The sequence below is a fragment of the Chrysemys picta genome, chromosome 24 (genome assembly GCF_011386835.1).
Source record: "Chrysemys picta bellii isolate R12L10 chromosome 24, ASM1138683v2, whole genome shotgun sequence".
NCBI classification, from domain to species: Eukaryota; Metazoa; Chordata; order Testudines; family Emydidae; genus Chrysemys; species Chrysemys picta.
This window is the reverse complement of record NC_088814.1, coordinates 4,312,946-4,556,738: the sequence shown is the minus strand read 5'-3', so window position 1 is coordinate 4,556,738 and position 243,793 is coordinate 4,312,946. Positions and strand designations below refer to the sequence as shown.

Genomic DNA, 243,793 nt, shown 5'->3' with positions numbered 1-243,793 from the left:
GCCCATTTTGATTTCCATGGCATGTGAAATGTTTTGAGCTGGTGTATGAATGGTCCTTATATAAAACAAGAGGGTTGTTTTTCTGTTTCTAAGGAGGGTTAGTAACCCTCTGCTGTGTAGGATAGATAGATCAGTATTCTAGGATGGAGATAGACAAAATTAGGCTTTGGGGTATGGCAAAGGTGTAGTGAGGAGAGAGAGAGATTTGACTACAGGTTTCTTGGGACTCTGTGAAGCAAAGCATATGGGTTCTCAGGCAGTCCTTGGTACACAGGATATTTGAGACAAGGTTGTAGGTTGGGTTTGGAGGTATCTGTCATTTAGGAAGGCTGGTGGATTGGGGTGTTTGTCACTAGGAGGCACCAGTTCTTCTCACCAGGTAGGGCCATCCCAGGGGTAGGTTTGTGCTGGGATGGATGCCCAAATACGGGGCTCTGTCTCCTTATATAAGGCATGTCTCCGGCCCCCCCAAACATCTGCCTCTCTCCCTCACCACTCCCTCTCTTTCTGTCTTTTCCCCAACCACTCAGCAAAGCAGTCACCGCCCTGCATCCTCCCCCAAACCCCAGCCATACACACTGCCAGGATGTTGTTGCTTGAATCTCAAAGTTAGACGCTGGGAACCCACGTACCCAAAAAGCCACCGATCATTTCCTGTCAATATATTCACTGAGGTTTCACAGGCTGGGCGGATTCTCAGAAACAAGAACCCTAGGTGACGCCTTTTTCGCATCTCCTCCCTTTTCTGCCTGATACTGTCTGGGGTGGCTTTTTTGCAAGAGGCTGGGACCTGATCTCAAGGCACACCGAGCAGCAGCTGCAGTCTGTGCAGAAGCGATCGCAGCCACAGCAAGGGGGTGGGAAGGCGTCAGAGAGTGTCGAGTTTCCGCTCAGCCCCACAATCCCCTTGTAGCTGGGGAAGGGAGGAGGTCAGCGAGAGAAAACAATTTTCTGTTTGCCAGATCTGCCCCAGCTCTTCAGAGCGAGCGAGCGAGAGACTCACCTCCCAGTGGCAAGGCCAGGGACAGAGGAAACCACCGAGAAAGAGACACACACACACATCAAAGCTTCGCAGGGCCAAAACAACAGCTCACTAATAAGGGGGAAGACCCAGGATCAGAGGCAGATCTGCTACTAGGAATAATCCCTGTTTAAAAGGGAGCTGTTCCAGAAGACACACTGATCTAGACGGGTGCAATTAGGGAAGCAGATGTGGGGAAATCTTCCACCCAGCACTCATCCTCCCCTCCAAAGAAAGAAACACATAGGCATGCATGGATACAGACTGCCAAGTTTTGCGCGGCTCCCTGCGTGACATGTTATGTAATATTCTGTACTGAGCTGTTTTGCATATTCACAACTAATTTGCATCTGAGCATAAAACTTCAGATGCGGGGAGGGGGGGGACAGCAGTGTGGATTTAGTACCCGAGAGTTGTCAGTTTGACAGCTGTAGTGGATTAAAAAAAATGCAGTTTATCTACTGTTTCCCAAGTAGATTGCCCTGCCAGCATGCCTCAGACCTAATGTGTGTGTGATTTTCTGTAAAGATAATCAGGGGAGTTCAGTTTTCATGGCCCATGCAGTGCTTGGCCTCTCTGCTGTGTCTGCCAATTTATTATTAAGTAAATAATTAATTTATCATTAATTATTATTATTAAGGCCCTACTTAATTTGCGATATTGCAGAAATTGTGGATCCTGCAATATTAGGCTTCCACCGTAATTTTAATTTTAATTAGCTTACATTGCACAGTCCACAATTTTGCATATATTTTGGGGGTTGCCATTCACACTTCCCCCCCCCCCCCCATTAGTCAGTAGAACCCCATTTATCCAAGCTGATAGGGTCTGAGGCTTGGGCTGTCAGCCCCGCCCATGGCGGGACTTTCACTGTCAGCCCCATTCATTAATGACTGTAATATAGTTGCAGTGAAATGTCTGGTTATCAAAAACAAACAAACAAAAAAAACCAATCAGGCATAACATTATACTTGAGTGTTTATATATTGTTCCAGCCAATTTTTCTTAAACAAATAGATCTTCTCTGGCTTTTTCAAATTGCCACAATTAATAAAGGTCCATGATTACTTTTCTGTGATTTTCCATGTCTTGTCCTCAACTCATCCACAATTACTTGACCATCATCCCCACAATTCAAGTAGGGCCTTAATTATTTTGTATTACCATCCTGCCTAGGAGCCGCAGTCATGGAGCAGGACCCTATTGTGCTGTACAAACACAAAACAAAAAAGATGTTGCCCAAAGAGCTTACAATGTAAGTACAAAAAGAACAGGAGCACTTGTGGCACCTTAGAGACTAACAAATTTATTAGAGCATAAGCTTTCGTGGACTACAGCCCACTTCTTCAGATGCATACCTGTAAGTACAAGTTTACAATCTGATACAAAGCATGGGGTGGGTGGGTGAGCGGGTGTAAGAGACAGCGATAGCGGAAACATGGTTTCCAGTATTACCATCCTAAAAAATCTAATACATAGACAGCAAACGCCTTCACATAGCTTCTTGATATCTATTATTTGCTATCCAGTAGCACCAACAATGTGCTAAGTGCGGTCCATGCGCATACACACATTCATGCACATTCCCTGCTTGGAAAAGATTAGAATATAAGGCCAAGCACCATCCAAATCTATAAATTTTATTTCCCAGGATAAGTGATGGCCAAGATTTTCAAAAACAGCAAGTGGCTCTGGGGTGCTTCCATTTTTGTTTTTGTTTGGGGCTCGCTGGTGGTGGTGTCCATAAAATAGCCTAATTTTCAGAGAATTAGGAATTAGGTCAGTGGAAGTTTTGCTTCCATAGTAGCAGGACTGGAGGCTAGGGAACTCTTGAGTGCTCAGAACTTCTGAAAATTAGTCCACTTATTTAGGTGCTTAAGTATGGACTTTTCAACATCTTGATCTATAAGATCTCTGGATATAGATCATGTCATACATTTTTCTGTTAATGGTCAGGTATCGATATATTTTTCTGTGATTAATTTATTGTTATTATTACTATTGATATAGGATCATCCCACTAAGTCTGTTAAACTGGATTTCATATGGGCATGTTCCTTGTTATATAGACTGATTATCCCACATTCTTCCATTGGGGAACAAATGAGGAAACAGCAAAACTGTTTTCCAGTATGTGACCTTCAGAAGCCACATGTTCCCTGGTGGAGGAGGCAGGTGGGGAAGAGAAAGAGAGGTAAGTTGGTAATGGTCCATAAATGTATGAGAGAGACAAGGTGGGTGAGGTAATATCTTTTATTGAACCATCATCTGTTGGTGAAAGAGACAAACTTTCAAGTTCCACAGGACTCTTCTTCAAGTCTGGTGAAGCTCTGTGGAGCTCAAAGCTTGTCTCTTTCAACAGAAGATGATCCAATCAAAGATTTCAGAGTAGATGTTCAGAGTAAAAGATGTTACTTCACCCACCTTGTCTCTCGCATATCCTGGGGCCAACATGGATAAAACACTGCAAACAGAAATGTATAGGCAGTGTGTAACAAAAATGTGGGAGTCGAGGGTCATAGGGGAAAGGAAAATCAGTCTGACTGTAAAAGTCCATTGAAAGTACTCTCATCTGTAAAAGAGTAGTTTTATAGATTCATAGATTCTAGGCCTGGAAGAGACCTCGAGAGGTCATCGAGTCCAGTCCCCTGCCCTCATGGCAGGACCAAATACTGTGTAGACCATCCCTGATAGACATTTATCTAACCACAAGCAAACTTATTACATTCCTGTGTGAGGATGACACATGATATTCCTTGATTTTATTGTTTTAAATTAGAACCAAGAAGACAAAACTGACCTACTACTTATTTGATTTAAGTGGTTAAAGAAAAGTGAAGGCATTTCGGATATTTCAGTTGCTACCTTTTAAGTCGTTAATGACATTAGAAGACAAGGTAGGTGAGGTAATATTTTTTATTGGACCAACTTCTGTTGGTAAGAGAGACAAGGTTTCAAACTTATGCAGAGCTCTTCTTCAGGTCAGATATTACCTCATCCACCTTGCTTCTCTAATCTCCTGAGACCAACATGGTGACAACAACCCTGCAACTATTAATGACATTGTTTAATTAATAATAATGTGTACTTACCTAGTGCTTTTTATACAACTCTTTCAAAGGGTTTTGCAAAAAAAAGGAATCAGTGTTTTACAGACTGGGAAAATGAGGCAGTGGGAGATGAAAAGACTTGTCCAAGTCATTAGAACCCATCTATGGTCATTCATAGCTCCAAACACTAACCACTTGACCATGCTACAAGCTTTGTGGATGGTAGGAATGCAGGATCCAACCTAGGCTCTGTCAAGCATGAAAGTAAACCTGCTAATAAGATATAAACACTGGTGCAGAGGTCTGTTTTAGTGCACAGTTGCTTCTTATTTTGCAGGTGCAATGTTATTAATAAAAAAAAATGTAGGTGTTCCTAGAAAATCCGTTGCTTGTTTGGTACAGGAGAAGGACAGAGACGTAAGAAAGAATTGTTTCTCGGTGGAGGCGGTTGATGAAAAGCAGAGGCAAAGTTCTTGTTTTTCTCCTTTTAAAGCACCACACTACAAAGATAGCAGAAGCTCCTATTCACACAGAGACTTTGACTTTGCTGATTGCCGTCTGGGGCCCAACTTTCCCCCTGCAGGACTGGAAGCTCTACTATACTTCTACCTCTGGATTTCAGTGGGGAAAATCGTGTCCTGTGACCCTACAGGGAGTGGAACAGGTTAAAACCAGCTGCTCATTACAGTGGAGAACTCGCCATAGTGGAGGATGGGTATCTCCATTTTCCCATTTTGTGGGGCAGAGTGGGATATGACACTCCAGCCCTGCCCCTCTGCTAACATTCCTAGCTTGCTTTGGGGGCTGCACGCCATTTATTACCAGGGAACAAAACTGTTTTTGGGGTGAGGGGAAATTACACCTTTTAGAAATACCTACATGTTGCCTAGCAGGTTTCTAAGCATCATTGACTTTAGGGCAGGAAACCGAAAGTTCAGCACTGCCAAGTTGGGACAATTTAAAGGGAGAGAGATTTAAAAAAAAAAGAGGAGTGTGGTTTTAAAAGTCTCACTGAAACAAAGAGCCAAGCAATGCTTAAGTATTTTTCAGTACCATAGAGAGGGTCCTTCTGACATCAAGGCCCCACTGTGCTAAGCACCGTACAACTGCACACTAAGAGACAGCTCCTGCCCATAACACCTACATGGAAACAGACAAGAAAGAAAAGGGGAAAGAGAGGTGAAGTGATTTGCCTAAGCTCATACAACAGGTCAGTGTCAGAGCTGGGGATAGAGCTTGGTTCTCCTGATTCCCGAGGAAGTGTCATGGCCAGGAGACAACACTGCCTCTTTGCCTAAAAAGGATGTTCACGTTAATTCGAGGGAGGTAAACTTGAAAGGTCTGGGAGCTGGCAGTTTGGATCATCTTTCCTGAACGTGGGACATAATGAGACCCCAAACAAGGGATCTGAAGGAAATAATCATATGCAACACTTTAAAGGAAGTCAGATTAATGTCTTCATCTTAAATAACACCTATACTCTCTCCTTCATTCTACACCTCTACCCCGATAGAACGCGACCCGATAGAACACGAATTCTGATATAACGCGGTAAAGCAGTGCTCCGGGGGGGAGGGGGGGCTACACACTCCGGCGGATCACAGCAAGTTCGATATAACGCGGTTTCACCTATAACGCGGTAAGATTTTTTGGCTCCCGAGGACAGCGTTATATCGAGGTAGAGATATAGTAACCCATTTGCAGTAACAAAAGAGAGGTAGATACCCACAGATCCTGTTGGGAAGGAAGTGACTTTGGATCTAAAATGCCCTTTTTAAGGGAGGGATTGAGAGTAGTGAAGAGACTTCTGGACCTGCAGAACATCCTCATGGCCCACACTGTGCCCCTCTCGTAGTGGCTGGTCCAGGCTGAGGATAAGAGCCTCATACTGCTACCAGCTAATGGAGTTGCCCCTTTATTTTTATCAGCAGCACCTAGGAGCCCTAGTTATGCACTAAGACTCCCATTGTGCTAGGTACTGTACAAACACAGAACAGATAGATTGCCCCCACCCCAAAAAGCCTTTAGCTCATGCTTTGAAGTGGTAGTTCCTGGATTCTGTCATGGCTGGGGTTATTACACTTCAATTTAAAATCCAAGGACTCCCTTCCTCCCCACCATCTGGGGAAGTAGGTAAAATCTCTGACAGAAGGAGCTACTTTGAAGATGCATTTTCACTAAAGAGGGGCACAGATTTTCTTTCCCAAGTCCTGCCCTGTTTGGAATCAGATACGTTATGATACATCCTTACCATGGGCTCTGAACTCGGAATGGCACTTTCATGGGCTAGATTGACCAACCTCCATTCTCCATAGTGGAATGGTGCAGGCGGCAGGTACTAGTGGCAAAACTGGACATAAGGAAGAGTTTTAGAAGACAAGGTGGAAGAAAAGACTAAGATGCCATGCAGCTATGTGAGTCTAATCATTACAACTCACTAAATACATGAAGCCCAATACATCCTTGCTCTAACGCTTTGCAATGTCACGTAGGCCATTAGCTAAGCCTGACCTAAATTCAAGCATTTTTTAATCTAGACAAAGTTTTATGTTCTCTTGGAGCATTCGGTATAATTTACAATCATGTATAAGAAGCTTTGATTCTTGTGTAAGTTTTTTTCCCATTTGTATTTTATTTATTTATATTTTAAAATAAAGTAGCTGCAGTATGAGCAATCGGAAAAACGTTACTAATGTGCAGTTATATTCTGAATAGTGACTCTGAAACTATGGCCTTGTAAGGTGCCATGCTTATGGTATCTTTATGGCTTCCATGATGAAGTCATTCAGTCTACAAGCAAAATTATTTTCTTTGTAACTACTTTCAAACTCAAAGTACATTCTGCCAGTCAAGCTGGGATCATGACCACCAGTACAAATGATTCCGCAATTGGAACTTAGTTAACAAAATTTTATTCATGATGCCTGAGCCAGAGTAGAATCTGGCTCCCTCTTCTTCAGAACTAACAGTAGTAACAATTCATTTTTGTAAGTCACGTCAGCAGTTATGACTTAGCTATACTGCTCTCTTGGGCCTGTATGTGCCATTCCTACCTAGCCCCTTTTCTAAGCACAGCCACATTTTAAAAATCATAGGAAATAGCAAATGCACAATATAAATAAAACATTTTCGGGCCTCAGTTTTTATGGCTGCCGTTTCCCCCTGATTTTGCTCAAGACACAGATATGCTCTTTCTTCCCTGGTTTCCCCACCACAGGGATTAGTTATGTAAATTAGAACTTAATCCCCTAAAGGCAAATTTGCAGTTCAAGTCCAAGTGCCTGTTTGCATGGCCAAGTGGAACCAAAACCATCAAGAAACTGGGGATCTTTCGCATTTTAGCCTATTTCCTTAAACTATAAAGGTCTCCGTCAAGTTATAAAGGCAACCGACCAGATTTTTTTCCCTTTTAAACAAATTCATAATACAATAGATAAAAGGAAAGAGGGGGGAAAAACCTTCCTAGAGAAGTGAGCTAAGGCTCAATGAATTTCCAGCAATGTGGCAAACATATTGTCTGCTCCTGTGACTCTCAAAAGAATGTAATAAAAGGAAGACAGCAGCCCAGCAGGCAACTTCTAGGGGAGCCGTCTGCCTTCCAGCCCCTTGATGTAACGCTTGAACAGGTGCAATATAAAGGATGCTAAACTGGTGATTATTAGGGCTGTTGGAAAAGGGTTCCTCTCTGCTGTCTGATGTGAATATTTTTTAAAGGCACAGAATTAAGGGATATTCAGGCCTGTTACAGATCACCTATTCTAAGGGGAATACTATGTTTGCACAGAAAAAGAAAGTTGCCCGTTTAAAAGATATTTGTCCTGATTTGTGGCATTGTATATCAGGAATACTTCTTGTGAAATCAATGGAATGATACAGGTGTAAGTGAGAGGGGAATCATGATCACCGAGTTGCATTTCAGAATGGCTATTTTTCTCAGCAATGTCAGCCGTTCCCTGGACTGACTTCAGAACAATAGCTGATCTCCTCGCCACTCAAGTTTGCATAACAGGCTGCAAAAGTTTTTAGGTGTGTCTATCTTTGTGGGAGTTGAGATAACGTTGTTGTTTTTTTCCTTCTCTGAAGTTGCTTGAACTTTCAAGATTATCTGTCCTTATGGCTCAGCAACCAAGCAAAGACTAAATAACAAGCAAAGATCCCATATGGTTCAGTGATTTCTTGGTTAAGCTTCTATCCAAGAGACAGCATTCTCTTATTCTTTACATGATTTCTTTTAAAAACAAAACAACAACAAGAACAACAACAGAGATTTACAGGAAGGGAAGTATGTTTAATGTCAACCACCCAACTTTAAATCCTCTTTTTATTGAGGTTACCCTCTTCCGTTCCTCAGCCAACTCTGATCTCTTATGCAACATTCACTACTAGTACAGGAATAGAATTGAGCAATTTAAAAGGACACCTACCTATTAGGTCCCTCCTAAGCCAGTGCAAGATTGTCCCTACACTCTACTTTTTTCTATTGCTTTGTCCAGTCTACTTTTTAGTGCTTTACTCTCTGGGACAGACAGTGCGGCCTAGTGCATGGGGCACTGGGTTGGGTGTCTTGAGACCTGGTTTTGACCTGCTGTTTGACTAGGCAAGTTATTCCTGCTCTCTGTTTCTTCCCCACCCTTTGACTATGTAGACTGTAATATTTTGTGGGCAGTTGGAGGTTGTTTGTAACTCTGAAAAGTTCGTAACGCTGAACAAAAAGTTATGGATGTGAAACTCGAAGGGCCATTTTCCTCTCTGTTCCCCTGGCAAGATGCTTTTTCTAACAGGTGCCAATGGGTTAACAAATAATTATTTTAGTTTTTTAGGAGCCAACGCATGCCAGACGGTGGCGCTGGCGGTGCCCCTATCTGTCAAGAAGGAATTGTATAGATAATAGGATTTGGGGAATGGTCCTAGCTGATCACTCCGGAGATATCCAAACTGACTGGAGTGGGCAAGCATCCCGCATTTTGGAAACACGTAGGGGTGCACATTTAGATTCCTGGTCAGTTTCCAAGGGGAAAGATGCTAAAGGGAGGAAGGAGGGGAGAAGAAGAAGAAGAAAAAAAAAGCTCCCTACCCAGTCAGGCGGCAGTCCCTGAACCTAAGATTTTACAGGTTTCAGAGTAGCAGAGCTTCTACGTAGCCATGATTGCTGTATAGACTGGAGAGCTTGTATGTGTGTGCGTGTGTGTGAGTGTGTGTGTGTGCCGATGTGTGTGGATGGGAATGTGCCACCCTCCAGCGCCTGCCTGAGCTCTTAGCCAGCGCCTGCTCTCCTTGATTGTCTCCTGGCAGGAACAATGTGGGTTTGCACTGGGGGTCCCAGACCCCTGTCCCCGCCTGTGGAAACCGTGTGAAAGGCAGAAGGGGGCAACGCACGGAGGAGGAGGAGGAGGAGTGTGTCCGTAGCAGGAGGAGGGGTGGAAAAAAGGAAGCCCTCATGGAAGTATGAAGGAGATGGTGGGAGGCTGCTGCGTTTGTTCTGACGAGAGAGGATGGGCAGAGAACCCGCTGGTCTATTGCGATGGACACGGTTGCAACGTGGCTGTACATCAAGGTAAGGCAGGGAGGGGAAGACCCCCCTCTCCCCAGCGCCGGGCTTGGCTTGTGGGGAGTGGAAGGGGTGTGGGGAGAAGGGGGGGGGGATCAGATCCCCGCCCCCCTCCCACGCCGACCTTTCCAGGCACACAACAGGGATGGGAAGCTCTGAGCCATCCCGAGCTGGGGGGGGGGGGGCTTTGTTTTATCCCTATTGTTCGAAATAACGGTATTATTGATGGGCCCGGCTGCGGGGTAGGGGACTATGCCCAGGTGGCGGAGCAGGGAGCAGGAGGAGAAGCGGTTTGGGGACCCTGGTGTGTGTCTACATTGGGGTGGGAGTGAAGCGGGGGTGGGGTTTTTTGAGGGAGGGGCGCTAAGTGGGGAGTGGGTTCTTAGCCCCGGGTGCTGGGTTTTTTTTGGGGGGGCGGGTTCGCACAAGCAGCAGCACGCAAACGGGAGTCTCCCCGGTTGTTTACTATCCGCTGTTGTTATGATTAGGAGCAGGGTAAACTCTGGGAGTCGTTAGCACGGAGCAGTGACCTCTGGCTGTGTTTCCCCGGCTTCCTTCCGGAGGACTGTGTGTTTATTCGGAGGGACCGAGGGGGACGTCGGTGGGGACAGGATAGGGTGACCAGATGTCCCGATTTTATAGGGACAGTCCCCATTTTGGGGTCTTTTTCTTATATGGGCTCCTATTACCCCTCCCTCCCCCCCCACTCCCTGTCCCGATTTTTCACACTTGCTGTCTGGTCACCATAGGACAGGAGCCTTAGGGAAAGTGTGGGGGGGTTTGTGGGGGTGGATCTGATGGGAGGTGCAGACCCCCGCTGTGGAGGCGGGGCAGGGGCTTGCAGAGGTGACAGAAAGGCAGGGAAGGGGACCGGCGCTGGCTGTTTTAGCAGATTATTAACGTGGGGGCGGGCGGGCCGCAGGATTGCGAAGGGGGTCAAAAGACGTCGCTTGGCAAGTGTTTCTTCAGCTCCCTGCTGCACATGGCTGGGTTATTAATGCCTCCCCGGAATGAGTTAACCCTTTCGAGGGGCAGCACCGTCGGGACCCTCTCCCAGGCTGGGTTCTGCAGAGGGAGGCAGCCCCACTTATCCCGCCCCCCATCCCCAATAAGGATCACTTGCATTTGGACATGACTTTACATACAGGGCAGCACACACCCGAGCTGGAAATGTTGCCCTCCTCAGATCTGTGGGAAATAGTTGTTTTAGTGGAAGCCCAGCAGAAGGAGAGATGGTGAAAAGCTGAAGGAGCATAAGATTATCATGTGATTTTTGTTTAATAATAGAAAGTATCCTGGTCTCACCTGGTGTCTGTCTATCATCATACATAAGCCAATATCTAATCTATCTCTCTATCTATCTATCTATCCCCATACACAGCCATCTATCTATCTATCTATCTATCTATCTATCTATCTATCTATCTATCTATCTATCCCCATACACACCCCACTATCTATCTATCTATCTATCTATCTATCTATCTATCTATCTATCTATCCCCATACACACCCCAATATCTATCTATCTATCTATCTATCTATCTATCTATCTATCCCCATACACACCCCAATATCTATCTATCTATCTATCTATCTATCTATCTATCTATCTATCCAGTGCACTGCCCTAAGTGCCCCAATGACAAGGAGGCAAGTGAAACCAGACAGTCACTACACTCTCCAATGAACTCACACAGCAAAATGGAAAAAAAAATAATAATAAAAAGACAAAAACAGTATTTCACCCGTGGGCAAACACTTCTCCCAAGTGATCACTTTGTATCTGAGCTCTGAATCCTCCTCAAAGGAAATCTGCCCAACACTTTCAAACGCCAAGCCTCGGAACTTAAATTTGTAACTCTGCTGGACACCAAAAACCATGGACTTAATAAAGACACCAGATTTATGGCTCATAACAACAATCTGTAACTCACTAATCCTCGTTTGTCCTAGGACATCAGAGGTGATGACTGCTCACTTCTCCTTGAATGATCTCTTGCAACATGTGCTAACTCCTGATCTGTTCCACCTTGTATTTAGCTGTGACACTCCCAGACCTGAAGAAGAGCTCTGTGTAAGCCCTAAAGCTTGTCTCTCTCACCAACAAAAGACATTACCTCACCCACCTGGTTTCTCTTTCTCCTTATTATATATAAACCAATAACCATCATTATTATACATAAGCCAATATCTATCTATTGTTACCCCAATATTTCTTTTGCTCTTGTTCTCTTTCTTTCTAGACTTTCTTATACAAGTTGCTGTGATTGGGAAGTTGGGCATTCTTCTGTGGCTTATATGCCATGCTCACACCTGTAAAAAGAGGTCATTTGCAACCAGGCGAGCAAGGGGGAGTTAAACAGAAGAAGCAGAGCTTGCAGGGGAATTCTCCTGACAATCAGACGCAGTGCCTCCTATCATAAAAGAGTTTATTCCAGGATGCCTCTAATGATCTGTTAGCATGTAGCTAGTCACTCTGAAATGACACTGGCTTGTTGTTTTAATGTCACTGGTGTAACTCTTCTACTTCCTATTTTTGTAATACCAGAAATTCGAGGATATTTGTCTTCACTACTGATTATTGGGACTGGGGGGAAGAAGGCATTGGCTTCTGTGCCCCACCCCTGGCCCTGAACATTAACACATATGCTTTTAATTGGTAACTAGGACCGTTCCCACTTTTACGGTGCTTTATGATTCTGAAGTGTCTTTGTATACAAGCCAATGCAATTATATTGGGACTGTATATGTTTACTACTTGCTGCAGAGACAGCAGAGCAGGCACAGAACGTTGTTTTGGTAGGACCTACAAAATCAACTTTTAGTTTATAAAAGCCTGAGTCATAAAGTAGTGTATAAAGTATCCTACAAACTAGATATTTAGACCTGGAAGACTTGCCTCCTTCCGGTTATAATAATTTTAAGGGACATCCTATTTGATATCCAGAAACCTTGCCACCCTCCCTTACTACCTATGAACTACCTATGAACATGGCATTTGGATATGATTTTGGCATACTTTAAATTTTCTCTTCCAAATAGAGTTGCTTTGTTAATTTATCTCTTTGTGCTTTTTCAACACCTGCAAAGGTAAACCATGTTTAGCTTTTGACTGCATGAATAAAATAGAGCCAAAAACAAGCCTACTTTAAAACTTCACATTAGAGCTGGTCAAAAAATGGAATGCAATTTTTTGTGAAAAATTTCATTAAAATGTTCTCCCTTTTTGTTACTCAAAATTACATTTTTCAACAAAAGTCTCATCAAAATGCAAATGAAGAACATTTCCAACTCTGGTCCATGTCCAGTTTATATTTTCTTTCTTTCTCGCTTCTTGTTCAAGCAACAGGCAGGGAAACTAATAATGTCTTCGGCTGAGTGTTTGCCTCTGGCCGTAAGCCCATTGCTAAAGATGGACCCAAGGCACTCCTCTGTCATAGTTTCTATTTTCTTATGTGTATACCATGGCTCAACCTGGAGTGAGCCAGCCCTTTCAGTTTAACTCCACCACCCCCATTTTTTCCCCCTGGCTCACATAAAATCTCAGACATTAGAGAAATGGAGAAAACTTATTGTGGCCCTGCCCCGTCTATCCCCAGGGAACATCACATGAGTGCTTCCAGCATTATATTTTCAGATGCTTTGTCCAACCTAGTTTCAATGGTGGGGACTCCATTCCAACTGTCAGCTCAGCTTTGCAGGTTGAGTAGGGAGGATGTAATTTGTTCTTTGCTGACGGGTCCCTACATCCTAGCTGGAGCATGAATGACCCTACCCCTGTCTTCTCTTTGCTTCTGTTGCTTTAAACCCACATGCATCCTTCCAGAGTCAGCAACACTTTCTTAAAATCCAGCAAGTACATCCCTTGATGGGTTAGATAGAGGCACTGCTGCTGAAGGAGGTAGGGCATCCTCAAGTGACATCGCCAGTCCTTGGAAAGGATTATAATGGCTGGGATGTTGGCTTGCCCCATGGCAGAAGGGAAGCAGGCCGATTATAAAGGAGAGAGCTTCTGTTGACACAGAGGAAGCTGGAGACCATCAGTCATGCTGGGAGAGCAAAGAGAGGGGAACATTTTGATAAGAGTAGGGTAAAAATATGAAGATTTCCTGGATGCTAGCTGGAGGCTGTTACATTAAAATGGAGTTTGTTCCCCACATTGGTCCAAAATAGCCCAGATTTGGTGACCTTCCTGGCATGCTGAAAAAGGCATCTCTTTGACGGGGTTTTTGGAGAGGGCTAAGGGTATGCTTCTTACAGTGATGAAGAGATGGTAGAGATTTTATAGTTGTCTGGTTGGCAAAGTTCCTGGTGAAACGATTGCTTTAATGCTGCTGTGATTTTACTGTATTATTAATGATGGTTAGGGCACCTAGAGCCTTGGATAGGAGTCTTTTTAATTATTTTAAATCTAAATAAAGCAGAACCTGGTGGATTTGAAATTGGCTGGGGATTGTGGGAGACGTCTCTCCACTCCATTTAGGCCAGATTTTCCAATGAGCTCAGCTCTCATTCGGGCCAGATTTTTCAGAAGCTTTCTGCATGTTGGGTGCTGACCTCTTCTGAAAGTCTGGCCCGATGTGTCACAGTGGAACTGCTGAGTACTTTGGAAAACTTGGTCACTTATTTAAGTGCTGAGCTCAGCTGAAGATCTGGCCTCAGTTGTGGATCTAAGGAGAATGTTCCTTATCTTTAAAGCCCTGCTCTGCAGCCTAGAGCTAACTGCATGCCAGGAAGCTGCTATGGTCCTGTGGCAAGGCCTTAGGTTTGAGAGCCAGACAATCCTGGGTTTTATTCCCCACTCTGCCAGTAAGGCAAGTCAGTTTGCTGCCTTGTGCCTGCGTTTACAGGGTGAAACTCCACAACCTGTGTTATGCTGCAGGTCGGACTAGAATTAGATGACCTAATGGTCCCTTTGGGCCTTCAGACTGGCTCTCTTTTTACAATGCACTAGGGTCTGCAGGTCTGACCAGAGCCAGAGGATGTTCTACAACAGATTTGTGGGGATGGGAGAGAGAGGTGGATGTACAGTATTGTGTTGCCTGGTGATGGGAGTCGGGAGGATAAGCTGCTGTTTAATTTTAATTTTTGCTCTTGTAATTTAAGTCTGGCTGCCTATAGCTTTGGAGAGACAGCCCCCCTCCCCTCTTTTTTTTGTTTGTTTGTGTATGAATCTGAATAATTTAAACAAACAATGAAAAAGCTGAATTAATTTTCTCCTGCTTCCCCCTCACAGCTTGCTATGGAATTGTCCAGGTTCCCACCGGACCCTGGTTCTGTCGAAAATGTGAATCTCAAGAGAGAGCCGCCAGGGTGGTGAGTACGAATCACACCTGTCTTTACAGTGACTAGATTATTCTTGCATCTGAAGAAGTGAGGTTCTTACCCACGAAAGCTTATGCTCCCAATACTTCTGTTAGTCTTAAAGGTGCCACAGGACCCTCTGTTGCTTTTTATAGATTATTCTGTTCCCCCTTTACTCCCCAGGAGTGGTCCAGTGGGGTGGGAAGTGGAACTCAGGAGATGTGGGTTCTCATCCCAGCTCTGCTGATAACCTTAGCCAAGTTACTCAAATGTTCTTCCTCCTATTGAAGTTTAATAGGATTTGAGTGCCTAACTCCTTTTGAAATTCCCGGCTTGATTTAAATCAAGCCCATCTTGTACAGACAAGGCCAGAATCAATATAAGCCTGGTTTAAGAGTGCCCATGCAGCCTTTGTCACTGGTTTAACTACATTATTTTAAATCACAGCTTTAGTTAAACTAATGTAGACAAACCCTTGCTATGTATTTGTGCAGCACCTATCACAGTAGGGCCCCCAGTCTTAGCTGGGGATTGTAGGGGTCCTGGCAATACAATTATAGCTGTTTCACAGACAGGCACACAGAAGTGAAGTGAGTTGGCAAAGAGCTCACGCTTAGGGCTTGTCTACACTGCAGAGTAGTAAATGGAAGAGTTAGGAAGAGAACCCATGTCTCCTGGCTTGCAGACCCCAACTCTAACCATTAGATCCCACCCCCTGTCGGAACCGGGACTGCAAACAAGACCTGACTCCCAGACCCCGCCCCTTCTCTAACCACTGGGAAATGCTGCTTTTATATGCACTGCGGTAAAGAGTCTGGAATGTGCCTGAAGGTGGTTTTATCTCACGCAAATAGTTTCCTAACAGAGGGTCAGGACAGGAACGGTAATCTGGATTTCACGCCCCTCCTCCCCCTCGCCTGTGCGGAGGGAAGGACACCCTGCTGCGTTAGTTACAATGCAAACAGTGTCTAAGCTGAAATAATATACGTGCACATGCAAGTCCTCCTCGGGGGGGCCCCTCACCTGTGAACCTTGCGAGGACTGTAATGTTTCAGCAGGAGACTATGACCCACAATCTACCTTTAAGATAGCAGGAGAATAAAGGCCCTGCAGGTGGTTTCTCTTTCAACGCACCCTTGGTGAAATCTGTTGGACAATGCATAGTGGGCTTCAGTCATGGCATTCATTCATGTGACATTCAATCCCAGCTCCATAATAACCGGACAGTGATAATCTTATTTCCTAAGACGAGCAGGGGATGACTGCCTATCTAAATCTCTTACCTTATGTGTGTTAGATGCCAGCCGTCCTAACAGCAGATGCACAGATGGGTAAATACCTAGAAAGAGTCTAGTCCTTTGATGTAGGAAGCCGTGCATCTGGTGATCAGAGTGAGGGACTGACTCAGCTCTTGTGAGTTCTATGCTGAGTTCTGCTAGCTCGTTACTATGTGGCCTTGTATACCACAACACAGTGCACTGGGAAGTACACTAAGATCTAGAAGACGTGGGTTGTGTTCCTGGCACTGCCAGAGTCTGGCGGCTTTGCTATACCCTAGTTTCCTCCTCTTTAAGAGGAAAATGATCTGCCTTGGTTGCAAAACGCTGCTGTAGAAGTGCAAGATGTTCTTAGGATCCATTGGCATCCATATCTCACGTGCAGTGATTGGCTCTGAGCTGAACTACACTGAGAAATAACAGCCAGCCTCTAATGAGGTTTTGCACTTACCTAGCTCTTGCCCCATGAGAATCTCAAAGCACTTTATAAAGATTAAACCTTACCTCCCCCCAAAACATGAATTGGGTGAATATTTATGGCCTTGTTACAAATGGGGGAACTAAAGCACAGGGAAATATATGACTTGCCCAGGGTTTAAAACCTAGATCTTGAGATTCCATACCCCTGCTCTGACCACACTCCCTCGAGCTGGGAAGAGAATCCAGGAGTCCTCACTCCCAGTTCCCCGCTCTAACCATTAGGCTGTACTCCCTGCTCTAGGAGTCCTAACCTCTAGGCCCCCCGCTCTAACTTTTAGGTTCTGTTCCTTTCACGGAGCTGGAAAGAGAACCCAGGAGGCTAGACTAGAGACCATGTTGGTTGAATGTAAGGAAGAAGGACTGCTAATCCCTACTCAGAACCCCTCCTCAAATTCACAGGTCCCTAAAGGATGCTGTGGAAGTTAGTGTGCTTACAGTAAGCAACTGAAAACCTATTCCACTTTGTAATCAAATTGTCTGGGAAGCCCAGTGAGCTGTAATGGCCCGGAGGGCGGCTTTAGCTGTCTTTTAGAAGCAGGGCTATTAAAAGTCTTGTGTGGGACTTTTAACCCCTCTTGTTATGATCAGAGCTTTGCTAATCGCATGGTGGGAGAGGCACTTTGATCTAAGGGTTGGAGGGGAGAGTGTAGGGGCCTTTTCAAGTGCAAATTTCTTATTACAGGGCTTCGGTTTACTCTGTTCTCTCTGGTCTTTGCTGGAGTTTCCATGCCGATCATGGGAGCAGCTCTCCAGTGCCCTCTCTGGCAATCCCAGCCCAGTCAGCAGCGGAGTGCAATGCAGCCATGACTATTCAAATACCAAAACAATACCCAGTGTCTTTCATTCTTGTGGCGGGGGGTGGGGGGAGGGCTGACTGCTGAGTTCCTGATGGACTCTGCCATTTCCCCCCACGTTTCTTATTATTTTTAATATTATTTAGCGCTGGTGAAAGTTGGCTGTTTGACAACCCATGAGACTTGAGTCTCTTATTTATCCAGAGAGTAGGTACAGCATAGGCCAGGAGAGCAGAAGCTTCCCAAACTCTGCCCATGGCCAACACACATACACAAACACACACACACATTAATGTGTATTGCACTAGAGATCAGAGACCAGGGTCCCTGTGATGCTAGCGGCTGCTCAAATACAACTACAAGATGATTACAGAGTAAGGGTCTGATTCTCCATTGTCATGTATCTTCTGCAGTCATTGACACCAGACCAAAGTGGGTGTGAAACATTATCAAATCGGAGTGGTCGGATCAGACGCCCAGTTTGCACTGGTGCAAAGTGCATGGTGATACAGAATCAGGCCCTGGTGCAGCTATCCTGTTGCAAACCCCTCCCGTAGACACAGCTTGCCGCTGGTGCAGCATGATTTCCTCTGTTTTGAAACGGGTCTAATCTGCCCTGGGGCAAATTGTGTGTGTTCCACCAGCGTAAAGCACATCTGCACACTGGCTAACACCCCAGTGTAGCAAAGAGCTCAAGCCTATAGAAGAGGTTACCTCCAGGGGGCAGAGAGGAGTTGGGTCTCCAGGGCCCCTTCAGCTATAGATGTTTTTGCTGAGAATGCCAAAAGGGAGCAATTGTTTGTTGCTAACTGTGATGGTGATTTTTCTAACTCGGGACACTATTCCACTGAGGAGCGGATCTCTAGAGCTTGTTACATACAGCAAACCCAAACAAGGGCCCCACATCCACTGCCCCCCCCCCCCAGCTCATGTTGATGGACCCCATAACTACAGCTGGTCATAAATTTTCAGTGGAAACATTTTTTTTTTGACAGAAAATGGCTTTTTCAACAAAATGGACATTTTCGCAAAAAAAAAAAAAAAAATCCGTTTTTCATTGAAAATTTTCGGGGTTTGGATTTTTCATCCCAAACTTGAAAAACTTAAAAGGAAAAATGTCAATAAAAATAGAAAATACATTTTGTTTGGCCTTAATTTTTTCAGGGGAGGAAAAAAAATAATTTCTCTCCTGCAGCCTCTTTTCACAAACATTAGTGCGAGGTTGGAGGCACAAGTTTGCCAGCATCAGACACGCTCCTGGGAATACACATTCGGTGTAGAATCCACGCCAGTATTGGCCCAGCCATCTTGAAAGCTCATTGTGGGTTGGGGTCGTCCAACCAGGGAGCATGTGAGCCCTCACCTGTCACAAATAGTCAGATACAAATAGCCAGTGATATAAAACAGTGTGGAAAGAATTAATACTGGGACTCACCATCCGCTGTGGGGTGCTGGGTGGATCCTATGTCCGGGGCAGGGTGTGTTAATGAGTCTCCACTTCCATTGTCCCCTACGGCCATTTTAATTAGTGCAGCCAGGTGTGTGTTCTTGACTGTTCCCCCCTGGCGGCTTCCTTTGCTGGAACTGCAGGGGGCTGGCTGGGTTTGGGCAGGTCTTGCCTCCCCTCACAGCCGGAGGGCATTTCCTCAGCCCCTTTTGGCTCCAGCAGCCTCCCTGGTTGTGGGGCTCCCTCTCCTGCTTCCGGAGAGGCTGGTGGAGATGGGAAGCAGGCCCAGGTAGGACCCGCAGCCTGGTGTGAGGCAGGGAGTTGGTCCTGGGGGGCTGGTGGTGCTGTGGAGGGGGTCCGGGGCTGAGTTGGGTCTCGTCTCCTCCCCGTCCGCCATGGCCATTTCTCTCAATGGGGCCAGCCCCCCTCACCGCCACACTGCACTATCTCTGGGGCCACTTCCTCACTCTCTGGGCTGCCTGCCCCTTTCCCTTCTCCACACCGGGCGGCCGACCCTCGCCCACTGAGGCCCGCTCAGTGACCGGCTGAGGGAAGATGGTGAAAGGTGGGTGGGGGGCTCCAGCCATTGGTCAGAAGGAGAGCTGGGGCGGGGCTCCCTTTGGAATTCCGGCCTCTGCATCCTGGTGAGTCCTGCAGCCCTGGGCAGAGCGCCTGCGCTAGGGTGACCAGATGTCCTGATTTTATTGGGACAGTCCCGATATTTGGGGCTTTTTCCTATATAGGCTCCTATTACCCTCCCGTCCCGATTTTTCACACTTTCTATCTGGTCAGCCTTTATGACCCACCCATATTATGTGAAATATCTTCCCATTACAGGTATAAAAATTGGTGCCTGGGCCCTGATAAACCATGGACTGAAAAAGGTGCAGGATTTTTTGAATTCATTGTTTCCTGCGGATGCTTTGCCCATCTTTGAGCTGAAACCCTCCAAGCTCATTTCACACAGTCATTCATAACTCTTGGGCCCAGGATTGTAAAGGCTTTCAGGCATTGCCACACTCAGCGTGGCAATGCCTGACTGATTTAAGAGTCTAAATCTCTTTTTCAAAAGGGATGGAGGCACTTAGGAGCTCAAATTGCATTGACAGTTGATAGGATTTAGGTGTGGCAACACTGACCACAGCAGCGCCTAAATAACTTTAAAAATCTGCTCCTTGGTCACTACTGACCGAGACTGGACCAGTGACCTAGCAATGAAAGATGCTGTATCCCCTGAACTAGCTTCCTTCCACCAAGGGTATTATCACAATGAGGCAAATAGAAAAGTGACCCTGGCTTAGATCCTCAGCTTGTGTGAATCACCATTGTATTACTCAAAAAGAACAGGAGGACTTGTGGCACCTTAGAGACTAACAAATTTGTTAGAGCATAAGCTTTCGTGGACTACAGCCCACTTCACGGCTGCTACTCTGAAACCTGTCATTGTATTACTGAAATCTATGGAGCGATACCAGTGGTTCTCAACCCCTGGAGGTACGCAGAGGTCTTCCAGCAGGTCCATCAACTCACCTAGCTATTTGCCTAGTTTTACAACAAGCGACATGAAAAACACTAGCAAAGTCAGTACAAACTAAAATTTCATACAGACAATGACTTATTTATACTGCTCTCTATTACTATACACTGCAACGTAAGTGCAATATTTATATTCCAGCTGGTTTATTTTATAATTATATGGTAAAAATGAGAAAGTCAGCAATTTTTCAGTACTAGCGTGGCTGTGACACTTTTGTATTTTTGTGTCTGATTTTGTAAGCAAGTCCTTTTTAAGTGGGGTGACACTTGGAAGTACGCAAGACAAATCAGACTCCTGAAAGGGGTCCAGTCGTCTGGAAAGGTTGAGAGCCACTGAGCTACACCAATTTACATCAGTTAAGGGCTCTTAATCACTCATTGGATCCCTCTGGTGTAAATGCAGCACTCTGGTATGAGAGAGATAAGGTCAGTGTGGTAACATTTTATTGGACCAACTTCTGGTGGAGGAAGGTACAAACTTCCGATCTACACAGAGCGCTTCTTCAGGTTGGGGGCCGGAAGCCGAACAGCTCAGATGGAAGGAAGCAGAGTGACTCAGACACTTTTACTTCCTTCCCCAGACCTGAAGAAGAGCTCTGTGTAGCTCAGAAAGTTTATACCTTCCACCAACAGAAGTTGGTCCAAGATGTTACCTCCCCCACCTTGCCTCTCTCATGTCCTAGGACCAACATGGCTACAACACTTCAAACACTTTGGTATTGCAGACAGGACAATATCTGGCTCTGCTATGGAGTATCCTCTCCCCCCACACACACACATACACACACACACTTCCTCTCAGTGAAGAAAACATCATCCCACATAATCCAGCCGTGTGCTAAATGAGAGCATCTCTGTCCCCCATCCCCTACGAGGAATCATACTAACCTCATTGTTTCTGTTTGCTTTCAAGAGATGCGAGCTGTGTCCCCACAAAGACGGAGCCCTGAAACGGACCGACAATGGAGGTAAATGCCCCTGCACAGAGTAGCCAGCGTGCTTTCTCATTGCATTGTCTGCTGGGGTGATGGCAGCACCAGTTCTGGATGCAGAGTAGTGGTTAACAACCCAGAAATTACTGCACTCATTGTCCATCTAGGTTGCCAGTGCTGGATGCGGTCTAGGTTGCCAACCAGTGGACAATGCTGAATGCTCCAGAGGAAGGAGTAACATCTCCCCTATCATACACATATGTACCTCCTAATGTACCTACAAAGGCAACACTATTCGCTGGAAACAATCCTTCCTGACCCCCAGCTGATATTCTGGTTTATGCCCTGAAGCATGGGGATGGCCTTTGTAATTTTCACCTAAGCTAGTGTCACTGCAGATGCTGCTATTGTTCATATAAATATATAACCTACTAAACTATTTACTTCAATCATATGCTGTAGCAGTGAGTTACAAAGGTTAATTATGCTGGAGAGAACACCTCCCAGTAGGGATAAGAGGGGAATTGATTCTCCGAGAGAGCTATTCAATCCTTGCCCTCTCTGCTGAGACTTCCAGCAAAGGAGTTGGTTAGTGGGGAGGCAGCATGGCCTAGTGGATAAAGAAGAGGTTCTGTTCCTAGTTCTGTCACTGGGTTGCTGGGTGACCTTGGGCAAATCACTTCTCCTTCCTGTAACTTAGTTTTCCCCCCATCTATAAAATAGGGAAAATGATACTTCCTTGGTAAAATGCCTAAAGATCTATGGAGGAATAAGAGCTAGGTATTCTTATCATCATTACTAGTGGCTGTTGGGATGATGGTTCAACTTGGGCACTTGTCCCCAAGGAACTGGACTGAGACCCTGCAACTCATTGCTCAGAAACATCTGAAGAACCCTCAGGTGGCAGCAGTGACTAATGAATAGATGTGGAAGGTTGAGATTTTTATCGGTAAATGTCAGTAAATGTTGAGTTCACCGTACACACATAAACTGGTGAAAAAATATTTCCATCAATAATTAAAATGCACAGATAGGTAAAGTAAGAAAAATGCTGCTTGAGAACTTCTTAGAATTTGATTTAAGGATATTTACTTTGTATAGTTTGATGTGATGTTGACAATTTTTGTGTCAACGGTTAGTAAGCTTTAAGTCTATGAATCTCAATGCCTAGTGTCATTAAATAATTATTGTCTGACCTCTGCTATTGTCTGACCCCCGCCCCCCGAATGTCCCGCCATTATGAATTTTTTAATAGATAACAATTGAAAATAACTGCTTAAAAATAAACATAGATAGTAGATATTGATGTTATCAAAATATACAAATTGAATTTTGCCAAGCCTACTAATCACCTAGGCTACGTCTGAGCCAGTCAGCTAAACCTGAAAGAGTTCAGTTCTTTTTAAGGTGGAATGTTTTCATTTTGGATGGGCTGCCCCTGTTGGCTGGAAGGCAAATCATGGTCCTGACCTGCAAGAAATGTGTGGCTCAGGTACAGGAGTTCTCTGGTCTGGAAGGAGTGGGCCTAGAGGATTTGTGTACCTCTGGAACATGGCAGCCCCTGCTGGCTGGCCTTCAGACTGGCAATAACATAGGCTCCCGTGGAACTTCATTGCTCTGTTCTCTGGGCTGCAGTAGCCATGAGAAATGCAGGGCTGAGATAGGCAAATGACTAGGCAGGGGTGAGGGTGGGAAGAGGGGGAAAAACAGCTGCCCGGTCTTCCCACACAGACACTTGGCAGGGTGGTCAGTGCCTGTCCCAGAGCTGACCTGTCCAAAACATGGGGAGGGTAATGCTGGTCCCAGAGGTAGCTGGGCCCGAGCAGGCTAGATGAGCAATGTCTGCCCCTTTGGATGCAGAGCAGGCAGGATGGGATGGTGCATGGCCCAGATCAGTCAGGGTGGACAGCGCCCACCCTGGTCTTCACAAGCCTCAGAATGAGAGAGGAAAGGAAGCAAAGGGAGCTGTCCCACACTGCAGAGTTTCCTTCCCCATTATCAGACGTCCCCAGTCTCTTGCTGCCTTGAAGCATGATGGAGTTTGGTCTCAATGCCCACGGCTTGCAGCCAGCAATGTAATCAGCTCTTCAGAGCGGCTGTTACTTCTTCAAAGTTGCTTATTTCCCTGCAGTGCTGGTGCGCCTGCCCCTGGGTCGCACTGAGGCCATCAGGGAGTTGGCTCAAACTGAGAGAGCTTTTCTTTGATGTCTTCCCAGTTTCGGGAAGGAGCTCATGAGGGCCCCTGAGTGGCAGAGAAGGGACCTTAAAGGCGGTGGGACCACCAGGTAGAGCCAGCTACACAATAGCGGCCTTGCCACAAGGCTAAGGGCACAACTGCAAACGCCAAAGTACCACGTTGGGGGATTGTATTGTAATAACAGGATAGTCTTCTTCCAACAACGTTATGATGTGGTTTGGGCTGTGCCGACAGGAACTAGAAGTGTTATAACCATGTCACTGGATAGCGTGACAGCCCCACTGCTTACAGGGCAGTAAGATGATCCCGTAACAGCGGAGTTTGGTCCCGTCTAAATGGGCCAGACCATACTGTGTGCTATCAAGATTCCTCCCAACGTGGTAGATTAGCTAGTGGAGAGGGACCCTAACTGTCTCGCTGAGCTAATGCTGTCCCAGGCAGGGTGGAGATTCTGCTTCTGCACCTTGTGGAGAGTTGTCCTTCTCCCAGGTGGCTGGTGGTTCTGGCTGGTCTGCAACAATCTGGGCTTCAGATCTCGAGTGTGTCATTTGGGGGGAGGAGTGGACATTCTACACCTGCTCTGCCCAAGAAATCTCTGTCCCTTTAGTTAAAATTTGAAGGTGGTATCTAGCCATCTGTCTGTCTACAGAGGATGGCGATCAGTTGTTCTTCATGTTCACCGAGGGTGGGACAGGAAGGAGTCAGCTTAATTTGAAGCATGACAGTGTAGGTCAGATATTAGGAATACATTTCTAACTCTAAGAATAATGAACAGGCTACCGAGGGAGGCTGTGGAATTCCTATCATTGGAGGTTTTTAAGAACAGATTGGACAACCTCCTGTTAGAGATGGTCTAGGTATAATTCCTCTTGCCTCAACATGTGGGGATGGACAAGATGAACTTGAGGTCCCTTCCAGTCCTATCTGTCTCTCTTTCTCTCTCCCCATCCACTGATCATCACCATAGGATCTGAGTCCCTAACAAAATTTTCACAAAGGCCAGGATGTGTGTTAGTTTAGTTCCCGCCCTTCCAGCATCCCCCGAACCATAATTCCATCCCGCTGCCTGTTTGCTGTCCTCCCCAGGTCTCTGGCATCTCATGGGGGCCTGCTGTGATCTTCTCTCTCCCGTTTGCCTCCCCAGGCTGGGCCCATGTCGTCTGTGCTCTGTACATCCCCGAGGTGCAGTTCGCCAACGTGCTGACCATGGAGCCGATTGTCCTGCAGTACGTACCTCACGACCGTTTCAGCAAGGTGAGGCTGCCTGAGGAGGAAGAAGAGTTATTAGAGCTAAAAGACACGGTTGGCACAAGAACAAATGGGGTTAAACTGGCCATGAATAAACTTAGACTGGAAGTTAGAAGAAGGATTCTGACCATCAGAGGAGTCCCTCTAGGAGCAGTGGGGAGAGCAAACAACCTAACTAGTTTTAAAATGGAGCTCGATAGCGTTATGAACAGGATGATATGACAGCCTGCCAACCCCTGAGCACACCCCCTTGTGGCATGGCATGGCCCCAGTGCTTCATTCGTGCCAGGGCTCAGCCCTGGCGCCTCTAGGCTTGCTGTGTTAGTTATGAAAGTAAAAAAATTGCTTGAGCCCTGGCACCTCTTTCATTACAAATTAAGCCCTGCGTGGCCCTGCAGGCCCTCTCCTCTCTCTTCCTCTTGTCATGCAATGATTTACTAGTAGACCAGAGTACTTAGACCAAGATTCCGCCCCCTCCGGCCCCAGGAGGCTTATTTATTAACTCTTGCACAGAGTACAAACTCCTTAGCTCCTCAAATCCACCCTTTTCCTGGGAGCTAATTCAGACAGGCCTCCTCGCCTTAAATTAGACGTCCCACAGTCTCCACCTGGGCCTGTGTGCTCTCAGCCAGGTAGACTTCTACCTCCTGCTAGCATCTCTAGATGCTGCTTTCCATGAGAGCCTTTTTTCTCTAGGTGCACCCTCCCTCAGCTGAGCTCTTACTTTTTTATCAGGTGCAAGGGGGTTAATTATTGGCGGGGGGCTGGGCTCATTCTCCTTAAAGAAGCCCTTCGTAGGTAAACTGGGCCCTGACTCCTTTTAAAGGGGCCACCCACCCTGGGACATAAAGGCAGACTCTATGATCCAGGATGTCTGTCAGTCCTTTCTCCCTTTACTCCAGATGCCCTCCCCTCCATATGGTCTTTGTTGGGCCTTTTCTAATTCCCTGCATTTCTTATCCACTTTGGGTTCATTTCCAGGTATTTTATTCCCTTTCAAAAACATATAATAAAGTGAAGTCTCATTAGAATTCTAGAATCACAGGGTTAGAAGGGACCACACGGGTCATCTAATCCAATCCCCTGCCAAGATGCAAGATTTGTTGTGTCTAAACCATCCCAGGCAGATGGCGATGATCCAGCCTCCTTTTGAAAACCTCCAGAGAAGGAGCTTCCACGACTTCTCTAGGCAGCCTGTCCCATTATCCTGTGGTTCTTACCATTAGAAAGTGTTTCCTGAGGTTTAATCTAAATCTGCTCTGCCGTAGTTTGAATCCATTGCCTCTTGTCCCGCCCTGTGGCAGTTCTTGCAAGTTACCTTCATTTCCCTCCGTTGTCATGGCTCAGCCTCTGACTTGTGCCTTTGCATTCCCATTGCCCTCACCCGGCCCTTGCCCAGAGAACACTTCTCGTTGTGTATGCAATGCCCCATATTGTGGTGTGAGCGGGACGGGGGAGTGGGATTAGACTGCATCTGTCCCCCCTGTATTATTAGGGGATGGCAGGAGTGGCGCTTCATCTACCTCAAGCATTGCAGGGAGAATGGGGCTGGGTCTCCCTTTGACCCACATGTTATGGGGAATTTGTGGGCTGAAGCTCTCTTTGACTCACGGGTGATGGAGAAACATGCGTGGGGAGGAAGGGGAAGGAGGCTGTTATTGGGATCAATGGGGCTGAGGCTGAGTGGAACACTGAAAAATACACCAGTATCAGTGTCACAGGAAGGAACTGACACGGCCCAATGGAGAGGAGTTTGGGAAGGTCTTTGCTGCATATGGAGCAGTGTGCATGGGACGGGGAAGGCCTGTCCTTTGGCTGCCCATTGCATGGCCTCCACGGGGTTAGGGGGACGGCTCACAGCCCTCTGTTTCCTTTCCCCAGACTTGCTATATCTGCGAAGAGCAGGGCAGGGAGAGCAAAGCAGCCTCGGGGGCTTGTATGACCTGCAATCGACATGGCTGCCGGCAAGCCTTCCATGTCACCTGGTGAGTCGCCGTGGTAACGGCCCCCATCCACTGGTTTCTCTGCCACAGCCTTGAGGCCACGTTAAAGAACAGACAGAGCCCCACTCCAAGGGGAACTGGGCAAATAACACTGGCTTTATATTTGTGTATGGGGGGGATCCCCCCCACAACTACCAGAAGTGGAGGAGATTCCCCCAGGTTGTGTGAAATTTCACAAGAAGGAGGCATTCCTGGGCCGGGTGGTGAGTGATGGGGAATTCCCTAGGACTGGGTGAAATCCAATGATAGAGAGTCTGACTCACACCCCAGGGATGCTGTTTCACAAGCACAGGGCCTGGAAGAGCTTAATCAGAAATATGTGATTTTTAAGGTCCCGTCTAGGGTGACCAGACAGCAAGTGTGAAAAATTGGGACAGGGGTGGGGGGTAATAGGAGCCCATATAAAAAAAAAAGCCCCCAATATCGGGACTGTCCCTATAAAATCGGGACATCTGGTCACCCTCGTCCCATCTCCCATGCACCCTCAGAGCCTGTCAATCACGGGAAGGTTGGAATTTGCGCTGGGAACAGCCTGGCTTCCTTGCTCATGAGATACTGTCCTTGGAATAATCACATGTCCCTCAGACCAGGCCCCAGCTAAATGCAAAAAGTACAAATAGAGGTGGTAGAAAATGTTCGACATTTCCACTAAAACATTTTGCGAAAATTTTCCCCACCAGCTGAGAGGTTCCAAAGCATCAAATTTTGGTTAAAATTTTCTCCTAACGTTTTTAAAGTCGCCCCACCTCCCCCCATCACAAACCATTTATTGAACAGGCCAGGATGGGAAGCATCCAGCCCCTCCCTCATGGGACAGAGCACTCAGCACATGACCTGTTGAGGTTTATGCTCTGCCACCCTCCCCATCTTGTGTATTTCAGTGCCCAGATGGCCGGCCTCTTGTGTGAAGAGGAGGTCCTGGAAGTCGACAATGTCAAATATTGTGGCTACTGCAAGTATCACTTCAACAAAATGGTGAGTCCCTTTGTTTCGCTGGTAGGGCTTGAAAGGGGAGGCAGCGTCTTGGGGGTTGACCCTGGATCGTCCCAATGCCTGGCAGCGGGAGAGGACCTGAGGACATGTAGACGAGACCGTCAGCCCGTGCCATGGACCACTCCCTGGTTCTCTTGCTCTGACAGGGCTAGCAGAGCCTGCGAGTGGCTACCCTCCCTGACCTTTGACCCAAAGCACTTTAAAACAATGGGGCTGGTTCTGGCCCCCTGCTCCTGCCCCTGTAGGGCACTCTAGGGCCATAAATAAACCTTAAGGGGCCAGGGGGAAATTCTCCAGGTGCAGGAGCAGGGTAGGGATGATGTAAGCTGCCCATCACTGCTCTGGCCTAGGCAGTGGTGTTGGGACCAGTAGGGGACGTGTCAGGGCAGGAGGGAATGTGGTGCTACAGGGCTCTTGGTACTAAGGGGGTTCTGAGCCCATATGTCTTCCTGAAGAGGTTGCTATAAGACAGAGCTGCCCTAATTTATGCCTGGAATCTGGGGTGGCCCAAAGATGGGATGAAGTCACCCAGGAGACGCAGCACAGAATCTGGCCCTATCGATATATACAGCCCCATCAAAATGCAGCCACTTCTGGGGAGGAGGGTGGCACGCTACCTGGCATTCTGGGTAGATTTGGGGCAAGAGGAACATGGGCTCCTCCCCATTACATCACAAGAGGAATAGGAGGGAGAGGGACCCTTCCCAATTTAGAGCCCCCTTCTCTCCCCAACCCTACTGGAAAGGACACCTAATCCCCTGCACTCTCGGCCCCTCCTTTGTTTGCTGGCCTTTCCCAATCTCCTTCCCGCTTCTCAGGGCTGTCACATTCAGTGTCTAATATCTCCGGCCTCCTCCCCAAAGTCAAACCAGAGGCCACATTCCTGCTATGTGAGTCCCTTCATCACCCAAAAAGCAACAGAGGGTCCTGTGGCACCTTTAAGACTAACAGATGTATTGGAGCATAAGCTTTTGTGGGTGAATACCCACTTCGACAGACTCGTGTTGCTTTTTACAGATCCAGACTAACACGGTTACCCCTCTGATACTTCATCACCCAAGACAATCATGGTCCTGTATCTACTTTCCCTATGCACTGATAGACAGCAGGGCTCCCCAGACGCCACCTCACCATGGGGCTGAGAACAGAGCCTCCCTCACCCAACATCTTATTCAAGAGCATTGGCCTTATCTAGGAAGGGGGCCTGGACATAGAAGCCAAGCAGGGGCGGGGGCGGTGTCTGGTTTGGGCCTATCTACATATATCTACCCGTGTGAGCTAAGCAAGGGTTTAGGGTGGTGCAAATCAGGTCAGAGCGCCGTTGCTGGCACAATTCACCTCCTCATCATAGGTAAGCTCCTCTCCTCCTTGCTTACAAAGCTCTCACACCCAGGCTGGGCCTAGCTACTTCCTCCGCCTCATGCGTGTCTTTGTGCATTGGCCATGTGTAGGGCGACCAGATGTCCCGTTTTTATAGGGAAAGTCCCGTTTTTGGGGACTTTTTCTTATATGGGTGGCTATTACCCCCCACCCCCGTCCCGTTTTTTCACAGTTGCTGTCTGGTCACCCTAGCCACGTGGCATACAGGAATTGGATAGTATCCCTTGAAGCAGTCTGTGAACCCTCTAGTGCAGGGGTAGGCAACCTATGGCACGCGTGCCGAAGGCGGCACGTGAGCTGATTTTCAGTGGCACTCACACTGCCTGGGTCCTGGCCACCAGTCCGGGGGGCTTTGCATTTTAATTTAATTTTAAATGAAGCTTCTTAAACATTTTAAAAACCTTATTTACTTTACATACAACAATAGTTTAGTTATATATTATAGACTTAGAGAAAGAGACCTTCTATACATGTTAAAATGTATGACTGGCACACAAAACCTTAAATTAGAGTGAATAAATGAAGACTCGGCGCACCACTTCTGAAAGGTTGCCGACCCCTGCTCTGGTGGCACTCAGAGCAGAAGTATGCATGTGCAACTAGGCTTGGCATGTCAGTTGTGTGTACTAAATGCACTTGTTGGGCTCCCTGTATGGTTTCTTCACACCATTATTGTTGTGTAAAGGGCAAAAGGCACAAGAGGAGGGATGTGAAGTGGAGCGACATATAAGAAGCCGGGGGCGGGGGGAGGGCAGTCCATCTGACCAGATGGAGAGGGGAAATCAGGGAAAGCATGTCTCATTAATCCCCTGTCCTCATTCAGCTTGCCCAAGAGGTTGGCAAGCTGTAGATTATCCTGCTTGTAATCTTCTTTCTAGTGAAAGGGTGAAACTCCTCCATCCTCCCTTCCCAAGACTGGTCCAACATGTGCAGATCCAGCAAAGGGCCATGTGGCCCCCGTCTTAGGCCACGTCGACACCACGGGTGTTACAGCGGCACAGCTGCAGTTATGCCATTGTAGAGCTGTAGTGTAAGATGCTTTTACGTCGACAAAAGGGGGCTTTCTGTCCCTGTCGGTAATCCACGGGAAGAATTCCTCTGTTGATCTAGCCACGCCTACGCCGGGGGTTGCCTCGGCTTAGCTACAGCATTCAAGGGTGTGAATTTTTCATACCCCTGAGTAGGGTGACCAGATGGGATGAAGAAAATATCGGGACACATAGGGGGCGGAGGAGTCCTGCCGGTGGAGCAAAAAACCAAACAAACAGGAGTGCGAAATATCAGGTCAAATTGCGTCCCAACCAAACATCGGTTAGGACGTGGGACAAACGCCTAAATATCGGGACGGTCCCGATTTTATCGGGCTTTCTGGTCACCCTACCCCTGAGCAACGTAGCTAGGTCGATCTAAATTTTAAGCGTAGCTGAGGCCTTAGTCATGATTTTGCTGAAGTGCTGAAGCTTTGGCCCTGAACTCACCGTTGGCTCTTTGTTTTTTATCTATTCTCCATCTCCTCCCCTCACCCCCACCCTGCTTATCTCAGAAGACATTGCGTCACTCTGGAGGCAGCTCCTTCATCGCCGGGAGAAGAAGCCGGTCTGTGTCACCCGCTCAGGAGAAGCCTGTCTCCCACCATGAGAGGCCAAAGAAGGTAATGTTCCCCTTGGTACGTGTCTGTGCATTGAGAGAGCCAGGACTTGATCATATGGGGTGAAAGGGGGAGAAGAGGGTGTGGAGGACACCGGTATCCTGTCCGATGTATCATTGCCATCCAAAGGTGGTCACATCTGGAGATTTGCCCGTTGGGCTGTGTTTTCAACTCGCACTCTAGAAATACCTGCTAAATTTGGAAGTATAGCCATGGTGCATGTGAAACGCTGCACGTACAAAAGGAACATGTGCCAGCAGAGGTGCCCATGTAATATGCTTCCCCTCCCTTCCCAGCGTCTGCTCCATATGGAGGACAACAGTCTACTGCTGCCGCCTGCTAGCAGAGTTACTCCTTTAGCTCAAGTGGGAAGAGTCTGTGCTGTGGTGCTGAAAGCAGTGGGTTCAAATGCAGCTGGTGACTTATGCTCGAGGTTGTTATGCTCACAGACTTAGGAGGCTTTGCTTTCAAGGACCAAGAGGTTATGGCTCAACTTTGGCCAAGTTGTTAATTGGAAACAATAAAATAATTCATAATAACAAGGAAGTGCTTAATTAGTCAAATTAAGCACAGTCACATGGAGCCTGCCCTGCGGTGCAAAACTAGCCAAGGAAATATCTCATTTTGGTTAAATGATTATTCTGAAGAATGTCACACTCTGTGTCGGTCTGGAAGGATAGTTATTCAAATGAGTAAGATGTGCTCACCGAAATCACAACAGTGTTAATGAGAGAGACAGAGCTGTGCTCTCCTATTGTCCACGTTGATGTCTTCTGAGACTTTATGGATCAAATTCTGCTCTCAGTTATCCTGGTGTAAGTCTGGAGTGACTCTATTGAAGTCCTTCAGGTTTACACCAGTGGAACCGAGAGCAGAATTCGGCTCATTGTACAAATGCAGCTGATGGTGCCATGCAAACGGGAGCAGGAACTCCTAAGGTCTTTTGCCATGGGTGGTGTCTGGGGATGTCTGGCTTTCTAGCTTTTATTTTGTCTTGTTTTAATACTGCAGCCCTCCATAAATAAATAAACCAATTCAAATCCAGCACAAGCTGGTCATAACCAAACTCCAGAACTCCCTGATGGCGTGTTGGGTGATTTCTATGGAATGAGTTGCGTGGGTCTCAGCCCAATTCCCAGTGGGCAGGCAAGTCCACCTTAGAAAAGCAACATGGCTGCAATGAACACGCCACCTGACTTCCTTCTTGCCCACCCCTGCCGAGAGGGGCTGAGTGGGTCATGAAGATTCATCTCCCCTCTCGTCCCTAATGAGGGGTCCCTCCAGATCTGGGTTGAGACACACCAGCAAGTACGTGCGAGCCCCGTGCCGTACTTGATCTGTAGTCGAACAAGGGAAACGTCAATTTCCAGGGATGCTTGTGTAAATTCACATGCACCCAATTGCTGACTCTGAATGGGCAAATTTCCTGGTGTAGACGAAGCTAAGATGCACCGGGATATATTTACTCCTCTTATAAGTTGCAGCTGCTGGGAAGGAGGGAGAGAGAAAGAGCCTCTGTTTCATGGCTAGAGAGAGCTGGAGCTTGGCACAGGGTAAACAGCTGTAATGGAAAGCGCTATTTTTAGCCAGCACCAGCCAGAGGGGTTGGGGGAGGGGGACGGGATCAGTGTGATTGACAGGAGCTTTGGAGATCCCAGCTGGAATTATAACTGACTGAGGCTGCGAAGGTCAGGGACTGTAAGACAGTTCCTATATTTACACAGACTTTGGCAGCGGGGGTAGAAGGGGCGGGATCATTGTCATGTGCGTGGCAGGTAGGAGCATCGGTGGTGCCGGTCTCCAGGCTGAGGTTGGAAAACAGGTTGGCACCGGAGGGGACGCCAGCGCAGGAGGAATGTATGTTTGTTTACAGGCATTTCTGCGACGCTTGCTGCTGTTGTCACGTCTGGGTGCCTCACCGACATGGATGGACTCAGCCCCACAATTCCCCCCAGCCCTGGGGGGATCATCGCTGTGTTTGTACAGCCTTTAGCATAGTAGGGCACTGGCCCATGATTCCTAGGGCACTACCGCCATGCAAATAAATAATCGTAATCGTAATCATTCCCCCATTTCAGATGGGGAAACTGAGGCACAAAGAGGGCTAAGTGTAAACCTCCTCTCTCGGGGGGATGAGAGTTGAAGTCTGTGGGAGTCATGGGTGCTCAGCAACATATAGGTCCGGCCCCAGTTAGTTGTTAAGGTGCGGGAATTGAAAGAATTGCTACTGAATATAGATGGTGCCTGTACCACAACCATTTAAAGAGTGTCTAAAGCGCTAGTTCCAATCTGTTACTCCCCGAACCTTTCCGCAGTAAGTGTCTAGTGGCTAGATCAGGGGACTGACCCTCCTGGGTTCTATGCCTGCTTCTACAGATGACCTTGGGCAAGGTCACTTTCCCCCCATTGGCATTGCAAGACTGAGCTGTCTCCCAGGGAGCATTGTGAAATGATTCGTGTTTGCAGAGCTCTCTGAGAGTCTGGATGAAAGGGATCTGGGTGTTGTTAGGGTTATACCTTACCATACTGGTAAAGGCCTTCAGCTGTCCTGCCCTCCCCTCTGGCCTTCAGTCAGGAGAGGATTTGAAACCCTGGTAGACCTTGGGTTCATCCTTTGTTGCTAATTATTTGGCTAGCACAGGGTTTTATACTGCTGCCCCTCACTCTAGTATCTGAGCCTCTTCCATATAAAATTGATAGCAATAGCAAAATTCCTAGTAGACTTTATATTGCTATGGAGTTTGTACCCATGGCAGCCAATGATATGGAGCCTTAATTCCAGTACCCACTTTTTAGCTTAGTAGGGAAGCCCTGGACAGGAAGGACTCAAATGAAAAGCCCCAGTCAGATTTAGGAGAAGGGTTTCCACTTGTTTGCCTCAGCCCTGATCAGGTTGCCAACCCACGGTTGCGCCAACCCCTGAGGAAGTCATGTCGCAACACGTTACATCACAGCATGACGACACATCCTCATTCTGTGGTCATGCTGCTTTGGGGTGCCCCAGAAAAATGTGAGACTCTTGCTGTCCTGTGAATGTGTGATGGACTCGTGGAAATCAGCACTGACCCACATGCTGGACGTAGCTTGGGGTTGGAACTAGCTAGACTACCTTAGCCGCAGGGGTAGCACCGCTGTGCCCGCTGTAATTTCCCTGGAGTCAATAGTCTTCAACAAAATTACACAAGAGGTGGATCTTGACCACTGAGTACTACGGGCAGCTCTCACAGATGAGATCCTAAAAGGAGGGGATCCTGTCAGCTGTTGCATAGTCATTATAGGCCACACGGCACATTTCAGAGTAAATGGGATTTGCTGCATTATCCCTGGGCAAAATCTTCCTTTTTCTCCACTTTCCCCTGCTGTGCAGCATACGGGGTGCCTTCCATCCCAGAGATGGCTGCATTTCAGCAGAGCTGTATGTGCGTAGGACCATGTGCCAAGGTCCTTACATAGGTCTGAAAGCTGCAGGTGCTTCCTGTTATGTGCTTAATCCCATTGATTTGTAGGGGACTCTTCACCAGGGCCGGCTTTATGAACTGCAGGGCCCGATTCGAATACCCGGCAGCGGTCTGGGGCTTCGGCGGCACTTCGGCAGCAGGGGGTCCGCTCCGGGTCTTCCGCGGCACTGAAGGACCCCCCGCCACCGAAATGCCGCCGAAGACCTGGAGCGGACCGCCACCAGGTGAGTAAAAAAAATTTAAAAGGCGCCTAAGGCGCAGGGCCCGATTCCGGGGAGTCGGGGGAATCGGCCTAAAGCCGGCCCTACTCTTCACTGCCCAGCAGCAATTGTTTGTAACGTTAGGATCATGACTTTTTACTTGGTCTTTACTGAAGCAAAGCTCTGACTGAAGTGAAGAGGGAGTCAAAACAGAGTAAAGAAAGAATAAGGAGCCCAGGATTTAGCCCGCTGAATTTGTTAGGAGTTGTGTCTGGGCTTTGCTAAATAAGGGCTCATCGTTTGTACGGAGCGTTCACCACACTGGAAAAAAAAAACCCCAGCACCTGCGTTTCAGAGACGGAGTCAATTTACTTGAGCTCACAGGGCTTGGGCTATGGGGCTAAAACTAGTAGTGTAGACGTTCCCACTTGGGAGCTGGGGCTCTGGCCCTGACCTCCATAAGCCCGAGTCCATTGGCACAGGCTTTGAGACTCGGTGCCGCGGGTTTTTCTTTACCATGTAGATGTACCCTTTTGGACAATAGACACTGATGGTGTGGCCCTGCTAGCCTGTGTGCCTGTCCCTCTCAGGAACCACCAAGCCCTCGTGGGTTCAGCAACCCAAACATTTCCTTTCTCTTGTGCTGTTCCAAAAATGGGTCGCTCTTGTTTTAAGGCAGTTTGGGTTTTTTCTCCAACCACTCCCAGGGCCTTAGCAAAAGCACCACCATTTATTTCTTTGCCTTGGCCTTTCCAAAGCGCATGCTCATTGCTCAACCCTTCGGGAGCCTGTGTGCATTTTTTTAAAACAATGCTAAGTAACGAGAAAAGGCTGGATGACATCCGGCGGTTGAATGAGGTACAGATGCCCGCGCCCCATCTCCCATATGTCGGCTGTGAAACTTTAAAAAACAGCCATGCTCTGTATGCTGAAGTTTATTATGCACCTGAAGTTCCCAGGAATGGATGGAAACAGAGACTGCTTCCTCTATGAAGTGGTGGACATTCTAAAAAATATATATGACAGGCCAGATCCTCAACCACTGTTGTTATTATTATTCATATTGCAGCTTTACCTAGTTGTCATAACCCAGGTCAAGGCCCCATGGTGCTGGGTATTCTATATCCATATAGTAAGAATCAGTCCCTGCCCCCAAAGAGTTTATCATCTAAATATAGGAAGGAAATGACTTGCCCAAAGTCACATGGCAGCTAAGTGTTAAAAGCTGGGAATAAAGCTCCCTTCCGAGTTGTAAAACAGTGGTCTAACCACTGGACCACACTGCTTATCTATGGGGGTTTAGACCAGCTAAGGATCTAGTCCAGTATATCTAGGTCCCAGCATGTGTTAGAAACGGGGGAGGCAGTGACATCTCACATCCAAACCCCTTTATGTTTGCTGGACGTGTTAGTGTTCCGATCTGTACCAGCACCAAATCTGCCACGGATCGTTTTGTTTCCATGTTGGATCCAAAGTGGAGAGCAGCCTTCTTTTTTCCTCTTAATGCAGCCAAATACTTGTGAGATCAGCATCCGGGATATTTTTGGTACGGTCAGATCCAAGCCCGATTCAGCCTCAAACCCAGCACCCCGAGCCAGATCCCAGTCTGAATGACACCCCTTTTGGCCTTTCATTAGGGGGCACTGTCTGGCCCATCCCTCCCAGCAAATTCTTTGGAGCAAATAAATAAAGCAGCAACGATTTCAGAGCAGATGCTGCTATCATGCTATCTCTGAGTGAAATCCAACGGGGTAACCCGCTAACCTGACCCATCTGGGTGCTAGCACCCATGGATAAACAGCTAACCTGACCCATCTGGGTGCTAGCACCCATGGATAAACAGCTAACCTGACCCATCTGGGTGCTAGCACCCAGGGATAAACAGCTAACCTGACCCATCTGGGTGTCAGCACCCATGGATAAACAGCTAACCTGACCCATCTGGGTGCCAGCACCCATGGATAAACAGCTAACCTGACCCATCTGGGTGCTAGCACCCATGGATAAACAGCTAACCTGACCCATCTGGGTGCTAGCACCCATGGATAAACAGCTAACCTGACCCATCTGGGTGCTAGCACCCATGGATAAACAGCTAACCTGACCCATCTGGGTGCTAGCACCCATGGATAAACAGCTAACCTGACCCATCTGGGTTGACTTATACCCTATGCACTCACTGGGCCAGCTTCCCCTCTCTCTTACACCGGTATAACGCAGAAGGAAACCCACTGCAATGAACAGGGCGACACTGGTGGGGAGAGAGAGCAGGATGAGGGTGTAACTTTCACTGGGGCAACATTTTTAACTCCTCCTTCCTTTCTCTGCCTTCTTCCTGCTGCTGCACCCATATCCTGGCCTCCTTGATTTCTGGATGAGAGAGTAAAAACCGGAGACCGCTCGCCTCTTGCAAACGAAGATCCCAACCCCCCTAGGATCCTCTTCTTCCTTCCCCCCTTCCAAGCTCCTTTTCATGGTCCGCTTGCTCGTGCCCAGCAGATTAGGAGAGGGGCTCGGAGCAGGGAGTGGAGTGTGTGGCTGGGAAGGGGGAGGGAGTAAACGCCCCAGAGAAACCCTTTTTGGCAGCCAAGGGATCTTGTTTCACTCCGCCTGCCGTTCGAGAGCTCCAAGTTGGATTGTGTGTCTCAGTCCCGCCCCGCTATGCGAGCCCAGCTCCCCCCCTCCCTCCTTCCCCAGTCAAGTCTCTGAGCTGCTCCATGCCGAGATGCCAGCTGTTAAATCCTGCCTGGGGAGAATGGGTTGTTCATGAAGTTGGTGGCTTTGGGGGAGGTCCATGTTCGCCCCCGAGCCCTGCAGGGAGCGTGCAGTGCCTGGAAGGTAGGGGGGTACTTTGTTTTGTCGAGGCAAGGTGGGGGCCTGTGTATGGTGTGTGTGTGTGTGTGGGGTAACATATTTGTCCCCCCCTCTCCTGGAGTGAAGTTGCTTCCTGCCAGCCTCCACTTCTGCCCCCTCCACTGCAGGTCCCCCAGGCAGGCAGGACCCACTGGCTGCACACCGAGATTCCTGGAAAGGAGCTTTGCAAAAGGGGGCTCTGTGTGGAGGGGACGGGGGTGCTGGGCACCGAAGGAGGTGGGTTGGCAAGCAGAGCAGACTCGCTCCCCTCCAGGCGGTGCAGTCAGTGGTGGCTCTAGCAGGAAGCATTCAGAGCAGCAGTGATCCTCGTCCCCTCCCTTCCCCCAGAGCGAACGGACACGTTTAAATGCCTGGGCCGAGCCCTCGGGGGATGGCACGGATGGGGCTGCTGCCTGCCAAGCCGGGCGTGGGCGGCACAATGGAGCAAGGTAGAGACAGGGCAGGGCTGCAGGACCTGGGTGCTGCCAGCTGGCTCCGCGTGCACATGCTCGCGGGTAATAGGGTAACTTGTCTGGGGGACTGTCAGCACCACTAAAATACCCATGAGTAACTAGGGACCTGGGCCCCTGGGTGGCTGGGTAACCCGACCTCTCTGGGTGCCAGGGCTCCTGGGTGGCCGGGTAACCCTAGCCCTCTGGGTGCCAGGGCCCCTGGGTGGCCAGGTAACCAGACCCCTCTGGGTGCCAGGGCCCTGGGTGGCTGGGTAACCCGACCCCTCTGGGTGCCAGTGCCCCTGGCTAGCCGGGTAATCTGACCCCTCTGGGTGCCAAGACCCCTGGGTGGTCGGGTAATCTGACCCCTCTGGGTGCCAAGGCCCCTGGGTGGCTGGGTAACCCGACCCCTCTGGGTGTCAGAGCCCCAGGTAATAGCCGGGTAACCCAACCTACTAAAGTATCAGGAAATGACCTGACTTGTCAATTTCCTGGGGTGTCACTAAGGGACTCAGAGCAATCAGGCATCCTGAAACTTGCAAAGTGGAAGCGCAGGGGTTCGAGACCCGGAAAACAGGAGGCTGAGGTTCCATCAGGTCGTTTGGGTCCACCAAGAGGGGAGTGAGTGAGTGACCCGCAGAAGCCTGAAAAGAAGAAGTGTTTCCTAACTGAGCAGGGGAGGAGAAGGAGGTGGCTGTGGGCATGGCCTGGAGCTCTTTGTGTTGGCTTGGAGCAGAACTGCAATTCCACTTCTAGTCTCCTTGCAACACTCTGGTTTTAATGCCGGAAGTGGCTGCTGGGTAAGTTTAAGCAGGGTTCAAAGTCTGGCCTCTATAGAGCAGATTTTCCAGCGTTCAGAGCCAGATTCCCAACTGCTCAGCACCTGCACTTGGGGCCACCTTTTCAAAAGCACCAAGCACCCCGTGTGCTGAGCTCTTTGGAAAACCAGGCCCCTTATTTTAGGTGCCTACATTGGAGATGAGTTCTTTGGCAAATCTGGTCCCAGTTGTGGGTGCTGAGTGCTTGCGATGTGCGTCTGCATATATATATATACAATCCTAGATGCAACCTGATGCACTACTCAGTTATTTGTCAAAACCTCTATAGTGCTGACAACTAAAGGAGATTCTCCAGGACTTCAAATAGGAGAGACCTGTGGTTTTGGAGCAGGAAGTTCTGAGATCTGTCACAACTGCTACTGTGTTAGCTCTGGCTTGCACCACACTTGCCACAACCTATTGGATAAAATCATGACAACGTTGTCTCGTGCAGCATTTGCTTCATCACCTTGTAACGCTGCACTGCAATACATTTGGAATTTGCTGCCAGGATCTATGGCACTCATGGAGTTCAGGATCTGCGCTGGTGCAGCTATCTGGTGAAATGCTTCTTACTTCTGCATCTTGACTCCCTGCCCTATGGACCCTCCTCCTGACCGATACTAGCTTCATTTTCTGCATGTGTCATGAGTGGTGCAGGAAGGTGAGTGCTGGGGACTGGGAGTCAGGATGCCTGGGTTCTTTACCTAACTTCCTGTGAGACCTATGGCAAAGTCACTTCACTGCTCTTTGCCTCAGTTTCCCCATGTGTAAGATGGGGATATAGATACTGAACCATCCTTATCAAGCACATTGAAAACTTCTTCTGTAAGCCACTAAACAAGTACTTATTTTTCTTATTAGAGAAATGGACTAGGAGTCACAACCGTTTAATTCCAGTCCTAGCTCTGCCACTGACGCACAACATGACCTTGGGCAAGTGACTTACACTCACTTTATAGATGGGAAAACTGAGGCACAGGGGAGGGTAACATCTGTGTATCCTACATGGATGGTTGTGAGGCTTAATTGATTAATTAGTGTTTGCAATAGTACTAGCACAGAGAATTCAAAACGCATGAATCAGGCTCTGAAAAATCATGAGATTGGCTAAAAACCATGAGATTTTAATATAATAGATTTTTTTTTTATTTGCCTTCTGGTTTTTGAGTCTTTAAGGGTCACATTGGCAAGTGTTTTTTGGTAATCACAAGAGGTGGAAACATTTGTTTGTTTTTAAGTGAAAGCTGAGATTCTCACATAATCCCTTGCTTCCAGGAGCTGGGGCTTTAAGAACAACACAACTATCAGGAGAGTTGGCAGCACTGCACCCAGGCTTCAAAACATTGGCCGAGGTGTTTGTAAAGTGCAAGGCAGTCCCTGGATCGCCACAAATACCCAGTGGCGTTGCCGGCACAGTATTCCAACTCCATGTGACTTAATGGCAGGGCCGGCTCTAAGTTTTTTGCTGCCCCAGGCAAAAAAGAAGAGCGCCGCATTGCCGTAACACCCTCCCCACCCCCAGCACTGGGCCAGGCCAGGCCAGGCCGGCCAAATCCCCGGAGCGCCAGGCTGCTCAAACCCCCACCCCAGTGCTGCCGAAACCCCCGCACCCCCGGAGCGCCGGCCCGGGCCACCCAAACCCCCTCCCCCAGCACCGTGCCACCAAAACACCCCTGTGTTGCCCGGCCAAAACAAAAACAAAAAAACCCCTCGAGCATCCCCCACCACCCCAACATTGGCCGCCCCTTCTGAGGTGCCGTCCCAAGCACGTGCTTGGTCGGCTGGTGCCTGGAGCCGGCCCTGCTTAATGGATAACTGTTTGGGTTTTTTTTTTAACATGACACATTTGTTTGGGGCGAGGTGCACTCTTCTCATGTGGGCAGCCCAGCTGAACCCACCTGTTTCATGAGAAGGATATGGGGGAAGCTAAGGACATTTCCAGCATCAGAGCTGCCTCTCTCTGTGATACCTATGGGCAGGACCTTGGTGTCATCAAGTCTTTTTTAGCTCTAAATGCCCCTTTGCTAAGGCACTTTTGTTCTTCATCTGTGAAATCCTATCTCCCCTTCCTTCCATCTTGACTCCTGTTGTGGGCATGCATGGCATGGGGGCGGGGGAGAGGAGGCAGCCGTGCCATTTTTCCCTTCTGCTACTGCCTCTCTGCTGATGTTACAACTCTGCCTTCTTCTCTGCTCATGATGGGCCTCCTTCCCTGACCTCAGGGCTGCCGTGCTGGAAGGAGGAGCCTTTACCGTTTCTTCTTCCCGGTAGTTTATTTCCTACAAAGTTTTCATCTTCCAAAGACTTTCCTAGAAGTTGTGTCCAAAGCATGCCTGTCCAGCTGCTGCTCAGGGTTGGAGCGGTTCGGTTTGGGCTCCATAGCGAATTCGCTGGGGAGTTTTCACATCAGACCCGCCAGTTGGTTGAGATAAGGGGAAAAGAAAGAGTGTTTGGGTAATAAGGTGACACGTATGGGATGGATGGATGGGGAGAAAGAGAGGAACAGATGTTCTGGTTGGTTATAGCCAAGTCTGTGTGAAGAGAGACTGTGGTCAAGTGGATTGAACTCATGGCTTGGAGCCAGAAGCTGTGGGTTTGCCGGAAGGAAGGATGGACGGTCTTGTGGTTGAGCCACTGTCCTGCTACTCAGGAGAATTGGGTTCACTTTCTGGATCTGCTGCTGATTCCCTGTGTGATCTATGTAAATCACTCAGGGCCAGATTTACAAAGGGGTTTTGGTGCCTAGTGGACTGGCAAATGTGCCTAAGCAGGTTAGGCACCTAACTCCCATTGAAAGTCAATGGGATGAGGTAGCTAATTCACTTTGGTGCTTTAGAAACTCCCACTAGATGCCTACCTGCATCTTTAGGCTCCTAAAGACCTTTGCAGAACTGGCACTTGATCTCCCAGGGGCTCAGTTCTCCACCCTTAAAAGAGGCGTGTGGATCCTTCCTTTGTTTAGACTGTAAGAGTCCTGGGGTAGTGACTGTCTCTCACGTTTTTGGATGACCAGCTTGCAAGTGCCCCATGTGACTCACACATCCAAAAGGCTACCAGGGGTTCAGGTTGGAGAACCAGGGGGAAATTGACCTACGGAGCTATTCTGGAATGGCTCCCCCTGTGGATACACGGTGAATAAAAGTCTCTTTGTTCTGGAATAAGTATTCTGTTTATGAGTTTCTATGGCAGATGCAATTTCATGCCTTCTTTTTTTCAACTGCGTCCTCAACAGAGTTGCACCAGGGATGAATCTGGTCCCAGGGCATTCATCACACACAACACTCAACACAAAGGAAATAGTTATCACCCTCTACAACAGAAAGAGCAGAGAGCTGTGAGCTTGACTGCTGGAGACAGTTCTTTTGCAGGCCTGATCCTGCAAGCTACCGAATGTCCCCATGGCTCAGTGACTTCCTTGGAGGTTAAGGGTGCACAGCACCTCCTAGGAAGTTCTCGGCAACCCACAGGATCAGAATCTTGATCTTCAGAGTAGCTTTACTTCTGGCATGGGAGATTTTAAGAATGGGAAGCCTAGAAAGTCAGAAGTTATGGGAACAGGGGACCCTCTACCCTTCCAGCAATCTCATCCTTTAAAAAGAATATTATTCCCAATGCTTGGTACTTCCACAGACAGCCCTCTTCATCTTCATGGCACTTTATAAGCATTCATTTCTCTTGCTAAGCTATTTGCCTCCATATCCTGCAGCAGTAAGTTCTCCAGGGTTAATTATATGTCACATTTATTTTCATTAAAAAGTATGTTGCTTTAAATATTTAAATCTTGCTGCCTTTTAAATAATAATAATACCAAGTAATAATAAGTAATTCTCCGTTGTTATTATTATTGGTATTACGGTAGCACATAGGAAATCCCAGTCAAATATTTTGAATGTTCAAAAATTAGCTTTTTGCGAAATTGGAGCGAAACATGAAAATTTTGAAATTCTTCACAAAGGAAAATTCTGATTTTTTGTTTGTTTGTTTGTTTCAGGTCAATGAAAATGTTTCGTTTCAATTTCAACTTTTTTTTATTTTTTATTGTTTTAGGGCGTCTGTTGTGGGGGGGGTTATTAATTTCATTTTGGGGGGATATTTTGAGCAATTTTTGCATTTTATGTAGATAGCACCAAAACCCCTTGATTTTTGGACATCTCTGTGTATATACTGCAGTAGTATATACAGTAATGAGTAATCTCTTTGTAACATTCGCTAGTGCACTTTACCATAGTACTCTTTCAAACAACGCTATGTTAAAGTGCACTAGGGAATCTTTAGTGCACACCGGCAAGGTCTACACACAAATCAATTAATCTGCCACAAATTAGTGCGCTTTAGAAATAACACCCCACAGTCTTCGTTAATGCTCTATGTAGACAAGCCCTTAGAGACAAGTAACCACTTCCAGTGTTTTTGCAATGTTTGTTGGATAACCATCAAATTCTTTTTTATTTTTTGAATCAGGGGTGTTTTATCAGTGTTTATCGCTTAAAGCCAAAAGTCAAAAACCCTAATTATATTAGAATCATACATTTAAAAAAATTCAAAACAAAAAGTTGTTTCATAACACATAAATGAAGCATTTTGTTTGGAAGATGTCAAAACAAGACGTTTTGACATTATCAGAACTTTTTCCCCCCCAGTGTATTTGCAAAATGAAATTCTTGCAAAGCTGACCTGATTTGCAAAGCATTTCAATTTGGACTGAACTGCATAATCCCAAACTATAGTTCCCTCTAAATTTTTCCAACCCGGTCAATTCATTATGAACCATTATCGTCAGATAAGAGGATATTGTTTCCAAATCTGTTATAAATCTGGGCTCCTGGAATCACAGGGCCTAGGTGTCCCCTGCCTTGTGTCTGTCTGTCTATCTGTTTTAGGGTTTTATACAGCCACCCATCACTGTGGGATATGAGCACGTGCAGTGTAAAATCATTAGCAACAGTGAAGTCCCTAATGGACTTTATGAAGTATCTGTCATGTCTCCCTTTTTGAGGTAAAAACTGCTTGGGGTAGGGTTTGTTGAGGAGTCTCATTTATTTGTTTCATGGTGGGTTTTGGGGGGAAGGTGTTGGATAGAAGAGATTCCTGAGGTTGTGTCATTCATGCTAGAGTGGAAAGGCTTTTTCAAAGAGGAAGGTATTGTAGAGTTTCCTAAAGAGAGTCAGGGCTTGTCTACATGGTATGGTAATGCACTCTATGGGGGCGGGTGATTTCTAAACCACACTAGCGTGTTACACGTTATTTGGTACGTGTAGACCCTGCTGGTGCACTTTCATGTACCACTGTTTGCAACTGTACTACAGTAAAGCGCACTAGGGAACCTTTAGTGCACACCAGCAGGGTCTACACGGACCAATTAGTGCACAACACCTTAGCGTGATTTAGAAATCACACCCCCATACAGCGCATTACCCTACCATAGAGACATACCCCTAGACACTGGATTTGCCTAATCTCCCCTGGATGTGCTTTCTACAGCAGGGACTTTGCGTCATCCTTTGTACCTGTGCAATGCAGGTGTAAAACGGTGCCTGCCCCTGGTGTGAGCAAGTGGAGAACTCTGATATGCTGGTGTTTTATAGCCACCTTGCGCAGGTGTGCGTGGCTGTCTGAGTGGAGAATCAGGCCCGTTCTGTTTGCAATCTTTTATAATCAGGATTTGAGGGTGGCTGTTTTGTTAAACCCCCTGCTGGTGCAAACAAATCAGGTTGATGAAAAATGAATGAGAAATAACCATCTTCACTGTGTGTCGAAATGCAGAGTAAAAAAAATCAAATGCTCTCACGCCTACCTACAGAAGGCCAGTTAATGGCAAAACCGCTGTGAAGTCAATGGTACTGTCTCAAGCTGATAGAGAGAGGCAGCATGTTTAGTGTATGAGGCACTGACGTGGGGTTAGGAGACCTGGGTCCTAGTCCTGGTTTTGCCACTGACCTGCTGTGGAACCTTGAGCTAGTCACTACCCCACCTCAGTTTCCCTCCCACCCTTTGTCTGCCTTGGCTGTAAGCTCTCTGGGGCAGAGACTGTTTCATACTATGTGTATGTACAGCACCTTGCACAGTAGGGCCTTGATCTCAGTTGGGGTCACTAAGCATTACCTGAATAAATAGTAATGCGAATAAAGAGGTGGTGTCCCCTTGTACAGGCTCAACAGGGACGCTCAGTTGGTCTTCTCTGTATAGCCCTCGTTATTTTCTCTTGCCAGGATCAGTGCCTAAGAAGAGCTTCTTCCTATGGAAGTCTGTGGTAGCCGCAAGGTCTCAGCACCTCTCGGGCCATAATCCTTGCTTGGTTTGCAGCCTGTACAATCCCACTGACTTCACTGGGGCTTTAGGGGATGGAAACCAGGATGGATTTTGCCCTAAATATTCCAGCTGTCATTGATAGAGGGGCCCAAACCAACCCTGCACTGCCTCCCAAGTAGACTGGGGGGAATATTAGAACATAGGAACGGCCATACTGGGTGAGACCAAAGGTCCATCTAGCCCAGTGTCCTGTCTTCCAACAGTGGCCAATGCCAGGTGCTTCAAAGGGAATGATCAAAACAGGACAGTTATCAAGCGCTCCATCCCCTGTTGTCCACTCCCAGCATCTGGCTGTCAGGCTTAGGGATGCCCGGAGCATGGGGTTGTGTCCCTGCCCACCTCGGCTAATAGCCACTGGTGGACCTATCCTCCATGAACTGACCTAATTCTTTTCTGAACCCAGTTATACTTTTGGCCTTCACACCATCCCCTGGCAAGGAGTTCCACGGGTAGTCTGTGCGTTGCATGAAGAAGCACTTTCTGTTGTTTGTTTTAAACCTGCTGCCTCTTAATTTCACTGGGTGGCCCCGATTCATGTGTTAGGTGAAGGGGTAAATAACACTTCCTGATTTGCTTTCTCCCCCCCAGTCATGATTTTATAGACCTCTATCATATCCCCCCTTTGTCATCCCTTTGGATCCTGAGCTGTGCCGCCTGGGTCACCCCCTTGGCCTGCTGATCTCGTTAACCATGTGTCCCCGTACAGAGAACAGTTTGATGGACTGTCCCACCAATTGCAGTGCTGTGGGAGTCTGAGACCTCTGAGGAGGGGAGAGGGCTGAAGCAATGGGGCACAGAGCCCCTGTGGGAGAAGAGGAGGAGGGCTTAAGTTTCTTGAAATCAGCCAGGGCATGTTAAACCGTTCCCTGTATCAGCTTACCAGAAACTGATTCGGGGGATCCTGTGGATATTCTGTATGCCAGATGTGGGCTGCAGCTGGGGGAGAGATAGTGGGAGTGGGACGCTCCCAGCAGCGGGTGTGAGGAGGCAGGGCTGGTGTGGGGGAGAGAGGAAGATAAATGGATAGCTGTAAATCCACCCCAGCACAAACCTCCTCCTCTTTTTTTTCTTTTGCAATCTCTGTTCCCACCCCAGCGGAGAACTTGTCCTTTCAACACTTTCTCGTTTCCTTTGCAGAGTCGGAAGGACAAGGAAAGACCTAAACAGAAGCACAAAAAACATCCGGAGTCTCCCACCAGCCTCGCCCCGTCCTCTGTGCCCGTCCCTGCTGAGAAGGTACCAGATTCGTGAGGTGCTGTTGGGGGGGGGGGGGGGGGCTGTCTCTGCCACTGTCTTTGGGCAGTGATGGTCAAGAGAGGCTTTATCCCTTTATCTTGATTCCTGTTGTCTCACATTCCTCCTTCTTCGCTCCTCCCCCTACCACCGCTTTGGGAATTTCACACTGCGGCTGTCTCTCGCTTTCTGTCAGCATTGAGGACCCGATCAGTGGCGGCAGGTCTTAGCCTGCTCGGCAGCAGATGTTCGGGTTTAAAGCTCTGGTACAATAGATGAAACATCCATGGGTTGCCCTGTCTGCAGTCTCCATTTCGGGGTAGGAAGGGACAACTGGAGACCAAGGTCCTGGCACTTTGCCTTTCTCTAAGCCCTTCCAGCCAAGCCTCAAAGCACCCCAGTAGGGCAGACAGGTAGTTACTGTATTTCCTTAATTTCTGGGGAAACTAAGGCACAGAGGGGCTGAGTCCCTACTGCCCTAAGGCCCCTTCACGAAAGACATCACAGCTCCCTACTCTGGAGCACCCCTACTATAGGGGCTTCCTTGGATGGTGCAGAACTGTCTACTCTGGCTCTACACCAGCCCCAGTGTTGGGGGCATGCAGCGCCCCATAGGGGGCTGTTGCAGCTGAGTGTCAATTAGAGCAGCCCTGAGGCTGCTCTAATTCGTGCCAGGGGCCAAGCCCCAGAATAATTGGCATAGAAGCGGTAGAGCGTGGTCAGAGCAGAGTCAGAGCCAGAGAGGTGACGTGTTTTGCCCCAGCGTCACAGCAAGAACTAGAACCCAGACATCCTGCCTCCCAGAGCCTGATTCTCCCCTCACTAATGCCAAAGTAACTGGAGGTAAGGCCAGCCTGCTCAATGCAGTTACACTGGTGGGAACAGAGCCAGGCTAGAACCCATAGAAAACATGGCCCGCCAGCCCCTCTCAGAAAGACTATTTAAAGGTGGTTGCATGGCCGTGGTTGCATGTATACCCTGCGCTAATGGCATCTACACACAAGGAGCACTCTGTGGGGAGGCCCAGGGCTGGGATAGCAGCCGGGCAGCACAGAGGCGGGCTATCAGAACTGTGTGAGAGGCCCAGAACTGGAATAGCAGGGGGTGTGTTTCAGGTCAGGATTGAAGGGAATTATCCAAGTTGCGCATGAGGCCCAGGGCTGGAACAGCAGGGGAGATGCAGGTCAGAACTGAGTTGCAGCAGCAGAGTACAGGGGCCAGGACTGGAATAGCTGGTGGGCGCTGCCGGGCACGATCGAGGTGCCCCAGCTGAGCTGGGCATGGAATCCCGCTCTCCACTTATTTGCACTCTTCCCAGCGCAGTGTTCGTGCAGTTACGCTTGCTCTTCTGAGTGGCAGATTCCCCCAGTTCGCAGAGCTGCCGGGGACTGATGTGCTAAGAAGATTATTTCCAAGCTCATGTCGAAATTCAAAACCTGGCTCCCGACTAGCTAGAGTGCCTCTTAGACAATTGCCCACTGTCTCCTCCCAGGCCCTGCCAGACCTTTGTACGAATTGGGGGAAGGGCCTAACTCGATTTATACAGGGACCTTTGTAAGCTGAAATTCAGGTGATCCTGATTACGCTGGCATTGCTGAGTGACGAGACCATAGTCTTTCCACAGGGTGTTGTTATTAATCTTCATAACAATGAGTGGCATTCCCATAGTGCCTTCTGTGCACAGATCCTTTAAAGCATTGCTCCAGCTTTCTGCTACTGAAATGCACCCTCTTCTGGGGTGGAATGCAGCAGCTGTTTAACAGCACGCGGCAGCATTGCACAACAATTCAGGACTGGAAGTGGAAAATCTGTTTGAAACTGCAGAGGGGTACGTGATAGATATTGGCACTGGTGTGACGACACGAGTGCAGTTACACAGCTGGAAACCCCCAACGGAGATACATGACACTGGGGCAAGCTCCATCTTGCACCAGTGTTGTGCATCTACATGGCGTGTGCACTGGTGTAACGCAAAAATAACACCTGTAGAGTCAGGGCTTTAGGCCATGTCTACACTACAAACTTAGATCGGTGTAAGTTACGTCACGGTACAACCACCAAAGTTAGTATATCGCTGGTGTGCGTGCATATTTGGCTGCTTGCAGCAGCACGGCATGTACTCACCAGCAGTGCTGGTGTCAATGCAAAGTGCAGTATGCCATGGGTAGGAATCCCAGTGTCCCTCAGGCCGCCGTCCTGCGCAATGCCTTTTGGGAAATGTTTGCAATGTGTTGTGGGATAATAGAAATGACTCACCCAGGGATCTCTGGGAGATAGGAGCCAAGCTCCCAGCATGCACCTTTGATGGGTGGAGATCGGTAGAATTACCCCAACTGGACTTTGCCTGGGACAAAGTTAAGTGCTCAGATCTGTGGGGGCGGGTGGCAAACTAAAAAGTATTTGTGGATGGACTAGTTGGTAGAGCTTTGTCATCACGTTTAGATTTATAGTGAGAGAGGCAGGGCAGGCTAGTGGTTAGAGCATGGGACTAGGCATCAGGAGAGTGGGGTTCTATTCCTGATGCTGACAGTGACCTTGGGCCAATTGTTTGCCTGCTCTGTGCCTCAGTTTCCCTCACTCTTGCCTGTTTAGGTGGTAAGTCCTTTAGGGCAGGGACTTTCCCTGACGATGTGTCTGTGCAGTGGCAACTCTAGCGCAATGGGGCCCTGATCTCAGTTGGGTCTCTAGGCGCTACCGTGATATCAAGAGTGGCATTGCCTCCCTTGAGATGCTTCGTGACCATGGTGTTGAACCAGAGGAAGAGACAGCAACTGTGCTGCACGCTTATCATCAAACCCCAGCCAGGTCTACCCAGGGAATGGCTCTTTCCCCAAGGCAGTGGAGCTCACTTCTTCCTCCTTCCCTGCAGCCCTAACACACTCCTGCCACCTGGCAGACAAACCAGGTCTTGTAAGAGTCTCCCTGATGGGGCCGGAGCAGCCTCTGACCTAGCTGTCCTCCTGGATTCAGGCTCTCATCCCTGCAGCTGGGGGTCGCCCACCACATTCCAAACGTTCCAGTGGCTCTGGGGACACGCTGCCCGGCGCTGGAGCCCGCATCCTGTCCAGCAGCGGTGAAGAGGGCTAACTGGGAGGAGAGCGGGCTGTGGTCTAAAGCAGGAAGCAGCGTGGCTGGCTCAGCGGTAACTGAGCAGGACGTCTCAGGGCATTGGCAACGGGGAGCCCTTTGCCTCTTGGCTGCCAGTTTGAATCCAGACCAAGTTGCGAGCTGGGTGGGTTTCTTCACTGCCGCAGCACATGGGTCTCTGCATGGCAGTCTCATCAGGGAGACGGGACCATGGAGCCTTGTGTTCCAAGGACAGGGTTTCTTAGGGACCCTCGAAAAGCCTGCAAGGTCTGAAAGAACCAGGCTCTCCGATGATCCCCCTTCTGTGTGATCCAGGGAAAGTCACTAGATTAATGGAGAACAATGTGGGGAGGAGCTGTTCTTCTAACCCTGGGCAGGCCTGAATTCAAGAGGGCCAGATGTCTGCATCCAGGCATCTGAACCCTTCCAAGGGCAGCAGCATCCTCCCTCTCTCCTGGCACCCTGTGCGTGGAAGGGGCACATGGGCAGTCCTTGGCATCCGACCCAGCGTAGAGGCTGCCAGCTAATCTCTTTCAGCTTGGCCAGGAGCGGGAGTTGGTAGCATGGTTGCCAAGGCAGCTGCGTCTCCAATGGGATTTGTGCTTCTGTCCCAAAATGCAGACAGGCAGGATGAAAGCTTGTCAGCGTTTTCAATGAGTGCACGAGTTGTGGGGGGGGGGAGGAGAAGGGGAATTGTTAACTCAGGACGGTATTTAGGTGCCAGCGATAAGGAATCAGCATGTGGCGCAAACGCTTTCTAACTCATAAAGCCTCCGTCTGTCTGTCCCACACCCTTTCCCAGCAGCTTTAACCACCGGATCTCACCAGCCTGCACGGGGGGCAGGAGGAGCTGCTGGTGGGACTGGGGTAAGGAGGATGGTGGGGGAGAGTGAGAGGAGACCAAAAGCAGGTTTGATCCTCTCCTTTGCTGCCACCTCCTCCCCTGGAGAGTCAGCCCATTAGCACCCGATGCCTCTTGCAGCAGGGAGGGGAGGTGCAGGGGGGCAGCCCTGGGGAGTGGCTAGGCAAGCCAGCATGTCGCATCGAAGTTTGGGATTCAGGAGACCCATGTTCAGTCCCTGGCTCTGCCTATGACCTTGGGCAAGTCACCTAGAACTAGGCCCCCATTTAAATTGATCAGAGTTGGGCTCCCGACTCCTAGAGGCAGCCTGAAAATCCAGTGCCTACCTGCACTTCAACCCAGATCCTCCGGTCAGGCTCCTGACTCCCAGTGGAAGTTAGGAGCCTAAATACCTTTAAAATTCTGACCCGAGGGCGTGTCTACACTGCAGGTGAACTCCTTCGGCTGGACTGGCTCAGGCTGCGGGGCTCGTTAATTGTGGTGTCAATGTTCGGGCTCGGGCTGGAGCCCAGGCTCTGGGACCCTTCCCCTTCACAGGGTCCCGGAGCCCGGGCTGCAGGTCTACACTGCGGTTAAACAGCGCCCCCCACAGCCCGACTCAACTGACCCGGGCCAGCTGCGGGGGGTTAACTGCAGTGCAGACATATCCTTAGTCACCCTGTCCCTTTGCTTCCCACGTGTCAAAACAGGGGGAAGAGCACTGGCCGACCTCCCAATGAGGATAACTAGGATAAAGCGCTCACTAAGGAGGGCCATGTCAGTCCCATAGATAGCTGATCCCGGGTGTGTTCCTGGGCTGGCGAACAGGGTGCAGAGAGAAGGTGGGTTGCTACGGGAGGGAAAATTGTGGTGGGGAGGATCCAGGCATGTTTGGGAGCAGGTTGGGCGGTTTGTGCGACCAGAAACTTGTCCTGCAGCACATGCCCGGCCATTTCGGTCCCAGGTATCCAAGCACGGGACACAACGGCGGCTGTGTCTCTCCTCTCCGCCTGCCAAAACCCCTGGGGAGCCATCCTGGCCCTGCCTAGTGCCCTTGCAGTAAATCTGCCGCCATTCCTGGCTGCCCCAGCTGCTGTCTCCCACCAGCTGCAGACATCCCGATCACTTGTTGACACGCAATCGCACATGCTTCGGGCTGCAACATCTGGCAGGCAAGGCCGGCTTGCTCTGGATTCTGCAATCCAAGCAAGTCATCCATGCCAAGGCCTCCCCTCACCCACCCTTCTAGGTCAGGTGCTGGGAAGGGGAGTTGGGGAGGGGGAAGCATCTGATTGGACATTTCCATCCGGGAGGCAGGGCAGCTTTCTGGTTTCCCAGCGTGGTCTGAGCCTTTCCGTACACCAGCAGGCCTGAGTCTGTCATGAGCCAGGGCCCCATCCTGGAAGAGCTCTGGGAAATTTTGCCCCAGGCCTGTTTCATCTTGATTTGCGATCCCTGCGATTGCATGAGGGACAGTGGGGGGAGGGGGAGAGGCTCAGGGTCCCCCCTGCTACCTCCTGAAAATCAGAGCAAACCTTAATTAAGCACTTGGAAGCCTGCAGTAAAGATCCTCTCACCCTTCCTCGGTCTGAAGCATGGGCCGGCGGTAAAAGCACATGGCTCGAAGTCAGGAGACGTGGGTTCTTCTCTGCAACCTAGAGCAGGGTGACAAAGGAGGGGGGGCAATTGTACCCGGAAACCGAGCCCCCCTGAAACATCCGTAATGTCTGTGTAAATAAAATGAAATGGGACGGGGGGGAGGGACCCCAGCAAACGTGATGCCCAGCCCATCGGGAGAAATTTGGGGTCCCGGTACACGTCACGTCAGGCCTGATCCTGATGTCTATTCTTGTACCGTGCTGCACTGCAGTATCTGAGCGCCTTCCGGTCGTGCACTAAGTGGTTCTCAGCCAGGGGTCCATGAGCAGTTTTCAGGGGGTCCGCCAAGCAGGGCCAGCATTAGACTTGCTGGGGCCCAGGGCAGAAAGCCAAAGCCCCACGGCATGAGGCTGAAGCCCAGGGCCCTGAGCCCGGCCACCCGGGGCTGAAGTCGAAGCTGAGCAATGTAGCTTTGAGGGGGACCCTGTGGCATGGGGCCTGGGCAAGTGCCCTGCTTGCTAACGCCGGCTCTGGCTTTTATATGCAGAAAACCAGTTATTGTGGCCCAGGTGGGCCGTGGAGATTTTATAGCATGTTGGAGGGGCCTCAGAAAGAAAAAGGTTGAGAACCTCTGCACTAAGCAACACGACTCCACGCCCAGAAGGCGCTTAGTTAGTATGGTGATGAGTGTGGTACAAGAACCTAGACAGGGTAGGAATAGCCAGTGGGAGTTTTGCCATGAGCATCATCAGAGCGGCCCCTGAATCTCAGTTGCCCAGTTTTCCCCTCCTGAGGACAGAGGTAACAATGCTGAGGTGACCTGTGTCCTCAGATGGCGTCCATTGACGGCTGCAAGGAGCTTTGAGAGTCTCAGAGGGGAGCTGCTCCAGAAATGCAACGTCTTATTATGACCTGAGGTTTTCCAAAGGAGCCTGAATGAGCTAAGTGCCCGGGTCCCAGTGGAAGGTGAGAATAGAGCACTGAGGGACACGCCCAGCTGTTCTTATTAAGCACCCACATTAGAGCTCTCCTAAGGAGAGGAGTGATGGGGCAGTGATTTGGGGATTCGTTTAGGATTTGGAAAATGGGGGGTTGATTTTGCCTGCTCTACCGCCAAGTCCCTGTGTGACCCACTTAGGCCCTGATATTTAAAGACATTTAGGCCTTGCTGTGCTCAGCATTGCACTGCCTAACTGATTTAGGAGCCTAGGTCTCATTTTCCAAAGGCCCTTAGGAGCCTAAATCCTATCAACTGTCAATGGGATTCTGTCTCCTGAGTGCCCCCCTAAATCCCTTTGAAAATGCGACGTAGGCTCCTAAATCAGTTAGGTGTGGCAGAGCCTAAATACCTTTTAAAATCTGGGCCTTCAGTCTCTCTGTGCCTCCAGTCTCCATCTGTAAAATGGGTAGAACAGCACGGCCCGACCTCACTGGGGCGCTGTGAGGATAAATCCATTCAAGACTGTGAGGCGCCGATGCTGTGGTGATGGAGCCATTCACGTACCTTCGGCAGAAGGCTCTCGCTGTCACGGCCAAAGCTCCATCTCTAACAGGCAACTGGTTCTTGCTGGCCCTTTTGGGTGGCTGCTTCCCTGCATCCCTTTGTCTGGCCTGGGTGGGGAGAAGCTGCTGCTGTCACTGGATTGTGCACTGTTCCCATCCTCCCCACACTCCCCCCCCATCAGTATTAGTTTAATCCAAGGCAGGCAGTTCTGTACAAGTGTTTTTCACCCCTCCCCCGCTTCCTTGTCAGTGGTTCCCTCTAGCTGCTCATCCCACCAATCAGAGCGCAAAGAGATGCTCTTCTGATTTCCGATAAATAAATTAATGAATGAACAGCTCGGGCGCTGCAGAGTGTCGGACGGAGGCCGGGAAACAGGTACAGCTGTGAGGGGGGTAGCGTGTGGCTCTGGGAGTGTATGTGGTGTATGGATCTGGTCTGGTTCTTCCATCTCCCGGCTCACGGATCCGCGGAATTGGATTCCTCGTAAGATTTGTGGACTCGGCTGGGCCGGGAGACCCGTCTCCCTTGTGGGTTTTTTTAAACAGGCCTTTTAAAATGTAAATACCTGTGAGTTTTTGCGAGGGATCTGTCACTTTCTCAGCCCTGTGGGGTGTCTCTCTACAACATGCTCCTCCTGCCACCCAACACACACGCACACACACACACACACACAATGCATCCTATGGAGTTTGCCCCCCTTGCTCCTCTTCTCTCTCTCTCACACACACGCACACACATGTACAATGCATCCTATGAAGTTTGCCCCCCTTGCTCCCCTTCTCTCTCTCTCTCTCTCTCTCTCTCTCTCACACACACACACACACACACACACACACACACACACACACTGCATCCTATGGAGTTTGCCCCCCTTGCTCCCCTTCTCTCTCTCTCTCTCTCTCTCTCTCTCTCTCTCTCTCACACACACACACACACACACACACACACACACACACACACACACACACACACACACACACACACACACACACACACACACTGCATCCTATGGAGTTTGCTCTCCTTCTCCCCCTTCTGGTGAATTTAGTGCTGGGGGAAAGTTGACAGCCCTGGAGCCTGAAGGCCTCTGTGTAGCAACAGGGCAGATACAGAGCGGACAGCAACAAGGAAATCTTCCCACCCTCAAACTGCCTCAGGGCTGAGCAGGACAGACCACCTCTAGGAATGAGAGGGGATTAAAATCTCTAGGGTCTATTCAGTCTTTGTATTATGGTAGCGCTCGCCGAGATCGAGGCCCCGTTGCGCTAGGTGCTGTACGTACACACTCTGTGCCCCAGAAAGCTCACAATCTAAACGGACAAAAGGTGGGAAGGAGAAACAGAGGCACAGAGAGGGGAAGCAATTTTCCCGTGGTCACCCAGCGGGGCCGGGAACGGAGCCCAGATCTCCTCCTGACTTCTCCTAGGTGTGTGTGTGTGGGGGGAGGTCGGAGGGTTTATTTTGGTGATATGGATGGCTCTGATATGGGCTGCAACCACCAGTTGGTTGCACATACACACAGCCAGTACTGCCAGTAACCATCCAGCACCTTGGTGGGAAACCCTGGCCCCTCTGAAGTCAATGGGAGTTTTGCCATTGACTTCATAGAATATCAGGGTTGGAAGGGACCTCAGGAGGTCATCTAGTCCAACCCCCTGCTCAAAGCAGGACCAACCCCAACTAAATCATCCCAGTCAGGACTTTGTCAAGCCTGATCTTAAACACCTCTAAGGAAGGAGATTCCACCACCTCCCTAGGGAACCCATTCCAGTGCTTCACCACCCTCCTAGTGAAAAAGTTTTTCCTAATATCCAGTACTTCCTTGTGGGCCAGGCTTTCAGTGCTGCAGGTGAACGGTTCTGTAGCCCATTGCCAGTCCCCTAAGCCAGCACGGCCCCTCTGTTAACTGTATCTATGTGTTTATTTTTAATTTTGCAACCAAGATTCGTTTACCAACGCCGATTTCACCCCGCCGTGCTGCTAATCCATGATGCTCCCCGCAATCCCTTCTTGTCCTGCTAGATTAAAAAAAAGGCTCTTTGATATGGGTTGTCTCCCTCTCTCTGCCCCTCGGTAGCCTGGCACACCTGGTGGGAAGATCAGAAGAGATGGATTTGTGGGGAAGTCTTGAGGGCTTTGCACCTATTTTGACTCCTGTTTCAAGGGGCACGTGTCAGTGTCCTGGTGGAGCTGCTTGAGACGAGAGGTGTGCTTTCCCTGTGGCGTTCGGACGGCCTCACTGCATCCCGTTGCTCCCAGACTCCGCTCTCCCTACTCCTCTCCTTCTGCCATCAGCTCGCAGATGAGGAAGGTCGGAAAGATTTTCCTGCTCCCTCTGTGATCATAAATCAAGAGAGCTTAATCTTCAACATCCAGAAGTTAGTGATGAGAAAACACAGATTTCCCCCACCCCTTTCCCAATTTCCACCACTCCCTTCCTCCTGTCTTTCATATTCCCAGCACATCTGGCCCGCATTAGGCTGCCAGCCATTGCATTGTGTGGAGTGATTAGACCAAGCAGGGGAAATAGGGATAGATTTTTATCCGGGCATCCATGTGTCTGCATCACAGGCCTATTTTTTACCCTTTCCAAGAGGAGGTCCTCTGGAGTCAGGGAGCGTGGAGCCAAGATCTTGCTCAAATCTGTCCCTCAGCAAGCTCTGGGGCAATACAAGGAGCTTGCAGTCGAGTCACAGGTGTTTTATTTTGGGCTGGGACTGTCACATTGCAGCGGTGGCCAGAAAAGTGACCGTGGAAGTAGCATCTTGCACTTAGTGACTTCCAAACGTTACTGGGCTGCAGCTGCCTTCGAACTGGCGAAGGGTTGAAAACACCACATCCTACTGTGGATGTGGTGAGAGATCCAGTTCCCGACCCACCAGACTTTCCTCCTGTTCAGCCCACTGCATTTCCTGGCCCATCCTTCCAAGCTCCCAGATTCCCTAGCATCTGTCTAGTCTGTTTCATTCCACGTGGATGGACACCTCAGGTTCTCTCTCTCTGTTTCTCTGGGGTTTTTCTCTAGCATCAGTCACTGCAGCATAGAAAGCTGCCCTGCCAATTTAGCTTTGCAAAAGCATTCTCCACTGTAGACAATGGGAAGGCTCCAGGTGATCTTCTAGGTTAGCCAGTCTGGGGCTCCTGGGCAGAACAGACATTGGCGCAGAATGGTAGCAACAAAATGCAATGGAGGCACGAAGGGAGCTACATTAATGGATGCTTGGTGGATGAGCAGCGTGGGGCTTGATATGCAGCGGTATCACATCACCGAGCAGGGACTTGATAGTCGCCTCCTATGTAGGCCTGGCTTCATGTGGACTATTGCATTCAGTTCTGGGCACCTAGATAGCAAGAACGATATGGCTAACTACTCAGAGAAGAGTGTGGGAAAAGACTAAGGGACTGGGGAGACTGAAAGGGCTGACGGGCTGATTTTGAGATGTGCCCGGATCCTGTGGCCTCCCGCTGGAGTTGGGGCCTGCTCGGCATTTCTGAAAATTAAAGCCCTGAGCCTGGAATTTTCAAAGAAGTTAGATGACCAAATCCCCTTGGATTTCAATAGGTCCCTTTGAAATATCCCAGCCTAAATGCACATGGCTTGGCTAAGCGAGACCGCAAGTCTCCCAACATCTGAAGGGAAGAAGAGGCTATTTAGATGACAAGGGAGCAGAGCTAGGACTAATGGGACGTTCCCTTTTCTTAATATCAAACTTCCTGACAGCAAGGACTGTGAAACTGTGGAAGAGTCTGTCAAGGACAGTGGTGAGCAATCCAATCCATGCGAATTTTTAATAGCAGCTTGGACAAAGCATTCGAAAGCATGCAATAGGGTACAGCCCTGCATTGGCTCTGCCAGGGAAAGGGTAAAATGCCCCAGTAGGTCCTTTCCATCTCTCACGTCTGTGGCTTTGAGTGCTGTCAGCCCCACACATTGCAAATCAACACGAGATAATTATCGCCCCAGAGGTTCTTATTGTGCTCATAATTGCTGTTCTGGCCGGGGCATGTCGAGACAGCGCTGCTGAGTTCTGAGCCGTGGCCATAACTGGGATTGAAGCAAAAGGCCTCGGGATGTTCTGAGCCTCTTGGAGTTGTTACCAGTGGAATAGATCCCTTTGGCTCCGGAAGATGCCCTGGCACCATTTACACACCAGCGTGGGTTTTGTAAGTCTTACCAATTTTAAGGGAGTCCAGCGAAGAGCAGGCAGGGATTGTCTCATTGCTCCCTTATGCTCCCCCATCTGGCTGTGTCCATCTCTCTCTTCTCCCTTGGATTGGGGCAGGAACTATCGTTTTGTTCTGTGTTTGTACAGCCCCGAGCACAATGGGGTGCTGGTCCACGACAAGGATGAAAACAAATACTTATAAAGAATAAAATGTTAATATTACTATATTACTAATAACAATCACTTACGCCACCTTACACATCACCTCTAAATTTGGCCCACCGAATGTGACCTGGAGGAAGTCACACAAGCCCAGATTTTCAAATGATCCCTAGCTTTGCCTGCCCCCAGTTTGGGGGCAGTGCCTGGTTTTCAGTGGGGGTTGTGCACCCACAAGTCCAGCTGAAGTCAGGAGGAGCTGCAAATATCCAGCGCCTCTGAAAATGAGGTCCTAGGACTCTCAAATCAAGTGCCCCCAAAATAGCTGATGTGAGAATATTGCTCTTCTCCTTGTAGTGAAGACAGGCTCATTCAAGAGGGCAACTCCAGTCCACATCTGGACCTGATTATTCCCTCCCCACATGGAATTAATAAAAGTAAAACTCTGGTGGGACCTTAAGGGTGTTGAGTGGGGTGAAAGAATTGGTTATGAGCTATGCTTGGACTATCCCTTTATTGGAATAAATTACAGAAAATGGAAAATCAGTAAAGACAGAGCTATCTGCGTGCACATCTGGACTGACTCTTGGCCCCTGTGTCTGTCTGCTTTCCAGGGTTCCACCGGGCACCATGAAGGTAGCAAAGAGACCTCGGAGGTCGGCAGGTCAGAGGTGAAAGGCAAGAAGTCCTCGAGCCATGGCACCAGCCACAAGGGGAAAAAGACGGGAAATGGGAAAAGCTCCACCAGCTTCACCTCAGCTCCCTCCAGCAGCACTTTCCAGCCTGCAGGTAAGGGTGTGTGTGGGTAAAGTTGGCAGGGAGAGAGGAGAGCAGAGACTGAGTGAGGAGAGAGAGAAGATCAAGCATCATGCTGGCAAAAGGAGCAAGGGATCGCTCACAAGGCAAAGCAGGAGGGAAGTGCATAAGTCCAGCACATAAAGTGTGGAGAGCAGATATACTCATAGAGTTCATGGTCCTCCAGTTACCAGAGTGGATCAGGTTATAAAGAGTTAATAGCGACAGAGAGTCCAACTCATCCCTAGTGCAGCTCCACTGCTTCAGGGGAGCAGTTTGTCCCTCTGGAGTTTCTTTTCTTGGGCTAAATGAAATGAACAGCAGTGGGGTGGGGGTGGAGGGGAATCGAGGCCTCGTTATTAAATTCACAGACATTTATTCCTGTTGCTGTCTGAATACAAACTGAGAACCCCTATCCATACAGGCGTAGGCTCCCCAACACAAGTGAAAATACCACCGCAGCCAGAAAACTCGGGGAGTGTGATCTCGCCAGGAGCTAAGAAGGAGTCAGGACACCTGAGCTCTATTCTTGGCTTTGCCCAAGGTGACCTTGAGCAAGTTGCTCCCCCTCCCCCTGCACCTCAGTTTCCCCCCCATCTAAAATTACCCTGAGCCACCTTCTGGGGGAGTTAGAAAACTTCATTAATTACTGATTCTAAAAGCCCTTGAGGTCCCACCAGAGTTTTACTTTTATTAATTCCATGTGGGCAGGGAATAATCAGGTCCAGATGTGGACTGGAGTTGCCCTCTTGACTGAGCCTGTCTTCACTACAAGGAAAGGAAGGTCCGTCTGTCAGAATAAAGAGAGGAGGAAAAGGAAAATGCACAGAGGAGGCCTTTGTAGCACCTGCCCTTTCCCCCTTGATTCAGTGGTGTCCCCTCCTTAACTTTGAGGTGGGCCTGAACCAAAACCCGGCATCCAAACACCCCTAAGCCTTGGATCTGGATCTGAGCTCAGGAGCTCTGACCTCACCAGAACCATTGTAATAAGCATACCTTCCTCTAGCGCCTTTCATCCCATGGGATCCCAAACTAGGCTGGAGGGGCGGTCGCCTCCCCACAGACAGTGCCCTGCATGACGGGGGGAGGAATTGGGGACAAACTCCTTAGTCTTACAGAAGAATGTAGTGGGATCTTTACTGTTGTAATGAGCCTGCTAGCACACATCTCTGCTGGAGAGGACTGCTGCACTGTGTGTCCTATACCCTATACTGCTGATGGCGATCCTCCTTTAGCTCAGGCATCCGGGCTTTTGCAGCGGGAGGATTTGAGTTCTGAATTGCTGCCCTCCCCCCCCCTCTTCGTTCCTCTTTGCTTTCCCTAGGCACCTCATGCAGCTCCCTGCAGGGCTCCCAGGATTTTGTGACATTCCCCAAGCTCGAGCAGGAAGAAGAGAAGTACCGGAAGCCCGTCTCCTCCTCCTCCTCCTCTTCCCACTGCTCCCCGCTGTACGAAGGGCAGAAAGGGGACGTCTTCGAGCAGAAGGTCATATTCTCGGGCTTCGGCTCTATCATGCGCTTCTCCACCTCAGCGGTGAGCCAGCAGCGGGGCCGCGTTGCCTCCCCCGTGGACTACAAGGCCTCGAACCCAGTCAGCGGCCCCTCGGGGGGAGGTGGTGGCACCGGCGGCGGCAGCCACAAGCGCATGCCCTCCCTCAGCATCGAGGACGGGGAGGTGCTGAAGGAGAAGAAGCACAAAGGCAGCAAGAAAAGCAAGCACGGGCCGGGCAGGCCGAAGGGAGGCAAGAACAAGGAGATGCTGGGCACCCAGCTGGCTGGGTCCACGTCCACCTCCTCCTCACCCTTCTCCGCGGGCTCCCTCGTCAGCTCCAGCATCGGCAACTCATCCCGGTCCTTCAGCCACACCGGGACTTTGCCCAGCCTCAGCCTGGAGTCCCCCCTGCTGGGCTCAGGTATGTTCCCCTCAGCACCCATCCGGGGCACGTGGCTCCCTTCAACCTACTTTTCCACTGTACAACCAGCGTGAGGCCCTCCTCCCAGGGCCCTCAAAGGCATTTCGGTACCTGGCCCCCATTGAAATCAGTCAGTTAGGCCCCTAAATATCTTTTGAGGATCTGGGCGTTGGCTGCTGGTGAACAGAGGAGTCCAGCTTCAGGTTCTTCTCCTCTCAGGGGGCTCTGGTGTGACTCCATTCCAGATGTCCATAAAAATCCAGTTCAAGTTCTCCTTCTTTCCAGGCCCCTCTGCTCCACCCAGGCCTGTGCCCCAAATGACCATAGAAATCTAGACAGTATTTGGTCCTGCCATGCGGGCAGGGGACTGGACTCGATGACCTCTCGAGGTCCCTTCCAGTCCTAGAATCTATGAATCTATGAATCCAGTTCATGTTTTTTTTCTCCTTTCTGAGGCGGGGTTCAGAATCCCTCCCAGGTGAGCACAGGATTCAATCCAATGTCAGGTTCATCTCCAGTCAGAAGCACTGTCCTGCATCCATTCCAGAAGGCCCTAGAAATCCAGTTCAGGTTTTCCTCCCCACCCCGCTACTTTCCATCCAAGCCTGTGACCTGGTATCCGTTCCAGGTGAGCAGGAGGATCCAGGCCAAGTTTTCCTCCTGCAAATCCAACCCAATGGGCATGTCACAGCCACCTTTGCCCAGGTGCCATCAGATTTAACCAGACTGGAGCCTATAAACAAAGGAGAGTGTGGATCGGGAAGGGACGGGATGGTCACCATCAAAACCAGACCTAGCTGAGATCTGGGCCCCAGACTGAGGATCGATAAACAGATCTTACATTGTCCCCCTTTCTAGAGCAAAGCCACTTTTTAAACTAGCAAATGCGTGTTCTGCTTAGGCCCCGGGGTGAGTGAGTGCTAGACGGTGAGGCCTGGTTTAACACAGTTAGGGGGGTGAATTTTTTTTAATTGACCCAGGGCTGCTGTACACTAGACCGACCCCGCTATGTCGCTCCGGAATGTGAAAAATCCGCACCCCGTGAGTGGGGCAGGTACACAGACCAAAGTCCCATGTAGACAGCGCTAGGTTGACGGAAGAATTCTTCCATTGACCTAGCTACCGCCCCTCGGGGCGATGGATTTACTACAGCCTCCCGTCGCTGTAGTAAGTACACCTCTACCCCAATATAACGCGACCCGATAGAACACGAATTCGGATAGAACGCGGTAAAGCAGCGCTCCGGGGGGGCGGGGCTGCGCGCTCCGGGGGATCAAAGCAAGTTCGATATAACGCGGTTTCACCTATAACACGGTAAGATTTTTTGGCTCCCGAGGACAGCGTTCTATCGGGGTAGTGGTGTATCTACACTGAAACGCTACAGCGGCCTGGATGTAGTTATACTGATATAAAGGTTTGGCTTGTACGCCTTCCCTTATGGGAATACTGGCCAGCGGTGGCTCCAAGCGCGTGCCTGGGGCGGCAAGCTGCGGGGGGCGCCCTGCGAGGGCGGCAGTCAGGCAGCCTTCGGCGGCGTGCCTGCGGGAGGTCCGCTGGTCCCGCGGCTTCGGTGGCAATTCGGCGGCGGGTACGCCGAAGTCGCGGGACCGGCGGACCTCCCGCAGGCAGGCTGCCTGCTATGCTTGGGGCGGCAAACAAGCTAGAGCCGCCCCTGATACTGGCATAAACACGCCTAACTAGTATAACCTGGAAAAAGAAGAACAGGAGGACTTGTGGCACCTTAGAGACTAACAAATTTATTAGTTAATTTATTAGTATTGCGGATACAGACTAACACGGCTGCTACTCTGAAACCTTTTAGTATAACCTGGCTAACCAGTCCTCTCACTAACCGACATGACTAACCAGTCCCCCTGAGCCCACACTGGGGGTAGACCGGTGTAGTTAAAAAGGTGTAACTTTTATGTGTAGACAAAACTGGAGTCGCCTTGCCCAGCCCTACAACCCCCCTTGGCAGAATGGAGGGCAGCGGCGCTGAGCTGTGGCAGGAAAGGGTTAAGGCGAGGGAGCAGGAGGAGGGGCCTGGTGCTTAAGCCTACTTCTGAGGCTTGACACTTCTGGCAGCAGTCAGTCTATTGTGGGTTGTTTGCAGATGCTCCTATTTAGGTCAAATTAGATGAGGGGGTGGGGGGGATTTTTTGCATGTGCCTGGGAGCAGTGGCCCAGTCTGTCTGGGCTGCCTGAGAGAGTTTGTGGTGGGGAGGTGAACTGGGGCTGCAGTCTGGGGAGGAGCTCGCAGGAATTGATGCAACCTCCATAGTGATAACCTTGGGCGATATTTCTCCTCCTCCCCCATCCCCGGGGAACAACAAAGAGACGGTTCAGAGCTGGGGGATGGCTGTCAGGCTCCCTTCTCCCATTCGCTCATTCCCCGACCGCCTTCTCCTCCTCCTGGAAGAGGATGTTGGCAGGGGCTCTGCAGGATCTGAGCCCTGGGGGCCACTGGCTGCCACAGAGGGAACCCCTCCCTTGACAATCATTTCCTCACCTTTCTACCTCATTTATCCAGCCTCACCGCACCTTGCTGTCTGGGCGTCAGCCGTGGCGCACGGTGGCTTTTCTCTATGGGAGCGTGGTCGCATGTCGAGAGTAGGAGACAGGGGGTCTGGGCTCCTGGGTTTTAGTCGCCATTCTGGGCCTTCGTGCCTCGGTTTCCGTGTCTGTAGAATGGGAGCATCATGAGGCTGCAAAAGACTTTGACATCCTCAGGTGGAAGGACTGAGCTCCATCGCTATTCGCTCTGTGTGCCAGGGCTGAAGGGGCACCTGTGCTCATGGCAATCTGGGGCCGGAGATGCCAAGCCTGGCCGTATATGACCATGAGCTGGAAGGTCTCCCTTCCATTCTAGAGTCTAAGAGAGTAAACGAGGTGCTCAGGGCGCCTGGTCTCAGGGGGCACTCTTGAGCCTCAATTTTCTAGTGTCCACTCTTTACTGGGTGCCTTAGGTTTTGGGGAGCCCAGCTGGAGACACCTCAGGCCTGGTTTTCAGGGGGCGTTGCACCCCCAGAGTTCCAGATGAATCGATAAGTGTTGAGGGTGTTTGACCCCCTCTGAAAAATCATACCCTGAGGGGGGACCCCAAAATGGAGGCACCCCAAATCAGTGGATACACAAACACTTTAGGCCCCAAATGAAAAAGGGGTTCCAAGTCCCTGGATAGGGCTGTTTGGCTTATGCCCCACTTGATTTGGGGCAGGGACGATTCTAATCTAAACTGCCTGCAATAACCTTCCAGCCCCCTGACTGTCTTTCCTCAGGCGGGGCGCAGTCATAGATCACTGCGTTGGGAGATCTTAGTCTATTTAGCTCATCAAAAGGGAGATCAAAGGGTGACTTGATTATGGTGTATACGTTCCTTCCTAGGGAGAAATGACCGGGTATTAAAAGGAGCTTTAATCTAGGGGAGAAAGTCCGAACGAGAACAAACGGCTGGAAGTGAAAGCCAGAGAAATGCGAAGTAGAAACAAGGCGCACATTTTTCACATTGTGGGTGATTGACCATCGGAACAAACGCCCAAGGGAAGTGGTGGGTTCGCCATCTCTTGATGGCCTTCAGAGCAGGACCAGATGCCTCTCTGGAAGATGTTTTAGCCCAGCCCAAGTTATGGGGCTCAGTACAGGGCAAACTGGGGGAAGTTCTCTGGCCTGTGCTAGGCAGGAGGTCAGATTAGATGTTTTAGTGGTTTCTTCTGGCCTTAATCCCCAAGCAGCTCTGAATGCTGAGCCGGGAATTCTTACTGTTCCACCCCCTTCTGTTTTCCATGCAGGGATCTACACCAGTAACAAGGACCCCATTTCCCACGGGGGCGGGGTGCTCCGGGCCGTGTGCAGCACCCCCCTCTCCTCCAGCCTCCTCGCGCACCAAGGCACCTCCTCACTCCCACAGCTCAACCGCTCCCCTTTTGCTAGCACCATCCCGGCCTCCTCCTCTTCCACGGTGTCCACCACCCAGGTAAGAACATGTGGCCGGGGAGGGAGGGGGGAGTTATAATACAAGAGGTGATTTGGACTGGCCCAGTAGCCTAGCAATGCAATGCAGCCTGGGGAGGGGGGGTTCCCCTACTTAGGAGCAGTACTGAGGAGGGACCTCTGTTGCTCCACAACCAGATGGGCGGGAGCATGCGGGAGACCTCACTTCCTGCACCGCTGCTCCCTGAGCTCCGTCTTGCCAGCACCCACTGACTCGGGGATTCAGTTCAGTGGAGCACTGCTGGTGGCCTTCTCCTCCTTCACAGACCACCCGGGATCAGAAGAAGGATGATCCCATGGTTAGGAGGCTAGCCCGGCACTTGGGAGCCCCAGTGCTCTTGTGACTGTAGTTAACTCTCTTAGCTGCCCTGTGTCTCAATTTCCCCCATCTGTAAAATGTGGCTAATAGCCCTGCACTGCCTGAGGATAAAAATGTTAGTTCATGGTACTACAGATGCTATGGTCATGGGGCCCATATAAGTACCTAAGACAAAGAGCAAGTCTGAGCCAGGATTGCCGTCTGATGTGTTCACCAACGGGATTGCTTCTCTGAGTTCAGAAACCAGCCTGATATTCAGCTGTTCGTCTGAACCGCTTGGATTGGGAAGCTCAATCAAGAGCAGGCTCTCTTGTGAAACTCCCGGTACTCCCTGCCTTTCTTTTTTATACTTTCCCTGTTGGCTGGGACCCATTTGGAAGTTCAGAGGAGGCGTGGGAATGCAACGTCGGGTTCCCCAGGCTGTTCAGCAAATGTTCTGTCTCTCTTGTTAATTTCCCACCTGCAGGTGTTCTCGCTGGCAGGATCCACCTTTAGCCTCCCCTCCTCGCACATTTTCGGAAGCCCCCTGACCTCTGGCCTGTCTATGAACCCTCTCTTGAACCAGTCTGAAAGCAGCCGGGCAGGTACGTGAATCAGAAGGTCTGTGAGTTCAGAACTCAGAAAGAGTCTCCCCGGAAGAATTGAGACAACCAGATCCACAGTTTCCCCTGCTGTCTCCCCATCCCAAGAGCTGGAAGGCCGAGGGTGTGTGCTGGGAAGAATGAACTGTTGAGATCAGTGGTGTCTTTGTCAGCTCATGCTATTTCTGCAATAGCAGAGCACTTGGCTGGGAAGCTAGCAAGCCGGGGCGGGGGGGTAGTCCCGTGATGAGAGCACACATGCTGGATTGTCCCTGGGAGACTCTTTGTCTCTGGGCGTGTACTAGAATGGTGAAAAATGTGACCGTTTTGAGAATTCGTCATTTTACACACTCGAGCTGCGCAAATGTAGGGAACATTTTTTGGAAAAGTTGACACAAAATTTTGCACTACAAATGTTCAGCTTTTGTTTTGGAGTGCTTTCGTCCCCCTTCGACGCTGGCTCCTCCATGAAATGCAACAAAACCAGCTATGTTCACACTGAAAATATTCTGGCACTGAATTTGACTTTGGAATGGTTCATTTCCCCTCTGCAAAACAGGCTCATTTGCTTTGGGAAAGGGCTATGCTCATGAGGGGGAAACCTCCTGCATGGTAGTGAATGTTTCTAACCCAGCGGGCCCATTTTGTAGTTTGCAAGAAAATGCACATAAAAGGCCCCGCACACTCCTGACTTCCAGCCGTTTTGCCTTTGGTTGTTGTGACTATCTCGCGCTCTTTGGGCCAGAATTTTCAGGCGCTCAGTACGTTGGATGCTGAACTCTTTGGAAAATCTAGCAGTAAGTGTCACAGCGGGGAGTTGCTGGGGGGTTGAGCCCCATTGCCAATGCCGATCCCTTGAATATCTGGCCCTGAGCCCTTTTGAAAATTGGGCCCCTTGTGTGTGCGGCACGTCGGTTTGTCTGCGTGAGAGCACATGCCTGCATGAGGAGCACGTACGAATGTTTACTCCTGTGTTTCCATACTTGTAAGCCCATGGAGAAGGTATATCGTATATGTGCATGCCATGGAGTGGGGGGACGGGGTAGGGGGGCTGTGGGAGCTGTTTGTCTGTCCTGGAGCTGGGGTGTAATTTCCAGCTCCTGTGGTCACACTAGTTCTCATACCCACGCTTGCTCTGATTGAAAATAGCCGCGACTGCATGGGCGGTGAGATGGGTAGTTGCCCGCGTACCATCCCATCTGAAACCTAAGTACGTACTTGGGGCAGCTAACCCTAACGCTGCTATGTTTAGCATGCTAGCATGGGTATGTCTACCTGGGCTGGAAATGACCCCTCTGGCTCCACGGTTGGACGTACCCTAAGTGTACGAGGAACGTAACAATAGTGCTGACGTTAACTCAAGAGTTAAAGACCCAATGCAACAACCCTTCCTCCTGCGAAGCGCCTGTCTAGTTGGTCTGGGAGAAAAGGATGGTACAGAAAGGTGCGTTTCCTCTTAACATGATGGGGGATGAAGGAAGCGGCACATCCACTCCCTTCTGCCGTTACTTGGCCAGGTGCGGAAGGATGAAGGAGAAGAGCTCACTTGCAGGGATGGTCTTGTGGGTGGGACTCAGGAGACCTGGACAAGTCACTTAGGGCTAGATTTTGGTCCTCCAATATCCTGAGTTCTGTTTAAAATCTGACTCTCAATGTCAACTTTTGACATTGCTCTTCTTGCTTCATCGGGACCCCAGAGCTGTTTCTTCAGCCACAGGGCCCTAAACGCTTCCTCTGAGGCTACAGCTACACTACAGGGGGGAGTCGATTTAAGATACGCAAATTCAGCTATGTGAATAGCGTAGCTGAATTCGACATATCGCAGCCGACTTACCCCGCTGTGAGGACGGCAGCAAAATCGACCTCTGCGGCTTCCTGTCGACGGCGCTTACTCCCACCTCCGCTGGTGGAGTAAGAGCGTCGATTCGGGGATCGATTTCTACCCGCCGATTCAGGCGGGTAGTGTAGACCCAGCCTTAGAGCAGTTGCCACAGGGGACCTCTTGCTTGTCACCTTTTAGAGTAGCAGCCGTGTTAGTCTGTATCCGCAAAAAGAAGAACAGGAGTACTTGTGGCACCTTAGAGACTAACAAATTTATTAGAGCATAAGCTTTCGTGGACTACAGCCCACTATGCATCCGAAGAAGTGGGCTGTAGTCCACGAAAGCTTATGCTCTAATAAATTTGTTAGTCTCTAAGGTGCCACAAGTCCTCCTGTTCTTCTTTTTGTCACCTTTTGGGATCTCTTTGTCCCCATCTCCTCCTGATCGGTCTTAGGCATTTGTTTGTTGTAGTTGAGCACCTGGGAATTGTTCATCTATTTATCCTGTGAGGTAGGGCAGGGCTACTAGCCTCCTCTTAGAGCTGGGGCTCCAAGGCATGGAGACACTAAATCACTCATGTGAAGTCCCGCAGGAGGCTTTTAGCAGAGGAGGGAATTGAAACCAGGTCTCCGGCTAGCACCATGACCACCGGGCCACCCTTCCTCCTGATACTGCATTCTGGGGATGAGTTAGACCCAACTGCTGCCTTCTGCTGCAGTTGTTCCCGAATCTCCTCTTCAGTCTTGCACCTTCTCTGGTAGCTCAAATGTCTTCATGTCCTCTAGAGTGACCTTCAGAAAAATGGCTACTTCTCCCCAAAGAGGAGGAGCCAGTTGAATTTGACTGACAGGCAAAGACTCCTATCTGGACGGGAAGGTGGGACTTCCATTCTACCTCCCATTCCAGGAGGGGCCTCTCGAAGGGGACTCCACGGGGCCGCTGCCTGGGAGGCTGCAGTCAGTAACCAGCTTGGGGCATTGCACCATCAATCACCCCGCCCCTGCCACCCTGCAGTGCTTCCCACAGGAAAGGTCCTGGATCCTTGCGTGCTATAAAGGCTCCTGAGATGAGGAGGGGACACAAGGAAGCCAACTGGTACAAGCTGGTGCTTACAGCATCTGACACATACCAGAGTGATGGGGGACATATGCTGGCTGAGTGGCAGACATGGGGGTGGGGAAGAGAAAGCGCCTGGCTGATGATTATAGTCTGCTTTTTTATTGGGGGGCTGGGGACACCACACACACACATACACACATAGCCTTGCGGGGGGGGGGGGAACTATCACACCCCATTTTACAGCTCAAGGCTGTTGGCTGTTCCCAGGCAAGCCACCAGCAGAGGTAGGAATGGAACCCAGGAATCCCGACTCTCAGAGCTGTCAGTTCTAGGCCACGCGTCCCTCCCAGACAGGTTGAGGTCTAAAGAGACGGTGTGGTCTCTGAGTGACTACAGAGAGTTCTTTCTCGGGTGGCTGGCTGTTGGGTCTTGCCCACATGCTCAGGGACTAACTGATCACCATATCTGGGGCTGGGAAGGAATTTCCCCCAGGTCAGATTGGCAGAGACCCTGGGGTTTCTTTCCCCTTCCTCTGCAGCCTGGGGCTCGGGTCACTTGTAGATTTAAACTAGTGCAAACGGCGGATTCCCTGTAACTTGACGTCTTTAAATCATGATTCGAGGACTTCAGTAACTCAACCAGAGGTCAGGGGTCTAGTACAGGAGCAGGTGGGTGAAGGTCTGTGACCTGCGACATGCAGGAGGTCAGACTAGATGATCACGATGGTCCCTTCTGGCCCTAAAGTCTATGAGACTGTTGGAGAGAGACCTTCGCAACCAAGGCAGCGGACTGTAAGGGGCTGCCATTTGCTCTCTGTTTGGACAGTGCCTAGCACACTGGGATACCTGGTACTAGTTGGGCCAGGAGGGTCTTGTTATAATAATAACCGTCTGCCCCAGAATAGGCGCCACAATCCATGCTGGCTGGATCCATCCTATCTAGTCTATCCAGGCTGTTCTCTGTCGTGTCTGAGTGCCATGCCATCTGGCTCTGCTCGCCCCTGTTCCTAGGGAGGGGTCGTGCTCCTGGGCAGCGACCTTTGAGATATAATGCACAATGCTTTGTCCAGCTCGGAAAGGGGGTGGCTCCAGTTTAGAATATGTCCGAGAGCCCTGTCTCTCCTAGGGACTTGCAGCATCTGAACACATCACAATCTCCAGATGTATTTACCCTCCCAACCCCCCCCTTGAGGGGGGCAGGGCAGGACTATTTAGCCCCATTGTACAGATGGGAAACTGAGGCACAGCGACTTGGGCAGCATCACACGGCAAATTTCCAGCAGGGAATTGAACGCAGCTCTCTGAAGTCCCAGGCTAGGGCCCTAACCACTCTCCTTCCTCTCAACTCAATGAACCGCTCCCCCCTCTTCCCCACCCAGAGCAGTGAAGGGGGGCAGTGGTTCCGGGGGCACCTGGCCAGCCTACAGACCCTACTGCCAGACCACGAGACAGGCGAACGGGGCTGTTATGTAAGGACAGTGGGGGGGGGGAAACTGCTCTGTGCTGCCACCTAGTGGGGGCTGTGGCCCTAGCAGCCCTTTGGCCCAGGCTAATAGTTGCTAGAGGCACAGGAGAAATGCTTTGTCTGCCTCTGTTTCCCCTCCCAGAGCCTGACCTGGAAGACTGCAGTTTTGGCTGCCGAGGAACCTCCCCGCAGGAAAGCCTCTCCTCCATGTGAGTGTCCTCCGACACGGGGGGTCAGGGGGCTCCACCAGGGGGTAGGGTGAGCCTTAGGTAATACCAGCGGGTGAGGAGAAACTGAGGAACACGGTGCGGGGAAGGGAGGCAGCCGCTTCTCAGTGTGGAGTGGAAGTTGTGGGTGGGGGACTAGGAAGAAGTGGAGCGGTGCAGAGACATCCCCTCCCAGTGTGGGGCAGAAGGGCTTGGGAAGGGGGATGTGAGAGGGCAAAGACCCATGGGCAAAAATTGGTGGGTGCTCTGCACCCACCGGCAGCTCCCCGCCCCAGCTCACCTCCGCCTCCGCTCCGCCTCTTCCCCTGAGCGTGCTGTGTGCCCACTTTTTCCCCCTGGCTCCCAGCGCTTGCTGTCATGAAACAGCTGTTTCGCGGTGGCAAGCACTGGGAGGGAGGAGGGGGAACATGGCGTGCTTGGGGGAAGAGGCGGGGCCGGGGCAGGGATTTGGGGAGGGGTCCAATAGGGGCAGGGAGGGGGTGGAGTTGGGGCGGGGACTTTGGGGAAGGGGTTGGAATGGGGGCAGGGCAGGGGTGGAGTCGGGGCAGGGCCCGGAAAAGTTGGCACCTATGTGCAGAGACAGTCACTTCCAGTGCAGGGCAGGGGAAAGGGTCTTCGGGTGGGTGGGGAGATGCAGAGACAGCCCCTCCCACTGTGGACTAGAGAGGGGTGAAGGATCCGAGTCCCATCTTCTCACACCCCTTCTCCCGGGGCCACTCCCCAGGTCCCCCATCAGCAGCCTCCCCACCCTCTTCGACCAGACCGTGTCCTGTAGCAGCAGCGGGCAGCTGGAGAACGTCCCCCAGGCCACCCCCAATATCGAGCAGCTCCTGGAGAAGCAAGGCAATGGGGAAGCCGGCGTAAACAGTGAGCCGGGCGGGGAGCGGGCTGGGGGACCCTATGGGGCTGGGTCCCCCAGGGATCTACCACCAGCTTCATGGCCAGCCATGCCTGGCACAGGGGTGGGCTTCTTCCCCTCTGTTTGGGGGTAAGAGTGGGGGAGGCCGCAGACAGGTGGGCTCGGCAGGGTGGGTAGAGTGGTGCTGAGACAGCCCCCCCTGGTATGGGGCAGGGGCTGGGAGGGTGAGGAGTGCAGACACAGCCCCTCCCAGGGTGGGGAGGAGAGCTCCGTGCTAACCTGTGCCAAAGTGGAGAGGACAGTGGGGGCTGGTACGCCCCTGTCCCTGCACAGTAGATGCTCTAACTGTGTCACCCCGTGTGCCCCCTCTTCTCCTTCCCACCCCTCCTCCCTTCCCTCCCCTCTTCCGCTGCCCCCCTCCTCTCTCTGCCCCCCCGCCCCATCCCCCTTCCCCCCTTTCGTTTCCCGCAGTTGTAGAAATGCTCAAGGCCCTGCACTCCCTGCAGAAGGAGAACCAGCGGCTGCAGGAGCAGATCATGACCCTGACAGCTAAGAAGGAGCGGCTGCAACTCCTCAACGTCCAGCTCTCTGTCCCCTTCCCAGTGGTGACCACCAGCAACGGCCCTTCCGGCCACGCCCAGTACCTCCTGCCTGCCAATGGTGAGGGGCCGCCTGGGACCGGGACTGGGGGGGATACGTAACGGTCTCGCCACCCCGGGAGCCTGCCACAGAGGGGCTCTCTGGGCCTGGGGGGAGGAGGTTTGAGGGATTTTATCACGGTGCATAAAACCACGCCGGGTCCAGCCATTGGCTGCACCTGCTGTCCCTCTGCGTCGCCGTGGTGATGCTGGGCTCTACCCCTGACTCCCTCCTCTCCCCTGCAGTGTGTAACAGCGACTCCCTGAGCATCAACAAGAACTCCCCCTGCAAGAACAGCTTTGGGATGGAGAACTCCCTCTCCACCTCCTCCGAGGTACAGTGGCCGCCGAGACCCTGCAGTGGGGCCCAGGGACTCCCCCACACTATATCGCTGCTCCCCATCAGCAGCACACAGCGATGGCCAGAACCCCTGGACTGAATGGGAGGGTGAAACCAGCCCGTACCCACCGCCCTGGGTGTTCTGTGATCTAAGGGGCTGGCGTTCTGCAGATGGAGTCAGGGAAATCGATGCCAGGACTGGGCAACAGGAGGCTCCTTAAGCTTTGCCGACTCATCTCCGGGGTGCATCCATCCCCACCCAGGGCGTGGAGGGCCGTGGTGGTGGGGATGTGCTAGGTGCTGTACAAAGGGAAGTGAGAATGCTGGCAATTTACTCTGCATCCCTAGAGATCGGGCATTTGGGTGTCAGCTTCCAGCCAGGCAGGTGAGAGCCCAGCAGCCTCACCCCACACGCAGCATTCCTGCCCCTAGCTGGGCACACCCCCCAGCTGCCATAGGGGGAGCTGAGCGGCCGAGAAACAGCACCCGAGGTTCAGTTCTCACCCTCTCTCCGTTTCTCTGCTTCTCCCCCCAGGATCCGCACTCGGGCTGCCCCAGCCGAAGCAGCTCGTCCCTCTCCTTCCACAGCACCCCTCCTCCCCTGCCACTGCTTCAGCAGAGCCCCACCTCGCTGCCCCTCCCTGGGGTGCAGCAGCAGGTCAACGGCCTGGCCAGGGTGACGGCCAGCTCGCTGGGGGGGAGTGCGGCAGCCAGTCACGGCCTGCCCACAGGGCCCGGGGTGGATGGCCTGCTGGGGAGCCTGGCGGGAGGCCAGCAGGTGCCCATGAATGGGCTGCTGGGGAATCTGAACGGCGCTCCGGCCGCCCAGCCGCAGAACCCTCTGACGCAGGCGAGCGGGCCACCCGCCCTACAGCTCTCCACCAGCCTGAGCAGGTGAGAGGGGCCCCCCCAGGTATCCCGAGGGGGAGCAGCACAGTCATCCCTGCATCTCCGACCCCCTCCCCCCGGCACAGCCTCTGTCTCCCTGCAGGGCTATGACCCCCGGCCCTTCGTTTCCTCTTTCCTCCAGAACTGCAGCCTGGTGTCCGGCTAGTTCTCTCTGTGCAAACCAACACCGGCATGCTCCCAAAGTTAGGTGTGCCCATGGCAAACTAAACATGTACATCCCAGACCACACAAACCCCAAAGCATGCACCAAGCAACATGTGACAGTGCATACTAACACACGTATGACAGCTATTGCTTGTGTTAGGCACTGTCCTTAATGACATGTGCGCGCCTAGTGAGAGAGACAGTCCCTGCCCTGAAGAACTTGCAATAGAAACAGACAAAAGGTGGGAGGGGAAACTGAGGCACGGAGCAGGCAGGTGACTTGCCCAAGGTCACACAAGTGGTCAGTGTCAGAGCTAGCATCCTGCGCACTGGACCGCACTGTCTCTCATAGAGGCAGCTTAGTTTGACCCGTAAGGGAAACTGAGCTTAAATGACTTCAGCCGTGTATCCTTACTGAGAAGCCGGGCTCACGGTTTGTGGCAGGGCTTCCCCTCTGAGACTGCTGCTCTCCTCGGGGCTGGGCATGCGGAAATACCCCAGCAGGAATGCAAGGCAGCGGGCTACGCTAACGTCCCGTCTTCCCTGCAGCGTGCCAGGCCTGAGCCCCCTGACGGAGCAGCAGCGGCACGTCCTGCACCAACACGAACACCAGCTGCAGCAGCTGCAGCAGATCCTGACGTCCCAGCCGCTTAATCCGGTAAGTGTCCCTGCGCCAGGTGTCTGCCCCCTCCAGCAAGGGCCCGGCCTGAAGTTTGGATTGGGGGAGATTTAGTCCAGTGAAGAAAGACTGACCATGGCCTGGCGCATCCGTTGCTATGTTTGCTAAAGGCCTTGTCTACGTGCACAAGTTGTGCCAGTTTAACTGTGGGCTTATCTACATGTCTTTAAACTGGGACCAATGCTGTGGAGATCAGCCCTAAAATCAGTTCTTAAACCAGTGCAACCCCCTGTGTGGACATGCTCATTCTGGCTTATTTTGGGGTTAGTTTAAACTGATTCCCAGTCCCACACAAAGTTCCACCACTTTGAGTAAACTCTGTTTATACTCTCGCCTTAGTTAAACCAAAGCCAATGTTTGTGTAACCCACACACCTCCTGGGTGCGGTGTTCTGTCCCCTCTAGTGGCACCGAGGCCACTTAGAGATTAATGACTCTGCTACAGCCTTAGGGAAGAGCCACGTGGCTTTTAGCTCATGCAGTAGAGACTCATGCACTAAGCTTCAGCAGTCCCAGGTTCGATCCCGTCTGCTGACGACCAGGGTCTGTCGGTGTTACATTTGCACTGTAGTTTGAGGTCTGACTGCCGCTCCGGTAGGCGTTCCCACACAAGCACGGTTGAAAATAGCAGCGTAGACACGGCCGTGTGGATTTCAGCGCATGCTGTGAAAGCCAAACCAGAACCCAGGGCGTTGCTAGCCTGTGGCACCGCATCTACACTGCTGTTTGGAGCAGTGACAATCACTCGGGTACAGGTAGCTCGATAATGTCTACCTATGCTGCCGTCACCGCTCGGATCGCAGTGTAGATGTGCCCTCTGTGTGCTGATCAGGTCCCAGGGAGCCGTCAGCCCGGCCCCGCCCCGACACCACCCTTTCCCGCCCCTATTGGACCCCTTCCCCAAATCCCCGTCCCCGCCTCTTCCCCGAGCGCGCCGTGTTCTCCCTCCTCCCCCATCCCTCCCAGCCACGCAAAACAGCTGTTTCGCGGCGCAAGCGCTGGGAGCTAGGGGGGAAAAGCAGGCACGCAGCACCCTCCGGGGAGGAGGCGGAGGCGGGGGGGGGGAACTGCCGGTGAGTGCCGAGCACCCACCAATTCTTCCCCGTGGGCGCTCCAGCCCCGGAGCACCCACGGAGTCAGCGCTTATGTCAGCAGGTAAATGGGGCATCCATGTGCCGTGAACGGAAAAACACACAGACTTGGCATTTGGTAGGCGGGCAGAACCAGTGCAATTGATACGCCAAACCTGGAAGTTTGGTGAAGCGGGAAAGGCAGTGCCTAACAAAGGCCTGTTGAATTCCACTGACTTCACTGGGGAATAGCCCTGATCTACACCGGTGTCAGTGAGATCTGGCCCTGGGTAGGAGTGGGGCCAGACTGTTTACCTTACAATCTCGTCTCGTTTGCTTTGCCGGGCATTGCATCAATTTGGCATCCAGCGGTGTGCAAAAAGGAGCGTGAATTGCACGGCCTCTCCATTTTCACTTGTTTCTCCGGCCAGCTGGCGTGTAACTTACAGCCTCGTTCACGTCACTGCCGAGCTGGGCCCCACGTTTCACTGGCACTCATATAAACCACAAACAAACCTGTCCTCGTGTGCTGGACATAATTGATCTGGTTCCTATTTCGTGTACACTCAGGAAACGTCCGTAGAGTTAATCCTGGGTTAAACCAGTGTAACAATCAGGCTCCGTGAGTGTGTAAAATATCTCAGGGCAGATTCCCAATTGGTGAAAATCAGCATAATTCCATTGAAGTCAATGGAGCTCTGCAGCTCTACGTCAGCTTAGAATCTCACCCCGTAGGTGTCGGTCTTACATTATACACACAGGTTTCCAGGTTCAACTATTTATAATCAGAACAATATTTTTCAAGGGGATTCTCTTCTACAGTAGCTGATGTCACCATGTCATCCCCTTGCTCCCTTTGTGTGTGGGAACTAGTAGTTAGCTCCATGGGTGTATTCTGTTGGTCGATGGTTTCCATGGAAGCTAAAGTGGTTTAATTTGATTGGAGCACATCTCTGCCAGCTCCAGGTGAGTTGGGTCCCTTCCATCCCCACAGGATTCAGCTCACCTGGAGTAATTAATTCCACCAGAGGAGATTAAATATAACAAGGTCAGTTTCGGGGGAGGGAGGGGAATTGAAAGTCAGTCTGAGAACTCATAGCAATGAACTCCACAGGCTGCCAGACATCAGATTTAATACTGCAGATAGCTTGAAAGGGGGCTGGATACATTTGTGGGCCAATGTGTTTGTAGGGATTCTAAAATAGGAGTCATCCACTCTCATGCTTCAGGGTGCGTGGTGATGACTGAAGAGGTCAGGAAGGATACCAAGCACACTCCCACCCCAGGACCATATCTACTCTAGAAAAATGGATCATGTTAGAAAACGTGATCACGAACACAAGATGTTAAACATGACTGAGCCACCCAGTGTGGACAGGGATATGTTGTGCTTAAAAATGTGCCGGCTGGTTGTGATTAACCTAGTGGGAACAACTTAACACCGCTAGACCAGTGAGGAGCCATGGGATAAGAGCTGAGAGGGGCAGATGGGGCAAGCAAATCCACCTGCTGTGTTAGTGAATCGGGTGTGAGTCTGTTTCTCTGCATCCATGCAGGTACATGTATGCAAAGCCTCCCACATGCTCCGTCCCCTTATCCAGCCTGACTCTCTCTCCCCACTCCAGGAGCAGCAGGCCTTGGTGTTCCAGATGATGCAGCAAATTCAGCAGAAGAGGGAGTTGCAGCGGCTTCAGATGACGGGCACCTCCCAGCTGCCCATGACCAACCTGCTGACGGGCACCTCCACGCCCCTCCTCCACTCGAGCGCCCTGATGACCTCCGCCGCCGCGCCCCCTCCCAGCGGCAGCTCCCTCCTGGCATCCATCTCCCCCCAGCAGCTCAACCCTGGCAACAGCCTGATGGGGACCCCGACAGCCCCGCCCCTGAGTGCTCCGGGGAACAGCTTGATGGCTTCAGGGGCGGGAGTCCCACCGGTTCTTTCCACACAAACCAACCCCTTCCTCAACCTCCAGGCGGACAGCAGTGCCCAGAAAGGAACGGTGCGTAAATTAGGAGTATTAAGGTAACACCTAGCTGAAATCAAGGCCCCCCTGTGCTAGGCTCTGTACAGGGGTGTACTAAGAGACAAGTCCCTGCCCCAACAAGCTTTCAGTCGAAATAGGGGAAACTGAGGCAGAGTCTTGCCCAGGGTCACAGAATGCATCAGTGGCAGAGTGTGCCCTCCCCATGGGACTATGCTGCCTCTCAGGCTCATCCGCCTCCCTCATTAGCCAGCCAGGTGGGCCTGATCCTACCTCCACTGATATCAGTGGGGTCAAGACAGGGCGCTGGGGTGAGCAAAGGTGCACCCAGAGATACCCACCCCCGCACGTGCCAGGCCAGCTGCAGAAGCAGGCACGGCACCACCTGGATTTGTCTCCATCGCTCATGACTAAGGCTGCGAGTCTGTCACGGACATCACGGGTTCCGTGACTTTCCGTGACCTCTGCGACTTCTGCAGCAGTTTGGGTGTGTGGGAGGAGGCTCAGGGCTAGGGGCAAGGGGTTGGGGTTGTGGGGGGACGCTTACCTTGGGGTGCGGTGCTCCCCGGCTCCCACTAGCATGGCCCTGCCGCTCCTCCTAGGCGGAGGGGCAAGGAGGCTCCGTGCGCTGCCCCACCCCTGCAGCTCCCATTGGCTGTGGTTCGTGGCCAATGGGAGCTGCGCAGTCAGCGCTTGTGGCGGGAGCAGCACGGGGAGCCCACTGGCCCCTCCGCTGCCTAGGAGCTGCAGGGACCTGCGGAGCTGGGTAGGAAGCCCCTGCCAGCCCCGCCAACCCTCCCCACCCCAGCACCAGTGGGGTCCCAGACCATCTCCCCCAGCACCCACGGCGCCCCAGGACCGCCCCCCCCAGAGCACCCATGGCCCCCCGCCCAAGTTTTAGTCAGGGGTATATAGTAAAAGTCATGGACACGTCATGGGCTGTGAATTTTTGTTTACTTCCTGTGACCTGCCCATGACTTTTACTAAAAATTCCCAGGCTCTGACTGTATTGGCTTCAGGGGGATTGCTTTCTAGACCGGCAGGGCTCAAGAAGGGATACACACGCAGACACACACACGCAGAGTCAGGGGCACCGAGAAAACAGGATGGTATTGGCTGCTGTCAGAGGCAGGACCCCAGATTTGAGAGGCCAGTGGTGTGATCTGCTATGACAAAGCCCCGTCAAACTCGCCTCCTCCATCCAGCTCTTGCCTTGTAGACAGGGCCTAGCAGGCCCAGCCTGGTGGAGCACTGGGGAGCAAATGCCAGAGTCAAGGAGTCTGTTTAAACTGAGAGCGGGGAGGTCTCCCAGTCAAGTGTCTCTGCTGATCTCAGCCTCGGGGAGAAGCGGGCATTCCTCATTCAGGCTGCGTGCCCCAGCAGGGGCAGGCCGGCAGCGTGGCAGGGCTTTCGTTTCTGCTCACTTGCGGGTTGCTGCCTGTCTGATGACTCTCTTCTCTGTGTCTTTTTTTAAAGAGCATGAGTGAAAAGGGAGCTGCTGTCACCCAGGACAAGGGCTAAGGCCTCCCAAGCAGACCAGCGGCCCGCTCTTCTCTGCTACAGGAACACGGCTCTCCACGGTCACACATTCGGATACTTTAGAGCAATGAGCACAAAGCTTCTGAGAAGGTCTTCCCGACCGTGGGAAGTGCCAGGTGGTGCTTTAGAAGATAACGTGTCTCCGGCCAAGACCTGGTATCGGGTGATCTTCTAAGAGGAGAGATGGGGCAGGGGGAGGTCCCTGCCGGTTTGATCCATGGCGCACTTGCACGAAACGAAGTTACACTTCTTCTTGCTAAGCAGAGGGCGAGAGTTCGCCTGTGCTCTGACACCTTCCGGCCTCTTCTCCAGTGCGTGTGTCTGTGTGTATGAGTGTGCGCGGGTGTGAGGCCTCCAGGATGGGGCCCTAAACCAAGACCACAGAGTATCCTAGGCCGAGACTGTGGTTGAAGGGTCATCTCTGCTTGTTTTCTGCACAGCATTCAGACAGCTTACAGCGCCCTCCGGGGGGGGATGCCAGATACGAGGCGGCTGGGAAAGTGGGGTGGGGCCATGGGGGGGCGGAGAGTCAAGATTCTGTCCCATCACATGGGGAAACGAATTGGAATATGAGCTGTGAAAACCCTGCCACAAACCTACAGCAGGGACTTCGCTCCTGCCTGTCGCCTTGTGACCCCCTCAAGGAGATGTTCTGCCCTCGGGAACCACCACATCACCAGATCCAAATCCAGCTTGGGAAGACATGGATGGCAGAGCTCTGGAAGGGGATTGGGCATGAGGGGTGAATGCCACCTTCTTCTTACCCCAGCCACTGTGGTGGGTGTCTCTGCTGAAGATTAACCTTAAAGACACTACTGGGACCTCTACGCCAGCTGCTTGGCCGATGCCGGTTGATCAGCTGGGTGCTGTCCCTTCCACCTGAGAAGCACACTCCTCCCTCCTACACTCTCTCTCGTTCTGTCCTTCCAAAGTCTACAGGCCCAGCATTACCACTGGAAAAGGGCTAACACCAGTACTGCCCACTGCCTGCCCCGCCGCAGGGGGTGTGTTCTCACCAGGCCGTCTTCTCACGGGGCTAAAACGGCACCAAGGAGGCAGAGGGAGGGAGGGTCTGAAATCTGTTACTTTTGCTTCCTTACCCACCTCCCGAATGTGGCTACTCTGACAAGAACTTTCTCCCCTGTCGCTGGCACTAGCTAGCCCAGGCCCTGGAAATGTGGCCAGTCTTCCCAGCCTAGGGCATTGGATAGCCTCATTGCTTCACGCTGTCTGGTCTTAACTCCACCTTGAGACCTGGTCCTGTGGCAAAGAAACCTGCTTCCTCTAAGGTTGGACAATGCAGGGTTGGGTTTTTTTGAAGGACTGTTCGGGGAGGGGGAATCGGCGTCAAACGTTTGAATTCTCCCTCCCGCCGTTAAATCTGGATCTCTCGGAGGGGGCGGGGGGTCAAGACTCCAGCGACTGGAAACACTGAGAGTCTTAAAAAAGTTTTCAGACCTTACCGGATACAAATGATTTTCAGCACACTCCCACCGCCTCGTCTGGTTTGCACTATTCAAATTTGTCAGCGGTGGGTCTGTGCTGATGCCAGTGGAAAAGCTCATCACCGTTTGACTCCATCTATTAAACCCATTTCACGTTTGTTCTTTGATTTGATTTTAAAGATTGTTGCCCCGATGGTTGAGCAGAACCAACAGCAGAGAGCGCCCCCCCCCTCACCCGCCCCAGGGGTCTCGCTTTCTGTTCTGTGAACCGGGCAGAACAATGCTCTCTGTTCGGAAAGCTATTGGGTTGGGGTTTTTTAAGCTATTGTTTAAAAACAAGAAGAAGCTACTGGAAAGACGGAGATGGCAGCTATAACAGTGAAAATGGGAAAAAAGTAGTTTTGCTCTCATCCTTATGGTCTCTGCAATACCAATAGGAGAGGCTGCAAAATGTGATTTGAGTGAATGTTCCTTCTCTCTCCCCAGCCACCTCCTGAGTGAGTTAAAACTCAAGATGTGCCAAACTTCCATCCACCTGGTACACGTCACAGCCTGGAACATTGAATTCCGTTTTTCACTCGCCTGATGTTTTTTTTGTTTGCCCCAACCCTGAGTTGCACGATTCTGTGCCTGCACTTTTTTATGTGTAATTTTTTTTCCCCTCTGCAAGTGGGGGGCTCCCTCCTGCAAGCCCTCCCCTCACTGGGACAGTGATACAGGGCGCCATGTTCCCACCTGCAGATTGGGTGATCTGATGCCGACCTGGCGTGCGCGTGGGAGGATCCAAGTGGCCCTGTGGGATCCCACCCGTGAAAAGCTGCCCGTGCAGAATTGCAATTTCAGAGGCTGGCTGCGCTAAGAACCGGCCCCGAAATATTTTGCCAGCTGCTGTCCTGGGCTGGTTTGTTCCTTTACAGTAGAACTCCAGATCCGGGTTGCCATCTACCCCGCTGTTAGGACAACAGTCCATTAACACGGTGGGGGCAGCGTTTCACTTCCCGGCCCCTTTTTCATTCCAGCCAGTTCTACTCACAATGCAACAAGTTCATTCTCCAGGACAAATGAAAGCGAATCCAAGGAATCTGTTTCCCAACCAGCGTCTCCATTGGTTCCATTCAAGGCCTGGTTCGGTGGATTCCTAGCTACCCCTGTGGGTATTTGACACATATTTTTTTGTTGGCATACCAAGCCTCTTAGCTCTAAGGCAGCTTCGTAGATCAGACATGGGCAAGGTTGAGGATAAGAGGAAGGAAGAGACAGATAGCACTTAAAGAAAAGATTTCTCTGGCTTCTTCCAAAAGCACCTGGTCCCTTTAAAGTATGCTCCTTGCCTGGTCCTGTCAGGAGACTAGGATGCGTTAAAGGGCCACTATTAGAAGGTTGACATTAAACTTTGTATCTGCGTGAAAAAGAGGAAGAGGAGAAAAAAATATAAAAGCTAAAGATTATCTGTGTTTCGGTTGCACTGGGGTACACGGTTCTTTACCCGTTTTAAGGCTAACGTCACATTTAGTATGTTGCATGTGTCTTTTTTTTTTATTATTATTAAATAAAAGAGAAAAAATGTGTATATTTTTGGCAATTTAAGGTAATGTAGCTAAGATATATTTTTTTCACGCTGCTTGACTGTTCTTTATTCTAATAAATAATATTAATATTAAAATTGAAGACCTTTTTGATACATTTAGGGTTTCAGATTTTAACTAAGGAAGGGGGTCGTGTGTTGGAGAGGCGAAATATAAAAATATCGTAGTTTCCGTTAAAGCTACCGACAGTGTCTGAATCATCCGTGTAAAAGGAAAAAATGTTGCTCCTAATTTATTTTAAGGTTCCATTTCTATAGATGTTTTAATAAACGGATTAATCAATTGTTATGGGTTGTTTTAGAGTCCAGTGAGTTAATAGGTTGCTTCTGACCAGCTGTAGCACCTTCTACTGGGGTGTTTATAACCCTCTCTAAGACATGCCATTCAACCTTATGACACCGCTTACGAACTATTGATAGATGAAACCTTACTATAAAGTATGACCAAAATGTTATGTCTGCTAATTGTTAATTTTTTAAAAAAAAAAAAGCTAAGGGTGAATTTTTCAAGTGACGAATGGGGTCTTTGGGGACGTGATCTAAAGCCTGTTGAAATCAGGGGGGGTCTTTTGCATTGATTTACAATGTGTCTTAGACCCTGATTAAAGAAAGCACCTAGGCATATGCTTAAGTCCATCCCCCTGCAGGATGGCACCTGGACACATTTTAACTTTAAGCAGAGGTGCTGAAGTCCCGTTGACTACAATGGGACTTGAACCCCTGCTTAAGCGCGGTCCTGAATATGGGACGCTTTCCGGCAGCGAGGCCTTTACTGGGGCTAGCTGAGTGCTGACCTTTGAGCTGCCTTGGGCCTGGTTTTCCCAGGCACTCTGCACCCAGGCAGCTCCAGGTGAAGTGATGGGGAGCTGTGGCTTCTTGGCGTCCTCAGGGGAATCGGATCTGAGGTGTCTTAACCTTGGGAGCACCCAAAATTAGCACGCAGTCTTGGGAAAGCCTACTGAACTGATGAGGGGTGCGGGAAAAGAGCATTGTCCCCTAGCAAAGAGGAGTGCAGCGTAGTCGTGTGGTCCTGAGATTGCGGGCTTAATCTCACGCCTGGCTGGGGAGGGAGACAGTCAGAGGCTCCAGAACCTTTGTGGGGGGGGGGATGGGGGCAAGACCAAAGTGCCCCCTCCCTCTCCACAGGGCTGCTCCCGCAGTGCGCCAGCTGCCCTCTCTCCTGGTGCCACAGCAGCCCCTGGTGGGCAAAAGGTGTAATTGCGCAGCGCCTCCCCAGCAGAATCTATTATTCTGTTGGGGACATGAATTCTGTACTTATGTTTCTTTTGTTAAAAAGTAGGGGGATGGCCCCTTTCCCCACCACCCCCGGTCCAACGCTGGTGGACCAGTCCCCACAGAAGAAAGAGCAGTCGCTACCTGGGCTCGAGATGTCTTTGTAACCAGTCGCGATGGGCCTGAAACCAAACCCTTGCTGCCATAGCTGCCCTTATGTCTGGTTTTCCAAAGGGGTCCACTTCCAATTAGGCAGTGAAACAAGGTTATACTACGGGCCCTATTGTTCCAAAGAGGCCTGCATGTCAGGTGCTGCGCTCTCTTGAGCTGTGGCTGCTTATCTAGGTGCCTCTAGAAGGACTGGTCTTCTTAGGAAATCTGGTGCTGATGGTGGGGGCAGAGCCCGTGCATATCCAGCCCTGTGTCTGCACAGGACAAAGCTCCGGACCTAGACACATTTTAGTGGGAGGGTAGTTCGGACCCAGACGCTTGTGGTCTCCACAGTGTTCATCCTTCTATGGTACTAATCTAGCCCCCCTTTACCACCTTGCAAGTTGAAATGTATTTTCCCCTCCTAGCACCCCCTTGAGATAGGGCACGGCTATTATCCCCCTTGCACAGATGGGGAAACTGAGGCCCAGAGGTTCAAAGGTATTTTGGCATCTAACCCCCATTAATTTAAATGGGAGCTAGGTGCCTAAATACCCTGGAGGATCTGGGCCAAAGGACTTCCCAAGGATTCACAGAGCGTATGTGAGAGCAGGAAACTGGACCTCATTTTCCTAAGTCCTAGCCACTATATCATCTGTCCTCCTATCCCCAGAGTTTTCCTACTCTCTTCTTTTACATACACACACCCATCCTCTATCACCGCTTTTCATGCTCGCCCATCGAATCCACCATCTTAACTCCAAATGTGTTTTGCCATACGCAGAACTGGGCGCCCGGTCTATACTGCAAAGTTAGGTTGGCCAAACTACATCAGTCAGGGCTGTGAAAAATGTCACGCCCTTTGTGACGTAGTTAAACCAACCTAAGCCCCCAATGAAGACACCGCTAGGTCAATGGAAGAATTCTTCCATCCACCTATCTCCCCCGCAGTGGGTTTATGACAGTGACGGAAGGGCACCTTCCATTGATGTAGTGAGTGTCTATGCTGCAGGGAAGCAACTGTGCCACTGTGGTGTTTCTAGTGTAGACATACTCTGATTTTTAAACTGATTTAGTTAAACTGGTGCCAAATGCTGTGTGGACACTCTTATTTCAGTTTAAATTAGGAGTAGGCCTACTTTAGGCACAAAGTTGGACCAATGTAACTGAAGGTGTGATCTTATACCGATGTCATAAAACCGGTGTCTTTTTCTTTGTGAACTCTTACAGGAGCTCACACCTGGCTTACGTCTGTTTAGCTTGCACATGTAAATGTACAGACGCAAGCTCCACCCATACAACCAGTTTTAAACCAATAGAAGGGCATCCACGAGGGTTCTTGCTCCAGTTTAACTAAATCAGTTGTCTGTAGCTGAGGCCTCGGAAATGGATAGCTTGTTTTTCCTGGGATTGTTCCTCCCCAATTTTCCCTTCCCGTTTTTTTCTGGGCAGGGATAAGGTAATTAACAAAAATAGTTTGTGTTTGAAACTCGTTCCAAGAGGTGCCTGAGCTGTGAAACAGAGTTTGGGTTCATCTAAAATGGATCCCACAAGGAAGTCAGTGAGCTGCATTTGCAACATTGGTTTCCCATCTCCGCCAAATGCAATCAACTGGGAGGGCGCAAACACCGGGTCACGACTGGGGAAGAAAAATTCCTGGCAATTCTTTCCCCGCAACTATTTTTACATTTGAAATTTCGTCAGACTTTGAAACAATTGTAACCAGGTTTTCTGTGGGCTGAAAAAAATGAGAAGCGAAAAAATTGCCATTTTTGTTTTAAATTCATGAAAATTCATAAATCTCAGCTCCTGGAACAAATGTTTGTGTCACATCTACAGTGGAATTGACAATGGGGTTCGTTAACATGTGAAAACACGACTGAAAATAAAAGCGTAGACCAACGCTAAGGCCTGGGTTTGATCCCAGACATCAAATGCAATAGTCTAGGCCCCGTCTACATCACTAAGGAAATTCAGGCTGGTGTAATCTCCCTGAGGCAGTTACAACAGGGCAAATCCCTAATGTAGATACATTTGCACTGACACAAAAAAAGGTTTACAGCCTCTGCATCTTAATCTGATAATCTAACCAAGTAAATCATGTCAGGGTATCTGTGGTGTGATTTGCACAGGTGTAGCTACAGCTACAAGCCTGGATGCCTTTGTAGATTATTTTAATTTTTTTTAGTCAAACACAAATTATTGCATTTGATACAGGGGTGAGTGTGTGAAATCCCATGTGCTGTGTTATACAGGAGGTCAGACTAGATAATCCGATGGTCTCTTCTGGCTTTAAAATCTAGGAATTACTCTGGGGTTAATTTTTTTGTTAATGTAGACAGGGCCTTATTTGTACATCACATTGCATACTACAGTCTGTGTCCATCCAAATTGGAGACCCCAGCCAGCTATATCTCCATTGCTGGCAAAAGCCCCAATTCAGGAAAATATATAAGGACATGCTTATCCATCCCTGTTCTGGGAAGCCCTTAAGTGTTTGCTGACCTTTGACTTCAGTGGAAGTCAAACACATCCTTAAAATTAAGCACAAGCACATGGATCACTTGATGATGACCTGTTCTGTTCGTTCCCTCTGAAGCACCTGGCATTGGCCACCGTCGGAAGACAGGACACTGGGCTAGCTGGACCATTGGTCTGACCCAGCATGGCCGTTCTTATGTTCTTATGCTTAAGCTTAAACTATAAGCAGATATTTGTGTGATTTTTTTCCTAAAAAAGGTTTTCATTTTAGGTCCAGAGTCATAACCAGGAGTGTGCTAACTTTCTCATAACATTTGTATGACTGCCATCAACCAGGCACATTCCATTTTTGCTTGGAGCACGTTCACTGGGATGACAGTCTTTAAAAAAACAAAATCTTTCTATGGACAAAACCCCACTTCCGGTGCTAAATAGCAGTGGAACGTCTTTGACAGAAAACTGCTCCTACTTACCCTTCCTCTGCCGTCGGTGATAAAGGAATTCAGCGGGCCTCATATTCTCTCTGTTGTGTAATATGCAGATAAGAGCGTCTTTGTATCATTCATGTATTTGTACAACCAGAAAATTGTTGCAGTCCTTGTTCTTTTACTAAAAGAGTTCTTTCCAAAAAATAAAAAGTAGGACCAAAAAAAAAGTGAGTTCTGTATTTGATTTTATTTTTTTTTCACTTAATTGTCGTTTCTGCCACAGCACGAACAGTCCAGGAATAATTATAGCATGGGGTCTGTCCAGCGGGATCTACATCCTATAAAGCATTCCTAGAGAAAGTCACAACTACTCAGATGCAGCCATCTCTAGAGTGGAGCACAGCAGCTGTTTAACAGCCCACAGCTACACTGCACAAAAGGTGGGTGACCGATCCAATTGGAACTAAGGGGGAATTGTAGAGAGGCAGAACATACCGGTAGTTACCCGATTCAGGTTAACACTTCTACTCTTATATGTCTAACTGGAGTTAGGGGATTAATTGCTCTGTGGCTAGGTTATTCCAAAACTGCCCGCTGCAGGGTTTCTTACAGCTTGTTGGGATGCAGCTGGCCAGTTGGAAACAAGGTTAGCTGGACGATGGATTTGATCTGGTACAGCAATTCCTGCTTCTCTTGAGGAAAATGCCTTTGAGGGTCTGTAATAACCACAAGAGGCAGTTCCAGCCGCAATACACCGCCCAAAACCATGCTGGGCCCCACTGGTTCAGTTCTGACGCCGGCCCTGACTCAGGAAAGCACTTGTGCTTAATTCTCGTTGGCTTCAATGGGATTTAAACATGCTTAAATGTTGTCCTGATGAGGGAGGTTTTCCTGAATCAGGTAAAAGAGGACTAACTACTAAAGGCCCAGGCCACTTCATCTGTTTCTTTTTTCCCAGCGCTGGGTGATATCGCTAACCCCTCTCTTTGGGGTGAGCGCTCTTGAGAGAAGGACTAGGGCGACAGCAGAGTGAACAGAAGAGCCATGCCCTGACATGTTTTGTCACCTGATTCCTCTGGAAAATGGCACAGACTAAGCCAGCAATCTTCCTGGCCCCTTCAGTGCTTAGCCATCTGCGCAAGTTAAATCATCTAGCTGTCAAAAAGTTACACTTTCCCCCAGGGTAAATGTTAAAAAACCAAACCAGAACACCCTTTGACGCTTCAAATAGTCATTAAAGGGAAGTGGCTGAGTCATGGGTAGCAAAGAGGATAAATTCACTCTTCAGCTCTGATGTTCCGGTTGGGGGAAATCGGCAGAGCTCATGGAAAGCACAATCGGAGGATGCTAAGATGAAATTTTCTCTTGGTTTATTAGGTCAGCAGAATCCCTTCGTGTAACGACAGCCGTGGAGTTCACTTGGCTATTGTATTTAGCAGATACAGCATTACAAAAAACCACAAAATGACTGCAAAAAAAGGGGGGGCATTTCTGTTCCTGGCTCTGATGTAATCCGACATCAGTCTGGATCAAGGGCTCCATTCTAAAATGAACAGTCCAGCCCTGATCCGTAAACACATTGCTTAGTTTTCAGTTCTTGGTTAGTCCTATGGAAGTCAACAACACAGTGTTCAAGGTCGTCCCACTAAGACGGCAACAGAGCTAGGAAAAGAACCCAGGAGTCCTGACTCCCCATCCTATTATTTATTTATCTGTATTTCCCTAGCTCCTAGGAGCTCTTATCATGAACCAGGCCCTCCCTGAGCTAGTCACAAACACAGGACAAAAAGCTCCCTGCCAGGGAGGGATAACTCAGTGGTTTGAGCATTGGCCTGCTAAACCCAGGGTTGTGAATTTAATCCTTGAAGGGGCCATTTAGGGAACCGGGGTAAAAATCTGCCTGGAGATTGGTCCTGCTTTGAGCAGGGGGTTAGAGTAGATGACCTCCTGAGGTCCCTTCCAAGCCTAATATTCTATATTTTTTCTTTCTTTAAAGTCCTTACAATCTAACTTTAAGAAAAGAGGCAACAGATGGAGACATACAGGGGAGTCCACTTATGCTTGAACCAGACCAATGTGCGAATGCTGTGTCAATCAGTTCTGAAGCTAAAGCCAGTCAAATTCCAATGAGAAATAAGCAACCTTTTTTTTTTTTAACAGTGAAGATGATTAAACATTGGACCAAACTCCAGGGAAGTGGGTGATTCTCCATCTTTTGATGGCTTCAGAGCAAAACTGGACGCCTGTCTGGAAGATAGTCTTTACTCAGACAAGTTATTGCCCTGGATCCAGGGGAAGTGGGTGACATTCCATGGGTTGTGCTATACAGGAAGTCAGCCTAGATGAGCCAGGTGGTTCCTTCTGGCCTTAGAAGCTATGACAATACTCCAAGACTCAGAACCCCATAAGAACGGCCAGACTGGGTCAGACCAAAGGTCCATCTAGCCCAGTATCCTGTCAACCGACAGTGACCAATGCCAGGTGCCCCAGAGGGAAAGAACAGAACAGGGAATCATCAAGTGATCCATCCTGTAGCGGGGCGGTCACCCCACTCCAGTTAGGAAGGGGTTAAAAGCAGCCAAGGGAGGCTGGTTGGGTAGCCAGCCACAGGTATGGTTGCACCCAATTAGGGCACAGCTGGTCCGGATAAAAGGGCAGGCTGAGGACAGAGAGGACTAGGTTGCTGGGGGAGTTCAAGCAGGGCATCTGAGGCAGAGTCAGGCTGGGGCGCTCTGGCCTGATGAGTGCCCAGCATGAGGCCTTGCTAAAGGCCAGGGGAGGTACCAGGGCTGCAGGGAGGCAGCTGGGGCTGGAAAGGCAGCCAGGCCAACCCTTGTCAAAGATGAGTGGTCACTTCAGACTGCAGTTTGCCCCTGAGAGGGTCTTTGAGGGAACCAACAAGCATGTGGACAAGGGGGATCCAGTGGATATAGTGTATTTAGATTTTCAGACAAGGTCCCTCACCAAAGACTCTTAAGCAAAAGAAGCAGTCATGGGATAAGAGGGAAGGTTCTCTCGTGGATTGGTAACTGGTTAAAAGATAGGAAACAAAGGGTGGGAATAAATGGTCAGTTTTCAGAATGGAGAGAGGTAAATAGGGGTGTCCTCCAGGGATCTGTACTGGGCCCAGTCCTATTTAACATATTCATAAATGATCTGGAAAAAGGGGTAAACAGTGAGGTGGCAAAATTTGCAGATGATACAAAACTACTCAAGAGAGTTAAGTCCCAGGCAGACTGCGAAGAGCTACAAAAGGATCTCACAAAACTGGGTGACTGGGCAACAACATGGCAGATGAAATTTAATGTTGATAAATGCAAAGTAATTCACATTGAGAAACATAACCCTAACTCTACATACAATGATGGGGTCTAAATTAGCTGTTACCGCTCAAGAAAGATCTTGGAGTCATTGTGGATAGTTCTCTGAACTCATCCACTCAATGTGCAGCGGCAGTCAAAAAAGCGAACAGAAGGTTGGGAATCATCAAGAAAGGGATAGATAATAAGACAGAAAATATCATATTGCCTCTATATAAATCCATGGCACACCCACACCTTGAATACGGCCTGCTGATGTGGTTACCCCATTTCAAAAAGGCTATATTGGAATTGGAAAAGGTTCAGAAAAGGGCAACAAAAATGATTACGGCTATGGAACGGCTTCTGTATGAGGAGAGATTAATAAGGCTGGGAATTTTCAGCTTAGAAAAGAGGCGACTAAGGGGGGATAGGATAAAGGTCTATAAAATCATGAGTGGTATAGAGAATGTAAATAAGGAAGTGTTATTTATTCCTCATAATACAAGAACAAGGGGCCACCAAATGAAATGAATAGGTAGCAGGTTTAAAACAAACACAAGAAAGTATTTTTTCACACAACGCACTGTCAACCTCTGGAACTCCTTGCCAGAGGGTGTTGTGAAGGCCAATACTACCACGGGGCTCAAAAGGGAGCTAGATAGATGCACTGAAGATAGGTCCATCAATGGCTATTTGCCAGGATGGGCAGGAATGGCTGTGTGTGGATGGAGGAGCCTTCATGGTAGGCACCCAACTTTGCAAAAGCCCACCTACGAGTTTCAGGTGCCCCTACTAACTGGGCCAGCAGTTGCACCAGGGGCTGTCCAAGGGTGAAGTGAGCCAGACGCAATCCCCATCAACCCAAGCCTCCGCTGCCGGGAGGAGTTCCTAAAAACCTCCAGCGGTCTCGGCAGCTCCTCACTGGGGTTGTGGGCAGCCCTTTCCCGGAGGCAGCAAGACCTGCACCTGAAGGGAAGCTCCCCCAGCGAGGCTCGCTCCATTAGCAGCCTGAAGCCCAGAGGAAGTGAGCTCAGCTGAGGCTGGGGTGGGGGGGTCCACACTGCAAAAGGGGTGCGGAGGGGGAGCTTCCAAGCCCGCGCCCTTGCAACAGGCTGGCTGCATTGCATTGCATTGCACTGCACACGACATTGCATTGCAACGGGCGAGCTGCATTAGAGGGCCGGTGCACCGGGACGCCCGCCGTGCACAAAGGTGGAACCCTTCTGCCGCTCGCCCAGCTCCCCGGCTGCAAACCGGCCCAGCATTGCCTGCACCTTCCGGCGGGGCGGAGCTGGGCTGCGGAGCAGGAGCGGGGAAGGTGACCGGGCAGCCCGCTGCGCGCCCCCGCTTAGCCAGCATGCCGGCGCTGCAGAGACCGGCTGCTCTTGTGACACTGGTGAGCGGAGCCTGCGCGAGGGCGGCGGGCTGCTGGGTAAGCGCACGGGGCAGAGGCCAGGGCAGGGCGCCGGGTGGATCTTTAGGGGGCGGGAAAAGAGGGAACCCCCCTCAATTAACCCCCTAACTCCCCTCTTTTTCGTGTTTTTCCAGGAGGTTCCCCATGTGCCAGAGGGGTGGGCTTTAGCCTAGACTGAAAAGTGTGTGCGTCATCCTGGCAAAACAACCCCCCCTTGCCTGCCCTTCACCCATCATTAGGGATTATTTGATTAATGAGGTTTACTAGGCTAGGGCCTAGGGACCCCCTCCCCCCCCCCAGACCCACCATGGTACCGTGCAGGGTGCAAACACACCTCAAACTTAGGTCGGCCTCCCTGGGTCACTCAGGGGTGTGAATTGTTCACACCCGAGGCCTGGGCTCCGTGGTTGACGTAAGTCGCCCCGGCCTTGGCCTATCTGTGCGTGCGTCTACGCTCAGATTTCTTTCCGGCCAGCCCGAGTGCCCTGTTACGGCGATGCAGTAAAAAAAAAAACACCTCCCCGAATGGCGCGGTCAACCTACTGAGGTCAAGGCAGACCCAGTGTAAACACTGCATAACCTGTGTCAACCCTAGCAGTCCTCCAGCAGCTGTCTAGGGTGACCAGACAGCAAATATGAAAAATCAGGACAGTGTTATAGGAGCCTATATAAGAAAAAAAACCCAAAATCGGGACTGTCCCTATAAAATCGGGACATCTGGTCACCGTACAGCTGTTCCACAATGCCCCGTTCCCTGAGACAGCAAGAGGCGTAGTTAAGACAGCCGAAGCCCAGGGTAGTCACCGCCGGTGGACAGAAGAATTCTTCCATCGACCCAGGGGATGGATTTACTACAGGGATAGTAAATAGCTGTAGCGAGTAGCGGCAGTGCTTGAGTGTAGACGTACCCTCAGGGTACATCTATGCTGTGAGTTGGGGGTGTGATTCCTGAGGAGACCCACCCCGCTTGCTGAGAAGCAGCTAGTGGGCTAAAAATGGAGTGTAGCCACAGAGGCATGAGCTGCAGGAGGGGCTATACAGCATTTCAGACCGGTCCGTACTTGGTACGGCTAGCGGCCTCTCCCACCACTCGCTCCGTTGCAGCTACACTCTTGTTTGTCATGCACTAGTGCCATCCAAGCTAGCATGAGGACGTCGAGCTGGGGATTTATGCATCCAATCCAGCTCGAAGCATAGACATATCTTACATGAAAAAGCTAGACAAAGGGCAGGAGAAAGGGCTGGAGCGCGCTTTACCATGGGGATGGAGGGGGGAAATTAATTGTGTTTTGCTCGCCTGTCAAAACAAAAACAACCCCCTACAACAGCGCACTCCTAGAGCAAATGGAGGAGTAATCTATTGGCTGAGACCCATATCGAAACTGATGATAAACTTCTTGTAATATAATAACTAGCTCTTTTTGTCTGTATTGCTCAAAGCACTTGACAAAGGAAGTCTCAGTGTCATTATCCCCATTTTACAGATGGGGAAACTGAGGCACGGGGACGGGAAATGGCTTGCCTAAGGTCATATGGCAGAGCCAAGAATAGAACCCCAATCTCCTATCCACCAGGTCATACTGCTCTGAAGGGAGACCAGCATTTCTCTAGGGGTGGGGTTTGTATAAGCCCCAAAGGCCTTGATCTTGCAAACACTGATGCCCATGCAATGACTTAAGAGCACGAGACCGATTCACTTTCAGCAGGATTTGTGCTGCTAAAGTATTTGGAGTTGAAAAATCTCTGCCTATGATATATAACATGTATGTATGTGGTCGTCTGGTGTTTATTGTATGTGGTATGTATGTATGGTATAGACTACTTTGGTGTTTGTTGTAGGTATTACTCCTTTATATTTAAAACACCAACAATACATAACTTTAAATAGCTACCTCTACAAAAAATCAGATAACCCTCAACCTCCCAATTCCTTGATTTAGTTATTCTTTAAATCCAATGATTTTTAAATGCATAGCAACACCGAGGATCTGATCCCTCTGCCACCCTGGCTTGCGTAGTCCTTTGCACCGGTGTCGAATGGGTATACAATGCTAGCAGAGCAGGGCGGTGGGGAAATCAAGCTGTGCAATGAGAGTCCGGCTCTTTGGGGAGCTGGTGGCGGGCTTATAAATTCAGTGATTATTTCTGTGACTAGAGGCCCCCACAAAGGTCAAGGGCCCATTGTGCTGGGCGCTGCCCAGACACACAGTGAGAGACAGTCCCTGCCTCAAAGAGCTTCCAGTTGAAATAGACTAGACGCAGGAGGGATGGGAGGGAAAGCGGCACAGAAAGGCAGAGCTGAGACTAACCCAGCTCTCCTGAGCTTTAGGATGGACCGGTCTGTTGTCTGGCTGGTGAGAGATCAACATTGAAAGAAGAGACACTATTAAGTTGAGAAGACTCACAAGTGCTTCTCTGCTGAGGCAAATATGATCTCTTAATCCAGCCTGGAGTGTGTTTTCCTCCTCTCGCAGCCCCGCTCCTTGTTTCCTGGCTCTGCACGTGGTGGGAAAAGGAGTTTATTACTTTCGAGAAGCTCAGGCTAATAAACCCCTTTCCCAAGCCGTTAGCGCTTCAGGCATCATAAAACTGCTAATGTCACTGGCAGTAAAATATGTATATTTTAAATCTGCGGGATGTCTTGACGTAAGAAAACGTTTTGCTATGGCATCTCCCACCGATAACAGAAAAACCCGGTTAATCTCTCTCTATGGGAACATATACACCCTAATATTACAGTAGCCTCAGCTGCGACTGGGGCCTCGGGGTGCTAGGTGCTGTACAGACACAGCGCAAGAGACATTCCCTGCCCCAAAGAACTTACAGTAAATAGACAAGACAAAGGGTAGGAAGGGAAACAAGCACAGAAGAACCAGAAGTAGAACCCGGCTCTCCTGATTCCCAGTCCAGTGCCCTAGGCAGTAGTCTGGCTACCCCCTGTCGTTGTGCTCCTGGCTTAGATTTTTAGTTTCACCCAGTCCTCAGGTGTTACGCACAATGAGATCTTATAAAAACAAGATTCCCCGGCTGAGTTTAACCTAATAGGACACATCCTTTACAGCAGATCTCTGTCCCTGACCGAATCTCCTCCTCCACAGGTAAGGAGTTCTTCAGGTACCTCTTCGTCCCCTTCCCGGCCAGCAATTGCAGCCAAACACCCATACCAAGTGGATTTGAAGGCAGGAAAGCGTTACGCGTGGTGTGCCTGTGGCCACAGCAAGAAACAGGTAACTTCCAAAATCATTGTGGTTTCTCCTTCATGTCCGCTCTCCCCGAGCTTCTTAGCAATTCACCCAGCTCAGAAGCATTTTTCATTGGCCTACATGACCTCCTTCAGCATTCATGCAAAACTCTGAAGACTATGGGACTTCCATACACCTGTTTCACCTAGTCCAAGGTCTTGCTTCCAACACCAGCTGCTTCAGAGGAAGGAACAAGAAATACCTCCCCCCAGTGGACAAGTTTGGGATAACCTAGTTGTCACCCTAGCTCCTATCAGTTCTAATTGCCTTGTGGCATGAAGTTGAACATGATTATATTAAAATATATGTTTTAAATTATCTTTAAGTAACTGTCCCATGGTTGAAGCTGGTGGTAGCTAAAGACAAGGTGTTCTCAGGATCGGGCCCTTGCCTCTGCAAGGCGCTCCTAATGGAAATATTTTGAAGCCTAAAATGCGGCCCCATTTTAGCATGAGTTCGCCCAGCTGTGAGCTATGACGTGCCGAGGCACTGAGCCATCTGGCTAGATACTCGCCTTTCTCTGCCCTTTTAAAGCCAGGGTCTGTAGGAAACCAGGGTCTGTTTGCTGCTCTGATTTGGAGATTGCCGACGTCCCAAATTCCAAGTGCATCCAGACACTGCACTGAAAGGCAACAAGTGAAATACTTGATAATTAGTTAGGGAGAGGCAGCTTCACACCCACTGCTGGCCATACTGGGTCAAACCAATGGTCATCTAGCCCAGTATCCTGTCTCTAGCAGTTGCTGGTGCCAGCCGGTTCAGAGAGAGTGAACAGAACGGAGCAATCTCGAGTGAGCCATCCCCTGTCGTCCAGCCCCAGTTTCTGGCATTTGGAGGTTTAGGGACACCCAGAGCATGGGGTTGCATCCCTGATCATCTTGTCTAATAGCCATTGATGGACCTGTCCCCCATGAACTCATCTAATTATTTTTTGAACCCAGTTATACTTTTGGCCTTTACAACGTCCCCTGGCAACAAGTTCCACCGGTTGACTGTGCGTTGTGTGAAGAAGTACTTCCTTTTGTTGCTTTTTAACCTGCTACATGTTAATTTCATTGGGGGCCCCCTAGCTCTTGTGTTATTTGGAGAGCTAAACAACACTTCCCTATTCACTTTCCCCACCCCAGTCATGATTTTACAGACCTCTCTCATATCCCCCCTTAGTTGTCTCTTTTCTAAGTTGAACAGTCCCAGGCTTATTAATCTCTCCTCATACGGAAGCGGTTCCATCCCCCTCCTCGTTTTTGTTGCCCTTCTCTGCACCTTTTCCAATTCCAACATCTCTTTTTTTGAGATGAGGCGACCAGAACTGTACACTGCATTCAAGATGGGGATGTACCATGGATTTATATAGTGACAGTATGATATTTTCTGTTTTATTATCTATCCCTTTCCTAATGGTTCCCAACATTCTGTTCGCTTTTTTGACTGCCGCTGCGCACTTAGTAGATGTTTTCAGGGAACGATCCACCATGACTCCAAGATCTTTCTTGAGTGGTAAAACAGCTAATTTAGATCCCACCATTGTGTGTGTGTGTAGTTGGGATTATTTTTTTCCAATGTGCATTACTTTGCTTGGGACAGTTCTTATTATTTATGTGATATTAGCCTCTAATGGCCCCCGTCAGGATCATTGTGTGTTTATACCGTGCAACCCTTCTCATCAAGTGCAGGAAGTTAAAATCTAGAGAGTAATAAATGCATTTAAGTTTATTCCCGTCTGATCCCCTCTGCCTGTGAATGCTCATGTTGGTGTTTACAAGCAGACAGCAACCATAAATGGGAGTCACCTCTCAACTATCCCATTCTCCCTCTGGACATTACATTTCCTAATAGGAACATCTCCCTGTCCACCTGTGTCAGTTGGTATCTCCCGCTTGGAGAAATAACTGTTTTGTAGGGGGAGTGAAGAGGTTTCGGCTATAGTGTTTCCTTTAAATCCTGGAATAATGGAAGAGTCAATCAGGTTTATTATTCTGCAGAAGCGGAAGGCCTGATTTGGCAGATAACTGGAGTATGATGTGCAACACATATGGAGCCTAAATACTTTATTGATCAGGTGTATTACGGTAGCACCAAGAAGCCGCAGGCATGGTGTGAGGTGCTGTACAAACACAGAACATAAAGACAGTCCCTACCCCAAAGAGCTGACAGTCTGTCTGAGACAAGAGGGGTTGAAAGAAAGGTCAGGTTTGACCCATTTGTAACGTTCTGTCAGGCCGTGGGGAAAATGCCGCCCGTTTAGTGATCCTCCCTCGTACAAACTAGGTGCCAGTGCAAAATCCTGCAGGTGAAATTAATGTCATGACGTGTTGTGAGCTGCATTGTCACCGATCATCTGGCTCTCTGTATACTGAGGGGGGCCTAGAACACTGACGCTTCCTCGGCTATCTTTTGGTGATCTCTGCTGGTGTGGGGGAAGGAAAGCATAGGAGAAAATGGGGAGGCCAGTATTGATTCTCCTCTTGCTTGGAAATGCAAACAGATCTTTACCCGATATGGGGCAGACTGGATCTCCGGCTCCTCCTAAGAGGAAGGACGGACCGGTGGTTTGGGCACTTATCTGAGATGCAGGAGACCTGGCTTCAATTCTTTTCCCTGTGCCAGATTTCCTGTGTGGTCATGGGCATGTCACTTAGTCGCTCTGTGCCTCAGTTTCCCCATCTGTGCTCTGCCCTCCAGGGGCTGGAAGAGAAATACATTAAAGATTATGAAGTGCTCAGGTAGAATGATGATGGGGAGCTGAATAAATACCTGAGCTAGATGGAGCTAATCCAGCTCCGTGAAACGGTCTCTCCTTCCCAGCAGCCCTGCCACACCCCTCGTTGCACAGTGGCGCCAAGTAAAACCACTGCTTTGTTTTCTTTTGCTCTACAGCCTTTCTGTGATGGATCCCATAAAACAGCAGCCCCAGATCTCTCACCCCTGAGGTTCCAGCTGGAGGAGGCCAAGAGCGCCTGGCTGTGTGGGTGCAAACACACCAAATCCCCTCCTTACTGTGATGGCACCCACAAGGAGGAGTTCATTCAGAAAGCAGAGGTCCCTGGGCAGCCTTGATGGGGGGCTTCCTATCCTGACACAAGTGGGGGGGGGGCATTGCAGCCTGTTTTGAGGGGCGGGGGGGGGGGGGGGGCTGTAGGAATGGGAAGATGTTCAGGCTTTCAATGTTCTCTGGTGTATTGGATCAAGTTGTCCGAACAGCTCCAGGTTCTGTTCTTCTTTCCCTGTAAATGAAGTTCTGTACAGACCGGGCCAGTCAAACACAGGGGCACTGGGCTGGTGGCTTCATCCAGCTGCCAAGAAGGATCAAATAAAAGCGACAAGGCCTTTTTCATGTTGCTGGCACAAAGAGAAAGATGGGTTTAGTCTGCATTGTTGCAGCTCCATGTTATGAAATAACTCCCAGCATTACAAAAACAGAGCCGACTGGGTGGGTAATACATAGATTCTCTGCAAAGAAACTTCCAGCCCATGGGAGCAAATGGGATCCCAATGCACAGCTGTTGTAGGAGGAAAACTGCGTATCATGATCTATCACCAGTTCCTCTGGACTGTCCCCGCAGCCTTTGTAAACCGTAAAAAACTGAGGAACTCTGTTGGCTTCAGATTAACGAGCCTGCCGCTCATATCAGCCCAGCTGTTCCCGTTTGCCTTGTCCCCAGCCTGATTGTAGCTGGATCCGGATTCTTCGATGACTTTGTTTTCAGTTGAGGCTGGAGATTTCCCACCCCGACCCCAATTGAATTATTCCTCGTTGAGCTGGCACTTGATGTCTCATGGAAGTAAAGTGAAGCACGTACCCAAGTGGTTGCAGGATCAGGGCCCAATTGTTTACGTTAAAGGTGGCCTGCAAAGGGAAAAAATAGGCTTGTGTGGTTTTTCTTCTTTATGATAGATAAAAAGAACCAGAAGAATTGGGAGGTTTGGGCTTGGAAAGGATGGATTTTTCTCTGCTTGCCTCTTTCGTCAGGGATGTCAAGTTTTGTGTAGTTCTCTGTTTCTGGTGGCAGATTCCCCGGAGGACTCAAAGATGCGGATTAGGAATTTTCTCAGCCCTCCAACAGAAGAGGTGTCAAAGAGATTTTATTTGTGAACTCCTTTTCCCTCAAAACTTCGAAAGCCCCACCGTTTTAAGCAGTTGGACTGAAAACCGTCAGGACTTCCCTTCTGAATGGAACGACGTGTCACTTCCTTGCTATCCGCCATAAACCTCCAAGTTCAAGTTTTCCATAGACTCTCCCAGGAAAGACAAGAACTGAATTTTTAAGGCCTTGTCTACACACACCCAAGTTGTATCAGTTTAACTATATGGGTGGATCCATTTATACTGGTATAAAGATGCTTATACTGGTAGAACTATTTCCCATATGGGAAGGGGAATAAGTTATGCTTGTGAAAAGCACTTTTGTATACCAGTGTAACTGCTAGAGATTGTATTGGTATAACTATATCGGTTAAAAAAAAATCATACCCTTCAGTGTACCCAGTTATACAGGTATAAAATCTGTGTGTAGCCAAGGCCTTAATATATACAAAACAAGCAGAAGAAAAAGTAACAACAAAAGCAACTTTTCAGGCCTTCTTAACTCATAATCAGGAAGCAAAAAAACACATTTCTTTTTCTTTACAGGTCATTTTTTAACAATCAAATTTCTCTTTCCTCTCCTGTCTTTGTTCTCCCAAGGGGGTTCTTACAAGACAGCTGTTTTTGAACAGGATGGGGAGAGCTGTAACTGAGAAACCTCCACTTTTTTGTTGACCTCTGTTTAGGCACGACGGGTAAAAAATTTTCTAAAATGCCTACGTCGCTGGAATTCAATGGGACTTAGGCGCAGATCAATGAAATCAATGGGAGTTAGGCATTTAAACGCCTTTGGAGAATCTGCCCTTATTGCTGATCTACACAGAAAGTTGTACCAGTTTGACAAAAGGTATGATTTAAACTAGCACCGTTTTGTCTGTGGAACAAAACTGGTTTATGTTGCTTTAGCTTGTGCATCCTAAAAGGTGAGGAGAGTGTCCACACACCAGATTGCATCAGTTTAATTAGAGCAGTATACAAGTTAAACCGGTGCTGCTTGTGTGTGTGGGCATAAGGGCTAAGTCACTGAGGCGCTTTTAAACCTTTAACCCCGCAAGTCTGGTTCTCTTGCACGCGTGTAAATGACGGTGTAGCAAACAAGGGATCCGAGTGACGTGGTTGGAAACCGGATCAGAATGGCCGTGTTTTACGCTGGTTTTAGACTCGTGTGAATGATGGTATAAATCACCAGGGCCATGGAAAATTAGACCCTTCTTAATTAGCCAAACATTCAGAACAGAAGATGCGCGCGGTACATCTGAATGGCGTTTTTCTATCAGGCCCTCTGAGTCGGTTTATCTGGAAACCAGAGGAGGTTATTTCTGCCAATGTACAAGGGCAATTGCTCCTGTAACAGACTGCCATTATGTGGGAGTTCTTCGCACAAACCCCAGAGACTTCCAGATGCTGCCATAATAATAAACCAAACCCAGTTGTCACGCAGAGACGCGACTTGTTCTTCTACCATAGCGTCCGCTCTAACAACTCAGGTGGTCGGGGCTTCAAGAGATTGCAAGGGACCCCCGTTTCTCTTGAATGGTTGTTTTGATTATGAAACGGTTAATAAAATATTAACCTCCAGCTAGATGGCTCTGTGTCTTTCATTTAAAAAAAAATTCCCAGCCCCTGTGGGTTCTCCCTCCCAGGCTTACTCCAGTGGGGTCTGGTTGGGGGAAGGGAGAAGCCTGCTTTTAACGTTAGCAATGCAAAGAGGGTTTGGAAAAGCTATCTTCCCTCGGGGAGTGTGAATTACACCAGAGGAAGGAACACCTGTGCTTGTCTGGGGGATCAGTTTTTCCAATTTGCCTCTCCTAATAATCCCTCTACCTGTCCAGAAATCTCTGTTGGTAGATATTAGACACAGATGAAGCAGATCACCTGGATAGGTCATTAGTGGGGATTGAACCCTAAATCTCTGGATCTAAAACCATGAACTGCTACGCTTTGAGCCAAATAAACAAATCTATTCGCCTGGAGGCAGTATCAGACTCATGGACCCCATACCTGGTCCAGCCAGTAGAAGGAGACAGAGACCCACACTGTCGGTCTTATCTTGGTGTCAGTCCAGAGTGACTTCGTTTGAGTTGCCTCAGGTAGAAACAGATCAGGATCTGGTCCCTTCTCCTGTGATCACTCCCTGGTTGCTTTACCATCAGCTAAAGGCAGTTGATTGATTTTTCTGCCCCCCGCCCTGTCCCTATCCCTATCAAACCAGATTATTTTCTCTCCAAAAATAAGTTGCAATATTGTGGAGAGGAAAGAACCCGCTTTAAACAAAAAGAGACCTCGAAGAGCAGAGCCCGGAATGCTCTGGACAAACGAACCTGCAAGATGGGGTTGGTTTGGGGCTAGTGACAAAGACTTAATTCGCATTACAGAGCTGTCAGGCCCCTCAACAGAAGCCAGTGGACATTTTGAAGGGGGATTTTAGGATGGCTGCGGAAGATTCACACACACTTCACCCAGCCGGGAGATTCCTCCCCATGCCCACACCAGCCTGGTGCCAGCTCAGCGAGGAAAGGGAGTCATTCACAGAGCTGGCTCGCCTCTCATGCTAGGCGCTAAGTCTTCCCCAGTGGCACAGCAGAGACCTGCAGTCGGTGGGTTGCTTTCCAGAAAGACCCAGCCTCCGGATCTCACCTGAAATGCAGCCCGCCGGCCAAACAACCGGGCGGTCTTGTCCGCTGCAAGATTTCCTGCCAGGGCAGACAGAGCCAGGAGTCTCCAGGGGGCTTTCCTGCGCCTCCGGCTAGTAAAACCTTGCAGCAGCCGGGAGAAAACTGGAGCTTTGAAGAAAACAGCCTCAATTTTTGGCTTCATTAACAAAGATCCCCCCACGTGGGAATAATGGAATCCCAACCGAAGCCAATAAGGTGCCCGGGTAATTTGCTTGTTGTTTCTGGCCTGGCTTCTCTCGAACCTGGGACACCATTTTTGCTTTTTAAATTAAAAAAACCAATGTTTATTTTGCTTTGCCCCCTTTACCTCCAAATGAAAAGTTTCAGAGTAGCAGCCGTGTTAGTCTGTATCCGCAAAAAGAAGAACAGGAGGACTTGTGGCACCTTAGAGACTAACAAATTTATTAGAGCATAAGCTTTCGTGGACTACAGCCCACTTCTTCGGATGCATATAGAATGCATTCTATATGCATCCGAAGAAGTGGGCTGTAGTCCACGAAAGCTTATGCTCTAATAAATTTGTTAGTCTCTAAGGTGCCACAAGTCCTCCTGTTCTTCTTTTTACCTCCAAAGACTCTGGTTGGGACAGAACCCAGATCTGCCTGTTGCAGAAGTGAATAAACTAACTTCCCATCCACCCCTAAAGGTTTGTGTTTCAGTAGCTGCCAGGCCAGAAAGAAAAAGAAATCGAGTTCTCTCTACACCGGGAATCCCTCTAATAATCCTTGTTCCCCTCTCGCCCCCATAACAAGTGGCGAGAGGGGTCCCTTTAAGAAGCCCATGCGTGCTCTGAGCTTGTCTCCAATGTCTAGACACCTGCCTCCATGTCAGTTCTTCAGAAGCCTGGTTCTGCAGCCAGAAGTCATTGGTGGCTTGTGTCTTTAAGCACGTCCACCCCTCTGACGAGACAGCAGCTAGCCCCCCGGTCAGGTATTGTGCCTATAAAGGGGGGTTAAATTTGTACCTGAAATTAACAAGCAGATCACTTGGAACGTTTAAGGTAGGAGGCAAACCATGAGTTGTGTGGGGAAAAAAATAATAGTGGGAGGAAGGGAAAGGGGAGAAGTCAAGCCCTCGCTATACAACTTGCCTGGCTCTATTGATGGGAAGATGATGCACACCAAATAATCGACTCGTTTAAAAAATATCGATTCGCGTTTGGATTTGTCCTTTGCGAATGGGGTTTAAAAGAACAGAGCGAGGCTGGAAGATGGGAAGAGGAGAAAAGAGCTTGTAAAGTCGTTTGGGATTTTTTTTTTTAAGCCGGAGAGGAAATATCCTTTGATCGCAGCAAAATGCGAAGGGATTTCCAACTTTAGCCTCACGTGCATTCGACAGCTGGGTTCCTACTTCCCCTCGGAACCGTCTGAGACACTCACTCCCCCGTGTATGGAATGCACAACCAAGCACGTCTCACCATGCATCGCCGTGCACTTGTGCTCATGGGCTTGGGTTGCAACCGTGGGTTTAAAATCCCAGCGATGGTGCATGGGAAGGCGATCGTGTTTTAAAAGCCCCCAAGGGGCCAATTCAATCCGCAGCGTGTTTCCCCTGAAATCGGAGTGACACCGAAGAGAGAAAGAGCGGCCCAAGGAAACGGATCCGCCGCTTCCTTTGAGGTAGGAGAACTCGACCAGAACCTCCGGCGTTAAAGTGAAAGCTCGGAATAGCGAGCTCGGGGCAGCCGCGCACCGCCAGCCAATCGCTTCTTTGTGGCTCTGGAATTAACCAAGAAGGAATCGAACCAGATCCGAAATTAAACCATTTACAGCTCCCGAGAAAGCGAAACTCACCCTCGTGTTTCCTGCACCAGCGCTACAGTTCACGACCAGGCGGGGTTTGAGAAGTTGCAGTTGGTTTGTTTGGGGGTGGGGACAGGGAAGTTAAACCGGACTCCCGAGCTCTGGTCTCGTTTCTGTTTAAAGGGGCTGCGATCAAAGCAGTGATCATATGCATTGATCCCCGGAGCGCCGGACCGAACTGCAAAGGGAAGTATAGAAGAGACTAAATGGACCCCCCCACCCCCCGCCCATGAAATATTTCCCTACACCGTGTTGAGTGCATTATGCGGGACATAAATCCCAGCCCCAGGCTGTGAGCTGGGACATGTCCAGCCCTTTGCTATGAGCTGCCCGGGGGATGCCACGGGGAATTGTAATGACATTAACCACGAGTTATTGCTGCGGGTGACTTGCTGCAAACGCCAGGGCTGGGATTCTGCTCCCGTTTGCCCCAGTGGAAAATCCAGCGTGATCCCCACTCGCTTTCGTGGGGCTGCTGTTGATTTACCCAGCGGTGTGGTCTCGAATTAACACGTGTCTGCCTCCAATCTCGGCAAAACTGCTCCTCCCTGAACAAACAACCTGGCGGAGGGGGCGGATGCAGCTCTGTCCAGGTTCCTTCACGCCGCGGCTCTGAGACTTGCAAGCTCTGGGTTTGTCAGGTGAGCGAGTGTGTGGGGGTCTCACTTCTTTGCAGCTCCCCTTTTCTGCTAGCCTCTCCCCTTCACGACCTTCCTTGACTCCACTAGTCCACCGAAACCAAACCTTCACTTACCCAGCAGTTTCAATCCAAACTTTTCAGAGGGTGAAGATTGTTGGCTCTCTCCTTGTTCATTAGTTTTGAAGCATGCGCTGTTGCTAATTATTGGCCTACATTTTTATTTTTAATAGAACGTTTTGACATGTTAAGATCTAGCATTAGATATGAAATGAAGAGAATTTTAAAATAATAATACTATGGGGCAGGGAATGTTTCCATATTCCTCCCAAAACTGGTATGAGCTTCCATCTGGTAATCAGCAAGTCTAGTTTCTAAATCAGATCTGTTACATTCCCAGACCGGTGGCTACAGAAGAAACTTTGTTCCCTCTGAAACCCTCATAGATAACAACATAAAGTCCGCTCACCTATTCAGCTCTGCATTTAAAATACTATTTTTTTTTTAAAAATCTCCTTCCTTTATTCATAGATTCTATCCCAGAAGGGATTCCTGTGATCATTCAGTCTGACCCCCTGTATAGAGAACTTCCCCCCTCCTCCCTCCCCCCCAAAAAAATCCCAGAGCAGATCGTTTAGGAAAAAACATCCACTTTTGATTTAGAAATTGTCAGTCATGGCGAATACACCACAACCCTGGGGACATTGTCCCAATGATTAATTACTCTCACTGTTAAGAGTGGATGCCTTATTTTCAGTCTGAATGTGTCTAGCTTCAACTTCCAGTCCTTGAATTGTGTTAGACCTTTCTCTGCTAGACTGAAGAGCTCACTGTTAAATATTGGGGTATCTTTTCCAGACATCCCCTGGTTGCCAGCCTTAGTTATCTCCCACAAAACTGGGCTTCATCTCATTGTACATCACGTTTAAAAACAGTGACTCAGGGCCAGGTTTATCGAGTATTTAGGTGCCTACAGCTGGATATAGGCAGGGGGGCTGGAATCATTTTTATAGTGCAGGTGCTGAGAGCCATTGAACCAAACTGTTAACCCTGTATATGATGGAAACCACTTCAAGCCAGGGGTGTGACAGCACCCCTAAAACCCATAGTTCTAGTGTAACACCAACAGATGCCAGTTGTCAGCAGGCAGGATCGAACCTAGGGTGCCTGTAGCTTAGTTCATGGGCTAAAAGCCAACTGGCTGTTAGCTAAGGCTGTAGAGCAAACTCATGAATCGCTCTCTCCTGTCTCTGCGCCACTAGATGGGACAGAGCACCACACCCAGGAGGTGTGTGGGTTACACTAGCACCTATAGATATAGGGGCGTAGGCCCAGATCCAGAAAGGTAGTTAGACACCTAAATACCTTTGGTCTCTACGAGGATTTTCAAATGTGCTTAGATGCCCCACTGGCAGAGTTAGGGAGAGGGGCAATGCGTCGGCTCTAGGCACCAGCAAACCAAGCATGTGCTTGGGGTAGCATTCCGGCAGCCTTTTTTTTTTTTTGCTTTGCGCTCTCTGAAGTTTTTTTGTTTTGTTTATGTTTTTTGCTTGGGGCGGCAAAAAACCTAGATCCGGCTCTGAATAGAGATCTCCTCTATAGAAAAGATATAATCTCCCCTCCCCCCCTGCGTTAATAGGCGCGAACAACCCAAGACCAGCTGGGATTTTAAGGCTGTTGATTTCTGGGCCACCCAGCGCTTCATTCCTAAGCATTCTCTTAGGATAACCCATCACCAAAATCAGTCCTCATTACTCAACGGAGGGATTTGCTTTTGACTAAAGCCTTTTCCCCAGTTAATGTCCATTTACGTAGGGGGAGGGGTTGGATTCTAAAAGCAATGTAGGTGACTTGGTTGCTGAAAGTTCCCTCAAGTTGATGGTCTATTCTCTGTATGGACCTTCTTTTCTCTCCCCTCCCCAGTTCTCCTGTTGGGCACTTGATGCTATTGAATGGCTTCGCCTGCCTCTGATATTAAGTGAAATCTAGGACTATTACAAGGAGTTTAACACTAATGAGCATTCTTGGGGTGGTTGGCCAACAGCACTCATCCATCTAAAGTCCTTTCAGTGACTGCAAAGCTCTGATTACATCAGGGCTTTCACCAAGGAAACGCACACAGACACACTGAATCTGAAATCCTGCTCCCGAATCCAAGACCACATCACTAGCACGTCTGCTGGTGGCTTGCAATAAAGGAGCTCCTTATGTGGAGTCAGATTTGCAAGGGGCTCCGGCCCAGGTCCTCAAAGGTATTTAGGTGCCATTTTCAATGAGAGTTAGGTACCTAAATACCGTTGCCCCTTTTTGACCCGAGCTGCTAGTTAGATTTGAAGGCCCTGGTGGGGATGTTCCAGTGGAAATAGAAATTGATGGAGTCTGTTAGCATCAAAGAAAATATCTCTTTTGCCTACAAGGAACGAGCAAAGTCCTGCTTCTCTGAATGCAGGAGGAGCCAGGAACAAAAGGAGCGGCTTTTTGTCTCATAGCCCCAAGTTTCTTTAGCCAACAGACCCAAAGTTCTCATGCCAGCTTTTTCCAAGGTCACGTCTACAGTGCAAAGAGAAACCTGCAACACAGGGCTCTCTCAACACTGGTTTGGTAACTCCCTTCTCTTCATGTGTCAGTATATAATGCCTGCAGCTGTAATTTTCACTCCATGCATCTGCAGAAGTGGGTTTTTTTACCCACGAAAGCTTTTGCCCAAATAAATCTGTTAGTCTTTAAGGTGCCACCGGACTCCTTGTTGGTTTTGTGGATACGGACTAACATGGCTACCCCCTGATACTTAACTTTAAGCCGGAGAGTAGCCCTATTGAAGCCAATGGGGTTATTCATAAATTTTTAAAGGCAGAAGGGAGCGGTATGGTTGTCTCGTCTGACTTCCTGCACAGCACTGTAGGACTTGCCTGGATTAATTCCTGCGTCAAGTGGTCACCCGCTGAAAGTTTAGCCTGGATTTTTCTGTGGGATTGAAGACTTGGCTCACAAGAGCTGCTAAACTCCCTGGCAAATCAGGCCCTTCCTTAGGTGGCTTTAAATGAGCCGAGGGATCTTGAACTACTCACCCCTGAGCGCTGCGGCACCCCAGGTTTGAGGTAATAGCAACCGAACGACTGCACGGCTTCCATCCTAGACACTGCGGACAGCTTTGTTCAGTAGCTTTCAGCGCCTCCAGCCCTGTGTGAATTCTGGATCAAGCTCCCAGCGACACACATCTGATAATGAGGCGCTGGCTAAGCAGGGGACTTTTCCCCTCCTATGATCAACTGTGCTGGATGCATTTCTGGGAAAAAAAGAGAACCTAGCCTCTTGGTTGGACTCCGAAGCCCTGCTGTCCTGCAGAGAGGTCAGATGCGTGCAGGAAAGGGAACTCAAATGGCTCTTATATACTCTTTAATGGAGGAGGACAGGGACCAAGTTGTTTATAATGTAGCTCTTTGCTAGGCTAATCTTTGATCATCTGCCCCCTCCACTCCCCCACCAGCTAAGGCTGATGAATATCCGAGTTCCTTTGCTGCCACGTCCCAAGGACAAAGCGATTCGCCGGAGAGACTTGTGGTGGAAGGAGAGTCCAGAGCTGAAAGCGAGTAACCCCCTCGGCTTGAGCTCAGAGAGGGGAAGTGGCTACAGTTTTACTGGGGAAGGTTGGTTCCCAGATGCATTCATGTCAGGGACGGGGCCATCTAGCTTTAAAAAAATGGACTAGATCCCCCCTGGCCCCACAGTGATTTATGACTCCTTGTATTGGTGAGGACACTATGGTTTGTCACTGTCTGGCAAACGGGGGGAGAAGGCAGCAGAGGGAACAAAACTGATTTTTAAAAATAATCTTTCATTGGGAAAAGATGGGTGGAGGGGTTCCCCCCCCCAAAAAAAAAGTTAGCGGAGGAGGGTGGTCTTGTGGCTAAAGCACTAGAGGAACCTGGTGATCTGGGTTACATTTTCTGCTTTGCCTGGGAGAGTCACTTTTGTGATTTCAGTGGGCGGCAGGTACCGAAATGGCTTGGAGGATCTGGGCCTTACATACTAGGGTCATGACAGCAGCAGAGAAATAGACTAGCCCAGATCTTTTTGGATTTAACAAATAAATGTCCTTAAATCTACTTAGGCTTTGTCTAGACAAGGAAAAGCGATCAAGTTTAGGCCAGGTTTAGCCAGCTTGTGGTGACTAAGTCCAGCATGTAATAATACCTAGGTCTTGCGTAGCACGTTTCATCTGTAGATCTCAAAGCATTTTACAAAGGGTCGTGAAGTTGTCGTTGGCATCATCAGCCACCATTATCCCCTTTTTACAGGTGAGGAAACCGAGGCACAGGGAGATGGCATGGCGTGTCCCAGGTCACCTGGTAGTGGCGACAGGAATAGACCCTCAGTCTCAAGTCCCAGTTTAGTGCTTTATCCACTGTGATGGACCCAGGCCAGTTGGGAACAGCAGAGTAGTAGAAGGCAGATATATTGGCCACTGGATAAGCAGTTTTCTGTTCCCTGACTGACCAGAGCAGGGGCTGCTCCAGGCTAATGAGAACACCTGACTCCAATTAACCTGCAAAGAGTCAGGTGAGGCTGTTAAGCACCTGACTCTAATTAAGGCCTCTCTGATGCTACAAAAGGGCTCACTCCAGTCTGGCCAAAGAGAGCCAAGGGAGAGGAAGTGCGGCTGAAGGGCTGGGTAATGAAGACACCCTGAAACCACTGGAAAGGGAGCCATAAGGTTAGGGTGAAGAAGGCGTTGAGAGATTGAAGCGGGGGAGCTGTGGGGAAGTGGCCCAGGGAAATGGAGCAACTCTGGCGGTGAAAGGTCGGCTAGCAACAGCGGCTGCCATTAGGATCCCAGGGTAGAACCTGGAGTAGAGGGCGGGCCCGGGTTCCCCCCAACCTACTACTATAGAAACACCTCCTGGGAAGGGAAGGGAAGGGAAGGGAAGGGAAGACAGGCCCCTGTCAGGACAGGAGACTCAGCTGTTCTTGAATTAGCCCGTAGGGACAACAGAGACATGGGGAGTTTGCTTACCAACTTCCGTGCTGGCATATGATGGAAAGGGCTCAGTGGACTGTACCCTGGCCCTAGAGAGAGAAGGGCTACGTGGAGGGTCGCAGTGAGCCTGAGGCTAGCATAAACCGCCTGGCAGCGCGGGACCCACGGGGACAAGGTCGGAGCTCTGCCACACCACTAACCCATCTTGCCTCCCTAAATAACCTTTTCCCTAGTTAAGACAAAGCCACTGAGCTCTGGCTTTGCAATGCTGAATAAAGGAGGGGTGATAAACCAGGTCAAAATGGCCATCAGAAAAGGGGAGAGCTTATTAACATGCTGAGCGGAAGGAGAGAACAGGGGTACACTTGGGAAGGGATGGATAGGGGAGACTCTCACTCACTCATGCCCGTCACCCCAATCGGGGTATGGGCCGCCAACCACAGATGTCCAGAGTCCTCTATCCTGGGCCATTTGCTCTAGCTGGTTCCAGGTATAGCCCATTTTTATGCTATCAGCCTGAAAGTCGCGTCGCCAGGTGTTTCTCCTCATCTCTGCTGCGACCTGCGCCATCTTTCTTAACTCGTGCGTGGTCCTCACGTTCCATGTACCGATGGCAATCCTCCTGGTTGCAAGAAGGGTAATCGGCTTTGTGGCTTCCTCAAGACTTTCACCACCCTGCGTCATGCGTCTTCGAGTTGAAGACCCTTCTTTTTCCAGGCGAAAAGTCTCCGTTATCTCTATTTTTGGCGTTTCTGTAGCAAGTTGATTTTTTTACGGGGTGGAGTTGCTAGCCCCACGCCCAACCCTCCTCCTTTATCCTGACTTGGGACAGGCAGATGGCCCCAAAGGACCTCTCTGGTGGAGTTGGATAGGGAAGAGTGGCATTCTTTTTTTTTTTTTCTATTAGGGTGACCAGATGGTCCGATTTTATATGGACAGTCCTGATATTCAGGTCTTTTTCTTATATAGGCGCCTAGTTCTCCCCACCCCCGTCCTGATTTTTCACATATGCTATCAGGTCACCCTATTTTCTACTGACCTGGGAGGATGGGAGCGAGGGGTAACTTTAAGCACCTGAAGTGACTAAATCGTAAAAGAACATGAATGTGTCAAACCTCAGTGCATCTCAGATGCATGGGTGAAGTCTATATATAGACCAGGCTTAATGGATTGCACATGAGCGAGAGAGAGGCTGGATGGATGCTAGGTAGAAGACTAGGCAGGCTGATATACAGAGCAGATTGATGGAGGAAGGCTAGGATGGCAGATGGATATACACAGATCGATGGACAGGCTGGTAGATGGACATATATAGGCAGGATGAAAGGCTAGGCAGGCTGATGGCTAGATCTGCACGCACAGACAAGTTGAAGGACAATCTGCAGCATTTATTACATTTACAAAGCTGTATAGTTATACAAATGTTTAACCAATAACGATATATGAATATCCAAATATATTACTGGACATTAAAACATCATACAGGATGCAAACATACAGAGCAATTTGGTTTGTACCATATTGGGGGGGTGGGGAACCAAACCCCCAAATTGAGGCAGTGGAAGTGCCTCATTTAGTCCATTTTGGCCTATGTACAAGGAGAAGGGATACCAAAGTCCGGTGAATATTTTCAACCCATGAAGCCCCGTGAAACACTATTGAGCTCGCAGTCCAGCCCCGGCCAATAGAAGGGGAAGAAACAGAAATGGGAAAGACTAATAGAACAATGGCAGCTTTGTGTGTCTTTCCCCTGCAGTCGACCTGAGTGCCTTCTCCTCCCATGAGACAATGGAGGGCAGAAGGGAGCCATCTTCAGTACATGCAAATTGCCCCCAATTTCCCCCCACACACACCTGCCCCCCATGACCCAACCGAAGATGCATTCTGCCCACTTTGGCTGCTTCCATGGGAAATTCGGATGGCCCACCTCCAAAAACAAACAAAAAAAAGTGTATCTTCGCCCATCAGATCCCTCATTCTTGCTGGGGATAACGTTCTCAAAGGTTTCTAAGAAGTTACGGTCCCAAGCCCCGCCTAAGTCAGCGTTAACCAGTTCACCCTACGCTGAACTGCATATCACCGATTAATGCCTCCCGGTGGAGACCTCTCCCTACGCAGCATTCTGAGGAAGAAAGTCCTTTAACCGTAACCTACCCAGCTTCCTAGAGCCTGACCACGAATGACTTGCACAAAGGGCTCTCTGCTCAGGCCGGCTCGTCCCAGCAAAGACACCTCTCAGTTCTTTGGGAGAATACTTTAGTGTTTTGTTTTGAAATCCATGTTTGCTGACCTTTTGGAGTCAGGCTCTGTATACGCAGTTCCCTTCCCCACTCCTGTCGGTTTCAGCCTTCAGGATTTCCCCCCCCCCCCCACTCTACCTGCGGCCCCTGCAGAGAAAACCCAGCTCCTTTCTAGCAGCTTGACTCTTTCCTGTCCCCTGCAGGAATTTTCCTGTTCCTGGGATCTGCAGGCATTTATTCATTCATGGTGGAATGAATTAATAAATAAATAAGGGGAATAAGCTTCTTGAGGCCCAAGAGAACATGTGCTTCTGAGAATGCAGCCACCCCTTCCCTTCCCCTTCTCCCCCACCCCATGCTCTCTCACTCACTCACACCCCTACCTTAAAGGAAAAGTAGCACTGCGGCTTGGAAGGAAATCTTTAGCGGATGATGCAAGAGAATTCTCTGCAATGGGACCTGTGCGCTTCCCCTCCCCTGCATGGGGACAATTTCATAACACAAGATGTAAGCAAAATGCAGCACCACATACTAGAAAGCGACATGCCTTTTTAAAGAAAACACAGTAACACCCCCCCCTTTATTTTTATTTTTTTTAACCCTGTCCCCTTCACAAATAAACCACCTTTCTAAAGGCACTGTATTTTTTTTTTTAAATCCTGCATGAGGAGGATGAAGGGGAGATGGTGGGACAGGGTAGAACTAAAATGAAGCTTTGAAATGCTGAATTTAAACTTTTTAGCAAGCAAGGAGCTACTGAGGAGGAAGAAATGGAGAGCAGAGTGTTTGATGGGGAAATAGATTGGTTCTTCGTTTTAGCATCATCTCTGGCCACCCCACCAAAAAAAACCACACTCCTGGGAACCATCACCACCGTGGAAGGACTGAAATGGTGGTTTCCTGGGTGGGATGAGCCCTAACTCTCTTCCTTTCCCACCCAGTCAGGTTATTTCAAAGCTCATGAATGTTGAGGCTATGTGAAATGCTGCTATGGGTCCAATGAGTGAGCACTACCTGTTTTGAAGGTGGTATTTGTTATTTGAAGCCCCCATCCTGCAAAGTCTTAGAGTGGGATTTTCAAAAGAGCCCTTAATGACTAAGGAGCCCAGGAGAGGTTCCTAACTTCTGTTGACCTGAAGGGCTAGATCCCTTGGCCTCCTTTGGGGTTGGGGCGGGGGGGGGGGGGTAAATCAATGACTTGTGCTCTTAAATTGCCTGGATTCTCCTGAACATTCCACCCTTAAGGCATGTGCTTAATGAATGGAATGGCTTGGAGTGTGTCAAGTTAAGCACATGCTTAAATCTTTGCAGGATCGAAGCCTCAACTAGTCATTAGAAAGCTACTCTGCACAGGAGAAGACAATTTACATGGGGGAGACGAAGCCACATCCTTTTGCAAAACCAGTTCCTGGGTTCTTTAGATCCCTTCGCCAAGTCCACCTCCAAATGGAAATGTGCTTTGGTGGCCCTTAAAGCTGAGATCTCTTCCCCCTTCCTGCCCCACTGCACAGAAATGTAGGGGGAACATCATTATGAAGTGAAGACAGGAGCAGGGATGTATTTACAGAGGGATGGAAATTCTCCTTGGAGACTACCCAGGGATTAAAATGATCAGATAAGACATTGCCAGAAGGCAGTGGGAAAAGCTGTCATTCTAAAGGGAGCCAGGGAAGGAGCCTCTGGCTGAGAAATTTAAAGCAGGCTAGGGAACGTAGATGCATACGGGCAAGATTTAGGGGGGGGGAAACACCACCCTTCAGCATGTTCCCAGAAATCTGGCCCTGACTTCTTTTGAAAAATGTGACTCATGGGACCTGATTTTCAGAAGTGCACAACACCTGCAGCTCCCGCTGGCTTCCGCTGGGGCTGCATGCACTCTTGGGGGTGGCGGAGGAATCAGACCAAACTCTTCCCTTTAAATTAATGGAAGGTGTGTCTAAATCCCCTAGGCTGCTCTGGACATAACACCCTGTGGGTAACATGTTCAAAAGCACCACGGTGATTTGGGCTCCTAAATCACATAGGTCATTGTCTTTCAATGGAACTGGGACTCCCTAAATCATTTAGGTACTTTTGAAAATTTTAGCCAATGGCCCTGACTCCAGGCAAGCTTCTGGCTTAAAGTCCATGAGAGTTTGGATAGTGGAAGAACTGTAGGATTTACAAAGCTTTAAGACCCACTTCCTGCCTGTCCATACGCACAAAACACTCAACACCTGCTTGTAGGTTCTTCATCCCTAAACCAGTCAGGAAAGGGGGTAGGGGAGGCAGACACAAGCATGACATTGGATGTGGCTCTTAAGAGATGCCTGGACAAGCCTCATCCTTTTGGAAGAAAGTGACAGCACCACAAATGCACTTACACCGAGGATTGAGGCTTCCAGTCCATGTGCTTTGCCATTACCTGTGTATCCGTTACTACGCAGTCCCATTAGCTCCTGGGGTGACCGAAGGTATAGAAAATGAAGGGGCTGCCGCTTTTACCTAAACTTGGGCTCATGGCATGCAAGTTCCATAAAGTTGAAGACAAAAAAAAAAAATCCATTAAAAAATACTCAACCACATTTTGTGTCTGTTGTTTGCATTTTAAATTAATCTGGTCAATCAATAGAAAATAAGTATGTATAATTTTGTTTCCTATATACACATATATATTTATATATAAAATGGAAAGTCATGCCCCAGGGGTCCCTTCTAGGTCAAGGCGGATGCTGTGCTGCCATTCACAGTCATTTTGCGCCCCCTGCTGGAGGAGGGTGGCATTTGGTGGCAGTTCGAGGTGCCATTGAGTATGGTGCCGGGGTTGGCAGGGATGCTTATCGTGGTGGTGTTGGAGCTGGGCGACCCGTGGGAAGGTGTGGCAGGGCTTGGCAGGGACGAGGAGGTGGCGGGCAAGGTGGCGGGGCTGTTGGCTTTGTCGCTGACGGATTCACACTCGGATGCTCCGCTGGTGTTGGTGCATTCAGAGTTTGCAGGCTGGGACAGTTTTAGTCTCTTGCAAGCTGGCTGCACTCGGTATTTCAAAGGGAGAGGCCCATTCTACAGGGGGGAGAAGGGAGACAAAAAGCTGTTCACATGGGTGTTTTTAGAGACAATCACACGGATATCTACACCAATTAGTCTGGACATAGGTAGGGTAGCTGTAGCTGTCGGTCTCCGGATATTAAAGAAACAGGGTGGGTGGGATAATATCTTATTGGACCAGCTTCTGTTGATGACAGAGACAAGCTTTTGAGCCACACGAGCTCTTCTTCAGGTCTGGGACAGCAGTTTGGGTCTCAGAAGTGACGCTAAAGGGGGAGAGATTCAAATGTATAAAGGGGTAGCCAAGGGGCCTAATTCCCATTAGCTGCCAACAGGAGTTATGCATCTGACTGCCATTTGTTCCTGGGAACGTCGCCCCTAAAATCATCCGTGTAAATAAACTGACTTGACACCAGAGCGTGCTCTGGCCTAGCATTTAACTTCATGTTTAAAAACTCAACCAGGGCCCCAATTCAACAAAACACAGGCTTAAATCTGTCCCAAGTCCTCCGCTAGATCAGGGCTCAATTCAATACAATGATCGTCTAAAGCCCAGTTGTATTGCCTTGCTGTTGTGACTCCCGAGTTAAGTTTAATTCTCCTGAATTAACTGAGCTTTGTACCACAAGCTTATGTTGTAAAAGTCTCAAAATGGCAAACATCGAAACAAAATCTGAAGTTTAAGTACTCTATAAATTGTTCATGCTAGCGTATGCTCAAGATAGACATATACAGAGGAGAGGAATGGAGATACTGTTCCTTTTAAAAATAATGTATCAGTTTAAAAATCCTACTTAAACCAAATGCATGTCCTTACCTGTGCTGCTAATAATACCTCATTATTAAAACTATATGAATTTTTATTTACTTTATCATTTATGAATGTGTTTCCTCCCCCCACCCCCCCACCCATATTCCACTCTGCTTCAGCAATGTAAGTTGACTGGTCAGTTTCAATTCTCCTTATCAGTTTAACTTTAGGAGTTCTCAAGCTCTGGAACAAAACTCGAGTTCTGGTTGCAGAATGCTTTGGGCGAGTAGCGGGGTATGTTCAGCATCTAACCCAGATCTGTTTCATGTTTTGTTTTTAATTCAGGCATAGACTATTTCTATGAACATTAGTCTGTTTAAAACTTTCCCCTTTCATGACCTAAAACTATGTGACAATGTAATTTTAAAACATTGCCATCCATCTATAAAATGCTTTGTGCTCTAGGAATTAAAAGCACTAAGTATTATTAAGAAACATCCGCAAACAGGTAGGTTCTCAGTTCTGACAAACATTTTCAAAATATCGTGCCTGACAAAGTTTTAAGGTAATACTGATGGGGGTTAAAAAGTTCTACCAAAGGACTGTGGCATTGTGTCATTAACTAACCATTTAAATGGTGGCAGGTTTCTGAGTGGTAGTTGTGTTAGTCTGTATCAGCAAAAAGAATGAGGAGTCCTTGTGGCATCTTAGAGTCTAACAAATAAATTAATAAATACATTTGTTAGTCTCTAAGGTGCCACAAGGACCCCTCGTTCTCTTAACCATTTAAATGGTTTGTTATAGGACGTTATGTTCTTTCTCCATAATTCACAATCCATTGCGTCCCACAGGCTGGCTGGATATCCAAACTATGATCTAAGAATGAAGCTAGAGAGAAAAAACAGGACTGAAAGAGTCTGAAAATGTTTGTCTCAAATAAAATCTCAGTACTTGGATAGAATAGTGAAGGGCAGAATGAGTGAAATATTAAATTATGGGCACCAACATGCTTTCACTGGCTGTAATGGGAGATTTGCCATTTGGTTTCTCAGTGGGAAATGGATTGAATCTTACAGTCACAGTTGTCCCTTGACTGCACTTTGTGTAGCCTTTTACCCCAGAATCGTGGTGTTCAACACCCACTAGTATGAATGGTTACACAAAGTGCAGGGCACTGATGATTCAGGCCCCATTGTGCAAGTGCACAATCCTTTGGCTATAGGATTTATTGTTTTGTTTTATTTTCATATGAATTTCCAGTGGCTCTTTCCAGGCACACCTGTAAAATTTCAAGTTCTAAGATGTCTTTCCAGGAACTGAGCCAGTTGGCTCAAGAATTTAGATGTTCATGAAAGATTAAAAGCTAGTCTCTGGAAAAGATTTTCAGGCTGCCTTCCAGAAAAAAGTGATGAAGGATTCAGGAATTCAAATGAGATGCATCTTAAAACCCACCCACTAGCAAGTGGCAATGTGAAAAATATCCTACTGAAAACAATCTAAAATTTCCTAGCTGGTCTCTCAAGGAGCCAGGGCTTTATCATGTGAACTGTCTAGCACAGCCCTTAGACTCACATGCTTACCTATTGAGTTCAGTGAGACTCCCCGTTTGCTTAAAGTTAAGCATGTGCTTAAGCCCCCACTTCAGGAAATGCACACATATTCAAAATGTGTTCCTATTCTGGAAAGCACTTGAACAATTCAATAAAAGTAGGAGATGGCAAATTCAAAAGTGATGAAAGGAAATAATCTTTTCACAACCAAACAGCGGAACTCATTGCCACATGATGTCATGGTGGTTAAAAACTTAGCAAGATTCAAACAAGGACTAGATGTTTATATAGATAACAAGAACAGATAAAATAAGTAGGTAGTTTCTCTTCCAAAATATATATTAACATTAAGAAGGGCTTAAATGCATCAGGATTTAAGCCAATCTCTAACTCCTAGCAATTAGGGGAATTTTGTTCTTCTAAAGCATGTCCTACTGACTGCTGTCAGAGAAAGGATATTGGACTAGATTAGATCTGTGGCCCATCTAATGAGTCTGTTAGGAGAAAAAGGATGTTCCAGATGTTAGACCGCAAACCTAGGACCCAGGTTCAAGACCCTGCTCTGCCACAGACTTTGTGTGTGACCTTGGGCAAGACATTTAATCTCTCTGGGCCAGCTTTACAAAGGTATTTAGGTGCCTAAGTCCAGATCCTCAAATGGCGATTCAGTGGTAGTGAGGCACCGAAATACATCTGTGGTTCAGTTCCCTATCTGTAGAAGGGGAATAACTACTTCCCTACCAGGGCTGCTGAGAATAAATCCATTAAAGATTGTGAGACCCAGCTATCACAGTGATATGGGCCAGATAAGTACCTTAAGAGACAGAGGAGCTTAACCATGTGATGAAGTCCCATTGACTTCAACAGTACTTTTAACCCAGATCCTCACTGGTATTTGGGTGCCTAGCTCCCATTCATCTGGGTCCTTTTGAGCTTTCCTGAATTGGAACTGAAGCGCTTTAAAGACTCGAGCCACAAAAGGGGAAATCTAGAGCTGCTGGAGTTCATTTGAAATGATCACTAAGAAGGGTAACGTTAAACCCTTTTCCCCTTTAAAAAGCAAACAAACAACAGTTGATTTGTGCAGGGCAGCTATGTCTGGCTAGGAAGAGGGCGGTTGTTGAAAGTTCGCCCCTGCACCCCACCGCGGGCTGGGAGAGTGAATCAAGGCTCTTCGGAGCACCTGGTTCTAATTAAACGCTCTAGCAGAGAAAGCGTCAACAAGGGAAACATGGTTTTGGATGGATCTCGGTTTTCAAACCCGGCACTTTCCCTCCTTTCGATGCCCTTTTGGAAGTGCCAGCAACACCCCCGTTCCAGGTGTGGGGGAGCGGGTAATAGTCGGGACCTGGGTTTTTTTCCAGAGTTGCTGAACACAGCATTGCCAACACTGGGGGCAGGGGGAGTGTCAAAAATCGCAAGTCAAGCCCCCCAAATCATGAGATTTTTATAAACTGGATTTTGTTTGTTTGTTTTTTAATTTGCCTTCTGATTTTTTTGTCTTTCATGGTCACATTTTCAAGCTTTTATCCACAACCATGTTCTAGAATGTAAAGTTCTATGGCCCATGTTATAGAGGAGGTCAGACCCACAATGGTCCCTCTACATAAGAACGGCCAGACTGGGTCAGACAAATGGTCCATCTAGCCCAGTGTCCTGTCTTCCGACAGTGGCCAATGCCTGGTGCCCCAGAGGGAATGAACAGAACAGGGAATCATCGAGTGATCCATCCCCTGTCGCCCATTCCCAGCTTCTGGCAAACAGAGGCGAGGGACACCATCCCTGCCCATCTGGGCTATTAGCCACTAATGGATCTATCCTTCCATGAATTTATCTCGTTCTTTTTTGAAGGCCAAGACTATAACAGAGTTCACAACGTCCTCTGGCAAAGAGTTCCACAAGTTGACTGTGGCGTGTGAAGAAATTCTTCCTTTTGTTTGTTTTAGACCTGATGCCTATTAATTTAGTCAGGTGACCCCTCGTTTTTTGTGCTATGAGAAGGAGTAAACAACACTTCCTTATTTACTTTCTCCACACCAGTATGATTTTATAGACCTCAATCATATCCCCCCCTTAGTCATGTCTTTTGCAAGCTGAAAATTCCCAGTTTATTAATCTCTCCTCATATGGAAGCCGTTCCATACCCCTAATCATTTTTATTGCCCTTTTCTGAACCTTTTCCAATTCCAATATGTCTTTTTTGAAATGGGACGACCACATCTGCACGCAGTATTCAAGATGTGGGCATACCATGGATTTATATAGAGGCAATATGATATTTTCTGTCATATTTTTTATCCCTTTCTTAATGATTCCCAACATCCCGTTAGCTTTTTTGACTGCCGCTGCACACTGAGTGGATGTTTTCAGAGAACTATCTGCAATGACTCCGAGATCTTTCTTGAGCGGCAACAGCTAATTTAGACCGAATCATTTTATAAAATCATGAGAATTGGCACGATTCTTAGCACCCTGCAGCTCCCATTAGCTGCAGCTGGAGTAGTGGGTGCCCAGCATGTCTAGAAAATTGAGGTCCAAGATATTTTTGGAAGAATAAACCTCCTTCTGAAACCTTTCCCCTAACTATTGTTATTATCCACCACTGAAAAAACACCCACTCATCACAAAAAGATTTCACTTGAAAAGGGGCTAAGTTATTGCCTGAAAATTAGTATTGATTAACTGGTATTAATCATTAGGAGTCTTGCAGTAGCATCTATGGACTTCAACAGAGATCAGGGCTCCCGTACAGCTAGGTGCTGTACGAACATAGAGAGAAACCCAGTACTGAAGACTCAGACTTAAGGTCAGAAGGGACCATCATGATCATCTAGTCTGATCTCCTACACATTGCAGGCCACAGACCCTCACCCACCCACTCCAGCAATAGGCCCATAACCTCTGGCTGAGTTACTGGCGTCCTCAAATCTTGATTTAAAGACTTCAAGTTGCAGAGAATCCACCATTTGCACTAGTTCAAACCAAAAAGGGACCTGTGCCCCCACACTGCAGAGGAAGGTGAAAATTCCCCCCCCCCCGCCCGAGTCTATGCCAAATCTGCCAAGGGGAAAACATTTCTTCCTGACCCCAATTAGGGTGATCAGTTAGACCCTGAGCATGTGGGCGAGACCCGCCAGCCAGCCGCCGGGGAAAGAATTCTCTGTAGTCACTCAGAGGCCTTCTGCTCTAGACTTTAAGTTTTGGAGATGGGACACCAAGTGGACAAATGGTGGGAGGGGAAACAGAACAGGGAAGGGAAGGGAAGTGACCCACGAAGCCAGGGCTGGCACCCGTGTCTCCTAGATCCCAGGTGACTGCCCTGCCCACTGGACCACGCTGCTTCTCAATAAATGACAAAGATACTTCCAGCACAGAAGAGGAAGTTTCTTACTCACCCTTCTCCAAGGATAGATATAGGCGATGTCCATAAGCGTGTAATATTCCTTTAAAGGTTCGTCTTCGTAGAGAACTTCCACCTGACAAATACAGACCACAGTGAATCTTTCCCCCTCCAGTGACCCAGGGGTCCCAAGGACAAAATAAAATAATTTGTTTCCCAATCCATGGTTGGACAGAAGGGGTCAGATTTCCTCTTCCACAGAGCTCAGCTCCCATTTAGGTATCTAAATAATCTCCATGGTGCCCCATTCCCACTTTAGACCAGATTTTCCTAAGAGCCCAACACCAACCGAGCTGCGTTCTTTTGAAAATCTGGCCACTTACTTTGGTGCCGAAGGGGGCTCTAAGCTTCTTTTGAACATTGGGCAGTCAGGGGTGGAATTAATCATTGCTCCACACTTTGCCCAGCAAAATGAATGTAAACATGCTACCAAAATCAGAGTGACTCTATACAAAATGCAGTGAATCAGGTCCAATGTACCTGTGTCAGGTCCTCTCCTGGTAGGACTCAGTGTCAGAATCATCTGAAGAAGGCCCTGTTAGGTAGACTGGATAGGTGAGGGTGGTCTGGTGGACTGAGTTCTAATTCTCGTGCTAGCTTGCTGAATAGCTCTGGGCAAGTCTAGCCTCCCCCTGGGTACAGAATGAGGAGGCGGATGCTTATTTAAAAAGAGGGCTGCAAGACTTAATTAGCAAATGTTTGTACAGCAGGGTGAATAAGTGCTAAGTAGTATTATGACAACTGCCAAGTCTTTAAACAAGTGTGTGTTTTCAATAAGAGAAACACACAGTAAATCTTTGGAAAATCTGGGGAGGTCTTTGAGATTGGAATTTCCAGCACTGGTGCGGGGCTGTCAAGAATGCGTTTGGTTTTATTTGGGGGGAAAGGCGGAGGGAGGAGGTTCTCAGAGATACGCTCGTCTTCTGAAACAGACGGGGGCAGCGCCTCTGCCGGTGCAAATCAAGGCCGTTGACTTCAAATGGAGTAATGCAACTTGACGCCAGCTGTTCCTCTGGCCCCATTGTGCTAGGCAACGGTGGGTTGCAATCTTGGTTGGGGTCCTGAGGTGCTACTATAATGCCCATCAGCTAGAATATAGCTTTGTATTGCAATAGTGCCTCAGTCAGGATCCCGTTGTGCACGGTGCTGCACAAACGTAACAAACAGGGGTCAGGCCTAAAGAGCTTAATAGCTAAGTACAGCCAACAATAACGACATTGAAAGGAGAATGGGGACATGCGGTTTTTGAACCCAGCAAGGACCCCAGTTTGTATTTAGAATGAGGGGTGTAAGAAGGGACGGTCCAAAGCCAGCAGGCCCCAGCGACAAGGTTTAAATGCTCATACACCTTCCATGGATGTAATAAACGACCGTCCAAAGACAACCGGCCTAACAGGTGCTGCACCAGTGGGCACGCACTGCATGGGACCTTGACAGAGGTCAGCAGATCAAGCAGTGACCTAGGACCAGTTGCCGGTCGCTCGCTACTCACTTTGTACTTGCTGGGAACATCCATCTTATTGCGGAGAAATTTAGCCAGATGCATGACTGTCATGGCAGCAGGACACCGGAGGAACCTTACACCGTTCTTCTGGGGCCAGACCAGAGGGAAGGCAGGGGGAGGAGGGGAAGAGAAGAGCGTTACTGAGAGCCGAGCAGCTGGAACAGGAGAGGGGATGAAATACGTACAGGAGCAGCTGTAAATCTATCGTACACAAACAGAGCATGGAAGACCTGCAGGTCACACGCAAAGGGCTCTGCTGCAATCTATACTGTTCTGGTTTTGCAAGGCAAGGGTGAGGAGCAGGGGCGAGAGCGCCTCGCAGAGAAAACAGCAGCAGCAGAAAAATGCCTTCGACTGATTTTTAACTCGGAGGCCTCTGGGACAGAAATGACTCACACCCCATTAAAAAGGACCAAAATAAATATCTTGCTAACTGGTTAGACTAAAAATCAGATCATTCGATCTCTCAAGGGCTGCACAATGTAAGCAGAAAAGCCCTTATGAGATAACCAGAGAATTAACGGTGTCTTTATATATTTATACAGAGACAAACCTATTCTACACGTGTGTCTGTGTCGATTTCCTCCTTACTAATATTTCAGAAGAAAGATGAGCTCAAATTGAAATTCTCAGGATTAATAGTGCCAAACTCTAGAAAAAAAAATTCTCAGATCATTTGCTCTAACCACAGAGCTGGGAGCCAGGAAGTCTCGAGTTCTAACCTCATCCAACACGCTGTTTATGCCCTGGGGCAAGGTTCACTCAGGCCCTGGCCTAACAAAGAATTAGAACGAATTGTCCTTAAAGTTACAGATGTGCTTTGTGGGACTGGGAGCCTAAATTTCCTAAAGTGGCCACTGATTTTTGGATGTCCAGTTTAAGACATCTTGGGCCTGCCTTCCAGAGGGTGCTTGCGGTGCATAGGAATAGGATGGTATCCTTTTAAATAATTGGTGAGCTCTCTAATGATACTTACTGTGTAGTGTTTTAGTAGCTGCCAGAACCCAGTAAGCACCACAGAGTCTATATAGCTAATCCTTGCATGGGGTGTATATACAGCAAACATTATTTAGATGAATAGATTTTAAGGCCAGATGGGGACCATTATGGCATCTAGTCTGACCTCCTGTATAATACAGGCTGGAGAATTTGTGTCTGTGTGGTTCCTTGATTGGTGTGTGAATAGCAAAGACCACCCCAGATTGTAGTTGAAATCAATAAAAGCTACAGGGCCTCAGTCCCTCTGAAAGTCAGATCCAGATTCTCAGATTGAAATCACTGGGAGGGAGGCATCTAAATACCTTTTGAAGATCTGGGCAAAAGGTCCATCAAGAGTTGGGCATCCACAATTTGAAACACCCAAAGTCGCTGGCCCCCTTTAAAAAAGTGGGCCTTGATTTCTGCCCCTCAGATTTCCCACCCGTACCATGAGACTAATAGTTCCTACTTATCTGCCCCAACGCTTAGATGGGTCCTAGGCCTTTGCACCGCACCCAACCTTTGTAAAAAGCCATTTCTTGGAGTGAGTTTGACTCTTTATTTGGATCCATGTGTAAAACCCGGGGGAGGGCTGGAGACAGGATTATTGGGGCGGGGGGAGCAGCAGCTCAGAGGCCAGGGGAAAGAACTGATCATCTGTTGCTGTCTCATACCCCCTGCCAGAAGAAACAAAATGTGGCTTCCGTTTCAAGCTCTTTGGAACTTGCACAGACCCTAGTGCAAGCACTAGCGGCGCTGCCCCAGTGCAGGAAGCATCAGGTGCCTTCCGCTACCTCCTTCCCAGTCCCTAGTATAACAACAACGCACTGACTGGGACCTCTTTTGTTTACCTGCAGGTCTCTTTCAGCGATCAGCCTGGCAACACTTACTTTTTCCTTCTCCGCATCCCCGTTTTCAATCGTCCCTTTCTTTTCATCTCTAGGGAAGCAGGGACAGAATGAGCATTTTTGTAAAAAAGTAACAGAAAATAGAGTTGCCCCCTTAACCACGGAGAGGGGATATTAACCTCGCCAAGGCAGTCGTGACACAAGGGTTAATTTCCTCTCTGGATATGCGGTGGTGAAGAGGCATGTACCATCTAATCATCTGCAGCTAAGCCATAGAGCCAGTGGATAAAAGGCTTCGCGACTGCAATATGCTCTACTCAGGGCTTTGTTTTAGCTTGTGTATTGCAGCTACAATGCTCCACGCGGCTGACTTCAGGTCACATGACGAGCCCTCCATTCATAAGCTTAATTAGCCCCTGCACATCCACAACACACCTGAGGCTCTCTAGTCTGTACACAGCCACTTTTAAGGGTATGTCTACACTACCCGCCGGATTGGCGGGCAGCAATCAATCCGGCGGGGATCGATTTATCGTGTCTAGTCTAGACGCGATAAATCAACCCCTGAGCGCTCTCCCGTCGACTCCAGTACTCCAGCGCGGCTAGAGGTGCAGGCGGAGTCGACGGGGGAGCGGCAGCCGTCGACTCCTTGTGGTGAAGACACCACGGTAAGTCGATCTAAGTACGTCGCCTTCAGCTACGTTATTCACGTAGCTTTAGGGTGACCAGATAACAAATGTGAAAAATCGGGACGGGAGTGGAGGGTAATAGAAGCCTATATAAGAAAAAGACCCAAAAATCGGGACTGTCCCTATAAAATCGGGACATCTGGTCACCCTATTCTCAGCGTTCTCGGTCTTTTTCACACTTGCTGTCTGGTCACCCTAGCTGAGAACAGTCTTCAGGATTCGATCCGTTCCCGCAAATAAGATCTTAGAGGTAGCCAGAAAGGGCAGGATTTTGACTCAGAACAGAAGGAGTTTAGCAACAGCAACAAAATCTTACCTCATTCCTTCGTAAAACTCTATGGATAAGCTGACAATTTCATCATCTGTCAGGTTCCCTTTGTCTTGTTCGGAAACTTCCCCACGATCCTCATTAGACCCATTGGGAACTACACAAGGAGCAGGAAGAGAGACGTTAAACCCCTCCCAAAATGTATTTAGCGTTGAGACAGAGAGGAGAAGAGAACAGAAAGGAAGAGACACTGAGTGGCTATTCCTGTTTGCAGACACTTACCGTCTGCCATGGGATAGGCTGCATAGAAGTCACGCCGTCTCTTCATTTCATCTGCAAGAGAAGACCAATCAAAGCAAGGAAACGGTGAGAAAGAAAGAATAAAAAGAGAGGGAGAATAGAAGATCAAGTCCTAGTCTACACCATTTTTATGCTCAGTTGGGAGTGTGATGTTTTACCAATACAGTCATACCAGTATAAGCCTTCATGTGGATGCAGCGATACTGGTTTGAATGTGTCCTATACGGGGGCTAGTCTAAACTACTGCCCGGATCGGCGGGTAGAAATCGATCGCTTGGGGATCGATTTATCGCGTCTCATCTAGACGGATAAATTGATCCCCGAATCGACGCGCTTACTCCCACCTCGTCAGGAGGAGTAAGCGCCGTCGACGGGGGAGCCGCAGCAGTCAATTTGCCGCCATCCTCACAGCAGGGTAAGTCGAATAGGATACGTCGAATTCAGCTATGCTATTCGCATAGCTGAATTTGCGTATCTTAAATCGATCTCCCCTCCCCCCCCCCCCCTCCCCCAGTGTAGACCTAGCCTGGGATAGCTTATTCCCCCTATGGAAATAGCTACACCAGGATAAGCACCTTTATCCCGATATAACTGCGTCCACACTAAAGCAGGTTGTACCCCTGTAACTAACCCGGTATAGTGAAAGGGGTGCAACTTCTGTGTTTGCACAGGGCATAAGGGTGGCAATTTCACAAGCCCTTTAACCCCACTTCTGATGACGTAAGGGGATCGACTTCAACAGGAGCAGAGTTGGGCCAACACAGAGCATCACACCCAAATCATCCCCGTTATTACTTGATTTGATTATTGCTGTCTGTATCTGTACCTTTGAAAAGCCCAGGGACTAGTTTGTATACTATGTCTTGTAAGGTTTTGTCAGACCTGAAAGACACAAATAAGAATTAATCAGGGAGGGTGAGTGTAGTTATTTCCGAATCCATTCCAGTCACCTGTCTGCATTCTCCAGCCACACCAAAAGAGAGCACCTTCCACTCCTGGGCAAAAGACCGGCACAAGGCTTATGCACCATTTAAGCCCTCAAAACATTGCTTACATGGGACTTAAATAGCGCACAGACATTGCACGGGTCCTTTGCAAAGGAACACAGTCGGATGAATTCAAGACCACGCTGTACCGGCTCTGCGCCAATTTGAATATTGCTGGTAAAACTCCTATTGACTTTGATGTATGTGGACACAGGTTGCAAGTAGCCTTTGGGAAGTCATAACCCCATTGCATATTATTGGTATCCCAAAACTTGGTGCTGAATGGTGCCAAGCACCTGGCAGGATTGAACCCCTAGTCCTTAATATGGCCATGACTGACATTTCTGACAACACAGCTGGGTATTATGCAACTCAGATGGAGGGGGAAGCAAAAGAGAAAGGAAAATGACTAACCATGCAAATTCAGAGTCTGATCCAAAACCCAATGAAGTCAAACAGGGAAGTCACTTTGGCTCTGGCCCAAAAAGAAGGGCTATGTCTCTAGTTCCAAGAACAAATGGGAACATCAGGGTCACTGATCATATCTCAAAATTATTTCTATAATCTATTAAAAGATACCTCGCTCAGATATAGGGCTTCTCATGTTTAGCCCCTGCCATCTGAAGCTCTCAACATGCTTTGCTAACCTTTGTGAATCAAATCTCCCAAGACCTTCATGTGAGGCAAGCGGAGATCAGTGTTCCCACTTTACAGATGGGGAAGCCAAGGGAGAAAGAGATTATGGCTAAATTTTTGAAGTTCGTGTGCCTAAACATAGACTTCGACTGACATGCAGTGAGAGATGTGGGCACCTCTGGGAAAAGTTCAGCCACCTTGTTTAAGAAGTAGTTTAGGGATCCACCCTAGAAATGTTTGGTCTAAGGCCCAGATCCTCAAAGGTATTTAGGTGTCTAATTTGCATTGATTTCACTAGGAGTTAGGTTACCCGCATGACTTGAACAAGTTTTCTTCCAGACGCTGACACAGATTTCCCACGCCCTTCTGATTCCCAAGTCTATGCCTCAACTCCCCGACTCTGATAAAAATAGAGAGAAGACTGTGGATTTGATTCTCATTCACAATCCAGGCCCCTTGCCGCTGCTAAAGTGGTGTAAAAGGGCCCTAGTGCCAATGAAAATCGGGGTCTGATTGGACAAGGATGCAAAGCTATGGTGGTAGAGTGGCTAGCATAATGGCAGGGGAGGGAGGGGTTGTCTGGGACTAGTAGCTACTGCAATGCAAATTATAAAGTAAGGTCTGGGTGATATCTCAGAGCTTGGAAGATCGGTGCAATTCTAGCCTGCTGCTTTGTGTCTGTCTGTATGTTGGCAGAGTGCATCTCCGTCTGGGTCTGTGCACACATTCAGAGATATTTAACAGAAAGGTCTGTGGGAGTTAGAGTGTAAATATTTCACAGGGAACCAAAAAAAAAAAAAAAAAGAAGTGTTACTACAGAAACGGATTTACATGGAAGAGCTAAAAAAAGCCCCTAGTGATGTATTGCAGCCTTAATGGTTTCTATGCCAACCACCTGCCGAGCTAATTCTACAACTGACAAGACATGTCTGGCTTCCCCAAACCCAGACGAATAGGGAAGGAGCGAAGCCGGCATAAAGCATGCACCAAGCGTGGGGGTTTGACGGCATTGGTTTGATCCTAGTGGTTCTGGGCATGGAACAGGGGTCTGGAAACCACCCACCCACCCACAATAGTAGCGGCTGAGACACAGCCAGTTGCATGCTCTCACAGAATAACCCTCCTCTGGGAGAAGAACGTATCGTTCCAAGGCAAATGGATCAATGAATTATAAACCACAAGTGGGTTCGGGTTAAATTTCTCTTGTCGTGGCTTCAAAGCCTGACGGCTGCGGTCCGGGCACTGTCTAAAGATGACCTCAGGTACTCGGTCCAAACTGACAGAGGATGTAACTCCCATTGTGCCTTTCCCTGCTAATGAATCATCCCAATCTCTTTACAACATCCTTAAAGGGGGCTGGAAAATTCAGAGACACTCCTGGTCCTGTCTGTTCCATCATGACCCTTGTCGTCTGCCCTTCCAGCTCAGAGCTCATTGATATTATACAACACAGAGAGTGGGGCCCCATAACATTAGGTGCTGCATCTGGACACTGGAAGCTGTTGAGGTGGGACTATCTTGACATCACAGCCCTGCTGGGGCTTTGCTTATGATGTCAAACACCCCAGGAATGCCCATGATGACCTCAAACACAAAATAATGACCGGGGACAGAATTCCCTAGCCTGTGCAGCTGTTATGAGAAAAATGAAAGTTAGGATGCTCTGATTCTGATCATGCCTTCCTCTCCTCCCCTGCAAGCATTCAAGGAGATAGGAGAGACTTTGGGTCAACATTCAAATAACCTACATACAGTAGACTATAAGGTGTCAGATATAGTCTAGTAGGCTAGGCTAGTAAACTAAGGCAGGGGTGCTGGAACAATTGGTACAGTGGGGGGGCTGAGACCCATTGAACCAAACTGTAAATCCTGGATATAACGGACTCCACTTCAAGCCAGTTCCAGCACCTATGCTATAAGGCGTAAAACTGCAGAGCGCAAATCCTGTTCTTCCGGGGCAGCAGACTTCACTTGGCTTCAACAGAAGATACTTATTCTTTTTAGTAGAAAATAACCCTCTTGATCTTATAGACCAGCCACTGCAGTGGCTGAAGGAAGAAAACCACAAGAGGTCTTTCCCAGCACAAACGTCTATGATTCTCTGCTGCATATGCCCGGAGTCAGCACACTAAGGTAGTTGTCTGGTGCCCATGTCAGTAGTATGTGAGCCCTTCACCATCTTTAATGGATTTATCCTGTGAGGTGGGGATGTGCTGTTGTCTCCACTGGAGAGATGGGAAACTGAGTCACGTCCAGACTAAGGCCTGGATCCTCAAAGGTAGATAGGTGCCTAACTCCATTGGGTGGAGGCCTTTGAGGCTCTGGGCCTAAGTGTCCAGTCACAGGAAGTCTGTGACAGAGCTGGGAATTTGATCCAGATCTCCTGAGTCCCACACACATGCCTAACTTTAAGTAAATTAGTCCCATTGGAGACAATGGATTACTCACATGCTGATGGTTAGGAACATACCTTGCTGAATAAGGGTCAGAATTACATACAGAGACCTCAGTTTTCCAAAGCAAATAGTAGTTGGGTGCCCAGTTTGGGGGGGGGGGGGCTTTAAAAAGGGACCTCGTTATTTGTTAATTCTGTGCATCCACCTTCTGGAAATCAGGGCCCCTTCAGGCATCCCAAGTTGCCGCCCCTCTCAAAAAAAAAAAAAGTAACAGATGCACCCAAAATCACGATTAGTGGCTCTGGAAAAGTTAGGCCAAAATATCCATCTCCCAACTGCAGCAAAGCAGGGAGGAGAATTTCCTGTGACAGTGGGGCTCGGTGACGTGCTACAGCCGAAATCCAGAGCCTGATGCTTCCCAACGTCTGTGTTATCGGGGGTGGGGGGCAAGAACCAGAACAGTGAGATCCCTCACCTGATGCTGAGCAGGGGCCTGGTTTTATGCACCTGGACATCACACATGGGACAGTATTTGTTGGTCTCCAGGTAGCGGACGATGCAGGTTTTACAGACTAAAGGAAGAAAGACAAAAAATAAATAGGGTGAAATCAACATACAGACTCACGGGGTGAATATCACCCCTGGGCAAAGGGTCAGCACAAGGCCTAGGCGCCACTTAAGCACAAGGTATTAAGTCTCACTTCAGCTCCATTTATATCCTGCTTAAGAGGGACATAAATGGTGCCAAGCAGGATATAAGTGGTGCATAACTTGCCCTGGCCCTCTGTACAGGGCTGGCTTTGACCCCCTTCCACAACCCACAGTGAACAGGCAGCTGCTTAGACATTCTGGGCAAGATAATTTTTTACCCTCACTGATTGGAAAGTAATCAGTGACTGCTTCCATTTAATCCACCTGTTAGCAGCCATGTGTCAATGAGAGGGGGATCCCACCAGTAGGGGCTATTCCACATTCCCCTCTTATCAAGGGTTGGTTTCCCTTACACCTTGCTTCTCTCTGCAGGTATATTAGAGGAATTGCTAGATTGGAGCAGACCCAGGGTCCAGCTAGTCTAGGGCCTTGTCTTTGAACAGCGGCTGGAACTAGATGCTTTAGAGGAAGGTAGACGAACCCAAAAGCAGGCAGATATGGGATTATCCGCCTCACACACACAGCTCTCATTCTGATCTCTAACCGTGAGAGATTGCCTTAAGCCCTGTATAGGAAATATGGTAGGATTCTAGCTTCACCACCCCCTCCCCAATTCACCTCAAAATTATTGAGCGAGTAATCGGAGGCCAAGAGTGACTAGGGGTTTGGGGTGCTTCCAATTTGGGGGGGGTCTCACATGACAAGGAGGCCCTGGTTTCCAGAAAGGGAGAGCTCTGCTCTTCCTGAAAAACTAGCATCAGGCCTCTTTAAGGTATCTCAATTTAGGCACGCGAAAATCACTAGCCACTTCGGAAAAAGCTTGGCCCATGGAGTTATATTCAGGTGAGCAGCTGGGGAATCTCTCATCACCACCAGCTGGCTTCTGGGCTGAACACCCAAAAAGGAGATCTGCCTGGTGGCATGAAAGAAAAGAGCATTTCATTGGGAACAGCGGATTTCTCCGGCTTTCCCCCCGGTACAGAGGAAACTTACAGGAGTGTAAACATTCCACTATGGTGGTTGCATCTATGAAGTAGCCGCCACACAAAGCGCACATCAAGTGGGGATTCAGCTCGGTGATCTTTATCCTGGTGGTTCTGTGCATTTTGGATCCGGGCCTCAGCAGATCCTCTCTGGAAACAAACACACACACACACCCCGAGGATCAAGTTAGCGGCATCTACAGGGTCATCACCCCTCCGGGAATATTACAGCAACCAGAACCAAGTCATCAGCTGGAACTAGTGAAGGCAACATTGCAGAAGCAAATGGCTCAGTAGGTTACAAACCACAGGAGTCTCTGGTTTTAGGATTTATTCCCCCTCCCCCCCCACACACACACCTTGTAATCTGGGTTTTGTGGTCAGGCCTTGCAAAGCATCTGAAATTGCAATAATACAGAGAGCAGGATGGAGGACTGAGTATTTGTATTTTAACAAAACAAAACACCTCTTTTTCAGCCCCCATAGAGTCCGACTGGGATGGGCAGCACCCTTTCCAAATGTAATCTTGTTGATGAGCCTAACTGGTTATGGGTTTGCACAGTGCCTAGCACATAGGGGCCCAGAACTGGTTGTGGTGTTTGGGTGCTACCACAGTATAAATGTAAGATAATAATAATACTCCTGGGGGACGATATAACTCACCTAGAGTATTACAATCTGGCCCATAGTGATCCTACAGCTTACATTACATAACGAATCTCTCTTTTTACTCCCAAATCCTGACCAAAACACATACAAGATAAAGAATTGATTTAGTAATGTGGTTTTATTTTTTTTTTTAAATGGAGACAAATCAGTTCAGAGAATACAACAGGCAGCACAGCTGCGTCTAAAGAAGGGATGCGCCTAGTACATCTGAATAGATTTGGGTAGTAAAGGAGGTAAGAAACCGACACACCATGCAGATTTCATAGCTGCTTCCTTAGGTTTAGCCCTATTATTTCTGCCCACCTTTGAAACACACTAACACACACAGCCCAGTTTTTCCACTCCGGATTATGCACGTGTTGTAGATGCGAGCATGGAGATTATTATAGGAACACTTTTTTATGAAATGGAGACCCTTAACAGGGAATGCCCCAAACCCCTCTAAATTATATATTTAAACAAAAACCAAAATCGAGAGCCTCCTTGCTCATCATTAGCTAACAATAAACTCCTCCATCCCCAATAGTCTCCTCCAAGTGGAGCTCTGCCACCAAAGTCTGGATACACACTCCCTCCCTCCCGGCCTCTTTCTCCCTCAGCTGTAGCCCATTACAGGATCATCTGTAATCAAATTATGGCCAAAGCAAGTCCTCCTTTTGGCTGTGCTACTTGGGCAAACCTCAAGGAAAGGGAGAAGAAGAAGAAAGACGAGCAAAGTCTGCAGCCTGTGAGGAGAAGGATCACATTTCAATCCTACCCAACTAGGAGCTGCACCAGCTTCACCTTGGCTGCTGGCTATCCACATGTCCTCTTCAATTCTTCCCCATCCTGCTGCTGACACCAGATAACAAAGCCGAGGGGAGATTCCACTTTCTTTCCTGGTCTTGCCCCCAATCCCCATCCTCCACCACGCCCCACACCCACTCCCAGCCCCCGCTCCCTCCAGCAATGCAATGGGCCGGAACAAATCAGATAAATGGTCTAATTGAACATTAACATGCAACTCATTAAACGCACAAGCCCAGCGAAAGCCAGACGTGAGAAGCTCGGCTGAGGACTGCTTTACGCGACCTATGGGTACCTGCGCGTACAGACCGGAAGGACAGGCGTGTCAGACCCTATGACACACATCACACATCCATTTCTCAATGAACACTACAGAGGCACATAAGCAATACGCAGAGAATAGACACCACCCAATACACCTCCAATGGGCGTGTCTGGGTGCATATGAATCATCTGCGCTCACACAGAAGTTCACATCTTCAAAGCACTGTAATATTATACACACAGGCATAGTGCAACCTCCATGACATACACATTCATACTGTGCATCTGTCCACCCAGACCGAGGATGGATACACGACAATTATGTTCTTTATGCCTTATTTTGTGATCAGTGTGTGTCTATTTTACATTATCATATTGGTACAGTACTTTGAAGATGTAAACGGATATATAACTGCAATACACACACACACACACACACACACACACACACATATGGCAGCATGTAGCCGGCAAATACACCTCCATCTACAAACACAACGCGGTGGCCTAGGAGGCCCATTTAATAACGCATAAAAGCCGACCATAATCTGTCCCCCATATTAGCACATGGAAGAATAGAGAGCACCCGTCCACACCCACGCACGGCATTGTCATGTCATGCCACACCCACCCGAAACAGTCTCCGATGATCTCTACCTCGTCTCTAGATCACATCTACTGCCCTCCCCAGGCCTAGACCCACAGTGTGGGGTCGTTTCACTGCAGCCAAATTCAGGCACACACATACCCGCACCCCCTCCATTCCCTGTGCCCGGTGGCGCAGCGTGGGCACATACCGCAGACAAGGATTCCCCGGCGCGGATCGAAAGGTGCCCAGGCAAGAAACCCTCAGCGCCCCCGGACCCACATTTTCCTTCTTGTCCTTCACCGCTTCGATCTCCCAGCCGGAACCCGGGGCGGCGGGGGGGCTACCAGGCTCCGGGTCTTCCGCTTGCCTTTCACCCGCCTGACAGCCCAGGCTCCGGGCGGGGAGAGCGGAAAACGGGGGCTCGGAGAGGCTGGCCAGCCTGGCAAAGGTGCGAAGCGGCACCTTTGTCTCCCCCGCGGCTCCTTCTCCTCCTGCCTAAGCGCAGCGCCGCCCCTTCCCAATGCCTTCCTGCGTGCGTGCAAACCAGCCCCCCTCGCCCCCCAATCAGAGCCGCCGACACCCGCGAGGGGGCAGTGCCCCCGACCCCCGGAGGGGGGGTATTTAAATAGATGGATACATATGGCTCGGTGGGGAATAAACTGAGGGACCGCATTTAAAGGGACAGGCTCTGCCTCTGGGGAAATCTAGGAAGGGGAAGGGAGCGATTGGTGCCAGCTGAAAAAATTGATACAAATCTGGATCCACTCGCCTCCAGGCCGATGGGCGAGGGCCGTTCATCGCCTGGTTGTGCTGCCGGCGTGGGTGTGGATTTTTAGGCAGTGGGATCGGGCCCTAAACCCACAGCGATGAACCGCTTCCCCTAAATCGCTGTCGAAAGCAAGGAAAGGGGGCGTGCGTGTAGGGGGTCTCCTGGACCTCTGGTATGTCTCCCCCCCCCCCTAAAAGAAATCTGGATTGAGACCATCCCTGCTGAGATGTCTCCTAAACCGCTCCCATCGCCCCCATCCCCAAGCCTCAACTGGTGTGAATGGGAACGCAGCCTTTTGTCTGCCTCCCTGCCCCCCTTCGGGTATTGATATGTTTTAATACGAGGGCATTTTGTTTTACGGTCAAAGGCATTTTCCGCTCGTGCCTCATGGTTTCTATAGAGACTCCAGAGCCGGCTGTTGGCCCCTTGCCCGTGACAGAAGCCACACGGCCACACACCTCATTAAGACAGGAGATGAATTTAACAATTGGACCTGGATTCGCGGGCACGCGCGTGGATTGGGTGGTGGTGGTGTGGTTTTCAAACCTGGGACGTGCTTTGGCTTTTCACAGCCAGGCACCCAAATAGAGATAGAAAAAAACAATAGGTCGCCTTTGCTAGAATGAATAGATTTGCTTTGTGGCAGGGGGGGGGTCGGAGACTTTTTTTTTTAAGTGTGTGTCTACCTATGCCCGCCCCAGGAGAGAGAGGGTGGCATATTTGCTTGGAAAGCAGAAGGTGATTGAAGTCAACACTCCAGGGCTAGGCACAAAGATAAGCACCGGGCAGAATTTGTAGTCGCGGAAAAACATAACTTGTCTGCAAGGTTCAGTCCCTCCCCCCCACACACACACACACACACGAAAAAAGGCAACATGGAAAGGAAAAACAAAGGGTTTTGCCAACATTTTATCCCGAGTTTGAGACTCTGAGCAGGATGTTTGCAACACTAAGTAAAGTGGGGTTACAATCTAGTCCCTCTGGGAAATACATCACCCGTCGATGCAATCAAGTGCAGAGAGAGGCAGAAAGTCGCAGATGTCAATGTAATTGCTGCCCCCCCCCAGCTCCTTCCTCTTCCCCTTCCCCCTTCCCCGTTACTTTAATATTTACTATAGGAGACGTTCTAGCTGGGGCCCTGAATCGCTGCAGTTTTATTGTTTCTATGGTAACTCCTATACTTGGCGAGAAGCCAGAATATTATTACAACCATCCGAGGTGGAAGGGGGGGGGGGAACTGAACTAAAATCTATTTCTGTGCAAATGAGTTTGTGCGTGACGTCAGTCGGAGGCCAGACTGTTAGGAACACACACACACACACACATACACACACACAGAGAGAGATTCAGTCCCTTACAATGGAGAACCATTGTAAAGGATAGGTGCATAAGTGTGTACACACACACACACACACACACACACACACACACACACACGCTGGGGAAAGCGTTTAACGTTCATAAAAGCTGTACACAATACTGTACCAATCAAAGAAATCCCCCATCGGTACAGTGACTGATCAAACTTCAAGGCAAAGGTGCCCCCCCCCCACCCCCAGCCTCAGTAGACAAGCAACAGAGGTGAGACTGTGGGACAAAACTTAAGCACCGAGGTGGGTGTGTCTAAGGGGAAGGGGGCCGAGGAGAAATTGGGAGTATCCTGCTCTAGGTAGTGGCTAAAGCCACCCCTCCCTGGTTTGGCACCCAGCATTAGCGCCTGCCCGCTGGGAAGCATTTGTGGGGTGGTTTGCAAACAAGCCAACACCACAATAGATGCGGGTCAGAAAGAGGCTGGTGGGTTTTTTGGAAACGCCCGTTCTGCTTTCTGGACTGGATTGAGTCATTCCCCCCCCCCCACACACACACACACACACAAACAAACACACCTTTCTCCCAGCCCCATTTCCCTTTGTAGATTCCCAAGGCAAAAGCACGGATCACACCCCTTTGGGGTCCTCTTGGCTTGTTTGCTTCCATTCCCCCCCCACACACACACACACACACACCTTGATTACACTTAATAGCAGCAGCACGTCTCCCTCCCCCCGCCCCCTTCAAGCCTCAGCATCATCAAGGTAGCTCTCCAGAGTGAAGTGCCCCCCAGACCCCTTTACAAGTCGCAGGTGACGTTGGGGCTGCTGATAGGCTCCCTGTGCGCTGGTTTCTATAGTTACCTGCAGGGTAACAGCTGGCAAGATGCCAACACCAACAGCCAAGCGAAGGGGCGGGGGGGGAGCTTTGGCCTGCTTGGTGCACCTGAAATCCAATCCCCCTCCAGTGACTTGGGCTCTCGCCGGGCAGTGAGTTCTGCAGGTCCCCTGCTCCCTGCAAGACTCTTGTATTTTTTATGTTATCCTTCCAGTCTAGCAAATGGCGTCATGGGTCTCTAAAGGAGAGGGAAGGTGGAGGGGAGGGAGAGCCCGAGACGCCAGCAAAAACCGGTTTTAGTAAAACGGACGATAATCATCATGATTTCATGACTCAGAATGGGGGCTGGCGCTAGTCTCCTTTTAAAACACCCCTCCCGCCCCCCAAAACACCCTCCACCGCCCTGACCTTTTCCCCACCCACCGAAAATAAATAAATTCAATCCTCCTCCATTCCCGGCATCCATCCACCCACCCACCTCCCTCCCTGGCTATGCCCCCCTTAAAAAAAAACCTATGTAAACAGCTCTGATGCATCTTTCCCCTTCTACACCAAACCAAGAGTTGATTACCTTTAAACTGCCCCCTTTGGGCTTAATTCTGCAGAGGCACCCTGTTCCCTTTCCAATATTAACTCCTTAGGGACTTGAAAGAGGATGGTCTGTGATGGAACTGGGAGATTAGCGATCTGCTTCCTCCCCCCACTCCCGCTCTGGTAATGACCTTGGGCAAGGTGCCGCCCTTCTCTGCTGCCTCAGTTTCCCCCCACCTGCGAACTTAGAGGAATGATGCCTTCCCCCACCTGGCAGGGCTGGGGTCAAAGATGGAGTCATTTCACATTTGTAATGGGCTCCTCCTTGATCCTCTGGTGGAAAGCGTTATATCAAAGTGGAGCGCGTTGCTTTATGGTTTGATTCAACGGCATCGGGGTGGGAATTGTTGGAGGTGTCACAGTCACCAGAAATCCAAACGGATACCCCACTCCTTCGCAGAACCCCCAGGAGTCACCACTTCCCTAACACCTTAGCTAGTTTCGCCACCTCTTGGGCAAGTTTTCTGAGCAGAAAAATCCAGATCTTTCCAACTCCTAACTCCACGGGTGTGGGTGGGCAGGAAAACAATATATCGATTGGCGATATCAGAGAGGCACCATTTATCACCAGACAAGATATGCACAGCTGGTTATGCGGGCTCCCAAACGCTCATTAGAAAATAATAGTAATAATTAATAATAAGTAATGCCATATATATATAAATATATATTTGCAAAATAGACACGCTTGCATTTCACAAAGAGACGCCCGCGACGTGTTGGGTTAATGTAGCCTTTGCTAGCAGTGACAGTAGGCATCAGATCCCGACAACAGGAAATTCTCCTTTCGGGTTGGCCAAGTACAGTGGGAGCGAGCGAGAAGAGGGTTTACACAAAGCAAGAGGGCACGTGACCTCAGATGTGGGTCTGGATTTAAAATCTCGACCAGGCTCCAGAACCAGATCAATCGCCTTTTTTCCCCCCTCTCTCTCCCTCAGCCTCCCTCAGTCTGTGCCTAGGACACGTTATCTTTCCAGATGACCAAAGTTTTCTCTTGCTATTACCAAACAATTTTTGCTTTGTTGCCGTTGCCTCGCAAGAAGGCGATAGCAGGTCTGCAGTGCGACCATCCCAGTTTGAAAGGGATGAGAAAAACACATGAAAAGCCGACAGTAATTCCGAGACACATTTTATTCCTCCCATGGAAATAAATTATTTTGCATGTTGATTTCCTGCAAAACGCTGTGGGTTATGCATCTTACACACGTATATCCTGCTGCCTTTTTAAAAAAAGTTTCCACACTCTCTATGAACAGAAGACACGACACATATTTTTCAATTTTTAAAACAGATTTGGAGGGGGAGGGGAAGAATGAATTGTTCTGATCTTTTACCCTGACATTTGATTTGGTTTTAGAAGAAGATGCATCAGGGCTTTTAAAATGTAGAGAGGAAGCTCAAATCCTCCCAAGAAAATACAAGTTAAGAATCTCAAAAATGCTTGGCGATTTGGGGTGCTTTAATTTTGGGGGTGTCCCAGCACTTTCTGAATATCAGACCCTTTTAAGGTATCTCAAGTCAGGCACCCAAAACCACTTGAAAATCTCAGTTGAAGTCAGTGTAGAGTCAAGAAGTCTTCACACGACCAGGGACTTTTGGAGTGAACATCCTCCTAATTTCTTTTTTTCTAAAAAACCCAAAACTTTTTGCCAAAAGACTAGAATCCATTCTGCAGTATCCCTAAAAAAGCAACGTCTAAACCCCTTTCTCTCTGTCTGCCCCTCAGGTCAGAGCCTATATATTTCAAGATCCTTCATTCCCCCTGTGTCAAATCAGAAATGATGTTCTCTGGGGCTTTCCTCCTCAGATTAATAATAGCAACAACAACGACCATTAATTAATTAATTCATAAACCAGAAGACTCCAGTCTGAGATGGTTTTCACATGTGAGAGGGGCGCCTGGAACCTTTAGAACTAGTCCGACCTCCATAACATGAGAGTTGAAATTAGATAGATCTTTGCCTCTGGACCTACCAGTGACCCGTGAACCAACTTCTCAATGTTAAGGGCAGCTTTAAGGTATTCCCCCTTCCCCCACGATGGGGTCATTCAGAGAATTAAGCAGACGCGGGTGCGGCCCCCTTCCTCAAAACCAGGAAAATATTTGTACAGATGTAACCAAAACATTGGTGGCTGATCTTTTTTCTCCCTCCCCCCCCCCCCTCACACACACACACACACACCTCCCAAATTCACTGCAACTGTGGACAATTTTTATCTCCTATGGAAACATTCAAGACAGCATCTGACCATGAATGCAGCTTTATGCAGGCGAAGAGAAGCCTTTCCACAGACGGGCCCCAAAACTGGATTTGAGGAGGGGTGGGGGGAGAGGAAACAGTGAGTAATTGAGTGGAAAAGCCAGTCAGAGCAGCATTAGCCGGCTAGTCCTTCTTGCTTTCTCGGAGCTATAAATAAAAAATAAACCAGCCACCAAGTACCCCTACGCAGCTGAACAGAACACTCCACGGTAGGTTAACCATCCCTTGTCCTTCAGGGCGAATGGAGGGGCAGTAGTACTTAGCAATTATATACAAAGGGCCGGATTCTGCTCTGATTTACCCATGTCTCCACGCAGAGTCAATGAAGTTGCTATAGATTTGGAGGAATAGAATTGAGCTTTTCTATATTTCAGGGAACCGGCAGCAGCTCAGAAACCCCTGCTATTAGAGTGTACATGTATCTGGATAATTAGGGTTTGTCCATAACATGCAAAAGTTAAGACTTAAGAGCAGCTCGTGGAAATGCTGTCAGAAAACCCCAGGGGTGAATTCTAAGGCAGCAGGGAACTTTGTCAGAACCAGCGAGCCCCATTCTCCATCATGTCCTCAGAGAAAACTTCGATTGACTTCTTCAGCTTAGCCCAAATAGAATCGGGGCCCCTCACTATGGCTTTTTAAATGCTGTTTAGGGGTTGTTTTATTCTTCACATTTTTTCTCTAAAGTTCTTCCAAGGAATTTGTATTAAAAAATCCAAGAGATCAAACTGGATCTTTTTTGCAGCCCTTGAGCTTCACGGTTGAAGGGAGGAGGTGTCATTTTCCTTTCCTTTTCTTTCTTTCTTTTACTTTTTCCCCCTTTTCCCTTTTAAGTGCTTAATTTACTCAACAGAGCAGAACAGGACAGAATCAATAACAAATCTCATCTGACTGCTGCAGGTTTCTCCAGCCCCAGAAGAGGACTTGCTACAGAATCTGGCCCTGCCAGAAACAGTTGTGGGAATCCAGGGCAACATGTATTTGTTAGTAATTAAGTATTTTTCCAGTGAAAAACCCTTGGCATCACATCTGTTGGTGACAAGCATATTGGCTGCAACAGTCTGGAGAGGTTTGGAGGCTGAGTTGTGTTAGACACCACAATCAATGACGTGACAGCACATTCCCACAGTCCATCTGCCTGTGTAAATTACTGGCATGCAGAGAAGTGGTGCCAAATTTTCAGAAGAGGTGATGAGGGGTCCTGATTTTCAAGTGCTCAGCACCAGATTTTCCAAAGATCCCAGCTCAACTTTAGGCATCTTAATAAAGGCAAGATTTTCAAAAACAACAACAAAAGGGGGGGGGGGGATCCAGCACCCGGCATGACAAATTGGCCGCTTATTTTAGTGCCTCCATGAGAGCAGAGTTCTTTTGAAAATCTGGCGCAGAGCGCTCAGTGCAGGCTAATAGTGCAGTGAGGGTAGATACAGGTATCTGGAGTAAACTCGCTTTTTATTTTGGAAGACATGGACGGGGAGGAAGTGATGCTCCAATGGAAGACGATGGCAAAGCCCTGCTCTGCGCTTCAGTGGTAGCAAGGAACCACCCCTCTTAGTGCTCTCAGTAGCTGCTCAATCTCTCCCCAATGGGCTGCTCTCACTTTTCAATCCATGTTTAGCGGTGGGCTAGCTTTTCGTGGGTTTCACGGGGAGGTTCCTAGTCCGGGAGAACTTTTCTAATGATGATCGTTTAAAAATGAAGCGCCTCCGTGGAGGTAAAAAGGAATTTGGAATTTCCAGGTCTGATCTTGGCTTATTTGTGATATGATGTTATATGTTTGTTTTGTCTTTCCACGCAGCATAGTTAATCATTATTAACAGACCAGGAGGTCTGAAGGCAGGAGTCGGCTAGGCCTGGGAATGAAAGCACCACCCTAGTGGGACTGTTCCAGCCTGGGCCTTGAGAATTAGAGACACTTTACGGGTTCCTTTGTTGAAATTGTTCCCAATACACATTGGAAAGGGGCGATTGGGGTCAGGGTTTCAGGTGTGTGGTTCGCCAGCATCCGAAAGGAGGAGCGCAAGGGAAGGTGAGTCTATATTCCCAGATGGCAATTCGCGCCACCCGAAGGCAGGGGAAGGGGGTCTATGCACATCAACCCAAGGGGTGAATCTCACATTCCCGGGAGTTCTTTTCCCCTGCTCCCAAGCTCGCCGGGGCAGCGGTTCGCCACTCCCAGCCGTTGCAGAGAAAGGAGACCGAATCTGCGGGGAGCAGGAGGACATTTCAAAGCCCCCCATAACTTCTAGACAGCTGTCACCCCCTCCTTCCTCTCTGCCCCAGCTAAGAAATAAACCCCATGTCCCTCCGTTTGCAGGTCATTCTAAAACTTGTCCAGGAAGCCGGGAAGCCCTCCAGCAATGGTACAACGTTCCAAGGCAGGAGGAATCCCCCAGACACAAGACTCACACTCACACAACACCTCAAGCTGCGAAGCAGCGCTCACTGCACAAGATCAGCCTTGCGAACAACCAACCGAGGTGCAGACCTGCTGTTCGCAAAGAAGCGGAGCTCGCTGGCTCATACATGCTCTCTCTTCCCTACCCCCCCAGCCCCCACGCAGGGAGATCGCAGGGACTTGTCGGTACATGTAAACAAAGTGACAAAACGCTACTAGGTCTTGGTTTGTGGAAGTTTGTATCCTCCTGCACCACCCCCTCTCCCGACTCCAGTGTGCGCAATGGGGTGAAGGGAGGTTCCCAGGTCCGTTCTCAGCTCCCTGTATGGAGCCATCCTGGGTCCTAAGACAACCCTCGAACCCACGCGAGAAAAGCCCCGTGGGTTGTCCCCTCCGCAGAGGAAGCACAAATACACCGACACCTCCCCGGCCACTAGATACGGTCCCAACGTTCTCCAGTGGAACGGGGTTCCTTCCATTCACAAGTTGGATCCATCCCGCCTAAAGACCAGCCACGCGAGCACGACTCCTGGGACACTCTGCAAAGGATGGCGAACCTAGAACTCAGGGCTCCGATTTCCAAGGGCAAAACCACTCCATTCCCCTCAAGAATTGACTCGCTACTACCAAAGCTTCCTTGACACGAGATTTCTCCCCTTCCTACCTCATCAATATCAAACAGAACATCAACCCCCTTTGCAGTGATTTTTTTTTTTTTTTGGTTACACAAGGGTTATTTCATGCATCTTTTTCTCCAAACAAAGCAGGCTTTGTGCGCAGACGCTCCATAATAATGATGATAATACAATCTGGGGTGAGGGAGGAATATTTCCAACACACAGGTCTATGGAAGAGGTGATGGCTAAACTGGAGAAGGAGAAAGGGACCTCCATAATTATAAAACCTTCCCTCTATCCCACACATCCCCCTCCCCAAAATATATATATGCCCTCCAGAAAGAGTTCCATAGACAAAGAGAAAGTAACTCTTTCATGGGAAGGGGAATATAGATAAATGTATCCATACACCAGAACTCCCTCCTTGAATGCTGGAGGGAAAGGTATAGCAAAAGAGGCTTTTTCTCTTTGAATCTTGGAGGGGTTGGGAATTCTTTATTTTATTTGTTTATTTATTCTGTCCCAAAGTAAGGAGAATGGTCCCCTTTAATGAAAAAAGGCGAAATGGAAAAGGGGGGGGAGGGAGAGCCACTTTCCTGCAAACCCCCCGCTCCCCAAGCCGAGCTGTGGGCTCATTTTGATATTCTATTGCAATCTATTATTCATCAGGCATGGAGGGGCGATCCGCGCTAATTAGCTACGAGGTGTCCACACGTAGTTGGGGAGGGAGAAAGACAGAAAAGAAAAAAAGACCCTGGCGGGATCTAAATGGGTTTTTGTTTGTTTGTTTGCTTGGAGAGGGGGTCGCGGGTGAGATGAACTGCGAAGTGGATTTTAATTCCGACCTCTCCTTTCTCTCTTTCTGATGTAGGAAACTGAGCCCCATTCAGATAGCTTCGTTGGACTTCCATATTGATTCGCAAAACATCGCGACAATTAAAACCAAATGAAAGATGCCCCCCCCTCTCCCCAGCAGCTCCCCTGGACTCTGTTGCAAGACTTCACTCCCACCCCCTCCCCCACGAGGGGCTCCTGGCAAACCCCTGGTGGCCACCTCTATTTTATTTTGGAGCGGTGGGGGTGGCACATTATTTTGCTTTCTATGTATTTGTTTTTACACGAGCGGCTGGGACCCAGATGACTTCGGGAATGACAGAATAACAAGGACCCCCTTCCTCTCCACACACACACACACACACACACACACACACCCCTCTTCTCTCTGTCGGTCCCCTCTGGGGTTGGATCCCAGACCCTGGAATCCCCACCCAGCCCGAGGGGGGCGCATCGGCACAGTACAATCGCTGTCTCGTAAACTTGGGGGCCTTCCCCACACACATACACACACACACACACACACACACAAAACCTTCCCCACATTCATTTTCTGTCCAACCGTGGAGAAACCGCGCCATATTGCTCCAACATCTCAGTTCCTAAGACACCCCCCCCCCCCAGCCACCCACGTCCATGCGCCCTTGGGCATGTCTTGCGCGCCCCTTGCCCTTTGCGCGCCTACAATGTGGAGATCCCCGGGGTGGGGTAGTTCCTCGGGGCTCTTGCGGGGGGAGGGTCGGGCTTGGCAGGGTGCTGTCAAAGCCGGTTCCCTCTCCCCAGACCCCAGACCCCCGACTCCCTTGCCCCCCCACACAGCGGGGCAGCCCCCGCCTGGCTGCCAGCCTCCCTGCGTCGGGGCCAAAGAAAAAGCGGGGGGGGGGGAGAGAAGGGATCCAAAAAGTTAGGCGTGCCAATTGGAGAGAGAGAAGGAGGCGAGATCAGCGGCCGCTGCCAACAGCCAGCCGCCGGAGGAAGAAGCCAAGCGAGCGGGCACGGGGGAGCAGACACCCTCCCCGGCTGGGGGAGAGAGTGGAGAGGTTGCGGGAGGAGGGGGGTGAACTGCCATGTCTGGGGCGGGGAGGGGATCTCATGCAAATCCTCCCCCCCCTCCGGACCCTGCCAGAAAACCAGCAGCAGCAGCACAAAGAGAAGGATAGGAAGTCAGGCAGGAGATGGATAGCAAATAAACCGATCGGCCATCTTGAAAGCAGAGAGAGAGAAAGAGAGAGAGCGGAAAAATAGAAAAGGAAGGAAGAAAAACCAACCCCCGAAAGCCAGAGGATGTCACAGAAGCCGAGGCAGGGAGCTTGCAGCATGGCCCGTAGACTCGAGTCCTTCCCGGGAGGGGGGCGGGAGGGAGAGATCTATTCCCTCCCCCTCCACCCCCCAACACCCCACAGGGCAAAAGGGATTGTAGGGGGAGCTGCGTCCCTACCTGATCCCGGATCTTTTCGGGGGGGGGGACGAGCAGGGTTGGGAAAACAGCGAGCTCCCCCAAACCCCCCTTTCTTTCCTTTCCTTTTTTTTTTTTGGTGCCAAAGCGGCGGAGCTGGAAGAAACGCGTCTGTGTAGCTGCTGATGGGATCTGATGGGGGGGGGGGGGGCACAAAATGGCTTTTTTTTCCTTCCAGACAAGAGCTTGGCCCCGCCCCCTTTTGCCTCACGTGATCTCATTCCTTTAGGGTGTTTGCAAAGGGGCTGAGGTGCAAGGGGGGGAGACAAAAACTGAGATTTGTTTCCCCCCCTCCCCTTAGGCATCCGCCCCCCGGAGCATCCTGACAATACACAACCGGCGGCATTCACCGAGGCAAACCCCAGCCCAGAGACCCAGCCGCAGTCGGGAAAGCCACGAAACATGAGGTTCCAATCGGAACAAAAGCAGCTACGCTGTTCCCTCCATGGGGGTGGGGGGGTGGGGGGAAGAGGGGCAGGGGACTGGCAATCAATCGGAATCATAAGCGGGAAGAAATCGGTGGGAGGGAGGGGTCGCTGATGAGACCCGGCCCTTCTGCTCCCGGATTTTGCCGTTCATGTCTGGGGAAGGTGAAAAAAAATTAGCAGATGATCTAGTGTCATAGCAAGTTCTGTTCGGTTTCGTTACGGTCTCGAAGCAAACGATTTTTTTTTTGCACCAGGAAAAATATATGCGTGTGTGTATATAGATTTCTCCCCCTTGCTCTCCGCTTTGTATCCATTCACAGACCAGCCAGGCATTGCTTAGAGTACACCATGAAGGGAAATAGATTTAAAAGGCGGTGACATATCCTAGAAGGCAGAGACACGGGGATATTCCAGATTGTCCAGTTCTACACACACACACACACACACACACACACACACACACACACACACACCGCACGTCTTTATTCTCCCTCCCAGACGACTGTTGCGGTCTCTCTTAAAACAAGAAACAGGCTCACGAATAAAAAGAATCAAATCAAATAAAGCAAGGGATGAAATGAGACAATTTGAGGGATTTGTTGTGAAAGGACGTGGCTTTATTCTCGCCCCCCTCCCCCCGAACATTTTGATTCAAACCCAACGCATTAAGTTCCAAGCACAAAGACCCGCTGTCGACAACTTCGTGTGATTTCTTTGGAGACTATCTCCGCTGAAGTTTGGGAAAGTCCAGCCTTCAGAGACAAATAACCCGTCTCCTTCCCTGCATTTGTTTTTAAACCACAGAGGCAGGACTTTAGATTTTCTCCTCCCCCCCGTGCCCCTTTTCACTGTTACCCTTTATAATTCTTACTACCATGCGACCATCCCTGTGTTCGATACCAGATTTTCAAATATTCCCATTCGCTTCGTTTTGTTAGATCTGCCTCGTTTTCTAAAGACCTTTCCACTCCTTTATTTCTCCTTTCATTCTCTCCTTTGCCAAAGGGAGCGAGGGGGAGCGGGTTATCGGAGGGGAAGCAGGACTTCGACTTGCCTTGTCAATTTCATTCCCACCCCTGCTTGCGCCCCGAGCCGTCGGGGTCAGTTTTAGCCTTGTTCTCTACTTCGTGTCTTCATTGACAGGAGTGCAAAGGGACTGTACCTGTGGTGGGAGTTTACATGAAGGCGCGAGGCGAAGGGCAGAACTGAATCAAGCTCCAGAATTAAACACACTCACAAAGATGTATACACATAACACGTGTCGACGGTATGTATTTAAACCCTCAAACATTAAGTGCCTGTGATGACCAGGATACCCCTTTCAACCTATTGTCTTGCTACATTTTTATGTGATTCCCACTGCATCAAAAAGTGTCCCTTCTCCCTGTTTATTGGCTCTAGACTTCCCATGGTTATTTGCCGCTCCCTGTCAGTTTCTTGCGCTGTCCGATGGGGTGTTTGGTTTTCGATCTGAAACCAGAAGGCATCATCGCTTTCTATTTTGCAGTTGTAATCAGCGGAAGTTTGCTGCGAGGAGGCGCCAAATGCTGGCTAAGTGTATTTCTGGGCCTTGCGGTAACTTTATCTTGCCTCTTAAAACCTCAAAAGTTCTCTCTGTTGTTCCTTCTTTTTTTTTTTTCATGTGAGCAGCCAGGTTTTCTTGACGTCAACAGCGGACGTTGCTCTTGATCGAGTCTCTTCTGCACTTCCAGGTGCTCTCAGACGGGAGAAGACTTTAAAAAAGAAACGCAGATAAAAGAGAAAAAAAAAGCAAAGATTCAGAAAATAAAGTCTACCCCCCACCACCCCTCCAAACTCCTCTCCCCACGAAATTGACACGAGTACGTTTTAACATTTGACGAGCTGGAAAGTGTTTGTGGGCAAAATCAGAACGACACGTCCCAATTGACTGCAGAATCGAGCACCAGAATCCAGCATGGTGTCCTTTTCCTGAACATATTCTGGACGAGAAAGTACTTCAGAATAAAACTCATCTTTTTTTAATTAAGGTCACTTCCATAACAAAGGATTTATTTTTCTGGTTGGCCAAAACCACCAGTTTAGTAACTTGCATATGATTATACATTGGTTGCTAACTCTTTAATAAGCTTTATAATAGAAAAGTAACTGGTTCACATCTATTTTATTTCAGTCTCTCGTGTTTTTACTTATGACCGAGAGAAATAATATGCCGAGGCAACAATTCTATCAAAACAGTATCTAAACCACTTTAGCCCACAGCATCTCCTTTCTTTCTCTTGAAAAGGGGGGAAATATAATTCATTTGTCAAATTAGCCCCGCGAACAAATAATCATGGCATGGCACCTGATTAGTGGGATGGATTTTTGTAGGATCTTTGTAAGGGAATTTACATATTGACGTCACATGCGTTTAGGGAGAGGACGAGCAAGCTAATGCCAGCATAAATATGACATTTTAATAAGCAGGCTAAATTTGAAAATCTATTGCAGGGGTTCTCAAACTGGGGGTCGTGACCCCCCCAGGGGGGTCGCGAGATTATTACCTGGGGGGTCGCGAGCTGTCAGCCTCCACCCAAAACCCCGCTTCACCTCCAGCATTTACAACAGTGTTAAATGTTTTAAAAAGTGGTTTTAATTTATAAGGGGGGTCGCCCTCCGAGGCTTGCTGTGTGAAAGGGGTCACCCGTACAAAAGTTTGAGAACCCCTGATCTATAGTGATCAGAACTCTGTGTCAGATCTGTAGCATACCCTGTTCATTCCTCTTATTTTTATTTGTAAAACTTACCATTGGTTGGCAGATCTGGTCGTTAGATTCAGCTGTCTTATCATTTAAGCTCTGATGGGTGACCGAAAGGCAAGGATATCAGGGGGTAGCCGTATTAGTCTGTATCCACAAAAACCGGACTCCTTGTTGATTTTCTAAAGGCAAGGGGCTTTTTCCCTCTCGCCGGTTTTCTCTTGCATTTGTCTATCTAATGAGACCAACAAGCCAATGTATTTCTCTCTCGCTGTTTACATATATATGTGCAGCTCACTATAGAAAAGAACACTTTTTTGTTGTTGTTTTGGTCACAGGACTGCAGAAAGTTAGCGGATCCCCCCCTCCCCTCCGTCCCCCCAATAAACAGAGACACTGTCGGTTATTTTTTTAGCATTCATCTCTTGTAGGATTGAAACAAACAAGGTAAGCAACAGACTGGCGTCTGCTGTAATTTATCATTTATTATTGTCATTGGTATGTGGGGGAGAGAGAGGAAAATCATGTTCGTCTCTAGGGGTTGCCAGAATAGAAACGTGCGGAGAAAGATACAGATCTCGTCATGTTCACTGTCTCGGCGGTATCCACAGGATGCATGAGTGGGGTGGAGTCTTTCTCTCTCTTTTTTTAGGGCGGGGGGGGGGCGGTTCGCCACACAGTGGGAGCTGCACACTGAACGGATGCTTCTTTCATCCATTGACTCTCTCTGGCTGTGTCTTTACCGTTTCATGAAACGCAGACTCCTTCTTCTAGCTCGTGTGTTGTCTCACAGCCGCTTCCCCAGACACACACCCAGGCGCTCCCGCCAAACGCGCCCTTGACTTCGACATCTGCGCTGGTTTCATTCCCGGGCTACAGAGACCCTGCAAAGACAACCCCACCACGCCTTGGGATCACACAGCCCCTGGCCTAGCCTGCCACGTGCGTTGTCCACGTGCAAGCGGCTTGGGGTACCCACCTGACCTGCATGCAAACCAGCCCTCGCTGCGATTTAAAGCCACAGCCGCTACCGGGGTATTGGCTCTCTCGGAACATATCGAGTTGTAACTTTGCATCGTGCCTCCTTGAGTCCATAGACACACATTACACAACAGGCTCTCTCTCCCCCGCACCACCCCCACCACACACACACACACACACACACACACACACACACACACACACACACACACACACACACACACAGAGGCTGCTTGTTGGCGCGACGGTCTGTAGATCTAAAATAAAGGCAATAAACCTCTAACTGTATGATTTATTGTTCACAGCCTGCCCGGGCTGCAGAAAACGGTTTCCTTTTGCCTCGCTGGATGGTTCCTTGAGCGCTCTGGACAAAGCTGTGTCTGGGGTTTTTTTTATGATGATTATATATAGACGTGAGGCTCTGGGTCTTCCTCCTCCGTTGTTGCCTGTCTAGACTCATCCCTCCGTCCCCATCAATGGCGGCTGGGGGAAGGGGGGAGGCTCTGGGAGGTCTTAGCAGACTCAGCTCTCGAGTCCAGGGAAATCGCTGGCGTGGGATGGAGTCACGCGTGTATGTCGGGGAGGGGGTTGGAATTCGGAGGCTCCGTGGGATTCAGTCGGGCTCCGCTTACAATGAAACACCTTGATTGGCCATTCTCTCAATTAGCAGCCCCGCCACAATTAGCAAAACATAACACGGTATTTAACGGGGCTTTAGGGCGTTCGCTTCCTTACAAGCCCAAGCTGCGGTGGCCGATTGGCGTTCGGGTGCGGGATCCCCGCTGCGGATGGGGAACCGAATGGAAATCGGTTCCAAGGAAAGACCCAGAGCAGGCTTAGGAAGCGAAGCGGGCTCTGCAGTCGGTGTCCATCTCCTTAGCCTGCGCGAGGCGCCAGGCTTGGGGCAGACCCATCTCTAAAAACTACCCTGCCCGTGTTGCAGGTTGATTTCAAACAACACCGGTTTTAGGGACGGGGGAGTAGGCACCCCATGTGCTGCACAGCTAGTGTAAACGGACATAACATTTGTTTCTTACCCGCTGAGGATCTAACCAAAGGTTGCTTGCATGTTTGTAGTGAATCTCTCTCTCCATCCCCATCCACCCCCATCTATCTTCCTTCCCATTCTTTCCTAACATCGCTAAATGTATTAATTTTCCCTCATGTGGGAACTGTCTATTCTCGCTCTCTCTCATAGATTAAATTACATCCATAGAGTATAAATCGCTCGGGATAAAATATCTTTTCAAAGGGAGATGGGTAAACGGGGTGAGTTCAGACTGCACCAGACCCAGTCTGCCGGTTCCCCTCCTGCTCTCTGGGGTGCCGGGAGCCCAGAATCCTGGGGGCATTGGTCAGCAATGCGAGTCGCTTTTTAAATAGTTTACTATTTTCTTAACTCCATCCATACTTTGGAGAGGTGCTAAGATCCCCAGATAGCCCATCTTCCCCCGCCATACACAGAGACCCTGGGCACAGGAAAGAAGCCAAGAACTAAGGTTTTAGTCTCGGTCCTGCTGTCCACGTAATTTCTCCCTAGTTTGAGGAGCTGGTGCCCTGAGATGGGAAACTGCACGTAAAGCGACTCTGCGATGTCTTCCTCCAGGGAAAGGTGCTGGGATGCGATGCATAGGGGGAGGGAGTGGGGGGGGGAGAGAGAGAGAGAGAGAGATCTGCAAAAGGCATTTGGCCAGATCCTGGGAGGTATGAAAGTCCGCGAAGAGAAGCAGGAGCTACGGGACAAAGTGGTGGTTGGTTGCCCCATCCAACCCTGAACTTTCCCCTGAGGCAAACTCAGAGAGTTTGTATGAAATAAACAAATTCAATGAAATAAACAAGCAAGGAAACAAACATTCAAACATCTTAGCTAGGTGACAGCTGTTTTCCTCCTCTGCTGTCACTCCGAAAACAGTGGTCGGAGGGAGCGGGGAGTGAGAGGAGAGATAAGGCTAACGATACTCTTTTTCCTTGATTCCTCTATGAATATTTCATAGAGCAGGGCTGTATCTGGGTGTACACAAACCTGTGTCCATAATATATAAATATCTAGGCGTTATCACACAGTCCTAAACATACCACGCACACACATTCCTTACCGCTTGCTAAAGCGACCAAGTATCAACTCCCCAATTTATAGGCAGTGGTTTGTTTTTCTTTCTTTACTGCCCTAGTTAAACCGGTTAGATGATGGTTCTAAACCACGGTACACGTGGGGACAAGAAACACATCCCAACGCTGTCGCTCCATAAAGTTGTTAAAGGGTTTAATGACAGGGCTGTTTGGAAACAGATTAGTGTACAGGTGAGCAGGGGGCAGTTTGAACTAAAGTTCTGTCTGGGATCCTTGCCGAGACACGGTCTTTGGAGTCTACTTTCCTCTGTAATTGGCCATCCTGATTATCACCACAAAAGTTTTTTTTTCCTGCTAATAGGTCATCTTCATTAATTAGCCGCTTAGAGCTGGTATGGCATCTTCTCTGTACGTATATATATATATACTCTTATTATATATTCCATTCTATGCATCCGATGAAGTGGGTTTTAGCCCACGGAAGCTTATGCTCAAATAAATTTTTTAGTCTCCAAGGTGCCACAGGTCCTCCTGTTCATTTGAGCCCCTTCCGCCTGGCATCTGGACACAATGCTGCTGCTTCTCGTGTTCTAGTTCTTTTAGGGCACCAGTTGCCTGTTTAGAAGGCAAATCGAAATAAAGCAACCGCCCAATCTGCAAATGTCCGGGCCAGATCCTGCTCCCATTGAAGTAAACGACAAAGCCCTCATTGGCTTCAACGGGTGCAGGATCGAGGCCCTCTTTCTTCTGGACCCGTGGCTCCAAATGGGAAATGAAAACCTCCTCAGTGGCTTATTCCGAGCACCACGGAGTGTTATACCAACTGCTTGGGAGAGTGTCCCCCTGTCACTGTTCACCATCTGACAAGGGAACGAAACCCTAATGACTCTTAAAAAGTCTTACGGAAAACACAGAGAGAACATGAAAAACAAGGGTTTCCTGATCTGGTGACAGAAATCTTTAACACTCTCTCTCTCTCTCTCTCTCTCTCTCTCTCTCTCTCTCTCTCTCTCTCACACACACACACACACACATTTCTCTCTCTGTTACACACATATCCACATACACTCGCGAGGTCTTATCTCAAAGACACTGGCACCTGCAGGTGGCCTGCTGCGAAATCCATTCAAACCGGTACTTCCTCCTAAGAGACTGGTAGGGTTCCACTCAGTTGCCAACTCGACATTTTTGGTGGCTTCTGGCAAGTCGGCCTCATCGATCTATGCCCATCACTGCAAACTGGCAGAGACACCCTGCAAGGAAAGTCACCCACCTAGCCAGTCTCCTTGTTAATGCTCTCCTTCAGCTTCTGAATAGCAATCATCTTTCAGGAAGCTGAGGGGTGTGGGTGTGATCGAATCTAATCCAGTTTGATGGACCAATAGATAGAACTAGACAATGATATAAACACGTTTCATACACGTGTGTTTATATATCATCATCTCGTTATACTTATGCACATATCAAAGTTTCCAGTTGGATCTTCAAACTTCCTTGGTTGCTCTCATTGGTGCTGGTATATATATATATATTGCATCTGAAGAAGTGAGGTTCTTACCCACGAAAGCTTATGCTCCCACTACTTCTGTTAGTCTCAAAGGTGCCACAGGACCCTCTGTTGCTTTTTACATATATATATATTGTATGTTGTATATAGCACATTATTATATACACACATATATAGAAAGGGAGTGTGTGTGTTTCTGTGTCTGTACTCACACACACATCATAACTATCCGTCTAGCTATGCACACACAAGTTAAATATATTGTCTAGCTTTCTGTATAGATGGATCTATAGCTAGATAATGTTATATAAACAGATACATATAATTGAGGTGTGTGTACTTAGCTAAATATGATATGTGATGTGTGTATATATGATATACACATGATATATAGAAAGGGTGCGTGTGTATCTACATCATGCATATTTATCTGTACACATATATCATATCTATCTATACACACTACATATCTGTATCTGTGTTTATAACATTAATTAACTCTATATCTGTCTACACAGAAAGCAAGCTCAGATTACATGAGGCACAACTATATTTATAATGCCCACGCACACACATCTTTGTGTATCTATGTACATCATTGTTTTCCAATCCAGTCTAGCTAGATGGACAAATAGCTACAATTAGACAATTACATGAATACATGTTATAACATGTTTGCTTGTCTATAATCATCTCATTATACCTATGCACACACAAATGTTTGCAAATGGGTCTCCAAGATTCTCAGTTGTTTTCACTGATGTCTACAATATAGAGTACATTATTACACACACATACACATATATAGAAAAGGAATGTGTGTGTGCATCATATGTATTTATCTATCTATCAAACATATATTTATCTAACTACACACACATATCTATCTATCAAACATCTATTTATCTAAGTACACACACATATCTATCTATCATACATCTATTTATCTAACTACACACACATCTATCTATCATACATATATTTATCTAAGTACACACACATATCTATCTATCAAACATCTATTTATCTAAGCACACACACATATCTATCTATCAAACATCTATTTATCTAAGTATACACACATATCTATCTATCAAACATATATTTATCTAACTACACACACATATCTATCTATCATACATATATTTATCTAACTACACACACATATCTATCTATCATACATATATTTATCTAAGTACACACACATATCTATCTATCAAACATCTATTTATCTAAGTACACACACATATCTATCTATCAAACATCTATTTATCTAAGTATACACACATATCTATCTATCAAACATATATTTATCTAACTACACACACATATCTATCTATCATACATATATTTATCTAAGTACACACACATATCTATCTATCAAACATCTATTTATCTAAGTACACACACATATCTATCTATCAAACATCTATTTATCTAAGTACACAAGTCAGGTGTATGTATCTGTGTATATAACATTAGCTAGCTATGTATTTGTCTATACAGAAAGCTAGCTCAGATTACATGAGGCACAATATATTTAACACATCTTTGTGTATCTAGATGCATAATTTTTGCCTCTCTCCCCCCTCCCCCCAAATAATTCCTGTTGTGGCTCTGTCAGGCACTAAAAAAACATCATAAATTAGCAGAACTGCTTTTTGTTCGGTTCCCTAATCTCTCTGCCCGTGATTTCCCTATTTGCTGGCAAAATGCGCATTCAATCGCAGAAGCCCATTGGCTGGATTTAGATCGCTGATGCCGTCTTCCGCCCAATCAGGGTCCAAGCTCTGGCACCTCTTGGAACCGGCCCTTCCTCTTACTAAATATGGCTCTATTTTTGTAAGGCGAGTGGCTGCTGTTGGTCTGCTTTGTTCCTCACTCCTGCTGCCTGCTGGCTGAAAAGAAAGAACGTGTTAATTTTAAAAACAACCCAGTAAGGGGGACAGTAAGAGGCGGGTATATTTGATCTCTCTCTTCATTTGGGAGGGAAACAACAAGGACAGTGGATGAAGAATTACTGACTTCGATGCTTCAGCTATCCAAAGCAAGAAAAGCCACTGAAGATCCTTCTCCAGACTTTCCCACCGAGTCTCAAAGAGTCCAATACAATCAAAGGGTCTCATTCCTGACTTTGAGGAGACTTTCTTAATAGTGTGTGTGATGGGAGGAGTGGGGGTATGGTGTTGTGTTGTGTGGGATTTTGTGTGTTTGTGTTTCTGTGTTCTGTGTGTATATTTCTGTGTCTGTGTTTGTGAGGTGTTTTGTGTATGTTTGTGTGTGTGTGTTTGTGTTTGTTCTGTGTGTATATTTCTGTGTTTGTGAGGTGTTTTGTGTATGTTTCTGTGTGTGTGTTTGTTCTGTGTGTATATTTCTGTGTTTGTGAGGTGTTTTGTGTATGTTTCTGTGTGTGTGTTTGTGTTTGTTCTGTGTGTATACTTCTATGTCTGTGTTTGTGAGGTGTTTTGTGTATGTTTGTGTGTGTGTTTGTTCTGTGTGTATATTTCTGTGTCTGTGTTTGTGAGGTGTTTTGTGTATGTTTCTGTGTGTGTGTTTATGTTTGTTCTGTGTGTATATTTGTGTGTCTGTGTTTGTGAGGTGTTTTGTGTATGTTTCTGTGTGTGTGTTTGTTCTGTGTGTATATTTCTGTGTCTGTGTTTGTGAGGTGTTTTGTGTATGTTTCTGTGTGTGTGTTTATGTTTGTTCTGTGTGTATATTTGTGTGTCTATGTTTGTGAGGTGTTTTGTGTATGTTTGTGTGTGTGTGTGTGTTCTGTGTGTATATTTGTGTGTCTGTGTTTGTGAGGTGTTTTGTGTATGTTTCTGTGTGTGTTTTATGGGCTGTCTATCAGAGTCGATGATTTGTGTGTGTTGGTGTTTTATGTGCGTGTGTGTCCTTGTGAGTGTGTGCATTCAATTGTTCAAGGTTCTCCCAGGAATTAGTTTTCAAGGATTGTCTCGGAAATATTTGCCATACGGTCTCCAGGATGAGCATCGGGCCATTTCTTTCATATCCTGTTTACCACAAGCAGGAGGAGAATTTGCCAATTTCTCTGAGACAGATTCTTCCAGCTTTCCTTACAGTGCTCCGGATTGACACCGGTGTGAGAGAAGACAAGATTTGGATTTGCCCCTAGTCTGATCTGTGGAAAGAGGGGCTACTAACACCGTGGAAACAAACACTAGGTTGAAATCCTGACCCACTGAAGTCAATGGGAGATTTTCCCACTTACTTAACTGGTGCAAGGATTTCACTCAACCTGGAGAGGTGTGGGTAAATGACAGAGAGATCTGGTTCCTCATAGGAACAAGAGATCATTCACCTTGTCCCATCTTCATCTTGTATCTACAACTAATTATTCTGTCAAACTCAATTTTAAATAAACCTTTGTTATTTGCTTCTATATCACACTTCCCATTCTGTATGGGGGAAAATCATACATTCTATATACTTCCTTCATCGTGTGTGTGTGTGTGTGTGTGTTTATTTAATTGAAAAAATATTGTAATGTACTTATATCTCCTCCCTGATCTCTCTCTGACCGCTCCCTCTGGAGGGATAAAACTGAATCTACTTGATAAATAAAAAGGGCTCTTAATTATGTTTAATTAGGGGCTCCTTTTCTCAGTTCATATCCAGGCAAAATTCCGTGGGAGTTTTTCTCTGAATCAGGATTTCAGGATCGGGCCCATAATATGTTTCAGTCAATACGGAATCTGGGTAAGGTTCCAGGAGCAGGCGAATTGAGAGAGAAAGAAATCCGTATATAAGAAAGCACCGAGGTCGAAATTACTCTAAATAGGGAGCAACATATCCAGGAAATAAAGCCCAGACGAAAAAAGGGATCTGTCATCTCGTGTTATTGCAGTCTGTCTCCCAAACACAGTGAGTTATCCAGGTAGATAGATATGTGTGTGTGTGTGTGTGTGTGTGTGTGTGTGTGTGTGTGTGTGTGTGTGTGTGTGTGTGTGTGTGCGTGTGTGTGTGTGTGCTCTGAGCACATAAACACGTGTTCTACATACTGTCTAAAGCCCCGATCCTGCAAACCTTTACGCACGTGGTTAAGTTTACCACTGCGAGTAAAGTTAAGCACGTGCGTAAGTGTGCAAACATGTATCCGAGCCTAAATCCCTTGTGCCAATCCCATTCTGCCACCAGGATCCATACTAAAGGCACCAGGAGAATCCAAAAGTAACACAGTGAAGGTACACGCATTGCTTTCTACTTGTTTTTTTAAATTTCACCCACGCGCTGAAATAAAACATTGGCTGAGGAATAACTAAGCACAGGCGCCGGCAAAGAGCAAAACACTGTCCATTCGTCTCGAGGCCATGGGGCTAGTCACGCCTCTTGGGGAAAGATACAGAGCAGTTCTAAAGGGTGAATCAAAGAGTTGCTTTATTCGTGCGCACCCTGTGTGCATAGCAAACTATCCATGCCCATAGACATGGACATATGTGTTATGGAATCTAGCTAGTCCACTGCAGATATTTGCACAGACACTTGGCTAGAAGGACAGATAGATCACGAACTCAGAACTAATCTCAGTTTCAGATCGATCGATCTAAAACTGATATTGGTCCCGAGCTCCTGAGTTGCAAATAAAATACTGTAACTCAAAGGAATATGCATTAGGTGAACCAAAGAAAGGTCGTTTCTGTTGCTTGGTTCACACACACACCCTCCCGGTGTAATTTGCATCTAGAGAACACAGGAGTTGTTGCTGATCTTAATTAGCTCTTAATCTTAATTAATCTTAATTAGATCGCTATTGATATAAGGACATGTAAAACAGACCTTCAGTCAAATAATCACCTATCTATGCGTGTTGAAGAACTTAGCTGGGAGTATAGAAATATGCATATTTTTTTCTCCTTCTATACGTGTGTGTTTGTATATACAGTATGTGCTCAAATAGGTCTCTATCTACATACACATATCTATCAGTCTTTCTAGCTCTCTGTATCTAGGCATACATGTGGTATTTCTGTGTGTGTGCATTGAGAATTGATATGATTGATGATGATAAATCAACAGCAATCTCTGTATTCCTGAATTGGAAATTTTAGCAACTATTTTTAACAAACTTGTTAACAACTTGTCTGCGGGCGACTTAGAGTTCTTAAATTAGGGTGCAATTATGTACCTCTGTGCAATGATCTTCTATGAAACTGTCCAATGGACCCATGAAAACCAAGCAGCCTTCATCTGGCAGGTCGTGAGAGAATGGAAGAGACCCTCCCCATGTAGGGTTCTGACGAGGGGCAGTATTGAAAGCAATGGGACTTTTCCTTTGACTTCAATGGGAACAGGCTTTAAGCACCAAGCGTGCATTTAAATGGCCTCTAATTCGACTCAATCTTCCCATGGTAAGAAAAAAATAAAACGTGCAGAGTGGCATGAAGAGAAAGAACGGGGCTGTGGTGTTACTTGTCTTGCAAAGGGACAGTCAATGATGTACCATGTATTTGTGCTGGTTTAATAAGGAGCAGGGGTGAGATGAGTGTGCTTATGCTAATACGTAATAACAACAGACTGGTTTATATTCAGTGTGTTGAAATGTCACACCTACGCTGCATACATGAAATATGCCCAGGGAGGTGAATGACCTGCATTGTGTAACTGGAGAGTGATCTCCCGTTTAAATAGGAAAATCAGAGGACTTTAGAATTAACAGAATTAACCACCAGGCCAGTCTTGCAAAGGAGTTGAGTTTGATTAAAAATCGCACAAACTGGCCCATCCTCAGGTATGTCCCAATAGGACTGAGGGTATCTAATTGTTCCAGGAATGAGGTTAGATGGACTAGAGTGTTGTTATGTCTAATTGAACGTGTGTAAGGGGAGTCAATTCAGATCAAAACAAATCTTGATTTTCTTATTTACAAATCGAATTCCCCCCGGGGGGTCAGGCGTACGAATCCAAACAGCAGCGGCTTTTTGAGACCCGGGAGTAATACTTTTTACCGCAGCTCTGTAATCTTGACCCAATTCACGGAGTCATTCCATGCCTCAGTTTCCCTCTCCGCCTAATGGAGATTATACCACTGTACTTCCCCGTTTCAAAAGAGCGCTGTGAGGTTTAGCCAATTAATCCTTACCAGGAGCTTTGAGATCTCAGGATGAAAAGTGTCATGTTAGTGTTGAGAATGATCAGGTATTTGTTTTTAATATTTATTCAACGTTTTTCCGTTTTGAGCTCCAGTTTGCAGAGGGTCACAACAAGTAACTTTGGATTTAGTAGAAGTCTACAACCCAGAACCACGATTTTTTTTTTTTACACAATATAGAGAACACTAGCCGAGTATGTTACAGGTTTCAGATTGGTTTGCTCTCTCTCTTTCACAATGGAATTTGGTGGCCCACTAAATCATAATTTGCCATTGATTTTATTTAAAAGTCTGTGGCCTGCAGGACAGAGTCCAGAGTCCTATTTTTCAAGTTCTCATCAACCCACCGTTGAGGGGTCAGATTTTCAAAGCTTCTCAACAGCCTTCAGGCCCCAATGTACTGAGCTTTTCAAAAACTGGTGCTTAAATAACAACTGAGCTCTTCTGAAAATCCCATGGAATTAGCTATTTTTACCCCCAAAACATCAGTGAGCTCTGTTTTAAGGGCGCTTCTCTCCTGAAGAGCTTGCTTTGATGTGATCACTCATATTTTGACACCGAGGACAAGCCAAGATCCCAAATCATCCCGCCTCAAGTTTCTTTGGGGAACATCTATCTAGGGCTTTTCTAAAAGGCTTATCACACGCCCCTTTCCTCCCGCAACGCTGGGCTATTTGTAAAGCAACCCAATTACATTCGATGGATTGATTTTAACCCAGAAGGCAATCATAAAGGGATTGGTTGGGTGCCTGCCTCGTCAGTTTGCCCATACTTCTGTGCTCTACTCTAGGAAACAGCCTGTGGGTTTGGACTGGACTGGACGAAGCTGGGTAGGATAATGTAGGGAGTTAAAAGCAATAGAGAGTCCCGGGGCACCTTTAGGACTAACAGATGTATTGGAGCATAAGGTTTCGTGGGTGAATCCCCACTTCGTCAGACGCATCCTGAGTTAAACGATCTAATCGACTGTCTCCAAATGATTCCATGGGTTTTTAACAAGCTCCCTCGTTTTAAGCAGAGTTCCTCCATTGACTTCAGTGGGGAGTTCTTTATTACTCAGTGGCACAACATAGTGGTGTACTTCTGGACTTTATGAATGCAGACAGAGGTAACACAACATGCAAACTGCAACCGAGGGTTCTGTCTGAAACCCACCTCTTCACTCAGCTCGAGTCGGGAAAGGACAGAATCCCAGCCAAAGGCAGAGCTCTCTTCCAGGAAAGTAAAGAGAGAGATTTCTGAGGTCTACATTAGAGGGTGTCTAGCCAGACCTTTCGAAGATGCCCAGGCCAGCAGCATATGCCACTGACACGCAGGAATCCGTCTTGTAAGACATCTACCCTGTGTCTTGCGATTCTCTGTCCCTCTCTTTCCCCCCGGGACAGGGCAGACATGGAAGGGGTGACTAACTTTGTAAGTCTCAGAGGGGTAGCCGTGTTAGTCTGAATCTGTAAAAAGCAACAGAGGGTCCTGTGGCACCTTCATAAGTGAGGTTCTTACCCACGAAAGCTCATGCTCCCAATACTTCTGTTAGTCTTAAAGGTGCCACAGGACCCTCGGTTGCTTCTAACTTTGTAAGGTGGGGACAGCACTCTGGCAATGAGCACATGACGGGAGGGGTGACAGCTGCACTGCAAACCCCATGCAAACGCCCGAATACTTCTGCTAAGAATCTCCCCCCTCCGCCCATGTTTCGGGGTGGAGAATGACACCCCGGCTGGAACTGTGCAGGGGGACACACAGGACACCGACGCCCTGTCGGGGACACGAGCCTTCTTCCCAATCTCCCTTGCTTCTAAGGAGCAGAAGGAAAGTGGCTTCTTAGATGCCTAGACAAGGCCACAAGGAGCCAGCCACCTGGGGGGGGGACAGACATTCCTGCTCGCCCTTTCTCCTGGGCTGCGCCGTTTTCGCCTCGGGAGTCTCTCTACCCCGCTGTCCAAGGCTATTCCACCGCCGCTGGGTTTTGCTCGCCCGCCTTGTTTGCTTTGATTTGCTTTGCAAGCAGCTGTTGTCTCTCGCGCGCCTCTCCTGGCTCCCTCCTGCCCCCAGCGGCCACCGGCAGCGTTGCTAGGGCTTGACTCTGCTGGCCGCCACGGCCGTTCCCGTCCCGGTCTCTGTGGCGCAATCGGTTAGCGCGTTCGGCTGTTAACCGAAAGGTTGGTGGTTCGAGCCCACCCAGGGACGGGAGAGAGGCACTCTTTTTTTTTTTTTTTACAGTCTTGGCTCCCCTTTGGGGGTTGATTTTATTTGCGTTGCATTGAAAGGACGCGGAGTAGGGAACCGCGTTTGCAAACCGGATTCGTCCTGCAATCAGCTATACAGCTGGAAAGAGCAGGGATTGCGGGGAGATGAGTGAGTTCAAGGTACCCCTTGTGTAAGGGGGGACAGAAAGTCTCAAACATCCAGGTCCGGAAGCTCCAAGGTATTTAGCCTGAAATCAATGGGTGCTGAATTCTTGTAGGGACCTGAGCCCCAAAAGCTATAAGGAGGAAGATGAATGAATGCAATTCTCAGAGGGGGCTGGGAAGCTGGTGTGTGCAGAGTTTTTGAGGGGCTGCAGATGGTTTTCTTTTAGCTGCCACCATACCCCCAGGAAAGGAGGGGAGCTGGGGAGTTCTGAGCAGCGATTAGTCCCAGGTGACTCTGGTCAATATTAATGGCACTTCCTGTGTCTAAGAGTATCAAGGGTGCCCCTTCCTTACCAGAGAAGGGAAGGAAAGGCTGTCACAGAGATTAGCCTTGCTGTTCAGGTTCCTTTTACCACGTTCAACCCCCCTGAATTTATGATCAACCCCCCCCCCTCCAGGAAATAACAAAATTGGGGGAGGGAGGACTTCACCAAAAAATCTAACTGCAGTTGTTTTCAGGCCTGCTAGGAGACAGGGGTTAGGGCTGAGATCCGCAAAGATATTTAGGCTCTTAACTTTGAAATCAGTGGAAGAGAGGTGCCTAAAGACTTTTTTGAATCTGGGCCTAAATTGGCCAAAATCCACAGTCAGGGGCAGATTTTCTAATGAGCTCAGCTCCCATTTAGAGCCAATCCTGCCAGCATTTACACCTGTGCTTTGCTGTAATGTCAGCAAGTCTACGGCTGGGATTAAAGTGGAGCGTGTGCGCCGGATTGGGCCTGGGGAAGACCCACAGCGGTCAATGGGACCATGCATGTGGGTAATGTTACACACATCCTGAAGTGTTTGCAGGATTGGGAGTTGAGCTCTTTGGAAAATCTGGCCCTGGTTGTAGGCGTTGAGTGTTTGGAAATCTGGCCTCTGGAGACCATTTAGCGTGTAATACAAACATGTGGTTCCCTCAAAATAAGCATCTCCATCTGCAAAGAAGAAGAAAATAAGAAAATATGAGTGACAGGATATTAAAAATAAAATGATCAGAGTCCTGAAAGCAATAACTGTTCTAATAAAAGAAAAAAGGAGCAGAGGCTACGGAACTTCCAACCTTATCTAATTTGAGTGCCCTATTTTGAAAACATCTTTTTTTCCCCTAAAGCCCATTTAAAACAAACCAACCTCTGCCCTCACTTGATTTGTTTTTTACTATTGAAACTAATAGGGCAAGATTCGTGTTTTAATGAAGGGCCTGAAATACAGCCATGTCCTTTCAGGGCGAATCTCTGTTGTTTTGGAAGAAGGAAGAGATAAAGCTATTAAAAATCCAAAACTAATATTTTAAAGCAAGAAGGCATAATTCATTCTATTGTCAGAATGAATGAGTGAAATTCTGTGTTATCCAAGAGGTCAGACTAGATTAGCAGAATGGTCCCTTCTGACTTCAGGATCTATGAAATATTGTTCACAAAGCAAAGAGAAAAGCAACTCCCCAGGAAGAGAATCACAATGTCTGTTTATTTCTTTAGTTTACAGCATGGAATATTTTCCTACAGAGAGGCCCAGTAATATGCAAAAGGGAGGAACAATGGGACTGCTTAAGTCTGGCTTTACAAAATATTTCCATCTAGCTGCTTCTGGGTTTGATGCTTTTCCTCTTCTCAGTGAACTGCATTAAGGTATGAGGTTTCCTCCCAGTCCCAGATACACTGTGGCCTTTAGATTACAGTCTGGGAGCTACACTTTAAAGTGGGAAACACTTTACATACCTGCTTTGAGAAAGAAAAGAAAAGAAAAGATGTGGGGGGCCTGTCCCTTTAAGAGAGTTGTCCCTTTCAGCAGTGTGAACATAAACAAGCCTGAAGTTTTCATTTAAACCAAGATGCCTAATCTGTTGTGCATTTTGAGGTAGTTTTATACACATGGATCCTTTTCCGTTTGGCACAACATCACTCCTCTATATTAAACATTTAATCCTGTCTCCTACAGAACACTGGAGAGCTGGGGGGAGGGGGAGGATAAAGAAATCCAATATCCTTTAGAGAAGCAAATTTCTCTTTAACTTGTGCATTAAAAGAAATCCGGCAGCATCATTTACAAGGATTTTTTTTATCCCCTCAGTGGTCTGTGGCTTATTGTTTTAAAATGCATATTATTGTGCATTTGTTTTCCAAGGAGTTTTTTTTTTTAAGACAACTATTTTCCCATGGCAGAGGCCTGCAGGCTTTCACATGGAAGGGGATTTTAACCCTTGGTTTTGAATGTGAGGGTCCCCATCCTGCAAACACTTGACTGCCAGAATTCAGGGGTAAGCTTTTGTGGGTAAAAAACCTCACTTCTTCAGATGCATGAGTTTTTTTACCCACGAAAGCTTACGCCCAAATAAATCTGTTAGTCTTTAAGGTGCCACCAGACTCCTTGTTGTTTTTGTGGATACAGACTAACACAGCTACCCCCTGATACTTGCCAGGATTCAGGAGCTTCACTGTAGTAAATTTGAAAGCACATGTAGGGTCGTTTGCAGGATGGGGACCTAAGGTTATATTTGGAGTAGCCACTTAGGTACACACACAAACAGAGAGGAGTCAAGGAAAGACAGAGAGAGCAAAGGAAAGAAAGGGAAAATAAAAGAGGAAAAAATACGTAGAAAGGAAAGAAACAGAGGGGAACAAAGGAAAAAAAGAAGAAGAAAGAAAGATGAATGTCCTGGAGGAGATCCTCATAGCCCCTAGGGTCACAGTAATACAGACATTCTGCCCATAGGTGATCTTGGTACAATCCCCAGAGCCCTGCATACCCTATGGGATAGACACCTTGTTGGCGCTATAGGATTCTGTTGGAACAGAGATCATTTGAATTTCCCCTTTGTCTTCCCTGTTCCTGACCATCTCTCCCACCGCCCCCACCCCATTGTTTCCATCATCCTCCCAGCCTCCTGTCTGCCTCTCACGTCTCCCTTTCCCCTATCTACAGCTACTCAGCCTGCCAATCCTTGCTCAGTCAAAACTCCCATTGAGATCCCCCCGGGGGGGGGGGGGGTCAGGCGGCAGGATCGGGCCCTTAGACCTAGCTGCTCTTTCTTATGTTGTCCTTCTCTTTGTCCACTCTGCGGCCATCCCTGCCCCCACCCCCCCTCGCCCGTGCAGGGATCCGTGGGTGTCTAGCGCCAATCATACCCCTATGCAAACACACACAGGCATGACATATATAGGGGCATCCAATTGGCCCGATCCGGGGCTCTTTAAGGCGCCCAATGAGAGTTGTATCCAGGTTCTGGACTATTTTGGACCTGTTTCTCTGCTCAGGGCTGGGTCAGTCCTATTTTTACAGGGTGGGTTTATCAACGTAGAGTTAAATCATCTGGTATTTCTCCCCCGGGGACTTTACTTTTTTCTGTTATCCAGCTTCCTTTGATCTGCCCTCCCCTCCCTCCTATAGACACGTTTCTTTGTTTGCGCTCTCTCCGCCACTTTTCCTCTCTACCTCTGCTGATTTTTACTAAGGTCTTGATCCCAAACTCATTGAAGTCAAGGGGAATCTTGCCACTGGTTTCACTGGGCTTCGGATCAGGCCCCATGCGTGGTCTGTACATACCCACCCATCTCTTCATTTGTCTCGGAGTCTTGTTTAGGTTTCTGTATTTCTCTTGCTGGGATTCCTTTCTTTCGCTGTGCATTTGCTATTTCCCAATCCTTTAACTCTATCTATCTATCTATCTATCTATCTATCTATCTATCTATCTATCTATCTATCTATCCCCATACACCCCCACATCTATCTATCTATCTATCTATCTATCTATCTATCTATCTATCTATCTATCTATCTATCTATCTATCTATCCCCATACACACCCCACTATCTATCTATCTATCTATCTATCTATCTATCTATCTATCTATCTATCTATCTATCCCCATACACACCCCACTAACTATCTATCTAGCTAGCTAGCTATGTCCCTTTGTGGCACAATAAATTTCTGAGATAATGACACTGACATTATCCAGTACTCCTTCTTTAAAATGAAGACTACTTTTAGCTTGACACTCTTTTTTTCCCCTCCTGGAAATGTATTTTCTGCCATCTTCTCTCACCCGAACTTTCTGGGGGCTTTGAGCGCAATCTCCCCTTTTCTCAGCTGCCTTGTAAAAAACAAATAAATACCATTGTTGGTTCATTTAATTCAATGTCCTCTCCTTTCTCCCCCCCCCCATCCCTCCCCGGAAAGGACAGGATTGAATTAAATATATCAAATCATAAATTATATCATTGCATTTCCGCCCCCTCTCGCCTCAGGTCTCCTCCCAGGCAGAAGGCGCTCAGAGGACATTTGTTCTAATTGTTTTTACCCTCTGGTGAGAATTAGAACCTGGAACTCGGGTTGTTTTTTTTTAAAGGAAGCGACAGTTCGAACCCATCGCGCTCCCATTCATTCATAAAAGACACGGCTCGGATGCTCCGGAGTGTCCCTCTCCTACGCGCCTGCGTGAAGTTTGTTTGCTGCAAAATCCCACTAAAACCTTGAACCTGAGCTCCAGCCAGCCCTGCCGCTCCGCTTTTCAGCCTCATTTCCAGCCTTCGCACCCCGCTGCCAGCGAAGGCACAAAAGATCAGAGACGCCGAGCTCTTCTCTTGGGTTCAAGCCGCGCAGCTCCGGGCCCAGGGGATAATTACAAACCACATTTCTTCCCTGATAGCCGGGGCACCCTTGAGAATCTAAGCCACTGATTGACACACTCGGGAGATGCAAAGGAAGTGGCGTGAAATCAATGGTATTCCCAGCATGATGAAACCGACTCAGCGAGCCCCCTCTCTGGGAATCTGGATTCAGTGCTAAGAATCACATCCCCTAAAACCGTTACTGGAATTTCTTCCCTCCATCGATGAATCCTAGATCAAGTCACAAAATCTACCCCAATGCCGACTGCAGTATCCGTCCCGTTTAGACTAGATAGACTAGATATTTAGAGAGGTAAATATTCACTGCATAAATATCGGCAAAGAAAACAATATGATGCTAATTTCACCACCTATTGGGGCGGGGGAAAGCCCTGGAGGTCAAGAATATAAGATCTAGGTGCATTATCCAGCGATTTGATCAAATAGTTTAACCAAACTGACTTCTCGTATACCTAGCCCGATCCTCCCCAAAAATATTGACCCCAAAAGTCAGATCTGGTAAAACAAGAGGCTCTATAACTAGATAGATAGAAAGATAGATTAGATTAGATAGTGGGCTGTGTATGGAGATAGATAGATAGATAGATAGATAGATAGATAGATAGATAGATAGATAGATAGATAGATAGATAGATAGATAGATAGATAGTGGGCTATGTATGTAGATAGATAGATAGATAGATAGATAGATAGATAGATAGATAGATAGATAGATAGATAGATAGTGGGGTGTGTATGGGGATAGATAGATAGATAGATAGATAGATAGATAGATAGATAGATAGATAGATAGATAGATAGATAGTGGGGTGTGTATGGGGATAGATAGATAGATAGATAGATAGATAGATAGATAGATAGATAGATAGATAGATAGATAGATAGTGGGGTGTGTATGGAGATAGATAGATAGATAGATAGATAGATAGATAGATAGATAGATAGATAGATAGATAGATAGATAGTGGGGTGTGTATGGGGATAGATAGATAGATAGATAGATAGATAGATAGATAGATAGATAGATAGATAGATAGATAGATAGATAGATAGATAGATAGTGGGCTATGTATGTAGATAGATAGATAGATAGATGAGTGTGTATGGGGGAATCGATAAATAGACTAGATTAATGATTTTATATAAAATCGCTGGATAATGGTCCCAGATCTTACATCCATATTTTCTGTCAGACTAGGTATATAAAGAGAAGTCAGATTTATCCCACGGCGGTAGTTTTGCACTTTACAAACAAAACCCTTCGTTTAGGAGAAAAAATACTGTCGTTTTTGTCTGATTGACACATCAGCATAGCTGGGTAGGAAACTTCCTCCCCAAGAAGGTGCATGCATTTGTTCAGGCTTTAAATGAAACACATTCACTTGTACATGTCAATGACCGAAAAATGCCTACCTCCGATGGGATGAAGTATCAGCCTGAAATTGACCAAACCCACGTTTGATGCACATCTGTGTGTTGAGCGGTTGTGCGGGATCTTGCATGCAGGGCAATGTTTACACAGAAGGATGAAACAGTAATAATGACAACTAATAAACGAGGGGGAGCTACGTTAAATCAAGGTGAAAGACAGATGCGTTGGGGAAGAACCTGTCCGCTTTTCTTTACGTTTCGATTCAGCCAGGTCTCTCCATCCTCAAGAGAGCTCTGCGCTCTGGCCCCAATCCAGCAAAACTTGCCTTGGAGACGAGCCTAAAATCAAGCCTGTGCTTCAGTGCTTTGCTGGAAGAGGGGGTGCGGGGGGGGCAAAGTGTTCAGAACCTGGCAGGAGCCAGACCCTCTCGGGTATCATTTCACAGCAGAGCCGACTATCTGTATTGCAAGCATTGAATTGCACCGCTCATCAATCATTGCACGGGTTGGTTGGTATTTTCTTTGCGGGTCCGCTCATGCAACGGAAAGTGAAGGTCCCTTTCCCCTCCCCTTGTTTGGCAAGGTTGTCTGTTTCCCTTACTGCTCCAGGCCGCGCCTTGGTTTCCCTCCACCCCCTCCAGTATTTGACTTGATTACCGCCTCGTGTCTGCGAGCTGATCAATCAATCTCGCCTTGGGGGGGGGGCAGACAGAGTGAACATATGTCATCTGGACAAGAAGAGCCTTGATGCAAACAAAACCCTGTTCCATCCAATAGGCAAAACGCCATGGCAACAACCAACCCCTTAGCCCCCAGCAGTGTCTCTTGAGCTTGGGAGAAAGGACTGCTGCTGCTGCCTCCCGGTGGTGGAAAGACGAATATCCAAGCTACATAACCAAGAGCTCAGGTATAAGGTTCAGGAGAAGCAGGAAGCCAGCCAAACAATCCTTCATCTGAGCCCATGTGTGTAACTACATAAAGCATTCCATGCCTTAAAGGGTCAGCCTGGTGCAGGATCCCATGACTGGGGGAGGGGGGTGAGTGGGTATTTTGGGGGCCCTGGATATTGCTATTTGAAAAATCAAATAACCTTCCAAGAGTTAGTTAGACCCCCTGGAAAAATCTTGGATTTTTGAAGAGTTTTTTACAAAGGAAAAGTTGGCTACTGCGTCAGTATTTTGCTGTCAAGTATCAGAGGGGTAGCCATGTGAGTCTGGATCTGTAAAAAGCGACAAAGAGTCCTGTGGCACCTTATAGACTAACCGATGTATTGGAGCATGAGCTTTCGTGGGTGAATCCCCACTTCGTCGGATGCACCCTGGAGAATCTAAGCCACTGATTGACACACTCGGGAGATGCAAAGGAAGTGGCGTGAAATCAATGGTATTCCCAGCATGATGAAACCGGCTCAGCGAGCCCCCTCCCTGGGACTCTGGATTCAGTGCTAAGAATCACATCCCCTAAAACCATTACTGGAATTTCTTCCCTCCATCGATGAATCCTAGATCAAGCCACAAAATCTACCCCAATGCCAACTGCAGTATCCGTCCCGTTTTAGGTGAAAGACAGATTCGTTGGGGAAGAACCCTTCCGCTTTTCTTTACGGAAATCACTTGCTGCGATTTATCGTTTATATAAAGGATGATGTCTCATTAATCTGCTGTTTCACTGCATAATATAGAGTAACTTTGTACATACTTTGGCCTTGCTGACAATAATTTGTAGGTCCTTAAAGATTGTTTGGAGGGGCCAAGTGTTCTGTTTGGCCCCTGCTTCCCACAGCGCCGGGCTGTCATGGCATGTGAGAATCCAAATCAATACAGTCTCGAGGACTCTTCCGACACAACTGGACGTAGAAGGGTGTACAGAGATTATCCTCGCTGGCGTTAAATAATGAGCATCACTGGTTGTGGGCTGAGGAAGGCTCCTGAAGTACTGCTTATATTTAGCAACTTTCCAGCTTTCCTGTGGTTGATTAACACTCACACCCCCTTGTGAGATGGGTTGTTATGATTACCCCTGGTTTACAGATCCTTCCCGGAAGGCTGCACCTTGACACGGTGGGAAGGTTTGTTTGTTCCAATGTCCCCAGGAGTGATGCCACTGGGTGTTTTAACTGCCAGGAGGGCTACCCAAGCTGGACAGGTGCAGACAAAAAGCAGTGCATTATCGGGACACAACAAGGTAGCCATTCCGGCAAGAAGCATGACGGCCAGGCATGGCAAAGTCTAGTTTGTGCCCTTAAGTTACATCTGATGTGCAGGAAGGACTCGGGTTTTACAGATGGGAGAAGCGAGAAGGACCAAGGGACGGATTCTCGAACACGTGCGGATCCTGTTCAGGCACCTGGATGAGACAGCTGCATGTGCACTCACGTTCAGCACGCGGTACCTCTCCCTGGTCTCACTGGGAGCTGCAGAGCACTGAGCATTTGTGCAAATCCAGCCACTTCTGTTAGGTGCCTAAACAGGATCTGAGCACTTGTGAAAATCTGACATTTATCTGGGTGTCTAAAGCTACATCTACCTCTGAGCTGTGAGGTGCAGTTCCCAGCTCACAGAGATGTACTCACAGTAGCTCGAGCAGGGCTGCCCCCAGTACAAGCCTGCCCAACGCCTGGGGTACGTACTCGGAGCAGCTAGGCCAAACTGCCACCCATATTGCCATGAGTACAATGCTATTTTTAGGTGCTAGCTGGAGCAGAACTAGTGCAGGTACATCTAGATGACCTGGAAATCACACCTCCCTGCTCAAATGTAGACGTATCCTTCAGGGGAGCTAAGCTCTTTTGAAAGTGTGCCCCTAAGTTACTTGCGTAAAGCCACAGAGAGTTAGTGTTGGAATAGCAGGAATTCAACCCACCAGCTCTGCTGCTTGCAACATTGAAAGGAAATGCCAGAGGCGAGAGAGGGAGAGGGGAAATTCTACATGAGAAATGTTTTAAAACCCACACATTTTGCCTGCAGTTTAATAGATGCTGACATGAAAAGGAAACATAGGGTCAGAAATAGTGTTTTCTGTTTAGTCTCCAACAAAGCTGCTCTCTGTAGCTCCATGCCACACTTCAATAGTAACAAGAGTCTCTTTTTTTAAACAAAAGCTCCAACTCAAATGTTTCCAAGTGTTCCCACAGCAGCAGGCTCAAAAGGTGGTGTGAACCAGCATAGGTACATGAAATATGAGGTGCAGAAGCAGCTGGAGAAGTTATCACTAATAAGTTTCCAAAGATTTTGTGACGTTGTGGTTTAGGGCCGTCGCAAGAAAATCTGGATCCTAGAGAGGTATGAAAGTTCTGGCTCAATGTTACCCCCATCTAATTCACTGTATTTCAAGGTCACCAAATAAACTGTATTCCAAACCCCTTGTGAATCCAAACAGCCTTTGAAGTAAATGATGCACAGAGTGAGGTTAAAGGCCCAGATCCTCAAAGCAATTTGGGTGCCTAATGCTCATCATGTTGAAGTCAATAGGAGTTAGTCACTGACCTAAATACCTTGAGGATCTGGGCCAATATCTTTTTAGGAGGATCTTAGGGACTCCTTCTCTGAAATCTGCTTTCTTTCTTTCTTTCTTTCTTTCTTTCTTTCTTTCTTTCTTTCTTTCTTTCTTTCTTTCTTTTAAAAAAATACTTACTGTTTAAAATAATCTGGTGCATCCCAAAGGCAGCTACTTTGCTCATCAGAAGAGGCAAGAGGCAAAAGACACCTTGGAAAAGGTAGAATTAGTAGAATCCAAAAATGTGGAGAAGGGTATAAACTGCATCAGAGACAGAGAAGCCTTCCCCATCGCCCCTTCAGTTTGAATGCTGTTAACAAAATCACATAGTTGAAAGATAAGAACGTACCATCAAGGGTTGAATATATTCCCAGGCCCAGCCTTCAAGGGGAATATTGACTGGGGAAGGTCTCCAGGATCAAGTCCAAGTGAAGAAAAATATGCTTATTTGTCACGTAAATAATAAATAGCCATAGAAAGGCACCTGTATTTATCCAGAGATTCCTTTTCTCTTGCTTCTGCATTTATATTAAATGTTTATTTTAGTAGCTAATTGAATTTGTTTGTACAACCCAATGGAACCCATATAACTGTAGATCTCTGGCTGTAAAGGTTTGGGTGTTGTTTATCTGTCTCCCTTCTTACAGTTATCACAATGTAATTCTTTGGGGCCTGGCCTTTCATTTTAGCAGACTATGTGAAATCTCTCTCAGATAATTCTGGATTCTTTATGCAACCTCCAGCTATAAGAGGACCTGACCTCTATCCTGCCAATCATACAGCAATATTTGAAGCAGTCAGCAGCAAACAATGCACATAGTTAGCCAGCTATACTGCATTGTACAGGCAGCGAATGCATCTGAAGAAGTGGGCTGTAGCCCACGAAAGCTTATGCTCTAATAAATTTGTTAGTCTCTAAGGTGCCACAAGTCCTCCTGTTCTTTTTGTAAATGCAGCGTTCACAACTCATGATTTTATTAAAAAAAACGAGGAGTACTTGTGGCATCTTAGAGACTAACAAATTTATTTGAGCATAAGCTTTCGTGGGCTAAAAACCACTTCATCAGACGCACAGAGTGGAAAATACAGTAGGAAGATATATGTACACAGAGAACATGAAAAAATGGGGGTTGCTGATACAGACTAACACGGCTACCCTCTGAAACATGATTTTATTGTGAGTCTCGTGAATTTTAGTGTTTTTCTTCAAACGCCAGCTCCTGGAGTTGAGTGAGTTATGTGAGAATCTCAGCTTTTATTTGAAAGCAAAGTAAATATCTAGCCCTTACAGTTGCAGAGACAAGCTTGAAAATGTGAAGCCAACGCACCTCAAAAGCGGAGACCCCTGAAGGCAAAGGAAAGGAACCCTGCATATCATGTTAAAAATCTCATGATTTTTAAGTCCATCTTTTTTTGGGGGTGGGGGGGGGGGATAGGGCATGGGGCTGCCTCGTGATTTTTGAGCATTTGCGGTTGGCCAGCCTGTGACTTGCCTAGTCTGATGCGCAAGCACCAATGCATGTAGCCAGCCAGATGTGGCGCGCCACATACACGTGCAATGCAGCCATGCGCCCTTCAATGCATGCAGCCAGCTGCGCATGCGCCCGCCCTTGCAGGCTCAGCCGAGTCCGCCACGATCCCATCGTGCCCCAGCGGGCGCCGCTCGCTATGACTCTTCATTTTCTCGCTTTCACACCGCCCCTGGCTCTTCTCTTCTCAACCAACCTTAACCTTAACCCCAGGCCTGGCCCCGCCCCGCCCCGTGACTGACGGCGCAGGTCCGCCAATTCCAACAGGCAGCGGGCCCGGGGGCTGGCGCCGCCCGCCAATGGGAAGAGCGGGAGGCGTGTCTCGGAGCGGGAGCGGGTTCGGGTGCGCAGCGCGGCAGCCAGGAAGGAGCCGGCGGTGGGGGAGAATCGTTGCTGGTGGTGGTGTTCTCGTCAACCGGCGCCATGGTGAGGCCTGGGGGCCCGGGGCTGGAGGTTGGAGGGGAGTCCCGGGAGGGTCTGGGGGGGCTGGAGTCTGGGGGGGCACCGGGGGGGGGCGGGGGGACCCGGGGCTGGAGTCTGGGGGGGGCTGGAGTCTGGGGGGGCACCGGGGGGGGGCGGGGGGACCCGGGGCTGGAGTCTGGGGGGGGCTGGAGTCTGGGGGGGCACCGGGGGGGGCGGGGGGACCCGGGGCTGGAGTCTGGGGGGGGCGGGAGTCTGGGGGGGCACCGGGGGGGGACCCAGGGCTGGAGTCTGGGGGGGGGACCCAGGGCTGGAGTCCGGGGGGGCTGGAGTCTGGGGGGCTGGGGGACCCGGGGCTGGAGTCTGGGGGGGTGCTGGAGTCTGGAGGGGCAGGGGGGCTGGGGGACCCAGGGCTGGAGTCTGGGGGGCTGGGGGACCCAGGGCTGGAGTCCGGGGGGGCTGGAGTCTGGGGGGGTGGGGGACCCGGGGCTGGAGTCTGGGGGGACCCGAGGCAGGCAGGGACACCTAGGATTGGAAGCCGGGGAGGTCTGGGCATCTGCTGCTGGGAGGGAGGCTGGGGGGCTTTGGGGACGGGGCTGGTCTGGCGAGGTGGGGGTGAAGATCTAGGTGGTGGCCCTGTCTGGGTGTGGGGGAGGACGAGACCCTAGTGGCTGCTTGGGGATGGTGGCCCCCCTGGGGTGTTTAGTGGCCCAGTGATATGAGCTGTGATCCGGGAGCCCTGGGTTCTTTTTCTGTCTTGGCCCTTGGGCACGTCGCTTTACCTCTTTTTAGGTGGAGATGATGCTTCCCTGCTCAGTGCTCAGCAGGTGACCGAGGGGCCTGCTGTTTGTAAATTGCATTGAGATTCTTGGCTGGATGGTGCTACAGCAAAACTAGTGTGTAGAACCCTGCAGCACTTGTTACTTTCTGCTACAATAGGGCCGTGTTTGCTTATACCGAGAACTGGTCTTTGGGGGCAGGGGACTGCCTCTTATTCTGTGTTCACAGAGCGCATAGCACAGTGAAGTTCAGGCCGCTGTGTTTTGTTACACACCAATAACTGTCTCCCGTCTTCCTACTGCATGTCCTCAGTTAGGAGGATACTTAAACTTTTTCATTGATGCTGTTTCGATTGTGATGGTTGGCCCCAAAGCACCAGAGAGTTTTATGCTTTGTTACATTAGATCAGTGGTTCTCAAACTTCATTGCATCCTGACCCCCTTCTGACAAAAAAAAATTACTACACGACCCCAGGACGGGGGACTGAAGACGGAGCCTGCCCGACAAAGCTGAAGCCCAAGGGTTTCTGCCTTGGGTGGTAGGGCTTGGACTTCAGACTTGCTGGGGCCCAAGGCCAACACAGCCTTGGTGACCCCATTTAAAAAGGATCCTGCCCCACAGTTTGAGAACCCCTGCATTAGATGGATTGCTTAAAATAGCGCTTTAATAAGCCAATATTAAGTCTGCTGGGGAAGTTTTTTTGTTGAAAATGGAAATAATGATACTTACCACTTTTGTAAAGTGCTTTATTGATGAAAAGTGATCTAGAAAAGATGCTGCTGGTATTTATTTATTAATTACTGCTACTACTCAATTCATGGAGGGAGATTTACTAACAGAATTTAAGTGTGAAGTTAACTGCAAACCAGAGAAGTTCTGTGTATAGCTCTACTGGGAATAGTGTCTTAATTGTGGACTTTATACATTTGATCAGCTTCTCTGTTAATCCGATGGACAGCAGACTAGGTGTGCTGGATACAACACAATCTGCAATGTCATCAAGGAGAATTAGGCCTTGCATTCAACAGAATGTTTTAGAGAGGGGGAGCAGGAGAGAAGGGCTTTGCCCTCGGAGTTTATTTGGTATTCTGAATGGTGAGGAGAGCTTATCTGTGGTCCCGGACATGAAGCTTCCTTTATAGCCACAGATTCAGTCTCAGGAAGATCCTGTTTATACGTAGAAAGTGCATACAGCATGTGCATGAGGTGATCAGACAATTAAGTTGGTCCTGCAGTAAGCCTTATTGCAGTAGAAAATAAGAATTAAAAATTGGAGAACCTAATATGGTTAAAATACTGTGCCAGCGAGAAAATGACTTCAAAAGGGGAATTAATTATTTATGATCAGTATAACTGGCGTTTGTTAAAGGAAATGAGATACTTGATGCTTTTCTGTAGCAGTGAGGCCAGCTAGATAATGGCTAACTTTGCTCTGGGAGGACCTGCAGGTATTTCTAGAATTTACTTGACCAAACGATCTAAAGATTTAGCACAGACTGTACAAGACAAATGCAGTGTAATAGAGTGTAACTGATTCAAGGGGTCCCTTCCAGCCGTGTTATCTGATCTGTGTGTCTTGTCTAAGCTGCATGGCTCTATTGGTGCTAGTTCTTGTAGTATAATTAATGAGTGTACTATAAATGTCCACTGAACCCTAAAATTATCTTTTTCTTTTTTTTTTCTTTGATAGTCTATTATGTCCTATAATGGAGGGGCTGTAATGGCCATGAAGGGGAAAAACTGTGTGGCCATTGCATCGGACAGACGGTTTGGAATTCAGGCTCAGATGGTGACCACAGACTTTCAGAAGATTTTCCCTATGGGAGATAGACTATATATCGGCCTGGCTGGGCTTGCCACAGATGTGCAGACAGTGTAAGTGGAATCTTCTCTTGTGAACACTTGATATTCCTGGCCTGTAGGAAGGGAGTTTGTTGTACATCTATAAAGACACAACATATGTTACACACAGATGTTTAGGTAGTATCTTTCTCTATTCATCCAGGTATGGGCTGCCTCAATACCAAGACTTATCTTCTCTGAACCCCACTCCAGTCAGTCCTGTTGGGGTTATTCTTGAACCATCCCAAAAGTCTTTGAAAACATGCTTTCTCCACAGTGCCAAAGACTAGCAACATTGGTTGTTGGCTAATTGTGCCCTGCTTAAAAAAAAAAAAAATCCACTGTGTTCCAAAATCAAAGCTGTGTCTGATTTCTTAAGAGCACATGGCAAGTGAGAACCAGATGTCCACATTTGAAATGCATATGTGCACGCATTCTAAATACGTGTCTGCGTCATGTGTCCATCAGATGTTAATCTCTAGTAGCAAGTATTAGCCATTGGGAGGGTGGAAGAGGTCTTGATGCATGTGATTTTAATACGGATTCTGATCTCCTCTGCAGTGCCCAGCGGCTGAAGTTCAGGCTGAATCTCTATGAACTGAAGGAAGGCAGACAGATCAAGCCCCAAACTCTCATGAGTATGGTGGCCAACCTACTCTATGAGAAACGGTAAATATCAAACAGCTGAGCCATTCCACAGATATCACTGAAATCAGGGCATGGTTAATGGAGTTAAATTACGACTCGAGAGGAGTCGAGAGGCATGTTAATTTTCCTAGTGTCGGCAAAGACAATTTACCTACGTTGACTGTGGTAGCTGAACTGGAGATGAACACTGCTGAACTCCACGTATAGATGGACTCAGACAGTGAATAAACCATACAGTTCCGCCAGTTTCTGAAATGGTGCTGAACATAGTTTTACTACATGTGTAGACAGGACTAAGCCATCTTCGGCAGCACCAGTTATCAGTAATGCCTCCATTAAGGTTTCCCTTAACTATTGTATGGGTGTCGTACACCGAAGACTTAAGAGCTAGGTAACTGAAGCATTCACTAGAGAGATGGATAGTTAACAGCATAGAGGGGAAGAGTTTTTGGAATGAAATTGTGCCCCTGGAATTGGTTTCAGTTTGGGTCCAATGTTTAAGGAAAGCTCGGTGGTTTCTAGATTCTTGCTATCACAAAGATAAGTTGCACACTGAGTGACAATTAATAAACAGGAAGCTGCTATCTTGAATCAAAGTGTTCCTGACAATCGCCTTTCGCATAGAATATTATCAGGGGGTTAACTTAAGTAAACTCTGATTCGTAGATCAGGCATTCTAAGTTAAGCAAATTCTCTAATGTGCTGAAATGACCTGGAATTCTCTTCTAGATCAACCCCCAACAGAACAAATGTAAGATATTTATAAATAACACTCGGTTCCAATTGTACCACATTTCTATTGCTGAAGGCTGTTTGGAGGCAGGCCAGTGGGATCTAAAGATTTCCCCCACCACTTAACCATCATGTTTTGATGTTTTATGTGTTCATGAATGCAGAGGACACCTGCTTTTGAAATATAAGGACCACTTACTTTTTCCTGAACCCAGATCAAAACTGTTTGTTCCTACAAGTAATGATTTGCCTAAACACCAGAATCTGGAAATCGTAAACAGTTTTTGAAACTTTGACTTCAATGGGGAAGCAGATTATTTCAGTGTGTCTTTTGGTCACTGAAATAAAAATCCATTCACAGTTAGGAGGTACTAACACAGTAATTGGGTAATTCCAAACTAATCTGAAAGACTCCTACAAACACCTGAGATGGAATAAACACTTTCCTTAAATACCGACTGAGTTAGAATTCTGCTGTTACTTCAAATTTATGCATCCTTAGGCTGTTCTAACGTTTGCCTTGCTGTTCACAGGTTTGGACCCTATTACACAGAGCCAGTTATTGCTGGACTGGACCCCGTAACTTATGAACCTTTCATCTGCTCTCTGGACCTGATCGGTTGTCCCATGATAACAGATGACTTTGTTGTCAGTGGCACCTGCTCAGAGCAGATGTATGGCATGTGTGAGTCTCTCTGGGAGCCTGACATGGTGAGTGGGGAGGTGGCAAGATCTGTCTAGTGGTTTAACTTCCAAGTGATTCTTGGATTTTTTGGAATCCTTTGCTGTTAAATTGGACACAGGGAATTCAGACTACGCCTGTTATATAATAATGCCTCTACCTTGTGAAGTGCTTTGAGACTACTGATGAAAACTCCTCTATAAACTTTAACGTATTTATGTTCACAAACACCCCTGTGAGCTAGGGAAGCATTATTTTAACATAGAGGGAACTAAGGCACAGGGAGGCTAAGTGACTTGTCCACAGTTGAGTGAAGAATAGAAACTGGGTCTCCCATGTGCTGGGCCAGTGCCCTAACCCTCCCCCCTCCGATGGACAATAGTAAAAGTTTTAGGGTAAGTTCTGGCAGAACTTTGCGAGATCCCGAGTCAAGTTTCTCTTGGGCATGGAGAGGGTCAGATTGTTAGTTCGGTGAACTGCCCCAACCCCTAGTAGCTCATCTGTAGAAGCCAACTAAAAGAGTTTCCCTCCCTCTTTTTTCAGGAGCCAGACCACCTCTTTGAAACTATCTCGCAGGCTATGCTGAATGCAGTGGACAGAGATGCGGTGTCTGGCATGGGTGTGGTAGTGCATATCATGTAAGTACAGCTCCCACAGTCTCTTTCCCATGGAGAGAAGTGGCAGAGTTAAACACAGAGCCTTAAGTCAGTCAAGGAACGACTACCACGCCTGACCTCTGCCGTTCTTTAGTGACGTCTTGTCTACACTAGATCTTTACATTTCCCAGGATTGCTCACCTACCTTGCTGCAGCAGCACCACTGATGATAAATTAAGAGTTTAGTATAGCTGCTGTTAGCAGCATTCCCTCCTTCAGTCATGATTATTTGCACCCAGGAAGTGCTACTACTTCACACTGAGATGAAATGATAGACAAGATTTCCACGCAGGACGAAAAGCTGCCTTCTTGCTGGGTCAGCCAACCCTTATGTTCAGTAGTGTCTCCCTACTGCGTCCTCAGCAGTGTCCCAGCCATTGTGTTAGGAAATAAAACTAGTTTTGTTAAGCAGCGAATGAAGGGAGGGACTTGTTTAGAGCTCCATCTGAAACTGCAGTGGGAGATGTGGCTCAGGCTCACCCCTGCAGGTTCTGGAGGAGAATGAAGTGTCAGTGACCTATTTCAAACCCGTCTCTCTGCACAGGTGTTAGTGCTGGGAAGCCATTTATTCATGAACATCTAGCAGCCAATCTACATGGTCTCCGATAAGTAGGGAGACCTCTAAAACTAGGGCATTGCACATGCTCAGAGTCTAATTGACCACCATAGTTGGGGTCAGGATGGAATTTCCCCCCAGGTAAGATTGGCAGACACCCTTGGGTTTTTGCCTTCCTCCACAGCATAGGGCTTGGGTCACTTGCAGCTTTAAACTACTGCAAATGGCAGAGTGTCTGTAACTTGAAGTCTTTAAATCATGATCTGAGTTACTGAAGTCCTCAAGCAGAGGTTAGGGTCTGTTACAGGAGTGGGTGAGGTACTGGGGCATGCAATGTGCAGGAGGTCAGATTAGATGATCACAATGATGCCTTTTGACCTTAAAATCTATGTTGTAGCAGCTGTAGGCCAAGCTCACTGCATCCCTCTCTGTCTCCCTTCAAGCTCCCTGGGTGCCAGCTTCCCATCACCCTTCTGAACCATTCTTATCCCTCAGACAAGAGTCAGGGTGTCAACACTTTAAACTCTTTTTGGGAGTATGAGCAGAGATGAGGTATTACACTGGAAGGCAATAATTGGTGCTATCAACCAGTAGTTTGTTCTATAGATAACTGCAGAGCTGCCTGGGCTGTGTGAAACAGCGGGAAAGGGCTCCAGTTTTCTCCAGATCAATAGGGTTCTCACCCCTTAATGCCCAGAACATTTCCTGAAATTTAGAATTGATCAGAGGGGGGTGTTGATGAATTACTGCATTACATAGAAACATTCCACCTCATTTTTGGAAGGATGAAGTGGTAGTTTGTCTCTCCTTTCTTTTGCAGTGAAAAAGACAAGATCACCACCAGGACACTGAAAGCACGCATGGACTAGCCTCCGAAGTTTGTGCTTGTTTCACATGCCAGGCTGTTTTGAATTTTTTAAATAAACTCTCTCCATTATTGTATGGGGCTTGCTTGTTCTTGAGTCAATACACTATAGGAAGAGAATCTGGATTTATTCACTCTGCAATACCCCTCAACACAATGAGGCGGCTTGGTTTTTAGCTATATGGTTGGAACAGAGTTAGCTATCATCCAAGCTGGAGAATACTAAGAGTAGTGCATTATTAAAACTGCTGAAACTGTTGCTTTTTAGGTAGGCAGCAGTGAGTTTCATGTCCCCTTTGCCAGCTGTGCATACATTCAAAGTGAGAGTCTTACAAAACAGCAAGTAGGGGCCTGCTCAGAAGAAAACAGTATTTACTTTTTAAACTGGGATTATACCTGTAAAACTGTACGTGGAATTGCAGCAGTGGCAAAGGATAGGAATCTGATTTTGCACAGCTTGGCTACAGTAAAACCAGGCACACCAGGAAGATCAGAACTTATTAGACAATGATGTACACAAACTTTTAATTTTATTTTTTTCTGGCTGAGACTCATCTTGTAACATGCATGCATTTCAAAACAGTACGTTTCTCAAATTGCTCCTAGCAAACAGACAAGCACAGAGGACTTGATTCCTATTTAAAAAAACTGAAACAGCCGTGAAAATCTAGAATGCTCCATTTTTCTTAGTTTTAGATTTAATTTATTCACATTTTTTCAGTTGCACTGATTAGCCCCCACCCCTGACCTGTGTGTAATAGGCTCATTTAACACAGCTCAATCCAATTGCATTTAGTATCATACATCTAAACAAAGAACAGCACAAGATTTGAGTGGTAAATTTAAACCACTCTAATTATAGATGACCAAAAGCTGGGTTTCCCCTACTTTTACTGGTGCTATTACACAAGAATTCATTACACATGTCAAGGAAAGTCAGTCATGGCTAATATCATGGATGACAGAAACTGGTAGGCAAGTTGGAAATGGTGCATTGAAAAGCAGGAGGGGAGGGTACTGCAATGTTTTCAAATTATTATAACAATGTTTTGAATCATTAGTTATAGGATGGTGCAACAAAGTTTCAGCGCACACACCTTGAGCTTTGAAATGTTTGTTTATACCACCTCAAGTTTAAAAACACTCCAACCTTTCTACAGCAACAAGTGGGGCACCTCTGCACAGTAAGTATAGGATAGGGAGTCCTTCATAGGTTTAGGCCAGAATATAGATCACCCAGCAAAAGACTTTTTCTCCATAATTAGTCACACTACAATTTTATGCCTCTAGTTTGACTGGGTTTAGAACAGTTGAAGTTGAAGGCAGTTCTGATAGCCACTGGCAGGAAAAGCAGTCATTCTTTGCCCAGACAGGCAAATAGCAAGCACCCCTCATTATTAAAACACACTTTTAATTTTGACTGACTGTAAAAATTAAATCAAGTTAGATTTCCTGGAAGTGGAAGAGCAGGTCCTTCATCATGCTATAAAGTCTGTATCCACCTCAAAAGTGCATTGTTTTACATAAAGAAAATTGCATGCCATCTCATCTTTAAACAAATGGCAACAGCTTGAATATTTTCATAACGTCCTTGGTCCTATCCAGTATTTTCAGCTGAAAATTCCAAGGCCATTTGACCCCTCTGGGATTAAGTCAAACACCAGTTGACCTTTTTAAAGTACACTCCCACCCCCTAGGGCTTCATCATTAGCTAAAGCAACTACAATCAAAACTAGGGCATCATTAGAGGCACTGTATTAAGTGATAAGTAGAAAAAAATATTTGATAGTGAGGGAGGAAACAGAATCATACATACACACACACACACACGTCTTCTTTGAGAAGTGAATTCCATAACCTCCCCTGCTTGCCGCTCTTGTAGGTGTATGACAAGGACAATCGGTCTGTACACAAAAGAAACCAGAGACTGGCCAGGTAGGGTTAGGCCCAGTGCAGCAAGAGAGAGAAATCAATCAGGGCAGGAGCATTTTTCCTAAAGTTAGGGAATGTTCTCACTTCCAGCACATGCTCCACCCTAGCTTTTTTCCTTTTCCCCAGCATTCTCTAGAAAAAGATATAGCATGTTAGCAAAGAGACTTTCCTGCCATTTGGCTGGAGTCTCTTAAGTGACCTGCTATTAGAGTTTATTCTACAGCTCTGAAGACTGCATCTTTTTCCACATGAGCTATGGTTTTCATTGCAATGCACTTCAGTGTAAAGTGATTTGGGAGGGCACATGCTACAGGCAGAAGTAGATCCACATTCAGCAACCTCGAACACAAAGTCAGACTGAAACTAAATTAAGCATTTGCAGGCAGTTGTAAAAAAAAGAAATCAGGATTAGGGGGGAGGGGAGTTAAATACTTGAACTCGAGAGAATAAAGGTATTCTGTATCAAGATTAAAAACAAACAAAAGCAAAAGTCCCTTTTAAAAACAAATCAAATATTTGCAGCTTCACCTCTTATAGTAACAAAAAAATACTGTCTAGAAACAAAATTAGCATTTTTAACATAATGCTACCTCTCAAAATGTAAACAATATACAAACTGCTTATGTTAAACAAAGTTATACCTGGGTAATACATCTTTACATGATAAAATTGCATTTAGTTATTTTTTATATATATATACACACACAGTATGGCAACAAAAATGGCAAAATGGGGTAAGTGCTAAAGTGAATAGATATTTTTAGGGCTTTTATACCACTCGAGGCATTGAGACAACCAAATGGGGTCTAACAGAGGATTCTTTGCTCCCTATCTAGAGTTGGAAAAGAAATCACAAGATCTTAAATCCTTAGCGTCATGTGTTTTGTAACATTGGCTGCAAGAACTACTCGTTTTGATTTCAGCTGTTTACCAAGTTCCAGTGAATCAGTTTTTTGCCCCACGTTACATAAACGTCTTCCTTTGACTGTCCTTGGGTTGCCCACTTAAAAATATCCCACTGCAGAATGGCTGCAGTTTACTTCCCTATTTACCATAATTAAAAAAAAAAATTGCATATTTATAAGTCTAGCACACTAAAGTTTCAACTAATTTCCCACAAGGAGAGTGGCAAACTTATTAGGCCAAAATTGTAGGTTCAGGACTTTTTAAACTGTCAAGAGTAAAACGTGATCGGTATTTAATTCCTATTTCACAGCAGACATAAGTGCATTTTTTGTTTAGAGGAAAGCAACCAATATCCTTCTTCACCCCTCTATGTTTTCTCTTATCTGCACTTGATTTGTGGTATTGTCAGCCAAACACCCTAAGATGTGCGAGAATCTTACCAGGGTGTCAGACAATAGCATCTTAGTTCCCCAAATTTACACAAAGACAGTGGATTACAATGGCATAAAAAAATGTGTCCCCCATCAAAGGGAATGACCCATGAATGAACAAAAAGTTTCATGTCCCATTAAAACCAATGATTGGTTTTAGACCTTTTTTAAACAATATTTACAATGTACTCTTCTAAGCCTAGTTTTCAGTCTTGACAAATCCTCCGTCATCCCCTATGCTAAGAGCTGTGGAATCACTCAGGAACGTGGATTAAAAAAAAAAAAAAAAAGTCATCCCGCATTCAGAATCCAATCACAGCTAGCATTAGTCTAGTTAGTTACCAGGACACGATGAGTACCACCTCTCTCTCAAACAGGACCAAATCGACAGAGCAAACTAGCACAGGACACAAACATTCTAACAGCTTATTCCTGAAACAAAGGCATTTGTGAAAACAGTTTCAAGGCAGATAAGCAACTTATGTCAACTGCAAGGTATCTCTTCAAAACGGCTAAATCCTGCTTTAAAAAAAAAAAACACAGACATAACTGTTCTGCAGCAGAACTAATTAAACCTACAGCAAGTTCGACAAGCTTGGCTGTGAAAAATATTACAAGCGGTCTGGAGACAAATAGGACATAATTCAATCACGCAAATCAGTTCAAATTCCTTAAGGGGAAAAATATCTGGAGGAAGTGTTCACTCTACCAGCTAGAGTTATGGACCTGGAGCAGAGCGGAGCGTAGACAAATACGGCTCAAGTTCGGAGTCCTCTTGAGCCGTGGAACTGGGGACACAGTCACAACTACCAACACTCCAAACTGACAGCAATTTACATTTCTCAAGATGCACTTCATGTTGACTTGGTTGGTTGGTTTTTTAAACCTCTCTCAGGCCACAGTTCAAGTACTTGTAACAGGATTGGACGAGTTAGGAAGACTCTGAACATTAGCTAGATTAACACTGGCAGAACTGTCATGCGTCAGCTCTATTTAAGAGGCAGGGAGATTTAACAATTGTCATTTTTTCTAGACAGCCAAATGTAACTCGAAACCTGCAGAATAAGTTAACATGATTTTCTTCTTCAATGGACTCTTCCCAGGCCGCCTATTCTAAGCACGATGGTTCTGGGGCTATCCAGTATTTTTCATACTACTTTTTTAGCTTCTGTGAGTTATGCCTTAAGTGACCATCTTTGGTAGATGTTCATTTCCCTCGTCTTTCTTGTGACGTTAATTTCTCAAGTAAAAGAAATTTTTAAACACCCCCCCCCCCAAAAGAAAGGTTCCCAGCCTGAATTTACCTAGTTAAGGTTCAGCAGCTCCTCAACATTTTCATCCTTGAAATGGCAGACTACTTCCCCCCCCACACACCCCCGACTCCTACCGAGAAGGAAATAAAAGGGTTTGTACGGCTTTCTGTTAAAAAAACCTGTCCATTAAAAAGAACAGCAGTTTGTGGAATTAGGCGTTGCTTCTCCTCTTATTTAACACAAGCTACAGGTTAGAGCTCCCCCTTTTAAACAGCCATTCGTGGTATCCTTACTGGCGTCTCTTGATCAGAGAGGAGAAAATGTCATTCTGAACAGCATTGCCGCAGCAATTAGATTCTCTTTTTTAAAAAAGCCTCAAATCTCTATTTGGGCATTTCTGTAACAAAAGGAAAAAAGCCACTTTTCCACCTGGGTCAAGTGGAATATTTGAGAATGCACCTAGATTAGTTTCCTGTAAATCATACAGTGCCACACGCTCACACTCACTCATACCCCACGTGCTGCTACAGTGTCTGTTTTAGTGTCACAGGCTGTGTTCTCTGCTTGGAAGTAGCCCCTCTTCTCTTCCTTTCTGGCTCAAGGGAGAAGGTGACTATGTCAGGATATTGGACATAAATTCATTGAAGCGTTTAGAGTACTGCTCCGGATTCACCGTGGAGATCTCCGCCCCGGCCTGCAATGCATGAAGGACAGATTACAAGACAGCACTGTGGCAGCGGCAGGGAACTGTTCATAACTGCAGGCTAAGCCCCGGGGAGTGAGGAGACAGCAGGAGGTCACTGTACCAGCACAGCTAAGCACCAAGAATCACACAAACAAGAATCCACAAGTTACATGGGTTCCAAGCTCCATGACAACTGGACTCCTGAAGGAATTTGCTTTAAGTCTAAGTCTGGGGCTCTACTCAGGAGATGAATGCGTGGAAAGGCTCCATATCCTACCCACTTGCCAGCTCCTTTCAAGCCCTCTTTGGTAGTGACCTAAAGTTATTGCCTCATGGCTGTTTGGTGACCTAGGCAAAGCAAGTTGCTGGGTGTCAGTCCACTTTCTAGTGATTCAGGGTCACCAGGCACCACTGCAGCAGGCCCACATGTTGGTAGTCTGAGCAGAGAGAGGGAGAAGCCAATCGGCCAAGGAGCTTGATCTCTCCTCTCATCCTAGAGGCGGTTCTATCCAGGTCAACTCTGAGGCATGTTGGCTGTTCTGTAACTGTTCTGGGGATGGAAGACTGCAATCCTCAGGGCCGGCAAGCTGGCACCTTGCCCAGTACTAGTCACTTGCGGAAAAGAGCAGGAGATCTGGCTAATGAAAGTTTTCCTCAGTGATTTGGCCCAGTAGCTTAGTGTCTGTTTGTATTGCTAAGAGGGGGAGACCTGAGCCCTTGCTCCTTGAGTCAGAGACAACGGGACTGGAGGCTCAGCTCTGGTGAACAGATTAATGAGGGATACCACCAGGTTAAGGATCAGTTCTGTTGCAGATGGACGGATCTCATGGGCAGTGGGGGAAGTTCCAGGCCCCTGAAAAACTGGTTTTAGCCAGTATTCAAAAGTCAGCCCCACAAACAAAACCAGAGCGACCCGGACTTGGCAGAGGAGAGACCTGCTTACCCCATGTTTCACTGTTTTGGCAGCATGTGCAGCTTTCTTCTTCGCATCGTACGGCGTAAGAATGTCTATAATGGCCATGAAATACACCTCCTTCTTCGGGGCACCTGAGAAGACACACAAGTCTCTAACATACCCCCAAGCTACATCAGCAGCACTTGAAAAGCCACCTGCAGCCACCTCTATTAATAGAGTATATAAATCTGCTTTAATGTAATTAACAGGCAGGTGGGAGAAGCAGATTGTAAATGGTTGGAGATTGTAAGAGAGAGAACAGAGGAACGACCGGGAACATCAGAGCAGAGACCCACATACCCTCTAGAAACATCTACACCCCACACTGAAAGCCTTGTTTCCATGGAGTTTAAACATTTACAACAAGGGAACTGAACATCCCAGTGGACTGGTTCCCAGGAGGGGGTCTGGGTTAGTTCTTGCTGGACATACCCCACCCAAAACAGGACACTCTCCTGCCCCTCCACATAACAAGACCCCTCCTCACTCACTGTCATGGCTTTTCATGGCATATACGTCGACTGAAGGGTCAAACTCCCCAGGCCCGAAGAACCGCGGGAAGTTGAGGAGGTTGCCGGGGCTGTCAGGTGGGGTCCCATAAGAGCCAATAGGGTTCCCGCCAATGCCATCGTTTTCACACTCCTCGTCCTCGGCCCGATCCTCCACGTCCATCTCCTCCTGCTCTGCCCGGTCAACGTCGTGAATGCCCACCAGCAGGCTGTAGTCCATGATCTTCAGCTGAGCTAAAAACTGGGAGGCGGGAGCAACAAAAGCATAGGGACATTTCAATTGGCGAAGGCACATCTCATGAGCCACAGCTACCTAAACCTCAGTAAGTGCTGCCTCCAGCGAGCATGGTCTTATGACTAGAGCAGAGAGGGGAGAGTCTGGTTCTATATCTGGCTTTGGGATGACATGAGACTTGTTCCAAGGACATATATCGGCCGGCAGTAGGGCTGGGAACAGAACCCAGGAATCCTGACTCTCAGTCCCCTGCTCTGACCATCTCTAGCTCGGTTGTGAATGCTTAACGCTTCGTTGGTTTGAGGGCCTTGCCTGGAAAGGGGTTATAGAAGAGCTACTGCAGCTGGAGAAGGGTGTTAGCAGTGTCTCTATATAAACGTGATCCCATCAAGATACCCAACTGCAATAAAACCAACTGGCTGCATCATCGACATGGAGAGGAGAAAACACCTCTGCATTCTGAGCAGAGACAGCCAGTGGCCATCACAGTGCGTTTGATCAAAGGACGGCAGCACCGGGAATGGCCGGCTGTGTCTGTTCAGGGCCATCTGAAAGCCAGAGATCAAATACAGTCAGTCTCATCACTCAGGAGAGAGATGCTGCACTTGCTTCCATCTGGCAGGAAATCAGTCCAAATGTTTGCAATGTGTGATACAGGCGCTTGGTTACCTATAGCGAGCCGGAGGGACTGAGGGGTGTTGCCAGTTTAGAAAGGAAGGAAGAAAACATCAGGATGGGGAGAGGATCATGACAGAAAAGATGTAACAGCGGGTAGAGCTAAGCCAGCTAGCCAACGTGGAATCAGCCAGTGGGGCCTTCTAAGGTGGAACTCCAGAGAGGTTGCTGAAACATTTGCATCCAGTAGGCGGCCAGCGTTTGATACAGCATCGCCCCAACTCTGTGTGCGTTTGTGTATGAGCCAAGAGGCCCACCTAGTGTTGGACACCGTGAGAGACAGGATAACAAGATAGCTGAACCACAGGCCTTGGGCTACTAGGTCAGATGAGTATTCCTAAAGCACCCCATGTATTCACTAAGGTGTTTTCTGATGCATTCCGACTGGGAGGAGACAAGAGATTCTCTCTGCCCTGTTCTTCCTCGTCATTTCCCAGTCTCCTCCATAGCAATTGCAATAGAGGACGGATACCTACTGTACCATTTGGCCGAGAGGGTGCGGGGGAGGAGGGGAGACGGACAGGACTGTGGGGTCACAAAGCCCAGCTGTCGGAGCCCTGTTCATGGCAACAATCCGAGCCCCATTTCAATTCTACCTCCACGTCCCGCTTTAGCTTTTCGAGGAAGTGCTTTTTACTCTCTTCTCCAACGTGGAGCTTCTGGCCTTCGTTCAAGAAGTCGTTGTCTTTGAACGTTGGCAGATCCTTGGCCTACGAGAGAGAGGACTGCGGTAAGTGTCCTGAGCCTAATGCCAATGGCCACAGATATTGGTGGTTTCATTCAAAATATCGACTGGATCAACATGGCAACGGGAAACAGAGGCAGCTGCATTGACTCAATCCTCTAAAGCAAAGAGATTCGCTCATTCCCATACGCCTGCAAATGGCATGGAGCAAAACACCTGCGTTTATCAGCAAGTCCGTTTGCTTGGCTCCAGCTGGGGGAGGAGGCGGCAACGGAGATACCGATCGCAGCTCATTTCAAAGGCTGCTTAAAATAGTTGCTTCAGGCTGAAAGCTCGATAAACAGTCTCAGCGCGGGAGGGGCTAGCCAACCCCACCAATAGAAGGAAAATCCATGTGGTTGTTTTCAGATTAGAAAATCTTGAGACAAGTGCTCCCCTCCCCCAGCCATTACATGAAAGTCAATCCACTGCATTTTGAGGACTTTGTAGCGGGGACCGAGTGTTTCTGCAATGTAAGTGCTTCTCATGGATATTAAAGAAATTAAGTTTCACAAACCCTTTGCATGTACAGCTGGGGATGGCATGCTTTCATCCTTAGAATGGCATGGCAATTTATAGAAATATTATGTGGTGTCAGACAAAGCCATGCAAGACAAGAAATCATAGTTTGGGAGTAACCCCACATAACCAGGCACAACGGGGTAATTCTAAAGGGGGGTTAGATTATGCCCAGGTATTGGAGATTTAATTACGAAAAGGGAATTCTCTAGGGCTTGTGCGAGAGATCTGTAACTTTTTGGGAGAGGAAACCTTCCAGGATCCCTCCAGTTTCTCCACTCAAAGACCCTGTCAGCAACCAATCCAGCCTTCCAGCCCAGCCTTCCTGCGGGAGTGAAGTGCTGCTCCTTAGATCATCAGGACAGCTCCAAAAAATTGAAACAAAAAAAGTGTGGCCTTATCAAGGTGCGCTCAGCTCTACTAAGTGGCTTTGCTGTTCGTTCCGTCTCATCCCCCTGGACTACACCTACTGCAAAGCCTTATGCATGTGCTTCGGGTTACTACCATGAGTAGGTCTGTTGATTTCACTAGTACTATTTATGGCAGTAACGTTAAGCATGGGCACAGGGGTTTGCAGGACTGGAGCCTTAGGTTGGAAACTCGTTAGAGAAGGGAATCTGGACTAGATTTACAAAGGGATTTAGACACCTAAAGATGTAGGTAAGTGCTTAGTGGGATTTACCAAAGTGCCTATCCCAGTTCGGTGTCTAACTCCCAATCTGGCCCTTTGGCTTCAGATTAGTCTGCGAGATACCTGGCATGCTGTGGGTATTAATGGGCAACATTTCTGGAAGATCCTCCATCACACTGACTTTCAGTGGGACTTAGGGTACGTTTTCGGAAGTGCCTATGTGAAGTTATTATTAGGTACCTCCTCTGGCAGCGCCAGTAGCCCGGCAAACAAGGGGACCACACCTAGATTGTCAGGCAAGCCCTTTGCTTTTTTGTGAATACTTTAGTCCCCAAAAGGTTGTGCAATGGCTTAACACACAGTTGCTATAATGGAGAATTTGGTACAGACAAGGGGAGCGTTCTACTGAACCAGCAGTTTAGCTTGTCACCAGGTTTCACCGTTCGTTAACCCTTTGGTACGGAGACACAGTTAGCTGCCTAGACTCCCGGTAAGCACCACGGGGAACGAAATGTTGTTCCTGGACAGGCAAAGTAGCAGAATCATTCATACCTTTTCTTTGTCACTCGCTTCCCTGGAGACTGTTGAGCCCTGATAAGAACAAAAGAAGTTGGACATAATTCACCATGAGCAGCCATCGGCAGAAGTTAAATTGACCGTCGCTAGGGGTAAACGTACAAGACTCCGTTTATTTTTTTAAATGCTTCTTTGCTCCCGATGAAGAGGGAACCTCACCAAAATAGATTTTAAACACACAATAGAAAGGCGTCAGACAATGGTCTGAGCTGGTTGGAGACTGCGTTCCCTTTTCCCTCGTTCGCAGTCTCTCTCTACTACATCCAGTAATTTGAGCAATGCAATGTGTTGCCCTGATTTTAAAAATATACCTGATGGAGAGGAGAGAGACCTGCACCTTCCTCTGAATCGTCTGGTCCTGGCTATTATAGGAGACCGGAATCTGGGCTAGATGGCCCAATACCTGAATCCCTACATGAACCCGTCTCTCACGCTTTGAACAGTGAGGATGAAATCCTGCCCCCAATTGAAGTCAATGATAAAACCCCCGGAGCCAGACTTGTGCTTCCACACTTTCAAGGCTCAACTTTCTCACGTCCACGACAATGGACCACGTGGTTTCTCTCTGCATTAGCACCTCCAGGAACTACACAGCTGCAAAAAGCTTCCGACCTTTGCTTTATGAAATGCAGCTCGCCCGCTACACTATGAAGAAGGGGATTTTAGCTCAATGATATGCATCTCTCCCAGTGCAGACAAGGCAGGATGAAAAGAAACACAATGATCCCAAGTGACATGCGAACAAAAGGAAAGTGAATACTTTGGTTCAGTGTTGTTTGGCCCTTAAGGTAATCCCGTCTTGGCCACAAGCTGTAGGAGATAAAACACATTGTGCCTAGAACTTCCTAGCTTCAGCAGCTACAGAAATGGACCATCAGGCTCTTTGAAAGTGAACTGCAAAGCCAGAATACCTTGTGTCTGCCCTTTTCTACTCTTATTTATTTTATAAAGGGAACCTCAATATTAGCAGTACCAGGTCCCTGCTGAACTGCTGGAGCTGAAGGACTGTCAAGCTTTAGCAGAATAGGAAGGTCCTGGATCTGACTTATGGGACTTATTCAGTATCTCTTCCCTCTTCAACTAGGGGCTGGCACAGATGCCACTCATGTTTCAGCCTCAAGAGGTGTCCCCATCCAGGTCCACCAAAGCTTGACAAAGTCCTTCCGCAAAAAAGAAAGTCAGGACCTTGTTGATCTAGTGTGAAAAACAATTTAAGAACACTCCATAAAGAAACAGGAAGGGGCGAGGTACTGACCATGTAAGGACTGGCCGCTTTCAAACCCTTACCTTCAGATCATACTTCCGATGCACAGTCAGCCTGTGACTAAATACGTTCCTGGTGACTACCATGTAGGTTTCCACTCCGTCCACGGTGAGTCTGTACATGCCTAGGAACTGGGGGAGAAGGGTGTTCCCATGGCATTCCACTATAAACTGAAAGGGTGAGGAGGGAAAAAGAGGAAGTCACACTACAGGTCTCCGGTAGTGCACAATGTCAAAGAGAAGCGAAGCGTCTAGCTCCAACTGAGAATGGGGCTTTTTAATGGCCATCCTAGATCTCTGCTCAAGGGAGGCAAAAGGACACAATAAAACACAGCAGAGCAGCAGAATGGAGCAGCCATTTCTATGCACGGCAGCTGACCCGGATTACGTTTTTCCCCTCTGCAAAATAGCATTTTCCCCTCCTTATCCATCTGGAAAGCTTTTCTAATCCAATGTGGAACCTTAGGAAGAGGTCTCGGTTTATAGCTTTCGAGCATTGGCAAGCCTGCAGAGCAGGGATGTTTACACAGTTAGGAGGGCCAGGCCTTTGGGGGAGAGGTGAAGTTAAAAATCCCATTGTGCTCCCAAAAGAACAGAAGACAACCTGGAGCCACTGGCAACGTCCAGTTTCTAACCATACAACCTCCCCCCGCGCAAAAGCTCCCACGCGCTGTAGCTGAAGCTATGGCCGTTCCACTTGAATCCAAGGACTAGTCTCAACTCATCAGGCTCCCACCGCAATGCATCAGCCGTGCCCCTAAGGCGTTATCCGCCACCCTCTCCTCAGGGTTCTAGACTCACCGTACCTGATGGTACTTCTTTAGTATGTTGTGCATCTCCGCTACGTCTTCGCTCGACACTGCCTTAATGACAAACCTCCTGTCGTAGGTGGTCAGGAAACGGGCCCCGCATCGACCTTGGCTGTCGCTGTTCACTGGGGCGCTTCGTGTTACGGAGTTCTGAAGGGGGAGAGAAGAGGTGTGATTTTATCAGAGGAGAGGGTAACGAGCTGCAGGCCCCCCCTTTTAAAGCCAAGGCATCAGCTCAACAGGTCCAGCAGTTCTCTATCCTCTCACCAGGATAAACAGATTTCAACGGGACTGCCTTTTTAGTCTGTGTTTGTACAGCACCTCGGCACTTAGTACTTAATATTCTGGTCCGTGACTGGACCGTCTAGACTCTACGGTAATACAAATAATGGGAGCTGTTAGATGCTCATCGCTTTTCAAGGCAAGGCCACTTATTTGGGTGCCTAGATCTGGGATCCAGCACCCTGATTTTAGGCCTCCATCTTTAAAAACCTTGCCCATCAATTTGTTAACACACATTTAATGCCAGTGATTAACACACATTTTGAAGCAAGGAAGTCTTCACTAAAGATTCATCATCTCTCACCCCTTCAGTGATGATGCAAGGGCTCACAATACACATGGTCAGAGACTCCTTCAAGTTTCTCCAGCAAAACCAAGGACGGCCAGATTGGACATTCCTGATCCGTCCAGGGTATAAAAACAAGTAGGAATAAAGGAATTTTTAAAAAGGTCCCTCTTTCTTGATCCATCGTAAAGCAGCAACAACTGGCACAAGCCTAACTGCTTAGAAATCCTCAGCAGGTCACCTTGGAACCAAAAGCCGTTCTCGGCTATTCTTGTTCTTGAGAGTTTGACCAAAGGGCCCAGAGAACAGAAATACTGATTGTTCTTCCAACATGCAAGAGGAGCTCTCCTTTATATTCCTGTCCCCACCCTTCGGAACAAGATGCAGCCGCTTCTCTCAATCCTCACAGCAAGACTGGAAAACCCAAACGGAACTGCCGAGTAGAATAATCCGTGACAATAACGTTCTAAGACAAGGCTGCAATTAAGTTGTTTCGTCCTTTGACCAGATCACTTAATAAATAGCCTCAAGTCCTGATGAAAGACAATACAGTGGAGTGCTAGAAATGTGGCAACTGCAATTTACGTAGTCGCCACAGAAGACGTATCTATTCTAGACTGTTTTCCCTACCCACCATTGTGATCTTAGTCCAGTTTTGCTGGTGATAGCTGAGGAGGGGGACAGCTCTGGGACAGCCAGTGTTGTGGTGGCTGCCAGAGTTTTAATCATCATATCATCTATACACGGAAAGCAGGGTTATAAGATGTGGTGGTCAAAATGTGGATGGTCTACATTAGCACTTTCACCACTACTGCACCAGTGGGACATTTTTAGAAGTCTAGTGTAGTCAAACCTTTTTTAAAAAAAGCTTCTTTGATGTCTTTATTATGATGATTTAATATTGTGGTAGCACCTTAAAGGCCGAAGCCCCATCCTGCGAGGCGCTGAACCAACACAAAAAGAGACAGCCCATGCCCCAAAGAACTTGCAGTCTAAGCAACTTTGGCAGGGAACTGATTGTCAGCTTCTGTTCTTTCCCCATCCCTCTTCGCTGCACGCCTGTAGCTGAGTATTTGGTCTAAGCTGTCAGACCGACATCCTCCTCAAACCGTAACGAACTAACATAACAAGCGTTTGTCACTTTGCCCTGACCCATTACTGCAGCCTCCCCTTGCTGCAACTGCTCTGCAAGAACACCTGGTTTGCACCTTTCCCGCTTCTATCATCATACCACGTGTACGTGCTGGGCGCTGCACACACACATAGCAAGAGACTGTACAAGACCCACAGAACTTGATACTTGGAGTGGGAAGGGATTGTCCTTCCCCATTTCACAAGCTGGGCAGTTCAGGCGCACAGCGATGAAGGGACTTGCCCAAGGTCCAACAGAGATTCTGTGGCAAAACCAAGAACTGAATTCTGATCTCTCTCCTAGCTACAAGGCCATCCTTCCGCTTTTAAAGTTCAACTCTTTTCCTTCCCTCCGCAGCCCTGGACATTCTTTTATGGAGATGAACAAAATCATCATTTTACTAGACTCTGAAGCATTCCATTTGATGTTGTTATTTCCTTATATCTACCCACACAAGCTAACCCTTACATGTGTGCTTCGAAATGCCCATCAGGATGAAGGACGCGACGTCGCCAAACGTCCGTGTGCTTTTCTGGATCCCGGTTACACACATCACCACCACATCTCTCTCTCTTCTCCATTCACGGAGCTTTCTGAAAGCGTACCAGCAGAGGGCGCGTGCTTTTCTGCGCCTGCGGAGCATGGGCCATGTAGGCAAACGGAGCCTGCTGCGAACTAGGGGGGTTTCCAGTTGCAAACTAAAAAAATAAGCTGAGGAGGGAGTTTTCATTTGAGAAGGAAGCATTTAAATGCACCTCACTTTAATGTAGAAGGGGAAAAACTCACGTCCTGCCAATGGCCTAGAAACCATCAGGGAAAGCGGGGGGTGGGGGGAGGGAGAGGGACATGGGGGAATTGCTTCTCGCTGACATTTGCAGCTTAGGAGGTGCTGTGTGGGCTAACACGCATCATCTCAAAACCCGAGCAGTTGCCACCATCAAACCGACTTCCCTTCTTTTAGAGGAGACAGGAAGCAGAAATCCTGACCATTTGTGGTCATTTAGAGTTCCTGTCGTGACGCTCCGATTTACTTTAGTCTCTCTCCCCCATAGAGGAGGGATGATAAACTATAGCTTCCTGGCCAAATTCCCACTCAAATAATTACATTCTACCTGCCTGGAACGCCACTGAAATTTCTGCTGAATGCAGCATTCTTTACTTCCTGTCCTACACAGCCTCAGTCCAACGGAGTGCTGTTAAACAGCTGACACTGTCCCACCCCAGAGATGGGAGAAATGGTTCTCGCAGAGTGACAGGCACTACATAAATGACAGATTAGGCAAGAGAGGAAAGGGACGCAATAATGGTGTTCCCAGATAGGAAGCGATTCTGAGTAATACAGCGTAACCTAAGAAAAGAGCATCTAGGCTACGTAAAAACATGCCAAGGCAGATTAGCCAGAGGACAAAAATAACGACAGAGAGAAAGCAGCTAACAACTTTCACATAAACAGATGTAAGAGGCACGTTGAATTGTGTGAAACCAACACCCACGCAGTTCTTTCTTACAGCCAACCCGCTACACCTCAGCTAGAGTTAGGATAGCTTTGTCTAACCGTCCGCCTCAAGATCTGGATAAAGCCTGGCATGAAATCATGCCAACAGGCTGGGCGACAGCGGCACTTCCTCTGCCAGTACAAGGCAATCACTGTACAGAGAATGTCTGACAGCAGGAGGGAAAAAAAATAAAGGTTGGCATAGACCATAGCATTGAAAGGAGGGACTAGTCATCTCTAGTGACTGGCTTATGTGGGTTCTCTCCAGATGTCGCCGAGATTCCAAAGATGACACTGTAACAAATCAATGGTCTCCTATTGACCCCCATCACTAGGCCGCACATCACAGCCACTCAGACCTTCACAGTGACTTCAGGGAGAGAACTCCGATCCTCCTGCTCCGAGTACACAGCCCCCAAACACTGCAGCTGACGTGGCTCCGTTAGCAGTACGACGACACGCAGTCGTGCCCAGTATGAGCGCGCAGACACGCACTAGGGCATTGCCATCTTTAGTATTTAAAAAGCAACGTCAACGACCTTAGCACAATTTTTTCCACTTGGTTTTGTAATACCAGTAGCCAAGGATTCCTGGACCCTTTACACATGTTCTGCTTTTCACTGGATGATCTCAAAATTCCTTACCAACATTGAGGGATTTCATTGGGTGGTTTGAGAATAGCCGCATTTTTATCAATGGGGAAACTAAGATGTACGTAAGAATTCCTGTTCACATGGTGAATCTGTGGCAGAGCGGAGATTTGAGTGCAGGAGACCTGCCTTTTGCTCCTGACTCCATTGCTTCTCATACCAACGTGCAGGCAAGAGATGAAGTGCGAGCAGAGTGGGGGCACAGGGTGTGGGGAAAGGTTTCTGTTGCAAGCCTTTTTAGAGCTTATCATAGTAAATAAGAAGTTATGAAAAATAAATACCCAACAGCACCTTGTTAGAGAAATTCCTTATTTGTGATGGAACCAAGTGTAACTGATACACTAGATGCTCATTAGTAGCGACATATCAATGCCTTTTGCTGTGTCACTCCTAAACGGCTCTTGCTGTTATGGGGAGTGTCGACAATTCGCAGTAGGGAAAACGTTCCCAGGGGAAATGTTGCTCGTAAGCGGCGGTTGCTCTTCCCAGGTGCTGCTGCAAACAAGCGTCTACTGTAGAGCACTTTTCATCAGTGAATCTCAAAGCTCCAAACTTCGGGTGTCCCTAAACCTCCAACTGCCAGATGCTGGGACTGGGTGATGGGGGAATGGATCATGCAATAATTAACCTGTTCCGCTCATTCCCTCTGAAGCATCTGGTACCAGCCACTGTCGAAAGAGAGGATACTGGGCTAGATGGACCATTGGTCTGACCCAGTGTGGCCACTCTGATGTTCTTAAAGTGCTTTAGCAAAGGAGGGTAGTATCATTACCCCACCGTTTTAAAGATGGGGAAACTGAGGCACAGGGCAGTGAGGTGACTTGCCCAAGGTCACCCAGCAGGCCAACGGCAGAACCAGAAATAGAACGTCGATCTCCTAAGTCCCAGTCTACTCTCCCAAGGGCCAAAACTCAAGAAAGCACGTGCACCGGAAAAACACAATGTCCAGGAGAGAAGATGAAAGGAAATTTTCCATCACAAGCAACTTCCAGTGGAGATTGTGTGTGCAGCAGAGTTAATCATTCAGCTGCAGCTGTGAAGTATCCAGTGTGCTCCGCGTGCATGTGTGTACACACACACACACACACACACCCCTCTCCTCATCCTCCAACAGGCTCGCTCTTTATAGTCACCTCTGCTCCATCTCCAAAGAGGGGCTGTCACAAGAGCTAGCCGTGTGAAATGTGGCCCCGGAACTGCAGCCACTGTTTATTTCTCACTGTGATGAACAGTCTATTGCAGAAGAGAAGCAAAGAAAACTGTTGCTTCTGCCATAGGAAATCTGCTCTGCGCTGTGAAAACATCCTGTGTGTGTCCATTCTGACTGGGTGTGCAATAAGGCAGCAGACTAGAAGGGAGTCTAACAGGGTGGGGGGAAGAGTATCGGGAAAGAGGCTTCTACTGAAATATAGTTACAGAAAAAAAACCTCAAAATAAAGTTCATCAAGAGCCGCATCATGCTCCTAAGAGGAGGGAATTGCCCTTCCACCGCCTTTTTCATCCAGAGATCTCAGTGTGCTCCACAGACCTCATTCTGCAGGTGAAGAAATTAAGGCGGGGGGTTAAGTGACAAGCCCAGGGTCACACAGCAAGACAGTAGCAGAGTGACAAGCAGAACGCATGCTCCCCTGGCTCCTAGTCTCATGCTGTAACCACTCTCTCTCTCTTCTCAACACACTCCTAATAAGGCTTACAGGACATGAAACTACCTTGCTGTAGAAACCGAGACCTGACTCTTACAATAGAAAAATAACTGGGAAAACCTTTAAACACATTAACCAATGTAAGGCTAAGGAAAGGTGCTGGATTGACAGCTCTGAAGACTGAAGGACTAAGGACAGCTACAATACAAGCAGCTCAGACCTCCACCAGGATGCCCACGGGCAATATATCAACTCAAATCTGGACAGATCCATTCTCCAGGGCTATTCCGTTTCCATGGCCCGTTCAATGCGTGATCTCTTGGCGATGCCGGCAACAATGGATCAGAGCAGCACCAAGTGTGCGTTTTACTGACATATGCTTCCCTCCGGGCCCCTGAAGTAGGAGACTAGAAATTGGACTGAGTAGCTCGCAATCTCCCTCCTGATGAGCCCTGCGCTGTCATCCGGAGGAATAATAGCAGCAATTGCACCTTTGCTTCCAATGCTGTCTGGGGTGAGAAAACAAATCTCATTACACTAGCCTCGAAACTCGCCGGAGGAGGGTGGGTGAGAACTGAGACAGAATTAGAGAGAATTGTGATGATCTTTCTGAAAAATAGTGCCAGGATGCCAGAAAACATTAAGTGGGTGAAGTGCTGGGGGAGAGGAGATCATATACACGAGAACACACTCCACTATCAGGCTTAATCAATACATTGTTCCAATGCTGCAGGTTTCAAAGAATAGGTAGATACGCATCAGACGACCATTGCTGGCACGATGCCCACAGTTATCCACACAGCTGCACAGATAAGATGTTTTAATTACCTGACATTCATACTGCTAAAGGTCAGGCTGCAATCAAAGCCTTCCCTTTTTTAATCTGTTTTATCTAATTTAAGTGGCCTCTTATCTCCCTGCCTGTTAAGTATCTGCTACCTCTTTAGAGCTAAAAACTACAAATAAGAAGGGAGACTCCATTACATCCCAGTGAGTTGCAACCACTCTGACAACTGGATTTAAGCCAAACTGCAGGACACAATGGGCCGTTCCCCTCCCTGCTCCCACATCTCAGACAGGTCTGAACCGTCACAGCTGTGCTGTTAGGACAGGTCCCAAACACAGAGCATCTTGATAAAACCCTAGTAGAAAAATAATTACTCAGCGCAGTCACTTTGTTGAAGAGGCCCCCAAACCTGCAAACGGGACACGCCTCCTTTCCACTGCGGCTCTTTCAGAAACCTGCAAAACCAAACGCTGCAAATATCTAAACTCTTGCAATCTCCACAAGTGGTTTTTTTCCCCCGTACCTGATAATCTTGATCGTCAATCCCAAATCTTTCGCGGAGGTTTCGGAACACCATGGGGCAGTACTCCTTAAATTTAAAACGACTTGGCAAGTTTTCCCTAGGACAGACAGCAAGACGTTACTCAGGCACAGCAAACTCTGTAGTACAATTTTCAAAGCTATTTTCCCGCTCTAAGCTCCTACTACTTCACCACTAGCCCCGGAAGTGTTTCAATTACTCATTTCTCCTCCATTCTCAGCTTTGTGTTTTCCTGAATTATTGTTCTGCGTGTTCCCTAATAGTCTCATTCTGCAAACACTTACCTGTACTATGCAACTGGTCATATTCAATTCTGTAGGTTTTAGGCACGATAATACATATAATAAATAATAACTCATGAAAAGTTACTAATGTAGGTAAGTGTTTTCAGGATCTGGTCCTTAGTTTGCAAGCTCTTTGGGAGAGGGTGTATGTCTTACATGGTTGCGAAGGACTGTGTAAATTCACAATGATGTGTGCTTTTATCAATCATTATTATCTGCTCTACTCCGCGCTGATTAGGCCTCAACTGGAGTATTGTGGCCGGTTCTGGGTGCCACATTTCAGGAAAGATGTGGACAAATTGGAGAAAGTCCAGAGAAGAGCAACAAAAATGATTAAAGATCTAGAAAACATGACCTAAGAGGGAAGATTGAAAAAATTGGGTTTGTTTAGTCTGGAGAAGAGAAGACTGAGAGGGGACGTGTAACAGTTTTCAAGTACATAAAGGGTTGCTACAAGGAGGAGGGAGAAGAATTGTTCTTCTTAACCTCTGAGGACAGGACAAGAAGCAATGGGCTTAAATTGCAGCAAGGGAGGTTTAGGTTGGACATTAGGAAAAACTTCCTGTCAGGGTGGTTAAGCACTGGAATAAATTGCCTGGGGAGGTGGTGGAATCTCCATCATTGGAGATTTTTAAGAGCAGGTTGGCCAAACACCTGTCAGGGATGGTCTAGATAATACTTAGTCCTTCAATGAGTGCAGGGGTCTGACTAGATGACCTCTCGAGGTCCCCTCCAGTGCTATGATTCTATGATTATGAAAGCCTAATCGAAAAACATAGTAGGATTGTATTCAAAGGCCAAAAAAAAAAAAAAAAAAAAAGTCTCACACAAAAGCTCAGAGTCCACATTCCCAACTGTATTGTGGCACTTCCAATCAACAGCACAATGCACTTCTGTTCTCAATGCTTTAGAAGCTGCGTGCATCATTTTCACCATTCTGCAGGTAAGGGAATTGAAGCGTGGAGTCGTGGAATGACTTGTTCAAGGGCACAGTGTGAGTAAGTGATCCAGGTCTTGTACTTCTGTTTCCGTGCCCTAACCATTGCACAGCACAGCTTCCTTAATCCAGAACAAAGTTTTCAAGCAATGGAACGTACAGTCTGAGATGTGTCTAGAGAAACCAGTTGGTCCCCGGAGGCTAATTTGGGCAGATGTACCCTGTAATACATTGCAACTGTTTAAGATGAAAAGCTGGGGAAACCAGTCCTCTAGTTTCAGAACAGATCTTGGGGACTTAAAAAGCAAGGTAAGGAGGTGGTCAGTCACTGGCAAGTGGTTAATGGTCAGGAGACAAAGGAGAGTGGATGAATCTGCTCCAGTCTTGCTCCTCTTAATGCATAATGCAAGATTCTCTCGCACATCCCGCTCCCTCAATTGAGGCATCAGGGGAGGCTCAGAGCCAGGTAACATATTGCCACCCCCGATATCAGTTACATCTATTGGTTCGGAGCACTTCCAGACACAGAATCTTTGGTGGTCTCCGTCCAGTTCCCATGGACAAGAGTCCACATCACAAAGCCCCCCAGAGCAACTGGCTCCCTTGTTAGCAACCTCAGCAGAGAGGCAAAGAACCCAAGGGGTCGTGCAGAATGAACCCCCCACACACACTCTCCTAGAGGTAGTGTCTGGGGCAGGTTTGAGGCAGACAGGTCAGGCAGGGTGGGAGGAGGAGAGAGAACGTCAGCCTTGGGGTGTTGGATTAACAGCCCTCCACGAGCATTAAAACAAATTCAACCCAATCCAGCAACGACCCCTCTGTGATTACAACGATAGCTTTTCTTTATCACAGCACTGACTGCACCTCTGCATCACCAAGTGAGTGACCAAAGCCAAACCACAAGACAGCATGGCACTGACAGTCAGAATACCCACTTCCCCGCTTCGCAGGTTTGGCATGTCGCATAGGTGAGCATATTTCAAATCATGCCACATTCTCTCCACATGGAAACATCTGAACTGGTCACTGCCAATCCTCAGGGAGAGCAGAAGCTCTTTACAGACAACGAACAGCGAGGGGTGGGGGAGGTGAAACCACACCTACTTACTTGTTGAAAAGATGATTGTCCACCTTAATCTTACTGTAGGCTTTAAAGTCATCCGGCATTAACATGACAGGGACAGGGACATTGCTTAGCTCATTGATCTGTAAGAGAAAGGAAAACCAACAAGACTCAAACTTGAATCATGATCCCCTGTCATTATCAGTGGGTTTACTGGTGACCCCGGAAACCTATGGATGTTGTTGAATACTTGCTAGAAACGGATTTGGAAGCGATACAATTCATTCAACTTTTATAGCATATTTCTGTGCTGAACAGATCTTGGAAAGTGCTGTGGTTTCAAGTTTAAAAGGGCATTATACAATGACGTGGCAAGTGCATTTCCAGCCAACCTCTGCTCTGCATTATTCAAAGGCAGCTACAATTTGTTAACCTTCTATTGATCGCCCGTGATAGGATTCGAGAACGAAGATTTAACCATGTCCTGCGAGGCATCACTCAGATTTTCTATTTTTACACTCCTCTCTCTTTAGGTCAAAAGCCGCACTGGCAACAAACTCCATAACTAACTAGTTCTCACTGTTATAAATAATGGGTTGGACAGTGACGGAGGTTCTGGACTGCTTCTCTCTAGCCAATACAGCTGTCTCAGCGATACCAGCTCCTTCCTTGGCTGTCTCTTGTAGTTCTTATCCCACACTCCCCCAAAGAATGAATCACTCCATTGGCTCTCTGTTGTTCTCTGTTCATGTGTGGCAACCACAGGAATATCTGGAAACAGGCGATTGGGTATTCAGCTGCCACACTGCAGAACAGTGACTTTGGAGAAAGCCATGTATGAACATTCAGTCTGTTGCACCAGGGTCTGAAACAGCCTGTAGTAAAACAACAGGGGGGGCTAATTGTGGCTATAATATGCTAAATGAACCAACGTGATAAGAAATATCACAGCGTGACTGTCCCCAGTGACGCATTGAAGCATTCTTCGCAAGCGTGGCTCGCTAAGCAATGCCCTCCATTTCAGCTTTACCTAAACCCCAAAGTTTGCTCAGACTACAAGTCCAATCGTTATTCGTTAATTTGGAAGAGACAGTGGCCACATCAGTTCCAACTCACTGATCTGGTATTAACACAGTGGATTTACAAAGTAATTCCACCGCAATTCAATTACCATTGTTATTTTAAAATGCGCCTGCAACAATCCGGTAATACTTGAAGAGACGCAGCCTGCCCTTGTAGTTAAAGCAGTGGGCTGGGAGTCAGAAGACCTGGGTTCCGATCCTGACTCTTTCAGAGTCCTTGGATAAGTCACTTAACTTCAGGGTGCCTCAGTTTCCCCATGTGTAAAATGGGGGTGATATCTCTATCTCTTGGGGAGACTGCAAGGTTTAATTCATTGTTTGCAAAGAACATGGAGATCTGCTGATGGAAGGCACTAGAGAGATGGCCAGGGGATTATCTAAACCGTTCTAATATCTTAGCACACAATCACTGAACAGACAAGTATTTTTCACATCGCTGTTCCCATTGTTGCCCATGAAAGAAATGCACATAACGAACTGGGGGATCAAACACTGGACTGCATTTTCACTGCAAAATCAGGTGTGTTACCAAGGGAAAAGAGACCTATTAAAGAGAAAAACCCTGGGAATCAGCAATGAGGGAGGAAAGTAAAAGGGCCATTGTCTGGTTAAAATTTGAAAGCAGCAGCTCTTTAAAGCACTGCCCAGTATTTACTCTGTAGCAGCATCAGGGGATGGTACCCACTTCCATAAAGTGCTTTGTTGTACCGTACAGATGAATGAATAAATAATGTTACACGCTGCCTATCATTTGTAAATTGCAATGGAGCGAAGAGACGGATACTCTCACTGCATTTCCTGAAAGCCTGATCCCGGACAAGGCAGATACCGAGGGCTGTGTGTAGAAGTGCAAAGTGAAAGGAAATGGCCCAGATGGGAGGTGTGGCAGACCCTCAATTCTGCATTAATTAGAGGTGCTGCTTGCAGCTTCCAAGTTATCCTGCCTAGTAGGAGGGAACTACTAAATCGCCTCTCCTGAGACATACCCATTTTCAGCCCTTTTTTATCCTGCGCCATGGGGAGCGCTGGCAAGCCATAATCTGCCTGTTCTAGAACAGATCTCGGAAAGAGCGCCAAAGGCAACATTACAGTGCTCTTCAGAGCCACAGAGGTATCCAAAGCCAATGGCTGAGAGGAAAAGAGAGTTTGGAGATGGCGAAGATGTATGTATGAAGTGCTCCCTGATGGGAGGCAAAAAGATTTCAGCCTGACCTTTGTCTCTCTTGGCTACTGCCACAGTGGCTTTACCTGGTACAGCCCTTTCGACTGACAGGTGTGATTTGCACCGGGGCTACTCCAATGCTCATTGGAAGCACGCCCTGCCCCACGGGACAGAGCGTCAACGTCCAAGGGAAAAATCCTTCGCTGGCAGCCTCCTCGCCAAACCAGCTGCATTCACTGGACCCCGCTACCAGCTTTTGGACACGGAGTTGAGGGTCAGCGGAGAACAGCCACTAGCCGTTACCGGGGTGTGATTTTATTCTGGAAGGCATTGGAGCACAGCTCAACCATTCATGAGCGCCAGGCGGTCACACCGTGAGTAGCACGGCACCACCTCTAAAGGCATCAGAATGATGTGGTCAGACATTTAGACACCGGTATTTCACCTGCCCTCTGTGAACTCCTGAAATCCAGGATTGAGAGGGTAGGTGCTTTACTGGGGTATTGCATTATTATAATCATTGCTCTTTGGATTGGAGGTTTAAACCCAAGCACCTTCCCCCATTTACGCTGGTCTGCGTTAAAGATCCTAAGACCCTCCTGGTGCCTCGCTAACACTCCCCTCCCACTCATTTTTTTATAGCTCCTTTTAGGGATCTCAAAGCTCGAGTTACTTACGCTTCATAGCTCGCTTGAAAGGAGGGTATCACAATCCCATACTGAACATGGGCAGTGACTTGCCCTGAGATGACAGGGCCATCAGAGGATCATTACCTTACAAAGTGATCAACAGAATAAAGAGCTGACCAGGTGTTCTTAGTCCTGGCTGTTCACAAGCTATTTGCCTCTGAAACTATGTCAGGTCTCCACTGGTCCCTCATTCTGGGCAGCACTCCAGGATTGAATATAGCAAATCCCAGACCTTTGACTAGTGTAACCCGCACACCTTGTTACTAGAACAGATAGCTGCCATATTTTGCATCCTTTTTTAGGATTTGAAGGCCAGGAAATAAACCTATTGGCCTCACATTGCCTTTGAAAGCTCAAGTCAGAACCATTACTACTGGTTTTCAGTGCATCCATCTTTTCCCACCAAGTCATAAGAACATAAGAGCGGACCTGCTGGGTCAGATCAAGGTCCATCTTGCCCAAGATCCCGTCTTTGGCAGCGGCCTGCACCAAAGCTTCAGGGGGAGTGTCTAGAACAGGGCAACTATAGAGCGATCCATCCAGTCTTCCACTCCCAGCTTCTGGTAGTCAGAGGTTTAGGGTCACCTTGAGCACGGACTTGCACCCTGACCATCCTGGCTAATAGCCACTGAACTCTAAAAGTCCCCCCCAAAAAGACCAACCAAAGGGCCTGTTAAGCATAGTCCTCTCAGAGGAGTGAGACACTAGATGTTAAATCTTGGCCAAATAAAAGTGGAACTACAAAGGCATGCTATAGTACGTATGTATTTATACTGCTCTCATCACCATAGTATCGGAGTGCTTTCCAACAGTGCATTAAGCAAGGTGACTAACATCTGTCGTGTCTGTTCTTTCATCCGCTCCCCAAGGAGAGGAGTGTGTGCAGACGCACGTTACTATGAATTTATGTTAGAGAAAGCAAAATCAAAGAACTGTGCGCTTGGCACAGAAGGTGGCGAGGTTTGCGATGGTCCCTGGCTCCTGGGGCAGTCCATTCTAGCGTGTTGGGCCAACCCCCGAGAAAGTTGTCTCCTGCACGGACGAGCTTTACCCTTATTGTAGAAGCTCCCTTTGTGCCAGAGGAGTGACGTTATCAGCCACACTCTTTTATCTCAGAGTTTTAGGCAATCTTTTAGATATCTCCATGGCCTGGGCCCAGGGTGAGAACCAAGACTTTGAACCTGACTCAATATTCTGTGGGAAGCCAGTGGAGGGAGAAGGGGACAGATTTGACGTGCTGGCCGTAGCATGGTGTCACTAGCCGGTTTGCCAGAAACTGGGAATGGGCAACAGGGGATGGATCACTTGATGATTCCCTGGTCTGTTCATTCCCTCTGGGGCACCTGGCATTGGCCACTGTCAGAAGACAGGATACTGGGCTAGATGGACCTCTGGTCTGACCCCGTATGGCCATTCTTATGTTCGCTAAAGAGACACTGAGATTCACCTTTCAGTCAGTGCATTTGCTGACTAAGCTAATCCCATCGATACATGTTATCTACCGTCCTAGACCATAAGCACTCAGGGCAGGGATGCCTTCATCCCTGTCTGTAAAATGCCTGGCACACTGTTGGCCCTCTACAAGTTGTTTCCAACCATTCTCCTCCCCCCATCTCCTCCCACCAAAAAGACCTTTTAGAAGAAATCAGTTCTTGGGCGGTCTTGAAAAATAAATTGTCACTTTACAGGGCCCATTATGCCTTTTTAAATTGCTATTGGACTTTCTATTCTCATTCCAGGCAAGACCACAGCAAAGAAAAGACTCAAATGGAACACTCAACCCCCCCCAGCTCTGGTCAGTAAAGGAGTGCCAGTAAGAAGGGCATACGCTGCTGCTGCCCATTCTGTACCTGGCCTGTTGCATTTTTGCCGGGGTTTAGTCAATCTGGCATCGATCCCCTTCCCCAGAATTCTGATTTAAATAGGATGACACATGCCAGTCATCATCATGATCAATTTAAAACAAAACCCACCAGATACATAAGAATCTGGAGGGCAGATTACAGAATTTAGCAGTAGGTCACACTTTAGATCGAACTATTTGACGATGTCTCAAACGGCAAAGTCACCGCAACAAGGAGCGAACGCGTCTGGTTTCACCTGAGTGCAAGCACAATACCACTAACTAGGACATGCAATTTCCTCCTTTGTCCAAGATAAAATAAAAACGGCTCGTATTGCTCTGTAAATACACAGGCAGGGCAAGCTGTGGTGCTCTTTAGTGCCTTGACTTCTTGGGCAGCAGTAAGCAATAGGATTCTAGGTTTATTTGCAGTGGGTAACTCATCCTTATTAGCATGGGTGATTTCTTATTCAATAAGACATCAATATTCTGTGCAGTTCAGGGCCAGCTGTTCTCAGGATAAACAGGAAACGCAGAATTTCATTTCAAAACCTGACTCTAGGCTCGAAGTGGCAATTACCATGAGTAAATTGATGGGACAACGCAATTTGTTTACAAACAAGATCTAAATGACGGCGTATCCAAGTCTATTCCCCAGAATTCTTTAGAGCAGGAATTTGCTCAGAAAATAAAAAAATACTTTGTTCCCTTCTAGTGCCTTTCAGCCAGGGAACACAAACTGCTTTGCAAGCATTTATCAAGTGCCACAACAACCTCATGAGGTAGGTAAAGGATATACGTAGGGATCACTTCCATCAGCACTGAGATCTGACCACATCTGGAGCAGAATACAACCGCTCAGCTGCAGACCGCAATACGGTGCAATGGTTTAGGACAGAAAGTGAAGAAGAATACTGTACACAACTGAAACCCTAAGTGTGGGTTGGTTTGAGAAAATAGTTTTCCTGAGCTGAAGTGTGATTAATTAGACAGATTATGCCATGGAACTCTTCGTAACCATTAGCAGTAAGTTTTGGTTCTACAGCTCATGCCAGAGATGGAACCTCCTGCAGGAAAACAGCCCCTAGCACCACCCTTGCATATTGTTTGATTAAGGGACGAACATCTCCTAGTGGCACTGAACAAACCCCTTCCTGAAGCACCTCAGAGATCTCCACTGACCTGGCCCAATCTTGAATAGCTTGTGAGCTGTGATGGAATCGCAGCCCAATATGCTAGGGTTGCAGGCCATGAGATCACCCAGTCGAGTTTTTCTGATGTATTTTAGGTACTTATATGGCCCCAATCACAGTAACTGTCTCACAATCTTTAACGTATTTATCCTCTCAGGCCCCCTGTGAAACAGGTAAGTGCTATTATTATAGACGGAGAACTGAAGCACAGAAAGACTAAGTGACTTACCAAAGGTCACAAAGTCAATCTGTGGCAGAGCGAGGAGCAGAACCGTGGTCAGTATTGTCAAAGTCAGACTCAGGACTCACAATTTGTCAGACCACTCTGTTTATTAGCAAAGCGCTCTGCTAATACACCCAGATAATGTGAGCCCCATGCAAGACTCAAACTATCTATTTATACAGATAAAAGGGCACGAACTTAACAAGATAACAAAAAGAACAGGAGTACTTGTGGCACCTTAGAGACTAACAAATTTATTAAAGCATAAGCTTTCGTGGGCTACTGAATATGCATCCGAAGAAGTGGGCAGTAGCCCACGAAAGCTTATGCTCTAATAAATTTGTTAGTCTCTAAGGTGCCACAGGTACTCCTGTTCTTTTTGTGGATACAGACTAACAGGGCTGCTACTCTGAAAGATAACAAAAGGAAGCAGAACTGATAAGATATGTATGTCTAGCCCCAGGTAAACTTATTTCCTTACTAACTATTACCGATCTCCTGTTAATGTCCCACCATTAGCTTAAGTGGACCCATTGTTTCATACCTTAATGTTTCTCTTCCTGACAACTGTATTTCAACATTCCTTATTCCTGCTTAAAGGAACATACAGCATTTCTTTAATCCATTCTATTTTAACAATATAATTCATTCTACTTTCACAGTATCCAGCCCACTGGACTATTTCTCCCCTCATTATCTCAAGAGACAGTTCCAAAATACATTCTGTTACAACATGGGGTCACAGTATGGCAAAGGTCGTTGATGCTGGTTATCAATCCTGTTGCCATACACCGCACTTCCTAAAGGTCAATTACAGCCCGGGAAGAAACAATCAACATTAGGGATGTGATGAATATTGGCATATGGTAGGTTGAGTGCATCAATTTAGTGGACTTCAAAACAGTATATAGCAGATGCATCTCTGTGGCCAGAGTTTATACGACACGCCAAAAACAACGGTATGTTGCAAATCCAAGTTTTACTATTTGGAGTGAATACCAAAGAGCTGCCTTGTGTACTGGCTGAGCACAAAATTCCAGTAATCCTGTGAGATTGGGTGGTGCATCATTCAATAACTGGAGATTCAAGAAGAGAGAATGCTGCCATTAGCAAGATCCACAGAGACAGCATCACGAATATACAGATTTAAATGGAGGTGCACCCGCTTACACCAGATCAGAAGCCAGCCCTTTGTTCCCACCAAAGGCCACAGATCTACAGCTACCATCTCGCTGAACAAAGGCTAACTTGAGCTGCACAGACATGGCTGTTCAACATGTAGAAACAGGGAGAGACACTCACCACCACTGGCAAACACTAGAATCCTGTCATCTGGTACAGCCAATATCTTACAATGAGAACTATGGTCTCACCACTTGCACAGAACACTGTTCATGAAGTGTAGTTATCCCCTCCAAGAATCTCATCACAATTTAACATGTTCACCTCCCGTCTTGGTGTTCCTCTCCTCCACCCCTTACACAAACACTTTCAATCAAGCTATGAAGTGATGTGCAGGAGGGACACTAAATGTGAAGCCAGCAATGAAAAGCCTAAATCTTCCGATCTCCCCCCAAAGTCATGACAACAGCATCTGTGGCGAGCTTCCAAAGGACGCCATCTTTAAAATGGTTTAATTCTTCAATGCAACTCACGAGCCATTCACAAATGGGACTCAGAATCTTTCCAGCTCTCTCTCTTTCTCCTATTTGCATAACTTCTCACACTTCTTTTGGGGGGTAGGGGGAGGAAGGGAGGCAAAAACAAGCTTCCTCCCCCCACTGCAGCTTTCAGGTTCAAAGATTCAGCTGCCAACCATCATTACTGTTGGTCCTGTCTACACAGGGCCACAAAGTATCAAAATACAATCAAAAAACCAAGTATCAGAGGGGTAGCCGTATTAGTCTGAATCTGTAAAAAGCAACAGAGGGTCCTGTGGCACCTTTGAGACTAACAGAAGTACTGGGAGCATAAGCTTTCGTGGGTAAGAACCTCACTTCAGACTTGCATCTGAAGAAGTGAGGTTCTTACCCACGAAAGCTTATGCTCCCAGTACTTCTGTTAATCAAAAACCAGTTCAGACTCACTCAATTTAAATGTGGTTTAGCACAGTCAGTATGGATGAAGACAGACCGTGTTAGAGAGAATTATAGCCTGAACTGGTGTAAAAAATAACTCCCAATCTCCATGCACTAACATCTCCAGACACATCATCTACTTTTGCCCACCATGCACTGTATTTGCATCAGCTGCCAGCAAGCCTGTTTAAACCCAAGGGAAGCCTAGCTGTTACCAGAATAAGTTAATGGACCCCAGGGTGTATCTTTACAAAACAAGCAGATGGACTGCATAAAATGGTTGTTTGTCTGATTTGTCCATGGAACAGTTTGGCCCAACTATTTTTGACACAACCCTCACAATCACGATTGTACCAACACATTCGGGCACTCCCAAAGGGTTTATCCGATAGGGCCGTGTATTATATAGCTACCGAGTTCATCCTTTGCAGCTCCAGAATGTAAGCTTCTAAAAACAAATGTCTCTAGCCCTTATAGATGCAAAGATAATGTTGAAAATATACTTAAACTTTAGAGAGCACACAGCCTGAATAGGAGTGGTGAGGTGTGACTAGGGTGACCAGATGTCCTGATTTTATAGGGACAGTCCTGATATTTGGGGCTTTTTCTTATATAGGCTCGCATTACCCCCCACCCTCTGTCCCGATTTTTCCACACTTGCTGTCTGGTCACCCTAGGTGTGACCCACCTCATTCATCGCAAGAAGCAGTTAACTCTGAAACCTACAGATGGCAGTGACATTGCCAACACCGTTAACACTCTCACTGCTGACCACTGAAGCAAACCTCCAGCTATTTTTTTTTTATTCCACAGTTGCAAAATAAATGCCACAGGGCTACTGGAACAATATTATTCATTTTTATATTTCATAAAAATCTCTTTAAAAAAACCCAAAACATCTGGAGTTGTTGCAGAATTTCCTCTACAGTGGTTCAGAGACCAAGATTCTGCTTGCCATATTACGGGGCCTTGCCTATGAGCAGGAGCTTCAGGTACATTTTCAGATGAGAGACAATGCGTCGTAGGATGGAATTAAGAAGATTTGCAGCTGTACTCATGCAGCCATGCTTGTGGCTTCCTGTTCATACTGGATCGATTCAGCAGAAGCGGAGATAGCTTACCAACCAGTACAACCAGTGCCCAGTAAGGCAGCCTGGACAACTGCTGTGCTTGGATGCAAACCTAGTACTGTATATTCAAACACAAAGTCTGTTTCATACCTTTGGATAGGAAGATAGGACTCCATGCCTGACCTATAACTTCCTGGGGACAATCCCTTCAGATTTCTAACCAAGCCTTTGGAACAACCAAAGGAGAGACTGGGTTGCAGAGAATCCTTCCTACATATTATACCATGCCCAGTTCAGGCTGGGACAGGGCTTTGGAACTTGAGGTAGAACTGTGGCATAAATACACAGGCAGTGGACGTGATCAATAAAACTCATAACTATATGCCTCATTATCTAGTTTCAGGAGCTCTCAGTAAGCCCAATTGGGCTAGTCCATGCGCTGGGCAGTGACAAGACTCTCTCAAAGCACTTCCCTCACTCCAGCTTCTGTTATTTGTCATCCTAAGAGCCGGGCAGATTTCTTTTCTAATTCTAAAGTAAAAAAGGTGCTTTCCTGTCAATATTTGTTCAGGGCTGGCCAATTGTAAAACAGGTTCAACTGTTCTTTTTCATTTGCAATAGGCCTTGTTTACAGACAGTTGCTGCATGAAAAGAATTGGCCTAATTCATTTGTTTGTAGCACATAAGTGATTCCACCTCATATACAAATAACTCTGTGATGCCCTATTCTGAGGACTCCTCAAACACGGGCTTGCATGAGCAACTGCTCATTAGTAAAGCCAATAAAAATAATTTAGACTATGATCTGCTTTACACAATGGTGGAACTGGGCTCCAACTGTTTGAGCCTCACCTAAATGCCTTCTCAGCAACAAGGCCAGTGGCAACAAAGTAAAATCAAAATTAATTGACAATAATTCATTCGGAAATCACAGATGTTTGTCAGTGTGGGGATGAGGGAGGTCACAACTGATATTTTCTAAACCCTTTTCTGGCTCTACAAGATGCAGCTTTGCAGTTTCTGGCAGCAGTTTCATTAGAATAGCCAAGGGCCAATAAAAAAAGGACCAGGGCCACCAAGAAGTTCCAAGTGGCAACTGCTCCAGTGACTATGAGGCAGCAAGTGAAACTGATAAGAAACTTGTTAATTTCACTGCTGCTAATGGAGGCAGGAAGGTGACAGAAGTCTTGTTAATTTCATTAGGCTGCTTCTTGGCCAAGTTCTGAGCAGCAGCAGAAACACCTGAGCATCTTTTGACTCAGGAAGACAATATGTATCCGGTCATATTTGGGAGGTGTTCTTCACCGCCATATGAGCTAGAAAGCTTTATAAATAATAATAATCAGCAAATTAAGTTCTGCAGGAATGGATAGCTTAGGCCTTTTCACTCCATGAGAAGGAATAATGTTTTCCCAGCCCTGAAAAGGAGTACATTAAATTTGAAGTGAGGACCGGAGGGGAGAGAGGTTTCTGGAATTCCATGATCAGAAGCGACAGAGTCCTGTGGAAACCCACGAAAGCTTATGCTCCAATCCGTCTGTTAGTCTATAAGGTGCCACAGGACTCTGTCGCTTTTTACAGAACCAGACTAACACGGCTACCCTTCTGATACTTGACACCATGATCAGAAGAATATTTTACTAGGATGATGGATTTCAGATCTTTAACTGCTCCCATGGCAGTTTATCTGCTACAGCCATGAGGCAGTCATTTCCAATCCATCCCACCTGGGTATATGAGGAGAACGGTGCAAGATTTTGGGTGCAATCACAGCAGCTGGGGGAAGAAGTTTACTGAGTAAGGCATGAAGCTGTCAGAAGCGGGATCCAAAGGAGACTACAACAGGTGAGGAGCTCCGAGCGCTGAACAGATATTCACGTCAACCCCCACAGCTTCCACCTGAGGTCAGGGTCACTCCATCCCCATGGGAAATCTATGGCCCCCAATGCCCTGGGATCTCACCTAGGACCTCACCTGGGACATGGCCCACAGATTGTCAACATTCAGCACAGGCTCCAAGGTTTGGGGTGAGGGTTTCCATGGGAAGAATGAATGGGAACCGGATCCTGGCATCTCCTCATTGTGCATCTGACCCTACCGTGAGGATGCTAAGGCTGGCTCTGTGGTTTCTTAGCATTAGGGACTCTCCAATGTGTGTGTGAGTAGAGGGGAGGGGCCCAAGAGTCCTTTCTGGCTAACCACAGGAGGGTAGATTCCCACATAAAGATGTGGAGGGGCAGAAGGATCTTTGCGAATGGGAGGGCCAGAGACACAGGGTCTCCTAGGATCTCACTGTGTAGTTGGCCTCTCACAGAAAGGATGGGGATCCCAGGGTGATACGGGAGGGGGGCCCTCTGGGTTTTTCCACCATGTTGTTACCCCCCCAAGCAGGACCTCCTGGTTCCAGGGAGCCTGTCCTTGGGCTGCAAGGTGTCAGAGCCCTGAGGGGGGTGAGGAAAACCACGGGACCTGAGCCATAGATGCCCAAGGGAAAAGGGGGGTTCCTGGGGTGCAGGTATCCCCAGGGGGATGGGGTGGGAGTGTCCAGGGCGGGAGCCCTGATCCCAAGGGATGGAAGACATCCCTGAGGCAGGGAGGTGCCGGGGATCCCCTCCCCGTGGGGCTGCCCCCCCAGGATGAGGGACGCTGAGAGCCCCGGGATGAGGGTGTCCTGGGGAAGGGGGGGTACCCTCAGAGGGATGGGGAAACGCCCCCAACCCCAATAGTAGGGTCTCCTCCTAGCTGCCCCCCCCCCCCATGGGGGCACTGCGGGAAGAGCCCAGGCAAAGGGGGGGGTCCCCAGTTGGGGGGCTGCCCCCAGGGCGGGGTGGCTGAGGTCTCCCCCCCGGGGGGAGGGATGGGGGCCCCGATCCCGGGCTCGCCTCACCGTGTGGTTGGCCCCCCACATGAGGACGCTGAGCAGCGGCTCCGAGGCCCGGAACAGCTTCACCTTCTGGCACACGAAGTGCTTCTTCTTGGTCTTGGTCTTGCTGGCGCTGAGCGCGGCCCCCAGCGCCGCCCCGGCGCCCCCCGCCGACGAGCCCCCCGCGCAGTTCGAGGCCATGGCGGATCCGCCCCCCCCCCCTTCCCTAGCAGCGCCTCCGCATGGTTCCGCCCCGGCCCGTTACACCCCCCCCTTTCCCCCCAAAACAGTGGTTCCGCCCGAACCCCTACACCCTCCGCCCGATGGAGCCGTCCGCGGCTGCCAGCTCGGTCCGGCCCGTTCGCTCCTCCCTCTCCCCACAATGGTTCCGTCCGCCCCGCTAGCTGCCCCTCCTGCCTGTCCCTGCAGTGGTTCGCTCCACCGCTAAGGAGGAGCCGCTAGAGCCGGCCGAGCCCGCTTCGGCTCCTGCACTGAGGAGGCGCCAAGATGGCGGAGGCCTGAGGAGGAGGGGAGTGGGATGTACCATTCCCCACGCTGGCAAGGGGTACTTAGAGCAGGAGTGTAAGGAGGGGGAGCCACTGCCTGGTCCAGGGTTAGTCCCAGACGAGTTCCCCTAGGAAACCCTAAGGGTAGATCCGACATGCTGGGCTGATGGGGGAACCGCGAAAAGGGGCGAGGTACAGAAAAGGGGCGGAAAAAATGCCTCCCTCCTTCTCTCGCCCGTGATGGTCTCGCCCCATTTGAGTGACGTATTGCGTCAGGCCCCGCCCCGCCCGGCTGTAGCCAATAAGCAGCGAAGCGCCTGGAATTATGAATGGCCTGCTATCTATGTCACACACACACTCTTAAAGGGCGAGCGAAAGGGGCACCGCTGCACATGGGGGGTGGCGCTTGGCAGCTTCCTCCCTCCTCATCGCCCACGTGCCGCGCCAAGGCCCCCCCCAGCTCTCCCTCCAAGATCCCCACCTTGGAAGGGGGAGACCTAGGAGCTGCCACTCTCCTCCCACTCCAGCCTACACGGAGGGGAGCATGTCACTTTCCCCCAGGGGAGGCTCTCTTTCCCCTCCCACCCTCCAAATGACAGGGGCCAAGGGGCAAAATACCCCTGGCTTTTCCAGAGAGGCAGAGGGTGAGCCCAGGCTTTCTCTTAGGACAGGGGGCCATCATAGCAACTACAAGGATGGACACAGCTGTAGTTTGTTAGCCAGCTCTGCTTATTTCATAAGGGCAGCTGGTTGGTTTATTTCCTTACCTGGCTATAAGGATTTAAGGTTGCTGGCTAGTCATTTAGTGTCAATCTCATTTATGCTTGAGGAGACCTAGAATGTTTTGGTCTGGCCTTTGTCAATCCCTCTGTGCCATTCCCATTCTGTCTCGCGCAGGAGAACTTTCTCTACTAGTGTCTCCTCTTGTTTCCGTGACAAAAGTGGTTATGAGCCATAAGACCGAACACAGCTGTAAAACAGGCCACACAACATTTAATAGAACCCAGTGCTGTAACACAACAAGGATGAAGGATTCACCGTGGTAATATACAAAGGCAGGTATGAGGAAATACTGTGTCTTTTAGGTATAATTTTTAAAAGTTGCTTAAAGTAAATGGGTTCATTTCTGACTCCCATTTGCACTAATTTTAGAATAACCCAGCAGTAAGCTACTATAGAGCAATAATCATCTGCCAAAGGACAATGTTTTATACAGCGTGATCAATTCAAAGAGAGTACTTCAATCAACTTTGCAAAACTGCCATGAAAATTTGCTCTCTGAGCTACAAAGTATATTTGCCTGACCCCTCATAAAATGGAGAAATCCCCAATTAAGTCTCTCACATTCCTACCCTCAGCCTCCAAATAATGACCCCTCCCCCTTCTACACATGAGCAAACAGAATGTTGTTACTCAGCATTGCGAATTTTTTTTGCCTGCTTATCAACACAACAGTTTTATTTTTGAATGCAAGACTCATTTTCATCATAATGTGGGGAGGGGACATTTTTATGACGGTTTTCCAAGGCTGCTGTAACCTACTGCACTAATTGCTAATTGGCCCTAAATGATGAATTGACAGCGCTCTCTGCAATTAGAATCTAACCCTCTTTTCTGGAAATGAGTCAGAGATTTTTTTAAAAAGTACTTAAAAAAAAAAAAAAGCCTCGTCAGATACACCCCTGTACTTATGCCCATTACTCCATGTATATGTATAAAATCCCAAAGAAATATTTTATTCTATTACCTGCATCTTGTTTGAAAAACTCAAACAAAACGTTTCAGAATATTCTTCCTTTCACTCAAGTCTCTGCCTTGCTGACACACATCATTCAAACTTGTGAGCAACTTGGCATATTTCTACAGATATTTCACAGATCAGATACGTCTGAAACTAACTCCACACACCCTCCTTGCCTATTCCCAAACTGGTGATACTGAATACTAAACAAGCTAAGTCTGTCTCTGGTGTCACTTCACAGAAGTTAGCCGAGTTACTCCACAGGTGAATTTGTTCCCAGGGCCGATTCTACAGTATTGATAAAATAGATTCTTTCTCAAGCATCGAAAGAGGACAACTTGCCCAATTAGTCTGGTAATCAGTTACCAGAAATGTGTGTCTGAGAACAGTATTAAAAATGGATGCTGGTTTAGGTGGGCAACAGGAAGCAGGATCTGGCAAAGTGTTAAAAATAGAATACAAGGGTGGAGGGTGACTCCAGCAAACAGCTTGTTGCAATGTAATACTCTTGGTATAAATGCCTTCACAAAGCTAGAAGGCCAAGGAACTCTGTGCTGATCTAGAGAAGTCCAGCTCCCTTTCACAGAGTAAGTATCATTGCAGGAATCTGTGTAGGTTGTTGGAGGATCCCTCTGTCCATGGGGCAGCTGCCCTCTGAGAAGAAGTGTCCTGTGAACTGTTCTGAAAGAGCCCTCGTGCGCCAGCACATCAGCAGGAGGAGAGCAAGTTTCATCTCTGCATAAAGTTTTTTTCCAGGGCAGCTGGTGTTCTCTGGATGGAATGGATGTTGCGTTTGACCCGATCCTCTACAGAGGAAGTGGACGCGCTCTCCAGTTTTATGTGGCTGCAGAAGAATTGAATGAGAAAGAAAATCAGATCATCCGTCTAAATTTTACTGGCTTTCCACTAAAGCTTCATTGTTCCTGGACTCTCATGCATGAGCTAGAATAGGCTGCTGCTTCCTAATGCAGTCTGCATTGGAACATTTGAACGACTACAGCTTAGCCTGTGACAGACTAAATACCATATATGCAGGGTCAGTATTTCTCTGTATAGATTTTAAGAGGTTCCCAATTACTCCTCAACCTTCAAACAGAACTGTTAATTACCAATGTATCTGTCACAGGAGATTCTGAGAAGCATGCAAGAGGGAAAAGCAATCTGTCCCCAAACCAGGGCAGTGCTCCTCTGGGAACTCAAATGCTACCGCTCATGCTGTAAATTGCGATGTTAGCAACAGACAAGAAGGGATAATTGTGATCCCTGACGTATTACCTTTAAGACTCAAGCCACATTATTAAACAATATCCTGTGCTCCTCCCACGCCCTCAAGTAACGCACAAAATGCCAAATTTGTCAACTCGTCTGCTCTGAGAGGGGGAGGGAGGAATCCACCCTCCTCATTTGGATTCTGCCCAGGAGGATTGTCTATGGTGATTTTAAGCTACTTTGCACCTTCCCAATTCTGCTGCTCCAGGGGCTAGAACAGCCTCCAGGATAATTCAGACAGTTCATAGGGGCTCCTTGGGCTACAGCACTGGATACAGTAGCCCTGCCTTATACACCACTCCTGCCACACCCCCTATGCCCAGGTCTGTGAGCGGGTCCTCAGAAAACACCTACACAGCTGTCTTCCTCAGATTCCACGCTGGGAGAATCCTTCCCCAGCCCAATATGGGGCTTTCTAGCCACTTTCCAACACTCCAATTCTTACCCAGCATAAAGAGCCTGAAGAGGGGGGATCTCACCCCTTGTATTCACAGATGCCTCACTCTCATAACACCCTTACCCTGCATGGTCTGTTATTTCTTGATCTAGTTAGGGCCCAATCACACAAGCCCTCTGCACACAGACTCCCATTGGAGGTCTGTGTACAGGAAATTTGTGGGATCAGGCCTTGATATTGCCTGTTCTGAGAACAGGGAATTTTTCTTTATCTGCTTGTAAAGCACCATGCGATTCTATAGTGCTCCACAAATAACTTGCACTGAATGACTAGGCAGCCATGAAAGTCTTGATCACTCTTTTTTAGAGAGTTAGGTTAAAAAAAAAAAACACATTTAAACCTCCTTAGTTCTACTGTACAATATGGAATCAGACAGTAGAGATGGAGAAGCTCCATCAGGTTCTACCTCATCCCATCCTGCAGCCAGTGCAGGATTATTCTCTACAGTGTCTTTGTTGAGTCTAATTTTAAATGTCTCACCCATTCCCTAGAGAGACTATTCCCTGCGTTTAACTCGTCTAGAGGAGTGGGCTAGCAAGACACTCACTGTAGGAATTTCCCATCTCGGGAGCTGAGTTTCTCCAGTTCTCGTTCCCGCTCCTCCTCCTTTCGGTGTCTCCTGACATTGTTTGCTCTCTCCTCTTCCCGCCACTTGGCGTTTTCCAACATTTCCTGACGCTTACGCTCTAGCTCCTCTGCGGAGAGCTTTCTGTTGAGAGGCAGAAATAGCGCTGTTAATTAGGATAGCTTCCCCCTCCCCCTTGTCTCTCCCATCCCCAAACTCTACTGCAGAAGTTATTCATAGCAAGGACACAATCCACTACATTATTGAACACAGCAATCCCATAGGAGAACTTCCTTGTTTGCTGAGGCTCTGAAGTATGAACATACTCAAGAAGGTCCCTCATTCCTTATAAGACAGAAACAGGCAACATAGCCACTCATCTCCTGGATGTTTTCCATAACAGCTGTTTCATCCTCAAGTTCTTGGCATTTCTGACACAGCTTTCTTTCGGGCCTTGATTCAACAAAGTGCTTAAGCACATACTTAAGTGGAATGTCTTTTGTGTTTTGATCTTCACTGTTCTCCTTCCCTCCATGGCCCGATGAGATCCAAGCCTTTTTGTTTTTTAAAGTGTTTGGTAAGAGGACATCAACGGGGGCATCACATTATCCTGATGGCCTTGATATAGAATGCTTCTAGCTACCAGTCGGTGGGATAAAATGACTTCACGTTCGCCCCCGCAGGCTGGTACATGGCATGTGAACAACTGGTAGCCAGGAAAAGAACATTCATCGCAATGGGAAGCAGTTCAAAATGGTAAAATACAACACACACTCAGAAATATCAAACACTGTTCGGACTGTTCCCCTGTCCTGCTGTGGTTCATTCCATTCACCTTTGGTCCATTCTAGTTAATAGAATTATGTTTTTGCATTACTCACTGCCTATTATTTTAGGATCAGCCTGGGTAGCTTCCTTATGAAGGTGCCACATGTGCAACATTTTGCCTACCTAGTATACCCTGAAGCATGCTGTCGTCGGTATCCTTTTTTAGGGGAAGGGCTCCTAGCTCTTTCCTTTTCTTTCCTGTCCATCTTGGTGCTGTACCTGTAACCCAGGAAAGAATTTTTAACACCACATGCACATAATATCAACATACCTATAGCCCCTTCCTGTATCAATCAGATATCGAACAGATCACAAGGACTATTGCTGGCGTTTTGAAATAAGAGCTCTCCTATAGTTCCAAGTGCATTATCTGTCTCTTTCAGCAGAATGGATGTTATTTTTAAAAATTAATGTTTATACTTAGTTTATTTTCATGGTTTTATCGTTCTATTTTTACCCAACTCAAGTTTTTGCACCGGCCGGCAATAACTAGTATCCAAGGTTTATCAACACTTAAGGACTGTGGAAGTAAAGATTCATAACAATAATTGCTTCATATATCATTTTTCAGAGCATCTCGCGGTACCAAATATTTTGTTAAGGCCAGTGACCTCATATTAACCCTCAAACAATATTTTAAAAGGGACACTTTAAAAAAAAAAAAATCCACACTGCCTGAATTTTTTTTTTTTTTTTTTTTAAACAAAAAGCCCCTAAAATGACTATAATTGAAAGAGATTCGAGAGGGAAAAAAAATTCCTCCACTTGTTTATTTTGTGCATTTGGCTGCACTTTGAGTAAACTTGCTTTCACTGATTTCCCAAATAGTTGCTCTCCCCTTTTGCTTGTTTGTATGGGTCATTTATATTCACAGCAACAGGAGGGAAAAAAAAGTTTTAAAGAATACAAGGAGTGGCAAGGAGACCAGGGGTTCCAACTATTTTGTAAGAAAACTGACCAGATTCCAAATTGTCAATGTCCCTTTAACAATCTATTTTAGGGTTTTATACGGTCACCCATCATCTTTGTATCTGAGCTCCTTCCATGTAAAACTGATAGCAAGAGCAAAGTCCTTAGTGGATTTCATGGAGTCTCTGGTAGTTCTTCCTCTATGGGGTCACAACTCTGCTTTGGGTAGGAATTTTGATGAAGATTTTATTAAACTTCCTTTTTGGGGGGAAGGGTTGATAGGGATTTAGAAGAAGAAGGGAGTGTCAGTGATGTGAGAATATTTGGAAAAACTTTCCACCACAAGAATGATTAAATTTAAACAACTTCTCTCTGTAAATTTTAATGCATGGTGTGTCTCACCTAGGGTGACCAAATGTCCCGATTTTATAGGGACAGTCCCGATTTTGGGGCTTCTTTTTATATGGGCTCCTATTACCCGCGACCCCCTGTCCCGATTTTTCATACTTGCTATCTGGTCACCCTACCCTGTCTCTCCATGTTCATTTCTGGGATAAAGAGATAATTCAAGGATTACAATTTATTTACTAAATAAAATCAAATGCTTCCCAAGCCCTGTTTGTGGTTTGGGAGATCTCTACAACAGCTACAAAGGCAGCCCCTTGAACTTGATGCAAAGCCAGGCATCTGTAGTTCCACCAGCTTTAATTTCAAGTCATTGGGATAAAGTGATGTGAGAAATTAACGCTGCAGAAACGTTAGGAAAGAGTTACAAGCAGGCTGATGGGGGTAATAGGAGGAATTTTGCTGCTGAGCATTCAACGGACTTCTGAGAACTCCTCCCCGAGAGAAGCCATGCATGCCCTTTATTTTAATCTGTTTCAAAGTGAAGATTTCACACTCACTGTTCACCATGCCTAGGAGGAGATCTTGACCTCCTGTGCTCAGACTCTTCCTCCGCCGTACTCTTCTTGCCAGTGTCTCTCTTAGGAGATCCGGACTGGCTCCTTGACCTAGCGCGGTCTCGGTGTTTGTGGGTGGCTCTTTCCTGGCCAGCAGCTGGAGAGCGCCGAGACCGGTGACTGTGGTCAGGGTCTCTACTCTGGAATTAGGAAGAGACCATCGTTCAACAGAGAGCAATTAAATGCACAACCGTCATTGGAGCCCCGGCGTGATGCTGGTGAGGCAGAAAGAGCTAGGCTAGGCAAAGTGCATGCATATGTATGGGACAGAGGCTAAAGGCATCATCTACAACTCCATCCATTCACAAGAAGGTCTCTGTACATAGTCCACTGTAGTGGTTTTAGACAGATTAAACATATATTTCTATAGGGCCTTGCATCCCAAAGCACTTACTACTACACACACAGAGCACCAAAAATACAGCCACTTCTGGTATGGCGTGCAGCAGCTAACCAGAACAGTAAGGGGACAAGAACGTTTGGCCAAAAAAACTGGGGCAAATCCTTGCTCTTGTGAAAAGCCCCACTAGATCTTTAGCGGGCACACAAGAACTAGGTTGTTAAGGCCTTTTCTGGAAGACAAGGGGTGAAATCCTGGATCCAGTGAAGTCAATGGGAGTTTTAACCTTGTCTTCAATGGAGCCACTATATCACCCCAGGGGCTTAAATAGCATTATATAAAGTCAGACAAACCTATGATCCTGGCACAGTAAATGGAATGGAACTTGACTTATCCACCTGCAAAGGCAGGGGCGCTGGAACAACTTGTATAGTGCGGGGGCTGAGAGCCATTGAACCAAAACTGTAAACCCTGTATATGATGGAAACCACTTCAAGCCAGGGAGTGCGACAGCACCCCCAGTTCCAGCACCTATGTTGGAAGGACAAAATCCTTGATGGGATTTGAATCTTTGGTCCCAATGGGAGCTTACCCACAAAACCACCTCCTTTCTCACTGTCCTCTTCCAGAGCCTAAAACCACTACGTCATCTCTAGAGCCATGCTTTCCTAACAGCTACATGGGCACACTCTACAGACAGTACGTTGCGAGAAGCACGTGTGCCTACCTGTAAGCCGTACCCTGGGACTTTGGGATGAAAAGGTTCCCAAGAACTATCCATCTTCTTGGATCTAAACACAAAAATTAAAGTACGGTCTGTGGAGTGGAAAAACTTAAGAATACAATCTCTCCTTCTATCCACTGTAGCCATTAAACCTTTCAGAGTTCATCCAACAGTTTAACATGACAGGTATGTATCTGGAGTGTGTTTTCCCAATTTGTTTTTCCCCTACATAAAATATTAAAAATAATAAAATGTCGTCCCCTCAATGATACTGGCGGTTTGTGTATCATCCCCCCCAAATCACCATGTTATAACTAAAGATAACACAGGACCACAACATGATCTGAGTGGTTTACAAAAGCAGAATAAGACATTCTTAAATGATAAGCTCTTCGGGACAGGGAAAGAGAAGGTAAATGAAAAGCACAAGAAATGAGACAGCAGGCCAGGGATGGGAAGGTCAGTTGTGCAGAGACTGATGAAAAAATATCAGATTCATAAAAATGGGGGTTAAAAAGGAATTTGAAAAGGTAGGGGGGAGGGGGGGGGCTGACAGATTAGAAGGGAATAATTCCAAGTATAGGGGCAGCATGAGAGCAACAAGAGAGGTGAATGGAGTCATAAAACAAGAGGATTGTATAGGTACAAGTAAAAGTATAGGAAGTGAGAGCAGAGATGTAGGCGGCAGCAAAACTGCAGGGCCAGGGTAAGGTGCTTGAATGGGCTTTCGGTAAGATGGGGATACTGCAGAGCAGGGATTCAAATGACTGGGGTGATGGGATGAGAATGCAGGGTGAAGAAGAGGATTTCAGCAGTACCATTTTGGTTAGCAATTTTCAACTTGTGCTAACAGTGATCTTTATCGTTAATGGCACCTGGGGCTGGCATAGCAAAAAGGGAGGGAAACTACAATATACCAACTACTCCTGTTAAAACAAGACGCGGAGGAATCAGGATTAGGTTGCGGTTTACGTTCAACTCTGCCCAAACCGCACATGACTGTGCAGTCAACTGAAGCGCAGCAAGCTGCCTTAGGGACCTTCAGAGTCACAGAGTGAACTCTCTTCCCTCCTATATTATATGCAAACCCAACGGGCTGGGTAGAGATTTTTTTAAAAACACAGCCCCCAAACGTACCTCGCTCTGCTTTGCTCGTCGTCACTGCTGGTGCTTTCGCTGCTAGAACTTTGATGTCTGCGTTTCTTGTGCTTCTTTTTCTTCTCCTTCTTCTTCTTTTTTTCCTTTCTTTCCAAGCTGCTTTGCAACTATAATGCAAAAAAACCAAATTCGGTGCTGATCATTGCTGCTCACACGGTCGTTAGACAGTCACCATCATGGGAGGCTGCACAAAGATTAGATTCGGTATGGAAAGAGTCTCAGGACAACACACACTTTGCAAAATCTCTTATGAGGGGGCAAGGGACTTTTACTATGGAGCCCAACTGAGTCCTCCTCACTGTCTTTGTGACTTGGCATAGCTGATCTGTGACAAGAGAATCGAGAATGAAAATAATTTGTTACAATAATGTAACAAATAAGTGAAAGGGGAAAGATAACTTGGCCCATGGGTTGGGGTTTTTTTAAAACAATTGCTAAGAGACTTTCTATATGAAAGAGCTTATTTTGTTCTTATCCAAAAGGAGGCAGGGAATACAAAAATTCCTTTCTCTAAAGCAGTGGTTCTCAACCAGGGGAACATTTACTCCGGGGGGTACACAGAGGTCTTCTATGGAGTACATCAACTCAGCTAGATAGTTGCCTAGTTTTACAACAGGCTACATAAAAAGCACTAGCAAAGTCAGTACCAACTAAAATGTCATACAGCGACTTGTTTATACTGCTCTATATACTGTCCACTGAACTGTAAGTACAATACTTATAGTCCAATTGATTTATTTTATAATTATATGGTAAGAAGGAGAAAGTCAGCAACTTTTCAGTACTAGCGTGGCTGTGACACTTTTGTATTTTTGTGTCTGATTTTGTAAGCAAGTAGTTTTTAAGTGAGGTGAAACTTGGGGGTACACAAGACAAATCAGACTCCTTAAAGGGGTACAGTAGTCTGGAAAGGTTGAGAGCCAGTGTTTCTTCTGGACCCCAATTCTGCTCTCACTCAATTCAATGACAGGTTTCAGAGTAGCAGCCGTGTTAGTCTGTATCCGCAAAAACCCTTTTTACTCAATTCAATGCAAATTCTGCTTCTGATTTCTGGGAAAGAATACATACCAGTTCTTTGATTTTCTTCATTTTTACAGGATTATTCAAAACTTCCCTTTTTTTCTCTTCCTCTCTTTTCCTAACAAAAATAAGCAACATTGGGGTTTTCAAAGAACATTAATAACATCAAAGATGAAATATTCATTCAAAGCACAAATCAAGGCCTGATTCTGCAAACACTTATGCACGTAGTTAACTTTAGTACCAGGAGTTGTCTCATTGAAATCAGCGGGGCTATTCAAGGCAGTAAAGTTATGCATGTGTGTATTGGCTGGACTAGGGTTTACGGCAGACGTTGTAAGTGCAACCATACAGATCCAACTGTAGGATAGGGGCCTTTGGTTTTTTTTCAACTTGAAATGCTGACTCGCAAGGTCAATCAAGAAACTGTTTTATATCCCTGTGTATATTGGCTCCATGGTTCCATCATGTCCTGTCTAAGGAACTGACTTGTCCCGATGCCATCCATCCTGGCTAAGACACTGGTGAATGTCTGATACCTCAGCCAAGAGCAATATATATGTAATGCAACCAGACAACTGCGAAGCCTTGCCCATGGGACGGAAAATTCCTTCTAGAGTCACAGAGCAATCAGTTTACAACCTGCAGCATGAGATACAGCACTCCTTTGCACGCATAACTATGATTATTGGTCATAAAATTATCCAGTCTCTTTCAAAATCCAGCTGCAGGATTTAATTCTATGCAACTCTGATACAATCATTTAAACCAGAGCTAGATGTAAAATTACAGCCTTGTAGAAAATGCAGCCTCTTTTTCCTACTGAAGGATTTAGAATTTACAACTTCTTATTGGAGGGCATCAACTGCTTAAAATCCCATTCACATCGGGCTACAGCATGGGCAGCAGGATACAGCTTGGGCCCCCATCCTGGAAACACCTAAGCCCACAAGTAACTGTCCGGATGCGGGTGGTCTCGCAGACTTCAATGGGACCATTCAGACATGCAAAGTTACTCACATGCTTAAGTGTTTGCAGGATCTTGGTATTTCCAAGAGTGAAAGAAACCAAACCAAACCACAAAGGGAAGCTTGGGGGGGGGGGGGGGGGGAGGAGAGAGAGAGAGAGAGAGAGAGAGAGAGAGAGAGAGAGAGAGAGAGTGTGTGTGTGTGTCTGTCTGTCTGTCTGTCTGTCTGTCTGTCTGTCGTAGGAAACAAGGAACCAAAAAGATCTCTAGACAATCTTCAGTTTCTGGAAAAACCATACATCACATTGTGCCTTGCTCAAATCCTCTTGCTTAACAGAATACAGCAAGAAAAAAGAAAAAAAGACTCCAAATCACAGCATGCAACATCTCTGAGAGTCAGCAGAGAAATCTAAACAGTTGCAGGCCAATCAGATCAAATATTAGTATTGCAGAAGTACTTTGCAGTCTCAACCAGGTCCCTATTGTACCGTACAAATATATAGTAAATGACAGTCTCTGCCCCAAATAGCTTCTAGTCTGAAAGACAAGACACAACAGGTTGATAAAGGAAACAAGTGGTCAGGGGACATACGGGGTGACAAACAGAATACGAGTCTTAAAACAGACGAGCTATGTGCAGTTCTTGGCCAATCATCAAGCAGTGATCCCAACTTACTACCTGCCTAGGTTAATTGTCCCTGTCAATATCCCATTTAGTACCTTATCATGAAAAGTGGATCCTCCCGGATTTTGCTTGCCATGTCTAGGACAGAATTGGCACCTGTGGGGGCAAAAATGGAGCCTGGGAGAAGTCCTGTTTCAGTGAAACAACCTGACTCTTTGTCTTCCATCTTCTCAAAGACATATTTATCCACAGGGCGGCCCATCAGATACTCTTCTCTGTTCACCATACCCCCGGGACCCTGGTACATCCAGTCCAACTTCTCTTCTTTTTTCCTGTTTCAAGCAAAAACTCCATGTTACTTTGTTTTCCTTCCAAGCAGCTCTGAAGTTTCACTTTTCTCTGCAAAGACGAGCAGAAATGTTTTAGAGTAAGCCGACCTTAAACCCCTTCTTTGGCACTGATCCTGCAAAAACCTACGCAGGTGCTGAACTTTACATGCAGCGAATAATCCCACTGCTGTCAACAGGACCATTCACAGGGTGGAAAGTTAAATGCCTATGGTAAATTTTTTACAGGATTAGGGCCTTAGAAATTAGATGGAAGGGACCTGTTAGGACTAAGTCTTAACTATCTCTCTGTCACAGCAGGATTATTCTCTACACTCCAGCCCTTGTCCATTCTTAAATGACAACTGGAGATAATTCCACAGGGTAATTGATCTCATTGCTAGGAAATTTCTCCCAGTATGGAATTATCTCCCAGCTCTAAGATACATGGAGAGCTCTATTCTAATCAACCAGAAGTAGTAATTGTTGGCCCATTATAACAAGCATCTTCATTTTCTTATGGCACCTACAGTTTATAATGTGACAGCCAGGAAAGTTTGTTTTTTGGTAGCTACGACTCAAGTCCTAAAAGAAATGTGTTACTAGAACGTCCCCATTCCGAAATTCCTCCTGGTGACATAAGTACTTCAAGTACAAATGATGCACACAGGATTTTCAAGGGACAAAACCACACATACACACCCTAACTCTTACTTGACTGCTCCCACATCCTCCGCATAGCGCTGCATCTCCTCCCGGGCTCGCTCCTCCCGTAGCTCCCGCTGCAGTTCCTCAATCTTCTTCCGCTCGGCTTCATGTTTCTGCTCTGCCTTCCACACCTTCTCCACATTGCGCAGAGTCTGGGGGTGCCAGCTCTTCTTCAGATTCTGCAGAGAAGCGGAACCAGTACAAGCAGTTTGTCTCTCTGCGAAACGGGAACCCAAGCTTCTCACAAGGGGCGCCAGGAGGATGAATCAAAGGGGCCCAGAAGTCATATTTTAACAAATATTTCCTCATCTACTTTCGGAATGCTTTCGATTATTAATATTGAAGGCAGGTTAGCGAGCAAAGTGAAGGACTGCTCCTGCATTCCACACACCCTCTCAACTCCCCCTGACTTCAGTGGGACCTGTAATCTGCAAGGAAAGCAGGCTTACGTCTTTACCTTGGGGGGGGGGGGGGGAAATCAATCAGATTGGCCAATAAAAACAGAAAAAATAGTTTCACTTTCACCTAAACCAGCGCTTGAAGTGCCTGAGCAGCAAACAAGACACAGATTTTAAATCAGCTGAAAAAAAATCCCAAAGGTTTAAACCTCAAAGTGCGGGTTTAACTTTGCATTCTACCTTTACTTTTGTAAAACTGCTGTGTTCTTTTGGGGTCCCTTTTCTCCAAGGCACTGGTATTTGTTTACCACCTCAATTTAACAAAGAGAGGGTTGGTTTGTGTTTTAGGCAGAGGGTTAGGGAATTAAATTAAATTAAATTAATGGAGATATCCCATCTCCTAGAACTGGAAGGGACCTTGAAAGGTCATCGAGTCCAGCCCCCTGCCTTCACTAGCAGGACCAAGTACTGATTTTGCCCCAGATCCCTAAGTGGCCCCCTCAAGGACTGAGCTCACAACCCTGGGTTTAGCAGGCCAACGCTCAAACCGAATCATTATTTATTATCTGAAGGTATGGTAGCACCTCAGGGTCCCAGCTGTGGACCAGGGCCTGACAAACACAGAGCAAAACGACAGTCCCTGCCCCGAAGAGATTACAACGTGTCGCAAGCCCTTTCCTCTCACTTTTGCCCCACAAAACCAAAGTTGGGCCCTGATCCTGCAAACACGTATGCGTGTGTTTACGGTTAAATTCCAGCCCCCTGCTCCGGGGCAACTCGGCTGGTTCAAGGTGCGCCCCGGCGCGAACGCTTGGCGAGATGGGGGTGGGTGCTGGTCTCTCGTTTGACGGTCGCTTTTGTGCCTGCCCGGTGCTCTGGATAGCAAAGCTATGCAAAGAGGCCACTGCCAGGCACCGGAGCATCCCCGAGTTCCCGGGGGACTCTCTCCATGGCTTTAGTCATTACCAGCAAAGCGGGGGGGGTGCACCATAATGGCAACAGCTTTTCAAAATACCCCCCCCTCTCAAACAACGCCCCTCTCCCCAGGGCTGGAGACCCCCCCCCAATTTAACCCTCCACCCCCCAATCCGCCCAGGCAAACTCTAGGGGGATCCGGCTCCAAAACCCCGGGGGGCTCCCAGGGGCCAAGCCCCATATGCCCCTCCCCAGGGGCCCCGCTCTCCCCCTCACCCCCCCGCCCCAGGGGCCCCGCTCTCCCCTCACCCCCCCGCCCCAGGGGCCCCGCTCTCCCCTCACCCCCCCAGGGGCCCCGCTCTCTCCCCCCCCCAGGGGCCCCGCTCTCCCCCCCCAGGGGCCCCGCTCTCTCCTCCTCCCCCCTCCCGCCCGGCCCCAGGGGCCCCGCCCCAGGGGCCCCGCTCACCCCCCCGCCCCAGGGGCCCCGCTCTCCCCCCCACCCCTCGGCCCCGGCCCCTCACCAGGTCTCCTCCCCCCATGGCGGCGGAGACTCGAGCTCGCCCCGCTACCGTTACCGGGCCCGGCCGCGCGTCAGCTCCCGGCGCCGAGTCCCTCCCCGCGGGGCCCCGGCTGATGGCGCCACTTCCTGCGCCCCGCCCCGGCCCGGCGCCTGGGGGCGTGTTGGGGTTCGGGGGGGGAGGGGGGATCTGGGCCCAAGAAGGAGGGGCGGGGTTTGGGGAGGGGAACTAATGGGGGGCTGTGGCCCTAGGAAGTGTGTGGGGTGGCAGGGTTTGGGGAGGGGCTATGGGTCTGGGAAGTGTGGGGGGCAGGTTTGGGGAGGAGATTCAGTGGGGGGGCTACGGGTCTGGGAACTGTGGGGGGCAGGTTTGGGGAGGGGACCCAGTGGGGGGTAGGGTTTTGGGCGGGGAGACCCAGTGGGGAGAGCTATGGGTCTGGGAAATATGGGGGGCAAGGTTTGGGGAGGGGCCTGGTGGGGGGCTGGCTATGGGTCTGGGAAGTGTGGGGGGCAGTTTTGGGGAGGGCACCCAGTGGTGGGCTATGGACCTAGGAAGTGGGGGGGGGAGCAAGTTTGGGGATGGGCCTGGTGGGGGGCTGGCTATGGGTCTGGGAAGTGTGGGGGGCAGTTTTGGGGAGGGGACTCAGTGAAGGCTGTGGGCCTGGGCAGTGTGAGGGGCAGGTTTGGGGAGGGGACCCAGTGGGGGGGGGGCTGTGGATCTGGGAAGTGTGGGGGGCAGTTTTGGGGAGGGGACCCAGCGGTGGGCTATCGGCCTAGGAAGTGTGTGTGGTGGGCAAGTTTGGGGATGGTCCTGGTGGGGGGGCTGGCTATAGGTCTGGGAAATGGGGGCAGTTTTGGGGAGGGGACCCAGCAGTGGGCTATGGGCCTAGGAAGTGTGGGGGACAGGTCTGGGGAGGGGACCTAGTGAGGGGCTGTGGGCCTGGGAAGTGTGGGGGGAATGGCTTTGGGAGGGGAACCAGTGGGGGCGGGGGGCTATGGGCCTGGGAAGTAGGAGCTAGGGCTTAGGGCCTAAAAAACAGTAGCAGAGGGGGCGATCAGGGGACCACAAGAAGAATCCTCAGGTGATATGAGAGGAAAACCAAGCTGGGGAACAGGTGTGGCTCTGCTGGCTCATCGGCCTGGTAATGATGCCGTGAACCATCAGTGGAAGACGGGAGTCGGGTTAATGCTAACACTCAAGTTATATTTCGAGCTAACAGTGTAGTGAAGACAGAGCCTTGGGTGATTTATTACTACAGTATGGCTAGCCCTACTGTTCGGCTCTGGGCCTACAAACTGATGTTTTGCTGCACATGTGGTCTCTATCTTTCTCCCAGAGATTACAGTGCAAGTCCGTTATCTGTCTAGGACTCCAATTTAGTAGAACTGATACCATCATTCACTAAAGGGGACAGTAAGAAAAAAATGTCAAAAGGAGCTACTACAAATGGTCTTTGTTCATTTTAATAAACAGTACATAATTAGATGTGAGTTAAAGAAATAGAAAGAAGTATTTCTTCACACAATTCACAGTCAACCTGTGGAACTCATTGCAAGGGGATTTTGTGAAGGTCAAAAAGTATAACTGGATTCAAAAAAGAATTAGCTACCTTTATATAGAATAGATCCATCAATGGCTGTTAGCCGAGATGGTCAGGGTTGTAATTCCCTGCTCTGGGTGTCCTTAAACCTTTGACAGCTGAGACCTAAACCTAGAACCTGAGACTGGATGACATCTGGTATTGGGCACTATTGGAAGACAGGATGCTGGGCTAGATGGACCATTGATCTGACCCAATATGGCCAGTCTTATGTTCAGTGATGGAGAATCCACCACAACCCTATGCAAGTTGTTCCAATTGTTAATTACTCTCACTATTAAAAATTTGTACCTTATGTCTAGGTACTACAAATTGTCTCCATTGATTTGAATAAAAGATACATTAGTCAGATGCTGGTTTTTCAGAATAAATCGCACATATTTAAGAAGGAGCTTTTAATAACTTCCAGTTGGTTGTTCCATGGACTCATCAGATTGTAGCATCACAATCTTAAAGAGGCACAGCCCAGAGTTACTAAGGTGTCTTGTATCTTTACGTTCATTTTAAGCATTGCCATTTTGAGCAACTCCTGAACACACTGGAATGGTCAGAAATATAGCACTGTATTTGAACCCGAGACCTAATACATTCACCTTTCTTTGTATCTGAGACTTCTGCAGAAGATGGGAAAAAGCAGTCTTTGTTCGGGGGGCACCTATGCGTTTGAATGAGTGACCTCTTACTCTGAAATTAAATGCCTCATGACTGAACTATACCCCCCTTTGCCAATGGTAGATAGGAATCGGTGATCTTATTTATGGTGATCATCCCTGAATCATTTTAATTTTTATTATTAAATTTATATTTGTGCTAACACCCACTTTATGCTGGTTGCTTTCCAAACAGCTCTTGCTCCAAAGAGCTTCCAGTCTAACAACAGATGTCAGGGAAGAGGAATAACAACACGCAACTCATACAAATCAATCGGCTCCAGTATAGGCAGCATGGGGTAGGACTTTAAAAGGGGACTTACATGTGGCCAGGACAGCAGACGAGCTCAGAATGATCTTCCCAGGTATAGAGGGTGGCGTGAAAGATGACGTGCTTTGGTTCATTTTAATGCAAAGTGACTTAAGAAGATACGGGTTTTTAGTAAATACAGTGGATGCTATCCTCACTCCATTGAAGTCAATTAGAGATTTGTTATTGACTTAAATGGAGCCAGGATTTCACCCAATATATTTAAGGAGCTATTATAGTTGATTATTCTATTTGCTTCTATTTTTGTAACCACAAATTATTCTTAAGGCTGTCCACATAAAAATCTCTTTTAGCTCGTAGTCAATAGCATGTTTACTGGTGTGGGTATAGCTCTGGGGTACAGCATTTGACGGAAGATCAAGAGGCTCCCCAGCCCAAATCTGGGTGACCCCAGTTCTTTTTCTGACCCTTCAGAGTTCATTCTTGATGTTCCTCCACCTACACTAAAAAAGTATTCTACAAAAAATCAAATGATATGTTACTGAACCCCCCCCAAAACCCTTCTAACTTACCTTGTCCCAACCTACGTCTTACAGTGAATCTCTTGATGAAGAAAGTGAGTAAAACATCATTTTCAACCATCAGCCCATGTACATCATCTACTGGAGCTGTGTATTAATTATTCAATTAATTATTATTACAATAGCACCTAGAGGTTTAAGACCAAGAACATCAGGGCCCCATTGTACCAGTGGCATTTTTAAAACATATTTTTAAGTAGGTGCTTAACTACCCAATGTCAAATTCCTGCAGTTTTCCATTCAGTAGAAGTACTAATATTGCCCAGAAATTCATAGTTTTCTGTTAGTCTTAAAGGTGCCACAGGACCCTCTGTTGCTTTTTTCATAGTTTTGTTGTTTAGTTTGTGATTTTAAACAAATAATGGGTCATTTTGATCATGGATATGAACAGGTGTGGGTATCTTGAGGTTACATTTTGTAATTCTGTGCAAAATGTGAACCTACTAAAACAGTGCTAGTTACAGACCCATTGTCTTTTTTTGTTTTTCAGAAGTAGATAAAAGAGAGGGGGGTACCTGGATTTGAACCAGGGACCATTTGATCTGCAGTCAAATGCTCGACCACTGAGCTATACCGCCTTTATCTTTATTATTAATTTGATGGAAATCATTTCATATTAATTAGTGGTCCCACTGACTCTGAAGCCATATAATTCAGTTCTGCAGTATGAAATACACTTTAATTCATGTCCATGTTTCCATTAAGGATTCCCAGATTGTTACTCCACTTTCCACTAGTGGTCTATATCTTTGTCACTGGCTGAAACCTAATCAAAGAAAATCAGTCCACAGTGACTGCATAAAGAAGTAAATGTTTAACTCATAAGTCTTTATTTTGATTAAAATGAGGGGGCACCCGGATTTGAACCAGGGACCTCTTGATCTGCAGTCAAATGCTCTACCCCTGAGCTATACCCCCACCTGCTGAAAAAAAAAGGTGACAGGTAAGTCTAGTTACGGATACTGGTTCTGTCACATTGTTACTCTTCACTACTTCGTGTAATAGGTTCATTATACTCATTGTGGCGGTAGCTATTCAAACTCACTGCACCTGTAATTATTTCTCATACTGCTCATACAAACTCTAATTAGTTTTTGTTTTGTATTTAACTCCCCCCTCCAAAAAAAGTCTTACTGCAGTTTGAATTGGGTTCACTTGGGCCAAGGTAATAAAGTTCTAGCTCTAATTCTCTATGAGTTCTGTTTCTTTAAACCAATGACATAAAAATCTCTCTTCTTTTCAAGGGCTTGTGTGTGTTTGCTTTCTCATGGCCAGCACACCTTGAAACCACACAAGCCATATTTAATGAGCTGGCAAATCACCCGCCTCCAAGAATCCTTCACCTGTGATTACACCCATTATAATATCTACTTCTGTAGCAACCTGAGTGATGGAAATGCAGCTATTTCTGGGGCAGAACATGCTGGCGGTTATACCCCACAAAAATAACCTCAGGTAAACTTACAGCAAGGAAATGAAGAAGGTGATGTGGATGAAAAAGGAGTTTAGTGGAGCAGAATGTAATGAGTCAAATAGAATAAAGCAAAGGAAGGGGGAGATGAGAATCACAATTATGATGATTATAAAAAAATGTCAAGCTAGAATACCCCTCTCCTTCATATATCATTTGTTGCAAGTTCCTTGAGGGCAGGGATTTGTACACCGCTTGGCTCTAGGGGTTCCTGACTTTGACAGAGGCCTTCTGCTTACTTTTTCTTACATTGCAGTGGGGCCCACATTCCCCCCTGGAAGCACTGGTTGAAATTTACCAGATGTCATTTGGATCAGTTCATTTCTTCTAGCTCCCTTTATAATACCAGACCCTCAGCCCACAGCTGCATCTGCCTACATGGAGTCCCAGGGCAGTTAATGGGGATCTATACAACTGCAGGGTTCTGCCCATCTTGCTGTAGCTACAGGATCAGGGCTCGACAGGTGACCAGCTGTGACTCCTGGCTAGATGTCTCTGTGCAGCTCCCTCATGCCAGCCAAACAACTGGGCTTTTTCTCTGGGTGTGACCTCTCTAATTAGCAGCAAGGGCTGTTTTATTTTCACAAAACTTCAGGTCTGAGATGGTCAAAATGTCTATACTGGTGCGCGCACTGGTGATCGTGGGAGACATCCCCGCCCCCAAATGCTAGCATAGACAAGGCCCAGATAATCCCTGGCCTTGTTCTCACGCTATACAAGAAGCCATAGCATCACCTAATTAGGCCTTGCCCAGCTTTGCAACATGCGTAACACAACTTAGAACCTCTGGGGAGTCCAGATCTGCCCTGGGGTAGCTTCAGAGTCTACGGAGCCCCAAGTGAGACTACATCCTGCTGCTTACTGGGGGCCTGTGTTAACCGCTCTAGTGCCCTACATGGAACTAGATTAGAGCACTCCATTGCCTTAAAGATTTTCAGCACTGTATTCCCACCACCTCACCCTGCTGCTGAATCGCTCAAAAGCCCATGTCATTGCATGTGCGGGGGGGCACAGAGAGCAAAAAACCCCAAACCAAAACAACTCAACAAACACGAGGCAACCACTCAAAGGGTATTCCAGGTAGGGGCCCTGTCTTCATCTCTCTGGGTACTATAAAAATATTAACTGCTTCTTCTCCCCAGGACTTGAGCCCACTAGTTGTCATCCACCTGGCCAAATAGCAACAATATATTTTCCCATTTTTCTCCTCCTTTAATGCTCTGTATACATGAAGATCTATTGTCAAATACATGTGTTTTATTATCTATCTAGGCTCTTCTATAGATAGAGATTAAAGCTCCTTGTATTACAGGTAGTATCTTCCCCGTCTCCCTGGGGATGAAGGTCTGGGCTGTCCCACAGATTCTCTTCTGAACACCTGGGGAAGCCCATGCATGAGCTAGTCATCCTGCGCTATCACCTGGCATCAGTCAGCCTAGTTCCAGAGCAGTTGGTAAAAGCAGGAGCCCAGATGCTGCATCAACAGCGCGTATCCTAGGCGAATAAATCACCCGTAACAACAAGCTGTTAAAATAGAACAAGCGAGAACAAATATTTTATTGTAGCTCCCGTTTCTTACTCCTAATCAGTGTCTCCAGGTCTCCATGGCACCCAGAGGGGCTGGCATCGGGGGTCTGCGAGAAGCCACTCGTTCGGCATCAGTGGAGCGGGAACACACTGACTTCGCCGAAGCAGGACGAATTCACCCGCAGGTCCGGGGTGTTGCGACGATAGCCGAAGCGCCCGTTGTAGCCCTTCATGGGTTTCACGTCTGCCAGGAAGCTGTAGTGGCCGCCCACCTGCTCAGAAGAGTGGCCTGTGGGGAAGAGAGTTGGCCCCATCAGTCTTTATAGCTCCTTCCTTTCCAGCTCTGCTCCATCTAGCGACTCACCCAGGCCACTGAGCGAACTTGGACTGGTGTGCAAGCTACACACAAGCTCGGCAGCCTTGTCGATGCTAGGGAAAACTTAGTAAAAATCTCCCACCACCCGTTCAGCTCTGCTATTAGCAACTGGGAGTCCTGGTGGGTCCAGGCCAGTGGCTGCTGGCGACAGTTAGAGCAACGTGTCAATTTGACCTGCCCTAAGTGTGAGGTGACACAGGCTTAGATTCTATGGAGGTGCAATTCAGAGGAAAGACGGGCAAAGTCAACTGAGCACCAAAGAGGCCCTAGTGTCACTTAGCCTGGGGGGGTTGCGCTAAGTTACAATAGTTTTCCCAAGACCCATAACTTGTGGAGTGGGGACTGGGGACCAGAGTAGTGCCACCTATGAAGGCCCGAAGCAGGGCCCACATCCCACACCAAGGGCATTCTCTGCCATCCCCTTGTGAGTTGTTTATGACTTCTGTACTCTCTGGCTACAGCACCAGCCTGTAACTTATAAGACCTAGGTTCTATTCCCAGCTCTGCTGCTGTGTAACCTTGGGCGAGTCATGTCCTGTCTCTCTACCTCAGTTTCCCATTTGTAAAATGGGGGTAAATGATAGCAACCTCCTTTGTGAAGTGTGTTAAAGATGCTATTATATTTATTTAACAGTAAGGAATTTTTACCAAGTGATGCTGTGGAATGCAGCATTGTCGACTCTTACAATTTTATCATCTGGGATTTTTGCATAAAGCCCCAGCTCCTGGAATCAAGTGATTATACAAAAAAATCAGCTTTCCTTTAAAAGGAAAGCAAGTTTGTAGCCTTATGACGGAGGAGAAGAGCTTGAAAACTTGACACCTTTATCCCAAATTCTATGAAACCAGAAAGCATGTTAATAAAAAAAAAAAAGAACCCAATATTTATTATTCTTTTAAAATCTCATGATTCTTAACCCAATAGGTGATACATAGAGTAACTGATGATTGGAGAAGAGCTTATTGAAGGGAGTCTTACCTGCACCTGCCCAGTTCCTCCTGTTCAGGTACCTCTGCTCTGGCCCATAGATGTGGAAATAATCCACTATCCAACCATCCCTGGATGTACCACCTCGGTGCTGGGGCAAGTCAGAGAAAGAACAAAAACTCAAAGCAAAGCCAGATTTTTGGCTAGTCCCTAAATCCCAGCATGAAGAGTCTTGTTGATGTCAAGGGCAAAGTTCCCATTCACTTCAGTAGCATCGGATCAGGACCTAACAAACCAGCTACCTGACTTTGTTCTGTCTCTAAAGACACATGGACACAGTGTGAAAATGCACTGCATTTAGAAATAGCTCTGGGTATGCACTCATGATGTATCTGGGGTGCATGAAAACAGGAGCTTTATTGTTCCAGAGTCCGACGCTATGCAGTCCTGCTGCTGTGAAAATATCTTTAATCAATAATAGCTAATGAGATGAAATACATAAAATATCGGCTATATCCAGAGAATTCCCTCTAAAGAGACAGGGCCAGATCCATCACTGATGTAACTCAGGTGTCCATGCTAGCAGATCTGACTGCAGGAACCAGATCTAAGTTATTTATTAAGCACCAACAGTGTTTGTCATTGTACAAAGCACAATGAAAGACACAATGGGCATTATTTTCATATATTCTAAAGCCAGAAGGGATCACTGTGATCATCTACGCTGCCCTCCTGAATCTGTATTTGTTTAGCTTCAACTTCCGGCCATTGGATCTTGCTGTATCTTTATCTGCCGGACTGAAGAGCCCATTATCACACTTTTTGTTCCTCACATAGGTACTTATAAACTGTGACCAAATTCCCCCTTAACCTTCTCTTTGTTAAGCTCTTTAATGCAGTGCATACAAATGCAAAGGATTATTATTTCAAAAGTTTTCTATGAAGCATCAGTGAGATTTTAAACAGTAAATTGAGATGAAATGCGATTTCAGTTAGCTGAAAAGAATATGAATGAGCATTATATCTCTCGCTTTCTCACCATGGCTTGGGTAGCACTGAGCTTCGGTCAGCAGCACAGAAAGCAGATAGCAAGAGGACAAGGGCAGCGCAGGTAGATCATGTGTGACTATGGTAGCTTGCCCGGTATATTTTTCTTTAAAAAATAAATTTCACACAGACTGCAACAGTCGTTTGCTTTTTGATCAAAATACTTCAAAAATCATTATTTTTTTAAACTGATCTGATATTAAGTAACCAAGAAAAGATCCCAGCTGCATAAAGAACCACAAAATCACCATTATTTAGAGATTCTCTCTTTCCCACACCCACCTTCAGCTGGAATTCTAAAGTAGATGCAGCTATCATTCTTAAGCAGAGAGAACACCGTGCTAGGGAAGAGGAGTGAGAGGGAATTGTGCTGTAGACTGCTGTTCACTATTGGCTGAGTTAATACCACATCATTCTTTGAATTATAACCACAGTGTTATAACCCAACATGCCACAGATCTGCCTGTTATTCTGCCAAAATCTAGACATCAACATTTTATCAACGGCGTCATTTTCAGGACCCAGATCAATTTGTCCATCTATGGTTCTGTTTTCTCTTTAAATGGCTAATTTTTGCTAATCTATTACTTTCCTTCTCCCTTTCCCGCTTGCTGGTTTGACCATGTATGGTGTTTTCATTCTGACATCACAGTTCACTGAAAATGACACAGGAACCATGGTGAGGTCAGAAACAGCAAGGATCTCAAAAATCTAAGCAGAGGAAAAGGTGAAATTTGAGGGGGGGAAAGGGATGGACTTCTAATAAAGTTAATTACAGGTCATTTTGTTATTATTTGTATTGCCTGGGAACCCTGTCATGGCCTGGATGGTACAAACAGAACACAAAGGCAATCCCTGAATCCAAATAGTTGATAGTCTAAAGTACATTTAGTTTTTAGTTCAGAATTTGGTTAGAAATTTGTCAATTAAATATGCAACGGCAAGCTGCGATGGTGGGATTTCTTAATCTTTCCACAAAGAAACGAACCATCTTCTTTCACCAAACAGCTCCCGGATAGTCCACATTTTTGATCCGCAGGCTGCCTGCTTTGGATGAGAACTGTGTGCATAAGAACGGCCGTACTGGGTCAGACCAAAGGTCCATCTAGCCCAGTATCCTGTCTACCGACAGTGGCCAATGCCAGGTGCCCCAGAGGGAGTGAACCTAACAGGTAATGATCAAGTGATCTCTCTCCTGCCGTCCATCTCCACCCTCTGACAAACAGAGGCTAGGGACACCATTCCTTACCCATCCTGGCTAATAACCATTAATGGACTGTGTAAAATTCTGTCTCCCTTGAGCCACCTAAGAGCCAGACACGGTTTTTGCCCTGACAAATAAACCCAGTTTTTGTCACAGACACAGAATCATGAACTAAGATGGTAGTTACACAACCCACCAGGGACAAAAGCAGGAGGATCACATGGCCACTGGCTCCCCCTGCGGTTCATTCATTTCAGCACTCAGGCGAGCTAAGCTAACCCCTTCTACTTGCCAGCCAGAGCCCTGAACTTCCCAGGCCTGGGGCTCGGCGAGCCGGGCCGCTGCACCGTACCTGCTCCGTGTTCTTCAGCAGGGACTTGACCGCGGGGGCCGCGAAGTAGCTGGCGGCGTGGCCGTCCAGCTGGGCGTTGTACGGGGGCAAGGCGGACCACAGCTTGGGCGGGATGTGCGCGGCGCTGCCGGCCAGCGTGTCCACGGCCACCCCGTCCAGGATAAAGCCCTTCTGCCGCTGCAGACACCGCCTGCTGAGACAAGCCATGGCGAGCAAAGACAGGACCCCCCGCCCCGGCGCCAGCCCCGGCCCCTTATGAGCCCCCGGCCCGGGCTCCCTCCCCCGGCTCCCTGCATTGTTACGTTCGGGCGCCGCCCCTGGGAGGCTCCCCAGAGCCAGCTGCAGGGCAGCTGCCCGCCTCGGCTGGGAAAAGGGGGGGGGGCACAAGCCTTCCCATCACCAGCCCCCCAGCAGCGGGACCCGCTGCACCGCAAGGCCGGCTCCCAGCCGAGTCGCTCCATCACGCCACGTGGGGCTGGGATGGAGTCAGCTGTTAGCCAGCCGCAGATGGCTGCGGGAGGGGGTGTTACCGGCTACCAGCCCCCTCAGAGGCGGCCGGTTTGTTTGGGGGGCAGATTAAAGCAACGCGAGGCGAGGCTCTGCCTCCCCGCTCCCCTTTTCGTCCATAGTTCACGGGGGGGGGGGTAGTCTAACCTACCTCCTGCTGCCCTGTCCAGCACCTGGGCACCTCTGTAAGCTAGTCCCTCATGCTCACCTCAAGCCATCCAGAAAATCAGGGCCGGGCCCTCCCCTGTGCCTGCAGCTTGGAGTCCAAACTTCCTTTGGAGAGGGGCAGCAAGTGGCTAAACTCTGCTCCAAGCAAAGCAGTTAGGTCGCAGGGAGGTGCTTTGAACCCCGCCCTGCGCCCAGTAGGGAAGTGGTCTAGTCAGAGCCACTCAAACTGTTTAGCACAATCCAAAACGGACAGGCCCTAGAAGCAAATTAAAACAGGATCAGGGATTTATTTCCACACCTTGCAGGGAGTGGAGTGAATGACCGCACTGGGAAGGGAGTTTGACAAGGGCTGAACCTACAAAGCTCTACAAAAGCCAGACTTTCAGCATACAGTATTATTGTATGGTTTAACTTGACTGAAGGATTTTTCCACTCCCACACAGGCCCTGGTAAAGATCCAGATGTGAAGCCCTTAACACTTCATGAGGAACCCCCTCCCCCCCATGCATGCTCCCAGCAGGCCAGCTCCTGTATGCTGAAAAGTTACAGCAGCATAACTAAGAGTCAGGGGTGTGAAAATCACACCCATAATCAAGCAGCTATGTGGACATAACTGCATCTACAGTGGGGGTTATGTCGACAGAAGAGTGCTTCATTCACCATTTATAGGGCTTGTCTACACCATGCAGCTTTTAGTGTGTCGACACAGCCTTGTCACTAAGTGAGCATGTGTAAACGCTCTTTGTCTGCACTTTTGCAGACAGAATACTTCCAGCCCGTGAGTGGTATTAGCTTTGTCAGCAGGAGCGACAAAGCCGTGTTCACACTGCCACTTGTGTCAGCAAAACTTTTCTTTCGTGGGGGGCTTTTTTTAAGTACCCGTGAAAGACAAAAGTTTTGTGGATAACTTTGCAGTATAGACATAACCATAGTTAGTATCTTTTGTAGAAGTGTTGTTCCAATACTGACCAAAAAAACACTTCTTGGTGTCTGCTCCATAAGTGTTGACATACCCTAGGGTCATGAAAGTTAGGGGTTGTATAAGCATATTAGTTAAACCCCCCACACCCTTAACTGACACCCTGGTATGAAGAAGGAAAATGGATTTATTTGCAATTCCGTTCAGTCTCACATCCACAGTTCTGCACTTAGACAAAAGAAAAAAAAAGGTTGGGGATAAGATATGCCCCATCACAGCATAAGGACTAGTTTCAGAGTAACAGCCGTGTTAGTCTGTATCCGCAAAAAGAAGAACAGGAGTACTTGTGGCACCTTAGAGACTAACAAATGTATTAGAGCATAAGCTTTCGTGGAGTGGGCTGTAGTCCACGAAAGCTTATGCTCTAATACATTTGTTAGTCTCTAAGGTGCCACAAGTACTCCTGTTCTTCTTTTTGAGCATAAGGACTGCAGCTTTTTGCACTACGTAGCAGCCTGTACTATCACCTTTTGCAATGTTTTACCCTAAATGCTGTAACTCCGGTCTTAAAAAGTTAGAGAGCCCATCAGCTCATCCTTACAAGGTATTTGGAATTCAAGTCTGCACATACCAGTTTGTGATGTGGCAGCCACTGCCTTCTCCAACAGCGGTGGGCTCTGCTATGCCCTTGGGCCACATTAAGCAAGTTCTCAATAAGAAAGTTCCTTTCCTGAGAGAGCTTAACTCTACCGCAGGAGACCCAATAACGACCAATGCTGTAGTTCAAACTCAAACACTGCTTTTCTCACAAAGCTTGTCTGTCATGAGCATCTTATACAGTAGAACCTCAGAGTTATGAAGGAACACCTCAGGAATGGAGGTTGTATGCAACTCTGAAGAGTTCACAACGCTGAACAAAACATTTGTTCTTTCAAAAGTTCACAACTGAACATTGACTTAATACTGCCATGTCATACTATGTTCAAACTGTACTATGCAGAAGAAAAACGCTGCTTTTAACCATCTTAATTTAAATGAAACAAGCACAGAAATTTCCTTACCTTGTCAAACTTTTTTTAATAAACTTTCCCTTTATTTTTTAGTAGTTGACATTTAATACAGTACTGTACGTGTTTTTATTTTTTCCTTTTAACTCTGCTTCTGCCTACTTGCGTACTTCCGATTCCAAATGAGGGGTGTGAGTTGACTGGTCAGTTCGTAACTCTTGTGTTCATAACGGAGGTTCTACTGTAGTACCAAACGTAAAAATATCAGGTAGCGTTGCAATACGAAGGAAATTATTCTGTCATGGGTTATTTCATGAAGATCTGTCTCCTGGTGCATAGGAGTCGCACCTTTTAAAGCCAAGTTGCCATATTCCTATTGGAGCCTCAGGCCTTGTCTACACAAGAAAGACATTTTGGTATAACTCTAGGGGTGATTTTAAACAGATATTGTTATACCTGCAGAACCCCTTTCTGGAGACTCTTATGCTGGTATTAGAGAGCCTTATTGTCGTTCAGTTTGTGTTGCTGGGGAAGGAGTTTAAGCTCAACAAAAAAAGTCGTACTTTTAAGTGTATCCACACAGGGTATTATACCTATATGACTAAAGCTGTAAAGGTAAACTCTCCCTAGGCAGCCAAGCCCCCATGCTAGGAGCACCTTAGCCAGGTTTGTCAGGGAGGTGACATTCCGAGCTTTACAGTATCAACACAGACATTAGGAATTTTGGTGCAACCACTTTTATTTTATCTTTACAACGAGGATGGAGCAGGTTTATGCGATGCTGCCAGCATTGGAGGCTATCCTGGGCCACAGATCTGCGCATTCCTTAGCCACGGGGCCTGTGATTGCTGAGCCTGTAAAAGGGGGGAAGGAAAAGGAAAAGTTAAGAACTAGTCAGAGCTTACGTTCTACACTCCGACCACATCCCTCTTCTGCGAGTGCTGTTCAGGCAGCATGTAGCATGTTCACAACAGAGCCATCGATATTTCTCTGCAGGAGCATCCAAGATACCCACTTTTCATGGCACTAAAAATAGTTTGGTCCTGAAGACAGTGGTACTCTCCTTGGGCCAGGAATGCAGCCATTTGTGCTGCACTATTCTTTATGAGTTTGCTCTTGTCCGGTGCAATAGATTGCCGTCTGTACCTTTCATTTCCCCTTTGTTATTTACTATCACTCCTGCGTTGTCTTCAAAATAGAGGAACACCCCGTCTTTTCTCCGGTACGATTTCCGCTGCCGAATTACCACTGCCGGGTGCACTGCAGGGAGAAAGACAAGCTCAAGATCCTAAATTTCCAAGTACAGCCCAACAGCAGAAACTCAAAAGGAATCCCCCAGGTGCAATGCTGTGCTCAACACTAAGTGTCTTCTTCTGAGCCTTACCCTTGCAAGGCCTCACTAGGCAACTGGATGGGCATATGGGATTTTGGTCCCAGTAAAGTTTTCCTGTTGTACGGGGATTGCCACCAAAGTTATTACCATCAGTGGCCTCTGGGACTGATACCACCAAGCATCCATGTCACAAAATGTTTTTTGTTGATAGCTTCATCTGAGAAGCCAAGGACTGGATGGGCTACAGAAACCATGAAGAGTAGGGTTGAGGTGGGAGCAGTCCTCCTGGCTATTGTCTGCTCTGTGAGCAAAAGGGTCTGCAGTTTCCCAGCCTGTCAAGCCAAAGCCTTTCACCGGAACTGCATTTATGACAAGCAGGTTTCCACCCTAAACACTGCTCCACACATTTACTCTGATTGAAAGTCTTTGATATTTAGTTTCACAAGGGCTAAGACCGCTTCTCTCCTGAGCACGCATTCAGTATGCTGGTTCAGAAGGAAAACCCAGCTTTGCGTGTGTGTGTATATATATCCATTAAAATAAAAACTAGTCCAATGCAATATTACACTTGAATCTACACCTATGTCAATACCATTCATGTTCTAACCCAGTGCTCAAACAGCCTTTTGTAAGGTAAACCTGGCCACATTTCCAGACGCAAGGTCACTCCCCACAGAGACATCCAGCAGGGAAAACCCTTCCCCCAACACTTAAGACTAATTGAAGAAAAAAATATACATATATACTAATAATCAAACCAGAATGTGAACTTTCAGGACTGTCACGCCACTCATTGAAGTTAACAGCACGTGCTGCTGCTAACCTCACCCAAAAGTGAGGTTTTGCTATCCCCTTCCACGACAACTCACGGAGCCACTGAGCACAGACCCAGCAAGTGCTTTTTAGAAGGGGGAAGCTGCTGCTTCAGAGAAGGCTGCCTACTTCTAGCATCATTGTTGGTATGTCGAAACTGCCTTGCTCCTCCCATGTGGAAGGGCTGCCTTTCCATCTCCCAGAGGAAGGGCAACCTGCGAGGGACTAGGAAGTCCAGCAGCAGATGGAGGCCTGATGAGCTCATGCCATTCTGTCAGTTCTAGTTCTGTCTTGGGTATGAGCTGCAATGCTGCGATCATCTTACATCAAGGTTAGACCCAGCATATTCTGCATGCACATCCATGTTTGTGTGCCTGGTTTGTGTTATACCTGGTGACAAACACAACTCAGTTGTGCCTAGACAGTATTCCCACCTCCCTCCCCAAAGAAACAAATCATGTTTGTAGCACTGCCTTGTGGGAAATCTGGGCACCTAAGGTCTTAAACCTACAGGACAGCACGTCTGTAGCAGACGCTTACAGAACAGCCCATGGGATACTTCCAACACTCACCCTTCTTCCTGAGCTCTGGCTTGCCCTTCTTGACAGTAGCCATGACCATGTCGCCTACACCAGCAGCTGGCAGCCTGTTCAGGCGCCCCTTAATCCCCTTCACGGAGATGATGTACAGGTTCTTGGCACCTACATGGAAAAAACCATTTTGAATTAGCCAACTCATCACATAATAGATGTCTCCTCATGGATCACTGTCACACCGCTCATTGAAGTTAACCGCACATGCCACCACCTCACCCAAAAGCGATGCCTTTTTTATGCCCTTCCACGACAACTCACTGAGTCACTGACCACAGACCCAGCAAGTGCTTTTCGGAAGGGGGAAGCTGCTGTTGTTGCTTCTGAGGTAGGATGCATTTTTTAGCACCATTATTGAGCGATAAGTTTAAATTCTACAGAAGCAGATTAACAGATACCCAGATGTGATGGCCAGAAGGAACCATTATGATCATCTAGCCTGATTCCTGGCATAACCCAGTAATCTCTTTGTCAAGCCCATAATTTCAGTTTGACATTAAGCAGCATCTCTCTCAGCGAGGTATCCAGTCTTGATTTAAAGATTCCAAGTGATTGAGAGCCCACCCAGTTGTTCCAATGGTTAATTACCCTCACTGTTAAAAACTAGCACCTTAATTTCCAGTGCGAATTTGCCTGGCTTCAACTTCCTTTAGTCAGTTACCTACACAAACCCTAACGAGATAAACAGACAAGGCAGAATGGCTGCCGAAGCAGAAACAAGTGATGTTGACACCAGAAGGGAGCCAGACAGACTCACCTGTGTTATCTGCACAGTTAATCACAGCTCCCACGGGGAGACCGAGGGAAATACGGAATTTCGCACCGGACGAACCACCACGTCCTGTGGGTTAAAAAGAAGAGTATTTGTAACCTCTTTCCTATGTCAGGGATGATATGAATCATGATTCAAAATAATACATTTTATTTAAACTATAATTTTATCTAAAGTGATTTTTAGAACCCAAACCACATTTTTACTTGTAATACTAGTTCTTTAGATTGTAAATTGGGGGGAGGAGGGAGTAAAGTGGATGTTTTCTGGTGGTTCTTTAGTTTCCTATCTGTTGTTAGTGTTAGTGACATTTATGTGGAAATGACATAGGTTTTGTTCCTATAAGTTTTGCCCTGAAAGTTCATATCTACTGAAAGAGACAAGCTCAGGTCTCACATTAACATCCTTACTACGAGAACACAAACTCAAACACAAAATTGATAAGCAAATAGCCAGTGCCATGTTTGCAACCTATACCATCTTCTGATGCACTGGAAGACTTGTGCTACTAAATAAATTAAGCACTTCTGAAAACCCCAACTACAAGTGCTTACATTTGCATCTAATTTGGAGCTATTTCTGAAAATTCTGGCCCAGAGCATATGAGAAAATTCACAACAACTTTGTTAATGAACTGAAACGCTAAATAAATCTTCACTGTTAACAATGATACAGCCTTCTTTTGAAATGACAGATTTTACAGGAAGAGAAGTTTTTAATGAATATACCATTCTAGTCTCCCAGGCTATAAATGCTTATATGTGAATAAAGTTACACCTCTATTTAAATATTTGCAGCACCAGGGTCACCACTGGCAATATTTTGGTTTTTGCCTGTATCACACCGTAATTCAAATAAAATACCCTCCCAGCAGGGGCATTATTAAAAAGAGCACTGACTGATCTCTCCATTGGCTAGAAGTTTTAATCTAAAACTGCAATAGTACAATTATCCAAACAGTCTCAAACCCTATTTAAACCGGCTAGTTTAAAACATGCGATTTAAAACGCTCCACGCAGGCCCATGTATTTTTAACCTGCCCGTCCCTGTAGATGCTAGGCATCAAACCCATTACTCAACCCAAGGAAAGCACCGTATCTCTCAGCTACTTTTCCTTCTCTTACTTACAGGGCTGGTTCCTCCTCTCGCATGCCGAGGTGCAAGGAGCAGTTTCCAGCCATGGGACAATCCCAGGTCCTGCGCTCCCCTTTGCACGCCCCCCAAAGTGGGCCCTGCCCCTAGGATCTTATTTCGACCCTAATTTCTCATCCACGTGGGCCCCAGCGCTCCCCGTTCCAAGTTAAAGCCTCACGCTGAAAGCCCCCCACCCCCGCTATGGACCGTCCAACGCCCCCTTCTGGCCACCGATCTCCCCCCCCAAGTGCCTCTAGGCCCTCCCGCTCCTTCCCAGCCTCAAACCTCCGCACCCGCTCCAAGGCCCGGGCTCCTCCACCCCGTCAGCGGGACCCGCCAGTCCCCGTCCCCAGCGGGCCTATCCCCGCTTCTCTCCCTCCCTCAGACCCGGCCCCGAAGGGAGTCCGGGCTCCCCCTAGTCCATCCCCCCGGGTCCCGGAGCCGCGTGACCCGTGGGGCCGGAGGATGGCGACGGATTCTCCCCGCCCCGAGTGGGAGCCGCTCTCGCTAGGCCTCACCTCGCTTGGACATCTTGGGGCCCGAAAAAAAAAAAAGAGAAAGGGCGGCGCAAAGGATGCCGGGATATTAGTTCCCGCACGGCGCAAGGCCTGCTACGTCACACGACGGCACGGAGGCGAGGACCTCCCTCCACACGTGATGCAGTTACGCCCTGGTCCCTCATCACGTGATAAGGAATGGCGCTCTGGTCTCTGGAGTCGCTGGTAGTCTCAGTGCACCACAGTGCCACCTATGGAGGCAAGTGGGGAACTGCAGCCGATTTATGTAAGAGCGTTAGCCCACCAAGCACACGTGGCACAGGCACTAGAGGGAGGGAGGGTTGGTGGTAGGTTGATGGAGAAGGGGGGTATTTGCAAAGGAAAATCCTCCCAGCATTGGAGTTTGGCCAGGGCACCTGGGGTAACAACCTTGCTCTGATATAAAGTGCTTTGGGGTGGGCAGGACCTCAGTTTTATTCCCATCCAAACACCCCTTCATCTAGGGTGACCAGATAGCAAGGGTGAAAAATCAGGACAGGGGTGGGGAGTAATAGGCACCTATATAAGAAAAAGCCCCAAATATCGGGACTGTCCCTATAAAATCAGGACATCTGGTCAGCCTACCTTCATCCAATGCCGGTGTAATGACAGAAAAACCTCCCTCTTCCAATTCCCTCTGGGCATCAGTTCAGAGGCAGGCACCCACCCTATTAATAGAACCCTGCAAATCTGCGGATATCCGCTTTATATCGGCGACCATGTTTGCGGATTGGATGCGGATACAAATTTTGTATCCTTTCAAGGCTCTGCCGATTAAATCACGGCATGCAACGCTACTTGTTTCAGTATCTGTGTTGCTGGCCTAATCAAGTGCAGCAGATCTGCATGCCGTACAACTTCAACCCAATTTTGAGAAGGTCACAGCTAAGGCTGTGGCACTCCTCTTGCAGGATATGAGTTGGAAATTAACTGGAGCTGACTTAAATTAAAACCTCAGAGAGAAAATAGAGAATCTTGCCAAAGAAGGTAAATAATCCCAGGGGGGGAAATGACATCTATCGGAGCATCAAAACTGAGACTAGATACAATCAAAACTACATTTGGTTCCTGCGGAGCGAAATGTCAGTAGCTCAGAAAAACAGATTTTTTTCCACAATGCAGACTTTTGTATTGCAGGAGCTGGATGAAATCTGGCCCTGAATAACTGCAATATACTTAGGGATGACGGATTGTAAAGAAGCCCTTTCTGGGGGTTTTCAGAATTCACTTTGCAGTTTTGTTAATTATCAAATAGATTTGTTTTGAAAGAAGCCTTTTCTCTTCCCAGCCCTGCCTCCTCCAATCGCATCTTCCCATCCAGAAGCCTGTTGAG

The 243,793-nt window shown here is 47.9% G+C and overlaps 8 protein-coding genes and 4 non-coding genes across 19 annotated transcripts; 4 read left to right on the top strand and 8 right to left on the bottom strand.

The window, feature by feature from the left end:
- Positions 1 to 9,195: 9,195 nt before the first annotated feature.
- On the top strand, positions 9,196 to 85,420 carry MLLT6 (MLLT6, PHD finger containing). Of its 7 annotated transcripts, none has more exons than XM_042844561.2 (20): positions 9,196 to 9,625; positions 14,859 to 14,938; positions 21,374 to 21,428; positions 24,734 to 24,843; positions 26,719 to 26,822; positions 27,722 to 27,815; positions 30,760 to 30,864; positions 46,092 to 46,190; positions 58,158 to 58,332; positions 59,663 to 60,250; positions 64,039 to 64,223; positions 65,026 to 65,143; positions 69,628 to 69,694; positions 70,437 to 70,579; positions 71,043 to 71,231; positions 71,456 to 71,544; positions 72,085 to 72,443; positions 73,152 to 73,260; positions 75,976 to 76,350; positions 77,809 to 85,420. In XM_042844561.2, exons 1-20 carry the CDS (start codon positions 9,517 to 9,519, stop codon positions 77,851 to 77,853), a joined length of 3,198 nt encoding a protein of 1,065 aa, XP_042700495.2. In that variant the 5' UTR covers positions 9,196 to 9,516; the 3' UTR covers positions 77,854 to 85,420. The 7 variants fall into 7 exon arrangements, with proteins under 7 accessions (XP_042700495.2, XP_008160928.2, XP_008160927.2 ...); XM_008162706.4 differs by having other exon boundaries at positions 30,760 to 30,879; XM_008162705.4 differs by having other exon boundaries at positions 30,757 to 30,879.
- Positions 85,421 to 89,742: 4,322 nt separating this feature from the next.
- On the top strand, positions 89,743 to 98,813 carry CISD3 (CDGSH iron sulfur domain 3). Of its 2 annotated transcripts, none has more exons than XM_005301970.4 (3): positions 89,743 to 89,891; positions 93,008 to 93,136; positions 96,029 to 98,813. In XM_005301970.4, the coding sequence occupies exons 1-3, from the start codon at positions 89,853 to 89,855 to the stop codon at positions 96,206 to 96,208; spliced, it is 348 nt and encodes a 115-aa protein (XP_005302027.2). In that variant the 5' UTR covers positions 89,743 to 89,852; the 3' UTR covers positions 96,209 to 98,813. The 2 variants fall into 2 exon arrangements, with proteins under 2 accessions (XP_005302027.2, XP_023956444.2); XM_024100676.3 differs by having other exon boundaries at positions 89,764 to 89,927.
- Positions 97,098 to 131,329, bottom strand: PCGF2 (polycomb group ring finger 2). Its single transcript, XM_042844563.2, has 11 exons — positions 131,048 to 131,329; positions 128,542 to 128,681; positions 127,373 to 127,469; positions 123,706 to 123,761; positions 122,862 to 122,912; positions 122,628 to 122,736; positions 121,665 to 121,713; positions 119,785 to 119,883; positions 118,288 to 118,368; positions 100,476 to 112,606; positions 97,098 to 100,217 (listed from the first exon to the last, which is right to left on the bottom strand). Exons 2-10 carry the CDS (start codon positions 128,651 to 128,653, stop codon positions 112,262 to 112,264), a joined length of 999 nt encoding a protein of 332 aa, XP_042700497.1. The 5' UTR covers positions 128,654 to 128,681; positions 131,048 to 131,329; the 3' UTR covers positions 97,098 to 100,217; positions 100,476 to 112,261.
- Positions 131,330 to 157,838: 26,509 nt separating this feature from the next.
- On the top strand, positions 157,839 to 157,912 carry TRNAN-GUU (transfer RNA asparagine (anticodon GUU)). The gene has a single exon. It is a non-coding gene; the product is annotated as a tRNA-Asn (tRNA).
- Positions 157,913 to 169,414: 11,502 nt separating this feature from the next.
- Positions 169,415 to 176,406, top strand: PSMB3 (proteasome 20S subunit beta 3). Its single transcript, XM_005301843.4, has 6 exons — positions 169,415 to 169,574; positions 172,039 to 172,223; positions 172,752 to 172,859; positions 174,104 to 174,281; positions 174,796 to 174,890; positions 176,285 to 176,406. Exons 1-6 carry the CDS (start codon positions 169,572 to 169,574, stop codon positions 176,331 to 176,333), a joined length of 618 nt encoding a protein of 205 aa, XP_005301900.1. The 5' UTR covers positions 169,415 to 169,571; the 3' UTR covers positions 176,334 to 176,406.
- A 436-nt stretch (positions 176,407 to 176,842) lies between these two features.
- Positions 176,843 to 209,954, bottom strand: PIP4K2B (phosphatidylinositol-5-phosphate 4-kinase type 2 beta). The gene is made up of 10 exons (XM_005301840.4): positions 209,760 to 209,954; positions 197,578 to 197,675; positions 195,231 to 195,327; positions 188,430 to 188,582; positions 187,648 to 187,794; positions 186,337 to 186,375; positions 184,507 to 184,620; positions 182,983 to 183,241; positions 182,480 to 182,583; positions 176,843 to 181,545 (listed from the first exon to the last, which is right to left on the bottom strand). The coding sequence occupies exons 1-10, from the start codon at positions 209,934 to 209,936 to the stop codon at positions 181,465 to 181,467; spliced, it is 1,269 nt and encodes a 422-aa protein (XP_005301897.1). The 5' UTR covers positions 209,937 to 209,954; the 3' UTR covers positions 176,843 to 181,464.
- Positions 209,955 to 211,214: 1,260 nt separating this feature from the next.
- On the bottom strand, positions 211,215 to 224,834 carry CWC25 (CWC25 spliceosome associated protein homolog). The gene is made up of 10 exons (XM_065577599.1): positions 224,675 to 224,834; positions 222,847 to 223,019; positions 221,902 to 222,138; positions 220,263 to 220,332; positions 219,174 to 219,301; positions 218,040 to 218,103; positions 216,916 to 217,112; positions 215,225 to 215,320; positions 214,256 to 214,417; positions 211,215 to 212,826 (listed from the first exon to the last, which is right to left on the bottom strand). Exons 1-10 carry the CDS (start codon positions 224,690 to 224,692, stop codon positions 212,712 to 212,714), a joined length of 1,260 nt encoding a protein of 419 aa, XP_065433671.1. The 5' UTR covers positions 224,693 to 224,834; the 3' UTR covers positions 211,215 to 212,711.
- Positions 224,835 to 228,279: 3,445 nt separating this feature from the next.
- On the bottom strand, positions 228,280 to 228,351 carry TRNAC-GCA (transfer RNA cysteine (anticodon GCA)). Its single transcript has one exon. It is a non-coding gene; the product is annotated as a tRNA-Cys (tRNA).
- A 268-nt stretch (positions 228,352 to 228,619) lies between these two features.
- On the bottom strand, positions 228,620 to 228,691 carry TRNAC-GCA (transfer RNA cysteine (anticodon GCA)). The gene has a single exon. It is a non-coding gene; the product is annotated as a tRNA-Cys (tRNA).
- A 2,080-nt stretch (positions 228,692 to 230,771) lies between these two features.
- On the bottom strand, positions 230,772 to 235,181 carry SPMAP1 (sperm microtubule associated protein 1). Its single transcript, XM_005301838.4, has 3 exons — positions 234,679 to 235,181; positions 232,127 to 232,226; positions 230,772 to 231,060 (listed from the first exon to the last, which is right to left on the bottom strand). Exons 1-3 carry the CDS (start codon positions 234,883 to 234,885, stop codon positions 230,903 to 230,905), a joined length of 465 nt encoding a protein of 154 aa, XP_005301895.1. The 5' UTR covers positions 234,886 to 235,181; the 3' UTR covers positions 230,772 to 230,902.
- Positions 235,182 to 238,000: 2,819 nt separating this feature from the next.
- Positions 238,001 to 242,585, bottom strand: RPL23 (ribosomal protein L23). The gene is made up of 5 exons (XM_005301837.5): positions 242,443 to 242,585; positions 240,776 to 240,859; positions 239,998 to 240,126; positions 238,426 to 238,539; positions 238,001 to 238,133 (listed from the first exon to the last, which is right to left on the bottom strand). The coding sequence occupies exons 1-5, from the start codon at positions 242,453 to 242,455 to the stop codon at positions 238,051 to 238,053; spliced, it is 423 nt and encodes a 140-aa protein (XP_005301894.1). The 5' UTR covers positions 242,456 to 242,585; the 3' UTR covers positions 238,001 to 238,050.
- On the bottom strand, positions 240,190 to 240,322 carry LOC112058864 (small nucleolar RNA SNORA21). Its single transcript, XR_002888042.2, has one exon. It is a non-coding gene; the product is annotated as a small nucleolar RNA SNORA21 (small nucleolar RNA).
- Positions 242,586 to 243,793: the final 1,208 nt, after the last annotated feature.

What these genes read in the sequence shown, in the direction of transcription:
- MLLT6 (XM_008162705.4), top strand. Translation starts at nt 9,517, where the DNA reads ATGAAGGAGATGGTGGGAGGCTGCTGCGTTTGTTCTGACGAGAGAGGA. An exon ending in AGAAGGTAATGTTCCCCTTG is followed by an intron (nt 30,880 to 46,091) that starts GTACGTGTCTGT and finishes TTTCCTTTGCAG; the next exon opens with AGTCGGAAGGACAAGGAAAG. An exon ending in CCACGGTGTCCACCACCCAG is followed by an intron (nt 64,224 to 65,025) that starts GTAAGAACATGT and finishes TCCCACCTGCAG; the next exon opens with GTGTTCTCGCTGGCAGGATC.
- CISD3 (XM_024100676.3), top strand. Translation starts at nt 89,853, where the DNA reads ATGCCGGCGCTGCAGAGACCGGCTGCTCTTGTGACACTGGTGAGCGGA. An exon ending in CGAGGGCGGCGGGCTGCTGG is followed by an intron (nt 89,928 to 93,007) that starts GTAAGCGCACGG and finishes CCTCCTCCACAG; the next exon opens with GTAAGGAGTTCTTCAGGTAC. An exon ending in GTGGCCACAGCAAGAAACAG is followed by an intron (nt 93,137 to 96,028) that starts GTAACTTCCAAA and finishes TTTGCTCTACAG; the next exon opens with CCTTTCTGTGATGGATCCCA.
- PCGF2 (XM_042844563.2), bottom strand. Translation starts at nt 128,653, where the DNA reads ATGCACAGAACCACCAGGATAAAGATCACCGAGCTGAATCCCCACTTG. An exon ending in AGCCTATCCCATGGCAGACG is followed by an intron (nt 122,737 to 122,861) that starts GTAAGTGTCTGC and finishes CTCCTTGTGTAG; the next exon opens with TTCCCAATGGGTCTAATGAG. An exon ending in GAGTTTTACGAAGGAATGAG is followed by an intron (nt 121,714 to 122,627) that starts GTAAGATTTTGT and finishes CTGCTTCCCTAG; the next exon opens with AGATGAAAAGAAAGGGACGA.
- PSMB3 (XM_005301843.4), top strand. An exon ending in AACCTACTCTATGAGAAACG is followed by an intron (nt 172,860 to 174,103) that starts GTAAATATCAAA and finishes TGCTGTTCACAG; the next exon opens with GTTTGGACCCTATTACACAG. An exon ending in GGTGTGGTAGTGCATATCAT is followed by an intron (nt 174,891 to 176,284) that starts GTAAGTACAGCT and finishes TTTCTTTTGCAG; the next exon opens with TGAAAAAGACAAGATCACCA.
- PIP4K2B (XM_005301840.4), bottom strand. Translation starts at nt 209,936, where the DNA reads ATGGCCTCGAACTGCGCGGGGGGCTCGTCGGCGGGGGGCGCCGGGGCG. An exon ending in TACTAAAGAAGTACCATCAG is followed by an intron (nt 187,795 to 188,429) that starts GTACGGTGAGTC and finishes TCACCCTTTCAG; the next exon opens with TTTATAGTGGAATGCCATGG. An exon ending in TGCCATGAAAAGCCATGACA is followed by an intron (nt 182,584 to 182,982) that starts GTGAGTGAGGAG and finishes GTGTCTTCTCAG; the next exon opens with GTGCCCCGAAGAAGGAGGTG.
- CWC25 (XM_065577599.1), bottom strand. An exon ending in TGAAGAAAATCAAAGAACTG is followed by an intron (nt 219,302 to 220,262) that starts GTATGTATTCTT and finishes TTTGCATTATAG; the next exon opens with TTGCAAAGCAGCTTGGAAAG. An exon ending in CATGCTTCAGGGTATACTAG is followed by an intron (nt 214,418 to 215,224) that starts GTAGGCAAAATG and finishes GCCTCTCAACAG; the next exon opens with AAAGCTCTCCGCAGAGGAGC.
- SPMAP1 (XM_005301838.4), bottom strand. Translation starts at nt 234,885, where the DNA reads ATGGCTTGTCTCAGCAGGCGGTGTCTGCAGCGGCAGAAGGGCTTTATC. An exon ending in TGCTGAAGAACACGGAGCAG is followed by an intron (nt 232,227 to 234,678) that starts GTACGGTGCAGC and finishes GACTTGCCCCAG; the next exon opens with CACCGAGGTGGTACATCCAG. An exon ending in GAGGAACTGGGCAGGTGCAG is followed by an intron (nt 231,061 to 232,126) that starts GTAAGACTCCCT and finishes TCTTCCCCACAG; the next exon opens with GCCACTCTTCTGAGCAGGTG.
- RPL23 (XM_005301837.5), bottom strand. An exon ending in GCCAGAGCTCAGGAAGAAGG is followed by an intron (nt 238,540 to 239,997) that starts GTGAGTGTTGGA and finishes TTCTCCCTGCAG; the next exon opens with TGCACCCGGCAGTGGTAATT. An exon ending in TAACAAAGGGGAAATGAAAG is followed by an intron (nt 238,134 to 238,425) that starts GTACAGACGGCA and finishes CCCCTTTTACAG; the next exon opens with GCTCAGCAATCACAGGCCCC.